General features: G+C 42.0%; 1 protein-coding gene across 5 annotated transcripts; it reads left to right on the forward strand.

Annotated features, from left to right (window-relative positions):
* The first annotated feature begins 72,795 nt into the window (after positions 1-72,795).
* LOC132539862 (transcriptional activator GLI3-like) lies at positions 72,796-237,934 on the forward strand. 5 transcript variants are annotated; one of them, XM_060195881.1, is made up of 5 exons: positions 73,076-73,295; positions 73,541-73,873; positions 89,050-89,214; positions 185,574-185,816; positions 237,835-237,932. In XM_060195881.1, the coding sequence occupies exons 3-5, from the start codon at positions 89,091-89,093 to the stop codon at positions 237,849-237,851; spliced, it is 384 nt and encodes a 127-aa protein (XP_060051864.1). In that variant the 5' UTR covers positions 73,076-73,295; positions 73,541-73,873; positions 89,050-89,090; the 3' UTR covers positions 237,852-237,932. The 5 variants fall into 5 exon arrangements, with proteins under 5 accessions (XP_060051865.1, XP_060051867.1, XP_060051864.1 ...); XM_060195883.1 differs by lacking the exon at positions 73,076-73,295 and adding an exon at positions 74,567-74,621 and having other exon boundaries at positions 73,302-73,873; positions 237,835-237,934; XM_060195882.1 differs by lacking the exons at positions 73,076-73,295; positions 73,541-73,873 and adding an exon at positions 72,796-72,991 and having other exon boundaries at positions 237,835-237,933.
* The last annotated feature ends 9,373 nt before the right edge of the window (positions 237,935-247,307 follow it).

Below are 247,307 nucleotides of genomic sequence, written 5' to 3' on the forward strand. Positions count from 1 at the left end.
CAAGGGCAACAAAAGAGAAAATAAATAAATATTTTTTAAAAACTTTAAAAAAATATCTGAAGACAATGGGTCTATAGAAAAAAATGAGCATCAAAGAAAAAAATTAAATCAGCACCGAGAATAAAGAAGAGCTTATGGAAAAGAAAATATGAAACTGTTTTAAAAATAACTTACACTCAATTGATAATCAAAAAGTTAAACCCAACGACAATACTTTAAAACTGCTATAAAAGTATCAGAAATTTAATAACTACATCCTAAGAGTTAAGAAACATTTGTGATAGAAACAATTTTTTTCTTTTTAAAAAATATTTATTCCCTTGTGTTGCCCTTTTCTTTTTTTTTTTTTTACTGTTGTAGTTACTATTGTTGTTGTTATTGATGTCATTGTTGTTGTATAGGACAGAGAGAAGTGGAGAGAGAAAGACAGAAGCCTGCAAACCTGCTTCACCGCCTGTGAAGCGACTCCCTTGCAATTGGGAGCCGGGGGCTCAAACCCGGATCCTTAACGCCGGTCCTTGGGCTTTGCGCCACCTGCGCTTAACCTGCTGCGCTACAGCAGGACTCTCAGAAACAAAAATTTTAATACTTACTAATAGTTCTGGGAAATAAAACAGAATGGCGGAAAGAGGAGGAGATGCCTTAAAGCTCTAGAAAGATGCTAGTCCTCAAAATGAAAGTGAATTTCCTTCTTCGTCACATCTTAGACTCCGCACAGTAGGATTGAAATGAACACCTATTCCTTCATAAACGGGGTGTACATCAGTGTTCATTCACCAGTGAGCAATAATCAGCCTAACACACTCTTTCTGATATCACTAAGTGAAAGCAGTGTCCTAAGTGCTGCGTGATACTAGATACCTGTGGCTTGAATCCAGACCCTTGTGCGTCCTGATGTGTTTCTACCGGCTGCGCCACAACCCAGCTCCCTCGAGATGCAATTTTTAACTTAAAATTCTATGGCCAGTACAGCTGTCATATTTATTTGTATGAACACCTTTCCTGAAATTGTTACTGAGGGTATGATTTGGAAAAATAAAACTGAAATAAAAAAGCCCAGCTGGATTGACAGCATAATGATTTTGCAAAAAAAAAAAAAAAACTTTTATGCCAAAGGCTCCAAGGTCCCAAGTTCTATCCTCACCACCACCACCATAAGTCAAAATTGGACAGTACTCTGATTGATCTTTCTCTCTCATGAAAATAAAATATATTTTTTTAATTTTTTATTTATAAAAAGGAAACATTGACTAAACCATAGGATAAGAGGGGTACAACTTTGCACAGTTCCCACCACCAGAACTCCTTATCCCGTCCCCTCCCTTGATAGCTTTCCTATTCTTTAATCCGCTGGGCGTATGGACCCAAGGTCATTGTGGGATGCAGAAGGTGGAAGGTCTGGCTTCTGTAATTGCTTCCCTGTTGAACATGGGTGTTGACAGGTCGATCCATACTCTCAGCCTGCGTCTCTCTTTCCCTAGTGGGGAAGGGCTCTGGGGAAAGACACAGGACCTAAAGGGAAAAAATATATAGAACTAAGAAAAAGTGAATTGAAAAAGAATTTCCAATGTGCAAAATGGTCAGAGACCCCCAAACTGAATAAGTCTAAAGGCTTTCTGAAAGTCACTTTAGGAAGAAAGAGAACTTTCCTCAAGCAGTGAAGACTGAATCAATATGCTAAAAATCAACTTTAACAAGTAACCAATTTTTGACAAGGAATGCATTGTCATTGACACAGAAATTAGTCAGCGGTACAGATACTTTCTGAGTATGTACATATTACACATTGGCTGAACTTCAAAATAGCAAAGGAATCTACAAAATAAGTCTGGTCCTAAAGCTTGATTAATCAGCAATTTTGTGTGTGTTTGCATGTGTGTGTATCTCAAAAATCAGTAAAACTTTATTCGCTTCCATTCTTTCAGCATTAACAGAAAACTAGAGAAAGCAAAATTTTGTTGTTGTTGTTGTTTGCTTGTTTAGTTTTTTTGTTTATTTGTTTTCTATATCCTGCCTTGATTTATCCAGGCTAGTTTATCCCAGACTGTGTGATTTGTAAAGAACAGGAATTTATTTCTCACAGTGCTGGAAGCTGGAACTAAAAGCTAGAAGATGAAGGCACCCACACAGCCATATTTACATGAGAGTCCTCTCTCAGGTCCAAAGCTGGGTCTCATCCAGAGTGCTTTTTAAAATATTTTTATTTATTTATAAAATGGAAATCTTGACAAGACCATAGGATAAGAGAGGTGAGTATAATTCCACACAATTCCCACCACCAGAATTCCATAGCCCATCCCCTCCCTTGAAAGCTTTCCTATTCTTTATCCCTCTGGGAGTGTGGACCCAGGGTCATTATGGGGTACAGAAGGTGGAAGGTCTGGCTTCTGGAATTGCTTCCCCGCTGAACATGTACGTGGGCAAGTGGATCCATATTCACAGCCTGTCTCTCTCTTTCCCTAGTGGGGTAGGGCTCTGGGGAGGTGGGGCTCCAGGACATATTGGTGGGGTTGTCTGCCCAGGGAAGTCAGGTTGGCATCATGTTAGCATCTGGAACCTGGTGGCTGAAAAAGAGTTAAGATGTAAAGAAGAACAAATTGTTGATTAATCATGAACCTAAAGGCAAGAATATTACAGATGAAGATTTGGGGGGTCTCTGTTTTGAAAAAAAATTGGTAGGTCTATTTTAAGAATATTCCAAGGTGCCCATGACTTTACTGGTTTTTGCCTGAGCATGACATCTAGTTTACAGGTGGACCCAATCTTCCCTGATCCAGCTTTCTAGTCCTTTGTCCAACTATGATACCACCTCCCCCAGACAATAACTCAGGTTCAAAGTGCTTTTTGCCATATCCTCACAAGGCAGACAGGTGAGGGCTGTGCTGGAGCCTCTTTTATGAGATAATGAATCTCATCCATGAGGACTCCACACTCATAAACTTAGTCCCACCTACAGTCCAGCTCCTAATACCATTGTCTTTGAGGGGTTAGGATTTCAACATAAATGTTTTGAGAGAAGGCAAACATGTTTGAATGCAAACATATGCTGTGAGAAGTACAAAGCCTGCCAGATTTCAAATGGACCAAAAGTGCTGGGAACAACAACAACAAAACAAAACAAAACAAAACAAAAATGGCATGATAGCATGATAGCATACAAAGCAACAAAGGGAAAGAAAATTGTGGAAGAGTTCCACACAGATTCATGGGAAACTAGCTAAAATTTGTTGAGTACTTTGGACTTATTTTTAGTCACTTAGTGAACTGTTTTTCAGTTGCTGAGCATTTAATCCTCAATAATACCGTGAGGTGCTTATTATTATACCAATTTTGCTCATGAAGAGATTAGAAAATTTGCTCCAGGTCACAAACCTGAGTAGCAGGATAAGTCCTCTCAATCAAGCCTCCTTATTATGATGATGATTGTTATTCTTAATTTGGGGCTTGCTTTTCTTTTCTCCAGTCCACCAAGAGGATGGATGTACAACCCTGTGATCATTACAGGAAAGTAGGACTGACAAAGATGAGACTTCTCTGAAGACCTGAAACCTAGTCTTTGGTTCAAACTCTAAAGTCAGTAAAACAAAACAAAACAAAACAAAACAAAAACTATCTTCAGTGCTTATCCATATGCATTGAGAAAAAAAAATCTTTAAAAAAATATTTATTTATTTATTCCCTTTTGTTGCCCTTGTTGTTTTATTGTTGTAGTTGTTGTTGATGTCGTTGTTGTTGGATAGGACAGAGAGAAATGGAGAGAGGAGGGGAAGACAGAGGGGGAGAGAAAGAGAGACACCTGCAGACCTGCTTCACTGCCTGTGAAGCGACTCCCCTGCAGGCGGGGAGTTGGGGCTCCAACTGGGATCCTTATGCTGGTCCTTGCACTTTGCGCCCCGTGCGCTTAACCCGCTGTGATATAGCTCGACTCCCGAAAAAAATCTTTTTAAAAAAATCAAAGAAAGTTGGAGAGAACAGCAATTAAAACGATCAAGTTAATGTGACATTTTTAGGAAGAGAGACTAAAAGAATCATGAAATTCGTACCACCGTAAGGAAACTGATGACCATGCTCCTACCAGCACACGAGGTGAAGCTCAGATGATTTTACTAAAAATGGAAATTTAAGAAAAGGGAAAAAACTTTAAAAGAAGCAAATAAATTCATTTTTATATACAGCAGCAGGGCAACAAACACTCTCTATCAGAAGAGATCATCAGTACACCTGTGTTCATTGCAGTACAATTGGTCATAACCCAAACTTGGAAGCAACCCAGATATTCAGGGACAGCTGAAAGGCTAAGAAAAAGTTGCAGTCCATTGGGAGAACTACTCCAGTTTCCAGGGAAGGGAATGAAGACACAGAATTCTGGTGGGGAAAATGGTGTGGAATTATACTCCCGTTGTCTCATAATTTTGTAAATCATTAAAAAAATTTTAAATAATAAATATTTTTTACAGTTGTGGTATATATAAACACAATGGGGGTGGGGAGAGAGAGTGGTGGTGCACCTGGATGAGTGCACATGTTACAATGTGCAAGGACTGGGGTTTGAGAGAGACCGTGAAAGGGAAAGACACCACACTATACCACTACCTCCTCCAGTGTCGTCACACCTCGCATGTGGTGGTGGGCTCAAATCAGAGTCATGTACTTGACAAGCCATGTGCCCTACCCAGTAGTCCCTTCCCCTTCAAAGTTTAACATGATGATGATGATGATGATGATGATGATGATGATGATGATGATGATGATGATTTTTGCCTCCAAGGTTATTGCTGGGGCTCGGTGCCTGCACCATGAATCCACTGCTCCTGGAGGTCATTTTTTCCATTTTGTTGCCCTTGTTGTTGTTGCCATTGCCATTGTTGTTGGATAGGACAGAGAGAAATGGAGAGAGGAGGGGGAAGTCAGAGGGGGGAGAGAAAGATAGACACCTGCAGACCTGCTTCACCGCTTGTGAAGCGACTCCCCTGCAGGTGGGGAGCCGTGAACTCGAACCAGGGTCCTCACGCTGGTCCTTGGGCTTTGCGCCACCTGCACTTAACCTGCTGCACTATCGCCCCGCCCCCAACATGATCATTTTTTGCTATCTTACATGTTCTCAGACACTTGCAGATACAGTCAAAAGTAGTTCGGCAATTATGTTCTGATATATGCAGCTGCCTTTCTAGTTACTTTCTTAAGAAAGATGGCGATAGTAATTGATCCTTACTATTCCCTAATGACTTCTGAAAATTAAAAAAAAAAAATTGATTTGAAAAAAAAATCCTAACATCAGTTTCTTCCTTTGGTATGACACACAAGCAGAAGAGAAATGTAGACGGGGCATAAGAGACTCAATACGTACTTCTTTTTAATTTTATTATTACTATTTTGCCACCTGGGTTATCTCTGGGACTGGGTGCTTGCACAGCAATCCACCGCTTCTGGTGGCCTTTTTTTTTTTTTAATTCTGTTAGAGATAGAGACAGAACTGGGTGAGTGATGAGAAGAGAAGGGGAGAGATAAAGAGACTCGTGCAACCTACTTCAGGGCTTGTGTAGCCTCCTCCCTGTAGGTGGGGGTGGGGGTTCCAGCCTAGGGCCTTGCATGTGGTAACATGTATGCTTTCCTGATTATGCCAATGCCTGGCACCCAAGTCCTTATTTCTAAACATAAATCACCCGTGAATCCATTCTTTCTTTAGGACTTTTTTTTTTTAATTTTTTATTTATAAAAAGGAAACATAGACTAAACCATAGGATAGGAGGGGTATAACTTCACACAGTTCCCACCACCAGAACTCTGTATCCCATCCCCTCCCCTGATAGCTTTCCTATTCTTTATCCCTCTGGGAGTATGGATCCAAGGTCATTGTGGAACGCAGAAGGTGGAAGTTCTATCTTCTTTAATTGCTTCCCTGCTGAACATGGACGTTGACAGGTTGATCCATACTCCCAGCCTGTCTCTCTCTTTCCCTAGTGGGGAAGGGCTCTGGGGAAGCTGAGCTCCAAGGCACATTGGTGGGGTTGTCTGTCCAGGAAAGTCTGGTTGGCATCCTGCTGGCATCTGGAACCTGGTGGTTGACAAGAGAGTTAACATACAAAGCCAAACAAATTGTTGACCACTCATGGACCTAAGGGCTCGACTAGTGCAGATGAAGAGTTGGAGGGTCCTCCATTTTGTAGATAACTAGTAGGCATATTTTAGTTAAATTCCAAAGGGTCTGTGGCTATACTAATTTTTAATTGCCAGGAAAATGTTTAGCACTTAGATCCACCAGGCTTTGCCCTATTCTATCCTCAAGCTTACAAGAAATATCTAGAAAGATACAGGTGAAAGTTCTGATTATTGCTCTTGTTGGAGCAACTCTAGCCTTTTTGCTAAAGAAAAAAGGGAAGTTGCAGCTTCTGTGGCACAATGGCTCGTGCGGTACTTAGACAGAAAAAGGGAAGTAGACCTTCACCCTCTCCTTGGGCGATTTTCTTCTAGTTTTTAGTTTTCTAAAATTTCTGTTTATTCTGTCTTGTCTAGCTTCCTTAAATGAAAAGAGGCAGATTGCCGTAGTGCTTTGCTTTGGGTGCCTTATTCCTGGCTGAAGAAGGTGATGAGTAATAAAGATTGACTGAACAAAGATTAATCCAATAATTAGAACATGTTGGAGAAGCTTTGCCTTTCGGCCAGAGCTTGGAAAGCAGCAGACTTCGGCACATTTAGGATAATGGATGTCCCTTGAGGCTGCTACGGATTTCTGAAATATGCAATAAAGTGGCTCCCTGCTCAGAGGAGCTCTCTCTGTAATCTCCCGATACTCCACTGCAGAGGGGAACAGAGGTATGTTTCGTATGGCAAGAGATACTTCAAAGGAGTTTGTTTAGACTCAGAAGAATGTGAAGTTTTGTTTCTGTCACCTCCTAGTCTCTACTTCTGAGTATAGAGCACTGGGAAACACACACTGGGCTTAGGCTTTCTGTAAAGAAACACCATATCTCATAAACAAACAGACAAACAAAAAGTTATCTTGCTACTTCCCTCTTCTGCGCATGGGAAGATCTTTTTCACCCATATGGACAGCTGGATGCCATCCATCTAATTGATTAGTTAAATTTAAAGGAAAATATCATCTCTCCTGCAACAATAGATTTCCAAGATTTCTGTTGTGGAGAGTTGTCTTAATTAAAATAAAAATCTGGTCTGAAGTCACTTCCTTAATGATCTCCGGTTTTGTTTTATGTTTGCTTTAGTTTCATCTCCTTTTGCTGTTTAAAATAAAGTTTATTTAAATGCAAAGAATGCACTGTTTATTCAACCAAATAGTAGCTTTATGTGGAAAAGGAAAAAAAAAAAATCCAGACTGGTTTCATTGCTACTCCACTTAATCTGTCTCAGCTTAATCTTTGGGTGTTTTTTTATTTTTGTTTCTGTTTTTCTCTGTGTGTGCATTTTTACTTCCAGCTGTGCTGCTACATTAGACTGTTCTGTGGTGAGACTGTTTGGTAAATTATATGACTACTTAGATGCTCATTGAACAAATAAGTACTCATGATCTCCCAGCCTTAATGAAATGATATTACAATGGCTTCTTTAAAATAAAAAAAAAAGTGAAAATCTTTAACAACTAAGTTTGTATTACATAAAATTTGTCTTAAGCATGTGTTTGTGGGAGTTTTGTTTCTGTTGTGACTGAAAGAGTGTAAATAGAGTGAAGAAAAATACTTCCTTTGATTGCACTACCTGCATGATGACATATATATATATTTTTTTCTGGTGATGTCAGCAAATTAAAAAAACTTAGAATTCTCAAGATTCCTGTGACACTTTGAGTAGTCTGTATTGTAGGATTTTCAGTCTACCACAGAGGAGAAACTTATTCTATTTATCTATCTATCTCTTTATTTTTACATTGCCTCTCCCTCTCTTTTTTTTTTCTTATTGCTACTGGGGTTTCACTGCTCCAGGCCAATATGTTCAGATAGAAAGATAGAGATGGAATATGGTACAAAATAGTAATGATAAAATTAAAAAGAAATACTTATTGAGTCCCTTGTACCTATACCTTTCTCTTTTGCTTGTGTGTCATACCAAAGGAAGAGACTGTTGCTAAGATTTTTTTTTTTTCAAATCAATTGTGTTTTTTTTTTTTTTTCAGAAGTCATTAGGGAATAGTAAGGATCAATTACTATCACCATCTTTCTTAAGAAAATAACTGGAAAGGCAGCTGCGTATATCAGAACATAATTGCAGAACTACTTTTGACTGTATCTTCAAGTGTCTGAGAACATGTAAGATAACAAAGAATAATATTGGGGGGTGGGGCGGTAGTGCAGCGGGTTAAGCGCAAGTGACACAAAGCACAAGGACCAACTTAAGAATCCAGGTTCAAGCCCCTGGTTCCCCACCTGCAAGGGAGTCGCTTCACAAGCAGTGAAGCAGGTCTGCAGGTGTCTTTCTCTCCCCCTCTCTGTCTTCCTACTTCCTCTCTCTATTTCTCTCTGTCCTATCCAACAACAATGGTAATGGCAACAATAACAACAAGTGCCGGGCTGAGCTTCACTGATGGGAGACAGACGACCAGGGACTCATGGCAGAGTGGTACACAGATCAGTCTTTATTCAAGCGGAATGCAGCACAATCTAAACCAAGCTAAGCTAAAAAACTAAGCTAAACTCACAATGCTGTCCTTATATATACTTGCCAAGTAGGGTATAAACAGGATGTGACTAGAGAGGGTGGAGCAAAAAGAGATTGGTGAAAATCAGGATATGACAAGGAGAGGGGGCGGAGCAGGGGAGAATTCTACCACTGAACCACCAATGCCCTGGAGGAAGGGTGGTGCTTAGTTAACAGTGGTTTATGTAAATAGACCGCAGCTTTGAGTGGGATCAAACCAATGCCCTGCAGGCATGCTGGTGCTTAGTTAACAGTGGTTATGTAAATAGAATACAGTGTTAAGCAGGGGGGATTAAACCAAATGAAACAGAAGGGGTTTTTAGAAGCAGAATTAGAAGCATACCAACAAACAAGAACAAGGGCAACAAAATAGAAAAAATGGCCTCCAGGTAGATTCGTGGTGGTGCAGGCATTGAGCCCCAGTGATAACCCTGAAGGCAAAAAAAAAAAAAGATTAATCATGTTAAACTTCGAAGGAGAAGGACTACTGGGTAGGTGACATGATTTGAGCCCACCACCACATGTGGAATGTTACACTGGAGGAAGTAGTGGTATATTGTGGTGTCTTTCCTTTTCACTGCCTCTCTCTCTCTCTCTCTCTTTCTCTCTCTCTCTCTCTCTGTTTCTCTCTCAAGCAAAGTGAAAAAGCAGCATGGAGAAATGAAACTGCTCATGATTGAGCCCTACACCCCCATACACAGAAAGAGGAAGAGAGAGGGAGAGAGAAGGGGAGAGAGATAAACAGAGATCCAAGAAGGGGAAGCCCACATTTTTACTTGCTGAAAATGAAGAAAATGGCTGAAAGACCAAGTAGTATTTTTAGAAGCCTCACAAAACAGTAAGTGGAATGGAAGAGTCAACACAACGAAGAATGTCCTTGAAAGCACCCTGGGCTTTTCTTTGAGCTGCTCCTGCAACTAAGTGTGAATGGAAATAGTCAGATTCTTACACACTCAGCTTTGCATGGTTGTTGGATTACAATGATCCATTTCCTAATGTCTCAGGTTTCTTAGAGTGATAGAGGCTTTATACCTGTCATAGAAAACATAAATTCCCCCTGTGGGGAAAGATAATCCAATATAGGCTTCAAATTATTTTTATAAACTACCACAAAAGTGCATTGTCACAGAGTTAAAGGTAATCAAACACTCAAGAACACAAAGCAACACACAATAAATGCAGTAAAATAATAATAGGAATAAATTCTGTATGTTGAATGTATGCAAACCAGATTTTATAATACTTCACAGCACACTTTACTTTGTCTGAAAATGTTCCAGATGTAAGATTTAAAGTCCAGTGTGTCAAGAAATTCCTCATTTCTGGCAAACCATGAAAGCTTGTCATCTTAGAAAAAAAACAGCACTGAGAATCTTAGCAAAGAGATGGAAATTACAAAAAAAAAAAAATTAATTCTATAAATAGAAAAGTTAAGAACTCCATAGGTAAGATTAGTACAGAGTAGACACACATGAAGATAGAAATAGTAAATGGAAGATAGAACAGAAGAAATCTATCTCAAAAGAATGAAGCATCTACTAAGAATATAAAAGAGAAAAAATGCAAAAGCATGAGTAAGAAATAAAAGGGTAAGTAGGGAACAGCAAAAAGATACAACTTGCAATCTGTAGGAGGAGAGATGTGGGTAATCAATGCTTTAAATAATAATAGCAACAAATTTTTTAATAAAAGATACCAAGTAGCAGATTTTAAAAGTACTAAAACACACACACACACACACACACACACACACACACACACACACAAGCAGGATAACACTCCAGGCCCATATCCTGATAAAAATGCTAAGAACTAAGGTGAAGAAGTTCTAAAGTCATCAGGGGAAAGTGACTGATGACTCACTGCCTTGGCATTTTGATTTCTAAACAAAAGCAAAAAGGGGTGTGGGGGTGGGTTTGAACTTCATCCTATGGTATTAAAGAGAAAAATCACCAAAATGTTCTATAGATAAAATCAGACACCCCAATCTGACATTCTTTACAGATTCTTCAAGCACTATACAGAAAAACAACAACGTTCCCTATAACTATGACTGAACATGACAAAAAAGAAAGTATATTACAAATATAAAATTCTACGTAAGAAAGCACACTACTAAACCAGTGGGTTCAGTCCCATACCAAAGAAGCCTCACAGGGGCCAGGTGGTGGTGCACCTGGTTGAGCGCACATGTTACAATGCACAAGGACTGGGGTTTGAGCCCCTAGTTCCCACCTGCAGAGGGAAAGCTTTGTGAGTGGTGAAGCAGGGCTGCAGGTGTCTCTCTCTCTCTCCTTCTCTATCACCCCTTCCTTCTAGATTTCTGGCTGTATCCAATAAATAAATAAAGATAATAAAAAGAGTAAGAAGCAAAATGCACCATGCTATGGGCATAGATATCTAAGGGTTATAACTTATAATCCTGGCCCCCAAAACTTGTAGGGTTAAACTTGGAATGGAGAAATACTTAAAAGAAGCCTGAGCCCCAAGCACATTAACTTTGCATGGTATTGGAAGAGAGGGGAACACAGGACCAGAGACAAAGGTCATGGAAGGTCGTACTGATTAGGCAAAGAGGATTGATTTGATTTGCAAGTGGTGGTAAATAATAAAGGCCTATAGGAAAGAAAAATCACAGATTCAGAAGCTAAACCACACCTATCACTAGTCCAACCATCATAAAGTAAAAGGAACTATCATTTAAAAACCAACTAAACCATTAAACTTAAAGAAAAGGGAGCTGTTAAGCTGGGAGATCCCATAAACCATTCACATCCTCCTATGAATGCTGGTCTAGGAAGTATATTTCGAAAATCAATAGCTAACAGCAAATAAAATTCACAAAGCAATAGTAACAACAGCAAAAAAGAAAATTTCTAAGCTAATGAAAATTCTTATAACAAAATACCCTAATCCAAAACTGAAATAACTATCTTTCAGTGCACATAGCACAAAGTGCAAGGACACTCACAAGGATGTGGGTTCGAGCTCCCAGTTTCCCCCATTGGGAGGTGGGTCACTTCACAAGCTGTGAAGTATGTGTCTCTCTGTCTCTCTCCCTCTCTAGTTTCCCCTTCCCCTCTCAATTTCTCTCTGCCCCATCCAAAAAAAAAATCAAAAAAGTGGCCACATGAGTAATGAATTCATAGTGCACGTACTGAGCCCTAGTGATAACACTGGAGGCAAAAACAAAAAATGCATATTAAAAAGAAAATGGGGGGGGTCGGGCGGTAATGCAGCGGGTTAAGCACAGGTGGAGCAAAGTGCAAGGACCAGCATAAGGATCCCGGCTCTAGCCCTTGGCTCCCCACCTGCAGGGAGGTCACTTCACAAGCAGTGAAGCAGGTCTGCAGGTGTCTATTTTTCTCTCCCCCTCTCTGTCTTCCCCTCCTCTCTCAATTTCTCTCTGTCCTATCAAAAAAAAAAAATTGAAAAAAATAGCCACCAGAAGCAGTGCCAGCACAGAATCCTAGCAATAACCCTGGAGGCAAAAATAAATAAATTAATTAAATGCATGATCCCATACCCAAGATATTATACATTTATATATTCAACAGCAATGTTGCTTTGAGAAATATGTTTATAGCAGTATCATTTCCAATGATCCCAAACTAACCAAATTACATACACTAAGATCTGTGAGTTCACAAGCATGATACTAGGTGAGAGAAGAGTGCATGTCATATTAATTGGTTCTGTTAGAGTCCAAAATATATGCAAACCTACACTGAATACTTTTCTAGAGACGTAACTATCCTAGCTGTCAAGATCGGCATTCTCATGGAGGAAGGAAGAATAGCACAGAAAGTACAGAATGGTTTCCGACGTGTTAGTAATAATGCTTTTGTTTTGTTTTTCCCGGGTGATGAGTGATGGTGCATAGGGCTGCTCACTTTGGGATAGGTGGCTCCTCTGATCTCGGAAGCTAAGCAGGGTCGGGCCTGGTGAGTATTTGGATGGGATAGTTTGCTGGGCCACAGTTTTCCTCTTTTGTGTAAAAATTTTCCACTGAGAAAAGAAAACAGTAGATTAGGCTAGGAAGATAGATTAATGCTTATGCTAATAGGCTTTCATGCCCAAGGCACCAACCAAGCCAAGCAATCCCATCATGACAAGTGTGAGCTGAACACTGCTCTGTTTAAAAAATAAAAAGGGGGGTGGGGAGCCAGGTGGTGGTGTAACTGGTTAAGCACTCACATTATCATGCTTAAGGACCCAGTTCAAGCCCCTGGTCCCTGCTACAGGGGAAAAAACTTCACAAGTGTTGAAACAGGGCAGCAGGTGTGTCACTGTCTCTCTCCCTCTCTCCCCCTGTGCCTCTAAATCTCTCTCTGTCTCTAGCCAATAATAAATAGATCAATAACATTTTAAATGGTGATAAAATGTAAGCAATTTGAAGGAGTACATATGAATATTTCTCACTAGAGACAGTCACTGGTAGTCTTTTCTCTAGTTTATCTGTCTAAAGTTTTCCACAGATAAGCAGATGAAAGGAAAGAATAATAGAAGAAGAAGGGTGGGAGGGATACAGAAAGAGAAGATAAAGAGATAAGGGAGGGAGGGTGGGGGATAGATGATTAATCGATTAGATAAGTGGATGAAATACAGTAGAGTGATAAAAGAGTAGAAAGCAGATGTTCTAAATAGAAAACTGTATTCACCCTGCTTTGCATCACAGCGTGTGTGTGTGTGTGTGTGTGTGTGTGTGTGTGCGTGTGCCTCCAGGGTTATTGCCTGCATTACGAATCCACTGCTCCTGGAGGCCATGTTTTCTCTTTTGTTGTCCTTGTTGTTTATCGTTGTTATTATTATTGTCTTAGTATTATTGTTGTTATTGCTGTCATCATTGTTGGGTAGGACAGAAAGAAATGGAGAGAGGAGTGAAGACAGAGAGGGGGAGAGAAAGATAACACCTGCAAATCTGTTTCACAGCTTGTGAAGTGACTCCCCTGCAAGTGGGGAGCCGGGGGCTAGAACTGGGATCCTAACACAGGTCCTTGCACTTAGCACCATGTGCGCTTAACCCATGACGCTACCGCCCGACTCCCATATTATGTTCTTTTAAATCACAAAATAACTCCTTTAAAATGGGCATAAGGATCCCAGTTCGAGCCCCCGGCTCCCCACCTGCAGGGGAGTCACTTCACAGGCAGTAAAGTGGGTCTGCAGCTGTCTGTCTTTCTCTCCCCCTCTCTGTCTTCCCCTTCTCTCTCCATTTCTCTCTGTCCTATCCAACAACAAATAACGTCAACAATGGCAATAATAATAGCCACAACGAGGCTACAACAAAAAGAGGGGAAAAAACGGCCTCCAAGAGCGGTGGATTCATGGTGCAGGCACCGAGCCCAGCAATAACCCTGGAGGAGGAAAAAAAAATGTACTGTGATTTCTTCATGCAAATACTACTTGTGGAGATTTAGTTCTCATCCAGCAACTAATTCTTTAGTGAACATCTTTGTAAAGATTATACGGATATATGCAGTTGAGGGTAGGTGCAATTCTAGAAGAGAATTTCACAGCTGCAAAACTTGGCCCCACTGACATCCCACCCAAAGTGTAGAAAAGGCCTGCTTCCCCACATTCAATCTGATTTATATGAATTACAGAAATACTCCCTAATCCTGAAAGTTTTCAACTTTGCCAATTGAATAGATAAAAATTGGCCTCTAGTTTAGATTTATTTTTGTTACAAGAGTTTGTGCACCTTTCCCTAATCTTATAAATGTTTATTTTTCTTTTTCTGTGGATTCTTTATCTCTAGCCTTTGCCTACTTATATTTAGAATAGATTATACATTTCCTTGGTTCAGAAGGCAAAAATTACAAAATAAAACACAGTAAAATGTCTTTCCTATCTCTTCTCACTCCATTACCCAGAGTCCCTTCTTAAAAGTAGACCAATCCTATTCTTTTGTCTCTATCTTTTTTTTTTTTAAAAAAAGAAAAGTTTAAGTATAAGCAACCAAACGCATGCATTGTGTGTTTCCTCTCTCCCCAAATGATACATGTATTTCCGTATTTTAACCAGAAATTTTCAAAGATTTTTGAGGCTTTTCACACCCCTGGTAGACCAAATAGACACATGTAATAAGAACAAGAATTTCTACCATTCAGTTAAGGCAGCAGAGGCTTAAATACCTCTGGCAGATTCAAGTCAGGAGAATGAGGTCTGTTCCTAAGTGTCTTTCATAAGACTACCCTGAAGCTATTTCTTCCCACCAGAAACCACAAGGATAAACACCCCCTCCCAGAGTGCTAAGAAAAGCAAACAGCAGATATGCAGCAGTAAACTGAGCACATCAACAGGGACACAGCCCAGACAGGGGAGTCTTAAGCGGCTGCATGGTGAAGAGTGGGCAGTCTGAAGCTAGGTGAGAACAGAGTAGGACAGTCAGGATGGTAGCAACCGGAAGCAGAATTCTAACTGCTAAAAGCAGCAGTCAGTCTCCTGCTAGGGTGTAAGATGATACTTTGCTGTACTGCAGTAATCTCGAGGAGCCAGAGATACAACAGTAGTAAGAGTCAAAGAAGCTCCAAAAGTCCTGAGAGAATGGAACTTGGCGCTGAGAAATACAGAGCAGTAAGAGATTCTGGAAGAGACAACATGAGTCAGTCAACCAGGGTAGGGCTTGGTCCCAGACTAGGATCTCAGTTGAGATGGGGCTGCTAGGCACTGTGATTACCAAGTAGGGATTAGTGATTAAACAAGATTTTACCTGCACTCTGCATATTGTAATTAGCCATGGACTGGTCTAAATTAATTAGGAGATGGAATTTTATGTATCTTATCCATGGGATTGCTGGGTACTGTTCATTGTAGTTCCCTTTCTTGGTTTTTGTTTGTTTGTTTGCTTGCTTGCTTGGGTTTTGTCATTGTTGTTGTTTTTGTGCGTTTGTTTTTTCAGTATTCTTAATAAAAGAACCTCATCAGTTGTTGGGAAACATGAATCCCTGAACTAATGCTGCAAGCTGGCCTTCCACTTGTATTATGAATGCTTTCACAGGGGTTTCCTTTACAACCAGCTCATTCATCTATTCTTCATGCACTGATTAATACAAAGCACTGCCACTATACTCTAGCAAAAGTGATGAAACTGAGCACATGGCAAGTAAAGTTATTGTTCCTACCTCCAGGAATTCACACAGCTATGGCTAAAAGAGAAAGAAAATGAAAAGAAATCATCAAACTTCAAGTCAAAAAGTTCTTCAAAGAGAATATTAACTGAGTTGTTCAGAAGTGCAAAGGAGTCACCAATTGTGCCTGGAATTGTCAGGAAATGGTTCTCAGGGGTCATGAAACATGAGCTAGGTCCTAAAAACAAAACAAAAAGAAAGGAATTTATAGGAGTTTTCCAAGCAGAAACGTTGTAAAAGGCATACCTGACTCATAGAATAGATATAAATGCAGTCATATCTGTGCATAGCATGTCCAGGGACAACTGAGAGCTCATTATAGATGATGCACAGATGTATGGTGAGAAGAGAAGGTACAGGAAAAGAGTTAAGTTGAGTCCAAAACAATATATAAAAACCTGAAAAAAAGCAACAAGAACTAGCTTGCACAACTTTGAATAAGAGAAATCAGTAATCAAGTACTCACCAGGAAGATAGTACAATTAATCAAAGACAACACTAAGCACCACCAGTGGAACAGACACAGGGGATGCCTTGACCAGCTAGGACTTGCCTGGAGTAGGAGTTTGCAGGTTAGGAATCACCCCCTTATCCTTCTCCTAAACCAGTGGTTCTTAGTTGAGGGGGAGCAGGATCAAAATGTCACAATTAAGGGTGCAACCAGCAAATAGTGTGCAGAGGTCACCAATTCTCTTCACTATTCTGCTATACACAGGATAGCCACAACAGAGATCAATCTATTCCAAATGTCAGTTGTGCCGTCACTGAGAAATCTACCTTCAAATACAATAACTTACCCACATATGTACGTCACATTAGAGGTATTATCACATAATGGTTATATCTTTCAACACCCAAGAGGGGGAAAAAAAGACAACAATGAGATACTTCAACCCTGTGAAAATGTCATAAAGCAGAAAGGATAGCAACAACAAAAGCTGGAGAAGTTTTGAGGGCAAAGGGCCCTCCTGTTCTACTGGTGAGAATGTAAATTGGTCCAAAATTGGTGGAGAGCAGTCTGGAGAACTCTTAGGAGACTAGAAGTGGACCTACCCTATGACCCTGTAGTTCCTCTCCTGGGGATTTATCCTAAGGAACCCAACACACCCATCCAAAATGATCTGTGTATATCTTCAGAGCAGCACAATTTGTAATAGCCAAAACCTGGAAGCAACCCAGGTGTCCAACAATAGAAGAGTGACTGAGAAAGTTGTGGTATACACATACATAATGAAATACTACTCCATTTTGGATGGAGCTTGAAGTAATCATGTTAAGTGAGATAAGCTAGAAAGCAAAGGATGAATGTGGGATGATCTCACTCACAGACAGAAGTGAAGAGATAAAAGGAGGAGAAACACAAAGTAGAACTGAGACTAGGATTGCTGTATTATAGCAAAGTAAATGACTCTGAGGGAAAGTGGAGAGGGGGATCAGGTCCTGGATCATGATAGTGTTGTGCAGAAAACAGAAAATTTACACAGGTACAAGTAACTGTATTTACTGTTGACTCCAATTCCCCCAATAAAAAATCATTTTTAAAAGTGGAGAAAAAAATAATATAATCAGTTTTATCAATCTACTGTTTTCCCAGTCTCCCTTTTTTCCTTTCCCTTTCTTTTCTTTTTTCTTTTTCTTTTTTTTTTTTTTTTTTTTGCTACCTATGTCTTATATTTAATTTTCTGAACTACCATTTAATTAACTTCCTTTTTCCATAACGAAATATCCTTTCTTCAGTTTTTGGAGTTTTGCCTCATAATATGCCTTGAGTTTATGTTGTTTTCTTAGCATTCAGCATGTCCTCGCCTGTATTTTGTAGTTTAACCTGAACAGATATTCTCCAAAGACACACAAATAACCAACAAGGACAGAAAGAGATACTCAGCACCATTAGTCATCTGGGACTAATCTAAACCACAATATGATACCACTTCACACCCACTAGGATGGCTGTCATTCAAAACATAGCAAGCACTGGCAGATACAGAAAAACTGGAACCCTTGTACATTACAGTTGGAATATAAAATAGTTTGGTCATTGTATTGGTTGGTTCTGACTGCTAAAACAAACTACCACAGGCTAGTTGGCATATGTCAAAGATCTTTTTATCTCCCAACAGTTCTGGATGCTGGGACACATCACAGTCCCAACAGACTTAGTCCCTGGTGAAAACCACTGTCTGTCCCACAGACAGACCTTCTGCCTGGATCCTCACATTGTAGGAAGAGAAGGAACTCTAGTCTTTTTCCTTTTTCTCTTTCTGATAATACTCTTTCCATCCTGGGAACTGGAATCTACATGACTACGTTTAAACCTAAAATTATCTTTCCAAGGTCCTACTTCCAAATACCATCACATTGGGACTTAGGAGTTCATAACCGAATGTGAAGGTGGATGAAGTCTACAGTGGCCGCTGCGAACAACAGTTAAGCAATTTATTGAAATATTTAACAGGGAGTTAACATGATCCAGCAGCTCTACTCCTATGAAAACGTATGAGTATATATACATGTAAGCCAGATCGCAGAGCACTGTCAGTCCTGGAGGCTGAACCAGAGGCCTTTTGTGGTGTCAGACATGCAAGTCCTGTGCTCTGACACAGAATTATCTCTTTAGTCCGATTCTCATTTACCTGTAGCGATAAGCACCTTTCAGCACTTTTTTTTTTATTGACATGTTGAATTTCGAGAAACCAACTATATTACTTTCTTCTATATATTGGACTTTTAGTGTTAGGGTCATCATGGACTTGTCTCCAATAATAGTATCTGAGGCTTCTTTCTCTCTTTCTTTTTTCAATTAGTAATCTAATAGTGTCTGGCAAAATTATGTAAGATTTCAAGCATATAATCTTACACCTATGCCTGCTGAAAGTCATCACATCCTCTGCAAAAGTATTCTTCCTCCACCATGACTGCCATAGTTCTCACAAGTCTGAAAGACGCTTGACTTTTCACAATGTCAGTCGTTACAGTCAGCCCCTGATATATTCCACGTGAGTGAAGCCACCCAAGAGTTGTTGAAGAGATTTTGTTTAACAAGAAAGGATTCAAAGCTTCTATTTTTTTATTTTAAAATTTTTTTATTATCTTTACTTACTGGATAGAGACAGCCAGAAACTGAGAGGGAGAGAGACAGAAAGACCCTTGCAATACTGTTTCACCGTTCACAAAGCTTTCCCCCTGTAGGTGAGGACTGGGGGCTCAAACCTGGGTCCTTGTGAATTATAACATGTGCTCTCAGCCAGGAGCACTGCCACTACCTGGCCCCTGATTCAAAGCTTCTTTTTTATTTTTTATATTTATTTATTTATTTTCCCTTTTGTTGCCCTTGTTGGTTTTTATTGTTGTTGTAGTTATTATTGTTGTTGTTATTGATGCCGGTGTTGTTAGATAGGACAGAGAGAAGTGGAGAGAGGAGGGGAAGACAGAGAGGGGGGAGAGAAAGATAGACACCTGCAGACCTGCTTCACCACCTGTGAAGCGACTCTCCTGCAGGTGGGGAGCCGGGGGCTCTAACCGGGATCCTTAAGCCGGTCCTTGCCTTGGTGCCACATGCGCTTAACCTGCTGTGCTACCACCTGACTCCCTGATTCAGAGCTTCTAACTAGCTGAGATGCCAGCAGGTTAACGTGTTGTGTTTGTTTTGTATTCAGATCAGTATTTTGAGTCGAGTCTCTCTTGGAAACAAATGGCTGACTTCACTGGACTAATCACTGAAAGGATTTCTGCTTAGCATTCCTAATAACATAAAGAGAAAAAGGAGTTTCCAATCTGAAGTGGATAGGCAGGTATTATTGTAACCTGGAACTATAGATTGAAGAACCTAGAGAACACCGATTTTATAGAGTTCTCATGGAGAAAACTGTATGGTATGTGATTAGAAGAACTTTGTCAGGCCACTTAAAGATTGTGCTGGGGTTCTAGATCTCAGTACTTGAAGGTCTCAGAGCTGAAAAGAGGATGCAAGGGGCAAGGGGTGTGTGTGTAATGAGTCCTTGTCTAGTAAACTTTAAATAGTCTTCTAAACTATAAAGGGGGCTTGGAAGACAGCTCACATGTTATAGAAGAGGATTTTCATGTCTGTGGTCCAAGAGGTTCCAGGCTCAATCCCTGGTCACTACGATAATGCAGGGTCAGGGCAAAATTGTAGATATGTAACCCTCCACACAGGCTGATAGATAATACCTGGAACATCGCCTCTCCAGAGCCCTCCTCCATTAGGGAAAAACAGAAACAGGCTGGGGGTATGGATCCACCTGCCAATGCCCATGTCCAGTGGAGAAGCAATTACAAATGTCAGGACTCCCACCTTTTGCACTACAAAAAGAATTTTGACACATAGTCTTAGTAGGAGAGAAATGATAGGAGAAGGTGACAAGAGGGCTCTGAACTCCAACTCTATCAGGACCTGGAGAGAGGAGAAGAAGAAAAGAGGGACATTTGGAAGTAGTAATAGTTGTAGGTGTGACTTGGAAAAGATGAGAAGATGGGACCATGGGAAAAAATGGGCAAATAGATATATATGAATATAAATAGACAGTTGTAGAAATCATAGTCAGCCCGTATCTGTGATCTTGGGAGAACTGCTGCAATTTCCAGTGGAGAGAATGAGGACACAGAAGTCTGGTGATGGAACAGTACAAATTAAATTATACCCCTGTTATCGCATAATCTTGCAAATCAATATTAAGTTGCTAATAAAGTTAAATAACAAAAATTATTATTTCTATAAGACAGCAACTCTGAAATTTGCAATAGCCCAAGCAACGTAAATCTAAACATAATAAAGAATGAAAACTCTGTTAGTTCCTCCCAATACAATATAAAAAGAAAGAAAGAAAGAAAAAGAAAGAAAAGAAAAAGAGGCCAGGTAGACCTGGTCGAGTGCCTATGTTACAGTGCTCAAGGATCCAGGTTCAAGGCCCTGTAGGGGGGAAGCTTCATGAGTGGTGAAGCAGGCCTGCAGGGATCTCTTTGTCTCTCTCCCTCTCTATCTCCCCCTTCCCTCTTGATTTCTGGCTGTGTCTAATTAATACATACAGACAGATAAATGAAAAGAAGGAAGGAAGGAAGGAAGGAAGGAAGGAAGGAAGGAAGGGAGGGAGGGAGGAAGGAAGGGAGGAAGGAAGGGAGGAAGGAAGGAAATGGACTCCATGCGGGATTCTAAATGTCCAATATAAAGATCTTGAGGTCCAGACAGGGTGGTTACCAAGATCTGCCTTGATTTGCCAAAATTCACTACTGGCCTGAGGAACTGCAGTTCCTGTTAACATCAAATCTCCAATTCTACACTATTTGCTTATCTTTGTGTAGAAAATATGAAGTGCTTCCTTTTATTGAGGTAAACTTATAGAAACTAAGAGGCCAGTTTTAAGAATGCCTGTGAGTCCAGCCATTTGGTAAGCGGGCAATCCTTGTGGAAAACAAGCAAAAGCCAGCTTGCATTCAGTGTCTGTATTTCTTTTCATTTCATGAGGAGATGTAAACTATGCATTGGTATTGTATTTAAGTGAATCATTCCCATGACAAGAATCTGAAAGTGTTGCCAACCACTGGGCATCTACACTTCTGTGGACTGCCAACCAGAGCAGCCATTGACAGCCATTGGGTTGGATGGGCTTCAGAAAACCATGTCCTTCTTCTCTGAAGCTTCCCTTTGTGCCAACCAAAAGCAATCACAGTGTCACTTCCATCTGCTGCTCCTACCTTCCACCTCCAAGTCCCCGAAGATAATTAACATGTTGTGAAGTCAATGGGGATAAAAGGTACTAAAGGAATACAAAGGGGTTTGAGAGACCCAACCTCCCACCCTACAAAATGCTACCAAGTAAGAACCAATAACCTGCTGTTATTAAATAATATTGTGCTGGACAGAAGCCAGGGCACCCAAGACTCTTTCTCTATGGCCCCATTAAATGCATGAGAATCAAAAGCAGGTAATTTCCCAGCTATAATCAGCCCTTCATTACAAGCCAGCTTGGTGGGAGGTGGGGGGGATAATTAGCCTCTTCCTTTGAGTTATTTCCTCTCCTTACATCACTCTGCCTTACATCTTGGCTTTGACTTGCTCTCCAGGAGGCACAGAAGTCCTACTGGACACATCTCTCTTCCTGAGAGACGTCCGCATTTCTGAATGTCTTTGCTTGTCTGGAACAGCTATGAATTACCTGCATCTTGCTCATCTAGCCCACCTCGTGCCCATTATGGATGGATGGCTTTCTGCTTCTTCAAAAACACATATGTTAAAAGACATAAATGTGGAATCAGTTTGTGGAAGTAATTAGAAAGAAGACAGTTAAGACATCATGGGGGGGGGGGCAGAAGACAGTGGGACCTGGAAGGAAGTCCAGCTGTTCCGAGAGCCTCCTTAGAAGCACCACCACCATCATGAAGTCCACATATTTTAAGAGTTGGACCTCAGTGAGTGGTGAGTGAGGAAGGCAGAGTGAATTTTGCATGCTCCCTACTACGTGTAGCAAACTCATGGAAAAATAACTCCTATTAACCAAACACCAACATGGAAGGGAAAAACATGGCTGTGAAAACCTCAATCTTGGCTCATTCATTTCACAGGGTAAAAGGAACCATCTGAGCAGTCCCATGTGTTTCCACCAAACTAGCAGAACCTCAGAAGAAAACCCTCCCAGGATGACAACTGAGAGAAGGTTGTCAAGTTCATTGTTTCTGAAAGTAGACATCAGCTCCTTCAGAGGAGTCTCTGTACTTGTCGGGGGAAACAACCCTGAAATCTCTTCCTGTTAGTTTAGCTGGAAGACAACTTGAACAAGAAGCTACACAGAAGATCCATTCATCCAGCAATTATCAATGGGAACTACAGACATAGAAGAAGACACAAGCATTGGGTTCTTGGAACACAATGGTGATGCAAGTGATGTGCAGACACTTATCAAGGGAAGATAAGAAATTGTGCCCAGGAGTCGGGCGGTAGCTCAGAGGATAAAGCGCACGTGGAGTCAAACGCAAGGACCGGCTTAAGGATCCCGGTTAGAGCCCCCGGCTCCCCACCTGCAGGGGAGTCGCTTCACAGGCGGTGAAGCAGATCTGCAGGTGTCTGTCTTTCTCTCTCCCTCTCTGTCTTTCCCTCCTCTCTCCATTTCTCTCTGTCCTATCCAACAATGAAGACATCAATAATAACTATAACAATAAAAACAACAAGGGCAACAAAAGGGAATAAATACATAAATAAATATAAAAAAAAAGAAATTGTGCCCATGGGGCTGGGGTAGCTAGCATAATGTTTATGCAAAGGTATCCTCATGCCTGAGACTCCAAGGTCCCAGGTTCAACCCCCCCCCCCCATCAGCACCACTATAAGCCAGAGCTGAGTAGTGCTCTGGTGAAAGAAAGAAAGAAAAAAGGAAGGAAGGAAGGAAGGAAGGAAGGAAGGAAGGAAGGAAGGAAGGAAGGAAGGAAGGAAGACATTGTATCCATGTGATAACTATCTTATAAATAATTACTCCCCTAACAAAACAATTTTAGAGGAAACAATGAAAAAAAGAAATAATCTTCCTGAGGGAAACTGTAAGCTTATTTGGAGACAGAGTGTGTAGAGTTTCTGTGCAGCAGAAAGCAGTGTGCCAAGACAAACGTGTGCATTATCTCAACACCTGGGAAGAAGATCTAGACTGAGTTGTGCTCATGTTTTTCCCTTGAGGGTAAGAGACAACATCTCAAAAATGTGGTTTAGTGGAAGAATATAAATGAGGTATCAGGAAGGAGGAATTTTTCATAAAGAAAAAAGGGGAGAGCCAGGCGGTGGCACACCTAGCAGAATGCACACATTACTGTGTGTGCACAAGGACCCAGGTTTAAGCCCCCAGTCTCCTTCTACAGTAGAGAAGCTTCCTGAGCAGGGAAGCAAGTGTACAGGTGTCTCTTCATCTCTCTCCTTCTTTATCTCCATGGCTCAGTTTCTCTGTCTTCATATATATGTATATATATTTTTTTTTAAAGAAATTGAAAGAAGGCAAAGAGCTCACCAGGAGACATGTGCCTTGCCATGTAGATAGTCCAGGTTTAAACCCTGGCACCATCTGAGTGTACCAGGACATCCAACTCCAGGGGAAGCTCCAGGGCTGCGTTCTCTCTCCTTCTTTAGCTATCTATCTAGAAAAAAAAAAAGTCAACCGGAGAGTAGTGAAATATATCAATGATAGATATATAGATATTTGTCTATCAAAATAAAAATCTAAAGGTATCTTTAAACTCCTCAATTATAGAAAAATATACTCAATGCTCGTTTAATTCCCTATATTTCTTTTTTTTATTTTTATATTTATTTATGTTCTCTTTTGTTGCTCTTGTTTTTTATTGTTGTAGTTATTATTGTTGTTATTGATGTCATCATTGTTGAATAGGACAGAGAGAAATGGAGAGAGGAGGGGAAGACAGAGGGGGAGAGAAAGATAGGCACCTGCAGACCTGCTTCACTGTCTGTGAAACGACTTCCCTGTAGATGGGGAACCAGGGACTCAAACTGGGATCCTTCAGCCTGTCCTTGCATTTCACACCACGTGCGCTTAACCCGCTACGTTACTGCCCGACTCCCCCCCTATATTTCTCATTCTTAGTGAAAGCAGGGCTTTTGTGAAACTTGAAGGAATCATGTCTCGTGAAATAAGCAAGAAAGAGAAGGCTGAATATGGGATGACCTCACTCATAGATAGAAGTTGAGAAATAAGAACAAAAGGGGCACCACAAAGCAGAACTTGGACTGGGTTTGGAGTCTTGCACTAAGGTAAAAGGCTCAGGAGAGGGCGTAGGGCTGAGGTCCAGGTGCATAATGGTGGAGGAAGACTTCGGCTGCCGGTAGTGTTCTGCAGAAAACTGAGGAGTTTTACACATGTACCAACAACAACATTTACTGTAAACCACTAATTCTCCCAATTAAAAATAATAATAATAAAAAGAAAATGGGATTTTCTAGTCATCTTTTTTTACTTTAAGTCCTTTATAAAATTTATTTTTGATGTTGAGATTATATCCTGTTCTTCTTCTAGCGTTTGCCCTTCTTCCGTAGCCAGTCAACAGCATCAGGTTGAGCCTGATGTAAAGTTTCGAGACCTCCTTTGAATCTGGAGAGGTGGCAGTCGTTGACTATGTGGGTCATAGTCTGTCTGGAGCCGCAGGGGCAGTTCGGGTCGTCTCTGGCTTCCCAGCGATGGAACATAGCGGCGCACCGGCCATGGCCTGTTAGATAGCGATTGAGGAGGGCCCGATCATAACGTGCTAGGTCAAAGCCGGGTGGACGCTCGCAGGGGTCTGTGATGAGGTGTTTGTTCTTGACCTCAGCTGACTGCCAACTCTGTTTCCAAGAGTCTGGAACAGAGAAGTTCAGTGTAGGCATAGGGGACCAGATTGGGTGACGAGACGTCAAGCGTTGGACAGGGTGGGCGAAGATATCCGCGTATATTGGCAGGTCCGGTCGAGCGTAGACGTGGGAAATGAACTTAGATGATGCCGCATCCCGACGAATATCTGGCGGGGCGATGTTGCTAAGGACTGGCAGCCATGGAACCAGGGTGCAATGGATGGTTCCAGAAATGATCCTCATGGAGGAATGTAATTTGGAATCGACCAAGTGGACGTGGGGGCTACGGAACCATACTGGGGCGCAGTATTCTGCAGTGGAATAGCATCATGCCAGAGATGATGATCGTAGTGTGGAAGCGCTCGCGCCCCATGAGGAGCTGGCCAGTCTTGCAATGATGTGATTCCTCGCGCCCACCTTTGCTGCAGTTTTTATGAGATGTTCGTGAAATGACAGGGTGCGATCGAGAGTAACGCCAAGATAGACTGGCTGGGCTTCATGCAGGATTCTCGTATCGTCAAGCTGCACATTAAGCTCATGCGAGGCCGAGGCATGGTGTAGATGGAAAACAGATGATACCGTTTTTGCAGTGCTAGGGATTAGTCGCCATTTTTTACAGTAATCAGATATCAGAGACATGTCTTTCCTGTAATAATAAATATCCCTTCTATCAAGATCTCTTGAGGTATTCCTGTGGTCAGGCTTTCAGTAAAGAAAGCGCATTTCTCATTGAGATAACTGTAGACTCGCATGCTCTTATAAGACATAGTACAGGCAGATCTAACTACACTTCCCCTGACTTTTCCCCAATGTCTTACAAACCTCCAGTATGATAGCAGAATCAGGTACTGACATTGATACAACTTGCAGATCTTATAGAAACTTCCATCATTTCAGCTTAGTGATTTGTTTTCTATGTCTATTTCTTTCTTTTTCTTTTCTTTTCTTTTGCCTCCAGAGTTATTGCTGGAGTTTGGTGCCCGCACCATGAATCCACTGCTCCTGGAGGCTATTTTTTTCTCTTTTGTTGTCCTTGTTGTTTGTTTGTTTTTTTATCATTGTCGTGGTTATTATTATTGTTGTTATTGATTTCATTGTTGTTGGATAGCACAGAGAGAAATGGAGAGAGGAGGGGGAAGACAGAGAGGGGGAGAGAAAGATAGACGCCTGCAGACATGCTCCATCACCTATCATGTGACCCCCTGCAGGTGGGGAGCCAGAGACTCGAACCTGGAACCTTATGTTGGTCTTTGCACTTTGCACCATGTGCACTTAACCCACTGCACTACCGCCCTGCTCCCTACGTCTATTTATTTCTACATAGTCATTCATTCTTAAGTTCAACCACCACTGTCAAAATACAGAACATAGCCATCATCACAGGGTGCAGTCCATTTTAAAAATTAGTTAAATTTGGGTGCTGGGCAGCAGTGCACCTAGGAGAACACACACATTATCATGTGCAAGGAGTGGGTTTCAAGCTCCTGGTCCCATCAGCAGGAGGGGTCACTAGTGTGAAGCAGTACTCCAGGTGTCTCTCTATTTCTCTCTCTTACCTACCCCTCCCTTCCTAATTTCTCTCTGTCTTTATCTAGAAGAAGAAGAAGAAGGAGAAGGAGAAGGAGAAGGAGAAGGAGAAGAAAGAGGGAGAAAAGGAAGAAGAGGAAAAAGAAGAGAAAAAAAAGACTGTTCTGTTGGATTCAGTGATGGCTGCAAACCCGTGATAACCCTGTTGCTATAAAAAAAAATACAATTAAATTAAATTGATTTCAAAATTAATTGAACTCACATAATACAAAAAAAATCACCATTTTAACTGTTTAATGGCTTTTAGTACATTTATTTTATTTTTTTAAATAATTATTTATTTATGAGAAGGATAGGAGGAGAGAGAGAAAGAACCAGACTATCACTTTGGTACATGTGCTACCGGGGACCAAACTCAGGACCTTATGTTTGAAAGTCCAACACTTTATCCACTGTGCCACCTCCTGGACCATGTGGCTTTGAGTACATTTGCAGTGCAGTATAGCCAGTATCACTTTTTTTTTTTTTTGCCTCTAGGGTTATGGCTGGGACTTGATGCTGGCAATATGAATCCACTGCTCCTGGTGCCCGATTTATTATTATTATTATTATTAGATAGGACAGAGAATTTGAAAGAGAGGAGAGGAAAAGACAGACACTCTGAAGACTTGCTTCTCCACTTCTGAAGTGTATCACCTGCAGGTGGGGAAGCCGGGGCTGGACCCCAGATCTTTGTGCGGGTCCTTGAACTTAGTACAGTATCTGCTTAATCAGGTGCTCCACTGACCAGCCCCGCCAGGCCCAAGTCATTACCAATCTCTAGCTCTAGGATATTTTCATTACCTCAAAAGGAAACCTTACACTTATAATCAGTTTCCATATTCTGCTGCTACTCCTGAGTTGCTAGCAATCATTAGTCTATCATCTATTTCTATGCATTTGCCTATGCTGGACCTTTAACGTAAGTTGCCATACTGAATAAGTTACATTTCATGTCTAGCTTCTTTCTTTAATATAATGTTTTTAACATTTTAATTTTTTTTCAACCACTTTCTTTTTTCTTGGGGGGGAGTTACTTTTTAAAATTTTTTTTATTTATAAAAAGGAAACACTGACAAAAACCATAGGATAAGAGGGGTACAACTCCACACAATTCCTACCACCAGAACTCCGTATCCCACCCCCTCTCCTGATAGCTTTCCTATTCTTTATCCCTCTGGGAGTATGGACCCAAGGTCATTGTGGGATGCAGAAGGTGGAAGGTCTGGCTTCTGTAATTGCTTCCCCGCTGAACATGGGTGTTGATAGGTAATACTCCCAGTATTCATACTCCCAGTACAGTATTGACAGTATTCATACTCCCAGCCTGCGTTTCTCTTTCCCTAGTGGGGTAGGGCTCTGTGGAAGCGGAGCTCCAGGACACATTGGTGGGGCTGTCTGTCTAGGGATGTCTGGTTGGCATCATGCTGGCATCTGGAACCTGGTGGCAGTTACCCTACCACCTTGCCCAAATTTCACCCTGTAGGTAGTGAGACTATTAAGTCTTCAAAAGGGTTCTATCATGCAAATAAAGAAACTGCTTCTTTTATTTTAATAATCAGTTCCTAAAATTCTTTCCAGCTCTGCCATTCTATGGATCCAAGTGAATTTCTTATTTTTCTCTTCCTTTAACCAGCATCGTCTGTTTTCATCATTGTAGGAAAGATAGGCCGTTGACATTTATATTTTCGCAGGTTCTGGCATAGTCACATTTGGGCAAGGTGACTATATTGGTGTGTATATTCTTTTTTTTAAATTTTTTATTTAAGAAAGGATTAATTAACAAGACCATAGCGTAGGAGGGGTACAATTCCACACAATTCCCACCACCTAGTCTCCATTTCCCACCCCCTCCCCTGATAGCTTTCCCATTCTCTATCTCTCTGGGAGCATGAACCCAGGGTCATTGTGGGTTGCAGAAGGTAGAAGGTCTGGCTTCTGTAATTACTTCCCCGCTGAACATGGGCGTTGACTGGTCGGTCCATACTCCCAGTCTGCCTCTTTCTTTTCCTAGTAGGATGGGTCTCTGGGGAAGCTGAGCTCCAGGACACATTGGTGGGGTCTTCAGACCAGGGAAGCCTGGCCGGCATCCTGATGACATCTGGAACCTGGTGATGCAAACTCTAGTGCACTTCTGCTTTCAGGCATATATTTTGCAGTAGTTTACGGATACGTGTGAACATATGCTCTCTCTCACAGAAACTGGTATATATCTAGGTTTTGGGGCTTTGTTAGAAAGTGAACCACCTGAGATGAAATTAGAGTATACTATGAAAAGAAAGGTCTCACCCGAGTAATGAAGTTGAAGGGTTGTCATTCCACACGTGAAGTCTCTGGACACAGTCTGAAGTGAAGCATGTTGAGGTGGCAATCGTTGTGTTGGTTAGGTTGTGATCGGCAGATGCAATGTTATTTGATATGGATTGGGAGAGGCATACGGGAAAGTGGGCCCTATCCAAGGGTTCCAGGACTGGGGGAAGTAGGGGCTCTATAGTGGAGATGTGAGGTTCCTGCTGTCTTAGGGTTCAAAAAGACAATCGATAGTTAATGTTACCATCACATTAATTGGTAATTGGGTTAACTTTGAAAAGTCCTTTTGTTAGGGTTTGCTGTATAGTACCCAGTATCTTGTATATAGCTGTGCTATTGGTTGCTTCTGATCTACTTGGTCTAGGCTTTTGAGAGAGTCTGCATATCAATTACACAGCCTATATATTAAAAAGATTCAGTTTGTGTTTTGAAAAACTTCGAGACATACAATTAATTTTCCCCCTCTCGTATTAATTAACTAGTGATTTATATGACTACATTTTACTAGGAGTGTACATAAACACCATTCCCACCACCAAAAGACTGTGACCCATCCCTCCCACACACTCCCACCCCCCACTGGCCCAGGAAGCTGCATGTCTACCCCTCACCACAGGGTTTTTACTTTGGTGCCCTACTTACAATTTGGTCAGGTCCTGCTTTTAGTTTCCCTTTCAGATCTTCTTCCTCAACTTCTGTTGATGAGTGGGTTCATCCTATACTCATCTTTATCTTTCTGACTTAGCTCACTTAACATAATTCCTTCTAGCTCTGTCCAAGATGGGTCAGCGAAGGTGGGTTCATTGTTCTTGATAGCTGCATAGTATTCCATTGTGTATATATACCACAGCTTTCTCAGCCACTCATCTGGTGTTGGGCACCGGGGTTGCTTCCAGGTTTTAGCTATTATGAATTGTGCTGCTATGAACATAGGAGTACACACCTCTTTTTGGTTGGGTGTTATGGAGTCCTTGGGGTATAACCCCAGGAGAGGAATTACTGGATCATATGGAAGGTCCATGGCTAGCCTTCTGAGAGCTTTCCAGACTGCTCTCCACAGAGGCTGTACCAATTTACATTCCCACCAGCAATGTAAAAGGGTTCCTCTGTCCCCACAACCTCTCCAGCATTTGTTGCTGCTGTCCTTTTTGATGTATGCCATTCTTACAGGAGTGAGGCGGTATCTTAGTGTTGTCTTAATTTGCATTTCTCTGACAATCAGTGACCTAGAGCAGTTTTTCATATGTTTGTTAGCCTTTTGTATCTCCTCTGAGGTGAATGTTTTGTTCATATCCTCTGCCCATTTTTGGATGGGGTCATTTGCTTTTTTGGTGCTGGTGTGTATATTCTTTTAATGAAAGTTATTTTCCAGGAGAAAAGTCGCAATGCTTGAAAACACGTTTGTCTAGGGAAAAAAAAATGTATGCCAGGGGAATCACAGCAGGGGTGCTGGATTCAGAGGACCCACATGGTTAAGAATAGAAAGTAGAGCAGTCACAGAGACCTTTGGACTTATGCATTGGAAGGAGTCACTCAACCATTTTACTAGATAAAAGATTTCTGTCACCTTTAAGAAAAGTGACTGGGCAGGGATGTTTCTGCCTACTCGGGGTTTTAGATCTAAAAATAACAGGAAAATTTCAAGATGTCATATGCACTAGAAAAATACAGCATAGGCATCATATTCTGGCCAACAATCACCTTCCATCTCTAACCTAAGGGGATAGCCATTATGGCTTCAATTTTACAAATAGCCAAAGCTCTGGTTTTGCTTGTGTTTGAAATATTCTCTACATTAAAATACCTATATTGGAAAATTAATGCAGATGATAAAAAACATGTAGCTACTTCTTATCTTCAAACTTACAGTCTTTTGGACCCTGTGTTACAGAGGAAGGATCAAGAAGCAGAAAGTCCTGGAATCCAGTCCAGTTTTCTTATTCACTGAGCATTTATTTTTTTCCCAGTTGATGGAATCTCTCAGAGCTCTGGTGCCTGAGTATCTGACATAGGAACTGCTCACAATCAGCATTAGCTAACTGCGCAGAAATGAGCTATGTTTACTAGTTCTGCACTTGAACTCAGACTTTGGTCAGGAACATTTCAGACAAGATGAGTCAAAATGATTACAAACTAAAAAACATCGTGTCAATGCGTGGCAACGTTATAGTATATATAACACACTGATAATAGTCTAAAACTGACAAAATATCCCAACAAGAAATGTCTTTTTGTGCATCTAAAGCAATACCTTTAATCATAAGCAATTTAGTCATGTTCATATAAAACTCAGGACATTAAAAATCAATTGCAAAAAAATCTCAGCACATTTAAATTGTTTTAAGGTGCAATAATTCTTTACAAGATAATAGCTTTTAACTGCGTTTAGAAGTAGCAGGTAACTTTGGATAAAGTGAATTAGAGATGTAAACAGAGAAAACTGATGATCGGACAGCAGGGAAGAGGAATGAGGGAAAGCACTATTTTTAAATATTTATTTATTTATTTATTCCCTTTTGTTGCCCTTGTTGTGGTTATTATTCTTGTTGATGTCATCATTGTTGGATAGGACAGAGAGAAATGGAGAGAGAAGGGGAAGACAGAGAGGGGGAGAGAAAGATAGACACCTGCAGACCTGCTTCACCGCCTGTGAAGCGACTCCCCTGCAGGTGGGGAGCCGGGGGCTCGAACCGGGATCCTTACACCGGTCATTGTGCTTTGCACCACTTGCACTTAACCTGCTGCACTACCGCCCGACTCCCAAGGAAAGCACTATTAAAGTTTTCCTGGATTTAAGGAACTGATTATGATGATGTACTTTAGGTACAAGTATCTCATTCTTAGACAACCTTATGTGTAACGTTTTATTACAGCCTTTTGCAATGACTGATTTTCACTAGTAACAGTGAGAAAGACAACTTCATTGGTATGAGTATACTTCAGTTAAAAGATCAAGAAATTATTAGTACACATCTTTGGAGTAATTTCCATTTAAAACGCTTCTTTAAAGTTTTAGTGCATTAAAGAGCAATTCTTTTTTTAAGTATTTATTTATTCCCTTTTGTTGCCCTTGCTGTAAAGAGCAATTCTTGAGAGCCATTACATAACTTTATGTCATTGCAAGAAGTCATATTTTTTGCTTTCAAGACTGGGGATAGTGAGTCCACAAACCCTAGAGAAGATCTTTGTCTTCTCTCTATAGTATGGACATTTTCAGCACAAGAATTCTCCAAGTGTATTCTATAAAAGTCTTAAAGATTTAAAAGTACATTTGCGGGGTCGGGTGGTGGCGCACCTGGTTGAGCGCACATGTTACAGTGTTCAAGCACGCAGGTTCGAGCCCCCAGTCCCTACCTGCAGGGGGAAATCTTCACAAGTGTTAAAGCAGTGCTGCAGGTGTGTCTCTCTGTCTCTCACCCTCTCTATCCCTCCCTTCTCTCTCAATTTCTGACTGTCTCTATCCAGTAAATAAATTTAAAAAAATTTTTAAGTACATTTGTAGGGTAGGTAACAGTTCTGTAGATCTGTATTACTTACAACTATTTATTTGTTATTTACCAATTGAGATTTTAAAGATAATGAAATTTTGGTATTCACAGGCAAAACTGTGCAAGTTTCTTGAGCTTACTAAAGATTCCCAATCAACGTTCTTTTTGACATAGGTGGTCGTCACACGAGGTCTTGGGGCTTTGTGAAGACTCTACTATCAGGCATAAAGATACGCTATTAAGTGACTAATTGGGAGCCATATTATGCCTTGTTGTTAGTGGTTTTGCTCTTTCTAGTCAGCTGTCAGGATGGTGGGGTTTATTTGGGGGGGGTGTGGTTGTAGAATTTTTTTTCTAAATCCAGCAACATTATATGGAGGATATACTGATTTACAGGATTGCTGCCGTCACTGGGAATATTCACATTCCCCTAAACAGGTGACAGTACATTACATTCTGCACTAAAACATCATCCTGTTTCACCACAGGTCTCCTTCCTCCCTCCTGAAGAGACTCAAAATCTGCTGCAACACATCATATCCTCCTTTGCCATTTAAGAAATCTAAGCCAGGGGGTCAGGCAGCAGTGCGCCAGGTTAAGTGCACATAGTACAAAACACAGGAACACGAGCAAGGCTCAGGGTTCGAGGCCCCGGCTCCCCACCTGTAGGGGGTAGCTTCACAAGCGATGACTATCTCTCTCCCTCTATATCTTCCTCTCCTCTCTTAATTTATCTCTGTCCTATCCTATTAAAAAGGAAGAAGAAGAAGAAGAAGAAGGAGAAGGAGAAGGAGAAGGAGAAGGAGAAGGAGAAGGAGGAGGAGAATTGGAAGAAGAAGGAGAAGGAGAAGAAGAATGGGAAAAAATGGCTTGTAGGAGCAGTGGATTCTTACTGAGCCCCAGCAATAACCCTGGAGGCAGAGAAACAGAGAGAGGGAGGGAGAGGGAGAGAGAAATGAAGATAGATAGATAGATAGATAGATAGATAGATAGATAGATAGACAGACAGATCTAACATAAACCAGCATAATAACTCACTTGGTTAGTGCACCGCTCTGTCTTGTGCACAACTCCAGTTCATACCCCCAACCCACACACACTGCATTAAAAGACACTTTAATGCTGTGGTCTTTCATTATCTCTCTGCCTCTCTGTCTCTATCTGAAAAAAAAATAGACTCAGATATATGATCAACTGAAAACTATCAATTTGAGAAGAGTATTATTAGGCAAAAAAACTATATATATATATATATATTAATATTAAAGATATACACTGTATCTTTAAAATAGAGAGTTCCTAGCTTCTACCTACACAGAGATCCCTTACTTCATTTACTCAATTCTTGCCCTGGGTTTCTGTTTATTCAATAATTTGCTTTATATATTACCTCATTTCAGCCACCAAGTTGCAAATGCCATTATGACTTCCCCAGGCAGACAACATCACTGACATGTCCTAGGACCTCACCTCTCCAGAGCCCTATCCCACTAGGGAAAGATAGAAATGGGCTTGGAGGTAAGGATGGCCTGCCAACAACCATGCTCAGCAGAGAAGCAATTACAGAAGCCAGAATTCCCACCTTCTGCTTCCTACAAAGTTTTGGTCAATACTCCTAGAGGGATAAAGAATAGGGAGGCTTCAAATGGAGGGGATGGGACTCGGAACTCTGATGGTGGGAGTGGAATTGTACCCCTGTTCTTTTACAGTCTTGTTAATCATTATTAAATCACTAACAAAAATTAAAAAGGAAAAAAATGGTGCTGTGAGAACTAAAATGGAAAGCACACCTAACTTTTCACAGTGAGAATTTTACCCAGCTGTTCCAAGCTCCCTTGATTTTCTAACCCTATTTTCTTTTTATTTTGTCACTGCTGGGGGTGTTCACGGCTCCAGGATGATTTTTTTTTCAGATGGAAAAAGGGACAAAAAGAGTGGTGAAGACAACCAGCGCAGAAACTTCCTCTGATGTGGGAGAAAGGTCTAGCTTGAACCCAGATTGCATGCCCAGCAAAGTAGTGTACTAGCCACATGAGCTATTTTGCTGGCAAATCTACTCCAGTGCTCTCACATTATTCATTTCTTACTTCATAGTAGCTAGTGCGAGAAAAAGTAAGGTAAAGGTATGACCTTCAGGAAAAATACTAATATACATATATATATATATATATATATATATATATATATATATATATATATATATATGCAACAGATTTTATCCCATGGAAGATTCACCTTGAATTGTTTTTCTGCTGTGTCTTCGATTAATTCTATAAGTTCTATATTTGGTCTTCTCTTTCTGGTTTATTTTGCTGCTCGGTTTGATTCCTTCCATATTTTAATATTTCACTTAATTTTGTGAGTTGTGCCCTCTGATGTCCAGGGACCACAATCATTTAAATGGTTGAAACTTAGAGGTGAGCTGTGCTGACCCAACATGGTTGTGCAGATAGTTGCAAGTTTTAATTGTTACTTTTAATTTTTTTACATGTAAATTACTCCTTCTTTAACCTGTTATTAGGTCATTGCGCTGTGGGTTATTAGGTTAATTCAACAGCATGGTGAGGCACTTGCAATAATACTCTCTCTGACATAAAATTCCCCATTACCTGACTTTAACCCAAATATATATAGTGTTTCCAGCATGACTCATTCTACTATTGAAAGATATATAGAAATCCCTCCCTCCGGTGTTTTGTTTTGCACAGTAGGTATGCATTTGCACTGTTAATGATGTTAAGGTAACTGTCATGACACTTCTGTGTTAGTTTTTTTTTTTTCAGTTTTTAGGATACAATTTCACAATATAAAATGGATGGAATCTAGAAATTTTCTCGTATAAAACAATACAATAAGTAATTCACATCTGCTTCTAGGAAGCTATCTTCTATAGTTTATTCCTCTCTGTGTCATTCTAGCTCTGTTATTTTCTACCAAAATAGACTGGAAAGTAAAAGAAGTAATGTTGGGGAAGAGAGAGGGGAGACCTCCAACTTTCTGCAGCCATTCTTCATTCCTGATGAATCGTTCTATGCAGCATCCAGATACTTAAAGTGTATTGTACATCCAAAATATTTCTGCCCAGGAGCTTCATAAACAAACTGTCAATGAGTGCATGCAGCTCCATTACTCCTACTCTCCTAGCTGGTCACCTGAGCATGCGAGAAAAGCAGAAAAATGGGGTGGGGTGGGGGGGTAACCTTTGGTTCATTTTAATCAGGCCAAGGTTCTCTGCTGGTCAAAAGAGGAAAGGGTTTTGTATTCCCCAGGATGCTCTGTTCCTCCTCCATAGGGGAAGCTCTGCATAGCTTTCTCCTCGCCTTCTCCTACTTTAATCCTCTCTCTTCAGGCCTTTGATCGGATGTCCTAATTTTTTCAGTTACAGCCCACTGGCTTCAGTAGAGGTTTCTGTTCTCAGAATTGCCTCTTTATGGGACATAAAAACCAACCAAAACACATGCCTCTTTAATACATAACCTTAGCCCTGACCTGGACACTTCCTTTAAGAAGATTTTTCAGCACTCTAATCCACTTTTCACACTAGCAGTACAAGTTCTGTTTTTGTGGGCAGAGCATTGAGTACATTTGCAGGAGACACGGTTTCCTGCAAAACATGGTATTTTTTTGTTTTGTTTTGTTTGTTTGTTTATTTTCTGGCAGGGTCAGGGATGAAGTGAGAGAGCGGGCTGGTCCTGCAGTTATTAGGATGACTTGTGATGTGAATGACCAAAAAAACTGACTCAGTTAGGTGGAGTCTTCCTATCTCTGTGCTAAGCACACAGATAACTTCACCTCCCTGGCTACAATGTCTGCCTGTGCCTATCCTTTATTCCTGACGAATTTCAGGAAGCAGTAGTGTAGAGACACACAGCAGGGAAAGGCATCCAAGTCAACTTTCTAATTGAATGGAATTCTGGCTTTGAATGAAATGTCACAGAATAGGAAAGCAAAGAAGAATGAGAAATGTCTGGTCACCTCACCAGCACCAGTTTACACAGCGGGAATGCTGTGTTCTAACCAAGTGCAGAGCTGCCCTCAAGTCTGGCTCCTTCCTCCTCTAACCTTGTGAGCTTACGAAACTGCCTCAACAGAATCCTCAGGTTAACTTCCTTTCTTGAGGAAAAAAAAATTAGTTTCTGCACAATTTTTAAAAATTTTTGTTGTCAATTATAAATGAACAGAGACTAACAGTTAAAAATCATATTTTTTAAATGCACCTAAATTAACAGTACTTAAATGTCTGTTTAAACTGAATATTTAGTCAGTTTAAGCCCCCACTCCCCACCTGTAGGGGGTATGCTTCACAAGCATCAAAGGAGGTCTGCAGGTGTCTCTCTTTCTCCCTCTTTATCTCCATCTCTTTTCTCAATTTCTCTCTGTGTTTTCCAATTTTTTTTTTTAATGTGGGAAAATGGCCACCAGGAGCAGTTGATTCATAGTACCAGCACCAAACCCCAGAGATAACCCTGAAGGCAAAAAAAAAAAAAGGGATATTTAGAAGCAATCGGTTTAAAAAGGCATTTTGGGACTAGGGAAATGGTTTGATGTGCTACACTGTGTCCGATGCCCAGTAACACATGATAGCAACAGAGGCCACATGAGTCAGAACCTCCCTCTCTCATAAAGAAGTAAACTATAAGGATGTTTTTTTAACAAGCTTACATATTTTATAAGCACTGTCCAGAACATCACTCCAGCACACATAGCACTGGGGATCAAATTGAGGAACTCATACCTGCAAGTCTATTCCTCTACCTCTAAGTCATGTTCCCAGCCACAAAAACATAGTTCTGTTCAGTGTCTTCTCCCAGGATCCCAATTACAATGACTAGGAAAAAAAAATCAGAGCATCTCTGAAAATCCAATATCTTGTGTAACATTTTGATAAATTCCTCTAAATGCTGCTGAAGTTACTTCCAAGCATACATAGTTGAAACTGGATTGAAAAACTGAACGGGTTGCTGCCAGCTTTGCCCTTTGAAGTACAGAATCACATTTCACAAACCAGATAGAAAGAACTTTCAGACTTCTCCCACTATCTACTCATTGGTGGGACGTACGTGGTCTACACCTGCCTTAAAAAAAGAAAGAAAGAAAGAAAGAAAGAAAGAAAGAAAGAAAGAAAGAAAGAAAAGAAGAGCAAAGGAGAGGAGAGAGGAGAGAGGAGAGGAGAGGAGAGGAGAGGAGAGGAGAGGAGAGAGGGGAGGGGAGGGGAGGGGAGAGGAGAGGAGAGGAGAGGAGAGGAGAGGAGAGGAGAGGAGAGGAGAGGAGAGGGGAGGGGAGGGGAGAGGAGGGGAGGGGAGGGAAGGGGAGGGAAGAGGAGAAGGGGAGGAGAGAGGAGAGGAGGAGAGGAGGGGAAGGGAGAGGAGGAGAGGAGGGGAAGGGAGAGGAGGAGAGGAGGGGAAGGGAGAGGAGGAGAGGAGGGGAAGGGAGAGGAGGAGAGGAGGGGAGGGGAGGGGAGGGGAAAGGAAGGGCAGGGCAGGGCAGGACAGGACAGGACAGGACAGGACAGGACAGGACAGGACAGGACAGGACAGGACAGGACAGGACAGGAAAGGAAAGGAAAGGAAAGGAAAGGAAAGGAAAGGAAAGGAAAGGAAAGGAAAGGAAAGGAAAGGAAAGGGAGGAAGAAGCCTGCATACCTATGATGAAATACAGTTTATGACAAATATGAATACTCGCCAGATCTATTAAGAATGGCCCGGTTTATTGCATTCTCCCTCTGTGTCTGTTCAAAGGTTCCAACTCATAAGAGGAGATGGTATGTTTCATGATCAGAACTTCTTGTCCTTTTGGCAGACGTATTGTTTTAATTGTCTTGAATACTAGGGGGCAAGTATCCAGTCCTAAGTTTCTCTAATACCGTGAAAGATAGCCATATTCAACAATGCATTGGCCGGCTTGGGGCTTTGAGGTGAAGCACCTGGTTGACAGCACATGCTAACATTCACAAGGACCAAGTTCAAAACTCTGGTCCCCACCTGCAGGAGGAAAGAAAGTTTCATGAGCAGTGAAGCAGTGATGCAGCACTCTCTCTCTCTCTTTCTCTCTCTCTCTCTCCCTTCCCTCTAAGTTTCTCTTTTTCTATCCAATAAATCAATTAACTTTTAACTTATCCTGTTCATTTATCCAAAAGCCATGAAAACACTGATTCAAAGAGACATGTTCATGCCTATGTTCGAAGCTGCATTATTCAGGAAAGCCAAAATATGAAAAGAACCTAAAAGACTATAGAAAAACGTTAAGGGATATATACTCCAAGAAGCACTACTTTACAGTTAAAAACAAGACAATGCTGCGTCCTTTTGGGACAAGATGAATAGAACTTGAGGTAATTATGCTTAATGCAATATGTAAAGAAATGAAAGATAACTACTGGATGGTTTCTCTCCTATGTGGAACTGAGAGAACTGAAGAACATGTGAAATCACAGAGAAGAAAGTGATCAACCTGTCTTTAAGACTTTGAGAGAACTATGGTGGCATTGGAGGGTGAGAGTGAGAACACAGAACTTTGGTGGTAGGTGTGGAACTGTTACCCCTGTTATGTTATAATCTTATGAATCACTAACAAAAAATTATTTTAAAATGAAACTTAAAAATGTATTCTGTTAAAATAAGTATTCCCTTTGGCATTCAAAAACAAAAGATAACAAATTTTTATGCACAGGTAAAGAGTTCTTTCTAGGGCCAGCTCTACTGGTGGGAGTACACTACAGAAATAGCCTTGGAGCATTCAACCTGTTGACATATATTTATTTAAAAAAAAAAAAGTGAACATTCTCCTAATTCTAAGGAAATGAGACAAAGAACAAATGACTCTCTCTTTTGAATTTAGAAGAGTAGAATAAAGCAAACAGCTGTTAAACACCACACACTTGGAGCCGGGTGGTGGTGCACCTGGTTGAGTGTACTTGTTACGATAAACAAGGACCCAGGTTCTAGTCCCCAACCCCCACTTGCAGGGGGAAAGCTTTGCAAGTGGTGAAGCAGGGCTGCAGCTGTCTCTCTACCTCTCCCCTCTCTTTATCTCCCCCCTCCTTTTAATTTCTGGCTGTCTCTATCCAATAAGCAGATAAAGATTAAAAAAAAAAAAACAGAACACACTGATTATCTCTACTGCTCTCCATTTGGGTGAAGTTTTCATCAATTCAAATGTAATATAGAAACTAAAGAGAAAGTGACAAGACAATGGCATGATGTACTGAAAATACACATAACACTACATGGCAAAAGTGGGTTTTCCAGAAGTTTGGGAACATCATTTGTCTCTGAAAGTTCTTTTGGACAGAAGACATAAGAATATTTCAAAACAGGGTGTCTCAGTATTTTGACCAAGGCTGAAATTTACAGCTTCTGGAAATGGGAGAATCTGCTTGTATGAAAACATCGGAGATCAAGTAAAGATGTCAAAATAACAGCCTGGGGAACAATATAAGGAGTAAATTGAAAATAAAACAATGCTACTTCTGAAAAAGTATGGAATAGTAGGTATCAAAATACTAACAGCAGAGTTCAGAACAATTTTAACTTTATTATTCATGATATTCTGCACTACCTATATTTTCTAAAGTAACTTTTCATACACAGAAAAAATAAAAGTAATTAATAATGGTACTGTGTTTTAATTATAAAACAATATAATAATGAGATAGAAGAATCCATTAGGGAAAATGTATAATTTAATCATCCTATTATTGTGTGAACGCTCTTCTTTATTTCTTTCCTATTTTTAGTTTGAATATTTTAATCATGCTATAAATACTGTTTATTACTGTTCAATTTATGCTATTTAAGAACTCCCATTCATTTTATTTTGCTGTATAATCTTCAAACGTGTTGATTTAATGGCTGCAAAATATTATTACCCCAAATTATTCAATATTGTGCTTAAGGTTGTCTTATGGATGGACATTTTAGTGATGTTCAACTTTCTTAATTATGAAAGGTAGTAAAATAAACATCTTTGTAGATACAAACATTTAATTTTTAGGGTGACTATTTTTAATTTTTGGAGAGACTTAATTTAATTAATTTATTTATTATTGGATAAAAGTAGAAAGAAATTGAGAGAGGAGGCAGGAAGTAGAGAGGGGAAAAGACAGAGAGACACCTGCAGCTCTACTTCACCACTCCTGAAGCTTTCCCTCTGCAGGTGGCAACCAGAGTCTTGAACCTGAGTCCTTGAACATTTCAGTGTGTGTTTTTAACAAGGTATGATACCGCCTGGCCCCATTAATAGTGTTTCTTGATTTAGATTCCTTGCAGTAATTATTAGTCTTATTGTTTCTTTCTTTATTAGACAGAGACACCAGAAATCAAGAGGATAGGGGGAGAGAGAGGGAGAAAGACAAAAAAAAAAAAAAAACACCTGCAGCACTGCTTCACCACTCCCACAGCTTTCCCCCTGCAGGTGGGGGACCAGGGCTGGAATCCGGGTCTTTGCACATTGTAACACATGCGCTCAGCAAGATGCAGCACTACCCATGCCTGTTGTATGCTTTACATTGGGTTCTAGTTCTCCCCCGCCAAGAGAATTGGATCAGTCCAGTTAAATTTCGCTGCCCGCTTGGCCCCGCCCCGAGGAACCCCGCCAGAGTTCCTGAGTTCCTGAGTTCGAGAGTAAGAGAGAGTGCTTGTGCCAATGCAAAGAGACAGCAGAGTTCTGTTTGGTGATTAGTTTGTCTTAGTTTATGAATCATTGTTCCTGAATAAAGAAATACAGCTTCCCTGCCCAGCCGTTGTCTCCGCGTCTCTGTTACCCGCCCGTGAAGCTAGCCCGCCCGCCCGGCTAGAGCCTCCGAATTTTAACAACACATGCCAGTAATTATTAATATGAACTAATCTTAACAATAACTTTTCCATCCTATTATTGTCTTCTTTATTTTACAGAACAAGAAATGCAGATACGGGGGCTAGATAATAGAGAGAAGCAGATTAAGTGCACATGGGACAAAATGCAAGACCAAGATTAAGGATCCCAGTTGGATCCCAAGGCTCCCCACCTGCAGGGGGTCACTTCACAAGCCACGAAGCAGTTCTGTCTCTTTTTCTCCCCCTCTCTGTCTTCCCCTCCTCTCTCTGTCCCACCCAACAACAACAGCAATAACAATAACAGCAAGGTCAACAAAATGGAAAAAAAAAGGCCTCCAAGAGCAGTGGATTTGTAGGGAAGGCACCTAGCTTAGCGATAACCCTGGAAAAAAAAAGAGAGAGAGACAGAGAGAGAGAGAGAAAGGAAAAAAGAAAGAGAGAAATGCAGACTTCGTGAAGATTAAGTACTTACCTGAAGTCTCCCTTTGATGTATGGTAGAGCCATTTTCACACTAGGCAGACCGCGGTGTCAGTTCATATCACCATATTACTTTCCAAAACTACTCTGAAGCTAAAATGGAAATACATCATGACCGAGTAGTAGTGAGTCTAAGCATATAGTCAAAGGACCTGGAAACACTCATCTGAAAGGATATGTGCACTCCTATGTTTACATTCCTATTCACAATAGCCACAGTATGGATGTCCATCTTCAACTATCTGGAGAAAGAAGTTGTGAGATGGGGGCCTGGCAGTGCAAGCACTCTGTTCCCACGTGTAAAGACCAGGGGGTGGGAGTAAAGGCTTTGAGGTTGTGGTGCATGATGGGGAGGAAAGGGCCTATGTTTGGGGTGATACAACTAACATGATGGGATGACAAGTTTTACCCATGTATCAACCACTGTCCTGTAATCATTAACTCCCCAGTGCAAACAGGCAGAACTAACTCTTGTGCCTAAGACTTACAAAGTGAAAGAAGCCCAGAAAGGAATGATAAGGATCTAGGAAATAGTTAGAGTTGTGGATGCAGCTGACATGTTGCCTTGAGCAACCTCGGCTCTTGGCTGAGAGAAATTCCAGAAGTGTGTGATACAGGAAATAGTAACAAAGCAGGGTTTCGTGAAAATGAACCAGCTTAGACTTCATCCAAGTTCAGGAAAGGCATGAGTCTTCCTAGAAAGTATGAATTATGTGCCAAGAGTATTTACAGCTAAACTGATCTTTGGGAAACTGCAGGTCTTCAGATATATATATATATGGAAACATTAAAATAGAATAAAGATACTGGTTGCAAATGTATTATTATCACCGATAGTGCACAAGAGCTCCTTTTGTTGACACACCATTTCTAACACATTCACACTTGATATCCCAACAAAATCTGTTCTTTTGGCAAGGAAGGCGGGGTGTGAACAGTTGGTTAGGTCTCTGAAAGTGTGCTGAGTCCCAAGGAAGGACTGTCAATAAAAGGTGGTATTTAAAAAAAATTTTTTTTTCTTGAGAGATTGAGTAGTTTACACTCAACAGTAAAATACAGTAGTTTGTACATGCATAATATTTCTCAGTTTTCCACACAATTCAACCCTTACTAGGTCCTCTTCTGTCATCATCTTCCAAGACATGAACCCTCTACCCCAAGAAAGCTAGTTCTTTGCTTACTTCTTGCTATCTTAAGGTATCCTACTAATTTTCCTACTCCCCTTAAGGTTTTTAATCTTCTAGGCAAATAAATGAATGAACATCAAATTAAAGAGAACATTAATAAAATTAAATGTTTCTACAAAATTCCCAAGGAGGGGAGTCGGGCAGTAGTGCAGCGGGTTAAGCGCATGTGGTGCAAAGCGCAAGGACAGGCTTAAGGATCCCTGTTCGAGACTCCGGCTCCCCACCTGCAGGGGAGTCGCTTCACAGGCAGTGAAGCAGGTCTGCAGGTGTCTATCTTTCTCTCCCCCTCTCTGTCTTCCCCTTCTCTCTCCATTTCTCTCTGTTCTATCTAACAATGACGACATCAATAACAACAATAATAACTACAACAACAATAAAAAGACAATAAGGGCAACAAAAGGGAAAATAAATAAATAAAAATTTTTTAAAAACTTAAAAGAACTCTCAGGGAGGAGATTAAGCAAGCCAATGGCATTTGGGATAATACAGATCAGTGCTCATATGTGAATTCTTTTAACTAATTCATTTAAGTGACATAATTTAATTATGTCATAAAGTAACTCAGACAATCTGAACCACTGTGAGATTCTGTCTCAGAAATTTCAAAGCCCAGTCAAGAGTAAACTTGACTCTTATCTCAAAATGCCAGTAGCAAGCCAGAACACAGTTACCTTTTCACTTTACTTGAATCTCTATCTTCAAGGTATCTCGTGAAAAATCCTCCATTTCAACACACAGTTCGAATTGTAGCAGGGCACGTGTGACTGGGTCACTGTTTTATCTTCCATTCTAGAGTTGAATGGGAGGGTGCTGATCATTTTGAAAAACAAAATAAACTGTTGGTATGCTGGATAGCATCTCTGTTTTTATTGATTATACTAACAAGAGACTTAAGCATGTATGATATTGAGATGTATACAAAACAGATATAGTATCTTTCCCTATGGAATACGTATATTTGAAAATTGCATGGGACAGGGGTAGATAGCACAATGGTTATGCAAAAGACTCTTATGTCTGAGGCTCCAAAGTCCCAGGTTCAACACCCCGCGCCACCATAAACCAGAACTGAGCAGTGCTCCAATTTTTAATTAATTAATTAATTAATTAATGTATTTTAAAAAGAAAATTACAGAATTTTAAAAAATCATCAAAAGGGAAAAAATTAGACATTGACATTCTTAACATAAACACAAATGTTAAGCCAAATATAGCTACATATAAATAAAATTATATGCTTTGACTCAAATGAATTTTATTATTTTATTTTTTAACACTTTTTCCTTTATTGGGGGATTAATGTTTTATAGTCGCCAGTAAATACAATAGTTTGTACATACATAACATTTCTCAGTTTTCCACATAACAATACAACCTGTAGTAGGTCCTCTGTCATCTTTTTTTGGACCTGTACTCTTCCCCCCTCCACCCCAGAGTCTTTTACTGGGGTGCAATACACCAACTCCAGTCCAGGTTCTGCTTAGTGTTTTCTCCTCTGATCTTGTTTTTCAACTTCTGCCTGTGAATGAGATCGTCCCATATTCACTCTTGTGTTTCTGACTCAAGTGAATTTTATCTCAGTGTCATAAAGCTGACTTGCTACCCCAAATAACGTGTAATGTATGTAAAACACCAGACCAATAGGGTCAGTGGCAAAGACCACAGAATCGTTTTCATCGAGATTACTGAAGCATGTTGATAAAGCCATCACCTTTTCGTGACTTAAAAAACAAACAAACAAACAAAAACACTCAACAACCCAATAATGGAAGGGAAACTCCTCAACCTATGAGAAAAAAAAAAGAATTTATGAAACACCCGTATCTAACATCATTCTTAGTAGCAAAGGACTGTTTGTCTCCTACTGTGAGAGTGCTTCCTTCATTACATCTATTCCACAATGTGTTAGAGATTCCAGAGAATGCAGCAGCAAAAGAGAAAAGAAAAGATAATGAAAGGAATTTGGTTTAGAGAAAAAGAAATACTTCCTGTAGTCACATACAGAGATAATTCAGTGTGTAGGAAATTCTAAAACCACTAGAACCAATAAAAGACTTTATCAAGACTTACAAGTATACAAAGGAAGATAGCATGCCCATAAAGTATAGGATTTGAAAGCCTGGAGCCCCAGACCCCATCTTATCATCACACATGCCACAACTGTGTGGTATCCTGCTCTCTTGTCCTTTTTTCTGACTCAGAAAAATAATTATATAAATAAATAAGCCTTTAAAAACAAACAAAAAAAGGCTGAGTCGAAGTCTCTGTACATAGTAATATGTGTTCTCTCGTATAAGCCTCTACTTGGTCCAGATTTTTAATTTTTCAAAGTGTCTTCATACTAGTTCCCATACATATCTGGATATATATATATATATCTTCTTGAATTCAGCTCTTGAGCCTTGCCAGAAATCTTTAGTTCCTAACCACCAAAGAAACCCCAGAAAGTAGCATGAACTCGTCCCCTCCAGTCTCTTCTCAGCATTTTGAGAGTCAGCACACAGTGATTGGGACATACGCTGCAGCCTATGAGTAGGTGTTATTTATTTGGATTTTAAAAAATTGCTCTCCAGTAATACAACTTTGCAGTCTCTAAAGACTAAAACTTCAGAGGTTGTATGTCTTTTGATTGCTTCTATGAATGTATCCGCACATGTCCGCATCTTCTCTGGAAGCGTCAATTTAAGTCCCCTCATGTCAGTTCTTCTTCTAGTGTTTGCCCTTCTTCCGTAGCCAGTCAATAGCGTCAGGTTGAGCCTGATGTAAAGTTTCGAGACCTCCTTTGAATCTGGAGAGGTGGCAGTCGTTGACTATGTGGGTCATAGTCTGTCTGTAGCCGCAGGGGCAGTTCGGGTCGTCTCTGGCTCCCCAACGATGGAACATAGCGGTGCACTGGCCATGGCCTGTTCGATAGCGATTGAGGAGGGCCCAGTCAGTGAACATCTCTAGCAATGAGGTCTTTACAAAGACGTTGAAGCTCTGTTGAGTCTGGTTCAGCAGTGCAGGTGAGTTACATTGTCTTCCCATTTTGTTTGATTCTCCTTAGAGGCAGCTGAGGCGAGTGTGTGGGAAGGCTTTCACTGGGTGGTGACCATGGAGGTAGGAGACTCAGCTGAACCAGGAGTGAACGGATCCTGAACAAGGCCTAGCATGAACCAGGTAACAGTGGGTCTAGCTGAAGCCAGGCAGAATAGAACTGAGCAGGCTGAAAACTTCAGAAGTCCTCCTTCTTCTATGCTTTTTTTTTTCCATTATCCAAAATTCCTTTGTATGACAAGCACTTTACAAGTGTCCTCTTTGTTTATATGCCTCCCTTACTTGGCTTCCTCACAACCTCTTCCCTGCCTGTAACACTCAACTACTTGAAACTGCATGTCTGAAACTCTCATCTCTACTCAGCACCTTTCATCAGGTTTGAATGTAATCATGAGGAATTTGTTAGTAACCACTGAACGCCGGAGCTGGTGAAAATTCACCTATTAGTAAAAATAGGTCTGAAACTTCCCCCAAAATATCAGTCTCTATTCGTTATTTATATTCCAATGTACTATACTTGGTTAGGTAAAAGGAAAAGAAGTAAAGAATATCTGTGATGGGTTAAAAGATAAAGGAAAGAAGGAATGTTCTGAATTATGGAATGAAATTCTAGCTATTTGACCTAACATGATTTCCAAATTCATTTATTGTTCCCACTGTGACTTTATGACTTCTGCACAGAGTATCTGAAAATGCCTAATAAAAACAGGAGGGATTTTTTTTTCCCTATTGTCAAGTGTAGTCAGAGATCCTAGGATGTGAATTTTGCAAATGATGTTTTGGAAAAGTAGAAAATACTTCACTGACTTTTTGAAAGAAGGGGTTAATGGCAGGCAATGAGGACAACAGAGATGAGCTATTATTACAATAGTTTTGGCAGTTAAAATAAGAAAATATGTATGGCAAGACACAGAAAAGAAAATGAGCTGATCTTTTATATCCTCCTACTCCCATGCCATCACGTTGACCTATTTATAAGAAGATTTTGGGCGTCGGGTGGTAGCACAGCGGGTTAAGCACACGTGGCACCAAGGACCAGCTTAAGGATCCTGGTTCGAGCACCTGGCTCCCCACCTGCAGGGGAGTCGCTTCACAGGCGGTGAAGCAGGTCTGCAGGTGTCTGTCTTTCTCTCCCCTTCTCTGCCTTCCCCTCCTCTCTTCATTTCTCTCTGTTCTATCTAACAACGACGACATCAATAACAACAATAATAACTACAACAATAAAAAGACAAGAAGGGCAACAAAAGGGAAAATAAATAAATTTTAAAAAAAGAAAAAGATTTCTCGTGTGTGTGTGTGTGTGTGTGTGTGTGTGTGTGTGTGTGTGAGTGTGTGTGTGTGTGTGTGTGTGTATGTGTGTGTGTGTTTCAGTTACTTCTTTGCTTCCTTCATCTATATCAACTCGATGTTGAAATGCAAGCCTTGAACTAGGCCATTTTGTCATTGATAAGACATTTCTTTCTTGGCAATCTCTTCCATTCCAGTGACTTTGAATTCCAACTATCTATTAATGACTCCCTCTCCAAAATATTTCATCCTTTACTTTATAGATATAGTCAACTGTATATTCAGACATGTTCCTATAAACATCTAAATAACTCAATGAATTTTCAAAATTAATTTTTACCTTTCTTCTCAAATCCTAGTATAATTGTACCATCATATCTACCTACTTGCCCAAGACAGAAAAAGCATGAATCATAAGTCTCTCCTTACTTTTATTCAATTTACTTCACATTAATTTTTAACCGAGTCCTACAAATACTGCTTACAAAATATATCATTATTCACCTACTTTTTTTTCTATCTGCACTGCCACCACCTGGCTTAAATAACCATCATCTCTTGCTTGAGGCTATAAGGAATAACACCTAACAGACTTTCAGTTTCCATTGCTTTCTGACTTATCTGTACACACCACAGTTTGAATTCTGTTTCTGCTTCACCTAAATTTTTCAAAATACTAACTTAAGAATGAAGTTCTCCACAATAGCATATAAGAGATCTGGCTTCTCCTTATTGCTCTAACTGTATTTTCAGGCTAATCCTGTCCACAATCATGATGTTTAGTTTCTTGGTTTCTCTATCACATGCACAAGTTGTTGTTTTTTTTTTTTCCTATCTCAAGGCCTTGTAGATATAATTTCTCGGTCAAGAATTCACTCCTTGTTCCTGCCTGTCTCCTAGTCTACTTCTGTTCAATATGCATGCCACAGTTTAAGCATGATTAAATAGAGCTGATTAGCTTTATATCTCCTGTTAAACTCCTCTCAGATGTCTTGTATTTTCTTTTTTCATGGTGTTTGTCACAGTTTATTTATGTGCATTTGCTTCTTGTCTTTCTTTATTATTCTCTTAAGTTCCATGAATGTAGGAACATATTTCACTCCTAATTTCACTAATATTTAGTCCAACACTAGATAACAGCAGGTAATTGTTTGTTAAATATGTGGGTAAGTTAATATTAGTTGGTTATTTGAAAGTAAGAGACTATCTTAGAGCCTAAATACTCCAAAAATTAGGTCAATAATAATCTAATCACTAGACATACTGAACTCAAAAATGTGGAAGTAATAACCGTGACTTATTTATATTTATTGAGCACTTTCTGTCAAAGACAGTTTTAAAGCATTTCATGTACAAAGCCACTTGATTCATATAAAACTTTTAAACTTACATAGGAGAGAGCTGCTGAAAAAAACAGAAATTTTAAGTAACTTACCCAAAGGATACAGAACTGAGCAGCTTAGAAACTAGGTTCAGATCCAGGGGCAGTCTGGCTCCTGGTCCTTCACGCTTCCCCTCTTTTCATTCAGAACTTCCCAAATAGAGAGCCAAGAAAGAGTTACTATGTGCCACCAGAAATCCATGGATTCAACCTTGGGAGCAGTACAAAAAAAAAAAAGTTTAGCACTGGTTTTTTGTTTTTGTTTTTTTGCATAATGGTTATGTAAAAGACTTTCATGCTTGAGGCCCTGAGATCCCAGGTTCAGTCTCCAGCAGCACCATAAGCAATGCTCTGATATCTCTCACTCATTAGTTCTCATTAATAGAAATATAGAAAACAACAAAAAAAATCTTCACCATAATAGTAACGACATAGATACATCTCAAAATGATGTCTTAACTATACAAATGTCATCTACTGTCCATTCTCCCCCTTTCTCCTCTCTCGTTCTTCTTTTTCCTAGTTGAATATTACCTAATCTTATGAGCCCCACTTGTGTGTTTCTAGTGCACCTTCCCTGTGTGGCGCAGATGAAGCTCACTGATTCTTATGAGCTCATGGAGTGTTAACTTTGCCATAGCATTTATCACGGTTGGTGGTAATTTCATCCACTCCTTCATTACAGTAAGGTTCCTCAGAACAGGAACTGCAAATCCTAGTGGAGCCTATATTCTTTTTTTATTTATTTATAAAATGGAAACACCGACAAGACCATAGGATAAGAGGGGTACAATTCCCACCACCAGAACTCCGTATCCCATCCCCTCTCCTGATAGCTTTCCTATTCTTTATCCCTCTGGGAGTATGGACCCAGAATCATTATGGGATGCAGAAGGTGGAAGGTCATGGACGTTGATTGGTCGATCCATACTCCCAGCCTGTCTCTCTCTTTCCCTGGTGGGAAAGCGGAGCTCCAGGACACATTGGTGGGGTCATCTGTCCAGGGAAGTCAGGTTGACATCATGGTAGCATCTGGAACCTGGTGGCTGAAAAAAAGAGTTAACATATAGAGCCAAACAAATTGTTGCCTAATCATGAACCTAAAGGCTGGAATAGTGCAGACAAAGATTTGGGGTCTCCATTTTGGAAATAGTCATTAGGTCTATTTTAGGTATATTCCAAAGGGCCCATGACTTACTAGTTTTTGCCTGAGCTTGTCATCTAATATGTAGGTGGACCCAGGTTATTGTCTGGGGAGATGAAGTCATGGCTGGAAAAAGGGCTAGAAAGCTGGATCAGGGAAGAGAGTAGCTCCCAAATATGGGAAAAGTGTATAAATATTGTTGATTGTAAACCCCATTAATTTGATCTGGGGCCCATATTCAGCACAGGAGCCTATATAACCTCTGCATCCCTGTGGGTCTAAAGTCGCATTCTGTGATCAGCAGGAACGTTCTGAGTTGCACCAATTTCAGGACACATCTTCTTGAGCTGGTAGATAAAGTATGTTATCCAACCTCCCGTGGGAGGATGGAACATTCCCTACCATTTTTGATCCTCACTGAGGGCAAGGTAAGGATATTTTTAAAGTAAACTTTCAGAGAGTTAGGAATGCCTGTATGTGATAAGAGTTTCTCTGTGATCAGCCCACATGTGGGGTATTTGAAGAGTAATTAAGTTGGGTCCTCAGTCAAAGTACAAAAGGGCTCACCCACATGTCTCAGCCTGTGATGACTCCCAAGTAATAGCAGCAGAAAGAAGTTTCTAAGCCCTGATTCAGCCAGTTGTAACCCAAATACCTTGATGTGATAGAAGTTTGTGGAAACTCTTATTCTTACCTTAGTGAATTGCCTATGTCAGTGTGTCTGTTGTCACAACATTTGGACTCCTGAGGATGTCAGGGTTGTGTTTGTGCTTTTGGTTAACTATTTTCCTTTTCTTTCAATGAATAAAAATAGTGAAAGGAAAAACAAGTGGTTCATTTTACAGAGCATATCAATTTTCCAATCACACACCATATTTTTCACATACTTCAGTATTAATCACTTATTTCATTAGTGATTTGATATTGATTTATAAAAATCACAAGATAACAAGGGTACAACTCCACACCATTTCTACCACCAGAGTTCTGAATCCCCAATCCCTCCATTGTAAGCTACAATAGGTTTCTTAAGGCTGTATTTTTAAAGTGACAAGACTTGAAGGCAAGTAGCTCACTTGATAAAATGCCTGCATGGGTATGCAGTGCTAGGTGCTAGGAAAATAATGGAAACTCTAGTGAATGTTGTCTCTGTCTATTTCTCTATATGAATTGGGGGAAAAATTCATGGACTGAAGTAGTGAAATTGTACATATGCATGACCCAGTCTCCACTGAAGTAAATAACAATAGTAATGATAATATTTTGAAGTTAGTTACCCCAAGGTAACTTATGATATAGAATGGATGTTGAGTTGTCATGAAAACAACATGAATCTACTTGTGTATCTTTATCAGAACTCTTACTTGAGACAAAGAGCATCGCCAAAAAGAAGATATATTTTAAAAGGAATGTTGTTATTATTGTTGCTGCTGCTGTTGTTTCTGTACAGTAGATCTCAACAGTGAGCTGAAAATCTTCAATAAACCATGTCATAATAATGAACTGTCTTCTAGACTTTGTTTTACTTTAAAAAAAATTTCTTTTAATTTTTTTATTTTCCCTTTTGTTGCCCTTGTTTTTTATTGTTGTAGTTACTATTGTTGTTGATGATGTTGTTATTGTTGGATAGGACAGAGAGAAATGGAGAGTGGAGGGGAAGACAGAGAAGGGGAGAGAAAGATACACACCTGCAGATCTGCTTCACCGCTTGTGAAGCGACTCCCCTGCAGTTGGGGAGCCAGGGGCTCGAACTGGGATCCTTTCGCCGGTACATGCGCTTCATGCCACATGCACTTAATTCACTGTGCTACCGCCCAACTACCTAAAAAAACTTTTTTATGATCTTTATTTATTTGATAGAGACAGTCAGAAATTGAAAGGGTAGGGAGATATAGAGAGGGAGAGAGACAGAGAGATGTCTTCACTGCTTGCAAAACTTTCCCCTTGCAGGTGGGGTCCAGGGCCTCCAACCTGTATCCTTGCACATTGTAATATGTGTGCTCAAGCAGTTGCACCAACAGCCAGCCCCTAGAATTTGTTTTTCTACATATGCATCACAGACAGAGTAGATCTGATGTAATTCTGAAAGGTCATAGAACTTTCAGAATGGTTAATGAGCATAAAACTCAGCTACATGTTCCCAATGAGAGTCCGTTCGTCTTTTGAAGTTTTGAAACCAACACTGACTTTTCTCTCTAACTCTGAAAGTCCTTCATCACACCTTCTTCCTTAATAAGACAGCTTTGTCCATTTGTCAAATCTGCTGTTTCCAATAGCTACCATCAAACCGATCTTTGTCTCTGGTTAAGCTGCTGCAGCTACTACATTTATACTTGCCACTTCTTATACTTTCATGTTCTAAAGATGGCTTCTAGGTGGGAGTAGCTAGCATAATGGTTATGCCAAGACACTCTCATGCCTGAGGGTGCGAAGTCCCAGGTTCAATTCCTTGAACAACCAGAGCAGAACAGTCTGCTGGTAAAAAAAAAATATATATATATATATATATATATACATATATATATATATATATATATATATATATATATGAAAATATGGTTTCTTTCCTAAAACCTTATGAGTCAACCTCTGCTAGCTTTAAAATTTTCTTCTGAAACTTCATCATCAATTTCAACTTTCATAGAATTGAAGAGTTAGGGCTTGGATTTAGCTTAAGGTCATGTTATGGCTACTTTGATCTTTTCTACAGAACATTAAAACATTCTCCATATCCACAATAAAACTACTGCATTTGACTATTCACAGATTCATTAGAATAGCACCTTTCATTTCCTTCAGGAACCTTTTCCTTTGTATTTCTAGTATTGGCTAGCTGGCAAAAAGAACAAGAAAAGGCTATCATGAGGCCCATCTGTATGTACTCCGACGTGCCCTCTTCACCAAATTTAATCATGTCTAATCTTTTTTTAATAATATTTTTTATTTTTTTTTTACTTTATTTCTTTGATAGACACAGCCAGAAATTGAGAGAGGGGGTAATAGAGAGACAGAGAGACACCTGCAGCACTGCTTCACCACTCATGAAGTTTTCTCCCTGCAGATGAGGACTGGGGACTTGAACCTGGGCCCTTGCACACTGTAACATGTGTGCTCAACCAGGTGCACAACACCCAGCCCCCTCATGTGTAATCTTTAAAGAGAGAGGCAATATGTGACCTCCCCTTTGAACAACTTAAGGTCACAGTAGGGTTTCTGATTGGCCTAATTTCACTATTGTTTTGTCTCAGGGAATAGGAAGGTCCAAGGAGAGGGAGAAAGACAGGAAAAGCTTATCCAAGGAAAAGTCAGAGCTGTTGCTGAGGAGTTATTCTGATGCAGTCTCCGCCCCCAGGTTTTACTACGCTGCGCGAAACCCTAGCATTGCCCCCTTCAACCAATCCTGGCCCTACATGTCACCCCTGGTTGTCGCCCTATAAAAAGCCCCCTCACCCCCCCTCTCTCTCTGGGCTCTCAGCTCTCCCTCTCTGAGGTCTTGCTCCCTGCTCTCCCCCCATGGTCAGGTAGTGGGGACGGCCATTCCACGTGGTCTGAACCAAACCCCCCCCCCATCCTATAATAAAGATTTGTGTACCCCTTTGCTCTGGACATCCCCTCTCTTCTCCGCAGTGCAGCCTGACACCAGACCACCTCAACAACACAGAGCATATATATTTATCAGCTAATTTCACCCTACAAGGATAGGCAAAATAGCTTAGCTGGTGAGCTAAGATAGTGAGCTCACCTTGTCATTTGTGCAATCCAAGTTTAAACCTAGCCCTCATCACACTCGGAGGAAACTTTGGCGTTGTGCTGTCCTCCCCCCAACCCCCACATACATGCCAGTTCTTGTCTCTGTCTCTCTCTCTCTCTTGTTTTAATTTTTATTTATAAAAAGGAGACACTGACAAAAAACACAAGAGGGGTACAACACCACACAATTCCCACCACCAGAACTCCATATCCCATCCCCTCCCCTGACAACTTTCCTAGTCTTTATCCCTCTGGGAGTATGGACCCAAGGTCATTGTGGGATGCAGAAGGTGGAAGGTCTGGCTTCTGTAATTGCTCCCCTGCTGAACATGGGCGTTGACTAGTCGGTCCATACTCCCAGTCTGCCTCTCTCTTTCCCTAGTGGGGCGAGTTTCTGGGGAAGCAAGGCTCCGGGACACATTGGTGGGGTCCTCTATTCAGGCAAGTCCGGACGTTTCCTTTCATAGGATTCTCTAATTCCATTTCAGGTGGTTCGCTTCCTAACAAAGTCCCAAAACCTAGATATAGACCAGGTCCCATGAGATAGGGCATACATTCACATGTATCCATAAAGTAGGGCAAAACATATACCTGAAAGCAAAAGTGCACAATAGTCTGCAGTGAGTGTCTCTCTTTTTACCTGAAAAACTTATCCCAGAGCAGTGAAACCCCAATGATGGCAAAAAGGAAATAAATAAATTCACCCTATAATAAAGGGCATGGCTTGTGATGCCTTCAAATAATCATGATAGTAACATTAAAGATCACTAGTGACAGATTACCATAAAAGATAGAATATTACTGAAAAACTTTGAAATACTGTACATTGCAAACATGTAGCACTGAGACATATGTCAGCATGGGGTCCAGAAAATAGCTCACCTGGTGGAGAACACATCAGGGCTGCCACAAAGACCTGGGTCCAGGTTCTTGCACCACAGCGTGGCGGGAGATTCAGCCATGCGGAAAGTACGGTAACATCAACTCCTGTTTCTCTACCTTCCCCCACTGTCTGCCTGTCTATGTAAAATAAAAATTTCACCATACCATATATAGGCATGGTATGTAATTATACTACCACATTATTGTAATAGTAACATTAAAGATCACTGACAATGGAAATATAATCAAGTGTAATAAAATGACTTTGAAATATCGGGGGGGGCAAGAGAGAAATAGCATTCATGATACTTGAAAATTACAGAAATGATACGAAATTCAAATATCAGCATGCATAAATAGATTTCCTGGAACCATGTTTTCCCATTTTTCCACATTACCAAGGCAGATATAAGTAGTTGTGGAGAAATTATCTGGTCTGTAAATAAATAAACAAATTTACTATCTGATTTTTTACCAAACAAACACACACACACACCACACACACACACACACACACACACACACACACACACACACACACACACACACACACATATGGGCTGAGCTGTGGTTCACCAGGTTAAGCACACAGAGTACTAAGCTCAAGGACCCACACAGGTATCCAGGTAAGATCCCAGGTCTCCACACCTGCAGGGGAGACGCTCCACAAGCCTCAAAGCAAGTCTGCAGGCATCTCTCTCTCTTTCCCTCCTTCCCTCCCTCCCTCTCTATGCCTCCCTCCTCTCTCAATTTCACTCTATCCTATCCAATTAAAATGGAAAAAAAATGGAGGGGGGGTCTCTCGGTGGCGCACCAGCTTAAACACATACAGTACAAATCCCAATGATCCTGGTTCGAGCCCTCCCCCCCACCTGCAGGGGAGTCATTCATAAACTGTGAAGCGGATCTGCAGGTGTCTATCTCTCTTGCCCCTCCCCCTCTCAATTTCTTTTTGTCCTATCCAATAAAAATTAAAAATGAACACCAGGAGCAGTGGATTTGTACTGCATAGGCACGGAGCCCCAGCAATAACCCTGAAGGCCAAAAAAAAAAAAAAAGTTTACGGACTCATATACTACAGGAATATTTTTCAAAGTCTGTAGTTGTTAAGGGCAGTCTATTTAAGGGGAAAGCAAAAGATTTTGTCCCATAAAACATTTTCCTAAATTGTAGGAGAGATGACATATTTTGAAACAGATACTAAATTAATATCTTGTCATAGTAGAATTAGTATTTCCTGATACTGATTATAATGATAATGATTTTCTTTCCTCTATGCTTATTTTTACTATTTTATCATCCATATTTACTTGTTTAATTTAAGGCAATTGCCAAGGAAGAACACATAGAGAGGGAAGACAGTGTTTTACCTCTGCTTCTAACAAAATGCACTAGATAACGTAATCTTTTATTTCAATTTTCTAATCTCCAAATTATAAAATGGACAAGATAATCTCTAAAGTCCCTTGCAGTACTAAAATTATAGGCCTCTGTGATTTAGGACATTATTTTTTAAATGTTAAGTGATCACTGAAGTTTATAGTAGTTATAGCTTTGCATTTATGGTAAGTTGGTGGCCATATTTATGACTTATGTTACTCCAAATCCTTAGTATCTCCACCCCAATTATGGTATAGTCCCTATACAAAAATACAGACAGGTTTATGATGATTTGATTCTTAGGAAGATTTCCAGGGATTCATTGAGGGAAAACTTATACATTTTTATAATTCTATGGTCTATTAAACAATTTAAGAATTGGGGGCTTTTAGAAAAGAATGACAGAGGGGGCTGGGTGATGGTACACCTGGTTGAGCGCACATGTTATAATGTGCAAGGACCCAGGGTCAAGTCCCCCTTACCCACCTGCAGGGGGAATCCTTTATAGTGTTGAAGCAGTGCTGCAGGTCTGTCTCTCTGTTTCTCTCCTTCTCTATCTCCCCTTCCTCTCAGTTTCTGCCTGTCTCCATTCAAGAAACAAATTGAGATAATAAAAAAAGCTAAAAATAAAATAATGACAACGTACATTGGCATTGCTGCTTACCAAACCTTACTCCTTCAGCTCACCCTGATGCTGCTGACTCTAATACTACATTTCTCAGAACTATTAGCCAAAGGTATCAATAGGATCCACTATTTCCATGAATGGTCACTGAGCCAAGATTACGATTTATAATCTTGTTTCGTCTAAACTCAATGCTCAAAGTGACACCTGAGGACAGAGAAAGAGCATTAAATAGAGACGCAGAATCTCAGACCCTAGACCATTAAAGTCAACTGAACAACAGACATGGAGCCAAGATTGCCAGGTACCTGAGATGCTCATAAGACTGAGAGGCATTATGTTAACTCCTGCTTTCCTCATCCTCTCCCCAGCAACTAGATCATGCCAGATATTTGATCATTGTTTATATAGTCAGCTAGGAGTTGTAAATGGTAAATGAAGCTCAATGGCAGAGCACATGCTTTATATGTATGAGGCCCTGGGTCCAAGACCTGACAACTGACAGTCTTTCTATGACTCTCAAAAAAAATGTTGAATTGAGAAAATGAAATGGCTAAAACTCAGTCACTTTTTAATCTTTATGTAAACTCTCTTAGTATTTGAACAGGAACCACTTTGTTATCTAATAAGATTTAATGTATTTATTTTAATTTCTTTATGGGGGAGTTAATGATTTACATTCGACAGTAAATACAATAGTTTGTACATGCATAACATTTCTCAGTTTTCCACATAACAATACAACCCCCACTAGGTCCTCTGTCATCCATTTTGGACCTGTGTTCTCCCCCCACCCCCGACCCACTACAATCTTTTATTTTGGTGCAATACACCGATTCCAGTCAGGTTCTACTTGTGTTTCCTCTTCTGATCTTGACTTTTCAACTTCTGATCATCCCATATTCATCCTTCTGTTTCTGACTTATTTCACTTAACATGATTTCTTCAAGCTCCATCCAAGATCGACTGAAAACAATAAAATCACCATTTTTTATAGCTGGGTAGTATTCCATTGTGTATATAGACCACAACTTGCTCAGCCACTCATCTGTTGTTAGATACCTGGGTTGCTTCCAGGTTTTGGCTGTTACAAATTGTGCTGCTATAAACATATGTGTACACAAATCTTTTTGGATGGGTGTGTTGGGTTCTTTAGGATATGTCCCCAGGAGAGGAATTGCAGGATCATAGGGTAGGTCCACTTCTAGCCTTCTGAGAGTTCTTCTGAGACTGCTCTCCACAGGGGTTAGACCAATTTACATTCCCACCAGTAGTGCAGGAGGGTTCCTTTGACCCCACACCCTCTCCAGCATTTGCTGCTGTTACCTTTTCTGATGTATGACATTCTCACAGGAGTGAAGTGGTATCTCATTATTGTCTTTATTTTCATTTCTCTGACAATCAAAGACTTGAAGCATTTTTTCATGTGTTTCTCAGCCTTTTGGATCTCATTTGTGGTGAATATTCTGTCCATGTCCTCTCCTCATTTTTGGGTGGGGTTATTTGTTTTCTTGTTGTTGAGTTTGTGAACTCTTTGTATATTTTGGTTACTAGCCCCTTGTCTGATGTATGGCATGTAAAGAACTTCTCCCATTCTGTGAGGGGTCTCTTGGTTTGGGTAGTAGTTTCTTTTGCTGTGCAGCTTTTTAATTTAACGTAGTCCCATAGGTTTATGTTTGCTTTAGTCTTCTTTGTAATTGGATTCATTTCGTTAAAGATGTCTTTAAAATTTATGCGGAAGAGTGCTGCCAATATTTTCCTCTAAGTGTCTGATAGTTTCTGGTATAATATCCAAGTCCTTGATCCACTTGGAATTTACTTTTGTGTTTGGTGAAATATGGTGTTCAGTTTCATTCTTCTGCATGTTTTAACCGATTTTTCCAACAACATTTGTTGAAGAGACTTCCCTTTCCCCATTTAATAGTCTGGGCACCTTTGTCAAAGATTAGATGTCCATAGGTGTGGGGGCTTACATCTGGGCTTTCAATTGTATTCCACTGGTCAGTGTGTCTATTCATGTTCCAGTAACAAGCAGTTTTGATTACAATGGCCCTATAATACAATTTGAGATCTGGGAGTGTGATGCCTCCAGTTCTGTTCTTTTTTCTCAAGATTATTTTGGCAATTCTAGGTCTTTCCTGGTTCCAGATAATCATTTGTAGCATTTGTTCAATTCTCCTAAAAAATGTGGTTGGGATCTTGATGGGGATAGCATTAAATTTGTAGATGGCTCTGAGTAGTATATTCATTTTAATGATGTTAATTCTTCCAACCCATGAACGTAGAATATCTTTCCACTTCTTTGTATCTTTTTCTATTTCCTTGAGTAGTGACTCATAATGTTCCATATACAAGTCTTTCACTTCTTCAGTTAGGTTTATTCCTAGATATTTTATTGTTTTTGTTTTTGTATTGTTTACAGCCTTGCTTCACTGCTTGTGAAAAGTCCCTGAGGCGGGTGGTAACCAGGGCTTGAACCTAGATCCTTGAGCATTGTAACATGTGTGTTTGACCAGGTACAACACCTCACCACCCCCATAAGTTTTTTTCATGTATCCATCCCTTCCCCTGTATTTCACTAATACATATTTAGCATTACAAAATTTTTATCTTCAGCTAAAATCCCACTCTGATTCCATATTTATATGTCCTGAATTCCAAGACTATTTCTAAATTGTATTAGCATACAGATCTCAATATCAAAATGGTACACATTCTCTTTGTCCTCCCACACAACTCCCCTCTCCTTTGCCATGCTCTTCATTTCTATCCTCCATATTAGGTTGGGCCACCACTTTATTACCGACGTGAGAAAGTGGAAATTATTGTACGTTGTCCCTGGTCACCTACAAGTCAAACCAATTGCAAATTTTCAATTTCCACATAATGGTTAATTGAGCTCATTCCATGGGATTTTTTTAAAGTGTCTGAGGTAGTTATTCCCTCTCCAGTCTTTGAAACCATACATGGTAAATTTTCTTCTCACCTGAGGTCATGTTTTATACCATATAATTGAAGACACTCCATCCTCATCAAGACACTCTAAATAGACAAGGGCTGGAGAAATCTAGGGACAAGAGATGGAGATAGAAAGTCCCAGAAAAGATGCTTAGAAGATCATTTATGGGGAGTCGGGCTGTAGCGCAGCCGGTTAAGCGCAGCAAAGCACAAGGACCGGCATAAGTATCCCGGTTCAAACCCCGGCTCCCCACCTGCAGGGGAGTCGCTTCACAGGCTATGAAGCAGGTCTGCAGGTGTCTATCTTTCTCTCCTCCTCTCTGTCTTCCCCTCCTCTCTCCATTTCTCTCTGTCCTATCCAACAACGACAACAGCAATAATAACTACAACAATAAAACAACAAGGGCAACAAAAGGGAATAAATAAATAAAATAAATATTTTAAAAAAAAGAAGATCATTTATGTTTTTCATTTCTGGGGCTTGCTCTTATGTTATCCTGTTTATTTATTTGATAGGACAGGGAGAAATTGACAGGGCGGGGAAGGGAGATAGAGAGGGAAAGAGAAAGATACCTGCAGCACTGCTTCACCACTAGTGAAGCTTTCCCTTTGTTGGTGGCAACTGGGGGCTGAACCCAGGTCTTTGCCCATTATAACTAGGTGTGTCAGGCCCTGTGACTTGATCCTTTTTGACTTAAGCCACTGGGTTTTTGTGACCTGTAAATGAAGAGTCACTCATAACTGAAGATAGTGAGAGGTCATGCAGGATTCAAAGACATGCTAATACAGACTAGCTTGCTTAGTATGCTGGCTCATAACAGAATGTGTACATATAAACCCATTCTCAAAAGTTATCAGGGACAGCATGAGCTTTTATCAGATAGTCCTAGCAGAAAGTTTATTGTCACTTAAAGAAGTGGCATATCATCCAATAAGCCTTCCACTCCCAAGAGACTAAAAATTTATCAGCTGTTGAAAATAACAGCTGGTATGGAAAACTTCATAAAGGGCTTTAGAAAGGATAACATAACATTGGGGATTCCCTTGAGTGCAAGAGTCAGTAGGTCCAATGTGTTTCTATATTTCACCATATGTACAGTCTGCTCTCTTAAAATCAGTGTGATTCCATGATAAGGTTTAGCCAGTCTCCTTCTCCCCTTTCCATCAATGACAGCTATGCCAGTGGAAAAAAAAACCTGAAATTATAAATAAACATTCTTGTGTAAGTTGATTTTCTTCACATCATTTCTACATACAGTGAGAAATTGGAAGATATTAAAAGTTGAGGAGGTTAATTCAATAATTGGGAGTAGATACTTGCACATTATACATCTGACAAGAGATTGATATCAAATATCTACAATGAAGCCATATAACATAACAAAAGGAACAAATTCACCCAATAAAAAAGTGGGCAAGGGGCTGGGTGGTGGCGCACCTGGTTGAGCACACACGTTAGAGTGCACAGGGACCTGGGTTTGAGTCCCCTATTCCCACCTTCAGGGGGAAAGCTTTGCAAGGGGTAAAGCAGGGCTGCAGGTGTCTATGTCTCTCTCTCTCTCTCTTCCCCTTCTCTTCTAATTTCTCTCTGTCCTATCCAATAAAATGGAGAAAATGGCCACCAGGAGCAGTGGCTTCATAGTGTTGGCACTGAGCCTCAGCGATAACCCTGGAGGCAAAAAAAAAAAAAGGTTAGAGAATGCAAGCTAAGTGCCTCTGTGCCAGACAAAAAATAAGTACTTATCTATTTTTTCTAAATCATTTGAAAAGTAAATCTTGGGATCCTTTTCAACTCTAAGGACACTACAGCTTAGAGGGATTCACTAACTTGTCCCAAGTCATATGTCCATATGTCCATAGGGGGCAACACTGCAAGTTACTGTGAGTCTTTGGGATGAGGTAGTCTCACCAACATCAAGTTGAATTTCAAGGGTAAGGAAACTTCCATACTGACTTGGTAGCAAGTAGGTAAACTACTTCCATTGCTTCTGTAAGTAGAATCTTCAATAAATTAAATAAGAATGGGAAAAACTCATAAAGCATAGGAAAAGGCCCTTGGAATGCAAGTGATAATTCAGGATTATGACTCTGGGGCATGGGCATAACAGTCATATCTATCTGTGCCCATTCTTGCCCCAGGCAGAGTCCCTCTCTCTCTCTCTCTCTCTCTCTCTCTCTCTCTTTCTCTCTCTCTTTCTCTCTCTCTCTCTCTCTCTCTCACACACACACACACACACACACTTATTCTTAGAACATTCAAACACCTTGTCCTCCGTTGAATATCTATTGTGAAAGGTTCTTTGTACAGGCTGAATACCCTCTCTCTGGGCTGGAGAAATATGCAAGAATTTAATTACTGTCTATGTCTCCCTTATTTGGGCAATGTTAAATGTATTCTTCATGACCAAGTTCCTTCTTTGGGAAACTAACTTTGATGGCTATCTGTTCAACACCTTTCCAATCAACACAGTGATTATTAAATAGTATTTTTTTAAAGGTGCTTTATTCTGGCTTTCTAATGCAGGCTCCTGATAAGACCAGAATCTGAATAATCCAGGCTAATTTACCATTTTCTGTCTTAACTGACTGGCCTCTATAAAGATAATTTACTCAGTTCTCCACTTCATTTTGCATGTGAAGATGCAATCTGACTGTAGTTACTCAGACACTGCTAACTACTAGCAACTACCACTTCAGTGCATTCATAGTTCCAACTCCATCTTGTTTTCTACTCATTGCCTTAATCCATACGTGTTCACTGATGCACCTTTCTTTAAAATATACCCAACAAGTAGTCACCAAACATGCCACCGTTCAAATCAGGGGCTTGAGCCCACTTCTCATTCTGCCTACTTCTTAACTTTCGTCAGTATTGTATAGAATTTGTAGATTTATGCCCTAAATTGTATACAGTCTTGATGAAAGTTAAGAAGTGGGCAGTGCAAGGAGCAGGAAGTGGAGCACATAGTTAAGTGCACGTGTCACCATGCTCAAGGACTCAGGTTCAAGCCCCTGCTTCCCACCTGCAGGCAGAATGTTTCAGGACTGGTAATGTTTCAGGTACTGTGTATGTCTCTCTGTCTCTCTCCCTCTCTATCTCCCTTTCCTCATTCTACTTTCTCTGCCCAAGCCTCTGCCAATCTAGTCATTGGTCTTCATCTTTGGATTTGTCCTCAGTCACCTCCTCAGAATCCCCCCTCCCTGACTCTGTGTTATTCTCTTTATGATATAGCCAGTCCTGATTATCTGTTGCTGATTGTCCCACCTTACTTACCTTTTAAAAAAATACTTGTTTACTTACTCATTTATTTTGATAGAATAAAGAGAAATTGGGAGAGGAAGGGGATCTAGAGAAAGAAAGAGGAAGACACTTGCAGCACTGCTTCACCTCTCATGAAGCTTTCCCCCTGCAGGTGGGAACTGAGAGCTTGAGAACAGTCCTTATTCTTTTTCTTTATACTGTTCACTACAATGTGTGTGTCTTGGGAGTCGGGCGGTAGAGCAGTGGGTTAAGCACCAGTGGCACAAAGTGCAAGGACCGGCGTAAGGATCTCGGTTGGAACCCCAGGCTTCCCACCTGCAGGGGAGTCACTTCACAAGTGGTGAAGCAGGTCTGCAGGTGTCTGTCTTTCTCTCCCCCTCTCTGTCTTCCCCTCCTCTCTCCATTTCTCTTTGTCCTATCCAACTACAACAACATCAATAATAACATCAATAATAACTACAACAATAAAACAACAAGGGCAACAAAAGGGAATAAACAATGTGTCTTCATGTCTTCTTGATCTCTAGTTCCCTTTTTAAAAATATTTTATTTATTTATTAATGAGAAACATAGGAGGAGAGAGAAAGGACCAGACATCACCCTGGTACATGTGCTACCGGGGGTTGAACTCAGGACCTCATGCTTGAGAGTCTGATGCTTTATCCACTGCGCCACCTCCTGGACCACCTGATGTTTAGTTCTGTAAGGACAAGGAATGAGACTTGTATCACTGCACACCGGTGACTTATGCGGTCTGTCATATATCATGTGCTTAATGAACGCCTGTTGCATGGATAAATACCTGAATGGAGAGTCAACTTAAATTTTCTCATATGTACACAGCCTGCATGAGGAAGAATAAATAAAATAGAAAGAAAAAAAAAGCAAAATCAAATGGCTGTCAGGAGACTGTATCCCTCTTGCAAGCACCAAGCCTGAGCGATAACTCTGATGACAAAAAAAAAAAACAAAAAAAACTTAAACTTAGGTTTGTTCTTTTATACTTTTGACTAATACTAAATTTTCAAAGAAGTGAGATGATTCATTTTTATCATCAAAGGCAGAAACATTCGCTGAATTATGGATATACTAAAAGAAATATAGAGAAAAAAGATACAGAGGTTGAGCTAAAGAGAACAAGAGAATTCCCACCTTTATTTTTATTTTATTTGACAGGATAGAGAGGAATTGAGAGGGGAGGCAGAGAGAGAAAGGGAGAGGGAGGGGGAGAGAGAGAGGGAGAAGGAGAGGGAGAGAGAGACTTGTGAAGTGCCCCCCAGCAGGTAGGGAATGGGTGCTCGAACCATGGTGCTCGGTGATATGTGTGCTCAACGGAGTGCACCACGGCCCGGGCCCTGAGAATTCCCACCTTTCTTTTCTATATGTTGTGCTTCCCTCCTCAGCAATGCCGGAGCTTGAAAGGGCACAGAGTTTTTGTGTCTTTCATTTTGGTACCGAGTTCCTTGAGACCTTACATTCTCTTCAGTTATTATTATATTTATTTTAATTTAATTTTATTTTATTCTTGCCACCAGGGTTATCAATGGGACTAGGTAACTAGCATGACTTCACTGATTCTGGTGTCCATTTTTCTTTTCATAAAGGGTGAAATACATAGAGAGATAGAGAAGGCAAGAGAGAGAGAAAAGGGGGAGATGCCTGTAGCACTGCTTCATTGCTCATGAAACTTGCACTCTGCTGGTGAGGAACAGGAGCTTGAACCTGGGTCCTTGTGAATGGTAGCAGGCGCATTCTGCTGGGTGTGCCACAGCCTAGTTGTCGTAGCTCTCACCTTCTCCCATGCCTGCCCTAGGCACTGCTCCCTCATGTTTGCTGCTCTAGGCGGATCTTGCTGTTGCTTTTAGGATATGCCCTCCCCCCCACACACACACACTTTTTTTTTTAATTCTTCTCATCATCACTCATATTAACCCGTCACTCATCTCAATGATCCTCCTCTGAGGGGAGCTTTGTGGACACACAATTTGAGGCAGGAGAGACCAGTCTTCTTGTGAGTTCCCTGTTCCTCACTCAGCACAGGACCACCATTTCTTTTTTTATTATTATTATTTTATTTTGATGATTTATTTATTCCCTTTTGTTGCCCTTCTTGTCCCTTTTTATTGTTGTAGTTACTATTGTTGTCGTCGTTGTCAGATAGGACAGAGAGAAATAGGACAGGGGAAGACAGAGAGGGGGAGAGAAAGAGACACCTGCAGACCTGCTTCACCACTTGTGAAATGACCCCCCTGCAGGTGGGGAGCCCGGGGCTCGAACCGGGATCCTTATGCTGGTCCTTTCACTTTGTACCATGTGCGCTTAGCCTGCTGCGCTACCGCCGGACTCCCAGGGCCACCATTTCTTGTCTTTCCTTGGAGTATCCCGACTCTTCACATGTTCCCTGGTTTTTCCATTCTCCTATGTAGCAAATCCCTCATAAGAACTCCTGAAATTCATTTGGGGAAATAAATAAATAAATAAATAACACTAGTGAGCAACTCAGTGCATATGGAGGGCTAGGGGGAAAAACTCAGACGAGGACTTTTGAACTGCTTTCTGAGGTAGGTTGGTTCTACTAATGGGAGGTTCTTGTTTTGCTGAACATGAAAGTTTCTCAGAAAACATAGTTTAGGGAAGAAGCAAAGCTGAAGTACTCTGCCTCAGAGGAGACTATACGAGCAGAGCATCATTACTCTTCTCTGAAACAGAGGGCAGGGTCAATCAAAAAAAAAAAAAACAAGTGAAGACATAGCCAGGGAAGAATCCTTGTATCATTTTATCATTTATTCCCTTTTGTTGCCCTTGTTGTTTTATTGTTGTAGTTATTGTTATTATTGATGTCGTTGTTGGATAGGACAGAGAGAAATGGAGAGAGGAGGGGAAGACAGAGAGGGGGAGAGAAAGATAGACACCTGCAGACCTGCTTCACTGCCTGTGAAGAGACTCTCCTGCAGGTGGGGAGCTGGGGCTCGAACCGGGATCCTTGTGCCGGTCCTTGTGCTTTGTGCCACCTGCACTTAACCCGCTGCGCTACCGCCTAATTCCCAGTTCTGATTTTTTTTTTAAAGGCGGTGGAACAGCCTCTGGACTAAGAGATGGAAGAGACAGGTGGGGCCAGCATGTCACATGAATAAGTTCCTGGCAAAAGATGGTGGGTCCTCACTAAATGGATACCACTCATTAAACTACTCTGAAATGTGGAGAGAGAGAGAGAGAGAGGGAGAGGGAGAGGGAGAGGGAGAGGGAGAGGGAGAGGGAGAGGGAGAGGGAGAGGGAGAGGGAGAGGGAGAGGGAGAGAGAGAAGAGAATGGAGAAAATTATCCCTGGACTGCCCACATCAGGAGTGACTGTGATGTGGGTCAGGGCTTGAGTATGGGGTGAGGGGTCATGTCATGCAACATCTCCAGAGGCTCTGAAATTTGCAGACATCCAAAGGAAGGGTTTTAGGTCTTTCCCAACTTGTGGGATTGGCTGAGGTCCAAACCAATTACAGTAATGTCTCCAAGGTGAAGAGGAACACTGCAGACATCTGGGTTACATTTATAATCCCAATGTTCCTGGAAGATGGAAGAATACCTTACACAGGTGCTGAGTGAGAAATCTCAGAAGGGCACCTGCAGGATGCATTTAAAGGCATTTTCCTTCTCTGACAGCTGGCCAGTCAGTATCTAAGACATTTGTGTGGCTGGGGGTCTGCCTATATCCCTGTATACTTCTCTCTCTCTCTTTTTTCTTCCTTCCTTCCTCCCTCCCTCTCTTCCTTTCCTTTTTTCTTTCTTTCTTTCTTTCTTTCTTTCTTTCTTTCTTTCTTTCTTTCTTTCTTTCTTTCTTTTGCCTCCAGGGGGCTCGGTGCCTGTACCATGAATCCACTCCTGGAGGCTATCCTTTCCTCCTTTTGTTGTTTTTTTATCATTGTTGTGGTTATTATTATTGTTGTTGTTGATTATGTCATTGTTGATGACAGAGAGAAATGGAGAGAGGAGGGGAAGACAGAGAAGGGGAGAGAAAGATAGACACCTGGAGACCTACTTCACCGCTTGTGAAGCAACCCCCTGCAGGTGGGGAGCAGGGGGCTCGAACCGGGATCCTTGCACCAGTCCTTGTGCTGATTCTTGTGCTGTGTGCCATGTGTGCTTAACCCACAGCGCTACCATCCAACCTCTCCCCCTATATACATTTTTCTACAAGTGCACTGATTGGTATAGTCTTCCTTGAACCATGGTACTCAGGTAAAGAAAGGGAACAACAGGAAAACTAGAGGGCCCTAGTGTTGCCCTCACAAAGCCCTATCACCCCTGTGTAGGGTGTCATTCACCTAGGAGGGCAAGCAGAAGAGACCACTTTAAAATACTAGGAGCTCAGGAGATGGGGAGAGCCTGAGTCTTGTCCAGTGCATGGACACTTCCTAATGTGTGAATATGTCTGTCTCCACTAAGATGCTAAGAACAGCACTTATCATTCTTAATGTCCTGGAGTCAAGGTCTTCAAACAGCTTGCTTGGGAGATACATTAAATGCATAAGCAAATAGAATTCCTGGCAGTGCACTTAAAGGGCAGATACAAGTCTCTCCTTCCCCATTGTTTGCTTCACTTCTTTCTCAGGAATGGCCTCATCTTACTATCATGAAGGTCAGAGTGGAGAAGGGAAGAGAGGAGGAGGGTGAGGGAGAAGGAGAGTAAGTGGGATGGCTCGGGTCTGAAACTTTGGCTCTTACTTTAGCTCCCTTGCAATTCTCCAGGGGCCTTATTCTGGCATCTCTAAGATACCTCTGGACATGGGGGCTTCCTGGCTAGGAGGGAGGCCAGTCTTTTCCAGTTGTCCTCCCTCGGCTGCAGGCTCTTTGGGGGTGTGAGGCATGGATGAAAGGACCTTGTTTTTTTTTTGTTGTTGTTGTTGTTGTTTTCTGTTTTTCCCCCGCCCTAGGACCTTGTTTTTTGTTTGCAATTCTGTTTCTCAAATGCAGCTAAAAAAGGACCGTCAAGAGCCAGCACATTTTCAAGACAGTAAGACTTTAAGGAAGGGTTATCTTAATTAACACAGAGAAAATTCTGATAGACAATACAGAGTAGAACCAGGGAAGGTCTTAGATCTAGCATTAAGCTTCATCATCTCTTATTTTATTTTATTTTATTTTATTTTAATCATTTTTGCCTCCGGGGGTTATCCCTGGGGCTCTGTGCCATCATTACAAATCCACTGCTCCTGGCGGTCATTTTTTTTTTCATTTTGATTGGATAAAACCTAGAGAAATTGAGAGAGGAGTGGAGAGAAAGAGAGGGGGAGAGAGACAGAGAGACACCTACAAATCTGCTTCATCGCTTGTGAAGCAACCCCTCGAGTAGGTGGGGGTGCCAGGCGCTCATACTGGGATCCTTACACCCTTGAGCTTCCTACTATGTGCACTTAACCCGGTGTGCCACCACCTGGCTTCCTTCATCCTCTCTTAAAATTAAGAAATGTTTGGAAATATGAGGTGGACTAGCTATGATGTCTGAAAGATAACAATTTACATGCCAGACAAAGGAAGTTCCTCAGAAATAATTCACCATGAGTGAAGAGAGGACACAGCAGACAGACTTGCTCAGTTATAAAATCTTACTTATAGATGATTGGGTAAATGGGCATAAGGTCTGGTTTACATTTGTATCATGAGTGGCTCTGCTTGAATTAGAGCTTTTGTTTTTAAAAAAAATTATTTTGGATTGAAACAGATATTAAGAGAGAAAGCAGAGAGAAAGAAAGATACCCAATTATGAAGCCTGGGTCTTGAACCCAGACCCTTGAATAATGTAATGTGTGCACTCACCACCAGACACCAGAATTAGAACTTTTCTTAGCCTAAGATTCAGAAAATATAGGTAACTATCCTGAAGAGGAAAAATTTCTATGTGAAGAGTATTTTTCTGAAGGAAAATACATAGGGACATGTATGTTAAGAAGCTTACGATGAACTAAAACTCCAGAAAGTAAGAGAATCCTCCTCCACAGAGGGATTGGATTTATTATGACTTTGGTTCATGCTACTGCTTCCCATAGTAGGCAACTAAACCAAAGGGGAAAATCCTGTATGTAGAGGAGAGAACCAGTAAACATAAGAAAGAAACAGGTAAACCTCAAGTTGGTCTTTATAGAAAATAATGTGTTAACTATTCGCCTGACCTGTGACCATTGCTTTTGCCTGGCCAACAGAGAAATTGCAGCCTCTTACAAGATGATTATTTTCTTGGAATGTACACAGTGAGATAGATGATGTAAAATGACGATGTGTCCAGTTCCTTTTCTTCCCAGATTGCCAAAAAGAAAGCTGGCGGGGGAGAGGGGGAAGGCAGACAGTGATGTTCCCGGTTAAGTCACCTAGTACAAAGCTCAAGGACCCACGCAAGGATCCAGGTTGGAGCCCCCGCTCCCCATCTGCAGGAGGGCCGTTTCACAAGAAGTGAAACAAGTCTGTCAGTGTCTTTCTCCCTCTCTCTTTTTTAAAGATCTTTTTATCATCTTTGTTTATTTACTGGCTAGAGACAGCTAGAAATCAAGAGCCATGGGGAGATAGGGAGAGAGACAGAGAGAGACACCTGCAGCCCTGCTTCACCACTCACAAAGCTTTCCTCCTGCAGATGGGGGACTGGGGGCTTGAACCCGGGTTCTTGTGCATTGTAACATGTGCTTTCAACCAGGTGCACCATCACTCAGCCTCTCTGTGTGTGTGTGTGTGTGTGTGTGTGTGTGTGTGCTCTAAATTTCTCTCTGTCCAATGGAAAAAAGTGGCTGTCAGGAGCAGTGGATTTGTAGTAGTGCAGACACTGAGCCCCAGTGGTAACCCTGGAGGAAAAAAAAAAAAAAAAGAACAAGTAAGATGACAAGGCAAGTGAGGAAAAATAAACTGAAAGAGAAATATAACATAACAGATATTGTTAGTGTCTCTGGATCCTGCCTTGCCTGAAGTCTACCTATATATTTCTGCGTACTCCTTTTTTAAAAAATTAAGTGAACAGTAGTTGAAATTTGCCACTTGTAATAAGAAGTTTATCTGTACAGCTGAAATATTTCTTGGAATACCCCATTAATTAATTAGGGGCTACGGTGCGTGGCAAGTGAGAGCAAGCACAGTAATTATATATAGCACACAGGGCAGAGGAAAAATTCCAAGCAACATGTGAAGTTTGCTCTCAACTTTTCCTTTGCTGTTTCAATTGCAGATCTCGGATGCACTATCTCATTCAGAGTGGTTATAGATTTGATTGGACTCCCTCAAAAATCATGTGTCAAAGTTGTAACTCATGACTTCGAAATGTGGTCTGACCAGGAAAAAGAACTGTTGCATATAAAGTTAGTAAAGACAAGGTCATATTGGAGTATGACTAGTCTCCTTAGGAAGAAGAGAGAGAGGCTAAGGAAGACGGGAGTGAAGAAGCTACTAAGGAAAGGTAAGGAAGGAAGTCTAGGGATTGACAGCCACTACCTGAATCTTGGAACTGGCAAACAAGAACCTCTGGGTAGTGCTTTTAGAGGGAGATTGAACCCTTATGAAACTTGATTTTAGACTTCTAGCTTCCAGAATTATGAGAGCAGTTTTAGTCACTCAATTTATGGAACTTTGTACAGAAGCCCTAAAAAACTAATACAAGTATATTCAAATCTTCCACTTGCATCTAATTCATCGTCTCCCTCCAAAAGAAATGTCTTGTAAATTTACTCATTAGAGTACTTACTACACATTAAATCCCTTAGGTCATTTGCATTTGTAAAGAGAACCAGGAAATAAATCCACAATGGATTTATTATTAGACATGGAGGAAGGACACTTTTAGCTTCTGAGATCAGATGAGATTGAGTGTGTTCAGGGTGCTATGGCCATTGACAGGACAACTTCAGAACATACATTTCACCATAAAGTTGCAGTATTAGGTCGCATGGTGACTTTGGGGTTCTTTCAGAACTGACTCTAGAGTTACTGGCGATAAGGAGGTGGGTGACCAGGAGAAGACTAAGAGACTGGTTCTCTGTACACCAGTTGCACTGAGAGTCTTTAATATCTTTGGATTTCATATAGATTTCCCTTAGAAAAGGGATTTGGTGTTGAAACAGAGTGAAAGCCTTATCTTTCACTTTTATCTTTTTTGGTGTCACTTATCTCTCACTATGACAATCCATGTTTGTTTGTTTTTTGGTTTTTACCCCCTCAGCATTTTGGCAAACCAAGTATGCTTAAATATGTGTTTACTACCAAATCAGAGGGCTATTAGTTCCTGCCAAGAATCTGAGGTGAGGAAATATGGATCCATAGGAGGCCCTAACATTCCTGTTTTCTTCTTAGTAGCTGTTCTGATGGGCCTAAAGGGGGAAGATGAGAAGCTTTTCTTTGTTTTCTCCTTTTAAAAACTGAAAGTCAAGATTTGCAAGGTCCAGAATGTCCCAGGGACCTTTAAGTAAAAGTCAGAATACATATTTGACTCCAGTTGTTGATTTACTCACTGTCCTTCCTCTTTTTATTTATTTATTTTTGCCATTGAGTGAACAGAGGAGGCTATCAGTATATATTATTTGCATTCCTATGATCTAGGCAGCTGTAACCTGAATTAAAAAAAAAAAAGGAAAGAAAGAAAGGAAGAAAGAAAGAAAGAAAGAAAGAGAAAGCAGTGAGTGATGCCAGAGGGGGTATATGTGGAAGAGAGTCACTTGCAATTTTCTGCAATTACAAGGATATGATACTTATTCTTCCACATTTGGGTCCCTTTATACTTCCACATGCATTATCTCATGGGAAATTCACACAAGTCCTGAGAGGTATGTGGTGTGGTTTTCCTATCAGCAGCACACAGATGATGTGGGCCTATTAGTTCAGAGAATCCTCCTGGGCCTGAGACTAGTTAAGTGTGGAGAATCTGGGGCCACCACCCACAGATTGTACTCAGTTTGAAAAGCTAGGTGGAATTTTTTTTTAAAAGAGTATTCAGGTAGAGAGGGAGAGAAATCTTAAAATGAATGCGTAAGAAGGACCCTCAGTCTAATTTGATCTTCACGGCTTTTATCATCAAAGCTTAAATCAAGGTCTGCTTTTGTAGGGTCTTTAAGATCAGCAACAAGTCCCAGGAAACAAATAATGAATATCCTCATCAGATCGGTTTTTAAAAAAATTTCCAGTTATGCGTTTAAATCTGAAAATTCTCTTCCAATCATAATAGCTAATCATTCACCCACCCACCCACTCTCTTCCCTCAGCGAGTCAACACAAGTGCACGCTGAGCTCTCAGGCACTTCTTGCAAGGGTGGGTGGATGGATAGACTTTCAGCTTACCCAAGAAAGAATGGATTTTGGAATGCCACAGGGTTTTTCTTTTCTTTCTTTTTGGTCTTTTGTGTGTGTGTGTGTGTGGGGGGGGGACTCATATCTTAAGCTCCAATTTCAGGTGGGTACATTGAAAGGGAACAGATAAATGTAGTTGAGAAAGGAGGGGAAATATTTTTTTACTCGTGTGGACGGACCTATGAAACGTTGCAAACAAATCAGGGACGGAGACACTTAGAAACTCAAAGAAAAGGCACCACGTTGGAGTCCAGGCTGCAAGCCTGGGGTCTTTTGTTTCTTATGCCTTTTATAAAATGGCCCGTGGGGACAGCAGGCTGTGTTAGTGGGAGTTCCCACTTCCCAAATTTGGCCCCAAAGGGCAGATGAGTCCGGGGGAGAGGCCAGCTCTGAACTTTCAAACCCACTAATCCGCAGAGGAGGGAGTTTCATGTGGGTCCATAAAAAGCTAGAGAGAGGGAGCCAAAAGTGTCTGTGTGTGTGTGTGGGTGGGGGGGGCGGTGGTAGTGGTAATGGGGTGCTATCTGAGAGGCTTTGAAATAAAAAAAAAGGGGGGTGGTGAAGTCCACACTGGAAGTGAGGTTAAGGGGAGAGAGGTGGATGGGGGGGGGAGACGAAGCCCAGCGCTCTGGGGGCGCCCCAGCAGGCGGGGGGGGGGCACTCCCCACATCACGCCCGGGGGGGGGGGCCCTAACCCAGGCGGGGTGGGTGGGGCCTCGGCGCGCCGAGCGGGTTCGGGGTCAAGGAGCGGGAAGAGGAGGAGCAGGCATGAAAGTGTCTGTGTGAGGACCCGGGAGGGGTGGAGGAGGCGGAGGCGAGGAGGGAGCGCGCGCGTGGCTCTGGGCGCCCGGCTCTCCCCCATCCACCCCCGCACCCCGGCTCCAGCCTTCCACCCCGGGCGGGCACCGCGCCGCCTCCTCGCCGTGGCTTCCCGCGGGGAACCCGCTGTGGCTCGGGGGTCCCCGGCGGGCGGGGAGGGCGCGGGCCGCGGCGGCGCGGCCTGGAAGGAGCGAGAAAGCAAAAGTAAGGCGAGCTGCTCTCCAAGTTTCCTCAACTTCGCCCCTGTGGCGGCAGGCGCCCCGCTGGCAGGCGGGTCCCCCGTGAGCTGGGGGGGGGGGAGAGAGAGAGAGAGAGAGAGAGAGAGAGAGAGAGAGAGAGGGAGAAGAAAAGGACGGGGCGGGAGCAGGGGGCGGAGGAAGAGGGAGCGCGAAGCAGAGAGGGAGTGAGTCCTGCAACATCTGTGAAAACTTGGGGGAGGAGGAGCTGGAGGAGGAAGAGGAGGGAAGGAGGGAACGCGAGGGAGGGCAGTGGGACAACTTTGCCACCCGTGAGTAGCGCAGGCTGGGATAGGCTACGGGGCGGGGTGAGGTCGGGTGTGTTTGGGGGTGGATGGGGGGCGAGGTGGGGCGCCCCTGCAGCCAGCTCGGGGCTCCGGACCCCGGGATGGGACTTTTTCTCGCGCACAAAGTGGATTGCGTTGCCAGGAGGGGAAGGCGCTGGGGGCTCGCTTTCTTTCTCTTTCCCCTCCCTCCCGCACTCCCGCGGGGGAACCAAATCAGAACTGTCACTCAGGGCCTGTGAGTCAGAAGGGATCGGATTACACGATCCCTGAAACCGATGCCGGAGCTGCACGAGCGGGAGGAGCAGGCAGGGCCAGCGCCACCGGCGCGCTCGCTCACTCGCCTTCGCGCACACCCGCCCGCCCGCCCCGCGCCCCGCACCCCGCGCCCCGCGCCCCGCGCCCCGCGCCGCACCATGCCCGCCGCGGGCGCACCGTGCGCCCTGCCCGCCCGCTCCCGGTAGCCCGACCCGCCGGTGGCCGCGCACAGCTGGGAGCCGCCCCCTCGCGTCCCGGGACGCGGGTCTATGGGAAGTTCTGGGACTTGACAGCCGCGGCCGCCGCAGGTACGTCCCGCTCGAAGTTCTTTGTTTCCTGAGTCCCGCACGGGGCAACCACCAGCCGCTTGCGGTCGTCCCCGCGCCTCCAGGTCGAGAAGTAGGGGGTGGGGGGAGCCCCCCAATAGGGAGAAATGCGAGGCAGTGAAAATGGCTGTCAAAAGCTTCTCTTCCAACCACCACCAGCACCCCCTCCCCCGCAACCCCGCCACTCATCTACCAGACTGAGAGAACGACCCGTCGGAGCAAGTCTTTTTTTTTGTTTGTTTTTTCCCCATTCCCCTCGCTCCCTTCTTCTTGAAGGTCCGGCGGAAAGGGACTTGAGAGAAATTCTCCTCCGGGAAAGGGACGAAGTTTGCAGCTGCGGCGATGGCTCCTCTCATTCCCCTTTCACCAAGCCCAAAAGGTGGGCAGGAGCTACGTTAGATGCCAGAGCTGTGGCGCCCTCCTCTGCAGGGGCTGCGCCTCCGCCCCCCACCCCCGGCTGCCCCGCGCGGAAGGCGGCGGCGGGGGCTTCCTCCAGCCTGCGCCCCCTTTGCAGGGGTGGTGGTGGTGGTGGTGGTGGTGGTGGTGGTGGTGGTGGTGGTGTGAGCCCAAGGAGACGCGCGCCTCCGTCGCTGTAGAGGAAAAGTGAAAGTTGTGCCATCTGTGTATGACTTGGGATCATTATTATTTTGTATTATTATTTCTTTTTCTTTCCAGGAGAGCACAAACACGCACACGCGCGCGCAAAGCAAAGCAAAGCAACTGCTGGGGAGTGAGTGAATGCAGGGGTGTGTGGGTCACCCGGGCCCTGCCATAGTCATTGAAGAGGCCGCGTTTTTCCAAGGGCAGAGTTGGGTCTGAATCACTCTGCTGGAGACAGTTACTTTCTTGAACTGCTGAGGGAAATGGGCGGGAGGAGGAGGGTGAGAGGAGTAAATATTTACCCCAAACTTGGAGAGTTTGTGAAGCGACTTTTAAGCAGATTGCCAGATGCCCAAGCTCCACTGCACAATTCAGACCTATTTATTTATTTATTATCCTTCTGTGAACTTTGTGCTTCTGTGACTGATTTGCACCTTATCAAGAGATGCTATCCGAGGGTGTCTGGACCCAGGTTTTTCTAGGGACACTGGGTGCAAAGAGGATTAAGGAGGCATCTTCCCCAGCTACCCCCGCCTGTCCCCACCCCCAACTTCTCATCTCCCTGGTGTGCTGTGCCGAATAGATTCTGGCCTTGGGTACAGTGCGCATGGCCCTCTGCCAGTTTATATGTACATATATTTATGTAAAACATTTTCTCCCAGCTCTCTGCCAGCTGTTCCACATTTTCCAGCTGCCATTTCAGTTTGAAATGATGGACTGTCCGCATCTCCAAGTAAAAGAGCTCTTTAGTCTGAGGTATAGAGAGCCGGCAAAGACAGGGCAGTGCCATTAGCTGGACTGGTATTATTAGTTCTAAAAAACGCCTTCTCCTTTTCCTTTCCTTTCCTCTCCCCTTCTCGCCACTTAGTCTTTCCAGAGCACTTTGCTGAAAATTTACAATAATTATGCTTTCTTGCAAAATGTGATTTTTGTAGAGAATTTGGATGAGGCCATTTTTTCGTTGTTGTTCTCTGAAATATGTGTCTGGTGGAAATAAATAATAATACTAAGTATTATTATTATTATAGAGCTCAGTTTGAGTGCTTTGGGGATGGCTGGTGGGGAGCCTTTGCCATGGCCAACCTGAAATGATCTCACTGGGTTTATTTAAGGCAGAAGTTATTCATAACTCCCCATATTACACTTTTCAGTGTTGTTTGATGTGTTTGCATATTATAGACCAAAAATCTTCAAGAATTGGCCGAAAGTATTAATTTTGAGTATTTATGTAATTGTTCTGTAATTTGAATAGGTGCCTTATTGATTGATTCCTGTAATTATTTCATTTAGGTTTTAAATTAAAAATTAATAATAGTCTGACAGTTTCTTAATTACATGTGTCAAGATTATTTTGAAGGAGGGAAATACGGTGTTTTAAAGTAGGGAAATAACCTCAGAATCTCCTCCCCCCCTCCCTAAAACAGAACAGAATTTCAGTTGAAAGATAGGTTAAAGCTGTGGTGACTTGGTCTTAACAATGTAAACTGTGTGAAGTTTCTAAAGAATTTGTTTATGTTAGGAAATATTGATCTTAACAACCTGGTATACAAACACTTTCGGCCAGTTAGACTGTAGTTAGACCTAAAACAAACATGAAATAACATTTAAATTAGTTGTAATAGTATACTTATGGAAGGAAGAGAGTTTATTTTATACTAAAAGCTATTTAATTAGAAGCTCTGCCTGAGGGCTGATCCTTCTAGGTTGTATAATTCTTATAAGAAGTCAGTCTAGGGAAGCTCTGGTCTAAGATGCCTGTTTAAGTCCAATGTGAGAGGTTGTCTAGTGAAATTTTACACACAGAGAAACACTTTCAAAGGTGTAGATTGTTCTGTTATTAAAAAGCGTGAGTAGGTTTGACTTAGCATGCACTCTTGGTTCCTATCATGTGGTTTGTTTCTTTTCCTTAGTAAAGCCTCCTATAAGCATGTTTTTATTGTATAATTTGCAAAGAACCACAGACAGAAATGAGGACATTCTCTACTGAGAAAAAATGGCCCTCTTGAGGTATTTCATTACTTATTTAATAAAGGAGTCATTAATTTTATCAGTTTGTCCAAATCTAGAAGTTGAACTTCCCTTTGTTTCTTGGCCATTTTTCCTAATCACCTGCTTGCTATAAGAATTCCAAGCTCACCCTGTACTTTGCCTTCCTTCCATGTAAGGTATCCTGCTTACTAAGATTCCTTGACCCCTTTCCCCCCTTTTGAGGATAGGGTTTGAGAGTTTATGAAAGGAAACAATTTAATGATCATTGTTGCGTGCACCCACTTATAAGAAGACTGTAATGCACTAAGAAAACCAGTCTTGAAGAAAAAGTGAATCAATGAGTCATGAAATCCTCAAGAAAACCTTAGTAATGGAATGTTAATGCTTTTAGACTATAGTAGATTATCTTAAAAGTCAGACTTTTCTTCTTTATGCAATTGTTGTAAATCCCCAGCTAAAGAATTCTTTGAAGGAGGTTTTAGTTTTGCTGGCATTCATATTCTATAGTCAGTCTGATTTATTTTGGAAGATTCAAGAATTTTTCAGTCAACTCATATCATGAGAGGCAATTAAAATGCTGAAATTGCTTTAAAGGAAGTGTGTATAGTGTGTGTGTGTGTGTGTGTGTGTGTGTAGTGTATGTGTATGTGTTTAATATTTAGTTTGTTAAGCAAAATATTCCACTCTAATAATAAATTCAGGCTGTCTTTTCATTAAAGACTAATAGAAGATGCTGCCTTTCACTTCAAGTTGTCATATTCCTGGATGAAAATGAATTCATTCTATTTCAAAGCAAATAAAGGGAGACAGAATAAACAACAACAGGGGCAGGGGTACGGTTGCAAACTTTTTTCAAGTACTTTCAGTGTATTTTTCATCTTTACTTTTATTTGATGGGCCTGTGAAATAAAGCTGTAGACTGGTGAAGACTTTCAATGAAATTTCACACTTTGATGATTTTTTTTAAACTTTGATATATTGACAGCAAAAGGAGCTGCAAAGCTTTTATATAACTTGAACAGCAACGCCAAGCAGCAGTCAAATGTCTCTATGCATTTGTGTTTAACTGCAGAAGAAAAACATGTCCATGGGCAGTAGAGGTTCTTATCAACTCCCTAATCCCAGATCCCAGCAAACCTTGAGGGCATGCCTCAGATCTTGCTGAAATCACTGTAGACTCTCACAGTTTGCAGATTAAATATGCTATGTGTTCCTGGCTCCAACAACAGTTTTATGAGCTCACTAAGCTTCCTGTTCTAAGATCCTTTTCTTAAGTTTTTAGGAGCTGCTAAAGGCAAAGCTGTCTAGAGTGTGTGGTGGTTAATTTAGAAACACTTGAGATATTTCATTGTCTCTTTCAAAATTGCCAGAATTAATTTTTTTTTTTTTAAGTTGAAGACCTAGTTGTTTCAGGATGAAGGGAGGAAGCTGTTTGAAAGAATTTAGATGTTAAGAGTGTTTGCCAAGATGTTTGATTGCAAACTTTACATGTTGTCTCATTTGTTTTAAAACACTTTTCCCCCTTGCCTGGCCTCTAATAATTGGACTTCATTCAATTGTAATTGAAAATGAACTATATTTTAGTGCTATATTTCTTAACCACTCCTGACCACTTTCAGCATTTTTCAAATGTGAAAGTGTTTTTTGTTTCATGAGTGTATATTGCAACCCGACAAAATGCCCCAGAAAATCTATGACTTTCTAAAGAAGCTGAATGAACAAGCTATGACATAGTTAATAAGGTGGCCCTGGAACGTTCCAGCCTCCTCCTGAAAGGCAATATCATGTTGAATTCCACATCTGCATCTGTCGTATCTATGGTTGTGTCCTCATAGATGGTGCTTTTGCATTTTGCATAAGTCATAATTAAAAAAGAAAATACTTACATCATCATCCAATAAATAACATGTCATATAATTCCCAAGAGAACTCAGCCAATTTTGTGCTTAAAGGTTATTCAATGAATGAAATTGTGAAAGCCCATTTGTCAAAGTACTGCATGGTTTCTGTTAGTTTTCAAGCCCCAAATTCATTGTCTGCCCCAGCCCAGCCATTAGTCATCAGTGTATTAGTGTTGCCTTCAGGCCATGCTACCCAGCACTTCTTCACACCATTATAGCTTTGAAAGTGTACTCTGTCGACTTGTAGAATTATTGCTCTGATTTCCGCTTGGCTGGGTTTGAGGTAAGTCCCCTCCCTACCTTCTAGCTGACTGTAATCCTTGCTTTCTTTCAAAGCTCCTTTCCAGAGATTTAGGGGAAACTTTCTTAAGGGCCCTGTTGGCATCACACTGTGGTTTTGTTGTGGCATGCACTGTACATATAAATTGTACCTGCAGTAAATTGGATTGATTGCTGGCCTGAAACAGCTTGGGGAACTTTTCTTTCTTTCTTTGGGGGAGGGCTTGGGGGTGTGTGAGAGTGACAGTGTACCCTGCATATATGACACCCCCCCATACACACACAATAAAAGTATTTGATTACATATTTGAATAATTTTCATGATCCAAATTAAATTAAACAATGAGAGACCAGTATGATTTTATGTAAATCCCTGTCTACTGGAATACTTTCAGAATGCAACCTGACATTGGATTTGTTTATTTTCATGTAGAAACTCCTTGTCCTTAACTACTTTACCTTCTTTTGAAGTTTCCACAAAGCACCTAATGGTGTTGCAGAGTGCTCTGCATACGAACTTTTTTTTTTTTTTTAACAGGAAAGTATTGAAAACTAACCATTGAAGTGAGAGATAACTCAAAATGCAGTAATGAGGCAGTTGTAGTCAATTATTGTTTCATTTTGTAATGAGAAAAGAAAAAAAGATATATTTTTTTTCTAAAGAAAATTAGTGATGTGTGACAAACCTAACTAGGTAGTAGCTGAAAAATGAAGCCTTCATGGAATTGGATGTATAGAACATTAGTGGGGGTTGTATTGTTAAATGGGAAACTGGGGAATGTTATGCATGTACAAACTATTGTATTTACTGTTGAATGTAAAACATTAATTCCCCAATAAAGAAATAAATTAAAAAAAAAAAAGAAACATGAATGGAGTGGTCAGAAGGATAGCCCAGGACATGCCATTTCAGGACAATGTCTGATGTTTGAATTGTGGGCATAAAAGTGAAATTTCATGGTTAAGGATTGAATTGGGAAGGTATATGACTTGAAATAGTCTGCATTGGAAATTTTGCAAATGTTTAAGGTCAGGGGGACAAAGGGTGAAAATTAAGAATTCTTGTCTTTGAATCAGCCAAGTTTACAGGCTGAGTAGACCATGAATAATTTTTTACTGAGTCAGTCTTAATTACAAATCCTTGCATTCACAAAGCTTTTAAGATTGTATTTAAGATTCAAGAATCAGGTTTAAAAGTTGGAAGGATAAAGTGAGAATAACAGTAGTTTACAGACACCCAAATCTACGTAGGATGTATCTTTGTAGTAATAGCTTCAGCTGATTTTAACACTAAGCTGGTATTGGTCCAATGTTTCTGATAGTTTTTAAGTGAATTACTATTTTTTCGATATGCACTCTATCCTTTAAGTTTGTGATGAAACATACACATGATATTAGGCACCACAACCTGTATAAGTTCTGTATAATTTTTTTTCTCTTCTTCTGAAAATGTGTGAAAACTTTTAATTCCTGTAAATCTGAGTGAAAGGAGACAAGGGGGTACCTTTGATCAGTCGTGTGATTTTTTTTGTGATATGTGAGGGTTTAAGGGAAATACAGTTTGCATGAGCTTAGCTGATTTATAGACTGATTACTGACTTATAGATCTAGTTGTCTGTCTGAGGATTGTATCCATTAAATCAGCAGGACGTGGGAGTGGCAGTTTGGTTCACATTCTGCTCATTTTTTTTAATGGCACCTGCTATGCAGGACACTGCCTGCAGAACCTCCCCAAAGTCTACTGGGTTCATGTTTCATACAATGCCGAAATGGTAAGAAGTATTAGAGTCCTGGTTTTCTCCTCATAAAATGCTATTGGCAGAGAGAGCCCAAGCTATAATGATCTTTTCTTTTAAATGCACATGGCAGAAAAGTAGACCTGGCACACAAAATGCCATTTGTGATTTTTAACTATGATAGCAGTGGAAGAAGCTTTGCCATGATTGAAGTTATATGTTTCTGAAAAATCTTGATACAATTAATATACTAAAAAAAAACAAATTTGCTTAATTCATAGCCAGACAATCATTTCCCTTTAGTGATTCCATTCCCTTTAAAGAAAATCCATTTGGGGTTGTCTATCATAAAAACTGCTAATATAAGATTAAAAGATTCAGAAACATAGGAAAGAAATATTGAAAACAATAGGCAGTAGATTTGGGGAACATTGTAAGATACCAAAGCCAATTTGTGAAGCCTGCATTCTTACTGGTAGAGTTTCTTTAGAGCTTTTTTCAATGGTAAGAAAAAATTATAAAGTTGACATAATTGTGCATTTTAAAATGTTATGGCTAAAAATGCATGCAGATTTCATTAAGGACACATGAAGCTGAGCTTTTCTTAAAGAATGGCAGGGCAGTCAAAGAAAGAAGAGGAAGCTTTAGAAATCTTGAGAACTGTTGGAATGTCATAGAGGTTATGCATAACTAATTGATTTTTAGTTCAGAAAGATATTTTGAGCACAAAGATAGATTAGTCCCATAACAAACCCTTTAAAGTTTTTCTAGAATGCATGATTACATGAAATCCACTGGAATTTTTTAAATGTCCTAAATTTTGTTCATTGAAATTCAGTTTATTTCTCAAGAGTTGACTGAAAATGAGATCACCATTAGCTTGTGCCTCTTGATAGATAATCTTCCTAAAGGATTTATCTTCACTATGAACTGAGTTTAATGCTATAAAGAGGTATAGTTATTCCTATCTATATAGTGAGCACTTTAACTAATAAGAAGTTTACCCAAATACCTTCTCCTACTAAGTAGCATCTTTAAGTAGCAAATACACTGGTGATAAAGTACAAGAGAAATATCACCCACCCTGCTTTTAAAAGTCATACTTGGACGGCCCCTCAGAAAACCTTATTAGGCTGTTTATTCTTCTGGATTGCTGAAACATTAACATAATGGTAGGGAGTTCAGCCAGCTTGTGAATATATAGACAGGTGTAAGTAAATGTAATTTCCCAGGAAGGAAGCCTTATTCCAATCTAGCAATAGTTCCCTAAAAATTAAAGAGAATTATTAAATAGTCTGCTATTCACAAAAGATATATGGTCAGTTTATAACCACTGCTTCATTTTACTTTGGAACACCCTTTAATAGAATTCAAACATCGATTTAAACACTGGGTTGAACATTGGTGTGTTCTTTTAAAAACTGTGTTTAAAAAATAGAAAGGATGTCTGCTTGCATGTGCATCTGAGCTGTATCCTGCAGAGATCTGCAAGGGGACAGTTTGTTTTTTGCACATGTGCCCAGGACTGTGCCTGCTTGTGGTCTCTTGTTTATGTGGGGAAAACTCTGGTGGTGAAGGCTGAACTTTAGAATTCCACTTGAGGCCTACTTTCTGGAGACCCAGTGAGATGTGTCTGCCCCTTCACCATTGGTGACATCCGAATCTGCTTATAGCAGTTAATGAAGAAGTATCATCAGGGGGAGCAAGTCAGTGGGTGTGAGTTAGACATTTCTTTGAGTGAAGCACTTACACCTTGGCTTGAGGGGGGGCGGGGGTGGGGGAGTGGTATTCTCCAATGTTCTGTGATAGACACACAGTGTTGCTTTCCAGGTAACTGAAAAGTTGCACCTCCCAGCATCCAGCTGTTAAAACTGCAGTGTGAATGAAAGCAGAACTGTCTGTGACAACTGCTTGAAATGTCGCTGGGTCCAGGAGTCGCTTTCCAATGACTTGTTCCGGGGGGGATGGGGGGGGTAACCGATGTGATGTGACAACATGAAAGGGAACTGCTTCTCTGGATGCTGAGGGCCTGCTTGCTAGGCTTGGATTGTTTTGCTCCCTAATTTTTCCATTTTCAAGAATGCTGCACGAAGTGACCCTAGACTCCAGGGGCTTTTGGAGCAGTTATATCTGGATGGGGTTTTTTTGGGGGGTGATGGGGGGTGGGGGCGCTGAAGCCAGAGCAGCAGCCTGAGCCTGCCAGCTGCCTGTGCGAGCAGGACAGAGGCAGCCGTGTAGCAGCGACTCTTCTGGACCGCGGAGCCTCCCAGTGAACTGAAGTGCAGCCTGGGGCGAGGGACTGGGGACCCCAGTCGGGTGGGGCCAGAGGGACTTGGGCCAGAGGTGGAGAACCAAGCAGGCATTGCAACCACAGGAGGCGCAGCACTTGCTGGGAGCCCAACTGAAAGGCGATCACTTGAGTGCAAGAAACTGCACACAAATATCACCTAAAAGATGTACGTTTTAGGTTTGGGGTTTTAGGACTTGTTTATTTATTTTTATTGCACCCTAAGGAGCAGCTCCAAAGGGAGGGCACCCTGAGGCTTTTCAAAGGGGATTTCAAAGGTAGCCGCCCCCCCATCCCGAGGGAATGCTTCCCTGAATTTGGTAAATGTTGCAGTTTTGCTTTACCTGACTTTTAAGTGAAGACATGGGCTGCAGCATCACCTGGTCGGGGGCTCCAGAGAGCTTTCGATTATCTTCTGCAGGAGTTGGGTGCAAGTTCAGATTTATAATGTAGGAGAAAAAAAAAAAAACCCACCTGCAGTTAAGTCGCTAGTAGGAGAGGGATTAGATTTTTAAAAACAGGGTCTGGACTTAATTGTGCCCTGGGTTTAGGCCTCTGGGAAATTACAAAAGGTTCAGGGACAGTTGAATGGAAGGAAAGACAGGACTGTTTGCTTTCAGAAAGGAATGTTTATCCCTCCACTTACCTATGAAGTTTCAAGCTTTAGTAAGCATGCACTGTTAGTGCTTCTTAACTTGGTTGCATTCTCCTATCCCCCATACTCCAGCCTCTGGGACTCAAAACAGCAGCTAGAAGCATTTTTTTTTCTCTCCCCAAGAAGCATAAAAAGTCAAGGAGCATGCCAGCAAATCTTGCATGTAATGTTGCCGTGTTGAAAGGGATTGAAGAACTGTGCAGAAGCTAGAAGCTAGAAGCAAAGGGAACATTGTAGAGGGAAAGTCTCATAGCATGCAAATCTGAAAACAGAAACTGGGTGTTAAATCATGGAAGTGAAGCCGAACTTAATGGCAGATTTTCAAAGCGGTGCTATGAAACCCCTGTCCCAGGGATTTTTTTTCTTCCTCTCTTTACCATATACTTTCCTTCATCAACTCAGAACTGAGTTTCCAGATTGGCTTAATATTCTATTTGTTGTTGTTTTTCAGTCTCCACAGCGAAAAGCAGACACTCTTTTCACTAATTTTCATGCATAGTTGAGATGAGGTGTGAGAGTCTCAAATGCTCATACTTTCTCCTTTGCAACAGAGACCAAGTTGTGCTTTTATCAATAAGCCGATATAATTTATAGAGATATACAGGAAGCAGATGTCTGCCTTGGCAAGTTGCCATTTCGTATAGACCTGTTTCGAGCATTAAACCACCACACTTTTAAATAATTAGTTACTAACTAATGAGATCCAAAAATAAGTTGTCAACATAGAAGAAGGGGGTAGACTCTTGAGTGACCAAGTGCCTATTTTTCAAAAATCCATTTCAAACAAGGAGTGGGGGTAGGAATTAGTATTCTCTAAGACCATTAATTAGTGCAGTTTCAGTCAGTGCCTGGGGCTTTACCTCTTCTCACTGAGCCTCTCTCTTGGTGATGAGTATTTGGAGAGTTTTATTGCTTTGTTAAAATGAAGTCCTTCGCTTGGGGGAAAAACCAACAACTCCACAAAAACCAAGTTTGTCAAGGAACTTGGGTGACCTGTCTCTTCACTGGTGCTAATTAGCTCCCTCTACTAAGAAAGATACTTCTTAGCAGGAATCTCATCTCTTCATTGCCCCCCCCACTAGGTTGTCTCTTGTTCACTCTTAACTGAGTAAACTCCATCCAGAGTTAACTAGTAAAACTATGTGTTTCGAGGGGAACTGTTATAATATTGGAAATGCCTTCTTTTTATTTATTTATTCATTTTCTCTTTTGTTGCCCTTTTTTTTTATATTGTTGTTGTAGTTATTATTGTGGTTGTTACTGATGCCGTCGTTGTTGGATAGGACAGAGAGAAATGGAGAGAGGAGGGGAAGACAGAGAAGGGGAGAGGAAGATAGACACCTGCAGACCTGCTTCACCGCTTGTGAAGTGACTCCCCTGCAGGTGGGGAGCCGGGGGCTCAAACCGGGATCTTTATGCCGGTCCTTGTGCTTCACGCCACGTGCGCTTATGGAAATGCCTTCTTATCCAAAGATGGTAATCTTTTGACTAAGTAGTCCTGTTAAAGCTTTTTTTTTTTTTTCACTTCTTATCTAACTTGCCAGTTTTCAAAGAAAATAGTAGTTATTATTTTTGAAATGTTTTAATTTTTAAATTTTTATTTATTACTGCATAGAGAGAGAGAGAGAGAAATTGAGAAGTGCAGGAGAGATAGAGATGGAGAGAGATAACTGCTTCACCACCCATGAAGCTTTTCCCCTTGCAGGTGAGGACCAGGAGTTTGAACCTGGGTCCTTGTGCATTGTAATGTGAGTGCTTAACCAGGTGCGCCACTACCTGGCCCCAATATAACAATAGTTATCAAAGAAATTAAGTGTAACTAAAGCAGTGGTGATTAAGATTCAAGACTCTGCAGAAACATCTGGGTTACATGATCATTGCTGAATTAATTTGTTCAGTAAGTATTAAAGGTCTGAGGTCTGGCAAGATACCATGGGGCTTGTGCTCTTGGAGCTTATCGTGGAGGGGGGGGGGTGCTAAAGTTTGCAGCAAAGATTCCAGAGGAAGAGTTCCTTTTCAAAAAATAGTTCTTTGCGGAGGGGGTGGATGGAAGTATAACACCTGGTTGAGCATACCGTGCTCAATGATCCAGGTTCAAGTCCTTTGCCCCACTTGCAGGGGACGTTTCATGAGTGGTGGAGTAGTGCTGCATGTATCTTTCTTCTTCTCTATTCCCCTCCCCCTCTGTTTCTCTCTGTGTTATCATATAAAAGGAACAGGAAAAAATAATTAAAAAGGAAAAGATGTGTAAAAAGAGTGATGACCTGGAGTGATGGTCTTGTAGTGCCGGTATCAGTCCCCAGCAATAACCCTGTATGAGTGCATGTCTGTGTAGTTACACATCATATACACATACATATACAAAGACATAGACATAGACAGGTGGATTGGAGGCCTAGGGGATAGCTCATCTAGTATGCTTGTCACTTTGTCATGTGTTGCTATCTGGGTTTGAACCTTGGCACAACATGGAAGTCCCATTCACAGGAAGCATTGTGTTATCTTTACTTCTCTCTCTGTGTCTCGGCCTTCTTTCTTGCTCCTCCCTTTGTGTCTGAAGTTTCACTGTTTTAAGTTAATAAAAGCAAGGAGTCCACTGGGAGTGGTGCAATTATGGGAAAAATTATTTGATGAGAGGTAGGAGAGAGGCAGGCAGAGAAAAAGAGAGAAAGAGAGAGGAGGGAGCAAGGTCTCTGTAGCCTACATGTGTCAGGGACTGGACTCCGGGCCTCGTGCGTACAAAGTGTGGGGCTCTTCACCCAGCCACCTACTTCTCTGGCTGCAAGAGTTCATTCTTATAATTGATGCTGGAATTGGTGCCCATGTTGGCTGTTGGACTTCAGTCTTGTAGGGTTCAGTCCATGTTAGTCAGCAAAGAGTACTGCACTTAGTACACAGTGAACAAAGGCATTGAGAACAGTGACCTGCAAGCAGTCCTGAGTTTGTTAACTGCAAGTACTGGTGAAAATGAAGGTTCCCTAGTGCCACAGTACAATACGTCAGAACTTGACTCTGGGGGTGACTACGTGTTTGAAAAGCACTATAGCAGGGCAGATCAAATGGTTTGTGTGTTGCTGACTGGCTGGGATGAATTGTTTTCTTCCAGTACTTTGAAGTTGACATTTAAATGAATTTGGGAGAACATTCAGGCAAAACTGAAGACTCATTCTGAGATTGGTAGAGTGAGAAGCTTGCAAGGTCTGTGGTCCCTCAGACACTTAATTTTGTGTTTCAAGTTCTTTTGGTGTAGGACTAATATTGGTAACTTTAACTTTACCTCCTCCTCGCAAGGTTAAGTCCCACTACCTGAATTTTGTCCTGTGACTGATGAGAAGAAACCTGGGCCCTGGAGGACTGACTCCAGGGGGCGCTGCTCAGGTAGCTGCTAGCAAGGCTTTCCTCTGGCACTCTCTGCGCTATGGGGACCCTGCAGAAGCCTTCCCTGCAGATCCTTCACTGTTGTTCTTTGAGGGATGTTTCAGAATTTGGAAGTGGACCTTACAGTAGATGTGTAAATTTAATTTAGTGCCCCCTCACACCGCCTTCAACCCTGCTTTTTTTTTTTTTCTTCCCCTCCTAGAAAAGCTGTTCTGTAATGACCTGTGTTTTTCAATGAGTGAACATTTGATAATCAGGGAAGTGAAAGGAAGTGGAAGAGCTGGTGTTAGACCATGTGGCCTCGGGGTCTTAAGCTTTCTAGTTTCTTGAATTCCAGATCCATGGGAATTTCTTGTACAGTAAAGAATTTGCTGTAACAGTGCAAATCTGAGTGAAGCATGACTAAAACATTGCATCTGGTATTCTTTTTAAAAAAATATTTGTTTATTCCCTTTTGTTGCCCTTGTTTTTGTTGTTGTAGTTATTGATGTCGTTATTGGATAGGACAGAGAGAAATGGAGAGAGGTGGGGAAGACAGAGGGGGAGAGAAAGAGAGACACCTGCAGACCTGCTTCACCGCCTGTGAAGCGACTCCCCTGCAGGTGGGGAGCTGAGGGCTCGAACCGGGATCCTTATGCCGGTTCTTGCGCTTTGCGCCACCTGCGCTTAACCCACTGCGCCACCACCCGACTGTCTGCATCTGGTAGTAAGTCTCAGTTTCTAGCCTCTTAGCTGTTGCTTATTTCATTTCCCTAATCATTGTCTTGGTTGGATTCAGAGGCCTAAGTTAAAAATAGAAAACAGGTAGATGACTCAACCAAAGAAATGTCGTAAGCGTTGCAATGTTGACAAATTGGAGAAAACATGGAGAGGGCATGTTGCATCTCTTTTTTGTATTGTTTGTAGGTGTAAAACAAACAAACAAACCCTGAACCAGGGAGTGAGAACAGGGGTGAGAGTGAGTTAGGGCCATTATCACATGAATGAAGCCCTTGCAAGACATATGAACTGAATTTGCCTTTTATAGAGTCTTAATATTTCCGAAGTGCTCTCAGGCTTTGCTGTGGGCAAACATTTGACTTTCACTGTGGGATGGAGACCATATTCTATTATCTTTGTTTGAAAAAAAAAATTAAACTCAAATGAACTGCCGTGTTCTTGTGTTTTAAGAAATAGTTATGAGGGGGGCCTGGCAGTAGCGCAGTGGATTAAGCACACATGGCACAAAACGCAAGGAGCAGCTCAAGGATCCCAGTTCCAGCCCCCGGCTCCCCACCTGCAAGGGGATCACTTCACAGGTGGTGAAGCAGGTCTGCAGGTGTCTATCTTTCTCTCACCCTCTCTGTCTTCCCTTCCTCTCTCCATTTCTCTCAGTCCTATCCAACATCAATGACAGCAATAAAGGTAACAATAGCAATAACAGCAACGACAAAATAGAAAAAAAATGGCAGTCAAGAGCAGTGGATTCATAGTGCAGGCGCTGAACCCCAGCATAACCCTGGAGGCAAAAAAGGGAAGAAATATAGGAGCAGGGCTTTGCCTGAATGAATTCAGATTAAGAGGAATATTGCAGTTTTATTATTTTAGTGAGGAGAAAGAAAACCACTCCACTGCTTGAGAGGAATGACCATCTCATTAAGAACTTTGAATTGAATTGAATTTAGATTTGAGAAATCGTTGGGCAGTCTCTTTAAAGCATCTGATTAATAATTAAACTTCCGCTGCTTTTGGAAAATTGTCCTGGTGTGCCTTCCTATAAAGCCACAGCCCAAAGACATTTGTAGACAGAGTTTAGAAGAATAATGTGACACTTGCTTTTTGCACTGTCAACACAGCTGAACAACTGAGATATTTTGACCGCCTAATAAGGAATTTCCAGTAGAAATTTGGGAAAATGTGCTACACTATGAACTATTCCCTCTGTTCTCCTTTTGAATACTTAAAATTTGACCTTTTCGAATACTTAGAATTTGACCTTTATTTTATGTATTTTGTCTTTGAAAAGATTTTATTTGCTATATTTGATATAAATATTTGTATTTATTAATGAGGAAGCTAGGAGGAGAGAGAGAGAGAAAGAACCAGATGCCATCCTGGCTCCTGTGCTGCCGGGGATTGAACTCAGGACCACATGCTTGAGAATCTAATGCTTTATCCACTGTGCCACCTCCTAGACCGTGGTTTTTATTTATTTTGTACTATTTTCGAATATCAGTGGGGACTTTGAACATTTTCACAGCTCTAGGTTCTTCATCTGGTGCACATAGATGTGGCAATTTGAGTAGGATTTTTCTGTCCTCCCTGGAAATTCATAGTGCTGTTGTTTCCTTCAGGTCTTCCTGGTAGAAGAGAGCTGAAGTAATGAGAAGATACCATGGAGGCCCAGTCCCATAGCTCCACGACCACTGAGAAGAAGAAAGTTGAGAATTCCATCGTGAAATGCTCCACTCGGACGGACGTCAGCGAGAAAGCTGTGGCCTCCAGCACGACCTCCAATGGTGAGCAGTCGTGGAGATGACCAGCAGCCAAAACCAGTCATGTTTATGTTCTCTGCATTCCTTGCGAATAGAGCATTTGCACCTGGGCCAGTGTTCACTCTTTGAAAAGCTAGAGAAAGCATACAGGGGTGGGGTGTGGGGGTGGGGGATGAGTGGGGGGGGGGGGGAGGTTAGGGACTGCAGGGACCCCGAATGGGCAGGCTTTAGTAATCCTTATTTTGACACTGGAACTGTGTATTTCCTTCCAGATTTTTCGAATTTGAGATGTTGATGTGATAGGTTATTTGTTTTAGGTTGTTCCTGTTTTGGTGTTTCGGAAATGGATTTGTTGAGTCTGGCAGGAGGATTTCAATATCCGTTGCATTTCACATGGATAGTCCACACTCATTGGAATCATTAGTTACTAGCGATTACAGAAGACATAAAACTTGGGCCAGGCAGCGGCGCACCTGGTTAAGCATGCATACTGTAGTGTGCAAGGACCCAGGTTCAAGCCCTTGGTCCCTACCTGCAGGGATGCTCTCTGTCTCTTACCCTACCTGCCCCCTTCCTTCTCAGTTCCTCTCTGTCTCTATCCAATAATAGAAATAAAAATATTAAAAAAAATAAAGAAAGAAATAAGACATAAAAGTTGTCTTGTCAATAGTCATAAAAGATTTCCCAAATTGTTAGTTGTTCACTCTAAGGGATTTACAAGGTGAGACCGCATGGCCTAATGGATAAGGCACCTGACTTTGGGATTTACAAGTTTTGTCAAGGGTTTAACTTCAGCCTTTCACTATTATTTGAGATGGAAGTTTGTAACTACTATATAAATGTTTAAGTTCATTGTCGTCAGAGGTAACGAAGCAACTGTTTTTGTTACTTATATCTTTAAATATTTTAAGCAAAAGTTAAGCAATTCAAATGTGGAACACTAAAAATAAACTCCAGGGGTGCCGAGTGGTGGCACACCTGGTTGAGTGCATATGTTGCAATGTACAAGGACCCAGGTTTGAGCCCCCAGTCCCCACCTGCAGAAGGAAAGCTTTGCTAGTGGTGAAGAGCAGTGTTGCAGGTGTCTCTCTGTCTCTCTCCCTATCTCCCCCTTCCCTCTCAATTTCTGGCTGTCTCTAGCCAATAAATAAATAAAGATTAAATAAATAAGTAAATAAATAAATAAACTCCAGAGCCCCTTGTGGTAAAAACAGATGGAATTGGTTAATGGAATGTACTTCCTTTCCCTGGTATTCTACTCTTGGAGGCCATTAGTATCTCTGGTTTTTGTAGATTTCACTGCTGCCTGCATAGCACCGGACTTTCCTCTGTTCCTGGACTCTGGGTATCTTAGACATACTGATTTGCATGAGTCAACCTGCTTCTTTCCTCACTGTGGATTTGTATTTTATTTATTCTGAGGAAGATTTTCTTGGGTTGATTTACAGTAAATCTCCTTTGCAAGGTAACCGAAGCCTAGAAAATTCCACCGTCTAGGGTTGGCATTTAGAAAAGAAAAGGAAAAAAACAAAACAAAACAGTCTTGCACTTCCCTGTTCTGGTTATTGCAAAGCCTACACTGACAACTCTGAGGAACCTGGCTCCGTCCTTGCACTTAGTGCTACATGCATCTCACCAGGTGTGCCACTGTGCAGTCCCAAGGCTTGCAACGTCCTTCATGTTTGGGAAAACATTCTCATCAACCAAGTGTGCGTGGTACATCCCTGAATAACAGCGTCTTAGAAATCCCTGCCAACTCTGACCATTTCTTGCCACATTCCTATTTCTTTTTTTTAAATCTAGTTTTTTTTCTTTAATTTTTATTTATAAAGTGGAAATATTGACAAGACTATAGGATAAGAGGGGGTACATTTCCACACAATTCCCACTCCCAGAACTCTGTATCCCATCCCTTCCCTTGATAGCTTTCCTATTCTTTATCCCTCTGGGAGTATAGACTCAAAATCATTATGGGATGCAGAAGATGGAAGGTCTGGCTTCTGTAATTGCTTCCCTGCTGAACATGGGTATTGGCAGGCCATACTCCCAGCCTCTCTCTCTCTTTGAGAGGGGGACAGGGGCTCTGGGGAAGCAGGGGCTCCAGGACACATTGATGGGGTCATCTGCCCAGGGAAGTCCGGTTGGTATTATGCTAGCTTCTGGGCCATGTTCCTATTTCATGTACAGATCTGTTACTTTTTATTTTGAAATTAAAGACCCTTCTGAATAAAGTAAAAATAAAAATTATGATTTAGAAGCACTAGTTGCCATCCTCTGAAACAGTCCCTCAAGCCAACAAACTCATTTGAATATTGAAAAATGTAAAATGAACTAAAGTCAAATCTTTTTCTTCGTGATCAACATACTTTTCTCAGCAATGCTAAGAACTATAACCATTGTTTCTACAGTCTGTGCTGCCGGCCTCAGCTAACTATCATTAGTTCAGAGTCAGTCTCCTGTTCAGTTTCAGGATCATGCTCTGGGGATCAGCCTCTTTTTTCTCCATACTGCCCTCCACACTCAGAAGCTGTGGTGACACAGCTAGTGCCTAGGTTTTGGTCTCTTTGCCCTGATTGGGCTTGAGAACTCCTAGACTACAGTCTTTTTTTCTTCTATTTAATATTTTCTTAAATTATTTATTTATTCCCTTTTGTTGCCCTTGTTTTATTGTTGTAGTTGTTGTTGTTATTGATGTCATTGTTGTTGGATAGGACAGAGAGAAATGGAGAGAGGAGGGGAAGACAGAGAAGGGCAGAGAAAGATAGACACCTGCAGACCTGCTTCACCGCCTGTGAAGTGACTCCCTTGAAGGTGGGGAGCCAGGGGCTCGAACTCAGAATCCTTATGCAGGTCCTTGCGCTTTGCACCATGTGTGCTTAACCTGCTGTGCTACCGCCTCACTCTCGACTACAGTCTTTCAAAAACTGTTGCTTCTGTTGCCATTATCATTTCTGCCTTTGTGGGTTCTATCTCTCTTTCTTTCTTCTCTTTTCTTTTCCTTTTATTTTCTATTTTTTTTTTTGCCTCCAGGCTTATTGGTGGGGCTCAGTGCCTGCACTACAAATCCAAGGCACCTGGAGGCCATCTTTTTTCCCATTGTTGTTGCTACTGTTGTTGTTGGATAGGACAAAGAAATCGAGAGAGGGAGAGAGAAAGACACCTGCAGACCTGCTTCACCGCTTGTGAAGCGACCCCCCTTGCAGGTGGGGAGCCGGGGGCTTGAACCGGATCCTTGCTCCCGGTCCTTGCGCTTTGCGCCACGTGCGCTTAATCCTGGGCGCTACTGCCAGGCCCTCAATCTCCTTTACTTTTTTCTTTACAAACATTTATTTTCAAATTTTATTTATTTTATTTTTTTCTCTACAAACATTTTATTTCTTCTCTATGGACATTTTGGAAGTTCATGGATATTTGCTTTATTAGGACCTTATAATAAATAGATAGTGTTGATTTGTTTTGTGTTTCCAGGGTGGGGGAGGGGGACTCCTTAGGGTTTCTTCACAAAGTTTAGACATTGGGGGATTTGCAAAAGTACAGATAAAAAAAATAATAATAATAACCTCAACATCAAGAACCAAAGGGAGGTGATATATACTTTTCTCTCCCATCCATAATTTCATGATTAAAATAGAACAAAGTTTTGTTATTGGCACTTTGTTAGGTTGATTTAATTAACTTTTCCAGCCATTATGTGCTGCAATTTGTTCCAGATTGGGAGCCTTCCAGCCAAACCACGTACATTCCATAGCATGCCCTTACAGATCTGTTTTCTTACTTTTCTCAGCAGAGTAGCTACTCCTAGAATAACACTCACATAGAGTTTTGTTCAAACACACACATTTACAAATGAACAAAAGGTATGTCCCAAAAACCTTGAACAGCATTTTAAGAAAGCACTTGCCTGAAATTTAAAAACACCAAGTGCAAAAATTGCTCTGAATTTATGTGTGTGTGGGGGGGGAAGAGGCCAATCTGATTTTCAGAATATTTTAGAGGCTCTGTCAACATATGAAGCTTTCAGTACTCTTAACTTGTGACCACAGTGTGTGTGGTTTTGTGTTCTAATCTGATTTTTAAGATATTGTGTTATTTATTAAACACAAGTGACAAAAGAACGAACGCTTAGTTTTTTGAATATCAAGTACAACTTGCAAGCCAACTGATCATTTTTGGTAGCTAACATAGTGTCTTTCACATTAGATGTCATTGTTTACTTTAAAATCTCCCAATCTGATCATATGCTAACGCTGTTAGCAAGTACCTTCTGTATCTTATTCATTACTGATATTGATTTATTGATCTCTAACCCATCATCCATTTTTTATAAATCAGTACAGTTTGAAAACTCTAGATATTCCAGTGCTTAAGCCAGGCTCAGGCTTTACAGTTACAGTTGACTTCAGTGATTCAGAAATACAGAATTTTCAATTTGAAGTCTTCTGACTTTTCCTTTCTTCCCTCCTTCCTCCCTCCTCTCTTTCTTTCTTTTCTTCCTTCCCTTCTTCCTTCCTTTCCCCCTTCCTTCCTTCCTTCCTTCCTTCCTTCCTTCCTTCCTTCCTTCCTTCCTTCCTTCCTTCCTTCCTTCCTTTCTTTCTTTCTTTCTTTCTTTCTTTCTTTCTTTCTTTCTTTCTTTCTTTCTCTTTTTTCTACCAGACTACTGCTTAGTTCTGGAGTATGGTGGTGCTGGCTATTGAACCCAGGGCATTTGTTATCTCAGGCGTAAAAGTCTTTTTGCCTAACTATTATGCTATCTCCCCAGCCCTTACCTGTGAATTTTTTCTTTCCCCCCAAAGGAGTAAGCTGATATTTCTTACTCCTTGTTTTTTAAAGCAAATATCCAAGGATATTTTTATTCCTTGCTTTTTTTTTTTTTAAAACAGAAAGGCTAATGGTAAATGAGGCTCTTTTATTGGATTTGATAGTTATTGGGAGCATACCTTAAAGTGATAGAAAGCAGAAATTATTATCCTAATGGTGATGCAATATGAAACTAAAGTTGATAGATTAATAATGGAGAGGAAGTTTCCTGTTCACTTTGATTCTTTCAAAAAGAAGGGTTTGGTTTTCTACTTAAAAAAAAAAAACTCTTCAAGGCTTGGGACGGAAAATTTTGGCTTGTAAATATAGAAGGAAAAGTTTTTTCCTTTAAGTTTTGAATATTTTGTAGCTGTGAGATTTTTTTCTTCTTCTTTTTTCAAACTGTCAGATGCTTCAGTTTTGTTGAGAGTTTGAAATTTAGCAGCTGTTCTGTGCCAGGGTTCTTGTCTACTAGACCTTTTTTTTTTTTTTGCCTCCAGGGTTATTGCTGGGGCTCAGTGCCTGCACCATGAATCCACTGCTCCTGGAGGCCATTATTGCCCCTTTTGTTGCCCTTGTTGTTGTAGCCTTGTTGTGGTTATTATTGTTGTTGTTGTCGTTCGTTGTTGTATAGGACATAGAGAAATGGACAGAGGAGGGGAAGACAGAGAGGGGGAGAGAAAGACAGACACCTATGAAATGACTCCCCTGCAGATGGGGAGCCATGGGCATGATCCGGAATCCTTACACCCATCTTTGCACTTTACACCACATGCACTTAACCCGTTGCGCTACCGCCTGACCCCCTACTGAACCTTTTTCTGATTGTCAGATTCTATCTATATGCTGAATTATGCTCAGAAATAACCAAGCAGTGTGTAAGATATATGCAGATAAGGAAAAGGATCATTAGGTAAACATCACATTTTGTAAGAGTGCTGAATTAAAGTACCCGGTGGTTTTGGGATCTTAAAGCTTGAGTCTTAAGTTTTGACATCAAAGACAAACTTTCAGGATGACCCAGTTCTCAAAGTCTCCTTTTCCTCCATTTGTTCAGCAAGATAATAATTAGACCCACTGACTTCCCAGGGTGTCTGTGAGAGTTAAGTGAGGTAATTCCTGTAGCCTTCTATGTGTCTCCTGTGAGAGAAGAAATTGGCAGACATCAGTCATCGCTACTAAGACAAAACATGAAGATATACAAGATGATATGAATCCTAAATAAAAAGGTTGCATTTCTGGGAAAATGCACACCAGTTTTAAAATTAAAGTAAAAGTGTTGGGCAAATACAGTTTTCAGCTCTGCAGGAATCTCAAAAACCAGTTTATTTCACAAGTCTCAAATGTCATCAAGTGTGCACATTTTCAGTGATAAAATAAATATTTGTACACCTTTTAAAAATATTAATTCTAAGAAAACTTGTTTTGATTTTTTTCAAATCTTGAAAACTAATATTAATGATTTAACATTAGAAACTAGCTTTTCTTGATACTTTCCTGGGGTAACTTGTTTCTTTGCATCTGTTTTTTTTTTTTTCTTTTTTTCTTGTTTTAAACAAAGCATTACTCAGCTCTACTTTATGGTGTATGTGTGGGGGGGGTGGGGGGGAATTTTCTTCTTCTTTTTTTTAACCAGGGCACTGCTCAGCTCTGGCTTATGGTGCTGTGGGGGGAGGAGGGGACTGAATCTGGGATTTTGGAACCTCAGGCATGAGAGTCTTTGCATAAATAACCATTATGCTATCTACCCCTAGCCCCAGCAAGGTTTTTTGTTCTGTTTTGTGTTTTGTATGGCTTATTATTTTTATTTTTGCCAGAGTACTGATCAGCTTTGGCTTATGGTGGTGCAGGGGACTGAACCTGGGACTATGGAGCCTCAGACATGAAAGTCTCTTTGCATAACCATTATGCTATCTTCCCAGCCCTCCTTGCAATTTCATCATGCTTATTTTTCAGGCATTGTGTACTGCAATAATGTTAATTTGTATTCCTTGTTAAAAAGCATTCACACATTTAAGACTAAATAACTCATGATGAGTAATCTTACTTGTATCAGATTTTCATAAATTGTATTTTCTAGAGTTCCCAATTCAAATGTCTTCTAATTCTGACAACCTCTGTATTCATATTTGGGCTACTTAGCCAAAATATCGCTTTTCCTGTGGTCACCCAGGCTTGAAACCTTGCTGCCACCTTTGACCCCTTGTTCTCTCAAGCTTCCTGTGTCCCAGTAGTTTTGAGGTCTTGTTAGGTTTTTCTCTATCATGATTTGTCCACACATTCCTTTAGCACCACACTATTTACAAGCTCCCTACTTTTGCCTTGACCATTAAGGTAGTAACCTTCTATCTAACCACCTTGTCTTTGGTTTCTGGTTTTCCTCATTCATGGAACTTGCTCCTGTCAAAATAATCTTCTTACACTTTTTTTTTCTATTTATGCCACACTCCTCTCTAACTTTCTGAGGTCCCCAGCTGATCGAATAATAAAAGTTCAGAGACTTTTGCTTAATACTTTAAAAGATGTCTTCCAGAATCCCCACTTAACCTGACTTTGCAGTCTGATCGGTTACTATTATACAATCTACCCATAACCTGTACTTTAGTGAAATTGAAGAACTCTTTGTCTTTGTGCATGTTCTTTGTCCACAACATGAGTATTTTTAAAAATATCAGTGCAGGTTTACTTTCTTCTCACAAGGAAATGGGTCCACAGTTTCTTCCTTTGACCATAAAATCTTTTTTTTTTTCTCTTTCAAGGAACTACAGAGCAGTACTTGATCTTTTTCTAGTTTATTTGTTTTTATTTTTAAATAACAAGTATTTTAGGAACAGGTTTAGATTTAAAAAAGAAAAATTGAAAGGGGTCAGGTGGTGATGCATCTGGTTGATCGCACATGTTATAGTGCACAAGGACCTGGGTTCGAGCCCCCCTGGTCCCTTCCTGCAGGGGTAAAGCTTTGAGAGTGGTGAAGTAGGACTGTAGGTGTCTCTGTCTCTCTTCCTTTATATCACCTCCCTTCCCTCTCGATTTCTCTCTGTCTCTATCCAATAAATTAATAAAGATAATTAAATTTGGGAGTAGGGCAGTAGTGCAGTGGGGTTAGCGCATGTGGCATGAAGTGCAAAGACCAGAGTAAGGATCCCGGTTGGAGCCCCCGGCTCCTCACCTGCAGGGGAGCCGCTTCACAGGCGGTGAAGCAGGTCTGCAGGTGTCTATCTTTTTCTCCCCCTCTCTGTCTTCCCCTCCTCTCTCTAATTCTCTCTGTCCTATCTACCAACGACAGCATCAATAACAACAACAATAAATACAACAACAGTAAAAAAACATACAAGGGCAACAAAAGGGAAAATAAATAAAATATGAAAGAGATAGTTAAATTTAACAAATTGAACATATATTACAAAAATTGATACACATTGACTTTCTCTATAACCTACACATAATTCTTCCTATTATTAACATCTTGCCTCGGTCTGGCACTAATATAGGTACATTACTGTTCCCTTAACTATGTTGTTCTCATTAGGGGGCAACCTTATAGTATATATTCTGTAGCTTTTGACAGCTCTGTCATGTCAACTGTCCACCATTACAATACTATACAAAATAACTATAGTGCTATAAACGTTTCTACACTTTATCTATTCATCTTCCCCTGCCACTTCGTAACACGTGATTTTCACATTCCTTTAAACTTTGTGGGAATAGCATGTCTCATCCCTTTCCCCCACCCTAACTCTTCATTCAGTGCTTTGTGCCAGGTGGCTGTAGTCAATACGGAATAAACCTAAGCAGGACACTGGACTGTCAGAACTGTACTTGACTCAGTAAGGGCAAGGGGCATGTGGGCATGTGGGCATGTGGGCATGTGGGCATGGGTAACACAGCAGTAGTGTTGCTGCCAGAATTTGAGCCCTGGTTATAATACTTTAATTGCTATGGAATCTCAAATGAGTTACTTCACTTATCTGAAACTAGCAGAGTAAGTACCCAAACTTATAAGCTGTTATTAGTAGCAGTGATAGTCTCTTCTGGATATAATTTGGCAGGGTTAATTTATTGACCTATTTCATCTCCCTTCTTATTTATTTATTTATTTATTTATTTATTTATTTATTTTTGCCTCCAGTCATTGGGGCTCAGTGTTGGCACTACAAATCCACCACCTCTGGATTCGGAGATTTTAAAAAAGAGAAATTGAAAGGGGCCGGGTGGTGGTGCACCTGGTTGAATGCACATTTTGCAGTGTACAAGAACCTGGGTTCGTGCCCCTGGTCCCCACCTGCAAGGGTAAAGCTTTGAGAGTGGTGAAGTAGGACTGTAGGTCTCTCTCTGTCTCTCTCCCTTTATATCACCTCCCTTCCCTCTTGATTTCTCTCTGTCTCTATCCAATAATTTTTCCCCCTCCTTTTTGATAGGACAGAGAGAAATTGAGAGAGGAGGAGGAGGAGAGAAAGATAGACACCTGCAGACCTGCTTCACCTCTCGTGAAGCATTCCCCTTTGCAGGTGGGGAGCAGAGGCTCGAACCCTGGTACTTGTGCTTATCCTCGTGCATAGTACTATGGTGCTAAACTGGGTGAGCCACCACCCAGCACCCCTTCATCTTCCTTCTTACACCACAGTGTTGCTTGCTGATGAATTATGCATGGTTAACTTTAAAATGATTGAAAGAGTTAGAGTATTGCCTAATAGGACATCCTTAAAAATGTCTTCCCCGGATACTTGCTGATAGAGGAGCTGACATTCAGAAACAGCACCTCAGATCACTGGTCTTGAAATAAGTACCAGTTTTGGTTTAAGGAATCCAATGCATCTCATTCATAAATATACAAATTAGGAATTCTGTGTTACTCTGCTCTGTGGCCAAGACTCTTTTTTTCTTGTGTGGAGTCATTGGATTTTGATTCTGCAAAAAGTGGAATTTGTGGGGGCCAGGTGGTAGCGCAGCGGGTTAAGCACCCATGGTCCGAAGCATAAGGACCGGAGTAAGGATCCCGGTTTGAGCTCCCGGCTCCCCACCTGCAGGGGAGTCCCTTCACGGGTGGTGAAGCAGGTCTGCAAGTGTCTGTCTCTGCCCCTCTCTTGTGTTCCCCTCCTCTCTCGATTTCTTTCTGTCCTATCCAACAACAATTACAGCTATAACAACAATAATAATAATGATAACAAGGGCAACAAAAGGAAAAAAATAGCCTTCAGGAGCAGTGGATTTGTAGTGCAGGCACTGAGCCCAGTGATAGCCCTGGAGGCAAAACTATTTTTGAAAAAGGTAGAATGTGTGGGGGAATAGAAAAGATAGCACAGAAGTTGAGGCAGCAGACTTTCATGTTTAGTCTTCCGAGGTCTCAAGTTTAATCCCTGGTGCCACCATAAACCAAAGCTGAGCAGTTGCTGTGGTTAAAAAAAATCATAAATTTTGTATGTTGAAATTAATCAGTAATAAATGTCAATCCCTACTCATAGTTTAAGTCTCAATATATTGCATTTTTCTTGTGGAAAGTGTTTGGGTTGGGGGGCTGGGTGGTGGTGCTTCTGGTTGAGCGCACATGCTACAGTGGGCAAGGACCTGGGTTCGAGCCCTCTAGTCCCCACCTGCAGGGGGAAAGCTTCATGAGCGGTGGAGGAGAGCTACAGGTGTCTTTCTCTCTCTCTCTCTCTCCCCCCTTCCTCTCCCTCTCCCTCTTCCTCTCCCCCTCTCTTCCTCTCTCTCTCCCTCTCTCTCTCCATCTCCCTCTCCTTCCCCCTCTCCCTCTCTCTCTGTATCTCCCCCTTTGTCTCAATTTCTGGCTATCTCTCTATCCAACAAAGACAATAAATTCTTCTTTTTTTTTTGCCTCCAGGGTTATCGCTGGGGCACAGTGCCTGTACTACAAATTCACTGCTCCTGGAGTCTATTTTTCTTTTTGTTGCACTTGTTTATCGTTGTTATTGTTATTGCTGTTGTTGTCGGATAAGACAGAGAGAAATGGAGAGATGAGGGGAAGACAAGAGAGGGGGAGAGAAAGACACCTGCAGACCTGCTTCACTGAAACCCCCTCCCCTGCACGTGGGGAACCGGGGGCTCTAACTGTGGTCCTTGTGCTTTGCGCCATGTGTGCTTAAACCCACTGCACTACTGCCCGGCCCCCTAATTTTTTTTTAAAGAAAGTGTTTGGGTCGCTTTTGATTACTTATGGTCAAAGGACGTGGGGTTTCCAAATTTCTGGAAACAAACTAGTAAGAATCAGCAATAGTAATTGAAGAGGAGAAGCATGGGGTCAAAATGGTGCTTGTAGCAGAATAATTTTTCTCTGGAGAGGCAGGGGTATCTGATTATATAGCTGAATGCTACAAGATGCTGGGCAGAGGAAGGGTACTTCAAGACTCCTAGACAGAGAAGGATACAGGATAATGGAGAAGGCAGAACCTTTCCATTATTTTGTTTGCATGGAAATTTTTTCAAACACAAATGCTGTTATTATTATTATTTGCCACCAGGGTTGTTGGTTTACTGGTTTTCAGTGGCTATAGGCTACCACTCTTCCTGGTGGCCATTTTTTGTTTTCTGTTATTTTCCCTTTTTTATATATCAAGGTGAAAGACACACAGAGAGATACAGAGAAGAGAGGAGCCTACAGCACGCCCTAACCCTTGTGAAGTTCAACCCCTGCAATCAGGGACTCGGGGCTTGAATCCATGTCCTGGTGCATAGCAGCGTGTGGACCAAGTGAACCACCATCCATCCTCTGCTGCTTTTTTTATTTTTAAAATGTACACACAGTTTGAGTCATTCTCTTAAGAAATTATTTTCAGGGAGAAGAGAAAGAGAGAGAGAGAGACCAGAGCCCTGCTCAACTTTAGCATCTGCTAGTGCCTGAGATTGGACTTTGACTTCTGGGCCCACAGATATGTGAGGCCTATATGTGAGGCCTATACTTGAACACTGCTCTATCTCCTTGGTTCTAATTCACTCTTTTTTGATCATTGATTCTGAGTTTGGACAAACCTTTGTAGTCATATAACCAGAAGTTTCAGTATCTCACCAAATTCTGACAGCTACCTGTTTTTTTAAACTCAGCTTTGTCATGCATACCATATGAACTACCAATAATAACCGAAAGTATTTGAAATGTAGTAGGTATTTGAAATTATGTTTGTTTGTTTGTTTCTTTCTTTCTTTCTTTCTTTCTTTCTTTTTCTTTTTAACAAATCCGTGGTATATTTTAGGTTCCCATCAGCAAATCTTACTGTTTTTTGTTTCTATTTAAAAATTTCTTATTGAGTTTGTAGTAAGACTAATTATGTTCTTGAAAATGTTCAGAAACATATAGCCTAGTATCTGCCAGTCTGAGCCTTTTTTTTTTAACTGTCCAGTCAATGCCATATTTTCATTTAGGTCAATTAAAAGTGTCATTGCATATTTAAAACTACAAAACACCCATATTTAAGAGGTTTTTCTTATACTATGAATTAATTGTGAGAGGGTTGAAATCAGAACATTTAATGCAACTGTAACTTAAAGGAAGAAAACCAAAGTCTTTGTCAAGCCTGTCTTTCTCACTATCTTTTGGTTTTTCCTTTCACTTTAAGAGATAGCACTTTGTCTCACATAGGGGGACATTTTTATATAAAAATACTTCATCTCAGGGAGGGGACATTTTTTTAATATAAAAGTTATTCTTACTATGACTTTAGCTGCTGATTTTTTTTTCTTTTTCTTGCCACCGCGACCCCCTCCCCCCGACTCTTTCCTCTTCTTGGTATCTTTCTTTCTTTCTTCTTCTTCTTCCTTTTTTTTTTTTTATTTCCCCTTTAGTTGTAGAAAGTTGAGTTCCATCCCAATTATTAAATCTTAGAAGACCATTCCCACATGGTTCCGTAAATGGTAGCTTCATCCCGGGTTCTTTCATCTCTTCCCCTGCTCTCTGGCTTGACAGTTGAAAAGGTCTGACTGTGCCATACAATGGTTTGATTGGTTTCTCTGGGGGAGACTTTTCCCTGCCTCATCATTCGCCAGGCAGGTGGACCAGAAAGTCTCTTGATTCTTTTGTTGCCTCTCAAAGTCTGAGGTCTTTGACTGAATAAATCCTCCGTCATGGGATAATTTGCTAAAAGGAGACTGAAAGATGTGAGAGAAAAGCCTCACGACTTGGGAGCTTGCATTAATGAAATAACGGGGCCTTGGAGTTTGCAATTGAAAAATCACCAGGAATGCAATGGGTGGAGACTGGCTTCTTTTATTTCCCATAATCAACTTTACTTTATATCATTTAAAGAACACCCATCCCTTTGCTTGCCTGCCTGCCTGAGTGTGTTTGCATTTGTACCCGTGTTTAAGGGACAGCTCCGTCCCTCTGAAAAGCCTTTTTGGGCGCTGTGTCTAGTTAGTCATTAGATTATTACTAGTGGATGGAAAGAATTCCATATGACAGGACTAAGGTTGAGTTAACACAGGGCGAAAAGTAATTTACAGATAGGCTGTCCCCAGCCATCTTTGTAGCCCCTGATAAGGTTTCATTTCAGAATGGATAGGCGACATTTCCACTTACGGGCCCATTCTGCGACACCTGTGATAACAGCTTCTGGATCCTAATTGAAATTGGTTTCAAAATGGATTTTCACTTTTCTCTGTCTGTGGAAAATATTGAATGGACTCAGAACTGCCACAGAGAACCCCAGACCTTGGAAAATGGAGCAGGAAGTCAGGATCATCTTTCATAACAGTGTCGATGATATGACAGTTTTGTTATCTGTCTTATTAATGAAATCATTGATCACCTGATGAAGAAGATAATAAACTACGTTGCACTACTGTTCATGGAGTTCAGTTAGATTTGTGTTACAGTAAAGGGGGTGGAAACAACAATAATGGAACTGAAGTAGTAAAGGACAATTAAAACTTTTCTTTCCCCAGGTGGCCATTTTTGAGCTGGGTAACTGCAGTTCAAGATCTGAAATGACCGAAGTCAACAGTATATTAAAAGACTGTGTTTTTGACCAATGCAGAGTATACATTTTTAATAAAGGCCTATTAAGATTCAGAAGTAGAAGGGGGAAGTTATGGATTAAGTGCTTTGTAATGGGGAGAATTGGGGGGGGGGGAATCCATAGATCCCCCTCCTTCCCCTGTGGTGAAGGGATTTGGGGGCTCATCCTGCCCAGGGTGAGTGAGCAAAGAGGAGCAATCTGAGAGAAAAGTAGTTTATTGTCCTCAGAGCCCTTTGGAAATCCTAGTTAGATGGGAATTAGGTTTGGATTTAAAGAGGTACCTGTATTGTTTGGTGTTGGATTATTTGCTCTGGAATGTGCTCTGGGTCCTGCCCCGAGGAGGGGGGAGAGAAGCTAATGACTTCTCATGTTTCATGGTGAATTGTATTCCTAGGTGTCTCTTCATTCTCAGTGCCAGCAAGGATCAATCCAGTCCCATCAGAGCTTGAAAAGGGAGCTGTGATCAAAGCCTCTAATGATGTCACTGATCTCTGGTGATTGATTAGGAACAGAAGTTCTGGAGAATTCTGCCTTTCCTTATAATTTCATCAAATTCATTAGTGTCTCATATTAGGGTAACTGACTTTTAATTTGCACAAATACAATAATGAATGTGTTGGAAATATTTAGTTTTCCACCAGACAGGACTGTTTTTTAATCGATTAGAGTCATGCCTGCATTTTATTGGTGAACTTTTTTTAAGGATACAAAAACTAGATGTCTGTATATGAATTGAGGCAATTATTTTGGAGTTGCTATCTATACGTTGGTGCAGTATTTGAGGCGTACTATGTTTACATTGTTTCCAGAACATTTTATCATATATAGGTATTTACATGTTAACTAATCATTGCGTTTATTTAAGCAGTTTTTTTTTTTTCTTCAGAAATTCAGGACTTTAAAAATATTTTCTAGTCATCTGTAAGGGATAGTTTAACATTTTGTCCTTGCTGTTCAGAAATAAAACCAAATGTGTTCCATGCCAAGAAGTGACAAATCTTACAACTGAAAAGTAATGAAGATAAGCCAAGAGAGTGTAGTAGACCTCTTTCTGGGAATCACTCTTCAATGCACTATACTTTTTGGATTAGATCTACTTATGTTAGGGATAGATTGTAAAAGCATTGAGGGGGAAAAAAAATAAAACTTTGTTTTGAAAAACACTCCACACTAAGAGAGGTTTTTATGGAAAACGAGGAATGCACATTCTCATTAAAGTCACTACTACTTTCTCAGTTCCATGGTGGTTTTCAAGGACTTTGCTTCATGTTTGCTTGTGGCTAATTCCTTTTCATTGGGAACTTCATTTTGAGACATCGTGATAAATGGAATTGTAGTCTAGGGTGAGTAACTGAAGTAAAGAGATCACGCAAATAAGTCTTTGGGAGAAGTTGGTCAGGCAATTATAAATACTAAGCTCTAGTGGATGTCAAAAACTTCCATTCCACAGAATATTTCCCTTTTATTGGCAGTGATAAGAAGAAAAATAATCCCAGACATACCCCATGCCAACTTCTGGAAAGAATAGTGCAGTGACATGGGTGATATAATAGAACCACCAGCAATGCAGACATTATCTTCTAGAATATGAATTAAATATTCAAAGACTTCTTCCAAGCATTTAAAAACCAGAAAAAAACACAGTGATCCATTTCACATTAAGTTTAAATCAAATCTCTCTTAAAGAATGAATATTTCTAAGCTTATTTTCAAACCCTGGCAAGTTTTAAGCTAGTAGAAAAGTTTCTTTCCTATAAATGTTGACAGCAGTTCCGGTGGGGGCTAACAATGTTTTATAAATAGAGTTTACTTAGCAAAACCATATGTATGTCTAGTGAAATAACCTCACATTTATTTACGTTTTGATTTATAGAAAACATGTGCCCCTTGACAAAGCCTTTGGGCTCTTTTCCGCAATTAAAAAGAATCATGCTTGAAAAAAAAAAGCTACCAACTTAATGGGAGATTTTTTTTCATATAAATTCAAAGCATTTTCTTTGATCAGCTTCACACAACTTGAAAATATTTTCATCTATCAGTTTGACCCAAGAAACTGGGTGAACTGAATAAAAAAAAAAGAGATAGATGCTCATTAGCATATAAATAACATACTTTTTTATATGTAGAAGTATACTGGTACATGTCAGGATATATATGTATATTGGCTGAGCATTGGGAAATCCAGGGATTAAAAATGATGGGAAGTATGACAGTGGCAGTTCATACAGTGTTGCAACAGGAAAATTTTAATTTTTGCTTGTTCTTGCTGGTGTTGAGTGAAGGAATATCACAGGGTAATCCTGTGTGGTTCCTTCAGTCAGGCCTCCTCTTGAGGTTCAGAGCTAGGCCTTCATAAAAGAGAGGGATCAGAAGACTATTTCGAAGTCTCTTATCCTGTCCTTTTTTTTTCTTTTCCTTTCTTTCTTTCTTTCTTTCTTTTTTTCTTTCTTTTTTGAGAAAAAGACTATCAATAATTTAAAAATAGGTGCCACTTGTTTATGACACTTTTAGAAAGTTCAAGAACGGGAGTGGGTTGTAGACAAGAAAACCTCTTTCATATTTAGAAACAAAGTGGTTAGGGCGGGGTGGTGGCACACCTGGTTATGAGCACTTAGTACCGTGACCCGACTCCGTGCAAGCATTAGGGGTCTTGCGCCCCTCGCAGCAGGGGCGCTTCAGTAGAGGTGAAGTAGGCCTGTAGGTTTCTCTCTCTCTCTCTCCCCCTTTATATCCCCCTCCCATCTCAAGTTTGTCCTATCAAATAAAATAGAAAACAAAATGTTTTTAATGAAAAAAAACAGGCAGCTGGAGCAGTAGATTCATAACGCCAGGGTCTGCACACACATTCCCATGTGTAAGGACCCGGGTTTGAGCCTCTATCTACCATGAATGGCAAAGCAAGTGCTGCGGGTTTCCTTTTCTTTCTCCTTATTTATCTTCCCTTCCCTCTCAAAATTCTGTCTATCCGACAAAGAGAGAGAGAGAAAGAAAGAAAGAGAGAGAAAGGAATGGGGGGAGGGAGGGAGGAAGTAGGAGCAATGGACTAATTGTACAGGCACCAAGTCCCAGTGAGAACCCTAGTGGCAGTTAAGAAATAACAATAAAAGTGAAAGTTTAAAAAATAGATTCCGTGTACGTAAGAGGAACTTGACGTGAACTCTTTAAATTCATCTTAAGTACAGAAAGGGAAATACACTACCCTCTTTACATAATTTGTATCAACCATACTCATGACCTATTTTTTCCTAAGCCACAAAGCATCATGACTTGTCCAACAACACGTATGTATCCATGTAAGGATAAAGACCTTACATGGGGGGGGGGGGGCAGGGAAGTTGGACAGTAGCACAGCGGGTTAAGAGCACATAGTGCAAAGTGCAAGGACCGGCTTTAGGATCCCAGTTCAAGCCCCCGGATCCCCACCTGCAAGGGGAGTCGCTTCACAAGTGGTGAAGCAGGTCTGCTGGTGTCTTTCTCTCTCCCTCTCTCTGTCTTCCCCTTCTCTCTCCATTTCTCTCTGTCCTATCCAACATCAACGGCATCAATAACAACAGTAATAATAACCACCACAACAATAAAACAACAAGGGCAACAAAAGGGGGAGAAAAAAAAGAAAAAAAAAAAACCACTGAGTATTTTGTTTAGACCAATATATGAGGCACACTGTTAAGGCAACATAATCCTGGATATTTTGGTGGGTAGCTTAGAGATAAAAGTTTTAGGTGCAAACCCAGGGGGAGCTTCTCATGTAGATTTGATGGGATGGCTCACAATTACATGTAATTCCTGCAAAAGCAGTTGTGAAACTACTTTTTTTCTTGTGAAACTTGAGACCTGTATGTCCTGGATGTAGGCACAGGCGTAACATTCATTTCCCACCTACCTTTCTGTGCTCATCTGTCTGGGGTCCATGGGACTGTGTTTGGGACTGAAGGAATATTTGACTTTTTTGTGTGACTAACTCTTTCCAGCCCACAGCCCTATTGGAAACTTCTTGAAGAGCCTCATAGAACGCTCTGCATGCTTTCCTATTTGGCATCTGGTTTTATGTAGTTACATTTCATCATGGCTTCACTGAGGGCTTTTTGCAAATTTCTTTGAAGCTAATTTAGTTGCTTTAAACTCTTTGGAGTAGGGGGGGAAAAAAAGGAAGAAACAAAACCAAGAGTACAATAAACTTTGATTACCAGGCTCTTAAACATTGAACCTCTCCAGGAACCTATATTTGTAATTATTTTTTGAGAGTGGAATTTCTGGGCGGAATCTGGGAACACTGTTACTGTTTCTATTTAGATATGACAGAGGGAAGGTTTTTAGCAAAGGCCAGAGGCACCTTGAGGAGATGCCTTACCAGTTTAAGATGAAAACAGTAAAGGATAACTAAAATAATGATTTTAGAAAGCAGTTTAGTGACAGTGAAAGACACAAGACCATGAGGAATGAAGGCTGCTTCCCACAACCTGATACTTTCAAACTATCTATATGACTCTCTTTTTTTCTTTTTTGGTTTAAACAACACAAGGTTTATTAGGGTGAAACAGGTAAAAGACAAAATAAGCGCTTATCATCAAGGGTTAAGAGTACGCTAGGTCCATAAAGTCTGAGTATAGTTATCAAAAGTTTAGTCCCGTAAGATAAATATTTATTAGCTCTGGTAAAGGTTGCTCATGGCTGTAGATGGGTGATTCTCTGTTTTTTAGTCATTTCTCTTTATTTCTTTTTTCTTTCTTTCTTTTTCTTTTTCTTTTTTTAATGTGAGAGAGAGAGAGAGATGGGGTGGGGGTGGGAAAGCAATGCTTAGATATGGTTTATGGTGGTGCTGGGGATTGAACCTGGGATTTCAAAGCCTCAGGCACAAAAGTCTTGCAGACTATTATGCTATCACCCCAGCTCCCCTCTCTTCCTCTCTCTCTCTCTCTCTCCTTCTCTCTCTCTTTCCCCTTCTTCCCTTCTTCCCTCCCTCCCTCCCATCCTTCCTTCCTTCCTCCCTCCCTTCTTTCCCTTTCTTAATAAAAGGAGTTACCAGTTTACTGAGAAATTCACAAGTACATAAAGAAAACATGAATACATCTCACTCAGTCTTACTACGCAGTGGTAACCTTTGTGAGCACTGTGACATATTTTCAGCCTTTAATCTCTTTCTGTGTTGGTTGTCTGTCACACACTCCATGTTCAGGTCATTGTATGTGGGGAGCCTTTTCCATATGGTTTACTACTGCTCTCTGGCTTGACCTTAATGAAAATCTAATGTATGCAGTCAATCACCTACGATTGGACATTTGCATTTTATTTCTTTTTTCTAATTGTAATTAAGGTCATGGTGAAACTCCTAATGCATTATATGTGCTTTGACTACCATTTATCTAATTAGCTCCCAGAAATATTGCAACTCACTTATATTTTCATCAATTGCTTGAAGGTTAGTTTTTGAAAAAACAAAACAGAACAAACAAACAAACATAGCACCATACTGCCAGTTATGATGTTCTATTTGTTCTCATCATTTTTTTTTCTTTCTTTCTTTTCCTTTTGTTGCCCTTGTTGTTTTATTGTTGTAGTTATTATTGATGTTGATGTTGTTTGTTGTTGGATAGGACAGAGAGAAATGGAGAGAGGAAGGGAAGACAGAGAGGGGGAGAGAAAGACAGACACCTGCAGACCTGCTTCACCACCTGTGAAGCAACTCCCCTGCAGGTGGAGCTGGGGGCTTGAACCAGGATCCTTCCGTCAGTCCTTGCGCTTTGCGCTACCTGGGCTTAACCCGCTGCGCTACTGCCCAGCTCCCATCCTCGTCATTTTTGTGTGGTGATAGGGATAGAAATTGGGGCTGAGAATATATTTAATATATTTAATATATACTTAATGTCTTCTTTTTCTGAGGGATTTTGTGTGCCTTTTTTTTTTAGCTAACACTTCATTTTTTTTAGATGTGTAAGATACGATAAAATATTTTTATCTGTTTATGCACATTACTATTTTAAAATTATTTTTCATTTTCAAATACATCCTGACTCTTCATCTTCCTTTTTATTCTTTATGAACTTTAGGAATACTTTCTTGAAGCAGGCTACCTATTAATTTATATGTATTTCATCAAACCATAAGTTTTGGATGAATGAAACTGATTTCAGCTATAGGGAAGAGTGAGGACAAAAGAATAAAATGGGAAGTGTCAGTTGTGTGCTGGCACTCCCTTAATTTCTTTCAAAAGAAAACTATTGAGGGGGGCAGGCGGTGGTGCACGTGGGTAAGCACTCACATTACAATGCATAAAAAGACCCAGGTTCAAGCCCAGGTCCCCAGCTGCAGGGGGGAAAACTTCACGAGTGGTGAAACAGGGTTGCAGGTGTCTCTGTCTCTCTCCCTCACTATCTCCCCCTCTCAATTTCTCTGTCTCTATCCAATCATAAATAAATAAATTTTTTTTAATTAAGTAAAATAAAATAAAGAAATTTAAAGAAAAAGAAAACTGTTTCAGTTAAGCACATGTGGTGCAAAGCACAAGGACCGGCTTAAGGATCCCAGTTGGAGCCCCCGGCTCCCCACCTGCAGGGGAGTCGCTTCACAGGTGGTGAAGCAGGTCTGCAGATGTCTATCTTTCTCTCCCCCGTCTGTCTTCTCCTCCTCTCTCCATTTCTCTCTGTCCTATCCAACAACAAGATAAGCAACAACAACAACAACAATGGAAAATAAATGGCCACCTGGAACAGTGGTTTCACAGTACAGGCACTGAGCCCCAGCAATAATCCCGAAGGCAAAAGGAAGGAAAGAAGGAAGGAAGGAAGGAAGGAAGGAAGGAAGGAAGGAAGGAAGGAAGGAGAGAAAACTAAGCAAACATGGGGGATCGTTTTTTTAAATTATTACCTTTATTTATTGGATAAAGACAGCCAGAAATCAAGAGGGTAATAGAGAGGGAGAGAGACAGAGAGACACCTGCAGCCCTACTTCAGCACTTGCAAAGCTTTCCTCCTGCAGGTGGGGACCGGGGGCTTGAAGCTGGGTCTTTGCGCATTGTAATACGCCACCACCCGGCCCCAGGAATCATTAATGTGCGTTAGATCTGGACGTTATGTATCTTGATGCTACTTAATGTTATTCTCTGAAATACATCTTGATTAAAAGAGACCCCTTTGGAATTTTGTTTGGAATTATATTCAGCTAGCTTCTCCAGGCTGTCATGTAATTAATTATATGGGCTATAAGAAACTGCCTCGGTTTTTTTTTTTTGCGTTGCATTTTTACAGGATTCTTCTTTCTAGGTTTCTGTCAAAGCACACTCGCTGGTGCCCACATTTCACATTCCTCTTCAGAAGCCTTTTTAAAACTCTGTCACTTAAAAGGAAATTATGTAGTAAATAGTAGCTGGCAAGACCTAAGAGGTGCTTTCTTTATTTTTACCTTTTAGACTTTAATATATTCTGGAAGCAATTTTGTGTTACTTTTGTCTTCATCTGTCTTGAATTGAAAGTTGCAGATACATTGATAAGTATTTGAGTTAATGTAAATGCCTCTTGTATTCTCTCAAGAAAAAGTTGGCTTCTGTACATCAGGCTTCATTTTATCAAGTCATACCAGCTGCCTTCTCTATTCTTTTCTTTGATAGTGGTATCTGTTGTGTGCTTTTTTGTTTGTTTGTTCTCTACTCAAATCAATCAATGCTAAGGTCAAGGATTCGAAGTGGTTTGAGACTCTTTGGTACTTGTTTTGTTGTTGTTGGGGAGAACACTGGTAGCAATGGATAAGACCAAAGGAACAGTGGTCTCCTGCTTTTTACATAAAAGTGCCCTGACCTTGGGGGTAATGTTAGTTAACTAATGACTTGTTAGTGTTGGATTTCATAGGATGTTTTTACCATGGTCAAACTGAAGGAAAAGGTCTGTGTAAAAGTTATGGTATCAATTTTGTTGATAGGATGTTGCTGTTATGTAAATATGTGGAGCATGGTTCATGAAATGATGACAGTTACAAGTAGTAGTATTATTATATATATTATTTTTGTCTCCAGGGTTATCACTGGGGCTCGGTGCCTACACTACAAATCCACTGCTCCTGGAGGCCATTTTTCCCATTTTGTTACCCTTGTTGTTATAGCTATTGTTGTATAGGACAGAGAGAAATGGAGAGAGGAGGGGAAGACAGCGGTGGAGAGACCTGCTTCACCACCCATGAAGCGACCTCCCTGCAGGTGGAGAGCCGGGGGCTCGAACTGGGATCTTTGCGCTTCACGCCACGTGCTCTTAACCCACTGCGCTACCACCTGGTCCCCAGTTGCAGGTATTTTCAAGAATGCCAAGTAGGAGACCAGGTAGTGGCGTACCTGGTTGAATGCACATGTTGCAATAAATAAATACTGGGGTTCAAGTCCCCAGTTCCCACCTACAGGAGAAAAGCTTTGCGAGGGGTGAAGCAGGGCCACAGTTGTCTTTCTGTCTCTCTTCTCTTTTTAAACAATTTTTTAAAATTTTTATTTATTGGATAAATACAGCCAGAAATCATGAAGGAGTGAGGAGATAAAGAGGGAGAGAGACAAGAGAGTCACCTGCAACACTGCGTCACCACTTCTTTTTCTTTAAGCATACTCACTGAAACAAATAGCAGGAAGAAAAGAAAGAAATCTCTGGACCGGAGTAAGGCGGTTGCGCAGTGGGTTAAGCGCCGGTGGTGCAAAGCGCAAGGACCAGCAGAAGGATCCCGGTCCGAGCCCCGGCTCCCCACCTGCAGGGGAGACGCTTCACAGGCGGTGAAGCAGGTCTGCAGATATCTGTCTTTCTCTCCCCCTCTCTGTCTTCCCCTCCTCTCTCCATTTCTCTCTGTCCTATCCAACAAAACAACAGCAGTGGAAACAATAATAATAACTACAACAATGATAAAACAAAGAGGGCAACAAAAAGGGGAGAAAATATAGCCTCCAGGAGCAGTGGATTCGTGGTGCAGGCACTGAGCCCCAGCAATAACCCTGGAGGCAAAAAAAAATAGGAAATCTCTGGACCATCATATTTCCCCAACTTCTTTTCACTGAAGTCCATGTAGCTGTAGGTGAAAGGACTCATTTTTTAGTAAGCAAGCAATAGTGAGTTCCTGCTAAGCCCCAAACTGTATTTGTCGCTGAAGATTAATAAAATAGAGAAACAGCTCACAAGATACTTACAAGTGGATGAGGGGACAGCCACTTGCAGCACACTTGTTCCCTGCTGTATGGTTGTTATCTACAGAGAAGCAAAGAAACTCTGAAAGAAAAGTTAGTATATAAATTAATATATAAATGAGACCACTTGCATGTAATTTTTTTTTTTTTTTGCCTCCAGGGTTATCTCTGAGGCTCACTGCCTGGGGTCCATTGCTCCTGGAGGCTATTTTTCCCCCGTTTGTTCCCCTTGTTGTTTCTCATTGTTGTGGTTGTTATTGTTGTCATTGTTGTTGGATAGAACAGAGAGAAATTGAGAGAGGAGGAGAAGACAGAGATGGGGAGAGAAAGAGAGACACCTGCAGACCTGCTTTATCACTTGTGAAACAACTCTGCTACAAGTGGGGCGCCGGGGGGCTCGGACCGAGATCTTTAAGCAGTCCTTGTGCTTTGTACCATGTGCACTTAACCCGATGCACTACTGCCCAGCCCCCTGAATGTAAAAAAAACCTTTTTTTAAAGAAATGTTTCTTTTTTAAAATCTTTATTTATTGGATAGAGACAGCCAGAAATCAAGAAGAAAGGTGGAGATAGGGAGAGAGACAGAGAAACACCTGCAACCCTGCTTCACCACTTGTGAAACTTTCCCCCTGCAGGTGGGGACCGGGGGCTTGAACCCAGCTCCTTGTGTGCTGTAACATATGCGCTCAACCAAGTGCGCCACCACCCAGCCCCTGAATGTAAATTTTTAAGGCAGGGCTAAAATGTCTTTTGGGCTTGGGGATGGCGATCAAGATGAAGAAAGAAAAGCATTTCAGGTAGACGAAGCCTCATAAGCAAAGACTGGGACATTGGATATTCATGTTGATTTTGGGAAATGAGACCCATTAGTGTAGATTACTTATTAGAAAGGGAGTGGGGTTGGAGGATAGGAAGAAAAAAATAGGGATTAAGTGGTCGGTGAGGTGGCGCAGTGGATAAAGCATTGGACTCTCAGGCATGGGGTCCTGAGTTCAATCCCCGGCAGCACGTGTACCAGAGTGACGTCTGGTTCTTTCTCTCTCTCCTCCTATCTTTCTCATTAATAAATAAATAAATTCTTTAAAAAAGGGGGATTAAAAGAAGGCATGTTGAGGCCATATAATGGAGGCCTGTTAGTAGAAATTGTAATTATCATCAATTGGACCCCATTTTCAAGGTGAGTGGGAAGAGGGAATGATAGGATATCATCTGCTTAAAAAAATGCTTTGGTCCCTGTGAGAAAAATGGATTGGTGTGGGGAGAATGGAGTTAGCGAGCCAATCAGGAGGCACTAGTGTCGCTGGTGGGGAAGTGGAAGGCAAAGGGCGGAAATAAGATCTGGGATAAAGAACTGAGCAGAGGGGCTGGCTAGTGGTGCATCGGTGAAGCGCTCAAGGACCCACGCAAGGATCCAGTTCAAGCCCCCGGCTCCCCACCTGCAGAGGGGTTGCTTCACAAGCGGAGAAGCAGGTCTGCAGGTGTCTATTTTTCTCTCCCCCTCTCTATCTTCCCCTCCTTTCTCAATTTCTCTCTGTCCTGTCCAATAAAATGGGGGGGGGTATGGCTACCAGGAGCAGTGGATTCATAGTGCAGGCACCAAGTCCTAGTGATAACCCTGGAGGCAAAAAAAAAAAAAAAGAGTTTGGAGGATTCTGGGCTGCTTAGGGAAAGTCAAGAGAAGAAAAAAGGGTAAGGTGAAAATAAACGTTTTTTTTCTTTTTAACATTTTGGTTTCTGAATATGTACTTGAACTGTGTGTCCTGAACTCTCAAGAAAGGTGAGGATGAAGTGAAGATTCTATAGTCTTCTCTCTAAGGTATGTGGATTATTAATGCAATGGGGATAGGGGGAGACATTTGACTGGTAAGAAGAGATTCAGAAAGAATAAGAGGGGGGCCAGGTGGTAGTGCAGCAGGTTAAGCGCACATGGCATGAGGCACAAGGACTGGCACAAGGAGCCCTGGGCTCCTCACCTGCTGGGGGGTCACTTCACAAACAGTGAAGCAGGTCTGTAGGTTTTCTCTCCCCCTCTCTGTCTTCCCCTCTTCTCTTGATTTCTCTCTGCTCTATATAACACAGTAACAATAGCAACAAGGGTAACAAAAATGGGAAAAAAATAGCCTTCAGGAGCAGTGGGTATCCCTGGAGGCAAAAAAGAAAGAAAGAAAGAAAGAAAGGAAGAAAGAAAGAAAGGAAAAAGAGTGAGAGTACTAGGACCTCAACAAGGTTTTAGTATTAGGGAAAGTGGGAGAACGGGGCACTCTCGAATAGAGTAAAGATCAGAAAGAACAAGGGCTGGGCAGAAGGCACAGTGTCTGTCCCTTGGAACTTGACGAGCGTTAGCAGTAGTCAGCACCAAGATACAAAGAGAAGAGACTCAGAGGGTGTTGTAGGCTTTCAGAAACATGCAAAAGAGAGTGTCTCTCACTCTTAAGAGGAAGACGAGAAGGCGCTGGAGCTAGAAGCATGACAGGGATTGATGACCTTGCTATGAAGACAGAGAACTCCAAGCTGAGGCAGGTAAAGGGCAGAGAATGAAGGCAAAAAGTAAAGAAAACGACAATAAGTCCACAAAGTTTGACAGGTCCCACAGTGAGAGTTTTCAGGCTGGTGCAGCTAGAACATAGAAACTGAAAGCTTTGTCATGGGACTGTTAGGTAAGTCTCCCAGGTCATTCTTTTTCTTTCTTTTTTTCTTTGCCTCCAGGGTTATTGCTGGGGTTCAGTGCTGGCACTATGAATCCATAGCTCCTGGAGGCCATTTTTTTTCTATTTTATTGGATAGGACAGAGAGAAATTGAGAGAGGAAGGGTGATAGAGAGGAGGAGAGAAATAGAGACACCTGCAGACCTGCTCCCCCACTTGTGTAGCATCCCCTCAGCAGGTAGGGAGCCGGGGGCTCGAACCTGGGTCCTTGCACAGATCCTTGTGCTTAGATATGCGCCCCCCCTCCTGCCACACCAGGTAATTCCAGTATGCATTTAGGTTGTTCTTCTTCTTCTAGCGTTTGCCCTTCTTCCGTAGCCAGTCAACAGCGTCAGGTTGAGCCTGATGTAAAGTTTCGAGACATCCTTTGAATCTGGAGAGGTGGCAGTCGTTGACTATGTGGGTCATAGTCTGTCTGGAGCTGCAGGGGCAGTTCGGGTCGTCTCTGGCTCCCCAGCGATGGAACATAGCTGGAACATAGCGGCGCACCGGCCATGGCCTGTTCGATAGCGATTGAGGAGGGCCCAGTCATAACGTGCTAGGTCAAAGCCGGGTTGACGCTTGCAGGGGTCTGTGATGAGGTGTTTGTTCTTGACCTCAGCTGACTGCCAACTCTGTTTCCAAGAGTCTGGAACAGAGAAGGTCAGTGTAGGCATAGGGGACCAGATTGGGTGACGAGACGTCAAGCGTTGGACAGGGTGGGCGAAGATATCCGCGTAGATTGGCAGGTCCGGTCGAGTGTAGACGTGGGAAATGAACTTAGATGATGCCGCATCCCGACGAATATCTGGTGGGGCGATGTTGCTAAGGCCTGGCAGCCATGGAACTGGGGTGGAATGCATGTTTCCAGAAATGATCCTCATGGAGGAATATAATTTGGAATCGACCAAGTGGACATGGGGGCTACGGAACCATACTGGGGCACAGTATTCTGCAGTGGAATAGCATCATGCCAGAGATGATGATCGTAGTGTGGAAGCGCTCGTGCCCCATGAGGAGCTGGCCAGTCTTGCAATGATGTGATTCCTCGCGCCCACCTTTGCTGCAGTTTTTATGAGATGTTCGTGAAATGACAGGGTGCGATCGAGAGTAACGCCAAGATAGACTGGCTGGGCTTCATGCCGGATTTTCGTATCGCCAAGCTGCACATTAAGCTCACGCGAGGCCAAGGCATGGTGTAGATGGAAAACAGATGATACCGTTTTTGCAGTGCTAGGGATTAGTCGCCATTTTTTACAGTAATCAGATATCAGAGACATGTCTTTCGTGAGTGTTTCCTCGAGGATGTCGAACTTGGATGCCTCAGTTGCACAGCAGATGTCATCGGCATAGATGAACTTCCTTGAAGAAGTTTCTGGAAGGTCATTGATGTAAATATTAAATAGCGTAGGAGCCAGAACAGAGCCCTGGGGGAGGCCACTTGAGACAGGTCTCCATCTGCTAGACCTGTCACCCAGATGCACCCGGAATCTTCTGTTTTGGAGAAGAAACGATATAGTGTTGGCCACCCATGGAGGCAGGCATCTTGAGATCTTGACTAGGAGACCACGGTGCCAGACCGTGTCATAGGCTGCTGTGAGATCAACAAAGACAGCACCCGTCTTTAAATTCTTCTGGAAACCATTTTCAATGTAAGTTGAGAGGGCCAGGGCTTGTTCGCAGGTAGATCTTCCTTGGCGGAAACCAGCTTGGGCGGGTGATAGGAATTTCTCTGTAAGATGCGAAATACGTGACAGAAGCAGCCTCTCAAGGAGTTTGTAACACACGGAGAGGAGAGAAATTGGTCTATAGCTGGCAGCCAGTGTTGGGTCTTTCTTTGGTTTCAAAACCGCTATAATCTTCGCACGACGCCAAACTTTGGGCATAGACTCAGATTCCAAGATGTGGGACAGGAATGTAGTGAGCCACTTCTTTGCCGCGGGACCCAAGTTAAGAATGAGTTCTGGGGTGATGTTATCATAGCCAGCAGCTGTTCCCGGTTTAACCCTCTTCAAAGCGTCTTCCAGTTCAGACAGTGTAAAGGGAGAGAGTTTTGGAGATGGACAAGATCTCCAAGATGGAAGTGGGATGACCACTCATGGGAAATTTCTCTTTTCCAGACTGGGTCGATCTTAGCACGTCCAACTTGATTTAGGTGACTGGCCACTGAGTTTGGAGATACGGGAGGATGGGAGACGGGAAGGGGTTGGCTACCGGCACCCAGTCTGTGAAGAAGCTTCCAGGCCTTCCTACTTGAGGCCTTCCTACTTTAGGTTGTGAATTTGTCTGAAAAGATATGGGCCCATAACACTTATAGAAGGTGGGGGTGACCAGAAAAAATATGAGTGAATCAGATTCTGTTCTTACTTCCCTGTTTTCTTTGATTTTGTCAAGGAATTAGGAGAGTAGCAGGGTTGGAGATAGGATTTGAGGTTTGTTTTGGTAAAGAACGGAAAAGGCCCGGAGTATATGTAAGTAGGATTGCTCAGTAACATCAGGAACCCAGCGGTAGGCAGATGTGATTGTTTTGAATGCACATTTCTAGCTGGGCAGGTAAAACAGGTGGCTCACCTCAGGTTAGGGGTCGGCAGCCGTGACGTCTGGCGGGAACTAGGGCAGGTACCTGTTCCCCATCAGCCTGCTGGGCACATGCATAAGAGGAGTTCTCACAAGGTGTATTCATACCATTCGTTTTTGTAAAATGATGGTTATAAAAGTCGTCTTTGTAGCTGTGAGATCTCTAGCCTGACCTTCATCGGGATGCTAACTAGTTATTGAAAATGAATAAAACCGGGACCGGGTGGTGGTGCATCTGGTTGAGTGCACATGTTACAATGTGCAAGGGGCCAGATTCTAGTCCCCTGTCCCCCCCACCTGCAGGGGGAAAACTTTGCGAGTGGTGAAGCAGGGCTACAGGTGTCTCTCTGTCTCCCTCTCTGTCTCCCCTAACCCTCTTGATTTCTGGCTGCCTCTATCCAGTAAATAAAGATTAAAAATTAAAGGAAAGGAATAAAAAGGAATCCTGACTACTACTCTGGCATACAGTGCCTGCTTCTGGGAGTACTGCAGGGTTTTAGAAAGAAGAGAGACGGTTAATGGGGTTATGGAGTCTACAGTTCGACAATGTCGCTGGCGGGAAGCGGCAGTGCTGTGTCTTTCCTTCCCTTGTTGTCGGTCTGTCTCTCTAGCTAATTGAAAAAAAGCTGAACACAGGAGCCGTGAAACTGTGCATGTGTAAGACCCAAGTGGTACACAAACACACAGTGTTTTTTTTTTTCTGTATATGTATTGTTATAGGTTTTAGGAAAACAACTGATTAGTATTTGAGTACGTCAGTCTAGAAATACGTTGAAAAAATACTAAAAGCTGAGTTTTACACATGCATATACATGTACACATGCTCTAGTACACGTGTGCATGGAAAAACACAGGTGCACACATGCCTGCATATATGAGTTCATCTTCCTTCCCATACCTAGTTGATGATTTATAAGAGTGTATCTCTGTTCAACAATTTGTTTGGCTTTGTATGTTAATTCTCTTCTCAGCCACCGGATTCCCCGATGCTAGCAGGATGCGACCAAACTTCCCTGGACAGACAACCCCACCAATGTGCCTTGGAGCCCCTGCTTCCCCAGAGCCCTTCCCCACTAGGGAAAGAGAGAGACAGGCTGGGAGTATGGACCTACCTGTCAATGCCTATGCTCAGCAGGGAAGCAATTACAGAAGCCAGACCTTCCACCTTCTGCATCCCACAATGACCCTGGGTCCATGCTCCCAGAGGGATAAAGAATAGGAAAGCTATCAGGGGAGGGTATGGGATACGGAGGTCTGGTGGTAGGATCTGTGCCAAGTTGCACCCCTCTTATCCTATGGTTTTGTCAGTTTTTCCTTTTTATAAATAAAAATTTTTTTTAAAAAAGAGTGTATCTGGAGCCAAGTAGGAGAGACTATGGAACACTAAGAAAGTCTGGTGGAGGAGAAGGGATCTGACCTTGTGCTGTTTTTTTTTCTATTTTTTTGATTGATTTAATAATGATCAACAAGATTGTAGAATAGGAGGGGGTACAATTCCATGCAATTCCCACCACCAGAGTTCTGTATCCCCATCCCCTCCATTGGAAGCTTCCCTGTTCTTTTTTTTCCATTTATTTATAAAATGAAAATATTGACAAGACCATAGAATAAGAGGGGTACAATTCCACACAATTCCCACCACCAGAACTCCTCATCCCATCCCCTCCCTTGATAGCTTCTCTATTCTTTATCCTTCTGGGAGTATGGACCCAGAATAATTATGGGGTGCAGAGGGTGGAAGGTCTGGCTCTATTTAATTGCTTCCCTGCTGAACATGGGCATTGGCAGGTCGATCTATACTCCTCTATTCTTTATCCCTCTAGGAGTATAGACCAGGATTGTCGATGGGGTGCAGAAGGTGGGAGGTCTGGCTTCTGTAATTGCTTCTCCGCTGGACATGGGTGTTGGCAGGTCAATCCATACCCCCAACCTGTTTCTGTCTTTCCCTAGTTAGGTGGGGCTCTGGGGAAGTGGGGTTCCAGGACACACTGGTGAGATTGTCTGCCCATGGAAGTCAGGTTGGCATCATGGTAGCAACTGCAACTTGGTGGCAGAGTAATGGAGTTGGAGGGTTGACATTCCAGGCCTGGCATCTCTGGACACAGTCTGAAGTGAAACATGTTGAGGTGGTACTGGTTGCACTGTTCTGGGTGAGATCAGAAGATGCTGTATCAAATGGTGTGGACAGAGAGGAGCCTGAAGGAAAATGAGCCGAGCCCCAGAGGCTCCAGGACTGGGAGAAATATGGACTTTATAGAGGATGAGGAAGGTTCCTTGCTGTCTTGGAGTTTAAGAAGGCAACACTTGCGGACCTTCTAAATCCCTTCAGGCAGTGGTCCACCAGGTGGCTGGGTGTGAAGAAATGATAAAGAAAGGCAGTAAATTAGTAAGACAACCACCAAGGGCTGGAAAGTGTGTGTAACAGTATTAAGGGCTGGGAACAGTGTAAAAACCAGGAAACAGTTATACTCACATGTTTTCCTAGTGATTTTTCAAGTTGTCTTCATGAGTGAACTCATGTTTACATAGTGTGAGAAAACTGACATGTAGGGTACCGGAAGGGGAGGAAGTGAGAGGGGTCAAGCCGTACCCGAATGAAGCCTGGAGAAGCCTTCAGAAGTTCTTCTGGGTGCCAACACCTCAGACAATATTAAGTGTTGTACAGAGTTCTGTGCTGCTTGTAGGGCCAATGAGGCAGCCTCGTGGTTTCTGTTTCTCTCCTGTTAGTGATGCAGTTATAGCTTTGCAGGTTTCTGTGTGGGGACTAATATGCATGTGAGGTCCTAGAAATTGCTTCTTGAAAAATAACTCTTAAGAGGTGCATGAGGATGAACACCAAGGCATCCTTGTTTTCTTAGACCAAATTGGGGTGAGTGTTTTCAGATTCAGAAAGCATGGCCATCTTATTAAATCAAATAAAGAGCTTCTTGTGGACAACTTGGATGTCTGGCAAAGAAGGCCCGGAATCCTGAGAAAGAATCACTCTGGTTAATGTGTTCCCAGCCTTAAGATCTCTCACTGCACTGTGGCCCAGAACTTTTGTCTGGTCTTTTTCAGAGAAGTTCACTATGCTTCGACTGTAACATCTTTGTGTTAGGCACAAAGCACAGCTCACCACAGCTGAATGGGGCCGTCGATGCTAAGACTTGAAGGTTCGTGTTTTCAAAATACTCTAGCTGGTCAGAAGCAAGACTTCCCCAGGCTCCTACTCTCCTCACTCTTGGCCTCTTTATACCCAGAGAGTGGTGGTAGTGGTGGTGGTGGTGGTGGGGGGGGGAGGATAGGGGGAGTGGGAATGGTGTAGACCTTGTGGAAAGATGAAATTGCATTTTTGTGGCTCATCTAATGCATTGGCAGCTGCTGTCATGAGGAAGCAGTGATCATATGGGGCCTGAGGCTGTGGCATATCTGATGTGGTGAATATATTGTGCTCTACCTGTAGGGAGAAAGCTCCATGAGTGTTGAAGCCGTGCTGTCAGTGTCTCTCTTTCTCTCTACCTCCTCTTTTCCAATGATTTCTCTCTGTCTCTCTATCCAATAAATAAATATTTATGAAATATTTCTTTATTTATTTAAGAAAGGATTAATTAACAAAACCATAGGATAGGAGGGGGTACAACTCCACACAATTCCCACCACCCAATCTCCATATCCCACCCCCTCCCCTGATAGCTTTCCCATTCTCTATCCCTCTGGGAGCATGGACCCAGGGTCATTGTGGGTTGCAGAAGGTGGAAGCTCTGGCTTCTGTAATTGCTTCCCCGCTGAACATGGGCGTTGACTGGTCGGTCCCTACTCCCAGTCTGCCTCTCTCTTTCCCTAGTAGGGTGGGTCTCTGGGGAAGCTGAGCTCTAGGTTGGGGTCTTCAATCCAGGGAAGCCTGGCCAGAATCCTGATGGCATCTGGAACCTGGTGACTGAAAAGAAGCCAAACAAATTGTTGAGCAATCATGGAACCAAAGCTTGGAATAGTGGAGAGGAAGTGTTAGGGGGGTACTCACTGCAAACTCTAGTGTACTTCTGCTTTCAGGCATATATTTTGCAGTAGTTTATGGATACGTGTGAACATATGCTCTCTCTCATAGAAACTGGTGTATATCTAGGTTTTGGGACTTTGTTAGAAAGTGAACCACCTGAGATGAAATTAGAGTATACTATGAAAGGAAATATTTCTAATGGTTTATTAGAATACAAAAATGAAATCATCATTCTATGTTGAGTAACGTTAGTTTCCAACCAGGCCTATCCGTCTGTGTCTGCCTTTGCATATACACTGTGTAAATGCCACAGGGCACATGTGTGTGCACACAACATACGTGCTTTTCCTCTCAAAAAAAAAAAATCTGTGTTTTTCAAATTTTCTTGTTTGCTATTGGATCTGAAACATATTGTTTCACCAGAAGGCAACACACTGAAATTCTTTTATAAGAACAGTACCTGGTAACACTTTAAACAGTCCTGAAAATAGAGAGGCAGAGTCAGTCATACCGTGTCATGACCAGGGGTTGACTTTGGGTGCTAGAATGAGGAACTTCACCTGCCTGGGAGCTGTGTGTCAACAGTTTCTACCCTTGGAATGTTTCTGTCAACTGCCTAATAAGTTCTGAACACTATCATTTGCAATTTTGTATATGTGTTTTATATTTATTTATTTATTTCCTTTTTGTTCACCTTGTTTCTATTGTTGTTGTTATTGATGTCGTCGTTGTTGGAGAGGACAGAGAGAAATGGAGAGAGGAGGGCAAGACAGAGAAGGGGAGAGAAAGATAGACACCTGCAGACCTGCTTCACTGCCTGTGAAGCGACTCCCCTGCAGCAGGGGAGCTGGAGGCTCGAACCAGGATCCTCACGCCGGTCCTTGCGCTTTGTGCCACGTGCACTTAACCCGCTGCGCTACCGCCCGACTCCCATATGTATGTTTTTTTTTTTTTTTTTACTGAAAAGAAGGAGATTCGTCTGTTTCATGATTTGCCCACCAAGACGTCAGAAAAGAGCTATAACAGGCTCCATGTCTGAATTTTCTCCCATAACCTGGAGCTGCAGATGAAAGCATAATAGCTCCTGCTAGCTTTTTTTTTCTGCTTACAGAATACATCAGTCTAGGGGTTAGGTGTTGGTGCACTTGGTTGAGAGCACATGTTTATTACAATGTGCAAGGACCTGGGTTCGAACTCTCAGCCTCCACCTGCAGGGGGAAAGCTTTGTGAGTGGTGAAGCAAGGCTGTAGGTGTCTTTCTGTCTCTCTCTCACACCCCCTTTCTCTCGATTTCTGCCTGTCTCTAGGCAATAAATAAATAAAGATAATTAAATCAAAATGCATCAGCCTGTCAACATCACTTTTTAAGTATACTGCCCCTCCATTCTGTAGACACAATATATATTTTTTAAAGCACCGGCATCTAATATTTTTAGCTGATTGGCATTTTTAGAAACACACTTTATAGATGAAGAAGTAGGACTAGTGACAGGATGCCTTTAAATCTGGGAACAAGGTTCTTAGTTCAAAGATGATGTAGAGAGAATTAGGGGAAGTTTTTGAGTATCTTACTTTCCCTCTGTTCTGTTGTGGCAGCTTGATGCTTAAATGATATCATTGGCTACAAGGCTGTGAATTTCTCGGAATTGCTATTGCATTGGTGGTGCCCAACCTGAGAGTAAATATGCTGTCCATCTCTCTGAAGAGAAATGTTTTCACACCTGTGAAAACTACTCCTCATGATGCTTCAGAGGACGGAAGTGGATCATTGGGAGCAGTCCTTTGAATAAGTGGGGTTGTGTTTCTTAGATTCATTTCAGTTCTTCTTCTTCTAGCGTTTGCCCTTCTTCCGTAGCCAGTCAACAGCGTCAGGTTGAGCCTGATGTCTGCTTGTTGCTGGCTTTGAAAGTGACTGGGATCCATGTGGATTCAGTCGGCTAGGAAGGATCGTCAATTTCCCCAATAAATGGGTACTCACGGGATGCACCACGAGAAGGTCGATCCAATACATCCCAAGAAGAAGAAGAAGAATTTCAGTGATTTTTTTTTTTTTGCCAGCAATAAAATAAATGTGTTATTCCAGGGCCAGGCGGTGGCACACCAGGTTAAGTCCTCACATTATAGTTCACAAGGACCCAAGTTCAAGCCCCTGGTCTCCACCTGCAGGGTGAAAGCTTCATGAGTGGTGAAGCAGGGCTGCAGAAGTCTCTCTGTCTCTCTACCTCTCCCTCCCCTCTCAATTTCTCTGTCTCTAACCAATAATAAATTAATAAAATATGATACATAAATATAGCATTCCCACCTTTCTCCCTCTCTTTTTATTGTGGTTGCTCTAGAAGTCACGATGCATTTTTTTTTTGCATAGAAAGATATAAGAAAATATGTTATGACTTTTCTGACCACTCAATAGATTTTGCCAGAGTGATATTTTCTCCTTTGCTTTCATTCTCCTCTCTTTTTCTTTTTCTAGAGTGTAGGATACCACAGTACCAAAGCTTCCTTGAGTATGTGTCTGTGGAGGGCTGGACTCAAACCTGAGACTCACATATGGTCAAGTAGTAAGCAATCCCTGTGAGCTATTTTTCTGGCCCCAGAGGGATAATTTTCTAAGTGATGAATAGCACTAATGAACAGATACAGTCCTCCCTCTCACCAAGATGGGAGAGTCTTTATGGAACCATAATTCCCTAGTGATGGGAGGCCTTGTAGTTCTCAGCGTCCATTTGTTCTTTGATGTACAAATCTGTTGGGTAAGAGTTCTACAAAGTGTTGCCACAGCTGCCATTTCTCAGAAGGAGCAAAGCTCTTTGCAGGGCTGCCGTTCCATTTCCGCAGCATCCTCATCATTAGAGCATCTTTCCTTCCATGTGATGGAGATTGAGCTTCCTAGAACTTGAACACCAACTCCATTTCACCATACTCAGTGCTGTCAAAAATACTTTAACATTGATTATGGAAAGGGATGACTGATTTTCTAGCCTTCTGGATGCTTGCAAGGTAATAATAGTTCTTCTGAGCATGCCTGCAAATGTTTGAAGAGTAAGACCCCACTGCACTGTTTTCTGTTCTTTTCTCTTTTCTTTTTAAAAAAAATTTTTTATTATCTTTATTTATTGGATAGAGACAGCCAGAAATTGAGAGTAGGGGGAGATAGACAGAGAGACACCTGCAACCCTGCTTCACCACTTGCAAAGCTTTCCCCCTGCAGGTGGGGACCGGGGGCTTGAACCTGGGTCCTTGCGCATCATAACATATGCACTCAGCCAGGTGTGCCACCACCTGGCCCCTCCTTTCCTTTCCTTTCCTTTCCTTTCCTTTCCTTTCCTTTCCTTTCCTTTCCTTTCCTTTCCTTTCCTTTCCTTTTTTCTTTCCTTTTCTTTTCCTTTCTTTTCTTTTCTTTCCCCTTCCCTTTCTTTTCCTATATGAGGTGATTTTGAATGTTCACTGTTTGTCTACTTGGGCCTGGAGATACTGCATGTATTACAGTTAAACCAAAATGCTTTCAGTATTAAGTGAGGTTGAAGTCATGTGCTTTCTGTCAACTAATTAGGAATAGTTATCTTGCCTGTTACTTACCTTGCATACTAATGTCTGAGGATCAACAATGGAAAATTTTCATCTGTTCCAAAGCAAGCTAGTGGCCTGAAAATCATTTTCAGAAATTTTCAAAATCTTAGTAACCCAACTTTGTGGTGAGCAACTCAAACCACATCTAACATTTGGATCAAACTGTACACTTTCAAAGCACGGCCGCCTGCTGAAGGTCTAAGTGGTACATTTCTGACTCTTCCTCATAGTTGCAGTGAATTCTTTTGTCTCTGGTTATTGACTGACTGCTTTATATGTACCATTCATCTATCATCTTAGTAAATCTAGGAGAAAACACTTTGTCATTCTACGTGGCCGTTGAATTTTTCCCTAATTTTCTCCTTCTTAGTTAAAAAAAAAAGATACTTTCTGAGGAGGTTGCAAAACTGGGGGCTATGCCTTTTTGATACTGATCATAAGTTTGCAAAATAAATAAATAAAAATTTAAACTGTCACGATCTAACATTTTCTCTGTAGGAAAATCCCTCTGAATGTGTGTGTGTGTGTGTGTGTGTGTGTGTGTATGTGTGTGATACCTCAAGAAGTTATCATCAAAGTAAGACCTAGCAGAATATCTTTCTTCCTTTCTTCCTTTCTTTCTCTCGTTCCTTTATTTACTTATTTTTTCTTTAAGATTTAGATATTAAATCAATCCTTTTGGGGAAGTTATACATCCTTGATATTTTAAAGAGGCCACAGGCATTTGCCTACAAGGCTTTTATTCCAAGTCTTGCCAAACCACAGTAAAATGAGGTAGAGAGTCTTTAGAGAGCAAACAAAACTTGCTGCAGCCTGTGACTAGAGTAATGCAGTCCTCCCACACCCCTTGAGTTCAGCATCCCACGAACTGACTCTGTAATGGGGGTTCGAAAGTTTCTGCATACTGAAATCACACTACAGTGATCTCAGCGATAGAGTGATCTCAGCGATAGAGCATGGAGTTCCCTTTAATTTGCAAAGTCCTGACAAGCACTTGAGAGTGAGTTCAGGTTCTGTTGCTAGGAAAATTATCAGGCAAGGTGCTTTCTAGGCCTTAATTTTCTTGTTTGTAAGATGGAGATGATAATACTTTTTTTTTTTTTTTGCCTCCAGGGTTATCACGAGACTCAGTGCCAGCACTAGGAATCCACTGCTCTTGGAGGCTATATTTCCCATTTTGTTGCCCTTGTTGTGGTTGTTATTATTGTTAAAGCTGTTGTTATTGTTGGATAGGACAGAGAGAAACCGAGAGAGGAGGGGAGACAGAGAAGGGGAGAGAAAGATAGACACTGGCAGACCTGCTTCATCGCCTGTGAAGCGACTCGACTCCCTTGCAGGTGGGGAGCCGGGGGCTCGGACCAGGATTTTAGTGCAGGTCCTTGCACATGGCGCCACCTGTGCTTAACCCACTGCACTACCACTTAGCCCTCGATAATACTTTTTTTTTTGGCTACAGGGTCATCGCTGGGGCTCAGTGCCTATACTACAAATCCACCGCTCCTGAAGGCCATTTTTCCCACTTTGGATGCCCTTGTTGTTATCCTTGTTGTTGTTGTTGTTATGATTGTTGTTGTCATTGCTGTTGTTGTTGGATAGGACAGAAAGAGACAGAAAAAGGGAAGACAGAGAGGGGGAGAGAAAGATAGGCACCTGCAGACCTGCTTCACCGCATGTGAAGCGAGGTGGGGATCCGGGGACTCAAACCTGGATCCTTACGCTAGTCTTTGTGCTTTGCGCCACGTGTGCTTAACCCGCTGTGCTACCACCCATCCCCACCCCACTTAACACTTTTTAAATGTGACAATCTAAGATAATATTTGTCTATTCCCATTCAACTCTTCTCTGCTATCTGGCTTCTTCTTTTACTCTTTTCGGAAATATATGGCCAGCCAATTAATACAGATTGATTTCTGTTCTTTTTCTTTACTGTCCGCTGCAGGCCTTGATCAGTAACGTCCAATAATCTCATGCATTTCAAATAAGACACACGACCATCTAGAAGATATTCTCTTAACAAACTAAAAGACCATTTGAGAGAAATTGCAATTTTCATCTTAAAAATAATAATTGGGTTCATTTTTTAAGTTAGAACGAAGATGAAAATAGAGTGTTTTCTTGGAGTGACAAAGGTGGTGACTTCTTTAAATTCCACATAAACCAAACCTTTAATGCTTTCAGAAGTGAATACTGGTATAGGATTTGGTGTCAAATATTATTCTTGTTGTTCTATTTCAATTAAGATTTTAGAAAGGTGTTTCTTGGAAGATTCACCTTAGGTAATGAAATGTTAATCAGGATTCCCTTGTAGCAGATGAAATAAAATATTCAGTCTCTTGTGTATCTATCTTTTTCTTCCATATTTTCCAAAGTTCTTAATTAATACCAGTAAGAAATAGTAGTTAAAATTGGAAGTGCTCATTTGTTGTGGGACACCTGGATTGCTTTTTTGGGTGCTCTTATTTCTTTTTCTCTCTCGTCAACATATGCAAATGAGGCGAGTCGGGCAGTGGCGCAGTGGGTTCAGCGCACGTGGCTCAAATTGCGAGGACCTGCGTCAGGATCCCGGTTCGAGCCCCCGGCTCCCCACCTGCAGCGGCGTCGCTTCACAGGCGGTGAAGCAAGTCTGCAGGTGTCTGTCTTTCTCTCCCCCTCTCTGTCTTCCCCTCCTCTCTCCATTTCTTTCTGTCCTATCCAACAACAACAACATCAATAACAGCAATAATAACTACAACAACAATAAAAAGACATCAAGGGCAACAAACGGGAAAATAAATAAATAAAATTTTAAAAAATTAGCAAAGGAGATGGACAGCCTGTTAGAGCTTACTGCATTAACTAACGTAGAAACTGGTAGTGACTTAGACTGTGTTGGTAGTAGTGGGATGAGAAGAAAAAAATGTATTAGTGACTTAAGAGATTGAATTTGACAGAGTTAAACAGGACAGTGGAGATGGAGGGTGGCGAGTCCAGGATGCTTCCTAGTACTCTAGCTCGAGCTATGTGGGTAAATGGCTGTGCCATTCACAGAGACAAAAATAGGAACAAGTTTGGGCATTGTGATGGTCTCTGATGGGTTAAGTGTGATGGCATGCAAGGGATTGGAGCCTTAGGATAGAGACATAGATTGGAACTGTTGATGGGAACTGAGGAGGAAGCAGAGAAAGAAATGAAAGCAGACCAGAAATCTATGGAACCACAGTAAGAAGAAATGCTTTCTTAGGGGAGTCGGGCGGTAACACAGAGGGTTAAGTGCAGGTGGCACAAAGTGCAAGGACCAGCATAAGGATCCTGGTTCGAACCCCCGGCTCCCCACCTGCAGGGGAGTCGCTTCACAGGCGGTGAAGCAGGTCTGCAGGTGTCTATCTTTCTCTCCCCCTCTCTGTCTTCCTCCCTCTCAATTTCTATGTGTCGTATCCAATAAATAAAAAAAAAAAAAGGAAAAAATGTGAACCTTAGGCATGCAAGTCAAATGCTTTACCAGCTTAGCTATTCCCCCAGATAACAGCATGATGTTTATTCAATAGACATTCATGTCCGAGCCTGGGAGGCCTCAGGTTCTAACTTCTGCACCTCCCTAAAAGCTAAGCAGTACTCAGAGAAAAAAAGAGTTGAGGGGCCAGGTGGTGGTGCACCTGGTTGAGTGCACATGTGACAAGGCACAAGGACCTGGTTTCGAGCCCCCGGTTCCCACCTGCAGGGGGAAAGCTTTACATGTGGTGGAGCAGTGCTACAGGTGTCTCTGTCTTTTCCCTCTCTACCTACCCGTTCCCTCTCATTTTCTGTCTCTATACAATAATAAATAAATACAAATATTTTTAAAATATATATAAAATGAGGGGGCTGGGCAGTAGTGCAGCGGGTTAAGTGCATATGGCGCAAAGTGCAAGGACCAGTGTAAGGACCTGGGTTTGAGCCCCCGGATCCCCGCCTGCAGGGGGGTCGCTTCGCAAGTGGTGAAGGTCTGCAGGTGTCTGTCTTTCTCTCCCCCTCTGTCTTCCCCTCCTCTCTCCATTTCTCTCTGTCCTGTCCAACAACAGCAGCTATAACAGCAATAATAGCTACAACAAGCACAACAACAATGGCAACAAAATGGGGAAAATGGCCTCCAGGAGCAGTGGATTCGTAGTGCAGGCACTGAGAGCCCCAGCGATAACCCTGAAGGCAAAATAAATAAATAAATAAATAAATGTTTGGAGATCTGAATTTATGGATAGAGACTCTTAGATTCAGTTTGCAGAGAATATATTCATTTCAAGGAGAACATAGTTTTGAGTGATTATACAGAAATTGGTACCATCAAAAGAGCTTCACATCTCATTTCTTTTTATAATTTGCAGCATGGCCCTGGCACATAATATACTTTGGAGTTAATTTTAACTTAAAAAAAAATTTGACTTAAGGGAGTCAGGCTGTAGTGCAGCGGGTTAAGCGCAGGTGGAGCAAAGTGCAAGGACTGGCATAAGGATCCCGGTTCAAGCGCCTGGCTCCCCACCTGCAGGGGAGTCGCTTCACAGACCACAGGCCACAGGCGGTGAAGCAGGTCTGCAGGTGTCTATCTTTCTCTCCCCCTCTCTGTCTTCCCCTCCTCTCTGCATTTCTCTCTGTCCTATCCAACAACAACTACAACAAGGGCAACAAAAGGGAATAACAATAAATATTTAAAAAAAAATTTTGACTTAGAAACAAGAACAGAAAGGAGAAGCACAAAATTTGTACTGGATTTTGTGTATTGCACCAACACAGGGCAACTCTGGGGAGTGGGTGCACTGGAGGAAAAGGACTGAGGGAGGGTTTGGGGACTCTAGTGCATGGTGGCCTAAAGGAACCCCACTTGGGGGTTCCTTGACTGCACTGTAATCTGATAACCCCATCCCCCTCCCTAGTGAAGTCATAAAAAAAAAAGGGTCTCAAAAAACAAAGCTACTTGTTCTGTGTACATGAGAGAAGGTCTCCCAAGAGCAAATCCTTTCTACACGGTGGAGGACTTCCCTTTGCTCTTTCCTTTTGTCACTAATAGAATTCCCAAGTAATGTGAGTTAGGAGTTCGTTGTTTTTTTGTTTTTGTTTTTTTCTCTTGAAGCTACTTGATCAAAGACTGCATCCAAGTGGAGGCAGGTTGTCTGTCTGGCTAGGTGGAGGTGGCATTCAGGGGCAAGAAAAAAGGGTGAGTAAGCTGCTCTTTGGGTCCTGGATCTAGACAGACACTTCCTTCAGGGATGTTTAACCACCATCACCCCCCAGCCCCCCTTGAATGGGCTCATTGTTTATAAGAACAGCTCTTAATGGAAAAACAAAAACTTAAGCGGTTCTGTAACACACTCTACTTTCCTGTCCTGGCTTCAGTGTTTATTTGATTTATCAAGTCTTGAGTACTCGCTCAGCTCTGTGACCTTCCTTGCGCTGTATTTCCCTTGAGGATCCATTTACTTTATTTAGAAACACAATATTAAAAAAAAAAAAGAAGAAGAAGAAGAAGAAGAAGAAGAAGAAGAAGAAGAAGAAGAAGAAGAAGAAGAAGAAGAAGAAGAAGAAAAAAAGCTGGAACTGAGTCAAAAAATCATCACCTTTTTATGATGCGGCCAGTTCCCCAGTCTTTTGAAACTTAAGACTTGCCTGGAGTCTCAAAAGCTGATTTGCTGTCTCTGAATCAACAAGTGTTTTCTGGTTCCCGACTTAGGTACCCAGGTGGTGGTGGTCTTTTTAGGTCTCTGAATGGGGTGAAGGTGAAGGCATCGGATTTGTTATGCCCTCCAGGCTGCTGGACAGAGTAGCCTGAGAACACAGTACCAGAGAATGTGGTGCTGTGTGTAGGAGGGAAAGCGAAAGACTCTAGCTAAAGGTTGTGACAGGAAGTTTGAAGGAAGAGATGACCCTGGAGGGAGACCTGAAGCTTGAACTAGGGAGCCAGCATAATGGTTCTGCAAAGGTCTTTCAAGCCTGAGGTTCTGAGTTCCCAGGTTGAATCCCCAGCCCCACCATAAGCCAGAACTGGGCAATGTTTGGGCATCTCTGTCTCTGTCTCCCTCTGTGTCTCTCTGTCTCTCTTGGTACCTTTCCTTTTGTATCTGCTCTTCTTCATTAAAATAAATGAAAATATTTTTTAAAAAAGAAAAGCTGTCAGAGAACAAGTCATGTATATTGTCATTCCTCCCCCTTTTTAGCATTTTTATCATAACTGTTGAATTTTTTTCTGAGTCCTACTTTTTGCCATGAAGTAATCTGAATATAAGCAATTCTTTGCATGATTTTTGGAAAATATTTTTATTATTTTAATTTATTTATTAGATAAAGACAGCCAGAAATTGAGAGGAGGGGGGAGAGAGGGACAGAGACAGACACTTGCAACCCTGCTTCACTACTCATGAAGCTTTCCCCCTGCGGGTGGGGACCGAGGGCTCAAACCTGGTTGCTTACGCACTGTAACGTGTGTACTTAACCAGGTGCACCACACCCAGTCCCCAGCATGATTTTTTTTTAAATTAAAATTAGAATTTTTTCATTTGTTACTTACTTCTCCACCTCCTTTCAAAAAGCTTTTCATGGTAACTAACTACAAAAGAAGATGTATGAAAAACAAGGTAGATATGAAACATGATTTTATCACCTTAAGACACCAGCTGTTTTAAAATTTAACTTGTTTTCTTTTGGGCCTTCTTCACCTATTGGCTATATTAGACCTCTTTTTGTTTGTTCTCTATGCTTTAAAAAAAAAAACAACTTTCGGGAGTCGGGTGGTAGCGCAGTGGGTTAAGCGCATGTGGCACAAAGCGCAAGGACCGATCTGCAGGTGTCTGTCTTTCTCTCCCCCTCTCTGTCTTCCCCACCCCTCTCCATTTCTCTCTGTCCTATCCAACAACAATGACATCAATAACTACAACAATAAGACAATAAGGGCAACAAAATAAATAAATATTTTTAAAAACTTTCTTTAAAAATAAGGGGCCTCCTAAAGGTGTATGTGGAGCTGCTATTCAGAAATTGTAAGAATGTGTGTAGGTAACTGCACAGGCTAGAACGTAATGACAACCGTGACTATCTTAAAGTGAAATTTAATCTTCCACCATTACAATTTGTTGACCACTTATTTATTTATTTCTTCTAATTCTAGGGGAGCTCTAGACACATAGTTAATAAACTCTACCTTCTCCCCCACCCCAGTAAAAAATAATATCAGCAAAAGTAGATCGTGATTATAATTACATTAAAGGAATTTGTCATTGTAGAACTAATTCATTATTTACATGTAAAGTACCATTCTTTCACTGTGGAGGAAGGGATATCTCTATTCAAATTGGATTCTCCTTGTGATTGTCAGAGTTTTAAATTGATTCATTAACTTTTTGTCATCTCTGGAGCTTCACCATTCTAAGTCTACTTGTTCAAACAGAAAGACACAGAGAAGTGAGTAAGAGGGAGAGAAGTTAAGACACCACAGCACTGAAGTTCCCTCTCAGTAAGATCTGACCTGGGCTATCTTGCCAATCAGAGGTGGAGTTTGTTGTTTTGTTTTATTTATTTCTGAGTTTTAATATTTTCTTGCAATGTTTCCTCTTAGCATTTTTGTTTGAGGTAGACCTGTGAGCTTCTGGTGTCACTAGGATACAGAGGAGGAGTGGATGGAGGTGGACATGTGGATTTTAGATTCTTGCTCCTGGTACTTGAAGTGACTGTTATTTGCTGACACTGTGACTCTAGATACCATAAGCAAACCTTCTAACGCTCAGCTTTCTTATCTCTAAAATGTGAGCTATAATAGCATCTCCTTAGCAGCTTGTGAAAATCAGATGAGCTAATATGTTTAGTTTTTAACTTCATCTCTGTCAGTGAACATATGTTCAAAATATCTTTCCATTAACCAGTAATTTCTAGTAAATTTCTGACCTATTGATTTCCAGACACTTATTTTCAACTTTATGTCTATATTGAATGTCTGATTTCTTCAGTTACATCCTCTCAGCTTTCTAGATTAGACTATAATACTATGAGCCAAGAATAATATTTTCTTTCCCTTCCAATTGCTGTTTACTTGACTTCTTTTTGATGTCACATTGAACTGTTTTCAGCTTTCTGGATAACAGTAATTAATAGTGATGATAACCATCTTGACTATTACTGTAACATTAATTTTTTTATCATACTTAAGAAAATATGTTTTTAGTTTAGGCTTGGAACTTTAAAAAAATCAGGAATGATCACTTATTCTTTTTTTATTTTACTTTAGTTTTACTAGTGATTCAAAAAAAATTACAAAACAACAGGGTTACAATTCCACACTATCCCCACCACCAGAGTTCTATGTCCCTATCCTTTCCCTCCATTGGAAACTGCAATGATTCTTCCCAAGGTCACAGATTTGGGATATATATATTTCCCATTTTTTTATGGTCCTGCCTTCTCTTCCATTTTAAGTCATAGCTACACCTATTACTACTTCTGAATATCTTTAGTTTTTTCCTCTTCTCTCTCTGGGAACTGATGGAATTGGGTTTTAGAGCCCTCTGGTCATCTTCCTTTAACATTTCTCCTCTTTTGGGAGTAGGGGCCAAAATTCTTTTTGTGGTGCAGAAGGTGGAAGGTCTGGCTTCTGTGATTGCTTCTCTGCTGGACATGAGTATTGGCAGGTCAATCCATAACCCCATCCTGTTTCTATCTTTCCCTAATGGAGCAGGGTTCTGGAGAGGTGAGGTTCCAGGACATACTGGTAAAGTCCTCTGCCCATGGAGTTCAGGATGGAATCATAGGAACATATGCAATTTTGTATCTGAAAGGCAGTGAGTGATGAGGCAGGACAAAATGATTAAATAATAGGAACCAGACAGTAGGGATAGAGTAGGTGAGAATAGGGGCTTGAGGGTGGTAAGAAGCTAGGAGGTCTATTTTAGGGCCCATGATTTTAGAGATTTTGCCTGAGCTTGCCAGTTAAATGGAGGTGGGCTAAAAATATTGTCTGGGGCAATCCCTATCATTGTTACTTTATACTGAGGGCAAGTTCCTAGAGGGACCTCAGATGGGCTTATGATTACATTCCTGTTGTAAGTGACCAGTGACGGTCTGTGTCTAGTCACAGAGGACTATCGAGCACTTTTACTTTGAGGTATATAGCTGCCTCTAACTTAGGGATATGTGTATGCAAGTATCCGGTCCCCTAGGCTCTAGCCTGTATCTCGGATCAGTGATTTTGTTGGAGAGTGTCTGAGTGCTTATTTTATTGAATACATTGTTGCAATCTTGCAATCTTTCAGCATATGGTTCTTTTCCTTTGACCTACTACTAATGATCTGTGTATGCAGTCTCACGATGATTTTAATATTTTGTAGCCCCAAAATCTATTTAATGCTGAATTGTTAATGTACTTTTTAATTTTTTAATGTCGTATGCTACTCTTAGACTTTGGATCTTAATATGTATTTATAATTTAGTCTTTCACGGGAGTCGGGCTGTAGCGCAGCGGGTTAAGCGCAGGTGGCGCAAAGCACAAGGACTGGCATAAGGATCCCGGTTCGAACCCCGGCTCCCCACCTGCAGGGGAATCACTTCACAGGCGGTGAAGCAGGTCTGCACGTGTCTATCTTTCTCTCCTCCTCTCTGTCTTCCCCTCCTCTCTCCATTTCTCTCTGTCCTATCCAACAACGACAACAACAATAATAACTACAACAATAAAACAACAAGGGCAACAAAAGGGAATAAATAAATAAAATAAAATATTTAAAAAAAGAAAGAAATTTAGTCTTTCACATACAATACATGAAAAGTTAGAGACTTTCTACCTAAGTAATTTTTCTCTGAATGCAGTAACAAATTACAGCACATTATGGGGTTTAAAATGACAGAAGAACATTCTCTTCTTGCTCTGGAGGCCAAGAGACTGGAATCCAAGTGTTGCAAGGGACTTGCTCTGAAGTCTCTAAGGAAGCCTCTTCCCTTGCCGTGTCTAGCTCTTAGTGCCAGCTGACCATCCTCAGCACCCCTCTTGGGCTTGCACACATCTTATTCTAATCTTTACCTCCATGTTCACATGGTCTTCTCCTCCCTGTGTGTGTTGGAGAAACTGTTAACCTTCTTGTAAGGATGAATTTAGGACCTGACCTAATCTATCATGACCCTATCCAACACCACTAATAACATCAGCTGAGACACCTTCCTAATAAGGTCACATTCTGTGGATCTGGGTAGACAGGGATTTGGGGGAACACTATTTAATCCAGAAAAGTTGTCCTGCTTTCTTTTTCCTCCCTTCTTTCCTTCCTTCCTTCCTTCCTTCCTTCCTTCCTTCCTTCCTTCCTTCCTTCTTCCTTCCTTCCTTCCTTCCTTCCTTCCTTCCTTCCTTCCTCCTTCCTTCCTCCCTTCCTCCCTCCCTCCCTCCCTCCCTTTCTTCCTTCCTGCAGGAAAGTCGCTTCACAGGTGGTGAAGCAGGTCTGCAGGTGTCTGTCTTTCTCTGCCCCTCTCTGTCTTCCCCTCCTCTCTCCATTTCTCTGTCCTGTCAAACAACAACGACAGCAATGACAACAACAAAAATAATAACAACAACAATGATAAACAACAAGGGCAACTAAAGGGGGGAAATAGCCTCCAGGAGCAGTGGATTCATAGTGTGGGCACTATGCCCCAGTGATAACCCTGGAGGTGAAAAAAGAAAAAAGAAGGAAGGAAGGACGGAAGGAAGGAAGGAAGGAAGGAAGGAAGGAAGGAAGGAATAAATATTAGAAAAAGAAAGTAAGAAAGAAAAAGGAATGGAAGGCCAGGGAGACAACTTAGTGGTCAAGCAAAAACTCCCTTGCTTAGGCACACATAGTACGAAGCACAAGGACTGGAGCAAGGATCTGGATCTTGGTTCAAGCCCCTGGCCCCCCACCAGCGGTGAGGGTGGGGGACACTTCATAAGCAGTGAAGCAAGTCTGCAGGCGTCTTTCTCTCTCCATCTCTATGTCCTCTACTCTCTCAGTTTCTCTGTCCTATCCAACAATAGTAGTAGCAGAAACACAACAACACTAACAGCAATAACAAATAACAACAGTGGAAAAATGGCCTCCAGGAGCAGTGGATTCATAATACAGGCACCGAGCCCCAGCAATAACCCTGCAGGCAAAAAACCAAACCGAAACAAGAAACTCCATGCCTGAGGCTCTGAGGTCCAGAGTACATAATACTTAGCAGCACCGTAAGCTAGAGCTGAGCAGTGCTCTGGTCTCTCCTCTTTCTCACATTAAAATAAAATGAGAAAATAATGTAAAGTGAATTGTAAAAATAAAAACTAAATAGCATCTGTAGGAAGAATTGACCCTTACTGGATATTAGCATCCTCTTCAGGGCAAGCCTGTTGTTCTTGATGTAGTCTCCTTTATTAAATATTTAAATAGCCTTATCCTGGATATCAAGCTTCACTCTGACATTTAAGGAAAAAAAAGAGAAAGTATTGTGATTTTGCTTAGATGTGCAGTGAAGAGCTTTGCTTGTAGCATCATTGCAGATGTCGCTTATAGTGGTAGTCTTCAACGCGACTTTGTTTTTATTTTAGATGATATGAACACGTTTTCCGTTTTCTTGTTCTTTTTTTAAATTTAATACTAAGATTTAGATCTCATGAAAATGAAATACAAGAGTTCTGAAAGGTGAAATCTGTTTGAACAGAACTGAAAAGTCAGAAACATAAGATCTAGGGTAGATTATGTTCAAAGATGGTGTAACAGATGTTTATCAAATTACCTGGACTCACTGTAAGTATTGTTGGTCTTGTAACATCTCAAGATGATGACAGACTTTGATTTCATGTCACAAAGTCAGGTGATTTTTTTAAAGTTTTTTTTTTCATTTATTTATTCCCTTCTGTTGCCTTTGTTGTTTCATTGTTGTATTTATTGTTGTTATTATTGATGTCATCATTGTTGGATAGGACAGAGAGAAATGGAGAGAGGAGGGGAAGACAGAGAGGGGGAGAGAAAGATAGACATCTGCAGACCTGCTTCACCACCTGTGAAGTGACTCCCCTGCAGGTGGGGAGCCGGGGTCTCGAACCGGGATTCTTACGCTGGTCCTTGTGCTTTGCACCACGTGAGCTTAACCAGCTGCTCTACCACCGACTCCTAGTAAGGCGATATTTATAGGCTAGAGATGGTATCTCTGAGTTAGCTGATTACCATTGAACTGTAGTTTCTCTCTTCGAAACTACAGGATCTTCAAAGGCCAGGTGATGGTGTACCTGGTTAAGAACACATAGTACTAAGTTCAGGGACCAGCTCAGTGATCCGGGTTTGAGCCCCCACACCCCACCTGCAGGGGGGGGGGGCGCTTCACAAGCAATGAAGCAGGATTTGCCAGGAGTCTGTTTCTCTCCCTCTCTCTATCTCCTCCTCCTCTCTCAATTTCTCTCTGTCCTATCCAATAAAATGGGGGGGGGGGAATGGCTGCCAGGAGCAGTGGATTCGTAATGCCAGCACTGAGTCCCAGCCATAACCTTGGAGGCAAAAAAAAAAAAAAAAAAAAGGAAGAAGGAAAGAAAGAAATTACAGGACCTTTTTTCTGCATAGTGTTGCCTCATGAATAAAATTAAGTATTCAGTTTCTCAGTAACACTAGTAAAATTGAAGTGCTCAATAGCCAGATGTGGCCACTGGCTACCATATTGGACAGAGAAGAGAGAATAAGAAATGTTTGCCCAACCTTTGAGCTGCTTTAGCAATAGAACACCAAACTTGCATACTTGCTGCACCAGTTAAAGCCTTTGTCCCAGACTCATAGGTGACTTCAGTTGACTTTGCCTTCATAAACCAATGGCTCTCTGCTCACCACCTTCCAAAAAAACACTTTCCTTTTCTTCTGGGATTATGCGAACAGGTCTCTGCCTCCATCTTTCCTTCCTGATAATCTCATCACAGCACAGAGCTAAGGCAAACCTCTAAAAATATAAGTTGGATTATATCACCCTTTCATTCAGAATCCACCGAATGGATTCCTATTTCATTTGATGTCAAGTTCTCACAAATCCTCCATGGCTCTGGGTTCCCTGTCTCCCGCCCCGCCATCCCCATAGCGGTCTCAGTGCTGTATCCTGAACACACTAAGCCATTTTTGCCTTATTTCCTCTTGCTGTGGCTGTTCCTTCTTCATCCATATCTGTTTTGCCAACTCTCTCACTCTTTTAAGTCTGTGCTCCAATTTTTCATACTGAGATCTTCTGGCACTACTTCATAGCCTCCTCCAGCCTCTCCTACTGAATCTACTTCGACTATTTCACTTTTAATTTTTCCATAATTCTTGATATCCTCCAACAAATGATGTCCATTTTCTCTACTAAACTCTTGAGTTCCCAGCAGTGGGGGTTTGTGTCTATTTTGTTACTGATATATTTCCCTACAGAATTTAGTTAGTAGATTCTAGGACATAGTAAGACTATATCTTATATTCTAGGATATAGTAGTTTATATCATAGAGTGAATAAAAGGGCTTTGATTCAAACTGATAGTGTCCTTCTTTTTGCTACTAACAGATCATCTCTCCTTTATTCTTGAGGAGGCGTGATGCTTTTCTTGGATATTAAAGACAAATTTTTTTATTTGTTTTCTTCTCTTTCTTTCTTCCTTTCTTTTCCTTTCTTTTTACCAGAGCACATCTCAGTTCTGGTTTGCAGTGGTGTGAGGGATTGAACCTGAGACTTTGGAGCCTCAGGAATGAGAGTCTCTTTGCATAACCATTATGCTATCTACCCCTACTGACCAAAGGGACTTTAGTAAATGTCTGTGGAATTAAGTTCCTGTATTTTGGTCACCTGCAGTCTGCTCTCATTGAGAAGACCTCTGTAGAGTAGGACCCCAGCTGGAACTTCTTGCATAAAGCTTTGGGTTAATTTTTAAAACTGTCAGTACTTAGGATGATGCACATTTTTGTCCTGTCTTCTTCTGGAACTTTCTGTTCCAAAGTAAAGCAGTTGTGTGGGTGGCGTCAGGTTTGCTGTGACATTTGCATGTTGTCTTTGGCTATCATCCTCTCAGCTGGGACACAGCTGGGCTCTCCTCGCCCTTGAGCCTTCAGGCAGGGTATCTGCTATGTGTGTTTGGTTTTTCGATCGCACAGCACCTGAAATCTGACCTAACCTTGTTCTGCTTCAGATGTCCGTGTTCTGCTAGTAGATTTTGAGCTCCACACACGTGAGAGGGCTGCTGTATCCTTTTGGTGTGCTGATATCATAACGCATGGTGAACTTTAATAAAGGTTATCTTGCCTAAGAGAACATCGCATCACAAGTTAGGAGGCAGGTGGGGCATACCCGGTAGAGTGAGTGCACTGATCACCATGCTCAGGAGCCCCCTCCCCCCCCCAGTCTTCTACCCACAGTGTAGAAACTTCATAAGTGGTAAAGCATTCCTGTCGGTGTATCTCATTCTCGCTGACTCTGTATCTCTCCCTTCCCTCTGTTTCTGTCTATTCTTTCAAATAAAAAAGGCGGTGGGTGGTGGGAAAAGAAAAAAAAAAAGAGGGTCAGGGTGGTAGCTCAGAAGGTTAAGCGCACGTGGCGCAAAGCGCAAGGACTGGAGTAAGGATCCTGGTTTGAGCCCCTGGCTCCCCACCTACAGGGGAGTCGCTTCACAGGCGGTGAAGCAGGTCTGCGGGTGTCTTTCTCTTCCCCTCTCTGTCTTCCCCTCCTCTCTCCATTTCTCTCTGTCCTATCCAATAACGACAACATCAATAACAACAGTAATAACTACAATAATAACTTGGCACTACTGAAAAATACCCTTTACTTGTTTACTGGCCCATCTGTTTTTATTTTTCTTTTTTTTCAAATTGTTTATATTTATTTATTTATTTACCCTTTTGTTGCCCTTGTTGTTTCATATTGTTGTTGTAGTTGTTGTTGTTATTTATGTCATTGTTAGATAAGACAGAGAGAAATGGAGAGAGAAGGGGAAGACAGAGAGGGGGAGAGAAAGATAGACACTTGCAGACCTGCTTCACCGCCTGTGAAGCGACTCCCCTGCACGTGTGGAGCCAGGGGCTCGAACCGGGATCCTTTCGCCGGTCCTTGCGCTTTGCACCACGTGCGCTTAACCTGCTGCGCCACCGCCTGACCCCCTCTTTTTTTTTTTTTTAGCAGTGATTCATACTGCAGTGTGTCTTTGGTTCCTCTTTATCTCTGATAACTTCTTTTTAAAAATATATATATATTAATTTTTTTTGTTTTTATTATTGGGTTGAGACAGAGAGAAGTTGAGAAGGGACAGGGAGGTAAAGAGGGAAAGAGAAAGGGAGACACCTGCAGCCCTGCTTCACGGCTTGTGAGGCTTTCCCCATACTGGTGGGGACCAGGGGGCTTGAACTGAGGTCTGTGTGTGTTCAACCAGGTGTGCCACCACCCAGTTCCCATCGTATAACTTCTTTATGAGTGGTCACTCCCATCATATTTAACACTGGAGACAGCATAGTGGTTATGTAAAGAGACTTTTCATGCTTGAGGTTCCAGAGGCCCAGGTTTGGTTCCCAGTACCGTAAGCCAGAACTGAGCAATGCTGTGGTAAATGTAGGTAAGTAGACAAGTTGACCTGGAGTCAGGGGTCAGAGGCTGGAGTTCTGGAACTTGAGGGCCCTTTGCTTCCTAGCGCTGTTATCTGCCTGCTACATGCCCTCTTGACTTCTCTGATCTTCAGTTACCCGAATGGTGAAGATAATGGACTTCTTTTCATTTCTTCTCCTGGTTCAGCCAGGGCTAGTTCACTGTCTTTAGCTTCCAAAAAGCATCATGATGAAAGCTGCCTCTTTGAGCTCTTAAGTAATCTTTTCTGTTTTGTTTTGTATTGTTTCTCAAATTGTTTATCTCCTGAGTTCACTATACTCTTCGCCTCAGCTTTGATATGTCTGGCTATTTTCGTTTAGTTTAAAGGTCTCTCGAGACTTTGGCTGACAGCTTTCTTCTCCAGTCATCTCAATTCCCTCCCCCTCTCATTTTAAATATTTTTATTTAGGGGCCGGTGGTGGTGCACCTGGTTGAGCACACATGTTAACAGTGTGCAAGGACCTGGGTTAAAGCCCCTGGTCCCCACTTGCAGGGGGAAAGCTTCGCAAGCAGTGATATTTATTTATTTTTGGATAGAGACAGAAATTGAGAGGGGAGGGGGAAGTAGAGAGGGAGAAAGACAGAGAGACACCTGCAGCCCTGCTTCACTACTTGTGAAGCTTTCCCCCTGCAGGTGGGGACCAGGGGCTTGAACCTGGCTCCTTGTGCACTGTAATGTGTGCACTTAACCAGATGTGCCACTACCTGGTCCCTGTCACCTCTCTCTATGCAACCCTTTCCCACTGGATTGTAGATTCTAAAGCGATTTCTAAGTGCCCAGAGGGTAGACCACATCCTAACTGGCTCTTTGTTTTCCAACCTGCTTGCTTTTGAATAACCTAGCTGCTAGCCTTGAAATCTTGGTGTACCAAGGGAAGGAAGTAGCTCCTTTGCTCTTAAGGGTCAGTGTTTGGTCTGCTTCCCTGTGCTCTCTAGACAGTGGTAGAAAGAACTGAGTCACAGGACTCAGTGATGGATAACCTGCCTTCAGCTAAAGTTCTGAGATGAGCAAAACAACTCGTTGTGGCTTATGGAAGTGGTTCCTTGGAAGAATTCCCCAGGAATTTAAGTTCTGGACCTTTTCTATTTCTCTGTAGCCTTGTAGACAGAGACAAGCTGGTGCAGTGAATTTCACACTGGGGTAGGAGTCTAACGCGTCCAGTTGGCGGGATTGTGACAGTTTGAATATCTGTTTGCACGAATTCATGTCATATTCTTTTTTTCTTTTTCTTTTTTTCTGATTGAGTCAAGTTTTGGGGGTCAAATACTGAGAGAGAGAGAGAGAGAGAGAGAGAGAGAGAGAGAGAGAGAGAGAGAGATGCTAGAGTGGCAAATACATGCACATGTGTTTGTGAGAGGGAAAGGAGGAAAAAGTAGCTGTCAGAATCCTGAGCCCTATGGACTGGCGTTTATCCTGGGTAGGAATAAAGGAGAAGGCTTAGAAACGGACCTGTTTTTCCTAAAAGAATCTGTGTGCTCTGTGTACCTGAACAAGGTCCTTCTGGGACCCAGGTATAAAGTGGCTCACACAGCTGGAGGGGGTTAGATTCTGTAGCTCTGCTTGGATTCTAGCTCCTTTCTGGCATCTTAATGAATTGAGCAGATCTCTGGGCCAGCACCAGTATCCACGAGGGATAAACAGTGTGATGAGAGTAAATGGAAATGAGTGTACACAGCAGGCTGATGGGACATCTGCCCCTTGTTGGTTCCTGGTCTGATCAGAACCCAGAGCTAGGGAGGGTTATACACAGCCTGACATTCAGGCGCTACTGATGTTGCTGTCAGCGTTCAGCTCAGCCAATCAACTGGAAATCATTTCCTCTTCTAGAGCAATTATTTGCCTTCTCGTGTAAGTTTACAGAACTGAACTTTTTCCTGCTCACAAAGCTCTTATATAAAAGCTAGCTGCAATCACCTCCGATTTTTCCAAATGAAGAAACTGAGGCCCAAGGGGGCCAGGCAGTGGCGCACCTGGTTAAACACACACATTACAGTGCTCAAGAGCCCAGGCTCAAGCCCCTGGTCTCCACCTGCAAGGGGGAAGCTTCAGGAGTGGTAAAGCAGGGCTGCAGGTGTCTCTCTGTCTTTCTCCCTCTCTATCTCCCACTCTCCTCTCAATTTCTCTCTGTCTCTAGCCAATAATAAATAAATCGATAAAAATATTAAAATTAAAAAGAGGGAGTCGGGCGGAGGTGCAACGGGTTAAGCACACGTGGCACAAAGTGCAAGGACTGGCTTAAGGATCCCTGTTGGAGCCCCTGGCAGGGAAGTTGCTTCACAAGCCGTGAAGCAGGTCTGCAGGCATCTGTCTTTCTCTTCCCCTTTCTGTCTTCCCCTCCTCTCTCCATTTCTCTCTGTCCTATCCAACAACAACAACATCAATAACCACAACAATGTTAAACAACAAGGGCAACAAAAGGGTAAACAAAAATTAACAAGAAAGAAAGAAAGAGATTTGAGGCCCAAGGGGGTGAAGTTTGTCGTTTCCTCAGCAACACAGCTGAAGTAAGCGCAACACTTAAACACATGTACCCCTCTTAGCATGCAGACACACCGGTGGACAGAATACCACATGTACGGTATGTTTTTGATCAGCTAGTTTTCAGGTCTCTCTAGGAACTTAATGGTCTAAAAAAAAAAGTTGCATAGGATGCGCCTTGCAGGCAACAGGCAGAATTTCTATAAATCAGACAGGAAAGATGACTCCACAGCTCTGCAGGCACACTGCATGTCAGCATGGGGTGAGAGGTTCTACAGAGAGCTGACATCTATAGAGAACTTCTCATGTGAGTCCCCTTAATCCTCACGGCAAGCCCACTGCCATTTCCGCATTTCACAGACAAGGAAATGGCGCTGGGGGAGTTCAGGCACTTCTGTGCTTGAGTATAGTGAGAGGCCCAGGCCTTGAACCCTGGCAGCCAGCCTCCACGCCTGCACTGTCACCCTCTGTGCGGGCCCTGGGGGGTGGGGGGCTAGGGCTAGTGATGAGCACAGTTCATCAAAAATGAACTGTGATCCCGACAGATGAAAGGGGAGGCCGGCGAACATGTGAAAGCCCTTTTGTGAAGCGGAATGTGCTTCAGTTGTTTTCTCTGTGTGACAGTGATGAGCTACCATGAACTCCCAGGTCGTCTGGCAAAGGGCTGATTTATGAGGATTTGCTCAACTTGACCAGCTGGTTCCCAACCCAGAGCTTTTAATGTTTCAAGGGGAGGAAGTGAAGAAACAGGCCTTTGGGATGAAGCCGGCCAATTCCGTGGGATTGGCTGAAAGATTAATGCAATTGAAATAAATTTTGACTTAACAATACAGTAAACAAGTCTTAGGAAATCAGAATTGGAGGGCTATTTCTCCATTTCTCACAGGACTATCCAGAAATGTGTGTTTGTGTTATCAGGAGTAGGTATTGTGAACTTGCTTTAGGTGGAGTATGTCCAATGGAAAAGAGAAACTCGTTACTCAAATTTTAACAGGTAGTAGATAACCTTAACTGACTTGAAATTTGATCAAACTGCCCTAGGAAGAATTTGAATTAGAACACACACACACACACACACACACACGCACGCACGCACGCACGCTCGCACACACACACACACACACATTTTTGCAAACCTTTTATCCCATATAATACACAAAAACATACTAATTTACTTTTATTAGCTGAAAAACCATCAAGATATCCTACTTTATGTTACCTTTTTTTCTCTTTTAGAAGGAATATATAAAATTAATATATACATATTTTAGAATTAACAGTCTAATATTTCTTTTTCTTTCTGTTTTTTGTGTTATTTTTTAGATTTTATTTATTTCTGAGAAAGATGGGAGAGAGAGAAAGAACCAGACATAACTCTGGTACATATGCTGCTGGGGATCGAACTCAGAATCTCATGCTTGAGAGTCTAATGCTTTTTCTACTGCGCCACTTCCTGGACCACTTTAAAATCTTTTTTTTTTTAATCATTGTTGTGGTTGTTATTACTGTTATTGATGTCATTATTGTTGAGTAAAGCAGAAAGAAATGGAAAGATGAGGGGAAGACAGAGGGGGAGAGAAAGACACCTGCAGACCTGCTTCAACACTTGTGAAGTGACTCCTCTGCAGGTGGGGAGCCGGGGGCTTGAAGCAGGATCCTTAAACCAGTCCTTGTGCTTCATGCCATGTGCACTTAACCCACTGCGCTGCCGCCTGACCCCCAGGCTAACATTTCTACACTCCTTCCATGTGTCCCAGAAACAAAAGCCATGTTGTAGTGTCCAGTGCATTGTCAGCGTACATTGACCAAAGATGTAAAATTCTACAAACAGAAACAGGAAAAAGTACCATTTTGTTCTCAGGTTCTCACAACTTTCATATATTTTTTCCCTCAATCCCTCCAATTCACTTTTCCACTGGAATGATCATAGACCCTCTGTGAGGACTAGACATTGTGCACAGGTTAATAATGGGTTTTTTTAATTAATTTTTTATTTATAAAAAGGAAACATTGACTAAACCATAGGGTAAGAGGGGTACAACTCCACACAATTCCCACCACCAGATTTCTGTATCCCATCCCCTTCCCTGACAGCTTTGCTAATCTTTAACCCTCTGGGAGTATGGACCCAAGGTCATTGTGGGATGCAGAAGGTTTGGAAGGTCTGGCTTCTGTAATTGCTTCCCCTCTGAACATGGGCGTTGACAAATCGATCCATACTCCCAGCCTGTTTCTCTCTTTCCCTAGTGGGGAAAGGCTCTGGGGAAGCAGAGCTCCAGGACACATTGGTGGGGTTGTCCATCCAGGGAAGTCTGGTTGGCATCCTGCTAGCATCTGGAACCTGGTGGTTGAAAGAGTTAACATACAAGCCAAACAAATTGTTGACCAATCATGGACCTAAAGGCTGGAATAGTGCAGATGAAGAGTTGGGGGTGTCTCTGTTTTGTAGATAGCTAGTAGATATATTTTAGTTATATTTCAAAGGGCCTGTGGTTATGCTAGTGTTTTTTGTTTGTTTGTTTGTTTTTTGCCTGAGCTTGAAATCTGATATGCAGGTGGATCCTAATTATTGTCTGGGGAGGGTGGTCTTGGCTGGCAGAAGGACCAGAAAGCTGGATCAGGGAAGAGAGTAGCGCTCTTATAAGGGAAAGTTGTATAAATATTATTGACTGTAAACCCCATCAATTTGATGTGATCTGGGGCCCATATTCAGCTTGGGAGCCTATGTGACCTCTGCATCCCTGTAGATCTGAGCTCACATTCTGTGGTCATGAGTAGGAACATTCCAAGCTGCCCCAATATCAGGACCCATCTTCCTCAGGTGGAGCATAGAGTATGTTGTCCATCCTCCCTTCAGAGGATGGAACATTCTCTGGCATTGTTAATCCAAGTTGAGGGCAAGGTCCTATGGGGGCCCCCAAAGAGGTCTAATTTGTTGTTCCTGATAGGAATGACTGGTAACAATGGAAAAAGGGATTTATTCGAGGTCTAGGCCCATGATGTCTGTTTGGGAATCTCAGGACTCCCCGAATAGGGCCCCAGCTGATGGGGTTTTTAAATGTTTTTAAAGTATGGGAGTCGGGCAGTAGCGCAACAGGTTAAGCGCAGGTGGCTGCAAAGCCCAAGGACCGGCGTAAAGACCCCGGTTTGAGCCCCTGGCTCTCCACCTGCAGGGGAGTCACTTCACAAGCAGTGAAGCAGATCTGCAGGTATCTCTCTTTCTCTCCCCCTCTCTCCATTTCTTTCTGTCCTGTCCAACAATGACATCAATAACAACAACAAGAATAACTACAACAATAATTTTAAAAAAACCAACAAGGGCAACAAAATAGAATAAATAAATAAATATTAAAATAATAATAAAATATGTGTTTCTTGAGTTTCCTTCTGCTCTGAGAGATCAGTAACTCAGAGTCCTCAAGAATTATTTGAGAACTTCATTTGGAAGTTTTAGCCAGCCTTCTGGCAGCTTCATTTTCCACTGAGGAAAAGGGAGAACAGGAAAGTATAGGGAAAAAAAAATGATATGGTCGGCCAATCAATAATATTGATTTGCTTCTAAATCAGAATAAATGGGCATCTTTCCATAAAACTCACAATGGATTGTAAACTGGGTTTCCAGCTCTGCAGGACACTCATGTATTCATGATACACGATTTATTGCAGAGGCTGCAAAAGCAATTTAAAAAAAAAATCCCTTTTTTCAGTAATTAGAGCCAGACTTGGGTCTTAAAAGTTCACTAACTTAAAGGTTCTTTGGATGTGAAAGATAAGCAAGGGCAAAAACTCTAAAGACTGTGATAATGTTTTTTTAGTTGCTTTCTTTAGAACCTATGCTCACAACTGTGTGCTGTCAAGGGCAGTTCAGTCAGTAGTTTAATGCCCACAGAGATTTCATCTCTCCATGAACCAGGCAGCAGACATTCATAATGCCAGTGGGGATGGCATATCTGTGAGGCTGGGTGTAAGGTAAAAATGGTGGTCCTGGGGGTGGGCGGTGGCTCAGTGGGTTAAGCGCATGTGCTGCGAAGAACGAGAACCAGTGTAAGGATCCCGGGTCGAGCCCCCGGCTCCCCACCTGCAGGGGAGTCACTTCACAGGCAGAGAAGCAGGTCTACAGGTGTCTGTCTTTCTCTCCCCCTCTCTGTCTTCCCCTCCTCTCTCCATTTCTCTCTGTCCTATCCAACAGCAATGACAACAATAATAATGACAACAGTGATAAGCAACACGGAAACAAAAGGGAAAAAAATGGCCTCCAGGAGCAGTGGATTTGTAGTGCAGGCACCGAGCCCAGCAATAACCCTGGAGGCAAAAAAAAAAAAAAGGAAAAAAATGACTGTCCTTACCACAGTACCACAGTGCCACAGTTTGACATACAGGGGCAAAGAGAAGAGCTAATACACTGACTAACACCACTGGACCCTCTGGAAGGCAGGAGGCTGTTCCAGTCAGGAAGCAGCACTTCTTGCTTAGTGACTTGGCTAATTGTGTGCCTTCATCTGACTGCTATTTCTCCAGTGATGGGCTTTTGCATTAGATGCTTTATCTCTCTGTAAGCATCTTCTCTTCTTTTTAACATTTTGTTAAAATTAGCTTTATTTATTTATTTATTTATTGGGTAGAGACCATCACAGATCGAGAGGGAAGGGGGGATAGAGAGGGAGAGAGAGAGACACCTACTGACTTGCCTCAGCGCTTGAGAGCTTGAGAAGCTTTCCTCCTGCAGATGTGGACCAGGGGCTCAAACCCATGTCCTTGCTCATTATAACACTTGTGCTCAAGCAGGTGCACCACCGCCCGGCCCCTTGAGAGTCTTCTCCAACAACTGTTAAGTACATGAAATTTTCTTACCTCACAGGGTTGTTGAGACAGTGATATTGGCTAGGTGGTAAGTACAGACCTCTTTGAAGTGCCCTGTCATACATCAGGTGTTAACAGTCAATGGTGAATCATGCTAACTTGAAAGGCTTCACCCCACTTTCTTGGGCAGCATACTGGAAGTCCAGGTCAGATAGTAGACAGGAGTGCTAAAAGCTCTCTTTGCTGTCTCTTTCCGATACACATACCTCTAGAGTAATTAAGTTCTTATTTGTGTGGGTGTTTTTCTATTTTATTTGATAAGACAGAGAAAAATTGAAAGGAGGGGGAGATAGGGAGAGAGAGAGAGAGAGAGAGAGAGAGAGAGGGAGGGAGAGAAAGAGAGAGAGAGGGAGAGTGAAAGAGAGGGAGAGAGGGAGAGAGAGAGAGAGGGAGGGAGGGAGACATGCTTTACGACCCCTGAAGCATGCCCCCTGCAGGTGTGGAATGGCGGCTCTGAATGGTGTCCTTGTGCATGGTAATGTGTGCACTCTACGTGGTGCGTCACTGCCCAGCCCCAAAGATTTATATACAAGAGAGTGCATCTAGAATGCTCTTCTCTCATAGACGGTGTCAACTAAGGACTGACCCTGGGGTCTATATATGCACTCAATACTCTACCCACTGAGCCACTCTGGCTAGAAGTTAACACTGAGTCTCAGAGTTAGTAGGAAGGCACATTATGTTCAATTTTTTGTGGATAAAATTGAGCACACACACGCACCTTTAAAATATCAGAAGGAACTTCTAGGAGGAGGGCTGGGAGAGAGATCATCTAGGAGAGTACACACTTTATCGTATATAGAGACAGGGCTTGGGTCTAAATGTGGGGAGAAGCCTCTTGAGCAGAGGAGTGGTGCTGTGGTATTTTTTCTCTCTGTATGTCTCTCCTTTTCTCTGCTATTCACCTTCTAGCTGGGTGTGGGGGGAGAAAGGAAAAGTCTGTACAAAGCAGTGGAATAAGGCATGAAACTGCAAGAGAAGAAAGGAAGGAAATAATGAAGGAATGAAGGAAGAAAGGAAGTTAATTCTAGGAGAAACACAAAAAGTAAATCATGCCACCGTCTGGGGCCCTTTCTTTACTATGCTCTTTATCTTTTTTTCTTCTTCTTTATTAGGGGGATTAATGGCTTGCAGTCGACAGTAAAATACAGTAGTTTGTGTAACATTGCTGAGTTTTCCACATAACAGTCTAACCCCACACCCCTCCCCTCAGTTCCTTCCTCCTCTTCCCTTGTGTTCTAAGGCCTGAACTGCTCTGTATCCTTTATCCCAAGATGGATAGCAAATAGCAAATACTTTCTACATTGAATGTCATGTGTCTATTTGAGTATGCTTTTTCAAATTTTTATTTATTTATTTATTTATTTATTTATTCCCTTTTGTTGCCCTTGTTGGTTTTTATTGTTGTAGTTATTATTGTTGTTGTCATCGTTGTTGGGTAGGACAGAGAGAAATGGAGAGAGATGGGGGAAGACAGAGAGGGGGAGAGAAAGACAGACACCTGCAGACCTGCTTCAACGCTTGTGAAGAGACGCCCCTGTAGGTGGGGAGTCGGGGGCTCAAACCGGGATCCTTACTCCAGTCCTTGTGCTTTGTGCCACCTGCGCTTAACCCATTGTGTTACAGCCTGACTCCCTTTTTTAAAATTTTATATATTTATATCTTTATTTTTCCTTTTGTTGCCCTTGTTGTTTTTTATTGCAGTTATTGATGTCATCATTGTTAGATAGGACAGAGAGAAATGGAGAGAAGAGGGGAAGACAGAGGGGGAGAGAAAGACAGACACCTGCAGACCTGCTTCACCGCCTGTGAAGCGACTCCCCTGCAGGTGAGGAGCCGGGGGCTCCAACTGGGATCATTATGCCAGTCCCTGCACTTTGCACCACGCAAGCTTAACTGAGTATGATTTTTCTAACAAAATCAATAATTAGTGTGGAGAATTTGAAACATATTGAAAGAGTTTTAAAAAATCACTCCTGTTGTGTATTTACATATGAGTGGAAATCAACAGTTGTTAGTACATTTCCTTTTAGTCTTTTTTTTTCCTCTTCCTATGATGTGTATCTTCTCATACCTTTACACAGTGATGAAAAAAATAAAATTCTGTGTGATTCATTTTGTACAAACAGACTGATCTATCTGATTCTCAGTTCTCTTCATAGGATAGGATTTTATAATTTTGAAATCCTCACTAAGGAAGAAGGTCCTGCCACATACAGAAAGCAAAATGATAATAATAAAAGTAAATAAAATCCACTCAGTGAAACATGAGTGTTGTATGTGACAGAAAAGGTGGGGAAATCACCTCTCATTCAGATTTCTAAACAGTCTTTGAAACATTTTACAGGCACGGCTGCTTTTGAATCTAGGCCTTATTAGAAGCCAAGGTGAGATGCCGGAGAGAATACAGTGCCTTCAGCGGCCAAGGGTCAGCAAGGCAAGAACGAGGTGTGAGTTTGCGGTGGAAGATATTGCAGTTCTTCTAGAAGCGTGTAATTGCACATAGAATGATTAATAAATACCTGTGTGCTGAGTCGACTGGATCATTGCTGCAGGGAGGAGAAACAAATGAGTCCTCCTCACAGGTTATACTTTGTCTGGGGAATTAGGGTTAAACTGGGCATGAGCTCACAGAATGTCTAATACCTCCTTGCCGCCCCTGCAGGGGATTTAGGAAAGAAAAAAGAAAAAGCTCAAGCAAGTACTTGATTGTGGCCAATTATGGTGGAAGTGCTGGCATCTCTTTTAGTGACTAGGAAATCATATTTCAGAGAAGACCAAGAGCTTTCTGGAGAGTCAGTAAGTTCTGCATAAGAACTGGTTGTATGGAAGCTTGAGGCAGCTCTAAAATGAAACATTTTTAAAAAAATTTGATTGATTGATTGATTTCCTTTTTGTTGCCCTTGTTTTTATTGTTCTTGTGGTTATTGTTGTTGTTAGTGATATTGTTGTTGGATAGGACAGAGAGAAATGGAGAGAGGAAGGGAAGACAGAGAGGGGGAGAGAAAGACAGAAACCTGCAGATCTGTTTCACCACTTGCAAAGCGACTACCCTGCAGGTGGGGAACTGGGGGCTTGAACCGGGATCCTCATGCCGGTCCTTGCTACTTGCACCACGTGCGCTTAACCCGCTGCGCTACCACCTGACTCCCTGAAAAGACACATTTTTAAAAAAGATTTTTTTTGTTTGTTTATTTATTATTGAATAGAGACAGACAGGAGTTGAGAGGGGAAGGGAGATAGAGAGGGAGAAAGACAGAGACACTTGCAGCCCTACTTCACTGCTTGAGAAGCTTTCCCCCTGCAGGTGGGGGCCACGGGCTTGAACCTGCAACCTTGAGCACCACAATGTGTGTGCTTAAGCAGTGCACCACTGCCTGGCCCCGAAAAGATATTTCCCTCCCTAATTTTAACATTAAAGTGATTTTTAAATTTAAAAACAAGAATAGAAAATGTAGGTAGAGTCGGGCGGTAGTGCAGTGGGTTAAGCAGGTGGCACAAAGTGCAAGGACCGGCGTAAGGATCCCGGTTCGAACCCCGGCTCCCCACCTGCAGGGGAGTCCCTTCACAGGCGGTGAAGCAGGTCTGCAGGTGTCTATCTTTCTCTCCCCCTCTCTGTCTTCCCCTCCTCTCTCCATTTCTCTCTGTCCTGTTCAACAGTGACGACAACAATAATAACTACAACAATAAAAAAAAACAAGGGCAACAAAAGCGAATAAATAAATATTTACAAAAATATTTTTAAAAGAATAGAAAATGTAGCAAGAAGACTATAAAACCTTTAAATTTTATTTTATTTAATTTATTATTATTATTTTTTTTACCAGAGCACAATTCAGCCCCGGTTTGTGGTGGGGCAGGGATTGAACTTGTACCTAACAAAGGAAGAGTTTGGGGTAGCAGGTAAAATCCATGTAAGACTTGCCATACAGGTGACTAAATTAATGCTCAGTTAAGACAAAATGTAGTACTTCCTAACTTCATATGAAGGCAAGAAACAGTAGCATGTCAATCTTTGATTCTCTTGTTATTAGCTGATGGAATGAATAATGGGTTTTGGTTTTTTTGTGCCCCCAGTAAGAGAGGGAGGTTCTTTGGCTATGAAGCCACATTTCCTTATATGTTACGAAGCTGTGAAGGTATATTAAGCTACCTAAAACACAGCTATGATTTTCACTTGTAAGAAAGATAGTAATACTTTTCCCTTATTTTTTAAAACTTCTTTATTGGGTTATAATGTTTTACATTCAGCATAACAATACAGCCCCCACTAGGTCCTCTGTCATCCTTTTTGGACCTGTATTCTTCCCCCCACTCCCCCAGAGACTTTTACTTTGGTGCAGTATACCAACTCTAGTTCTACTTGAGTTTCTTTTCTGATCTTGTTTTTCAACTTCTGCCTGAGAGTAAGATCATCCCATATTCATCCTTCTGTTTCTGACTTAATTCACTTAACATGATTTCTTCAAGCTCTATCCAAGATGGGCTGAAAACAGTCAAGTCACCATTTTTTATAGCTGAGTAGTATTCCATTGTGTATATATAACACAACTTGCTCAGCCACTCATCTGCTGTTGGACACCTGGGTTGCTTCCAGGTTTTGGCTATTACAAATTGTGCTGCCAAGAACATATGTGTACACAGATCTTTTTGGATGGGTGTGTTGGGTTCCTTAGGATATATCCCCAAGAGAGGAATTGCAGCATCATAGGGTAGGTCCATTTCTAGCCTTCTGAGAGTTCTCCAGACTGTTCTCCACAGAGGTTGGACCAATTGACATTCCCACCAGCAGTGTAAGAGGGTTCAGTTGACCCCACATCCTCTCCAGCATTTGCTGCTATTACCTTTTCTGATGTATGACATTCTCACAGGAGTGAAGTGGTATCTCATTGTTGTCTTTATTTGCATTTCTCTGACAATCAAAGACTTGGAGCATTTTTTCATGTGTTTCTCAGCCTTTTGGATCTCTTCTGTGGTGAATATTCTGTTCATGTCCTCCCCTCATTTTTGGATGGGGTTATTTGTTTTCTTGTTGTTGAATTTGGTAAGCTCTTTATATTTTCTGGTTAATAGCCTCTTGTCTGATGTATGGCATGTAAAGATCTTCTCCCAGTCTCTGAGGGGTCTCTTGGTTTGGGTAGTGGTTTCTTTTGCTGTGGAGAAGCTTTTTAACTTGATGTAGTCCCATAGGTTTATACTTGCCTTAGTCTTCTTTGTAATTGGATTCGTTTCATTGAAGATGTCTTTAAAATTTATGCAAAAAAGAGTCGTGCCAATATTTTCCTCTAAGTATCTAATAGTTTGTGGTCTAACATCCAAGTCCTTGATCCACTTGGAATTTACTTTTGTATTTGGTGAAATACAGAGGTTCAGTTTCATTCTTCTGCATGTTTCAACCCATTTTTTCCAACACCATTTGTTGAAGAGACTTTTTTCCCCCCATTTAATAGTCTGGGCACCTTTGTCAAAGATTAGATGTCCATAGGTGTGGGGGCTTTATTTTTGGGCTCTCAATTCTGTTCCACTGGTCAGTGTGTCTATTCACCGAGCAGTTTTGATGACAATGGCCCTATAATACAATTTAAGATCTTGGAGTGTGATGCCTCTGGTTCTGTTCTTCTCAAGATTGTTTTGGCAATTCTATGTCTTTTCTGTTTCCAGATAAACATTTGTAGCATTTGTTTTATTCTCCTCAAAAATGTGGTTGGGATCTTGATGGGGATAGCATTAAATTTGTAGATGGCTCTGGCTAGTATATTCATATTAATGATGTTAATTCTTCTAACCCATGAACATGGAATATCTTTCCATGTCTTTGTGTCTTTTTCTATCTCCTTGAACTAAACTTATAATTTTCTTTATACAAGTCTTTCTCTGCTTTGGTTAGGTTTACTCCTAGATATTTTATTGTTTTTGTTGCTATAGTAAAAGGAATTGATTTCTGGATTTCATCTTCTTCCAACTTAGTGTTTGCATAGAGGAATGCCACTGACTTTTGAATGTTAATTTTGTAGCCTGACACCTTACTGTATTACCTGATGATTTGCACAAGCTTCTTGCTGGATTCTCTAGGTTTTACTATCATGTTATCTGCAAATAGGGAGAGTTTGACTTCTTCCCTTCCAATATGTATACCTATAATTCCTTGTTCCTGCCTGACAAGGACTTTTCGTTGCTATGACAAGAACTTCCAACATTATGTTGAATAGTAACGGTGATAGTGGGCAACCCTGTCTAGTATCTGATGTGAGAGGAAATGCTTCCAGTTTTTCACCATTGAGTACTATGTTGGCTGTAGGTTTGCTATACATAGACTCCACTATCTTCAGGAATTTTCCATCTATTCCCATTTTTTGTATAGCTTTGATCATAAAGGGATGTTGGATTTTGTCAAAGGCTTTCTCTTCATCTATTGATATGACCATGTGGTTTTTGGTCTTGCTTTTGTTGATGTGGTGGATCACATCAATTGATTTACATATATTAAACCAACCTTGCATGCCTGGGATAAACCCCACTTGGTCATCATGAACAATCTTTTTAATATACTGCTATATCCGGTTGGCTAGAATTTTGTTCAATTTTTTAGCATCTATGGTCATCAGAGATGTTGGTCTGTAGTTTTCTTTTTTGGTTGTGTCCCTGTCTGCTTTTGCTATCAGAGTGATGTTGGCTTCATAGAAGCTGGCAGGGAGTATTCCAGTGTCTTCAATCTTCTGAAGGACTTTTAAAAGTAGTGCTATTAGTTCTTCTTTGAAGGTTTTGTAGAATTCATTTGTAAAACCATCTGGTCCAGGACTTTTATTTTTCGGGAGATTTTTGATAACTGTTTCAATTTCATTAGCTGTGATGGGCCTATTCATGTTATCTACTTCCTCTTTACTTAGTTTTGGAAGTTGGTAGGTATCTAGGAAATAGTCCATTTCTTCCACGTTCTTTAGCTTGGTAGCATAGAGTTGTTCATAGAAGTCTCACATGATATGTTGAATTTCTGCAGTGTCTGTAGTGATATCTCCTCTTTCATTTACAATCTGACTTATTTGGGTCTTTTTCCTTTTTTGTTTTGTGAGTCTGACTAAAGGTTTCTCGATTTTGTTCACTCTTTCAAAGAACTAACATTTACTTTCGTTGATCTTTTGTATGGTTTTCTTATTCTCAATGTTATTGATTTCTGCCCTAACTTAGTGATTTCTGTCCTTCTGGTTGCTTTAGGGTTCCTTTGTTGTTCTTCTTCTAGGTCTTTAAGATGTGCAATCAGGCTGTTTATTTGTGCTTTTTCTTGTTTCCTAATGTGTACTTGTATGGCTATAAACTTCCCTCTCAGTACTGCCTGAGCTGTGTCCCAAATATTTTGATAGCTTGTATCTTCATTTTCATTGAACTCTCGAAACATTTTGATTTCTCCCTTTATTTCCTCTGACCCAGTAGCTGTTTAATAGTGTAATGCTGAGCTTCCACATTTTGGGACTATTACTAATCTTTTGTTGATTGTTAAGTATTAGTTTAATTCCACTGTGGTCTGAGAAAATGCTTGATGATTTCAGTGCTCTTGAATTTGCTGATGCTGTGTTTGTGGCTTAACATATTGTCTGTCCTTGAGAATAACCCATGTTGACTTGAATAGAATGTGTATTCCATTTTCTTAGGGTGAATGATTTAGAAAATGTTCAATAGTTATAGTTTATTTATTTATTGGTTACAAACAGTGCTGTTATGATAGTCAAGTGCATGTTTTCTGTTTCCTCTGATGTTGGGATAGACCTGATTTTTTTCTCGTTTTTTTTTTTTTATTGTTGTAGTTATTATTGTTGTTGTTGTTTTATGTTGTTATATGTCGTCATTGTTAGATAGGACAGAGAGAAATGGAGAGAGGAGGGGAAGACAAAGAGGGAGAGATACCTGCTTCACCACCTGTGAAGCGACTACTCCCCTGCAGGTGGGGAGCCGGGGGCTCTAACCCAGATCCTTATGCCCATCCTTGCGCTTTGTGCCACCTGCTTAACCTGCTGCGCTACCGCCCGGCTCCCAGACCTGATGTTTTTTTACAAGCATGTCTTTGCCCATTGTTTTCACTTTATTTTATTATTTCACCAGAGCACTGTTCAGCTCTGGCTTATTGTGGTGCAGGGAATTGAACCTGGGACTTTGGGGCCTCAGGCATGAGAGTCTCTTTGCATAACCATTATGCTATCTATCCCTGGCTCCCATATCTTTCTTTTGGTTGCTTCACTTAAATTGCTGGAGCCAAGTGAAGTTCAGCATAGTAGGGTTTTTTTTTAATATATATAAAGTGATATTCTTCTTTAAAAATTATCTTTATTTATTTATTGGATAGAGCCAGTCAGAAATGGAGAGGGAAGGGAGTGACAGAGAGGGAGAGAGACAGAGAGACACCTGCAGCACTGCGTCACCACTTGGAATGCTTTCACCCAGCAGGTGAGGACTGGGGCTGGAACCCTGATCCTTGACTGTTAACAAGTGTCCTCAACCAGATATGCCACCATCCGGCCCCTGGGCCCTCAACTTAGGTTTTTAAAGGCACAGAGCTTCTGTATTGACTGGCCATGGTGTTTTTAAGAAATATTTATTTATTTATTCCCTTTCGTTGCCCTTGTTTTATTGTTGTAGTTACTACTGTTGTCGTTGTTGGCTAGGACAGAGAGAAATGGAGAGAGGAGGGGAAGACAGAGAGGGGGAGAGAAAGACAGACACCTTCAGACCTGCTTCACCACCTGTGAAGCGACTCCCTGCAGGTGGGGAGCCGGGGGCTCGAACCGGGATCCTTAAGCGCGTCCTTGCACTTTGCGCCACTTGCGCTTAACCCGCTGTGCTACCGCCCGACTCCTTTTCTGTTTTTTTGCCTCCAGGGTTATTGCTGGGGCTTGGTACCTTCACTATGAATCCACTGCTCCTGGCGTCCATCTTTTTTTTCCATTGTTGTTGTTGCTGTTATTAGTGTTGTTGCTGCTGCTGTTGTTGGATAGACAGAGAGAAATGGAGAGAGGAGGGGAAGACAGAAAGGGGGAGGGGAAGATAGACACCTGCAGACCTGCTTCACTGCTTGTGAAGAGACACCTCCCCACACAGGTGGGGAGCCAGGGGCTCGAACTGGGGTCCTTGCACTGATCCTTGCACTTTGCACTATATGCACTTAACCCAGCCGTGCTACCACCCGCTCCCTCACAGACTTTCTTTTAAGGAGGATCAGAATGATGAAGTTCTCTTTACTGGGTACTGTGTACTGATTTAAATTATTATCAGATAATGACCGTTGGCTTCAGACCAGGATATCATCTCTGTAAGAATTATATTTCATATGTTGCTCCTTTCTTTCTGATCAGTTTTTGATTCACCCTAGTAAAGTGAAGGTTCAAATCATCGTAAGTGGGGAGAGTTTATTAACTTATTGGTCTCCCAAGCAACTTCTTAGCTATGCTAGTTTAATTTTAAAAAAATGTTTTTTTTTTTTGGCAGGGGGGCTAAAAATTGAACTTAGGCCATGTGTATATGTGAGTTGAGGTTGAGAGATAGAACGGACCTGGGTCACACTGCCGTGCAGACTTCTAGTGGAATTAAATAAAAAGCATTAAAAAAATTTACAGCTGCCTGTTACCAGCTTTCTGCCTGATAGTCCTCCCTTGAGATTCTTTGGCTGACATGAGTTTGAAGTCTTGCCATAGTCACTTATCAGCCTGTGGCAAATGGAGTCTTCACCAGAGAGAAGATGGAAGACTGAAAGTTTAAATAAATAAATAAATAAATACAATTAAAAAGGGGGCTACATAAAAATGCCCTGCCTGTGAAGGGACTGGCCAGGTTACCTTCCCCACACACCCCCTTCTGTAGAAAAGAAAGTCTGAATTCTTTCATTTTTGTTTCTTAATTTAGCAAGGCTATATATATATGTGTGTGTGTGTATATGTACATATATATATATATACATATATATATATATATTTAAAAGTTACCAACACGCTCCAAGCACATGTACACTGATAAATCATTAGCTCCAAGAGAACCACATGTTTGCTGGGGCATTTCCAGGTGGATTCATAGCTCTGTCAGAAATCACTTTGTACTCCCGTCATATACATGGACTAAATATTACTCTCCACAGCAACTTCGTGAGGTGAATACTGAGCACAGGAGAAACCATGTGAACAGATGAAACAAGGATGCTGGAGAGAGGAAGTCTGTGATGTACTAGTAGGTCTTGTGTATTTTTCTGGCTTTCTATCTGCTGCTTGTAGCCATTTACATAGCTTTTAGCTTCTCTAATGTTTCAACAGCAATTAAGGTACAGTAGTAGCCTTAAGTTGAACAACAAGATACTCTTTGTTAAAATATTTATTTGTACTTGATAGGGCGTAAAAATTGAGAGGGAAGTTGCTTCACAGGCGGTAAAGCAGGTTTGCAGGTGTCTGTCTTTCTCTCCCTCTCTGTCTTCCCCTCCTCTTTCCACTTCTCACTGTCCTGTCCAGCAATGACATCAATGGCAGTGATAATGATGACTGCAACAAGGATAAAACAAGCAGGGCTACAAAAGGGAAAAAATGGACTCCAGGAGCAGTGGATTTGTGGTGCAGGTACCTAGCCCCAGCAATAACTCTGGAGGCAAAAAAAAAGGGGGGGGGAGGGGTGACTTTTCTCTCTGCCCTTGCTGTCTCTTGTCTGCCACCTCTCCCTTGTTGGGGAGCGGGACTTATGTTTTCATTTCCGGCTTCTGTCATCTGGGTGGCTACATTACTAAGTCCCACATGGCTGTCCAGTGTCCTGTCCTCTGAGGCTTGATACAGATCAGATAGAAGTTGCTGTTACTTTTTCAGGAAACAATAGCAATGGCGGCAGCCGGTTTGCACTGTCACTATTAGAGGACACATACAAACCCCACCACTTTCATTCAATTCCTTATTCATCTGTAGGAATATCCTTTTGCATCTATGGTATGCTCTGTTCAAGAAGTGTCACAGCTAACAGGAAGGAGGCCCTTGTCATCAAGAAAACAACTAGTTACAAAACAGTGTGAGACATATCATGAGGGGGAGGGGACATTGGTCGGGGTGATGGAGCTGGCCAGGCCAAAAGGGGCTGAGGACAGTTTCTGTTACGCAGAGTCTTTATTTAGGCCAAGCAGTTTGGAGTTCAGTCTGACTGCAGACACCAAGGCTTTCTAGCAGGTTTTTAAGCAACAAGGATCACCAGAACTCTTCAAACACAGCTTCAGTTTTCAGTGCATCATGAAGTGCTTATGATTTGCACTCTCAGAATTAAGATCAAATGTATGCTGTTTTAAGCTAATCAACGTTTCTATTTCCTAGTGTTTTTTATTTATTTATTTATTTATTTATTGTCTTCACCTATGTTTCAAAGGTCCTTTTAAAGATGGGATTGTTCATTTAAGAAAAGCTTTATTTTGGGGTGGGAGAGAGAGAGACAGTGCAAGAGAGACAGGACTAGAGGACCATTGCATCATACATGGTACTAGGGATATAAACAGGGCCTTATGCATATGCAATATGCAGTATGCATTCTACTACTCAACCATTTCTTTGCCCACTGGATTCTACATTTTGGAGACTATTACTATACTCCGTGACTTTAAAGAACCTAGTTGTTAACTTTCACAGGTTTTCTTTTTTTTTTTTTAAAGATTGGGTTTTTTTTTTTTTTGATATTTTATTTATTTATTTACTCCCTTTTGTTGCCCTTGTTTTCTTATTGTTGTTGCAGTTATTGATGTCAGTGTTGTTGGATAAAACAGAGAGAGATGGAGAGAGGAGGGGAAGACAGAGAGGGGGAGAGAAAATAGACACCTGCAGACCTGCTTTACCATTTGTGAAGCGACTCCCCTGCAGGTGGGGAGCCGGGAGCTCGAACCGGGATCCTTACCACTGGTCCTTGCACTTGGCGCCACATGCACTTAACCCACTGTGCTACTGCCCGACTGCCCTTTCAGGGGTTTTCTAGGTAACAAAGTAATATTGATATTACTAGCAACTATTTTTCAATGACATATTATAAGTGGGGAAGGAAACCACAGGACTACCAAAAATTATAATTTTTATAAACTGTGTGCCACTCTTGTCTTTTATTATTACTATTATTGATTTAATAATGATCGACAAGACCATAACATAAGAGGGGTACAATTCCAAACAATTCCCACCACCAGAGTTCTGTATCCCATCCCCTCCCCTGATAGCTTTTCTATTTTTTACCCCTCTGGGAGCATGGACCCAGAATCATTATGGGGTGCAGAAGGTGGAAGGTCTGGCTTCTGTAATTGTTTCTCCACTGGACCTGGGTGTTGGCAGGTCAATTGATACTCCCAGCCTGTTTCTATCTCCCTAGTGGGGCAGGGCTCTGCAGAGGTGGTGGGGTTCCAGGACACACTGGTGAGATCGTCTGCCCAGGGAAGTCAGGTTGGCATCATAGTAGCATCTGCAACTTGGTGGCTAAAAAGCATTAAGATATAAAGCAGAACAACTCGTTTAATAATCAGGAATCTAATGGTAAGACTATAGCAGGTGAGATTTGGGGTCTCTGTTTTGGAAAATGCTAGTAGATCTATTTTAGGTATGTTCCAAGGGACCCATGACTTTACTAATTTTTGCCTGAGCCTGGCAGCTATCATGCATGTGGGTTAAAGTTATTGTCTGGGGAGATGGTGTCAGAATTGGAAATAGTACTAGAAAGCTGTATCAAAAAAGCTGTATTTTTTTTTCTTGCCTCTAGTGTTAATCACTGGAGCTCGGTGTCTACTCTACAAATCCACTGCTCCTGGTGGCCATCTTTTTTCCATTGCTGTTGTTACTGCTGCTGTTGTTGGATAGGACAGAAAGAAATTGAGAGGGTTGGGGAAGACAGAGACGGGGAGAGAAAAACAGACACCTGCAGACCTGCTTCACTGCCTGTGAAGCGACTCCCCTGCCAGTGGGGAGCCGGGGCCTGGAACCAGGATCCTTATGCTGGTCTGTGAGCTTTGCGCCACGTGCGCTTAACCCTCTGCGCCACTGCCGGACTCCCTCCACCCCATTTTAAGTTCCATTTCATATACTCCCTTTAAAGTGCCAGAACTTGTCATAAGCATATTGAGAAGTGACCCTCTTGCAGGTGGGGAAGCCTGGACTGGAACCAGGATCCTTTCTAGGGTCCTTGCACTTTTTTTTTTCCTGCAGGGTTATCGCTGGGGATCGGTGCCTGCATTATGAATCCACTGCTCCTGGAGGCTATTTGTCCCATTTTGTTGCCCTTGTTGTGGTTGTTTAAGCTGTTGTTGTTGTTGGATAGGACAGAGAGAAATCGAGAGAAGATGGGAAGATAGAGAGGAAGAGACACCTGCAGACCTGCTTCACCGCTTGTGAAGCGACCTCACTACAGGTGGGGAGCCTGGCCTCGAACCAGAATCCTTAAGCCAGTCCTTGCACTTTGCACCATGTGCTCTTAACCCACTGCGCTACCACCCAGCCCCCTCCTTTCACTTTGTGTTATGTGCGCTTAACCCACTGTGCTACTGCCTGGCCACCATTTCCTTTTTTTTTTTTTTTTTTAAAGCTGCTCTTCTCCAGGTGTCCAGAGTCAATAACAGCTAGAAAAGAAGACAAACGAAGATAAGCTCGTCACTTTTCTGAGAATGGACTACTTGAGAACTAAGGAAAAATCAGCTTTCTCTAGCAGAACAGGGATTGAAGTCGCTGTGGTTGCCGACAGTCTGATGAGTAAACTACAGAACACATTTATTTCATAGGGAAGGACTGATAGATAGATATGCTTGCTAGTTCTGTTGTACTAGGCTACAACATATGTGTGTGTATATGTCATATATGTCATATATGTCACAGGAAGACTTCCATCAATAACATTATCAAGTATAGTTAAGAGGCCTGGGCTTGTGGTTTGAATTTTTATCTTTCCCGATTCCTCTTGAGAAATTTAGTAGACATGGAACAGTCAGTGAGGAAAGGATGGAGGAATGAATCCTTTGGCAGTGTGCTGTAGCGTATTGCTCAGTATTTCTCTAAATGTAAACCTTTCCCCCCACCTTTTTTTTTTAGGGGCCAGGCTGTGGCGCACCTGGTTAGCTCACACATGACAGTGCGCAAGGACCCGGGTTCAAGCTCCTGGTCCCCACCTGTAGGGGGAAAGGTTCACAAGTGGTGAAGCAGGGCTGCAGGTGTCTCTCTGACTCTCTCCCTCTCTGTCTCCCCCCCCTTCAATTTCTCTCTGTCTCTACTCAATAGTAAATAAAGAAAAATATTTTTTTTCTTTTTTTTTTTAAGAAAAATATTTTTTAAAAAATAAAAAGAAACCTCTTTTCTTCCAGCTAAGAAACATCAATTCCCATTTGTGTTTGCAAGATGTGAACTTAAAAAAAAAAAGAAGAAGAAAAAAGAAAAGAAACCAACAACAACAAAAAAAAAATCAAGCAAAACCACACAGATATAATTAACCCAGAGGTGTAATGTCTTATAACAGCAGCATAGCCAAACCCTGTGAAAATCTAAACTAAGAGGAGTCTCATGTAAGACTCTCCCAAATATTATCTTGTCCAGACTTTCTCCAAGAAGGCCTGCCTGGGCTGTATTCTTAACACTTAGCACCTGAGGAAGAGCCTTTGCTATAATTTACTTCCATCATTGACTTTGCCCACTTGGCCCGCTTGTACCAACCCTGTCCTCTGTGTGGGGAGAAGCAATCCACAAGGTTGGGAAGGGCCCTAGACGTGTTTATGTGACTTCTCTCAGAAGGCCAGGTTTTGTGCAGGGACCGTTGAGATCTGGACATTGCACCATGCACGGTATGGATCAAGTGTGCAGAAGGACCATTCTGGGTCAGATTGTATTTTTTGATTAACCCAGTCAGTCTGAACCCAACCACCCCTTCCCCTGACACCGTTTTTCTCAGACAAATTGGAGAAACAGTCTGAAAAGCCCAGGTGCATTTGTTTTGTATTTAGTCAAAGAGAATTCCTAATTTGGTGGCGCAGTGAGTTAAGTGCACATAGTATGATGCTCAGGGACCCTGCAGGGGGGTCACTCTATAAGCCGTAAAGCATGCCTGCAGGTATCTTTCTGCCTCTCTCCCTCTTTTCCTCCCTGTCCCCTCTCAGTTTTTTCTTTGTCCTACCCAATAAAAAAAATGAAAAAAAATTGCCACCAGGAGCAGTGGATTCATGACCACCCTGGGGTCAGGTGGTGGCACACCTGGTTGAGCGCTCACAATCACGTTCAAGAGAACCCAGGTTCAAGACTCCGGCCCCCACCTGCAAGGGGAAAGCTTCACAAGTGGTGAAGCAGGTCTGTAAGTGTCCTTCTTTTTTTTTTTTTAATTTTTTTCCCTTTTGTTGCCCTTGTTGTCTTTTTATTGTTGTAGTTTTTATTGTTGTTGTTATTGATGTCATCATTGTTAGATAGGACAGAGAGAAATGGAGAGAGGAGGGGAAGACAAAGAGGGGGAGAGAAAGACAGACACCTGCAGACCTGCTTCACCGCTTGTGAAGCGACTCCCCTGCAGGTGGTGAGCCGGGGGCTCGAACTGGGATCTTTACGCCGGACCTTGTGCTTTGCACCACGCGTGCTTAACATGCTGCGCTACCACCCGACTCCCGTAAGTGTCCTTCTATCTCCTCCTCCCCTCTCAATTTCTCCCTGTCTCTTTCTAGTAATAAATAAATAAAAATATTAAAAAAAAATATTTCTAATTTTGTAGCAAAGAAAGTCTCAACAATCTCCTCCTCTTCTCCCTCCCTCTGCCCCCTTCTCTTCCCCTTCCTTTTGCCTTCACCCCTTCATTCACACCTTGCCCTCACCTGTTTTCCCTCAAAAGTTACTGCTGGAGAGTAAGTGCTAGTGCCTGCAGGACCCCACCATTCCTAGTGGCTTATTTTTGGTTAGAGGATGAGAAACAGGGAAAGAGGGAGAGACACTTGGAGCAGTGTCCCACCACTCATTAACCCCTGCAGGATCACCTCGGGTGTGTTCTCGGACGCGTACCACCTGCTCCTGAATATGTACGGACTTCTAGCCCCTGGAATCTCTCCTTAAGTCCCTCTGCCCGTGAGCCACACGTGTTTACGCTCATCTGTGGGTTGTTTCACAAGCGGTGAAGCTGGTCCGCAAGTGCCTATCTTTCCCTCCTCCTCTTTGCCTTCCCCATTTCTCTGGGTTGCCTTCTGTCCTGTCCAGCAACAATACCAACAAGGGCAACAAAATGGAAAAAAATGGCCTCCAGGAGCAGTGGGTTTGTAGTGCAGGCAACAAGCCCCAGCGATAATCTTGGAGCCAAAATAAAAATAAATAAAATAAAATAAAAAGAAGTTCATTTCTCTAGACTGGTTTCCTTTATGTGTAAAGTGGAAAGTGGGGAGATATTAGTGCCCACCTCATAAGTTATCTTACAGTTTGGAGTCATCAATACTAATTGCTTTGAATTTAGGATTCTCATACTTTTTTTTTCCCCTCCAGGGTTATTGCTGGGGCTCAGTGCCTGCACCATGAATCCACTGCTCCTGGAGGCCATTTTTCCACCTTTTGTTGCCCTTGTTGTGGTTATTATTGTTATTGTTGATGTCCTTCGTTGTCGGATAGGACAGAGAGAAATGGAGAGAGGAGAGGAAGACAGAGAGGGGGAGAGAAAGACAGACACCTGCAGACCTGCTTCACCGCCTGTGAAGCGACTCCCCTGCAGGTGGGGAGCTGGGAGCTCAAACCGGGATCCTTACGCCGGTCCTTGCGCTTTGAGCCACGTGCGCTTAACCTGCCGTGCTACTGCCTGACCCCAAGATTTTCATACTTTTTATATGTTTCTTAGGCATCTGTTATTATGCCCTTGGGGGATGTTCTTAGCTTATCTCAGGATAGTTTCAGTTAGACACTCTTTCTGTCAATCACCGAGTAGTAGTATTTTAGGATTTTCGCAGAACGTTAGGTCTATATCATTATTTGCCTCTGTTCTTTTAGTGTAAAAGGAATGACAGAGATGGGTAGGGGTAGATAGCATAATAGTTATGCAAAGAGACTCTCATGTCTGAGGCTCTACAGTCCCAGGTTCAATCCCCCATACCACCAGAGCTGCTCTGGTTAAAAAAAAAACTACCAAAAAAAAAAAAATATATATATATATATCTCAAATAGGAAGTAATGACTGGGGCCAAGTGATAGCACACCTGGTTGAGTGCACATGTTGCAATGCTCAAGGACCCAGGTTAGAGCCCCCGGTCCCCACCTGCAAGGGGAAAGCTTTGTGAGTGGTGAAGCAGGTCTGCAGGTGTCTCTCTGTCTCTCTCCCTCTCTGTCTCCCCCTTCCTCTCAATTTCTGACTGTCTCTATCCTATAAAGAAATAAAGATAATAAAAATATTTATAAAAAAGTAATGACTGAGAACACAAAAAGCTAATACAGGAAACTAATATTTACGGATACTGAAATTTCAATTTCACATACTTGTTTACCATGAAGTATTTCTCTCTCTCTAACTATTTAAAATGTGAACTTTATCCTTAACTTACAGATTGTATGGAAACAGGCCGTGCATTTAACTTGCCAACTGTCGGCCTAAGAGAATTTGCTTTGATTTTTCATTTTTTTCATTTTTAATAAATACTGTTTCTGGAGAAATGAACTGAATTTCTTGGGAGCATTTAAGTGTCTCAAATTATTATAAAAAAGGAAGACTAGAAGAGATTGACAGAAATTTCAAGTTGCCTCACTTGTATTGTAAATGCTTATGAGTCTGAACCAAGTTCATTTTAAAAAGTGGGTGGAGCAGGTAACCAGCTGTAATTACAGGTCATGTACTTGCATCCTTTTTTTTTTTTCTGTTTGTAGAATCGCATCTTCTCATCCGTTGGGAATTAGTGGATTAGACTGGATCCTTTTTGTATAACGGCATGAACAAGTCCAGCGAAATTTTATGACTTCCTTAGGATTCAGCCAGGTTAACATTAGAAAACTCACATTCCCACTTCTTGGTTGACGATACATAAATATATCCCACCACGCTCCTCTCTGGCATTCTTATCAAACAGACAAGGAGACTAGTGGTTCTACCTGGCATTCAGAAATGCCAGCTTCTAAAGAGTCTTACTCTCTTTTACTTAAGCTTTGGAAAACTGTCAAGTAACAGGGGCAAGTATTATTTTCTACCCTTTATATGAAGCAACTGACAACCTGATTTATATGCACTTAGCCTGGGTCACATACTAGTAAAGTGCTAGGAGCCAGTGCTGGACCTAGGTTTTCAAGCCCCCCCCCCCCTTTTATACCATGCTGCCTTATTATAGGACGTAACAGTTGGTATCATTAATACCCAAGCATTAAAAAAATAAATTGAAAAAGAAATAATATCCTGCCCTGGTTTCAGCCCCTGGCAATGATTTTTAAGTGGAGGTTTGTGTTATGAGATTTTTTTTTTTTTTTTACTTTCAAAATGCTCCATGCACCTCCTATAAAAGGTTGAATTAGATGATTTTATTTTTGGTAAGTGGCCCATGTAAGTTTATTATTTATTTATTTTGGTACTTTCTTTGCTTTAGGTCCTTTGACTAAATGAAGTACTGCTGTAGTTTTATTGCAGACCCCAGCATTAAAAGAAATTGAAAAGACGCTTGTTAGTTTTAATATTGCATGCATGAAAATATATCTGGCATTTGTAGGAGCAGTTACAATTCCTCATAGTGCATTTTAAGAAGTAGTCTGGTTTTGTTCCTGATTTAAAAAAAAGAGAGAGAGAGAGAGAAGGGAGAGAGAGAGAGGGAGAGAGAGAAAAGACTTTCTTAAATTTGCTATAATTCGATAATCATCTTTTGCTGAGGAGAAGGCCTCTACTTACTGGACCCTGGTTTATTGACTTATTCAGCATTCCTTTCCAGCCTGTGCGGGGAGAAGGACATACTCTTAAGCAGCATGGAGAAGCTTTCATTTGTTGGCAAATAATCCAAGAAAATCTGCTTCCAAGCTTCCACACTTGAAGTTTTGCCTCTTTCTCTAGAAGCCAGATGCTTTTTTAACTCTTGGACATATGCCCCCTTTCAATAAACTATGTATGGCTTTCACTGTTGAAGCTATTGTTAAATTGAGCGCAAACTGGGGACTCAGCACAATCCCCTAGAAGACAGAGTGAACTATTCCTCTGCAAAATAGATATTCAGAATCGAAAATAAAAAACTTAAAGAAGAAGAAAAGAAAAGATAACAGGTCAGGAAAAGAGGAAGGGGCAGGACAATGAGTAGAAATTCAACGATTAAAAAAAAAAATTCTGCCTAAGGAATCAAACACACTTATCCAAAAGATATGTGTTTACCTGTGTTCATAGCTGCACAATTTGCAATAGCCAAAACCTGGAAGCCACCCAGATGTTCCAACAGCAGATGAGTGGCTGAGCAAGTTGTGGTCTGTATACACAATGGAATACTACTCAGCTATTAAGAATGAGAAATTCACCTTCTTCACTCCATCTTGGATGGAGCTTGTAAGGAGTCTTGTGAAGTGAGAACAGCCAGAAAGAGAAGGATGAATATGGGATGATCTCACTCATGATCTCAGAAGTTGAGAAATAAAAACTTAAAGGGGAAACACAGAATAGAACTTGGACTGGGTTTGGAGTGGTATTGCGCCAAAGTAAATGACCGGGGTAGGGGTGTGTATGTGGGTTGGGGGAGTTGGAGGCCGGTGGGAAGCTTTCAAGGTATATGATGGTGGATGACCCAGGCAGGGGGTGAAAGTTGAGAAATTTTACACATGTATCAACAACTGTATTTGCTGTAAACCATCAATCCTGGCCTCCCTCAATAAAAAAAGGAAACATCTTGAGGGCTGAGTGGTTGTGCCGCTGGGTCAGCACACAGGTTACCAAGCACAAGAACACAAGCTTAAGGATCTGCTCCCCACCCTCAGGTGGGAAGCTTCGTGAGTTGTGAAGCAAGTACTGCAGGTGTTTCTGGGTCTTTCTCCCTCTCAATCCCCTCCTCCTTTTTCAGTCTTGCTCCTTGTCAAATAAAGAGAAAGGGGAAAAAAATGGCCACCATGAGCAGTGGATTTGTGGTGTAGGCTCCAAGCCCCAGTGATAACCCTGGTGACCATAAAATAAATAAAAAATAAATAAATATGTAAATACTCAATCCTTTTGTTCCATATTACCAGAGGGATGAAGAATAGGGAAGTTTCCAGTGGAGAGAATAGGACATGGAACTCTGGTGGTAAGAACTGTGTGGAATTGTTATTAATCATTATTAAACCACTACTACATAATAATGAAAATAATAATAATTCTGCTTGAGAATGAAAAGTGTTCAAGACTCAAACATGTATTAACAAGTGAAGCGGAATAAGAAATCTCGATAGACTTTTTAAAAAATTTTTTAAATCTTTTTTTAATATTTACTTATTTATTCCCTTTTGTTGCCCTTGTTTTATTGTTGTAGTTATTATTGTTGTTGTCGTTGTTGGATAGGACAGAGAGAAATGGAGAGAGGAGGGGAAGACAGAGAGGGGGAGAGAAAGATAGACACCTGCAGACCTGCTTCACCACTTGTGAAGCGACTCCCCTGCTGGTGGGGAACCGGGATCCTTACGCAGGTCCTTGCACTCTGTGCCACCTACAATTAACCCACTGCGCTACCACATTTTTTCCCACCTCTGGCTGGATTTTACAGTTTGACATATCCTTCTCTGAAAATCTTTATAGGAACAGATAGAATCATTTTTTTTACCAAGGAAGATAATCTACTTGGAATACCTGTAGAAAAATAACATGCAAATCAGTGTTTTCTGAGATTGCAGGGATTACTTTGCAGGAGCTACTGGTTAGTCATAATAGATGTCAAAGTCCTGTATATCTGGTTATATGACTTGGATTATAACTGGAAGCAGGTTCCTTAAAGGTGTTAGATTTCTATTTGAGTGACTGGTGTGCTGATATTTTGTATCTGACAGACCTGTGAACACTAAGCACTGTCTGATACCTGTTGAGGCATATGAAAGATTTAGCACAGGACCTGACATTTAATAAATAAATACTCAGTAGGGAGTCAGGTGGTAGCGCAGCGGGTTAAGAGCCTGTGGCGCGAAGCACAAGGACTGGCACAAGGATCCTGGTTCGAACCCCGGCTCCCCACCTGCAGGGGGAGTCGCTTCACAGGCGGTGAAGCAGGTCTGCAGGTGTCTATCTTTCTCTCCCTCTCTGTCTTCCCCTCCTCTCTCCATTTCTCTCTGTCCTATCCAACAACAATGACATCAATAACAGCAACAATAACAACTACAACAACAATAAAAAACAACAAGGGCAACAAAAGGGAAAATAAATAAATATGAAAAATTAAAAATAAAATAAATACTCAGTAAAGGTGAGAAATGGTCATTGTCACGAATGATCATTGGGGTACCCCTGTTAAATCTTTCATGAGGTGATCTGATAAAAGCTGAATTACCAACAACTTCCATCAGTACTTGGCTGCCATTGGTCAAGGAATTTCCATTACTTGTTTGCAAGGTGCTTGTGTGCAGATATGAGATAATTAAAATAATCATGTGATTTGAAATAAGTGAATTTGTTGAGATCTCCATAAAGTCTTGAATCAGTGTTACATGTTATTGATTCTTATATAGTTTACTAGACACAGTTTTTAAGGTGAAATAGTTTAAATTTTTTAATTTTATTTATTATTGGATAGAGACAGAGTAAAACTGAGAGGGGAAAGAGAAAAATAGCAGAGACAGAGAGAGCTGCCGCCCCGCTTTACCGCTTGTGAAGCTTTTCCCCTGCTGGTGGAGACCAGGGGATTTAACCCCCGTCCCTGTGCATTGTAATGTGTGCACTTAACCAGGTGCACCACCACTTGGCTTCTAAAGGTAAATAGTTTAAGTAAGACTTCAGGAGATACATTTGTGTGGAAAGTTTTCAATTTTATTTATTTGATTTAAAATTCTGTAGGCAGTAATTGTAGAAGTCATAGTTAGAACACAATAACAAACTTTCGATGAAATTTTTCTGTTACACTACACTAAGAAACATATAGAACAAAATCTATAGAATTATTTTCACAGTATTTTAGTGCATTTACTTAATCTTTTTTTATTTAGGAATTGGATAGAAATCATTATATATCTTGTTCCACTTTCTCTTCTTCCAAAATTTGGATCCTTAAAAAAATTGGATTGGTAGTGAGTAGACTCTAGTTTATAACTCACATTCTGTCACTTTCTAGCTGTGCTCTCATGGACAAGTATGCCTCAGTTTCTGTCTTTCTTTCTTATGATTTTTATTTATTTATTTGGTAGAGGCAACCAGAAATCGAAGAGGGAAGGGGGTGATATATGGGGAGAGAGACAGAGAGATACCTGCAACATTGCTTCACCACTTGCAGTGCTTTCCCCCTCTAGGTGGGGACTGGGACTTGAATTCAGATCTTTGCACATTATAACATGTGTGCTCAGCCAGCCCCTCTTCCTTTCTCTCTCTCTTTCCCTCCCTCCCTTCCTTCCTTCCTTCCTTCCTTCCTCCCTCCCTTCCTTCCTTCCTTCCTTCTTTTAAACTGGCTTCTTTCACTAGAGTGATCTGACTACTCCTGATCAAATATTTTCTTCAAATGGAGATTGGAGAGACACCACAGCACTGGTGCTTCTTCTGGTTCTGTCGCACTCCCATGTGGTGGAGGGATTCATGGCAAGGCAGGAGCCCTACCTGTTTAACTGTTTTCTATATACCTGACTGGACTGGCATGTAGGGCCTTAGAATGGTGCTTGGCATCAGTAGAGTTCATTCAAATTCTTGAGTGCAGTATAGATAATGCCATAAGATTTTTATAACCTCCTAAGATGTCTTTATTTTGCTGATTTTTCCCCCATATTAGAAATATCATTGTCCACAAAGTGCAAGGACCGGAGTAAGGATCCTGGTTCGAGCCCCCGGCTCTCCACCTGCAGAGGAGTCCCTTCACAGGCAGTGAAGCAGGTCTGCAGATGTCTTTCTCTCCCCCTCTCTGTCTTCCCCTCCTCTCTCCATTTCTCTCTGTCCTATCTAGCAACGACGACATCAATAACAACAACAATAATAACCACAACAACAATAAAGAGACAACAAGGACAACAAAAGGGAAAATAAATAAATAAATAAAATTTTAAAATATTAAAAAAACACATTTAAAAAATGTCATTGTGATGAATATATTTGAATTGTCAGTCATCTTTTTCTTTTTCTTTCCTAATTTATTTCTTTTTCTTTCTGTGTTGTATGCTTTACATTGGGTGCTAGTTCTCCCCCGCCAAGAGAATTAGATCAGGCCTGCTAATTTCACGGGCCCGCTTGGCCCCGCCCCAAGGAACCCCGCCAGAGTTTCAGAGTTCGAGAGTTGAAGAGTTGGAGAGTTCGAGAGAAAAGAGGGTTCCTGAGTTGGAGAGTTTCAGGGTTACAGAGTAAGAGAGAGTTCCACAGTGGAAGAGTTTCAGAGGGTTCCCCAGTACGGGAGTTCCAGAGTTCCAGAGTTGGAGAGTTCCTGAGTTCAAGAGTAAGAGAGAGTGTTTGTGCCACCGCAAAGAGACAGCAGAGTTCTGTTTGGTGATTAGTTTGTCTTAGTTTATGAATCGTTGTTCCTGAATAAAGAAACACAGCTTCCCTGCCCAGCCGTTGTCTCCGCATCTCTGTTACCCGCCGTGAAGCAAGCCAACCGGCCGGCAAGAGCCTCCAAATTTTAACAACATTTCTGTACGGACCAATCTAGAAGTGAATTCATTTCATAAACCTGGCTGCTTATATACCTTTTCTAATAGTGTGTGAAAAGAACTCTTCAGAGTCTTCCTAGTGTTCACAATTATTAACAGTACAATTTCCCTGTAATGCTCCTAATTATTTTCTGGGTAGAGACTTTATATAGTAAATAAGTTTGCTTCTATCTGGCGGTAGTAAGATTCCAGTGTAGCCTGTCTGCTACCTGGCCTTGTACAGACCACAAGCCTAAAATATGCTTCTTTGTGTTTCTGAGTTTGACATGTGGAAAGTATATGCAATTCAGGTTTCTGGGTTCATAAAAAGCATTTTACTAGAACCAAGCAGTGCACAATGGTTTTGTCCATGACTTGCTTCCACTCTGTGGTAGCAGAGTTGAATAGCTGTACACTTTACAGACATATGCATTAAGGCGCAGACTAAAATTCAAACTCACATTTATTTTGCCTTCCTTGTCATGGAGCAGGAAGTTCTGATAACTAAGTACATAAGTATGAGCTTTCGCGTCTGGTGTCTGACTTGCCTGGGCTCTAGGCTCTGCCTGCCAACCAGCTGTGTGACCTGAGTGAGTAAACCTAACATCCTTCTGCCATGAGTTTTCTCAACTGGCAGATGAAAATAAACTTTCTGATAAAAGTCACTATAAAGAGTAAACAAAACCTCATAGTAAGTAAATCTTAGCTGTCATTTGTTGGTGCATGCTTACTAGATTTGAATTGGCAGGCTTTTGAAGAAAAAAAAAAAGAATGGCAGGAAGAATGAGAGAGAGACTAAACTTACTTATATTTAAAGTAATAGATTCATCCAGAGACTCTTTTTCTTTTTTCCTTTTTTGCCTCCAGGGTTATCTCTGGGGCTTAGTGCCAGCACTAGGAATCCACTGCTCCAGGTGGCCATTTTTTCCCCACTGTATTAGATAGGACAGAAAGAAATTGAGAGGGGAGGGGAAGAGAGAGATAGACAGCTACAGACCCGCTTCACCACTTGTGAGGCACCCCCCCTGGTGCTGGGGAGCCAGGGGAGGGGGCTCCAACTAGGATCCTTGCACTGGTTTGTATATTTCATGCTGTGTGCACTTAACCCACCAAAAGACTCTTTAGATTTCTTCAGTAGTTCGTTTCATTATTATTAATTGGATAGAGACAGAGAGAACTTGAGAAGGGGAGATAGAGAGGGAGAGAGACAGAGACACCTGCAGCCCTGCTTCACCATCTGTGAAGTTTTCCCTCTGCAGGTGGGGACTAGGGACTCAAACTTGGGTCCTGTGTCCTGTTATGTGTGTGCTCAACCATATGCACTACCACCCAGCCTCTCTCTCTCTTTTTTTTATTATATTTATTTATTTATTTATTTACTTATTTATTGGATAGAGACAGCCAGAAATTGAGAGGGAAGGGGAGGATAGAGAGGGAGAGACAAAAAGAGTCACCTGCAGCCTTGTTTCACTGCTTGTGAAGTTTTCCTCCAGCAGATGGGGACCAGTGGCTTGAACCCAGGTCCTTGAGCACTGTAATATGTGCACTTAACCAGGTGTGCCACCACCTGCCATCTTTTTCATTACGTTTAACTGGGACCTCTGGAAAATAAAAAATAAAAAATAATTCTCTTGGTTTGAGGACATTAGATGGTCCTGAATTTGCCTGGAGAGCTAGACCAAGGTCAAAGAAAAAGTCAGTGTCCAGACTCCCAATCTCAGGAGAGAGGAGTGTGGTGGCTGGTATGTGGCTGGTCTAGTGGACTGGAGGAAAGGAGAAGAGAGGAGAGGAGAGCAGCTGAGGAACAGAAGCATTCTTAGTTAGCTGTGACCATAGAGATTTGCTCTGTAGGAAGCTGGATCTTGTGGCTCTTACTGTTTTCATTCATAGCTGGCCCCTAAGCCATTACCTGAAAAGTGTGCTGCCAAGTTGCAGATTTTGATAGTTTAGTCACTCTGTTAGGAGGCCTGCCTAGATGAACTCAGGCTTTATCTACAGTAAAATTGTCAAGGACAAAAACTGTGATGTTTTTAATTGTTTTTCAAATGTACATTTTATGGCTGAGGTCAAAGTGGGTGATGATTAGTGGTGAAGGTTCCATAGTAGAAATCTGATCTGGGCAGGCCTGGTCTTTGCCCAGAGGCTAATTCCTCAGGAGTGGGCTCCGTCCACCATCCCTAATCCTAGCATGGTAGGGGTGGAAGGGGTGGAACCTTCAGCTCATTTTTAAAAAATATATTTATTTATTTATTCTCCCTTTTGTTGCCTTTGCTGTTTTTATTGCTGTAGTTATTATTGTTGTTATTGATGTCATAGTTGGATAGGACAGAGAGAAATGGAGAGAGGAGGGGAAGACAGAGAGGGGGAAATAAAGAGAGACACCTGCAGACCTGCTTCACCACCTGTGAAGAGACTTCCCTGCAGGTGGGGAGCTGGGGGCTGGAACAGGGATCCTTACGCTGGTCCTTTTCGCTTTGCACCAGGTGCATTTAACCTGCTGGGCTACCGCCCGACTCCCCTTCAGCTCATTCCTTACAGTAATAGTAGATTCTCTTGGTATTTAAATGTACTCTTCAGGAGGGGGCTGATTACTTTTTTTTTTTTACTTTTTGTACTTTTTATTGTATTTTATTATTGGATAGAAACAGAGAGAAATTGAGAGAGGAAGGGGGAGTTACAGAGAGAGACACCTGCAGCCCTGCTTCACCACTTGTGAAGCTTTCCCTTTGCAGGTGGGGACCAGGGGCTTGAACCCAGGTCCTTGTGCCCTGTAATGTGTGCGCTTAACCAGGTGTGCCACCTCCCAGCCCTGAGGGGACTGATTTCCTCAATGAAAAAAGCCTGGTCTGCAAAATGTTATTAAAATGCCATGGCACCATATGCTCAGGCTTTCTCATTACACAGTCTTCTCAAAAGAAAAAAAAAACATGCAACATGAACAGACCAGATGAAGTCAGTTAAGCTTGTGCTTATTCTTGCAAAGTAAAAAAAAAAATGGTAGAAAGGTTAGGACATAGGACTTAGATGTTGGGAGGAAGGGTGTGAACCTGAGAACCACCATTGCAGAAGTGATGCCAGAAGAAGCAGTGTTGCACACTGAGCAAACCTCTGCATGTCTGCATGTCTTTACTGTCTTTACAGCTGTCCTCCTGCCAAGTGGGCTGGGGTAGATCCCTGATAAGGTAGGATGGGTCTCACTGAAGATCAGAGCAGGTGACAGCAGCCTGCGCTCTCCAGCCTCATGAGCAAGTATTTTATTCAGGCTGTGGGTATGGATCGACCTGTCAGCGCCCATGTTCAGTGAAGAGGCAAATTAAAGAAGCTAGAACTCCTACCTTCTGTACCCCAAAGACAATTTTGATCCATACTACCAGTGGGGGAGAAGTGATAGGAGGAAGAGGATAAGAAGGTTCTGAACTCCAGCTCCAGCAGGACCCTCAGAGAGAGGAGGGAAAAGGAAGGGACATTCAGATGTAGTAATGTGGTTATGTGTGGCTTGGAGGGGAAGAGAAAGGGTGCGTTTATGTACAAATCTGGACAGATAGTTGTAGAGAGGATAGTTAACCCATGTCTGCAACCTTAGGGGAACTGCTGTGGCTTGCAGTGAAGGGATTGGGTGGTGGGAACGGTGTGGAATTACACTCCTTTTTGACATGTGGTTTTGTAAGTCAATATTAGATTACTAATAAAGAAAAGTAGTTTATCTTTTCAATGGGTTGAGCGGTCTCCTTCTAGAATCCTGACTCCTCAGGTCTATAGGGCATTAAGCCGCCTCCCCCATTGCTGATAGTATGGCCTATTTACATAATCATTGTTTTGCCTGAAAGATCCCCACCCATTGATCTGTCTTCTTTCTACCTCGAGACCTGCCCTGCCTGCAGGGTAACATTAATCCCACCAGTTAAAACCATCGCAACAGTTGCTAAGGAAGCTTTCACCTTCCCAACACGCCTTTTTCCTTTCTCCACTCCTTTTTCCTAGCCATCTCTGTTTCCGACTTGCCCCTTCTGGTTTTATCCTATAAAAAACCACTTCTGTTTCTGGTTTCTCTCTCTTCTGTCTTCAGCATCCCAACCCAGAGGAGGGCAGGCGTGCAGGGGGAGGTGGATGCCGGCCATTGGGGTTTTTGGCTCCACGTGGCTTATTGGCTCCACGTGGCTTAACCTGCTGCACTCACGCCCGACTCTGCGGCTCCCACATAAATAAAGATTTGTATTGCTATCCCCACGAACTTGGTTCCTGGATCATCTGTCTCCCGCCCGCCCCTGCGACACTAGCCCAGCATAGGTCTGCTTGTGCAATATGAGAAAGACCTATCATTCTCTGCTTATAGATCTGAGTCCTCAGTGAAAACTCTAATGTTTAAGTGTCCATGAACCCATTACTCACAGATAGGCATAAATGCACTATTAAGCAAAAGGAAAAAAAAATTGTCCCTCCTAAGAATTTGTTGTACTGCCTTTGATGTCACTAATTAACTCACTCTGTGTAAGCAGGAACTAATAGAAGTTTTCATGATACTTTAGAATTCTTAATTCAAGGCAAGTTCTGTGCAAGTCATGGACTATCAGGATGGTAACCTCCTTTCTTTTGAAAGTGTTCTTGCAAAGACCCTCAAATATCCTATTTCTACTTGTTTTTATTTCTCCCAGGTACAGAGATGTAGGTAATTCTTCTATTTGGAACTTTGAAAGCTGTAGTATTTTGTTGGATTTGTGCTTGGGCTTATATGCCCTAGCATGCTGGGTAATTAGTGTTGGGCCAAATTATAGGCACCCATTGCTGTCCATGTCATGGATGCCAGAAACATCCTTCTACGGGTGGACAAGATCATGGATCTTAACTCTGATTTGTGAGGCCTCATAGGCCCAAGGAAAGTGAATGGAAAACCATAGGCCACAAAGCAGACTTGATTTGGCCTCAAACAAGATGGTAATATTATCAGCTAGATTCCCTAGTGAACGAGTCCTTATTTATTTATTTATTTATTTAAGGTACAAAGTTACTAGAGATGCCTAACTGCAGAGCTCTGTGTGATGCCTTGAGGAATAACTTTAGGTTTTTCAAAGTAATTTATCCAAATCCTGATCTTGCATGCTTTGTTATCTCTCTTCTATCCCAGGAATCCCTTTTGAAGTTGAATAGAACTCTCTGTCAACTGAGTGGTAGGAAGTGAAGTGAGAAACTACTTTTATGATGAGCAGAAAGTAAGCTGTACTTTAGGATATTTTCTGGGCCTGTGAGCCCAATCTAGGTATTTTGTTCCTTTACAAAAAGAACCCCAAATATATATTTTTCTGGGCCTGTGAGCTCAATCTAGGTATTTTGTTCCTTTACAAAAAGAACCCCAAATATATATTTATCCATATAACTCTGATGAAGTCTATTGTCTGCTTTCTCTGTTTTTGCTGTGAGGCATCATAGTGTATGAAAATGGAAATGAGTGCTGTCCTGTAATCTTTGAAGGAGGGTTGCTGCTTGAATTGCTCCAAAGCTTCAAATCCTGCTGCAGCCTTCTTGTTCTGCAGGCCTGGCAGTGTGGCTTACAGGTTGCAAACAATGCTGAGTGCTCTCTCTTGATCCATCTGGGCCACTCCCTCTGTCATCAGTCATTGTCAATGGGAGATGTATGTGTAGCCACACAAGGGTGATGTCTGACCTCAAGGGCATTGGAAATGTTCTTAAGAGAAGGCATTGTTTGCTGTCTGCCTTTGGAAACCCAACTCTAGCTATTGTATGTGGAATAGCTCCTGGTCGGCAGAACTGCGGTCTTGGAAGGAAAGAAGCAACTTCTCTGCTTCTAATAACTGTAGGAACCATGGTCCTTGTTGCTAACATAATTCTACACTACTTTTTAATACACTTAGCCCCTTCCCTTTCTTTTTCTATCTCTCTTTGGTCAAAGCTGTGAGGAGAATTCTGAAACAGGAAGGGAAGAACTTGGGTTCCATTCTTTTTCTTTTTTTTTTTTTTCTTATTGAAAGAGTCTAAAAATTTAAATAATCACAAGAAATGAAAGTAGACAAGATACAGTAATTGCATAATAGGAAACGTGAAATGATGCTCCTTCCAGACATAACTAGACAATTCCGCAAACTGGGGTACCCCTTAAGTGTGGAAGTCCATTAAAAACGACAGTGACACAGAAGCCATCGACTGTGTCTCAGTGTGCTATGGTATGGGTTGTAATTACCCTGTACTGAGCATGTGTGTCCGTACATTCCTGTGCTCAAGGACCCAGGTTCAAGCCCTTAGTCCCCACCTGCAGAGGAGGAAGCTTCACAAGTGGTGAAGCAGGGCTGCAGGTGTCTCTCTGTCTTTCTCCCTCTCTACCTCCCCCTTCCTATCAATTTCTGGCTATCTCTATCCAATAAATAAAGATAATATAAAAATTATAGTGGTCCGAGTTCAGCGGGGAAGCAATTACAGAAGCCAGACCTTCCACCTTCTGTACCCTATAATGACCCTGGGCCCATACTCCCAGAGGGATAAAGACTAGGAAAGCTATCAGGGGAGAGGCTGGGATATGGAGTTCTGGTGGTGGGAATTGTACCCCTCTTATTCTATCGTCTTGTCAGTGTTTCCATTTTATAAATAACTAAATGAATGAATGAATGAATGAATGAATGAATGAATGAATGAATGAATGAATGAATAAATAAAATAGTGGTCCGGGAGATGGTGCAGTGGATAAAGCATTGGATTCTCGGGCATGAGGTTCTAAATTTGATCCCCGGCAGCACAAGTACCAGAGTGACGTCTGTTTCTCTTCTCCTATCTTTCTCACTAGTAAATAAATAAGTAAATAAAGTCTTTAAAAATAAAAATAAATAAGTAAAAATTATTTTTAAAAAAAAGGAATTGTGAAAATATCTGTGTTAAAATACAGCTATTTGGGGCCCAGGAGATAGCATAGTGTTTATGCCAAATCCAACTCCTTTTATCCCCTTTACTGACGATCTTCATAGGAGAGACTAGCAGTACATACACATGAGAGAGGTCATTATAAAAACCTGCACAGGGGAAGTTCTGGTCATGCTAACAGGTTCTTGTGGTTTCTGTAAAATTTGGTCAGGATTGCTGTTTCACCGACAAGAACATGGGTTCTGTTTCTGATCTGATCACTGGGCCTGACACCTTGACCTCCCTGTAATCTTGGGTTGGTGTGATGTAAAATGATAAAGCCATCATATGGTGTGGAAAGGATTATTCCTTTTCTTTTTTTTTTTAAATATTTATTTATTTATTTTATTCCCTTTCTGTTGCCCTTGTTGTTTTATTGTTGTAGTTGTTGTTGATGTCGTCGCTGGTGGATAGGACAGAGAGAAATGGAGAGAGGAGGGGAAGACAGAGGGGGAGAGAAAGATAGACACCTGCAGACCTGCTTCACCGCCTGTGAAGCAACTCCCTTGCAGGTGGGGAGCCGGGGGCTCGAACCAGGATCCTTATGCCAGTCCTTGCGCTTTGTGCCACGTGCGCTTAACCAGCTGTGCTACCACCGGACTCCCTATTCCTTTGCTTAAAGAAATGGACTATGTTTGTTGACAAGGGGTCAGAAATTGCTGTGTACATACTGCTTGGAGCCTCCAACCTGTGTTTTGATTGAATTGAAGATGACTTTATTCTATCATTCAGGATAGAAACAGTGATGTTTCACAAACTCAGACCTTCTGAAAACACGGACAGAGTATTTTTCTTGTTAGAACCCCATTCGACTAGAATTCTTAGTATCCAGTTCCCTTCTGAACATTTTGTTGCCCACTCCCCACCTCCCATCTGCCCCTCATTTGGGCTCGCTGAAATCTGAGTGCCACTTTTCTGGGAAAGCCTGATATTCTGACTTCAGTTTTGTGATTTAATGATGGAGAGTTTCCTTAGTAAACCAAATTTAGAGTCCTAGAATGCTTATCTTATATCCAGACCTTGAACATAAAAGGCATTTTATACCCGCAATTGTTCACTTAATGAGCAATTGCAGAGTGCAGGCCGGTTAAGGGATTGAGCTATATGCACTATTATTGCAAGAAGTATTCCGAAATACCAGAAATAGGACGTAAGCTCTGATCAGGGAGACTGCGAACACAATTACCTTCTTTTCAAATCCTTCTGTGACACTGCGGGAGGAAAAAGGACTTTGAAACTTGAAAGGAAAGAGCTTGCTTTCAACCTCAAAAGCTAGGAGGAAAGGGCTCTGAAATTTGCTCAGAATTCCCAATTCACCATTAGCCTGTTTCTTCCTTTAGCCTCAAGGCATTCTCCGCTTTTTGAAAAGATGTTAAGAAATTCAGTCACAATAGAGAGCCTAGTTTTGAACATGTTTCACTCGGTCCATTGAGGTCTGGGCTCCAGCTTTTGTGTGGGGTGAATTGAGCTGAGCGGCTAGCTGGTTGGAGAGAGGTGAATGAGAAGTCGCTGTGCAGTCGCAAATTCTGGCAAAGAAAGACGCTCCCCCCCTTCCTTTATTTTACAATATGCATTCCTGTACAACCCTCCTCGTAGCAATATGTGCAGTTGAGCCTGTTCTTAAGTCAATACGGAGTACTTGGTTTATAGCAACTCTTGTTAAGTTTGTCTTGTAATTGAAGCTGCTGTTGACCTTGCTTGGGGACCATTTGTAAAACCGTTTATTTAGCATAAACTGAAATAATAAACCCTTCTTCTCTCAGGCTGATTGTGATAGGGTGACATTAGTTTGATTTAATGATTAGCCGCCTGACCCTTCTGCTGGAGAGAGCAGCTTGAATAGGGAGAGTTCACTCGGAAGCACTCTGAAAGAATACTAATGAGCTTGTTAAATTTAGCATGGCTCCAACCACTTTTAATTCCTCTAATGGGAGCAGCACTGGAGAGGAGAGGAGAGAGGGAAAAAGGAAGAGAGGGAGAGGGAGAGAGAGAGCGAGAGAGAGCAGGGAGACATGGGAGTATGCTCCTTAGAGGGTCTGCACAGCTAGAGAGAGCTCACCAAAAGAAGTTTGCAGAAAGTAGCTAGCCAGAGCCTGAGGACTGAGTTGTGAGTATTGCCTGTTATCTTACACTCTATGTCTTCTGAGTCTTGGGGGAAGAGAGGAGTGAGTCATGATGTCAAACTGAGATGTAAGAGATGTTAATTTTAAAAGTGGCCAAGCACCTCATCAGCTCAGGTTTTAGTTTTTTTTTTTTTTTTTTTTTTAGGGTGACAAGAGGTATTCCTGGCGACTGGTACAGGTTTATGTTTTTACTATTAAAGCTTTATTTATTTTTATTATTTAATGAGCGAGAACCAGAGCATTGCTCCATCACATATAATGCTGAGAGTTGAACTCGGGACCTTATCCTTGAAAGTCCAACACTTCAATCTACTGTGCCACCTCCTGGACTGTCTGAAATTCTTATCTCAAGTACTACATGAAAAGTATTTGTTTCCTCGGTTGCAGTGGGAAACCGTACAGCAGGTTGTAAGCAATGGCATAGGTGTGTGTGTGTGTGTGTGTGTGTGTGTGTGTGTGTGTGTGTGTGTTCATTCTAGCTCTTTAACCGTCATCACTACTTTCTTTAAGCCTTCATTGTAAGAGGCACGAGCCATATCTGTAATGAAGCAGCTTTTGAGTTTTCAGAGTTTGTGATGCTGTGATTGTATAAGTTTAGAAAATAGGGGGGCAATACTTAAGATTTGATCCTTGATTTGGAGGCAAAACTTTGTTAACTTCTAGTGTTCCTGTGGAGCATAGATGTCCAGAAGGAAGGTGGAACAAAGTCAGATCATGATGATAGCATTTAAAGTAACTTATTCCTGAAAATTCTCAGTGGATTGCATGTTTCCATTTGACCCCCGAGTCTGCAGCTGTTAAACAGAGAGAAGTACGAACAGTTAGCCTTGTGTTTGGCTGTTAAAGTCCATTGGCAGATGCTTAGGGAGCCGTGGGCTGTTTGCTTACATTTTTTTCAGCAGACTTCTGCTTGTTGCCATGGTGGACAGTATGTTTCTGTCAATAATTTGGCCTGGCATAGCCTGTCTGCACTGACTCTCAAACTTTATTGAACAACTCGGCTCAACTGAATGAGATTAGACAGCTTTCGTCTTTTGGCTTGCTGCAGCGGTTGCTAAATTTATAAGAGTAGGCAGAAATATTGCTTGTAAAGTTTCCCTTTCACTGGAGAGTGTGCTTTCTACCCCGCTAGCTGTTTGTGTGCTGAAGTGTGTGTACTGTCAAGTTTGCCTCTGAGTACCCGTCCAAAGCAACTCAGTACACCAAGTAAACTTGATGAAATACTGTCTTTTTTGGGGGTGTGTGGGGGTGTTGAAGGAGGGGGATTAGATAGAGTTGTAGGAACACTATTATAAAAGTAAGTCAACAGTGAAGGTTTCCACATTAGGAAAAATTTGTGCCTGCCTTTAGCTTTTGTAAGGGGAACTCGCTAATATTTTCAATGTTAAGTGCTGGAACTTTGCTACGATTTTAATATCCACACATCTTGAGTTAACGCTCATTAGGTAACTTAATAAAGAATTCAAAGATGAAAGATCGTTAGTACTTGTAAGCTCAGTATCACTGAGCTAAAAAAGACAACCCCGTTTCCGCTTTCTCCTGACTATTTCCTTCTCCAAGAAGGTCAGAAGAGGTGGGAGGGCCCTGGTCAGACCAGGCCGATTATTTAATTATTCATGAAGGTGAATTCACACCCTCATCAAAAAGGCATGGTCTAAGAACCCATCGTAAGGGTAAGTATATAAGAGAAGAAAAAAAATTTCCTCTAGGAAAATTAAGTCGAAGGAATCCTGCTTGAATCCTGAATTCAGGAATCCTGAAGCAGATTAGTAGAGCTTGGTTATTTATATTTTGCAGAGAATCCTAAATTATGTGCCACTGTCTCTATGTTAAGGACCATCTGAATTCCCAAGTCAAGCTCTACTCTCCAGAATTTGTACCCCAGCTCTACAAGTTCACTGCAGGTTGAAGTTGGAAATAAAGGCTTTATACAGAGCACACATTAGTGGAAAATATGACTTTGGCCATTTATAGGTTATAGGAATTTTTTTAATATATAAAACCAACCATGAATTTTAATGTTTTCAACACCCCTTTGCTTTTATGTAACCGCATAGACCTTATTCAGTAGCCTTTAACCTTACTGCTAATGGAGTACAAGTTGGACTAGTGCCTAAAAGTATTAGTCAGAAGGGAAAATAATGTAGGTAGGGTTGTTTTTTTTTTTAAGTTTGTTTTAAATTACTGAAGCAAGGGTTGAATTGCTTTTTTTTAAAAAAAAAAAAGCAATGTGTGAAAAGTGGTATTACACCATTTTTTTTATTAGTCACTTGATAGATTAAACTGGCAATTTATTCCATAATTATAAAGTTGGGGAGGACGTCTGCACAAAACAGTAATAAAATAATGTTTCATAGTTTCCCTGTCGTAGTAGTCAGCAAATTCACTGCAAAGACCCAAACATACCTTATTGTCTATTCTGCTTTTCAAGTCATTTGCTAGGCTGGTGAAAAATACATTCCTTATTCCTCCAGGTACCAGAATTAGGCAGAAAAGCTAAAGTTGCTACTGGCTTTCAGTAGTTCAAGTCATTAATCAGCATGTAACACATACTGGCTTGCTTTAGAGATTTATTTAGTGTTGTGTGTGTGTGTGTGTGTGTTTTGTTTGTTTGTTTGTTTGGATTTTTTTTGCCTCCAGGGTTATTGCTGGGGCTCAGTGCCTGCATTACAAATCCACTATTCCTGGAGGCTATTTTTCCCTTTTGTTGCCCTTGTTGTTTATCATTGTTGTTATCATTATTGTTGTTATTTCTGTTGCCCTTGTTGGATAGGACAGAGAGAAATGGAGAGAGGAGGGGAGAGAGAGAGGGGGCAAGAAAGACAGACACCTGCAGACCTGCTTCACCGCCTATGGCCTATGAGGTGACTCCCTGCAGGAGGAGAGCCCTGCAAGGGGGGAGGAGTGGCTTGAACCGGGATCTTTGTGCAGGTCCTTGCGCTTTGCGCCATGTGCGCTTAACCAGATGTGCCACCACGCACCCCCTATTTAGTCGTTTTTATGTGAGACAAACTGACAGACCCCAGAGAGGCACTGGGGTCTCACAACTGCAATTTCTGTGCTTTACCTTTTGAGATATCTCTCTGGCCAACAGTTGTCATTTTAGTTTGTATTTTCACTCTTGACAGTGTTTGTAGATACACAGCTATAAAACTACTCAAGTATTACCCCACCCCCACCCCCTACCCCTGTTTTTAAGGGCTCTCAGTCAGACATAACTGCTTGGTGGACTATTTTCTTTCTTTTTTTAATACATCTCTCTTTTCTTTCTTAAAAAATTTTTTTTAATTATCTTTATTTGCTTACTGGACAGAGACAGTCAGAAATTGAGAGAGAAGGGGGTGCTAGAGAAGGAGAGAGGCAGAGAGACACCTGCACCCTGCTTCACCACTCGTGAAGCTTTCCCCCTGCAGGTGGGGACCTGGGGCTTGAACCTGGGTCCTTGCACATTGTGACATGTGAGCTCAACCAGGTACACCACTTCCTGCCCCCCTGATGGACTATTTTCTAACCATATTTGCATTCTGGGATAAGATGTATTCAAAGTTATGTCCATCTAAAATGTGCTGCAATATTATTATGTATATCCAAATAAAATTTTTCTTTTCCTTAAGATCAGGATGGAAAGAGTTTTCAAATGAAATGTCTGAGCAGTACTCAAAGAGCATTGGATCTATCGGCACGTATCTGCCAGCTTACAGACTGTTGATTAAATACAGAACTTATTTGAGAGTTAAAGAGTTTCGAGGATGTATGTGTATTATTCCAACAGCCAAATTGGTCCACTTGTTGTGGTCCAATTTGGTTTAATTGTATGCATTGGTTCTTTGATCTCCTGTCACAGAAAGGTCATTGAATCACATTTGCAGAGTACCTTATAGTGGGTAGATGGAATGTTCTTACAGATCAAAGGGAGCAGAAGTATTTGGGAGCTGAATCTAATATTCGTGGAACTTTATCAAGCTGTTTCCTACATAAGAACTGTCTGGATGTAACCAGGGCATAGCTATCTGTCCGCATTTCTGTTGCCTGCTCCTTTGACAGAACCACCTTGCACTGGGCTTCCAGTCTTACTCTGCTTTTCTCTTGGTTGTCAGCTCTGCTGCATGGACCCAACCAGGAAGTGTTTTCAAGAGAGTTATTGTAGGTGTCTATGATTGGCATTTTTATCTTTTGTAGCCAAAACCTCTCAGTGTGTTACAAATCTGTGTTAAAAACCAAACCCACACAAACTTGGGGATCAGCTTTCGAACAGGTCATCTGCTGAGGGAGGGAGGAACACAGACTCTTCCCTTCTGTGTCACCCAAGGATTAGTGGTCGTCCAAGCTTCTTGTCACGTTGAGGCCAGGCTTCCTTAGCTCTCCACCACATCAGTTTGGCAGAACTTCTAGCTCCATGTGTGACCTGTGGCATTGTTGGCAAGTCCCTGAAGAAAGATTTCTGTGGCAGATTTGACTGTAAGCGGCAGCTGATAATCTACTGATCTCTGACCAGTTTAATATTTAATATGCTCATTTTCTGCTCCTTTTACTCCTTCAGTTTATATTTGGGATGAATGTATTTGTCTCCTAGGCAATTTTGCTTGGAGACTGCTTATTTATTTATTTATTATTATTATTATTTTTTTTTGTGAGAGCACTGTTCAGCTTTATGGTGGTACTGAGGCTTGAACCTGGGACTTTGGAGCCTCAGGCATGAAAGTCTGTTCTGTTTGCATAACCATTATGCTATCTCCACTGCCCCATTGTGATGTAGTTTTTGGGGTTGCCAAGAATGAGAAAGAGGTTCCATTTGCAGTGGAGAGACGTGGTGGGGGTTGGGTGGCAAAGCGGGAACCATAAAAATCAATATGCAAAAGATTTTTATGCCTGAGACTTTGAGGTCCCAGGTTCAGTTCCCAACACAGCCATAAGCCAGAACTGAACAGTGCTAAGGTCTCTTACCTCTCTCTGTATTTTTCTCTCTGTACCTCTCTCATTAAAAGAGACTACAGGACTTAACTGACACCTGTCTGTAGTTGCGCTCTAGAATAACTGACCAGAGTTATCCTTTTCCTTCTTTCTTTAGAGGATGAAAGTCCTGGACAGACGTACCACAGAGAGAGAAGAAACGCAGTCACCATGCAACCCCAAGGTGCGCAGGGACTCAGCAAGATCAGTGAGGAGCCTTCAACATCTAGCGACGAGAGGGCCTCGCTGATCAAGAAGGAGATCCATGGGTCCCTGCCCCACCTGGCTGAGCCTTCTGTGCCCTACCGTGGGGCTGTGTTTGCCATGGACCCCAGGAATGGCTATATGGAGCCTCACTACCGTAAGTGGTTCCCAATCTTTGGGACATATTGCAGTAGCAGAGGGAAGGCTCTCTCTCTCTCTCTCTCCCCTTCTCTTTCTCTCTCTCTGTGTGTGCACACGCACATACAAGTTTGTATATCTTACGAATTGTTTGGCTTGTATCAGTTCACAGAGGCAGGTGTCCAGTTTCCTTTCCACTTTAACAGGTCCTGACCATTTTACATCCTGACCATATTTCTTTTTTTATTATATATATATATGTTTAACCAGAGCGCTGCTTAGCTCTGGCTTATGGTGGTGCTGGGGATTGAACCTGGGACTTGACGGAGCCTCAGGCATGACAGTCTGTTTGCATAACCATTAATTCTATGTACCCCTTGCCTGACCATGTTTCTTTTGAGGGAGAGTCCTTTCTTTATATCTTGAAGCTCCTTTAGGCCTTAGTAATAGGGCCACCTTCAGGAAGGTATCTACTTGTGTCTAATTCACATGCCCCTTTCCTGAGAACTAGAACCAGATCTGCTTTACTCATAGATGCTGCTAGAGGGAAAATCGTCAAAGAGAGGGAGTTGTTAATGTGGACTGTGTTAGCAGAAGTCTGTAACAGCAGCTAGTCCCATTAAAAAAAAAATCTTTTTTTTTTTTTTTGCTTAATTATTAGGGAAGAACAAAGCTCTGAATAAATCAGTGCGAAAGTTTCTTTGCCATAGAAGATTTTTCTACATACAGGGCTTTCTTCTTGAATCAGCACAGTAGAAACATTGGAAGCTAATGCCAGCACTAATAAAGTTTCCCGAATTAACTAGGACTTCAAACAGAGAAATGATGACTTTCTCTAAAGGCAGAATGTAAAGACCTTATAGAAGGGTTGGATTTACTTCTGGCCTGTTTCTAGTTAAACGTGTAATTTGGCTGTGGAGTAATGAAGTGCATATTGAGGTGCTAAGGCTTGCAACTCTTGATTACAGATTTTTCACCTTGCCAGGCTTCAGACTTGCCACTTTACCTTCCCAGTCCCCATTCCAGATGATCCATTGAGCCCTAGAAAGGTCGTGGGGGGTGGGGGGAGCTGCTTTGTGCTTCCCTCCCTTCTCCACATCATTCAGAAATTTTAGTGTTTTAAGGCAAAAGGTCATTAGCCAGATGACTGATTAGTGAGGACAGATGATTAGTGCGTGATTTTTTTTTTCTTTCTCCTTTCCTCAAGAAGGTGCCCAGGATAAAAGCTAATTTTGTCCCTTCATTAGTTGGCTTGCAGCAAAGGCACTGTTCCCTCATCAGGGTACAGATCAAAGAGCTTTGAACAACCTTAAATTTCAGCAACGCCCCCTCCCCCACTCCAGATTATATTGTTGGTAAAGATGGAAGATGCATTATTTTTTGAGTGAGGAAAACAAACAAAAAAAAATTTTTAATGGTCAGAAGCATGGAAGGAAAGGTTTTCTGATTTTCTCCCCCCCCCCCCCAAGCTTCTCATAAAGGTGGCGGCTTCCTCATTTAAAAGGCGTTTATCCGTCTTGCTGTACCAGCTGTTTGAGACACAGGAACAACGAGGTGTAATGTGCGCACTTCTTTCCCGCCTGCAGTGAGAATTTACTTTGTCTCTGTGCTGCCTAACTTTCCTTTTTCTTTTTAGCAATACCGGTTTAAAACATTCTTAAATTTTTCTATATTGTACTTTCATTGAAGGGTCTCAATTTGATTTCATCTGTGCAGAAAACATGAGCGACAGCTCACATGCTTCTGACCTATGCTGGTACTCTCCAGGCACGATTCCTTTTTTGAACAGATCAAGTCTAGATTATTTGCCGCAAGTTCATTGCATTGCTTTTGTCCTCATGTCCAAACGCAGCTTTTCCCATTTCATATTTTTGTTTTGTTTTCTATTCCAGATGCCTACTAATTAGTGAGGTATTTAATTGGTCAGGACAGCTGACAAGTTATTTCTTTTTCGGCCTCTGGAAGCAGGCAAAGGACCATTAATTTTCTGTCTGTGTGCCATTCAATGTGCAGTTTATTCTTGGTCTGTTTGCTCTAACGGATTGAATGCTGTCGTGAGGGTTGGGGGTCTCTGGACACCTGGAACCTTTATCACTTCCCAATAGTCTGCACGAGCAACCCACCTCCTAGCACTACAATGGAGTTTTAACTTGCACTGTGAGCTCAAGATGACTTCTCTGTAGGGCTTGGGGTTCCTTGACTGGGTTTTTTTTTTTTTTTTCATTTTTATTATCTCTTATTTATTTGATAGAGACAGCCAGAAATCCAGAGGAAGGGGGCATATAAAGACGGAAGGAGACAGAGAGACACCTGCCGCCCTGCTTCACCATTTGTGAAGCTTTCCCCCTGTAGGTGGGGACAGGAGGCTTGAACCTGGGTCCTTGTGCACTGTAACGTGTGCGCTCAACCAGATGTGCCACCACCTGGCCCTTGACTGTTTTCTTTTCTTTCAGATTTCTTTGTATTGTTAAGATTGCATGATTTAAAAACTATGTTAATCGGGTAGTGCAGTGGGTTAAGTGCACATGGCGTGCAGCACAAGGGCAGGCATAAGGATCTGGGTTCTAGCCCCTAGCTCCCCACCTGCAGGGGGGTCGCTTCACAGCTGGTGAACAGGTCTGCAGGTATCTATCTTTCTCCCCCTCCTCTCTGTCTTCCCCTCCTCAATTTCTCTCTGTCCCATCCAACAATAACAACAGCTATAACAACAATAACAAGGGCAACAAAATGGGAAAAATGGCCTCTAGGAACAGTGGATTCGTAGTGCAGGCACCGAGCCCCAGCGATAACCCTGCAGGCATATATATTAATCATCTGTAACCAAAAGACAGAAAGGCTGTTTTGACCCACCCTCCCAACCACTCTTTGAGTTGATTGTTTTTTATATTTATTTCCTTTTTGTTGGCCTTATTGTTTTTTATTGTATTGTAGTTATTGTTGTTGATGTCATTATTGTTGGATAGGACAGAAATAAATGGAGAGAGGAGGGGATGACAGAGAGGGGGAGAGAAATCCTTGAGTTGATCTTAGATATATGTAGCCTGAATGCAGAGTGCCAAAGATTGTACAGTCTGGCTCAAAATTCAGTGCATTGGGGTTCAAGTTCCAGCTATTTATTTGTTTATTTCTTCCTTCCTTCATTTCTTTCTTTCTTTCTTCCTTTCTTTCTTTCTTTTTCCACATAGTGACTGTCAGACCTTAATTTAGTATGTTCAGCCCTTAAAGAACTATCTCCATGGTCCGGGAGGTGGTGCAGTGGATAAAGCATTGGACTCTCAAGCATGAGGTCCTGAGTTCAATCCCTGGCAGCACATGTACCAAAATGATATCTGGTTCTTTCTCTCTCCTATCTTTCTCATGAATAAATGAATAAGATCTTTAAAATAATCATAAAAAAAGAATTATCTCCTAGATGAACGGGGCTGCTGAGAGAACAGACAGCCTGCTCACCTGATGTCCTTGCGAGAATTAAGTGTGACAGTGAGAGTAAAGTGTAGTAAGAGCTCTGTTTCCTGGTGAGTGTCTAGTATGACCATTGGAGTTGTTCTCCTGCCTCATGGCCCTCCCCCTCCCCCTCCCCCTCCTCCTTCCCTCCCCCTCCCCCTCCCATGTCTGTCTCATCATCATCTGTGATGGGTTCACTGTCCAGACCAAGTTATTTTCCCGTTGCAGCTATGTTGGTTCAGTGTAGACAAGTTTGCTTCTGCCCACCCCCACCTCTGTCACTGTGGTTCTGGCCTCAACATGATTTTTTTAAAATATTTTTTTATTATCTTTATTTTTTGGGTAGAAACAGCCAGAAATCGAGAAGGAAGGGGTAATAGAGAGGGAGAGAGACACCTGCAGCCCTGCTCCACCACTTGTGAAGCTTTCCCCCTGCAGGTGGAGACCGGGGGCTTGAACCCGGGAACTTGCGCACTGTCACATGGGCACTCCACCAGGTGCACCACCATCCAACCCCAACATGATTCTTTGTCCCTGAAGTTCAGCCAGTTGACTGTGGTTTTCCTTCTTCTATCTTGAAAGTAGAGGAATTTAAGGTTGTCAAGGGAGTTTGAGAAGTCAGAACATTTAAACATTCAAACGTCTCCCAGAAATTGTTTTACTGGGCTGGGTGGTGGCGCACCTGGTTGAGCGCACATATGACAGTGCACAAGGTTCAAGCCCCCAGTTCCCACCTGCAGGGGGAAAGCTTTGCGAGCTGTGTCTCTTCGTCTCTCTCCCTATCTCCCCTCCTCCTCTCAATTTCTGGCTGTTTCTATGCAATAAGTAAATATATTTTTAAAAAATTTAAAAAAACAACTAAAAAAAAGATTAAAAAAGAAATTGTTTTACGTAATAGATGCAAGCAATGACTGAGAAAATCGAAAGGTGCAGTGTCTTGGTTTATTTGTATTAAATCACATAAAGCTGTTCTTAAACAAAGCCTTGAAAACTTACACAGGACAGGGATTTACGTTTTCTAGGATCCTGTTGCGTTATTTAATCTTCAACTGTTGCCATGAGTCGTTGTTGTTGTTGTTGTTGTTGTCGTTTTAATTTAATAATGAAATCTATCTGCCTTACGTGGATTTCATGATACAAGCAAAACTAACTGTTGATGTGATGTTGAAGGTTTTCATATTTTCCGTGAATTTCTTTAGTATGGGAGACAGAAAAGGTTGACCACATTTCTTTACCTGTGCAAGTCCTGCAGCACCAAGCTCATTGCAGAGCTTCAGTAGCACAAGGTTCAGAAACATCTTTTTAAACTGTTGTCTCTTTCCTTGGAGTCCTTGGCCAGCTGCACTAGGATGTTAGACAGAAAAGACTTCTCTAATCCAATGTAGCTGGGTGTGTGAATACTCACAGTAATTCCTTCATTTCTCTGTGGTTGGAAAATGTAGACTTTCCAAGTTGCCTAATTTGTGCTTCTATATATACTAACTTTGTATTTCTAAAGTGTGGGCAGGCTTCCTGTAAGACTGGAAAAGGGGGAAAATTTTTTTTTTACCCCTTTCTCTTCTCAGAAGGACATCTGTAAAACTTTTTATTGCACAAGACTTTATTATACTTGGGTATGCCGTGTTGCATCTTCACAAATTGCAGTTAGGCAGGATTCAAAGCATTTTAGGTTTTGCGGGTCTGATTTAAAAGAAAGAAAAGAAATCCCAGGGATAGGAGAGACTTCAAACATTCCCAACATATGTTTGGAATAAAATCCTCAGAGGGGGGCTTGAGTGGTATTCTCTCATGAAGGGTAGCTGTGGATGGGCTGTATATCAACACAACAAAGTAGACAGGCGGCGAGGCTCAGACATGGGCTGGTGCTGACAGGCTGGCTGCTACAGGATTGCTTGAGCTTTTTAATCAGGAGCTTGTGGGAAGGACTGGATTTGAGGGACCTGACCTGCTTGTAAGGGAGGCAAGCTAGGAGCTCTCCTTGGCTGCCTGAAGGTTTTTTTTTTTCCTCAGCAGTTTTATTCTGCTCCTGCTGCCTCTGTAGTCAGGTATTTCCATCCTTCTGCTTTTCTCTTGCTATCATCCATTTATTCCTTTTCTAAACTTGCAGAGGCAGGTGAAATAATAGTTAAAGCATTCCTGTATCCTGGCCGACACTTAACTTTTTATTCCCTCCCCTATTACAGAAAACATGTGTTTCACTGTCTTCCCTTGATTGTGAAGAGTCTAGTTTTTATAACTGCCCCTGCAGGGGTTGGGGAAGTTTGTTGGATTCATGAGTCATGTCATGTGAGGCCCCTGCTGGTTCTGTTAAAGGGGGCGGGAAGATGCCACTGCTGTAAAATAAATTTCAGGTCTGTTTCTTTTTTTCTTTTCTTTTTTTTTTTTTTTGCAGTAGTGTGAAGACCGCACAGTTGTACTTTTCTTTTGCCTCAAACTGCTCCCAAGTAACAATTCCTCCTGGAAAATATGATTCACCCCTCCATGCAGATGCTTTGATTGAAAACATACCAGTGGTATTCTTCCTCATGTTTCCTAGCTGGATGACAGAACTATTAGTTCCTAATTAGCAAAACCTGAGGAATTAGCGTAAAGAAAAGAAAGTGAATTTTTAATTTACTTGCATCTATTTTCTGTGGAAAGCTGATGTGCAGAGCCCACTTGCATTCCAGTATGCTAAAAATATGCATAATATTTTTTCTACCTGTCTGTCTTTATATTAGGTGACTTTCCACACCCTTTAGAAATATACATTTTAAATGAGTAGGAGAGATAGGTATTTTACATATTTAATAGGTGCACCTGCTCACATTCCTCTTGCTATTAGCGTGTCATCTGGAGACTGTACTCAACAAAAATGCCTACGAGGCATAAATGAACAGTTTGGTGTTGACCAAACTGCAAAGACATTGACAGTTCCCTGAGCACACAGTTCTGCTCCCATCCTAGCTGTCTTTTATCTTTTTGGAGAACAGTTGATGAACCAATCAGAAGTGGTTCCCCCCATCATCATATCTCCTTGAAAGAGTCAGACTGTTTTAACCAGGAAGACTTAGGTTGAGTCATACTCTAGGATGACTTTGCTAGTCATCTTCCTTCCGTAGTTATTCACCTTGAGTTAGAGGGAGAAGTAGAATGGAAGGTGCAAAATAGCCTCCAGACCTGTGCAGAACTGTTCCTGTGAGCTTTTTAAATAGCACTCTGCTTCTTAGTGTCTTTGTCTTAGAAATTTCATATCGCAGTCTAAGTTCTTAACAACAGGAGAGAACCACTTTCAAAGATTTTTTTTAAAAAAAGAGCTGTACTGCAACTTTAATAGTAGAAACCAGGGGGGAAGTTCAGGAATAATTCTTACAAGGGCGTCTCGGGAAGTTGCCCCAGATTCCATTCTTGCAACTGAATCTTTACTGCGTTTGCTGATCAGGTGACTACGATTCTGCTTAGCATTCTGAGGAGACAGTGAAACTTGGAACCATCCGTGGGAGGGGGAATAAAACAAAAAAACACTAATGACATGTAGGACAATTACCCATTGAATGTGGGGGACATGCTTAGGAGAGGGTCTCAGGGAGGATCTTGAAGGATACTCAGGAGAGAATTAGAATGAAAAGGCCAAGAGAAAATCAGGTAGGTCGTTGATGCTATGGCCTCACTGTTACACAGCTCTGGCTGGCACAGTCCTCCCAGACCCCAGCGAGTACAATCAGGCATTTGTGTGTCTCTCTGGTCTGCTACTCAGGTTGCCCTACTCATACTACTGCTTTTCTGAGAATGACTCTTTACTTTCAAATCTTTCTTATTCTTCCAGCCCCATCTAAACACCTACTCTCTTCAGAAACCTTCTACAAATGCTGTTTCACGTGAGCATTTTCCTCCCTTTAACGCCAAGGGACAAGCGTTAACACCCACAGATTCCTTCTTGCCCTATCCGTAGATTTTTGATGTAGTTTCCTATAGATCGTGTGGTGGCGGTCCCAGCATAGCATTTAGCTCTGATTTCCGCTAGTATTCCAAAGCAGGGCTTGCAGGGCGCATTAATAATGGTTGTGGTAAGGCCTAGAGAGTAGGCCGACTTTCAGATTACTTAGCCACGAACCTTTCTGTCAGCGGTGACTGACTACCTGGCAGTGTGCAAACACTGAAGCTCTTTCCTCCCATTTCACAGCTTTCTTCATCACACACCCTCTGAGCCAAGCCTTGGCACCCAAGTCTTTCAGAAAGCTGACCACATGTAAAGGGTTGCTGATACGCGCACACATTTATTAACTATACTTGATGAGAACTTCAAAATATTTGCTTTAACATGTATATATATAGCACACTCTTAATTTATCTTTTTCTCTTTTTTTCCCTTAAATATTTATTTATTTATCAGAAAGATAGGAGGAGAGAGAAAGAACCAGAGATCAATGTGCGACATGTGCTGCTGGGGAACAAACTCACGACCTTGTGCTTGAGAGTCTAGTGCCTTAACCACTGCACCACCTCCCAGACCACAATTTTTTTTCTTTTGATAGAAACAGAGGCAGAAAGGTAAAGAGAGGTAGAGAGAGAGAGAGAGAGAGAAACTGGGGCCACTGGCGGCATACCTGTTTGGGTGCACATGTTACAATGAGCAAGGACCTGGGTTCAAGCCCCCAGCCCTACCTGCAGGGAGAAAACTTTGCAAGTGGTGAAGCAGGGCTGCAGGTCTCTCTCTCTCTCCCCCCCCTCTCCTCTCTCTCTTTCCCTCTCTAGCTCCCCCTCCCTCTCAATTTATGACTGTCTTTATGTCTTTATCCAATAAATAAATAGAGGTAATTTGAAAATTAGAGAGAGAGAGGGGGGTGGAGGGAGAGACTATAGGTCTGGAGCACCTGTCAATGCAGCAGGAGCCAAGGTCAAATCAGGGTTGTGCACAAGGCAAAATAGCACACTGTCCAAGTGAACTGCTTTACCGACCTCATACAGCACATTTTAAACTACTAGAATTCTAAATGGGGAGGGATTGTGTTGATTGGTGCCGGGCTTGCGTCACCGGAGAGAGAGATGATACAGGAACCAAGCTTGTGGCGGTAGCAATACAAATCTTTATTCATGTGGGAGCCCCAGAGTCAGGTGTGAGTACAGCGGGTTAGGCCACTTGGAGCCAAAAACCAACAGCCGGCATCCGCCTCCCCCTGCATGCCTGCCCTCCTCTAGGTCTGGTCGGGGAAGAGAGGAAGAGAGAGAAACCAGAAACAGAAGTGGTTTTATAGGATAAAACCGGAAGTGGCAAGTTGGAAACCGAAATGTCTAAGAAAGGGGGTGGAGAAAGGAAGAAGGCGTGCCGGAAACTTCCTTAGCAACTGTTGCGATGATTTTAACTGGTGGGATTAATGTTACCTTGCAGGCAGGACGGGTCTCGAGGTAGAAAGAAGACAGATCAAAGGAATGGGTGGGGGATCTTTCAGGCAAAACAATGATTATGTAAATAGGCCATAGTGTCAGCAGTGGAGGATGGAGCAGGGGGGCTGCCCGACAGCTTTGGAGTATATTGGCAGTTTATTTCTAGACTTTGATGAGTGTTCTTGGAATTAACGACTCATTTCAAATACTACAAGAATAGCACAGTAGTTCTGTTCTCTCATCTGTTTTGACAAACATCTAGAATCTAGCAGGTGGGCATTTTTCCTGTAGTCAAGTGGACACACGTCTTTTCACTTTTTTTCAAACTACAGTTTATTTGTCTTCAGTAACTTCCAGGCAATTCATGATTTGAGTAGCATCTTCCCAACTTGTTAGTGTCCTAGGTCAACATAAATTTCTGTTGACTGAAATCCTCGAATCAGTTTAGGATCTTCAACCCAGTCATCTACTTTTTTTTTTTTTTAGCAGAACACAACAGAAGTCTGACTACTAATGATGCTTGTTGTTTAAATTATTCCCTGTAATTGTTTCCCTTTTCTAATTTGGCACACACACACACACAGCACACGTGATATTTTCCAGCTGTTTATAGTTTCTCTCTATCCTTCCTTTTTTCCCCTCTCCCTCTCCATTTCCCCCTTTCTTCTTACAGTGATGCTGGAGCAATGGAGCAATTCCTCCCATTCCATAGCCACCTTCCGTCCCATTTTCTAATGGAGGCAACATTATCCTCAGCCCTCTCCTCCTTTTTCTTGTATAATTAAAAGACTGCTATCTTTGATGTCTCTTGAAAGCTGCCTCTCCTGTCCTGCTTTAGCTTTCTTGATCTTGCACCTATAAATTCACGCTGACTCTTCATACTTTTTAAATAGTAAGGGTTGGGATTTCTCTCTCTGTGCCGCTTCCATTTTGGTTTAATGCAGGGTAAGTGATCAAGCATTTTACTCTGCAGTCCTTCCTATGTTGTGATAGAGTTTGGATTCTTGGCCTCTTTGAAATGTGTCCAACCGCCACAATTCTTTTAGCTTTTACATGATGGCTCCTCCTTTTCCTCACTCCTAAAGTGAATGACTCTTATCTAAGGTCTCTTTTGAGAGAGTGAGAAGGGAAGAGGGGTTTAGACTCTTTAGCACAGTTTTTAATGAGTTTCTTACTCATAGAAAAAGAAAACAGTGGGAGGTCGGGCAGTAGCATAGTGGGTTAAGTGCACATGGCGCAAAGCACAAGGACTGGTGTAAGGATCCCGGTTCGAGCCCCCGGCTCCCCACCTGCAGGGGAGTCGCTTCACAGGTGGTGAAGCAGGTCTGCAGGTGTCTGTCTTTCTCTTGCCCTCTCTGTCTCTCCTCCTGTCTCCATTTCTCTCTCTCCTATCCAACAACAATGACAATAATAATAACAACAACAATGATAAACGACATGGGCAACAAAGGGAAAAAATAGCTTCCAGGAGCAGTGGTACAGGCAGCGAACTCCAACGATAGCCCTGGAGGCAAAAAAAAGAAAAAGAAAAAAGAAAAAAGAAAGAAAAGAGTGAGGACTGCGTCTGTCTGATTCAGTGTGTTTGTTTACCTGCCTGATTCAGTGTGTTTGTTTACCTGCCAGCCATGCTCTAGATGGCATGCATTCTCCTAAATATGAAGCAGGCTGCAGGGCCCCTGTTCCCATGAGGAGTGGTGGTGGAGCATTGAGAGAATTAGATTAAGTTCATCAGCACACCAGTAGTGCTGAGCTTTTGAGACAGATCCTGCCCTTTCAGAACAGGAAATGCATATACCTGACTCTGACTTGGCAACTATAGAAGACTGGGATAGAAAGCATAATGGTATGCAAAGAGACTCTCCTGCCTGAGACTCCAAAGTCCCAGGTTCAATTACACCCCGCCCCCCTACTACCATAAGCTAGAGCTGAGCAGTGCCCTGGTAAAATAAAGGAAGAAATAAAGGAAAGATGGAAAGAAGGAAGGAAAGAAAGGAGAAAGAAAGAAAGAAAGAAAGAAAGAAAGAAAGAAAGAAAGAAAGAAAGAAAGAAAGAAAGGAGTCGGGCAGTAGCGCAGAGGGTTAAGCGCACGTGGTGCAAAGCACAAGAACCAGAGTAAGGATCCCAGTTGCAGTCCCCGGCTCCCCACCTGCAGGGGAGTCGATTCACAGGCGGTGAAGCAGGTCTGCAGGTTTCTATCTTTCTCTCCCTCCTCTCTTCATTTCTCTCTGTCCTGTCCAACAGCGACGACATCGGTAACAACCACAATAATAACCACAACAATAAAACAACAAGGGTAACTAAAGGGAATACATAAATAAATAAATAAATAAATAAATAAATAAATATTAATAAAAGAAAGAGAGAGAGAGAGAAAGACAGAAAAATATTATAATAGTAATAAGTAAAGAAGAATACAAATGCTTGGAGACCACAGGAAAACTTGACATGCCAGAGCCTTCTGTGGTTAGAAGACAGAACTCCTGGAAGTAAGTAGAAGTGGACTGGTGGAAGGAGTGCAGGGAGCCCAGGGTTGTACTCAAGGCTTGTTTCTTAACTTTTGGCTGTTCAAGCACATCTTTAAGTAAGTAATTCCATTCTCTTAACTACCTGGAGTTTTATTACTATAGAGTCCTACTCACCCTTTTTATTTCTACTTCCACAATACCCCTTCCTAGTGAACTGCTTTCTCTTTGACTTCTAAGTACTCCGTGATTTTTACCCCATTGTGGGCTGTCTTATTGTCATCGAATCTGGTAACCACAATATCTTAAAAGTACAAATTCCACACGTTGGAAAAGAAATGGAGTTTAGTTGTTAGTGAAATAGGAGGAATATTCTGTACCGAAATATGTTTTGACTTCAAAATAAAGTATTCACCAAAAAAAAAAAAAAGTAGAAAACTCTCAAATTCCCTAACATCAGTCAAGCTAGAAAAAAAAAAAATTGTCCAAAGGGCCACTGCTGAGGATTTGGACGGGGCCAGAAATAACAAAGTGAAATACAGCTGGGAAATCCAGTAGCTAATACTGCTGGGGGCAAATGAGAACAAAGGCTTCCAGTGGTGGCATAAGCCTGCAATCCAGCCCGGGACAGAAAGAGTCTCAGGGGAGATGGTGGGACCCCTGCGGAGAAGAAGCTTCCTCTCTGCGGGGGGCTCTGGGGCTAATCAGGAGACATTGTACAGGGCAGAGGGAGTCCATGCTAGGAAGCTGGGTGTTTGCTCATCCCGTGGGGTAGGGGGCTGGGGAGGCAAATCTGCATTCTGATCCTGCTCTTGACTTGTGAATGAAATAAAAGGAGGTTTCCAGCTCTTCGTGACAGCAGGGCAGAGACTTGCACATGGCTGGTGCTGGGAAATGGACATGGCCAGTTCTTTTAGTTGGGTTTTCTGGAATAAGCCTGCTTTTCAGTTTGTCAAGATTTCGTTTTCCTCTGTCTGTCCTCTTTAGGGAAGGGCTCAGATTCTTGCTTTCACTCCCCCCCCCCCCCATCATCCGATGCATTTCATATGCAGCGTCCATGAGCCTAGCTTGACTTAATAAATCTGACCACACAGATTGACCCTTTTGATCAGATATGTAATTTTCTTCTCTATTTAATGTGTCTATGGCTGTAGGATGAATTTTTATCTAGCCTCTATCTTTTTTTCCTTTTTTTTTATTTATAAAAAGGAAACATTGACAAAAACCATAGGATAGGAGAGGTGCAACTCCATACAATTCCCACCACCAGAACTCCATATCCCATCCCCTCCCCTGATAGCCTTCCCATTCCCTAACCCTGTGGGAATATGGACCCAAGGTCATTGTGGGATGCAGGAGGTTGAAGGTCTGGCTTCTGTAATCGCTTCCCCTCTGAACATGGGTATCAACAGGTCGACGCATACTCCCAGCCTGCCTCTCTCTTTCCCTAGTGGGGTGGGGGCTCTGGGGAAGCAGAGCTCCAGGACATATTGGTGGGGTTGTCTGTCCAAGGATGTCTGGTCAGCATCATGTTAGCTTCTGGAACCTGGTGGCTGAAAAGAGAGTTAACATACAAAGCCAAACAAATTGTTGACCATGAACCTAAAGGCTGGAATAGTGCAGATGAAGAGTTGGGGCATACTCCATCTTGTAGATAGCTAGTAGGCATATTTTAGTTGTATTCCAAAGGTCCTGTGGCTATACTAGTTTTTGTTTTGTTCTTTTCTCTGATCCTGAAATCTGATATGCAAGTGGATCCAAGTTATTGTCTGGAGGAGATGATATTATGGCTGGAAAAAGGACCAGAAAGCTGGATCAGGGAAGACAGTAGCTCCCTAATATGGGAAAGGGCTATAAATATTGTTGACTGTAAACCCCATCCATTTGATGTGATCTGGGGCCCATATTCAGCTTAGGAGCCTATGTGACCTCTGCATCCCCGTAAATCTGAGCTCACATTCTGTGGTCATGAGTAGGAACATTCCAAGCTGCCCCAATTTCAGGATCCATCTTCCTCAGGTGTAGCATAGAGTATGTTGTCCAGCCTCCTTTTGGATGATGAACATTCTCTACCATTGTTGATCCAAGTTGAGGGCAAGGTACTATGGGGGGCCCACAAAGGGGTCTATTTTGTTGTCCCTGATAGAGATGACCAGTAACAATGGAGAGAGGGATTTATTAGAGGTCTAGGCCCATCATGTCTGTATGGGAGTCTCAGGAATCCCCGAATAGGACTCCAGCTGATGGAATGGCCTGATAGTGACTAAAGAATCATCGTTAAAGTTTATCAGTCGCTTGTGCTTATTCAGCTTTTGCAGTCTTTGCTTTGCTAAGGTTAGCTTTTCAGTGAGTGAGAGAACTGTAATAGGAAGTAGGCGAGGAGGGTATCTAAGTCTAATTAGATAAAATTTCATTAGGAACTTTATACTGACTCACTGCAGAGTACTCTGTACTTTTGCGTTCAGGTATATATTTTGCCCTAATTTATGGTTACATGTGAACATATGTTCTATATCATGGGACCTGGTCTATATCTAGGTTTTGGGACTTTGTTAAGAAGTGAACCACCTGGAATGGAATTAGAGAATACTATGAAAGGAAAGGTCTCACCCAAGTAATGAGGGTGAAGGGTTGACATTCCATGCCTGACGTCTCTGGACACAGTCTGAAGTGAAGCATGCTGAGGTGGTACTTGTTGCGTTGATCAGGTTGGGATCAGCGATGCAATATTACTTGGTATGAATTGAGAGAAGCATGCAGGAAAGTGAGCCCCACCCTAGAGGTTCCACGACTGGAGGAAATATAGACTTTATAGAGGAAGCGGGAGGTTCCTGCTATCATAGGGTTAAGAAGACAATAGATAGTTATTGCTATAATCACATTATTTGGCAATTGGGTTAACTTTGAAATATCCCTTTGTTAGGCTTTGCTGTGTCATACACAACATCACCATAATCACCATAATTTATGTCCTTTGACATTATTTGTGTATAGCTGTGCCACAGGTTGCTTCTGTTCTCCCTGGTCTAGGCTCTTAAGAAAGTCAACATATCGAAGACTGAGTCTATGTATTAAAAAGACTCAGTCTGTGCTTTAAAAAGTCTGAGACATTCAGTTAATTTTTCCCCTCGCATATTAATTTTTTTCTTTTTATTTATTTTTCCCTTTTGTTGCCCTTTTTATTATTGTGGCAGTTATTATTGTTGTAGTTATTGATGTCGTTGTTGTTAGATAAGACAGAGAAATGGGGAGAGGAGGGGGAACACAGAGAGGGGGAGAGAAAGGTAGACACCTGCAGACCTGCTTCACCGCCTGTGAAGGAACTACCATGCAAGTGGGGAGCCTGGGGCTCGAACCAGGATCTTTAAGCTGGTCCTTGTGCTTTGTGTCATGTGTGCTTAACCCGCTGTGTTATGTATGGCCTGACTCCCCATCTCATATTAATTAAATAGTGATTTATATGACTACAAATTAATAGGAGTGTACATAAACACCATTCCCACAACCAAAAGACTGTGTCCCATCCTATCCCCACCCCCACCCCCTGAAGCCGAACATCCACCCTCACCCTCACCCCAGGGCTTTTACTTTGGTGCCCTACTTCATAGCCTCTTATCTTTTTTTATATATATTTGTTTATTTATTTTTGTTGCCCTTGTTGTTTTATTGTTGTAGTTACTATTGTTGTTATTGATGTCTTCATTGTTGAATAGGACAGAGAAAAATGGAGAGAGGAGAGGAAGACAGAGAGGGAGAGAGAAAGACAGACACCTGCAGACCTGCTTCATCGCCTGTGAAGTGACTCCCCTACAGGTGGGGAGCCGGGGGCTCGAACCGGGATCCTTACGCCGGTCCTTGTGCTTTGCGCCACATGCGCTTAGCCCGCTGTCCTACTGCCCAGCTCCCTAAAACCTCTATCTTTTACCTTCACTGATAATTAGACATAGTTTGTGTATTACTTTCCACCAGTTGACAATAAAGAAAGACAATCAGAAGCAGGTGGAAACACCAGAGTACTTCTGGTCTACCAGACCTTTATGCCTTCACTCCTGGTGTGACATGCTTCAAGCTATCCTCCATTGCATATATGAATCATCTACACCCATGATGCCTGATATCTACCCTCAGAAATTCTGCACCTTATACTGTGAGTTCGCTATGAATTGGAAACTGTCTCTGTCTGGGATGTAGCACTTACCAGTTCAGTCCTTGCTCTGAGAAGCCAGAGGACACACACATCAAACACCCAAGCAAAGATGCCAACAAGACAATGCAGCTAGTGCTCTTGAATTACTAAGACAGGTGTATGCTACGTAGAGACTCAGGTGGGAGGGGGATCAGGATAGCCAAGACCTTGCTTTCTGCTGTCTTTTCTTTCTTTCTTTCTCTCTCTCTTTCTTTCTTTCTTTCTTTCTTTCTTTCTTTCTTTCTTTCTTTCCCTTTTGTTGCCCTTGTTTTTTCATTGTTTTTGTAGTTATTGTTGTTGTTATTGATGTTGTCGTTGTTGGATAGGACAGAGAGAAATGGAGAGAGGAGGGGAAGACAGAGGGGGAAGAGAAGGATAGACACCTGCAGACCTGCTTCACCGCCTGTGAAGTGCTTCCCCTGCAGGTGGGGAGCCAGGGGCTCGAACCAGGATCCTTACGCAGGTCCTTGTGCTTTGCTCCATGTGCGCTTAACCCGCTGTGCTACTCTTGACTCCCTGTCTTTCCTTTTCTTTTTTTTTTTATTGCCCCCCTCAGCTGTCTTTCTATTTAAAATTTAAATGAGAAGAACCCATGGTGAGAAGTTCTAACAGGATTTATACTACTTTAAAAGGTTTGCTGGGGGCCGGGTTGTGGTGCATCTGCTTGAGCGCACATGTTACTATCCACAAAGACCCAGGTTCGAGCCCCCTGGCCCCCACCTGCAGGGGGAAAGCTTCACAAGTGGTGAAAGCAGTGCTGCGGGTGTCTCTCTGTCTCTCGCCCTCTCTGTCACTTCCATCCCTCTCAATTTCCGACTGTCTCTATTCAATAAATAAATAAAGATAAAGAAAGTGTTATCAAAATTAATAAAGAGGCTTGTCGTGTCCGTGCCTCAGATCTGAGAGAAGACCAGTGTGGTGAAGGAGCAGGGCAGAGGGGCTGATGATGTTGAGGAGGGACCCTGTGAGGTGCTGGAGGCTGAAACATTTGAGGTTCATTGTTAGTATATCATTCTGGCTGCTATACAGTGGCTGTTATGAAAGGGCGGGATTTAGAATTAGGGAGCTGGGGGCCCAGCAGTATCACACAGGGTTAAGCGCACATAGTATGAAGTTCAAGGACCCATGCAAGGATCCCAGTTCAAGCCCCCCCCCCCATCCCTGGCTCCAACTCCCCACCTGCAGGGAGATCTCTCTTTCCCTCTCTATCTTCCCCATCTCTCACACTTTCTCTCTTTTTTATAATTTTATTATTGTTTAATCCTTATTTATTGGATAGAGACAGTCAGAAATCCAGAGTGAAGTGGGGCAGAGAGAGGGAGAGAGACAGCTGCAGCCCTGCTTCACCACTCATGAAGCTTTCCCCCTGCAGGTGGGGACTGCATATTCTAACATAGGCACTCAACCAGGTGAGCCACCACCCAGCCCCTCTCACACTTTCTCTCTGTTTAAATATATATATGGCAGAAGTTGAGCTATTTGCAACATTTGGCATCATTACCTTTGCTTCTGAATTTACAAAGTTCCTGCAGTAACCTTATGAGAGGTCATCCCAATTTTCCACATTGACAGATGGGGAAACTGAGGCCCTATATGTAGCCAAACCAAGGTTTGAACCCATAGGGTTTGATTCCAGAGCTGGAATTCTTAACCGTGAAATTATAGCCCTGTAGCTGTCTACTTTTGTGAAACACTGTGAGATCATCCATAAATAGAAAAGAAAACATAAGATAAAGCAGGGCTTGCTTGGTTTGCTCTACAGTGTGGTTTCTGGACTCCTAGGAAGAGGGTTTAGGAGTGACTGGGGGAGATTCCATTTGCTTTGCCCTCTTATTTGTCCAGTTTTGTCTCCTGGTGACGTGCCTGTCCCCCACTCTCCCACCTCACCACCTGTAGTGGCTTTTGCCACAAAGCCTGAATGAATCTGCGGCTGACTCATTGTGTGAACTCTTCCTTCTCAAGAGCCGCCTGTGTAAGACCCTGGAGTTTTCACGTGCCCATAGGACATTACTCTGTCTGGCCCCACCTTGTCCACGTGTGGGTGAGCAGAGGCCACGGAATAATGGAACACTCCCTCAGCAGCTGTGTCTCTGTCTGAATAAAAGGGCAGCAGGCCACTCTCCTACATTCAGGGGAGAAAGTGGCAGGCAGAGAACATTCCCTTTTGCGTGTAAATCTGTTTGGAATATTTATTATTATCTAGAGAAAGCCAACACAGATCTGATTGCAGAAAGGCATCATGGTATCTGTCTCATGAAAGTGGGCAGCTTCTGGTCTCAGATAAACCAAAGGAATCTTGGGGAAAATCAAAAGGCCTAGAGATGATTTCCAAGAAGAAGAAGAAGAAGAAGAAGAAAGAGGAGGAGGAGGAGGAGGAGGAGGAGGAGGAGGAGGAGGAGGAGGAGGAGGAGGAGGAGGAGGAGGAGGAGGAGAAGAAGAAGAAGAAGAAGAAGAAGAAGAAGAAGAAGAAGAAGAAGAAGAAGAAGAAGAAGAAGAAGAAGAAAAAGAAGTAGTAGAAGTAGAAGAAGAAGAAGAAGAAGAAAATAAAGGTAAAGAGGACTGGGTATAAAACACAGGGCCAGTCAGGTGGAAGACACTGGGCAATTAGAATTCCTTTCTTTCCTCTCTTTTATTTTGATAGGGCAGAGAAGAATTGAGAGGAGAGGAGAGGAGAGGAGAGGAGAGGAGAAGAGAGAGAGAGAGAGAGAGAGAGAGAGAGAGAACCTCCAGCACTGCTTCAGGGCTCCTGAAACTCCTCTCCCCACCCCCTCCCAAGTGGGGACCATGGGCTTGAACCCAATCCTTGTACAAGGTGACATGTGTGCACTGTCCATCCCCTACTTGGCTATTCTTTGTTTTTTTTTCCTTTTCCTTTTCCTTTTTGCCTCCAGGGTTATTGCTGGGGCTTGATGCCTGCTTGAATCCACTGCTCCTGGAGGCTATTTTTTTTCCCCTTTTGTTGCCCTTGTTGTTTTATTGTTGTTGTGGTTATTGTTGTTATTGATGTTGTCATTGTTAGATAGGACAGAGAGAAATGGAGAGAGATGGGGAAGCAACCCTCCTGCAGGTGGGGAGCCAGGGGCTAGAACCAGGATCCTTACGTCCATCCTTGCGCTTTGCACCACGTGCGCTTAGCCCACTGTGCTACCACCCGTCCCTCCCATCCTTGGCTATTCTTAACCCATCCCCCCCAAAGAACTGATGCAGAAGAGGAGGGACAAGACAAGAGCAAAAAATGTCTGAAAACAATCAGTGAGAGACCAATGACTCCCTTTCTCTCAGAGCTCTGCAGGCAGGGCTGATGTTTGCTTCAAAGATGCAAGTGAGGCTTCAGAACCTTGATACATCAAGTTATGGGATTTGATCTGGGCTGAGACCTCTCTGGGGGCAGGCGGTACTAAAGCCCGCACTGTAAGATTCTTCTTCCAGCCTTGTCAGGAAAACAAGGAGAGTTCATGATGAGACAGTTTTAAGACTTGACGACTGAGGCTTTTAAGTGTGACTGTGATCCTCTGGGAGCACAGGCAAGTCTAAAAATTATGGAAAGACTGTTCTTCAGGTATTTAAGAGAAGGCAGAGGGCTGTCTTCATGGATATTTTTATTGATTCCTTAACATTAACTTGAGCACCACACATAGTAGAAAGGAAAAAAGTAGGACCCTGACTCTGGATGGGTATTTTAGGGAGAGGCTGCGTTCAACACATGAAAACAATTAAGTAACATATCATCAAGTGAAAAAGAGCAAGATGAAAGGCACGGCCAGGGTCTGGTGAGGGAGGATGGCTTCTTAGTCCAGGAGAGTTTGACAATGGGGTTCTGACTCCACACACAGCGAATCTAAATCCAGCATGAAACTTCTCCCAATTAACATTTCCCTTCTTTCCAAATATCAAATTTATGGACTCTTTACGACACTTGCAGAACACGGATGCCTATGCTGCACTTTCTTGCCGTCTGATCTGTTCCAGCTGTTATTAACTTTAACGTCTGGCTCTTCTCATTAATTTATGAGAAGTTCTGAACTGCAATCTCAAATGCTCCCCTGAATTTTAGACTGTCTGGGTGCAAACTTCACATGTGTTGCTCATGACCCTGGGTAATATTTCAGCCAAGCATTTTAACTCTTTGCTCTCTCTAATTACCTCTCAAGGACCCTCCGGTATTGTGTGTACCCAAGCAGTTATGACTCAGGGTTGCAAAGCTGGGGGTTTGTCAGTGTGGTTACGTCACGCCTGTCCCTTCTGCTGATCTAAACCAAGTGTCTTCAGCATTTCTGGTCCAGCCCCTGGTGCCTCCCTTTAATGTCTAATAAGCACACGAGTTTCTTTCCTATTTGTAAACAGGCCTTCACATCTAGAACAGGTAGAACTTTCCAGACATTTTTGTTTTCCCATAAAGCCTTTGAAAATATTCTCTTTCCTTCCGTTTTTGGTTTTTAGCACTAGATTTCTTAAACGCTCATCTTTTTCATGGAGGGTTCTTTGAATTTATGGTTTTATATTGCTGACGAGTGTCTTACTGTCACTGAACATAGCCTGTGGAATGGTGAGGTGGCTCAGTCCTGTGGAGGTGAGTGGTCAGCACTTGGAACTCTAGACCTCACAGAAGAGTTTTGAGACCCAGCTTATAGTTTCTCTTAGAAAGTCAATTCCAACACGATCATCTGTGGTTTTTTTTTTTTCTTCCTCTTTATAGAAATAGTGCAACCATGTTCTTTTGATGCCAGTCTCCTACTATTAATCTTTAGAATTTCTAAAGTGACTTCTCTCATAATGAGACATTCTGTGAGCTTGATTCTAAGGCATGGTTTTTTCAATTTTTTTTTTTTCTTCTCTGTTTTATGTCCAGAGTAGTAAGATGCTAATTAGAAACTCTATTAAGCAGAGCTGGTTATCGGGATGATATTGGCCACTATTCTGAGAAGAGTTGTGATCCTTCAGGGTGATGGCCCGTGTCCTCACCAGGACACGGTGAAGCAGGAGTTCTTCTGTCCTGTGAATTCTGAAGCCAAGTGTGTGAAGGGGGCTTAGAATTAGTACAGAAGCTGCAGGGCCCGTGCTCTAGGATGGGGGTGTGGAGTTAATGAGCTTGGACGCTTCCGTAATGCCACTGATTATGTGTGTATTGTAGCTTTACTTGACCTTATCTAGCTAATGATACATGAGCCCAACATAAAATATTTATTTCAGAATAATTGCTTCCTTTGAAGGCTAACTGATTTTTTTTTTCAAAGAGCCAAAGCAGAAATAGAGGTATTGGAGTTGTTTCTATATTTTGTTCCTGGAGAGTTAAGAGTAGAATCTATGATTTTGTTGCTTTTATTTGAATCTTTAAGTAATTTCATTTTGTGACAACATGGTTGTGTCCCTAGTAGAGCACACATGGTATAATTCTCAAGGACCTGGGTTCAAACCCCCAGGCCCCACTTGCAAGAAGTGAGGAGCCTTGTGAACAGTGAATCAGTGCTGCAGGTGTCTCTCATCCTCTCTCTTTCTCCTTGTCCTCCTCCTCCTCCTCCTGCTTCTTCATCTTTATTTACTTATTGGCTAGAGACAGCCAGAAATTGAGAGGGAAGGGGGGAGACAGTAAGGGAGAGAGACAGAGAGACACATGCAGCCCTGCTTCACCACTGCACCTTGAGCACTGCAACATGTGCACTCAACCATGTGCGCTACAGCCTAGCCCCTCCTCTCTCCCTCTTTTTTTCCATTTTCTCTCAATTTCTTTCTGTCTCTATTCAAAATAAATAAAACAAAATAAAAACATATATAAAATCAATAAATAATTTTGTTCTTTTTTAAAGAATTTATTTATTTATTCCTGAAAAAGATAGGAGAGAGAAAGAACCAGACATCACTCTGGTACATGTGCTGCCAAGGACTGAACTCAGGACCTCATGCTTGAGAGCCCAGTGCTTTATCAACTGCACCACCTCCTGGACCACTAAATAATTTCATTCTTTAAAGTACATAGTCCTGTTATTTCATTAGCAATACTGATGATTGTCTTTTATGTTATAATCTTGTAGGAGACATTTTTGGCATTACAACATTGGAATTTGGTGGAATGTAGACTCAAAGCACTATATATATTCTCCAGAGTTATTGCTGGGACTCAGTGCCTGCCCTGCAAATCCACCTTTTAAATTTCTTTTTTCTTTTTTTTTACCTCCAGGGTTATTGCTGGGGCTCGGTGCCAGCACTATGAATCCACTGCTCCTGGAGGCTATTTTTCTCATTTTGTTGCCCTTGTTGAGGTTATTATTGTTGTTATAGCTGTTGCTGTTGTTGGACAGGACAGAGTGAAATGGAGAGAGGAGGGGAAGACAGAGAGGAGGAGAGAAAGATAGACACCTGCAGACCTGCTTCACTATTTGTGAAGCGACCCCCCTGCAGGTGGGGAGCTGGGGGCTCAAACTGGTATCCTTACCTTGCACTTCATACCACTTGAGTTTAACCCGTAGTTTAACTATGGCCCAGTCCCTATTTTTGTATTTTAAATTTTAATTTGTTAGAGTGCCACAGCCTTGCACATAAATGATTTCACAGGTCTTGAGCAAAGGCCCCCCCATTGTTTTAACACACACACACACACACACACACACACACACACACACCTTGCAACACTGCTGCATCAGCTATAGAGTTGCCTCAGGTGTGGTAAATTAGCTTCTGTGTGCTGCTGGTGCTTGTACCCCAGACTTTTTGCACAGCAGAGTAAATGTTCTACTGAATGAGCTTCCTGCTAGTCCAATTGTATTTAATGAGTCTCTTTTTTAAATGTATTATTTCTTATGAGATAGAGAATTTCACCTGAAAGAGAGAATGAGAACCCAGAGCATCATCTAATACATAAAGTGCCATCAAGAATCAAACCAGGGGAACTAGGCGGTAGTGCAGCGGGTTAAACTCACGTGGTGCAAAGCGCAAGGACAGACATAAGGATCTCAGTTCGAGCCCCTGGCTCCCCACCTGCATGGGAGTCGCTTCACAAGCAGTAAAGCAGGTTTGCAGGTGTCTGTCTTTCTCTCCCCCTCTATGTCTTTCCCTCCCCTCTCCCATTTCTTTCTGTCCTATCCAACAACAATGACAGCAATAACAACAATAACAATAAAAACAACAAGTGCAACAAAATAGGGAAAAAATAGCCTCCTGAAGCAGAGGATTCATGGTGCAGGCACCAAGCCCCAGCAATAACCCTGGAGGAAAAAAAAAAAATCAAACCAAGAACCTCAGGCATGCAGGTACTGAGCTCCAGAGTCTGAGCTATCTCTCTGGGATGTATTATGATGATTATTATTTTTTTAATTGCCACCACGGTTATTGCTGGGTTCTGTGCCTACACAATAAACCTACCTCTTCCAAATGGCCATTTTTTCCTTTTCTTTCGCTAGTTTTCTCTCTTTCTCTCTCTCTTTCTTTCTTTTTTTCTTCCTTCTTTTTTTGACAGAACAGAAAGAAATTGAGGGTGGTGGGATACACAGGGAGGGAGAAAGAGAGAAACCTGCTTCACTGCTTGTGAAACTTGCCCTCTGCAGGAGGATCTGGAACTTAAACCTGGGTCCCTGAACGTGGTGATGTGTGCTCTCTACCAGATAAGCCCGTGGCTGTATTTTTATTAAAATCGTATTTGTAAGTAGTACTTGCTTATTTGGAGAAAGTATATAGTGCACGAGAAAAGGTACCTTTATCTTGCCCTTCCTGATGTAACCAAGATCCCAAAGACAACTGTCCTTCCTGCTGGTCAGTCATTATAGAACTAGAATATGACTTTACCTTTATTTCCTGACATATCAACTGAGAATATTTGTCACTTAATACGATTTATTGACTCTCCATCATGAGAAAAAAAAAAAAAACCCTTTCAATTTCTAGTGTTTTCACTCCTTCCCTTTCCATATTAGTCTTATATCATTATTTTTCTAATGTTTAGCTTCTCAAATTTAAAGACTATCTTACTCCTTTATTGCATGTTTTCATTGTTTTCTGGTTTAAAGGGTGAGGGGACTATTTCTCTTCCCATCTCCTGCAGTTAAGCAGTGTCAAAGTTGTCAGTGCACATGTTATTCACACAATCAGAATCACATCCATTGTTTGACTTTGAACATTGACAATCAATAAGCACCGGTAAGCTTTATGGTAATGAATATTCCTATGTATTGAACACTTGATATTGAATATTGTCACATACTGGTTGCTGAATGCTAAGATCACTTATTTTGTGTGGAACTTCTGTTCTGATCTTTTAATCACCTGACAACAATGTGTTTAGCTTTAAAAGCAAGAAGCTATGGGTGCAGATGATAATGCATCTGGTTAAGTGCATGTGTTCCCCTGCGCAAGGACCTAGGCTCAAGGCCCTGGTCCTCACTTGCAGGGGGAAAGCTTCCTGAATGGTAAGACAGGGTGGCAGGTCTCCCCCTTCTTTCCTTCCCCCCCTCCCTCCCTCTCCTCTCTCTTTACTTCACTCAATTTCTCTCTGTTCTGTCAAATAAGATCTATTAATTTATTTTAAAAAACCCAATAGTGCCTTATTTTTAAAAAGTAACTTACTTGTTCTTGCCCTCTTAATTGCTTACACAAAACCTGCGATATTGCTTTTTAATAGTTCATTTAACTTCTTTACCATTTGACTTTAGAGTATTCTTAACATTCTCTCCATCCTGGTTTCCAAATTATATCTTCTGCACTTTTAAGAGAGTGCTCTTCTTTCATGAGTACACTGTTTCTCTCTATCTCTCACCTTCTGTCAGAAAGAAAGAAAAAGGAGGGGGAAAAAAAGGAAGAAAGGTAACCAGGAATGGTGGAATTATGTTGGCACCAAGCCCCAGCAGTAACCCTAGGAGAGAGGGAGGGTAGAGGAGTCTGATACTGTGGGGAAGAGCTGACATTATTTTCTCAGTGAGTTCATTTGAGATAAATACTAGACATCCAGAAAGGGAGAAGCCTCCAAAATCCATGGAATTCACTTTTCTGAGAGTATTCATTCCATTTTTTTGAATATACATATAAAAAGATGTTGATTGAAAAACTTCCAGTTACCTCGGTTCATATGTTCTGGAACATGAGACAGACCACATGATTATCATACATGTTCTATGTAAAAATTTGTCTAGGAGACCAGGTGGTGGCACACCTGGCTAAGTGCACACTCTACAGTGTGCAAAGACCCAGGTTCAAGCCTCTGGTTCCCACGTGCAGGAGGAAAGTTTCACAAGTAGTGAAGCCGGGCTGCAGCTGTCTCTCTGTCTCTATCTCCCATTTCCCTCTCAATTTCTGTCTCTATCCAATAATAAATAAATAAATAATTTTTAAAAAAATAAAGATTTGTCTAGCACAGACTTCTTCAGTGGACTGACCGTACCACTTTACTTTGGCAACTTGTAGAATATTATAGACTGCCACTTCTTTAGAGACTTGGTGTAACGTCTAGTTTCACCACTTGAATCTTGCAGATTTTGACTGGTTAAATTTAGGAACCAGGGTCATCAGAGATGGGATAATGGTTATGTAAAAAGACTCTCAGAACCTGTGGTTCTGAGGTCCCCGGTTCAATCCCCCACACCACCATAAACCAGAGTTGAGTAGTGCTGTGGCAAAAGCAAAACAAAATTTAGGATCCAGGCTCAGCTCGACCACCTGCAGACACATGTGGGTGGCTCTGAGCAAGCGCTCAACTTTGCTTTCCTCGGCTTTAAAATGGATGCCGGGGATGGGGAGATAGCGTAATGGTTAGGCAAACAGATTCTCATGCCTGAGGCTCCGAGATCCCAGGTTCAACCTCCTACACCACCATCCATCAGCCAGAGCTGAGAAGTGCTCTGGTAAAACAAATAAATAAAAATCGATGCAGTAATGCCAACTTCAGGGGGTGGTAACAGGAACTCAGTGTGAGAATGTGGTAGAACACTAAATAAATCAACTTCCCTTGTGTGAACCATCGTGCCTGGGCACAACTGCTTCTGCCTCTCTGGATTTTCTGCTCAGAGCCAGATGAGTGGCTGATGTACTGTCTCATGCAGATTTCAGACCTCTTTTGATGCTATTAAAGTCTCATTTATACCTTGCTTTTAATATACAGTGTGGGTTTCTTATGTTGTAGAAATGGAGCCCTCACACACACGCTATTTTATTGCTCTTAGACAGATGTGTGTGTGTGTGTGTGTGTGTGTGTGTGTGTGTGTGTGTGTGTGTGTGTGTGTGTGTGTATACATTTTCTATTTAATTCAGATAGTCAGCAGTGGAGGGAGGGAAGGCAGAGAGAGGGAAACACCACAGAACTCTAACCTGCCCTGATGTGGAATTCTGCATGTGGTGAGTGATGAGACCTGACCCTAGGCTGCAAGCCTGGCAAGGCACACATTCTACCCAATGAGCTCTCTCTCTTCCTCAGCATAGGGGATATTTTATTCTCTTTACGGTTTTAGAGATTGGAGATGTTTTAAAATGTGACACTACACTGTAAGATTTGGGGAAACTCTCTTAACTAGATAAAAAAGAGAACAAAACCACTGGGCATTATGTTTTCTGATAACATACAAAGATTCAATAGGGAGAGTCAGGAGGTAGCGCAGCAGGTTAAGCGCAGGTGGCGCAAAGTGCAAGGACCAGCCTAAGGATCCCAGTTGGAGTCTCCAGCTCCCCACCTGCAGAGTCACTTCACAGGCGGTGAAGCAGGTCTGTAGGTGTCTTGTCTTTCTCTCCCCCTCTCTGTCTTCCCCTCCTCTGTCCATTTCTCTCTGTGTTATCCAACAATGACGACATCAGTAACAACAACAATAATAACTACAACAATAAAACAACAAGGGTAACAAAAGGGAAAATAAATAAATATTAAAAAATATATTAAATAGTACAACTTCTCAAGGCAACTAACACCCCGGCCAAGAATTATTTTTAAGATTTTACTCCTTTCCATTGGAAGAGTTGGTTATTCCCTGAGGAAGATTTTTTTAATTTACTATCTCTATTTATTTATTTGATAGAGACAGCCAGATATTGAGAGGGAAGGGGGGAGATAGAGAGGGAGAAAGATGGAGAGACACCTGCAGACCTGCTTGTGAAGCTGTTCCCTGCAGGTGGGGACTGGGGTTTGAACCTGGGCACTTGTGGGTTGTAACATGTGGACTCAACTAGGTGTGCCATCACCAACCCCCTGATAGACTAGTTTTTAAAGTGGCTAATTTGGTAGTTTAGTAAACACTTGAGCTACATAGTTCTACTCTACTCATTGTCATAATGAACACTTGAGATTGACTATGCCATCAAACCATATCTTCAGGTGACTATGTCATCAAACCGTATCTTAAATTGAGTGCTTATTTACTTAAGACTAGCAGCATAGGGAAGATTGTCTCTAAGCATCTCTACATGTTTACATTTTTACTTCAACAGTTTCCTGTGTGTGTGTGTGTGTGTGTGTGTGTGTGTGTGTGTGTATGTGTGTGTGTGTGTGTGCATTCTATATGGAAACATTTTATTTACCTATTTTTAAATTTCTTTATTGGGGCATGAATGTTTTACATTCGACAGTAAATATAGTGGTTTGTACATGCATAATATTTCTCAGTTTTCCATATAACAATACAACCCCCACTAGGTCCTCTGTCATCCTTCTTGGATCTGTATTTTCCCCACCCACTCACCCGGGAGTCTTTTACTTTGGTGCAATATACCAATTCCAGTTCAGGTTCTACTTGTGTTTTCTCTTCTGATCTTTTTTCAACTTCTGCCTGAGAGTGAGATCATCTCATATTCATCCTTCTGTTTCTGACTTATTTCACTTAACATGAATTTTTCAAGGTCCATCCAAGATTGGCTGAAAACAGTGAACTCACCATTTTTATTCCATTGTGTATATATACCACAGCACGCTTAGCCACTCATCTGTTGTTGGACACCTGGGTTGCTTCCAGGTTTTGGCTATTACAAATTGTGCTGCTAAGAACATATGTGTACACAGATCTTTTTGGATGGGTGTGTTGGGATCCTTAGGATAATATCTCCAGGAGAGGAATTGCAGGATCACAGGGTAGGTCCATTTCTATCCTCAGACTGCTTTCTACAGGGATGGAACCAATTTACACTCCCACCAGCAGTGCAGGAGGGTTCCTTTGACCCCACAACCTCTCCAGCATTTGCTACTGTTGCCTTTTCTATTGTATGACATTCTCACAGAAGTGAAGTGGTATCTTGTTGTCTTTATTTGTATTTCTCTGACAATCAAAGACTTGGAGCATTTTTTCATGTGTTTTTCAGCCTTTTGGATCTCTTCTGTGGTGAATATTCTGTCCATGTCCTCCCCCCATTTTTGGATGGGGTTATTTGTTTTCTTGTTGTTGAGTTTGGCAAGCTCTTTATATATGTTGGTTATTAAACTCTTGTCTGATGTATGGCATGTAAAGATCTTCTCCCATTCTGTGAGGGGTCTCTTGGTTTGGGTGGTGGTTTCTTTTGCTGTGAAGAAGCTTTTTAATTTGATGTAGTCCCATAGGTTTATACTTGCCTTAGTCTTCTTTGTAATTGGATTCGTTTCATTGAAGATGTCTTTAAAATTTATGCAGAAAAGAGTCATGCCAATATTTTCCTCTAAGTATCTAATAGTTTGTGGTCTAACATCCAAGTCCTTGATCCACTTGGAATTTACTTTTGTATTTGGTGTAATATAGTGGTTCAGTTTCATTCTTCTACATGTTTCAACTGATTTTTTCCAACACCATTTGTTGAAGAAACTCTGCTTTCCACATTTAATAGTCTGGGCACCTTTGTCAAAGATTAGATGTCCATAGGTGTGGGGGCTTACTTCTGGGCTCTCAATTCTATTCCACTGGTCAGTGTGTCTATTCATGTTCCAGTACCAAGCAGTTTTGATTACAATGGCCCTATAATACAATTTGAGATCTGGGAGTGTGATGCCTTCAGTTCTGTCCTTTCTTCTCAAGATGTCTTTGGCAATTCTAGGTCTTTTCTGGTTCCAGATAATCATTTGTAGCATTTGTTCTATTCTCCTAAAAAATGTGGTTGGGATCTTGATGGGGATAGCATTAAATTTGTAGATGGCTCTGGCTAGATAATGTTAATTCTTCCAACCCATGAACATGAAATATCTTTCCACTTCTTTGTGTCTTTTTCAGTTTCCTTGAGTAGTGACACCTAATTTTCAGTATACAAGTCTTTCACTTCTTTAGTTAGGTTTATTCCTAGATATTTGATTGTTTTTGTTGTTATAACAAAAGGAATTGATTTATGGATTTCAACTTCTTCTAATTTAGTGTTTGCATAGAGGAATGCCACTGACTTTTGAATGTTAATTTTGTAGCCTGACACATTACTGCATTGCCTGATGATTTCCAAAAGCTTCTTGCTAGATTCCTTAGGTTATTCTATGTATACTATCATGTCATCTGCAAATAGGGAGAGTTTGACTTCTACTCTTCCAATCTGTATGCCTATAATTTCTTGCTCCTGCCTGATTGCTATGGCAAGAACTTCCAACACTATGTTGAATAGTAATGGTGATAGTGGGCATCCCTGTCTAGTACCTGATCTGAGGGGAAATGCTTCCAGTTTTATATTGAAACATTTTTAAGGAAATGGCTAATGTAAATTCTTTTTTTTTTTTTTTTGCCTCCAGTCGCTGGGGGTTGGTGCTAGCACTATGAATCCACTGCTTCTGTGCTCCCCCCTTTAAATGTTTTCATTAAGACAGAAATTGAGAGGGAAGGGTCGGTAGAGAGAGGGAGAGAAAGACAGATACTTGCAGACCTGCTTCACCACTTGTGAAGCGACTTCCCTGCAGGTTTGGACTCCAGGACTTGAACCCGGATCCTTATACGGGTTCTTGCTTCGGACTATATGTGCTTAACCGGTGCGCCCCCCCCCCCCCCCCGTGTAAATTCTTCCTAATAAATTTATTGACATGGTCCATTTTCAATGCCAATAGACTACTAAAATCCACAAACTTGAAGAAATCAATGTTGTGTAAGATCTGTTTTGTTTTTAAATTGCAAAGTTTATTTTTAGTCTGTCTCACGTGTTACTAGGTTTAAAGACATTAAAGTTGTCACTTTTATAGACCATCCCATTGTAAAAACTGGTGGTATTTTAAGGGCTAGGATACCGACAACACGAGGATGCATGTGTGCAGCTTGAAGGTGGTGCCACAATCTGCAAACACTTTTACAAGTCAGATCTCATTGAGACGGGGGTGGTGAATGTGTTTATGAACTTTTAAGTACAGGCTACCCACCTCTCATGAAGTCAATGTCAGAGTTTTCCTTTATTTTTACTAATGCATCCCTGAAGAATGTGTAATGGACTGTAGTGTCAGAGAGAGAGAGAGAGAGAGAGAGAGGAGAAAAAAGTGTTTACTGCAACTCAGACAGAAGAGAAGGCAGTTTGCTTAGAGTTTGAGCTCTGACTCTTACATCACCCCTCGGGCCTAAATTGAAAAGACTCGTTATTACAATGATTGCCTGCAATACAGAGCCATGTCAGAAGTGGGAAGATAGGTTGTTGATCAGAGAAGATAGCATAGTTAAGAGCTGGAGAAGGGAGTTGGGCAGTTGCAAGGACCAGAGTAAGGATCCTGGTTCCAGCCCCCGGCTCCCCACCTGCAGGGGAGTCGCTTCACAGGCAGTGCAGCAGGTCTGCAGGTATCTATCTTTCTCTCCCCCTCTCTTTCTTCCCTTCCTCTCTCCATTTCTCTCTGTCCTATCCAACAACGATGATAACAATAATAACTACAACAATAAAACAACAAGGGCAACAAAAGGGAATAAATTATTAAATTTTTTTAAAAAAATTACTCAAAAAAAGAGAGAGAGAGAGAGCTGGAGAAAAACTGAAAAGCTAAAAAAAAAAAAATCCCAACTGAAGTAACTGGGTTAAGCCATGACTTACTTGGTGAGGCCACACTCTGGGGTTGGTGAGGGTGAAGAGGTGCGATTGGTGTTAAGACCTATTTTCTATGTGGTCCTATACCTTTTGGGCTGGAGGTGGTTCCCTAAGTCAGAAGCACCAAAGTCCCAGCTTCCCAGCCCTATAGGCAAACTCTCTCTTTGAAATGCATGATGGGTTTCTGACTAGAGCTCAGTGATGGGTTCTGACTAGAGCTCAGTGATGGGTTTCTGACTAGAGCTCAGTGATGGGTTTCTGACTAGAGCTCAGTGATGGGTTCTGACTAGAGCTCAGTGATGGGTTTCTGACTAGAGCTCAGTGATGGGTTCTGACTAGAGCTCAGTGATGGGTTTCTGACTAGAGCTCAGTGATGGGTTCTGACTAGAACTCAGTGATGGGTTTCTGACTAGAGCTCAGTGATGGGTTCTGACTAGAGCTCAGTGATGGGTTCTGACTAGAGCTCAGTGATGGGTTCTGACTAGAGCTCAGTGATGGGTTCTGACTAGAGCTCAGTGATGGGTTCTGACTAGAGCTCAGTGATGGGTTCTGACTAGAGCTCAGTGATGGGTTTCAGTGATGGGTTTCTGACTAGAGCTCAGTGATGGGTTCTGACTAGAGCTCAGTGATGGGTTTCTGACTAGAGCTCAGTGATGGGTTTCTGACTAGAGCTCAGTGATGGGTTTCTGACTAGAGCTCAGTGATGGGTTTCTGAGTAGAGCTCAGTGATGGGTTTCAGTGATGGGTTTCTGACTAGAGCTCAGTGATGGGTTCTGACTAGAGCTCAGTGATGGGTTTCTGACTAGAGCTCAGTGATGGGTTTCTGACTAGAGCTCAGTGATGGGTTTCTGACTAGAGCTCAGTGATGGGTTTCTGACTAGAGCTCAGTGATGGGTTTCTGACTAGAGCTCAGTGATGGGTTTCTGACTAGAGCTCAGTGATGGGTTTCTGACTAGAGCTCAGTGATGGGTTTCTGACTAGAGCTCAGTGATGGGTTCTGACTAGAGCTCAGTGATGGGTTTCTGACTAGAGCTCAGTGATGGGTTTCTGAGTAGAGCTCAGTGATGGGTTTCTGACTAGAGCTCCGTGATGGGTTTGTGACTAGAGCTCAGTGATGGGTTTCTGACTAGAGCTCCGTGATGGGTTTGTGACTAGAGCTCCGTGATGGGTTTGTGACTAGAGCTCCGTGATGGGTTTGTGACTAGAGCTCAGTGATGGGTTTGTGACTAGAGCTCAGTGATGGGTTCTGACTAGAGCTCCGTGATGGGTTCTGACTAGAGCTCAGTGATGGGTTCTGACTAGAGCTCCGTGATGGGTTTCTGACTAGAGCTCCGTGATGGGTTCTGACTAGAGCTCAGTGATGGGTTCTGACTAGAGCTCCGTGATGGGTTCTGACTAGAGCTCAGTGATGGGTTCTGACTAGAGCTCCGTGATGGGTTTCTGACTAGAGCTCCGTGATGGGTTCTGACTAGAGCTCAGTGATGGGTTCTGACTAGAGCTCAGTGATGGGTTCTGACTAGAGCTCAGTGATGGGTTCTGACTAGAGCTCAGTGATGGGTTCTGACTAGAGCTCAGTGATGGGTTTCTGACTAGAGCTCAGTGATGGGTTTCTGACTAGAGCTCAGTGATGGGTTCTGACTAGAGCTCAGTGATGGGTTTCTGACTAGAACTCAGTGATGGGTTCTGACTAGAGCTCAGTGATGGGTTTCTGACTAGAGCTCAGTGATGGGTTTCTGACTAGAGCTCAGTGATGGGTTTCTGACTAGAGCTCAGTGATGGGTTTCTGACTAGAGCTCAGTGATGGGTTCTGACTAGAGCTCAGTGATGGGTTTCTGACTAGAGCTCAGTGATAGGTTCTGACTAGAGCTCAGTGATGGGTTTCTGACTAGAGCTCAGTGATAGGTTCTGACTAGAGCTCAGTGATGGGTTTCTGACTAGAGTTCAGTGATGGGTTTCTGACTAGAGCTCCGTGATGGGTTTCTGACTAGAATTCAAAACCCAAAGAAGCTTTTAGAGCTTATGGAGGCTTGTACATTTAGCACAGGTCTGATGTGTACTTTCCTTGAAGTTTGACATTATCATCACAAACCGATACAAGATGTTTGATAAAATAAGGAGATGGGGGGTAGAGCGGTGTTGGTTCACCTGGTTGATTACACACACTACAGTGCGCAAGGACCCCAGTTCAAGCCCCTGATCCCTGCCTGCAGAGGGGAAGCTTCACCAGAGGTTTAGTAGAGCTGTGGGTGTCTCTCTTCCTATCTTCTCCACCCCTCTCAATTTCTCTCTGATTCTAATAATAAATAAATAAAATTTTAAAAAGATAAAATAAGGAGATTTTTATGACTTCTTACAAAAAAAGATGTAGCTGGTATTGTTTAACCTTTTCTCTTTGGTTACCAGGAAACTCAGATTTAAAATGACTGTTCAAACTAGTTTTCTCTATTGGACCTTCCTTCTTTTCTCCCTCCCTCCTTCCTTCCCTCCCTCCTTCCCTTCCTTCCTTCCTTCCTTCCTTCCTTCCTTCCTTCCTTCCTTTCTTCCTTCTTTCCTTCCTGATACAGAGAAAGCAGAGAGGCAGAGAGAGAAGAAGAGTGGGAGAGACCACAGCACTGAAGCTTTCTTTTAAAAAAAAAAAATTTATCATATATAGAGAAATTGAGACGGGAGGGAGATATATATATATAGAGAGAGAGAGAGACAGAGACACACCTGTAGCCCTGATTCACCACTTGTGAAACTTTACCCAACAGGTGGGGACCAGGGGCTTGAACCCAGGACCTTGCATACTGTAGTGTGTGCGCTCAATGAGGTACCACCGCCTACCCCCCCTCCCCTGAAGCTTTCTTTAATGTGATGAGGGCCGGGGGTTTGAACCTGAAGGCTCACATGGCTAAACAGTGCGCTATCCAGACGACTTATGTAGCCAGCCCTTTATTGGATCTTAATGTTTATATTCTCTATTTAGCTTTTTTTTTAATGTCCTAAAAGACATTCCTTTTTTATTGTCCTAAAAGACTTCCTTTTTTTTATTTCATAGGACAGAGAGAAATTGAGAAGAAATGAGCCAGAGAGGGTCAGAGAGAGAGAGAGAGTCCCGCAGCCCTGTTTCACTACTTGTAAAGCTTCCTTCAGTGTTGGAATCAGGGGCTTGAACCTGGGTCTGTGCATGTAACATGTCTGCACTCACCTTCCTGCACCCCTGCTCAGCCCTGTTTAATTTCTGGTAGGTCTTGAGCATCTAGATAGTTTCCTGGATGGACATTGCATTTTTTACCATTTCATGAGCTGCCTGCAATCTTTGAGGGAAATGAGACCGAGTACTAGAGTACTACAATGACACCACTCCTGACCACTTAACTAGCAGGCTATGGAAACAATATGTGGTGTAGACATGCCTGACAGCTGAAGTAGAGTGTTGAGGAGTCGTGTGTTGAGTGAACTCGCGTGGACCCAGTCCTCGGTGTCCTGTCCCCTTAAATGGCTGACCTTTTCAGAAAAACGGACACTCCTCTTCTTCCCAGTAAGATTTCGAGATGTCAGAAAGGCCCCAGAGGCAGCCTATCAGTAACTCAGCTGTGAGACTTTTCCCTCCCTACCACCTGCGCTGTTTGTGTGTTTTTAATATTCCAACCTGCTATCACTTTTTTTTCTTTTTTGTTTTCGATTTTTAAATCAAATCAGATTTCGGGACACTTATTCGTCACTGTCCTTTCTTCAAGTCCCAGTGTACAGTGGCTTGCTTGGTAAGCGTGTTTTAATGCCTTAGAATCTGGATCCCTCCTGCTAAAAATGAGATGATGAATCAAGTCCTATAGCATCCTCCCCATGTTTTCAAGTTATCATAGCTCTGCAGCTTCTCTTTTCTTGGCTCCTAGAGCCCCCAACACCCCTCTGAAGGCCCCACCACGCAAATGTGGTCTAGTTATACTCTCGGAAATAAGAGGCTTGTCTCCTGAGGACCGCTCCCCATTAGGGGCGGGAGTATAATCCTTAACATTGTTTTTCTTTGCTTTCAAATGGCTGGGGACAGGGAGTCAGGAGTGAGAACTCCCTTTGTTTCATGCCGTGTGCATGGCAGGGGAAGAATGTAGCAGGGCAGAAAATGAAGAAAGACATAAAAGGAGCTCAGCTCAAGGAGGTCAGATCCATCAGAGGCTTAGCGTTGCCTTCAAAGATGCCTGGGACAGGTGGCAGTTCAAGACAATCACAGCGGCCCCAGCCGCTGGAGCTGAGATAAGGGATAACTGCAGAAGCCTGCTATCTGCTGCCCGCGTGCTTTGATGTGACTCTGCTAGCAAGACTTTGGGGAGAGGGCCGAGTGCCTTCCTCTAGGATAGGCTGCTGTTGCTCAGTCCTTTAAGGTCTCATTACAGAGCTCTTTAAGGATTAATCCTCTTTAGGGTTTACATGGGATGGTTTTGTCCAGAGACCCCGCCAGGGACTGGGGTGCCACCTACACAAGGTACCACATGCCCCTTTCCCTTCCTCTTTGCTTTCTGTGTTGCTGTATTTAAGATATAAACCTCCAGCGGTCTGTGCTCCCCTTTCTAGCCGTTGCTGAGCTGTTGTGGTACTCGGTTTGGGTCTTTCTTTGCAGTCGGTGAACCCTAAGTACTCAATTGTCAGGTTTTCTTACTCATCTGTTTTGCTCTTCAGTTTGCTTTTTTATTAATTAATTGATTTATTTATTTATTCCCTTTTGTTGCCCTTATTGTTTAACATTGTTGTAGTTATCATTGTTAGATAGGACAGAGAAATGGAGAGAGGAGGGGGAAGACAGAGATGGGGAGAGAAAGACAGACACCTGCAGACCAGCTTCACCGCCTGTGAAGTGACTCCCCTGCAGGTGAGGGGCCAGGGCTGAACTGGGATCCTTATACCGGTCCTTGCGCTTTGTGCCACCTGCATTTAACCCGCTGCACTAAAGCCCGACTCCCAGTTTATTTTATTTTATTTTATTTTATTTTATTTTATTTTATTTTTATTTTCCTCCATGGTTATTGCTGGGGCTTGGTGCCTGCACTACGAATCCACTGCTCCTGGAGGCTATTTTTCCCCTTTTTGCTGTCCTTGTTGTTTATCCTTGCTGTGATTATTATTGTTGTTATTGCTGTTATTGTTGTTGGATAGGACAGAGAGAAATGGAGAGAGGAGGAGAAGACAGCAAGGAAGAGAGAAAGACACCCACAGACCTGCTTCATCACCTATGAAGCGACCTCCCTGCAGGTGGGGAGCTGGGGGCTTGAACCGGGATCCTTACACCGGTCCTTGCGCTTTGTGCCATGTGCGCCTAACCCACTGCGCCACTGCCCAGCCCCCCAGAGTTTAAATATATAAACTCTGCTATATTCTGCAGTCCTCTCGATCTCTTTTTTAGAGAGACTTTATGATGTTACTCTGTAATGGGCTGGTGAGAACGTTTGCCATGTTGCCCTCAACTGTATTGTGTTGGCAGGAAAGATTCTATCTGAGGAAAGAACACCTCACTGAAAAAAGATTGTTTTCAGTAAATAAGGTAAAACTTCATTTTTGTTAAAATAATGCTCTTGGGGAAAAGAGAAGCTACAGAGTTTATTTGACTCATACAACAGCAACACCAAAGCAAAATACCTCTTAAATTTTATAAACTCTGTCCTGACACTAGGACTTTTTGGTCAAAGATAGGGTATCACAGACTTCCAAGTGGCCCTTCGAAGAAACAAGTAGAGAGTTTTGAGACGTGCATGGAGCAGAAGCAAGTCGAGGAGTGACGTTAGCCCCAGGAATACCACGTTTCAGGTTGGGAACTATTCTGGGAATTAGATGATTAGACATGGGAAGTTCTCATCTCTTAGTCAGTGTACAAGTTAACTTGAGCTGTCAGTGACAGAAGGTAACTAACAGCTAACTAGCTTCCACTTCCTAGTTCTTTGGTGTGAGAATAGGGGGGTTGGGTTGAAACCCCTGTAGCTGGTTATTACTCTCAGACTGTGTATGAGGCACAAGGTTTTTGTTTTTGTAAGCTTCTAGGGTTATTGCTAGAGACTGTCTATGGGCCACAAGTTTGTTGTTTTTTTTTTTTTTTTGCCTCTAGGTTTATTGTTGGGGCTCAGTGCTTGCATTACGAATCCACTGCTCCTGGAGGCCATTTTTTACCATTTTGTTGCCCTTGTTGTTACCCTTGTTATTATTGTTGTTGTCATTGCTGTTGTTGTTGTTGGATAGGACAGAGAGAAATCGAGAGAGGAGGGGAGACAGAGAGGGGGAGAGAAAGACAGACACCTACAGATTTGCTTCACCATTTGTGAAGCGACCCCCTTGCAGGTGGGGAGCTAAGGGCTCGAACCAGGATCCTTAGGCTGGCCCTTGCACTTTGCACCATGCGCACTTAACCCGCTGTGCCACCACCCGACCCCTGGGCCACAAGATTTTGTGCAGGTTATATTCCTTACATATTTGAAGTAACAAGGTAAGTGACAGTATTTAATTTGGTGACAGAAAACAGTGATGTCAGACAGGTTCCCTGACCTTATAGAGAGAAACATGTAGTTTTGCCTTTTAAAGTCTACTGAGGAATGAGGGAGATAGCTCACTGGGTACAGCACTGGCCTTGCCGTGAAAAATGTGACTGGAGTTCAGTTCCCAGCATCACATGAGAGGTACTGCGGCACTGGAGGATTGTACATGAACAGAAGCTTCCTCAGTATGGTGGGGACCAGGCTAGAATCTTGGTCACACACATGGCAAAGCACTGTGTGTGCTAATAAGTAAGCTATTTTGCTGGCCTGATAAAGATTTCCACTTGTTTCAGCCTAAGATTTTAATGCTGAAACGACCGGATTTAGGATGTAGCCATCTTGGTTGAGCTCCGTGATCTTTAGAAAGCAGAAAATTTAGCTTAGACTAGTGAAAAGAGTTGACCTGGCTATTTCCAGTGGCCCCGCTTAGCATGGATACGTAGTGGGAGACCTAGCTGAATAAGTGCCATGACCTGCCAATTAATTTTCCTTGTTATGAATACTAACTTTTTTCTGGTATTTGTAGCACAATATAGGAGGGGGTAACTAAGTAAAGATATTTGGAGTAATTAATATTCAAATATATCCGTCTGTATTATTTTTTCTCTTTAAAACATTTTTGGGGGGCCAGGCAGTGGCGCACCTGGTTAAGCGCACACATTACAGTGTGCAAGGGCCCAGGTTCAAGCCCCTGGTCCCCACCTGCAGGGGGAAAGCTTCATGAGTGGCGCCGCAGGGCTGCAGGTGTCTCTCTGTCTCTCTATCTCCTTCTTCCTTCTCAATTTCTGTCTCTAATAAACAAAGATAATAAAAATTTATTTTAAAAAAGATTTAATAAAAAACATTTTTTATTATCTATCTATTTATTTATTGGATAGAGACAGCCAGAAATCAAAAAGGAATGGGGTGATAGAGAGGGAGAGAGACAGAGAAACACCTGCAGCACTGCATCAGGACGGGGCATTTCTCTTGCCACCAAGATATTCACTGGGTTTTGGGCCTGCATGAAGATTGCAGTGTGCCTAGTGGACATTTTTTCCCTTTTTCTTTGTAGGGGGACAGGGTTTGAACCCAGGTCCTTGATAGGTCACGTGTGTGCCCTGCTGGAGGTGCCACCGCCCAAGCCCATTTGTCCGTTTTTGTTTGTAAGGTTTGAGCAGCATAACTGGTTTGTTCTAGTGAGAAATTGCTTTGCGTTCAGTCATTTTCACCCCATGGTAGATTCTAGGGAAATCTGATCATCAAAGAGTGACGTTCTTTCTCATTCATCATTGAGTTAAGTAGGGAATTTTTAAGTCTGGACTTGCACAATCAATTTTGATAGAGGGTCATTACTTAAAATAAACTAGTTTTTTTTTTAATGTGTTAGCTTTATTTATCGTATACAGACAGACAGAAATCGAGAGGGAGGGGGTAGTAGCCAGGGAGAGAGACAGAGAGACACCTGCAGCACAGCTTCACCACTTGCAAAGCTTTCCCCCTTGCAGGTGGGGACCGGGAACTCGAACCTGGGTCTTGGCTCATTGTAACATGTGCGCTCAACCAGGTACGCCACCACCCCACCCCAAAATATACTAGTTTTGTGCCTGCTTCATCTTTTAAAAAAAAATTATCTTTATGGGAGTTGGGCGGTAGTGCAGTGGGTTAAGTGCACATGGTGCAAAGTGCAAGGACTGGAGTAAGGATCCCAGTTCAAGCCCCTGGCTCCTCACCTCCAGGGGAGTCACTTCATAGGCGGTGAAGCAGGTCTGCAGGTGTCTGTCTTTCTCTCCTACTCTCTGTCTTCCCTTCCTTTCTTCATTTCTCTCTGTCTTATCCAACAACAGCGACATCAGTAACAACAACAAGGGCAACAAAAAAGGGAATAAATAAACATTTTTAAAATGATCTTTATTTATTCATGTATTGGACAGAGACAGCCAGACATTGAGAGGGAAATGGGTGATATATAAAGGAGAGAGACCCCTGCAGCCCTGCTTCACCACTCACAAAGCTTCCCCCCTGCAGGTGGGGACCAGGGGCTGGAACCTGGGTCCTTGTGCATTGTAACATGTGAGCTTAACCAGTTGTGCCACCACTCAGCCCCTGTGCCTGTTTCTTAGAAAAGATAAATAGATACTTAGTTGCTTGAAGGAAAATCAGTTGTGAATTTGGAATCAGAGGAACAGGTATCAACTTTCAGCAATTTTCTCCTTAAGATAGCTTGTAACTTCACACCTCTGATTTCTCTACCCATGCCAAGTACCTACTGCAAATTTGTGAGGAGTCGGTTTCCGAAGTACAGCTAAAAGCACACCTCGCTCTTCCTTATGGGAGACCTTGTTACTATGAAGTGTGCTTGTCTTAAGCATTTGTGTATTAGTACAGGAGGACTAGATAGTTAACATCAAAGAAAGTTACTAAGAGAGTACTTCTCATTTCGAGGGATTTTTTTTTTTAACTGAGCAGATAGATGCAAACTAAACTCATCACAGTAATCACTTCACAAGTAATGTATGTTAAGTTGTTACGCAGCTATATAATTATACACAGCTATCTTAATTATATCTTAATAAAAACTGGAAAAATAAAGAAGAGGAAAGCATTCAATAGAGGGGATGGGATACAGAACTCTGGTAGTGGGAATTGTGTGGCATTGTACTACTCTTATCCTACAGTCTTGTCGATAGGATAAGATCCCGATTCGAGCCCCCGGTTCCCCACCTGCAGGGGAGTTGCTTCACAGGCGGTGAAGCAGGTCTGCAGGTGTCTATCTTTCTCTCCCCCTCTCTGTCTTCCCCCTCCTCTCTCCATTTCTCTCTGTCCTATCCAACAAGAACAACAACATCAATAACAACAATAATAATAACTACAACAATAAAACAACAAGGGTAACAAAAGGGAATAAATAAATAAATATTAAAAAAAAAGAAATGGATAATTGTGGGCTTCCCCATTAAGCGAGTCATCAGAAACATTTTAAGGAGACAGCCTTTGTAAGTAAGGTTCAAGCAGAATAACAGATCATGCTGTAACTCTTTAAGTAAGAAGTAATAGCCGTGAAGGGTATGTATCCTGTTCTCAGTTTCTTCCGTCTATTCTTTGAAGTCCTGTTTTGGCCTCTTAATTTAAAGAAATGGAAAAAGCTAACCACTTTTGTTCCCCATCTATAAAGCATCAAGGAGAAGGGGTAATAAACAGTACCTCGCTGATGTGTTCTAATAAACACTGGGTTACTGCATCCCACAACAGAAAGCAAATACATGCAATTACTTGCAAATTTCTTCAGTGTTTGTACTTATCAATCTCTGCCTAAACCTTCCCAGCTGGGAGTTCAGTTAGTCTTTCTGCTGTGGGACCAGGGCTTTGTTCTCAGGTTCAGCTTCGGAATGGTCTGGAATAATTCAGAAACGTATTAGAGAGATTGCTGTTCCCCAAAGACATAAGGAAATAACCTTCACTCCTAGCCTTAGGGAAATCAGCCCAATCAGAGTTTGGGCAGATTTCTCCATTAAACAAAGAACTAACTATGCACAAATTGTACCTTAACAATGTGTAAGGAGTCCACCTGAGAAATGTCTTACAGATGGAAAGCTGATATTTTTTTAATCAGGGTGGTGGGGCTGATCAAGTCAAAATGTCACCAGTGTTTTCCCAAGTGTTTCTTAATTAACACACACACACACACACCCAAAAAATTTAAAAGTTGCATTCAGAAGCAATCTTAAGCTTTGGACCCACTGCCCTGGTTTGTCCAGCACAAATGGAAATGGCTTCATCTGCCCCTGCGATGGCTCTGGGTGTGTGTGTGTGTGTGTCTGTGTGTGTGTGTGTGTGTGTGTGTGTGTGTGTGCCCGTCGGTGCCCTGGTGAATGTGGATGACTCAATTCATCTGGAATATATCCCAGAGAGCTTTGGGCTGTCAATGTTTATTTGAGCAAATTTCATGTTGGAAACTGAAAAGGGGGTAGAAAGTTACTGCGCTTAATGTTGCCGTGACTTTACGTGCTCCTAGTCAAATTACTCACAGATCAAAATCAGGCCTCTGGACTGCCATGGAACTGGGCTTAGAATGGACCCTTTTTTTGGAAAGAGTTAGTAGATTGCTTCTGATTGTAAGAGATGCACTTGCCAGTGACCCATATAATGGCATTTTCAGGAAAATGCAAGCTTTCTTTTTTGATAAGGAAACTGGGGCTATTGGTCAGTCTAAGGATACTGGTCTGTTCTCTGGCTACCCTATTTGCAAATCTGAGGTTGGAATTATAAATGCTAGTTTTTTTTTTTTTAATAATCCTCATATTGGAGTCAAGTAGTGGTGTACCTGCCAAGGACCTGGGTTCAAATCCCTGGTCCTCACCTAATGGTGAAATCTTCAGGAATGATGAATAGTGTTGCAGGTGTGTTGTATGCTTTACATTGGGTTGTTCTAGCTCTCCCCCGCCAAGAGAATTGGATCAGTCCTGTTAGTTTCGCGGGCCTGCTTGGCCCCGCCCCTAGGAACCCCAAAAGAGTTCCAGAGTGGCAGAGTTAGAGAGAGTTCTTGGCGCCGCCGCGGGAAAGAGGCAGCAGAGTTCTGATTGGTGATTAGTTTGTCTTAGTTTATGAATCATTGTTCCTGAATAAAGAAATACAGCTTCCCTGCCCAGCTGTGTGTCTGGTCGTCTCAGTTACCCGCCCGTGAAGCTAGCCCGGCCAGCAAGAGCCGCCGAATTTTTAACAACAAGGTGTTTCTCTCTCTCTCTCTCTGTTTCTCTCTCTCTCTCCCTCCCTTTCTCCTTCCTTTTCTTTCTCTTTCCCTTCCTAATTTCTATCTCAGTGCCAAATAAATAAAAATAATAAAATATTTTTAAAGTTTTGTTTAAAGAATTTATTTATTAATGATAGGAGAGAGAGAGAAAGAACCAGACATCACTCTGGCACATGTGCTGCCCAGGACTGAACTCGGGAACTCATATTTGAGAGTCCAGTGCTTTATCTACTGTGCCACCTCCCGGACCACTTAAAAATAGCTTAAAAGAAGAAATCTTTGATAACAACAAAAACCTCAGACTACAGGCAATTCATCTCATCCTTTCCTGTGTGTGTTTGGCAGAACTTCCCGACAGCTCTTGCCCACCTAACTGCACCTGCAGGATTAGATAACGAGAGTGCCCTAAGAGTGGCCATTTAATGAACTGTGATGCCCTTCCTGACATGGAGGCAGTCGGAGGTACTCTAGAGACAGCATCTCCCTGACCACGAAGTCCATCTTCTTCTTCTAGCGTTTGCCCTTCTTCCGTAGCCAGTCAACAGCGTCAGGTTGAGCTGCTTGTTGCTGGCTTTGAAAGTGACTGGGATCCATGTGGATTCAGTCGACTAGGAAGGATCGTCAGTTTCCCCAATGAATGGGTACTCATGGGATGCACCACGAGAAGGTCGATCCAATGCATCCCACGAAATCCATGATGGCATGTGGGACAGGAAAGCCCCAACTTGGATTCCTTGTAACATGGCTTTTCTCCCACAGCGACCCTGGATCCATACCCCAGAGAGAGAGAGAATGGGAAGGCTATCAGGGGAGGGGGTGGGATATGGAGATGGGCTTATGGGAATTGTGCGGAATTGTACCCCTCTCATTCTATGGTTTTGTTAATGTCTCCTTTCTTAAATTAAAAAAAAAAAATGGCTTTTCAGTGTACACCAGATCCACGGCCATCATGCTCATCTCGACTCGACTGTAAATTAGCAAGGAAAGCCTCTGTGCTCATGCACTTTACCAGAAATACTTCCCTGCGATTTGGCAGTGCCAGCCTGAAACATCATTTGTTCCACCAGCAGAAGCTGTCATCGAGCGAGTCAAAACCATTTTCTTTCATAAGTCCTGGTCTTTTTTTGAAGACCTGGGTTTCAGATGTCTCTTCTTCTGCACTCATTTCGTTGAGCCCAGATCATACCTGGCAGATAGGAAAGTGTCCCCATTTGGAATGCTCAGTTCATCACTTTTTTTCTTTTCTTTTTCTTATAAGCTTGTTGCAGTGGTGTCTAAGTAGCTTGTCATTCTCAATGCTGTTACTGAAAAGCATTTGGTACTTGGTACTGCAACATGTAAAACTGCCTGTCAGAGAACCTGATGATGTTATAAATAAAGATCTCAGCGATCTCAGCCATATACGGTTGTGCCTAGGTTGAGGAGTGAAGACATTGCTTAAAAAGGCATTCCTGGAATTGTCAAGCCCTTCTTCCTTTAATTACCACCCATCCTCTCTCCTTTCTGTGCTAGTTGCTTTCCTTTTCCTTCTTTCTGTTTTTCTGACTAAAGTGTTGACTGAAATGAAGCAATCCATATTCCTCTTCAGCACAGTCATTTATAAATGCCAACATCAAAACTTAGTATGGTGTTGTGTTTTTTAACGACAACTCCCAGCCAGAAAAGAAAGTAGTCACCTATAGTTGAAATGGTGTGTCTGTGTTTTTGGAGCCTTTTCCTTATCCCTAGAGGAAAGATAACTTTTTTTTCATGTGCAAGTGACATTTGCCTGTGGATGACCAAAGGGAACACTTGTATAACTGTTTTAACTGCTTAGAATTGCACCAAGTCACTAAGATGGACTGTCCTTAAAATGACGTGCACACTACTGTGAGATGGGTCATTACTAAGTGATGAGATGTAGCTTTAACTATTTGTATTGGTGTTCTGATACCTTCTTTATTAACATCCCTGTAAACCTATGGCAAGATGACCTTTATTACAGACAGAAAACTTCATTTGCTTTGGAGAATGCTTTTTGCCCAGTGTGCTAATCCATGTTGACCTCTCCCACTCACTCACTCACTCAAGAGACCTCCTTGATATTTTTATGGTTATTTAAAAAGTAAATATATGAATTTTATGAATCGGTGAAGGAAGGCTCCTGAATATTTGAAAGGAAAGCAAAAGACTTCAGTTTAATTCTGTGCTTTGTAAAACTATAAATTCCATCTCACTCCTGAGCGTTAATGAAGACGCCCCATTTATTTAGTTTGCCCACTTTCAAAAGTCCAGAAATTCAGAGTGGAAGCATGGTTTACATGTTGTTGTTCTTACCCCTTCTCTTTCTTTACTTGGTGCTTTTTCACTAAAACTCATACTTGGTGACACCAGATTAATTCCTGGAAGCCCCTGTGTTTCTATTTAACAGAATTCTTTTTTTTTTTAAATATTTATTTATTATTGGATAGAGACAGAAATTGAGAGGAGAGAGAGAAAGAGAGAGAGAGAGACCTGCAGCTCTGTTTCACCACTCATGAAGCATTCTTTCCCCCGCAGGTGGGGACCAGCAGCTTGAACGTGGGTCCTTGCACTATAATGTGTGAGCTTAACCCAAGCACCACCACCTAGCCCCTTATTTAGCAAAATTTGAGAGGAGCCAGGTATTGATACACTGAAGTGGTAAATCACATTACCATGTGCAAAGACCTAGGTTCAAGCCCAAGGGCCCCACCTGAGGGGTATAATTTCAGGAGTGGTGGAGTCATGTTACATGTCTCTCCTTTCATCCCTATCCACCACCCAAAATTTCTCTTTGTCCTGTCAGGGAAAAAAAAGGAAAGAAAGAAAAAAAAAAAAAAGGAAAGGAAAATGGCTGCCAGGAGCAGTGAATTTGTGATGCAGACATTGAACCACAGCAATACCTCTCGTGGAAAAAAAATAAAAATTATTCTAGAAGTTTTAACGATTCCTCAAAGGCTATCTTTTCCTCATTTGAATTTTTTAAAGATTTTATTTATTTACTAATTAGAAAGATAGGAGGAGAGAGAGAAAGAACCAGACATCACTCTGGTACATGTACCACTGGAGATTGAACTTGGGACCTCATGCTTGAGAATCTAGTGCCTTAGCCACTAGACTCTCCCGGATGACTGCATTTTTGTTTTTCTTACGTGTAGTTGGAACCTGGTAATTTTCATCAAGGAAATTTGAAGAAATTTGTTTTAATGAAAGGTTCTTGACATTTTCACCTTGTTTTAGATATATTTCAGAATAACTGAGAAGCATTGAAAGAGTATCTTCATGGTCCCCTGTGTCAGGGCTGAGCTGTAAGCTGAAGACTGTTGACAGCGTTCTTCCTTCTCAGGAGATTTCAGGGAATATCCAAGACAGTCCACAACAATTTCTACTTCATTCCTTTTTTTTAATTTTTAAAAAAGTATCTTTATTTATCTGTTGCATAAAGACTGCCAGAAATCAAGAGGGAGGAGGGTGATAGAGAGGGAAAGAAACAGAGAGACACCTGCAGCCCTGCTTCAATACTGGTGAAGCTTTCCCTCTGCAGGTGGGGACTGGGGGCTCAAACCTGGGTCCTTGTGCACTGTAACATGCGCACTCAACCAGGTGCGCCACCACCCAGACCCCTCATTCTGTAGATATGACAGATACTGTTATTTTGCACCAACTCCAAATGATAAAATGTGCTAGGGAAATAATGGCCTTTATATTAAACCCTTCCACAAATCTTTGACCTCCATAAAATATCCCTACTTAGAGAAGAAATTCTAATTCTCCTACCCACATTATTCATTATTAACTGGTTGAGCTGTCTGCCCTTGTTTGGGGGGTTGGCTGTTAGACCCTTCACAGTCTAGAGCTGGGCGCAGATTTTACCTGTCACCCTGTGCTCAGCAGCATTCTGGACCCACCACTGACGTTAACACAACATCCCTGTCACCTCAACTGTCAGTTTGCATGGGGAAGAGAAGAGAGGTGGTTTATAGAACATTCTTCTGGAGAAATGAAAATGTAGGATGGTTTAAAGCTTGCAAAAATGATGCAAAAGTAATTGGGTCCCATTCAAGAAAAAAGAACTCATGTTTACAGCATGGATGTTTCTGGCTCTTGATTTTTTCACTATTTCAAAATCCTGTGATTTTTTTTAAATTATGCGCTTGTATGCTAATAGTCTTCTGCATGAATCAGTACTATCTTTGCAAGAGCTGCTGGCCAATGCACCAGTGTGGGGTTCTCGCTCTTTCACTAAATTGTACATAGGTGTCAATCTCGAAATGACTGAGGGGCACATTCCTTCTTCAGACTTCTATCCCCTAATAACTGACTCAGCCCTACACATATGATTGCTATTATGAAAGCACTTCAATACTTTATTTAAATTTTTTGTATTTATTGGATAGAGACAGCCAGAAATCAAGAGAGTAAGGGAAGATAGAGAGGGAGAGAGACAGAGACACCTGCAGCCCTGCTTCACCACTCTCAAAGCTTTCCCCCTGCAGGTGGGGATGTTAAGCGCAGGTGGCGCAAACCGCTAGGACCGGCGTAAGGATCCCGGTTTGAGCCCCCAGCTCCCCACCTATAAGGGAATTGCTTCACAGGTGGTGAAGCAGGTCTGCAGGTGTCTGTCTTTCTCTCCCCCTCTCTGTCTTCCCCTCCTCTCTCCATTTCTCTCCTATCTAACAACGACGACATCATCAACAACAATAACTACAACAACAATGAAAAACAACAAGGGAAACAAAAAGGGAAAAAACAAAAAAGATTAGAGTTATATCGTCATTGAGGAATTGAACCTGAGGCTTGTTCCACTTACAAATGAAGATCCCAGGTTGATATCTTTTTCTCTGTGAAAACTGTGCCTAGTCCCCAGTGCCTGGGTATGCATGCTGAGATTCAATCCTTTTGGAGAAAAGAAAAAATAAATAAAAAGACTTAGTACCCAGAAGAGATCCATGGTGGCTTCTCCCCATGGTTATCAGTCACACAGACAAAGTGTGTGGATGTCAGCAGCATCTCCAATACATTCTGCTTCTCAGGTCCTGCCTGCTGTCATCCACGGTGGTGGTGTCATCTCCCATTGTTTCCCTCAGGCTTCTTATTTCCATGGTCTCCAGGCATTATACACCAGAGCCCTACAACATCAATGTGCTGTGGGTGAATCTTACACTATGTTCCCTCTGCTGGGTGCACTGCCAGTTTACCCCGTTTGTCTGTCTCTAGTTATGGTAATCAGATCGTAGACAGTGCTCAGATCTGAACGCTAATCTTTGCTTTCTGTGCTCTTCTAAACAGAATTCAACCTTATGCTCTGACAGAAGAGAAAGTTGAGTAAACAGGCCTAGTAGAAATGGCACTTAATGTCAGGGAGACTTACAGAAGCTCCAGGAACATATTTCTCTCTACTCAGAGCCCTGACATTCACTTTTTCCAAATACTTTCTAGTGACTTTTCTACACGCTCTCTTCAAAAGTGAGGCATGGTTTGAGTCTCTCTCTTCCATTTTGTGGTGCCCAATTCAGGCTTGTACTATATTGTCCTACCCTCTATAACTTCTATTCTCCTGACTTGTTAAATTTTCTCTAAATTCTCCCAGCATTATGTTTCCCTCCTGCTTGATGACTTGCCCACCAAATCCAATCCCCTTGATCTAACATTGTATTTACTAGCAGTCTATGAAAACTACCTGCCTTGATTAAAATACCCAACTTACTCAGGTCTGTCCTTAACCTACTACACGAGAAGATCTGATCCTTGCCACTATGGGTGGACACCTACCCTGATTAGAACTTTGTTTTTTCCAGACCACTGCGTAGCTCTGGCTTATTGTGGTGGGGATGCTGGGGCTTGGGGTGGAGAGAACTATTAAATTGGGACATTAGAGCTTCAAATGTGAAAGTCTTTTGCATAACCATTATGCTATCTCCCCAGCCCAACATGGTTGGTTTATACTCTTATTACTCGAAGGTGCCTTTAATCTTAGTTTGGAGAACAGCTAACTGTCCAAAGAAATCATTACTTTATTCCTGCCAATCATGTACTAACTTCTCAATCATCTTAACACCCCTTTCCCCATGACAACTAATAAATAATAGTCATAGAGGAAAATGACTTTTCAAAGTTTGTGGCAGAGCTGAGATTCAAACCTGGTCTGACTAGTTTCCAAAGCTTCTGTTGTCCTAGAATCTGTATCATGACCTTCCACTTTGGTCTCCCTTGATGCCCATCAGATTGGACGTTAGCTCGTGAAGGATACCCTGGATTTTTGGCTGTGCTGTTGATAACCTTTCGCTGAAGAAGTTGATACCCTTTTTAAAAAAGTTTCTCTCAGTTACAAGAAGCTAAATCTCTCTGTGTGTTCTTATTTATTCATCCAGTTGCAGATCCCTTTCTTTTCTCCATGTAGTCACAAAGCTACTCATTGGATCCCTACATTGTATTTATACCATGAGATATTCTGGACATGTGTGTGTCCTGAATTACCTAATTTGCTTCGACCTTCTCTCCGTGCTTTGGATCTGGCCTTATTGAACGTAGTGCCGTTGTGAATTAGGTAGTTATTTGTGTGATAGAGTAATAACTGCTTCATTTATCCTAACCATTAGAAAACTAACTAGTGGGGAGTCGGGCAGTAGCACAGCAGGTTAAGCTGCGTAAAGATCCCGGTTCGAGCCCCAGCTCCCCACGTACACGGGAGTCGCTTCACAGGCGGTGAAGCAGGTCTGCAGGTGTCTGTCTTTCTCTCCCCCTCTCTGTCTCCCCCTCCTCTCTCCATTTCTCTCTGTCCTGTCCAACAACAACATCAATAACAACAATAATAACTACAACAATAAAACAACAAGGGCAACAAAAGGGAATAAATAAATAGAAAAAAAATTAAAAAGAGAAAGAAAGGAAGAAAGAAAGAAAAAAAGAAAGAAAGAAAGAAAGAAAGAAAGAAAGAAAGAAAGAAAGAAAGAAAGAAAGAAAGAAAACTAAATGGTGTTTATGCTGGAGAGACTGTCCTGGGTAAGCTGTAGCCATTGTTTGAAAAGAAATATGAGTGACTAAGAATTATGCTGTCATTTGTCATTCATTTGTTCGTGTATCCTTGTGGAATTTTCCAAAAAGTTAGTTTGACTGAGTTAATGTTACAAAACTGGAATGTTATTTGTGCTTTTTCTTTGTTTTTAATTTTTTTTATTTTATTTACCTATTGGATAGAGACAGCCAGGAATTGAGAGGGGAAGGAGTGATAGAGAGGGAGAGAGATAGATATCTCTAGCCCTCCTTCACCACTCTCAAAACTCACTGCAGGTAGGGACTGGGGGCTTGAACCCGTGTCTTTGTACATTATAACATGTGCAATCAACCAGGTGCACCACCACCCAGCCCCTTTTTGTTTGTTTGTTTTTGTTGTTTTGTTTTTTGTTTTTTTACCAGAGCACTGCTCAGCTCTGACATATGATGGTGGAATAATGAACCTGGGACCTGGGAGCCTCAGGCATCAGTATTTGCATAACCACTGTGCTGTCTCCCCTGCCCTTAGTTGTTTGGGAAAGTTATCAATCCAGTTTGGAGCTCTTTGAAGAATTAAAAAAAGATAGTTCTTACTGCATTTTCACAAATATGTTCTGTGTTATTATTTCAGTTAACAATTTTTATTTCTTTTTATTTTCAAACATACATTATTATTATTTAAACACATAGAAAATGGCAATTTATATTTCTTTAGTTGACTACCTTGGGGCATTATTTGTTTTTTGGGTTTTCTTTTTCTTTTTGTAGAAACAGGATCATGCACGTATGTGATGTCATCACTTCATGACCAGCTGTTTCATTCAGATAGAAACAGAGAGTACCATAAGAAAAGGGAGAAGGGAGTTGGGTGGTAGCACAGCAAGTTAAGCACACATGGCGCGAAGCACAAGGACCTGCTTCAGGATCCCGGTCTGAGCCCCTGGCTCCCCACCTGCAGGGAGTCGCTTTCTTTCTCTCTCCCTCTCTGTCTTCCCCTCCTCTCTCCATTTCTCTCTGTCCTATCCAACAATGACAACAACAATAACAACAACAAGAAAACAACAAGGGCAACAAAGGGAATGAATAAATAAATATTTTTTAAAAATTAAAAAAGAAGAGGGAGAAATGCCACAACGCTGGAGACTCCTTGGTGCTGTAACACTGCCATGCGATACTTCAAACATAGTTTATTCTGTTCTCCTGAAGTAAGTCCTTTCACAAGGAAGATGGTACAAATGCAAGTTTAATTCCATCAGTAGGAAGTGATACTTGGTTCCATATAGTGAAGCATCCAAAATAGGAACAGCCAGCTCTCTGTAACAATTACAGTTTATTGTAGTTTATTATTTTCTTGCCCAGAGTCACCCATATCAGGTAAAGTTAACATCTTTCTTTTGGCTTCAATAGAAAAGTTGTTGTTTTCTCCCCTCTCCAGAGTCCTGCTCCACTAGGGAAAGATAGAAACAGGCTAGGGGTATGGACCCACGTGTCAATGCCCATGTCCAAGGCAAGCAATTAAAGAAGCCAGGACCCCCACCTTTTATACCCCCTCCCCAATAATTTTGACCCATACTCCCAGTGGGGGAGAAATGATAGAGGGAAGATGAACAGAGGGCTCTGAACTCCAACTCCATCAGGACTTGGAGAGAGAAGACGAAAAAGGGAGGGACATTTGGATGTGGTTATAGGTGTATGTGAGACTTGGAAAAGTAGAAAAGATGGGCCCATAAGAAAAAAAATGGGCAAAAATATCCAAATATAGACAGGTAGTAGGTGAAATAATGGTTAACCCACATCTGTAATCTTAGGAAAACTGCTGTAGTTTCCAGTAGAGGGAATGGGGATACAGAACTCTGGTGGTGGGAATGGAGTTGTGCCTCTGTTATCTTGTAATTTTGTGAATCAATATTAAATCACTAACAATTTTAAAAATACATATTTTATTTATTTATTAATGAGAAAGATAGGAGGAGAGAGAGAAGGAACCAGACATCACTCTAGTACGTGTGCCTCCAGGGATTGAACTCAGAACCAAATGCTTGAGAGTACAGTGCTTTATCTACTGCGCCACCTCCCGGACCACAACTAACAAAATTTTTTAAAAAGAAAATAAAAGCTGTTGTTCACAACGGCTTCTAACTATGCTAATTTTAGAGCATTCTGGTTCCAGCCATCAATAAACCATCTAGCTCTAGGAAGTAGGATTTATCTCTTTATCAATAGATATTTCTTCATCTTATTTGTTGATTCTTTATTGTTCAGAAACCTCTTGTCCAATCATGTTAACTTCAGTTCCAGGAAACAGGTTTCTTGGGACAAAGCCTGTTTATACTTTGCTGTGTTTTATTCGTTATTTTCACTGTCAGCTCAGAAAGCTCAACTGGGAAATGCTAGTACCCCCTTGCTTTTTTCTATAGTCATCTCGGTTTCTAATTTGGTGGCTTCAAATTCAGTGCATTATGCTGTTATTCATTATAGTCTCTAGGCCACTTTCCTCTTTTGGCCCTCTGGTATATATCAGCTAAAACATCAGCTATATCTTATTACAGCCCGTGCATTTTGTGTGTGTATTAAATTTCCTGTGGTGCCAGACTGTTAGAAATTCTCCTTTCCAGAACATGAGATTACCTCTCTGTGGAAGTAAAGTTGTGCCTTACCTGACCCTCAGCCTCTCTGAAGTTACCTTGACAAGCCACAGATAAACTAGTGGCAGCTACCAGGTTACCTTGGATTTGAAGGAGAGGTAGAATTAAAGCAACATGCTTTGTTTAGCTTGGAAAAAAAAAATAACTTCAGGGACTGTGGTTAGATGTCTTCATATACTTAAAGAGCTAACACACAAGAGAGCTGTGTCAGGACACAGAGTGAGGACTGGCTGATGAGTAACAGTTAGGGGGAGGCAGACTTGCCAGTGTAGAAGGAGGCAAGCATTCTCTTACATAAAGCTGTGTCAAGGGGGAGTGAAAGGGTTTTTCACACTCGGGGCTGGTTGGTGGAGCACCTGGTTCAGCACACATGTTGCAGTACACAAGGACACGGGTTTGAGCCCCAGTCCCCACCTAGAAGGGAAAGCTTTGTGAGCAGTGAAGCAGGGCTGTAGGTCTTGTGTCTGTCTATCTGTCTATCTATCTATCTCCCCCATCCCTCTAGATTTCTGGCTGTCTTTAGCCAATAAAGAAAATAAAAAAATTTAAAAAAAAGAGTTCTTCAAACTCTGAGCTCTCAGACTTGGGTGAGTGGAAGGCATTCTGTAGTTTAGTAGAAAAAGATCGTAGTGAATCAGTAATCCCAGACATACCTTCCAGCTCTGAAATTTCCTAGTTTTATCATCCTAAGGTAAGATACTTTATGGAAGTTTTATTTTCTATGATTTCAGTTTTTTGTTTGTTGGTTGGTAAAGCAGGGGTGTGGATTCTACCCATAAGGACTAAGTCTTGCTGACCACCTTTTGTCTTCTTGCTTAGAAAGGACCACACTTTGAGTCGGGTTGTATGCGGATACTGTAGTTGGAGGCAGAGTTTCTGACTACAGTGTACATGCTGTTCACTACAAAAGAATCCAGGTGAGAAGGCCAAATTCGAGTTCACAAGCTACTTTTCAAACAGTGTTTCTACCCAAATGGAGAGTCCACTTTCTTAGTTTGCATAAAGACGCCCTTAAGGACCAGAAATGTAGCTCAGTGGTTGAGCAAGGGCTCACTGGTTTGAGGCCCCACTTATTCTCAGCACCATCACGTGCCAGAGTTGAGTGATGCTCTGGTTTCTCTTAGCGCCCCCCCCATAAAAATAAATATTTCTTATCTTTATTTATTGGATAGAGACAGTCAGAAGTTGAGAGGAAAGGGGGTGATAGAGAGGGAGAGAGACAGGATGGTGGGCAGTGGTGCACCGGGTTAAGAGCAATTAGTATGAAGCACAAGGATCCTGATTCGAGCCCCCGGCTCCCCACCTGCAGGGGAGTCACTTCACAGGCAGAGGAAGGAAGGAAGGAAGGAAGGAAGGAAGGAAGGAAGGAAGGAAGGAAAAAAAAAAAAAGTATCCTCGGATGTGATCTGGTCACTCTGACACTCAACTTACTGAGCCAAGGGTAACCTTCTTCCTTTAAATATTTATTTATTTTTAGGGGCAGGGTGGTAGTGCACCTGGTTGAGCAGACATGTTATAATGCACAAGGACCTGGGATTGAGCCCCTGGTCCTTACCTGCAGGGGGGAAGCTTTTAGAATGGTGAAGCTGAGCTGCAGGGGTCTCTCTCATCTCTCATTCTCCGTTCCTCTTGGTTATCACTGCACTGGGCCTCGGTGCCTACACTATGAATCCACTGCTCCCGTGACTTTTTTTTTTTTTTTGAGAAGACAGAGAGAAATGGAGAGGGGAGGGGAAGACGGGGGTGTGGGGAGAGAAAGATAGACCTTCTTTATCCCTCTAGGAGTATGGACCAAAATTCTTTATGAGGTGCAGAAGGTGGAAGGTCTGGCTTCAGTAATTGCTTCTCTGCTGGACATTGACAGGTAGATCCATATCCCCCAGCCTGTTTCTGTCTTTCCCTAGTGGTGCAAGGCTCTGGAGAGGCGAGGTTTCTGGACACTTCGGTGAGGTCGTCTGCCCAGGGAAGTCAGGATGGTGTCAAGGTAGTGTCTGCAACTTGGTGGCTGAAAAGTGGTAGGATATAAAGCAGGACAAATTGTTTAATAATCAGGAACTCAAAGGTAAAGATAGAGCAGATGAAACTAGGGGTCTTCATGGGAGAAGAAGCTCAGAAGTCTATTTAAAAAAAAAAATATATATATATATATATATATTCCCTTTCGTTGCCCTTGTTGTTTATTGTTGTCATCATTGTTGTAGGACAGAGAGAATTGGAGAGAGGAGGGGAAGACAGAGGGGGAGAGAAAGATAGACACCTCCAGACCTGCTTCACCACCTGTAAAGCGACTCCCCTGTAGGTGGGGAGCCGGGGGCTGGAACCGGGATCCTTACGCCGGTCCTTGCGCTTTTCGCCATGTGCGCTTAACCTGACTCCCTCAGAAGTCTATTTCAGGTAGACACATTTCATTCTTGATTTAGCAGCACTGACAAAACTAAGTCTTGATGTGCCTGCCTGGGATTTTATTAGTGGAACTGATAGATACAGTGCTAACTACTGTCACTAGTGATGACAGGCTGTTATACATCCAGAGAAATCTCACCAACTAGCCAAGCCATAAGTTCTTGAAGTATCTTGAAAATATGTTGCAGTTTTCACTTTTGATTTGGACATACTGCAATGTGTGTGAGCAGAACTCTGAGTGTTCTACTTCTGAGCACAGAAATTCCTTTTGAAGAATTTTGGACCATACTCCCAGCGAGGGAGAAGTGATGGGGGAAGATGAACAGAGGGCTCTGAACTCCAACTCCATCAGGACCTGGAGAGAGAAGAGGAAAAAGGGAGGGACATTTGGATGTGGTTATAGGTGTATGTGTGACTTGGAAAAGTAGAAAAGATGGGCCCATAGGAAAAAAATGGGCAAAAATATCTAAATATAGACAGATAGTAGGTGAAGTAATGGTTAACCCACATCTGTAATCCTTGGAGAACTGCTGTAGTTTCCAGTGGAGGGAATGGGGATACAGAACTCTGGCGGTGGGGATGGTGAGGAATTATACCCCTGTTATCTTGGAATTTTGTAAATCAATATTAAATCACCAATAAAAAAAAAGAATTCCTTTTGACTCTTCCATTCACCATCAATCATAATGGCAGTGAATTTGGTTGAAACATAGTTGAGGGCAGAGGTGGATAGCATAATGGTTTATGAAAAGAGACTGTCACACCTGAGGCTCCAAAGTCCCAGGTTCAGTCTCCCCTGCCACCATAAACCAGAGCTGAACAGTGCTCTGGTAAAACTAACTAAAAAATATATAATTAAAAATGAAAAGAAAAGTAGTTGAAATTTAGTGACTGCCAGGCACATAAAGCCTTCTTGATCTCTCAGATTTTCTAACCAAAGTTGATGGTGAGTGAGAAGAACTGTAGAAAATCTAATGCCCTGGATTTCCCCCCCCCCTTTTTTTTTCTTAATAACAAACAAAAGGAAAATGAAATACCCCTTGAGTCACTAATACAGTGCAGCAAGGTTTTGAAGGAAAAGGAGCCCAGAGTCCTCAGAGATTCCTTCAGCTTTTTCTCCACCCTCCTCCGTGGTTTGACTGTTCCTCCTTGTCCTGGAATGCACCAGAAACAACATTCCACACCCATCCATTCACAAAAACCCTCTGTTTTTGCCAGCTGCTTCTTTGCTCACCCACCACTCTGCTTCTTTCTGCACAGCCCCTCCCTCAGGGGCACTTGTCAGGAGACAACAAAGTAAGCCACTGGGGCTTGCCTGGGATTGTTGTCTTGCCATTGATAGATTTCTTAGGCCAAGTAGACTCAGCCTCTTAAAGTAACACTGCGCATGTGCAAGTGTACCGATGACGTTGCCTTTTTCTTTTTTCTTTTTTTATTTATTTTCCCTTTTGTTGCCCTTGTTTTATGTTGTTGTTGTTGCTGATGTCGTCATTGTTGGATAGGACAGGGAGAAATGGAGAGAGGAGGGGAAGACAGAGGGGGAGAGAAAGATAGACACCTGCAGACCTGCTTCACCGCCTGTGAAGCGACTCTCCTGCAGGTGGGGAGCCGGGGACTCGAACCGGGATCCTTCCGCTGGTCCTTGTGCTTTTTTATGTGCACTTAACTAATGAGCCACTGTCCAGCCTCTATTTATTTATTTATTTTTATTGGATAGAGACAGAAATAAAGTGGGAAGGGGGAACTAAAGTGGGGGAGAGACAGAGACATTCGCAGCCCTGCTTTACAGCTCATGAGGGTTTCCCCCTGCGGGTGGGGACCGGGGGCCTGAACCTCCATCCTTGCACACTGTAAATGCATTTAAGCAGGTGCACCACCACCTGCGCCGTTCATTAAAGTTCTTCTGTCACCGGGACCATAGCACTCCTTGTATATGATGTGGTAGAGTTTGTTTCCTCTTGATTAGAGGAAACTGCATTCCATCCAACCGCTGTGAATTGAGAGTTGGTTACTCTTAAGATTAGTAGCCGGGGCCAGCAAAGTAGCTTCGTTGAGTAAGACACTGCTTAGCCCTGTGTTCAACCCAAGTTCCAGCACATTGAAAGAATTTGGTGCTGGTGCTATGGTCTCCTCTCGTTCACTCTCATTCTGCCTCTCTGCTTCTACCTTAAAAATAAAAAAAATGAGTGGATGGATGGATGGATGAATGAATAAAGGAATGAATGAATGAATGAATGAATGAATGAATGAAAATATTATCACGGGGAGATCCAAGTTATAGTGGAAGGATTCTAGCCCGAAAATTCTGCCATCTGCATGGTGAGTTGGAACTAAGGAATTCTGCCTTTCAATTTAGACAGACATTTCCTGAAGATTTCTTACAGTCTGTAATTTACCTAAGCACATATTATCTTCTTTTTAATCTTCCCCATTGCCCTCTCTCTTCATTTTCTATGTCTTTTTTTCCAAAGTTCTCACTTTCCTTTTCCTTTTCCCTTTGTGCGTGTGTGTATTAATGGAGTGTTCCTTTTTAAATCTTTATTTATTTGCTGGATAGAGACAGTCAGAGATTAAGAGGGGAGGGGGAGATAGAGAGGGAGAGAGACAGAGACACCTGTAGCCCTGCTTCACCACTTGTGAAGCTTTCCCCCCTGCAGGTGGGGAGAGTGTTGCTTTTAAATAATTTTTTCCCCTTCATTTGAACCTATGTTTATGATTTTTGGAACTAAGATGACTCCTGAAAAAAAATAATATTGGGGATAAAATTGTTACCCAAGTCTATATGTAGATATAAACTATGTAGCTGAGAAGAGAAACAGCCACTTAGGGCTGGATTATCAGTCTGCTTAAAAGCCAATGAGAATGCTTTCCTGAATTTGCCTACTTGAATTTTCACATGCTTACCTGACAGAAATATACCAAACTGGAAGTTAAAAATCCCTACGATCAGACTCTAGAAAACATAGTTAGTTAGTTACCTGAACCGGTTCCATTACTTCCAAAGTGAAAAGAGAATTTCACAGTGTTCTTTGAAGAAAACCAGATCATGATTACTATACTCTTGACTGTCTTAGTTCGGACTGCTATGATCAAGTGTCTGAATGGGTGCTTATAAACAACAGAAGTGTATTCCTCACAATTATGGAGACTGGGCAATCTAAAATGAATAGATTTCCTGTTTTGTGAGGGTCCACTTCCTGACTGACTGTCCTCACAAAGCAAAATAAATAAAGGTTAGCTAACTCTAGTTTTTCCTACCAGGGCACTGATTCTATTTCTGAGTGTTTTGGCTTCCTGATTTAATTTCTGCCCACAGAACTAATACCTCAGCCTCACCTCCTGGTACCTTCACTTTGGGACTAGGGCCCTACCATTGGAATGTTGGGAGAGTACAAAATGCAGTTCGGAACACTGGCCATAACTGACAACTTAAAATATTTCCCCTGAATCTTTCCTTGGACGCTTAGAAGCCAGGAAGTTGTTTCTCAGATATGTATGTTTATTAAAGGATGATTTCATAAATCTAGCACATTATACATAGTAATTTCAAGGGTGGTTTGTTAATTCAATAAATATTTGGAAATATCCAACTACATGCTAGATTCCAAGTAAATTTAGAGGACTCCGATGTCAGTAAAGCAGTTGTTTCCTGCTCAGTCTTTTACCCACTACAAAAAAATAGGAGGGGAGCCTGGGCAGTTGTGCACCACATTCAGTGCACATAGTACAAAGTGCAAGGACCCACGGAAGGATCCGGTTGGAGCCCCCTGGCTCCCCATATGCAGGGGGTTGCCTCACAAGCGGTAAAGCAGGTCTGCAGGTGTCTCTCTTTCTCTCTCTCCCTCCTCTCTCAATTTCTCTCTGTTCTATCCAAAAAAAAAAAAAAAAAAAAACTTGAAAAAGTGGCCACAGGAGGAGCTGATTTGTAGTGCAGGCACTGAACCTCAGCGATAACTCTGGAGACAAAAAAAAAAAAAAAAAAAAAGGAGAATGGGAAAGCCTAAAACTGATGTATAGAGGCTGTGTTTGTGTGTGTGTGTGTGTGGGTCAAGTTTATCAAGCGAGGCAGAGTCTGAGACATTATGGTTGGGAGTAAGGAGATTATATACTGAGTATCCTCAAGTATGTTTTATCTGATGCACGATTACGTCTTCCTTCCTTCCTTCCTTCCTTCATTCCTTCCTTCCTTCCATCCTTCTCTTCCCTTCTCCCTCCCTCCCTCCTTCCCTCCCTTCCTTTCTCCCTTCCTTCTTATAGAGGAATAGCAGAGAGAAATAGCAGGGAAGGATGAGAAAGAGAGACACCTGCAGCAATGCTCCACTCTTCTTGAAGCTTCCCCCTGCAGGTGGAGGCCAAGGGCTACTGGGTATAACACTACCCTGTCTGCAATATTGTAGATTTCTTTATTAGTGATTTAATATGGATCTACGAAATTACAAGATAATGGGTACAACTTTGCACCGTTCCCACCACCAGTTCTGTATCCTCATTCTCTCCATTGGAAGCTCCTAAGGTTACAGATATGTTTAACTGTTATTTCTACAATTATCTGTCTAGATTTGTCTACATCTGCCTGTTTTTTTCCCTATGGTCCATCTTCTCTTCCTTTCCAAGTCACATAGGCACTTATTGCTCCATCCAAATGTCCCTCCCTTATTCCTCTTCTCTCTCTGGGTCCTGATGGAGTTGGAGTTCAGAGCCCTCTGGTCATTTTCTCCCTATCATTCTCCCCCTCTGGGAGTCTGGACCAAAATTCTTTATGGGGTGCAGAAGGTGGAAGGTCTGGTTTCTGTAATTGCTTCTCCCTGAACATGGGCGTTGGCAGGTTGATCCATAAGCCCCATCCTGTTTCTGTCTTTCCCTAGTGGGGCAGGGCTCTGGGAAGGTGAGTTTCCAGGACACATCACTGAGGTCATCTGCCCAGAGAAGTCAGGGTGAAATCATGGTAGCATCTGCAACTTAGTGTCTGGAAGGTATTAGTACATAAAGTAAGAGAAAGTGGTTAATGAACAGGAACCAAAAAGTAGAAACAGAGCAGATGAGATTAGGGATTTTAGGCTGGAAGAAAGCTTGGAAATCCATTTTAGTCATGTTTCTAGGGGCCCACGACTATGGTAGGGTATTTTTTTTTTTTTGCCTCCAGGGTTATTGCTGGGGCTCAGTGCCTGCACCATGAATCCACTGCTCCTGGAGGCCATTTTTTTCCCTTTTGTTACCCTGGTTGTTTTGCCATTGTTGTGGTTATTATTATCATTGTTATTGATGTCATTGTTGTTGGATAGGACAGAGAGAAATGGAGAGAGGAGGGGAAGACAGAGAGGGGGAGAGAAAGATAGACACCTGCAGACCTGCTTTACTGCCTGTGAAGCGACTCCCCTACAGGTGGGGGGTTAGGAGCTCGAACCAGGATCCTTCCGCCAGCCCCTGTGCTTTGCACCACATACACTTAACCCACTGCACTACCGCCCAAACCCCGACTATGGTAGTTTTTGCTTGAGCTTGATAGCTAGCATGAAGTTGGATAAAAACATTGTCTGAGAAAATGGTATCAGAGTAGAGAAAAGGGCTAGAAAGTTAGATTAGAGCAGTGAGTAAGTAGTGCCCATTCTTGGAATTATTCTGTGGATAGGATTAACTATTTACTGCCATCTATCCCACCCAGGGCCCACGTATGTTTATTTATATTTAGCACCAGAGCCTGGGTAACCTGAGTCCCTACTGGTCTGAGCTCATAGCTCATGGTCACAGTTGGGAAAGTGCAGGCTGCTCTCATTTCAGGACCAATCTTCCTGGAGTGGCAGGGCAGGATATCCCAGCCTTCCTCTGGCGACTGGGGCAGTCCCTACCATAGCTTCCCTGTAGTGAGGGGAAGGCTCTGAGAGGGCCCACAAGAGGGCTTGTGGTGACATTCCTGACAGAAGTGACCAGTGGTGGTGCAGAGAGGGCTCCTTTAGAGATCTAGGCCCAGGTGTGTGTGTGTGTGGGGGGGGTAGATAGCTTAATAGTTATGCAAAAAAACCTCTCATGCCTGAGATTCTGAATTCCTAGGTTCAATCCCCTGCACCACCATAAACCAGAGCTGAGCAGGAGCGCCCCCCAGCCCCCCCCAAAAAAGTCTATCATATTTATGTGGGAATCCAAGAATTCCCTGACTAGGGCCCCAGATGGTGAGGTGGTGTGATACTGAACAGAAGGGCCGTTATTAAATGAGTCTATCTCTTGCTTTTGTAGTCCTCTCTTTGTCTGATGATTTTAGACTTTCATCCAGTTGTTTAAGCATTGAGTGGCATTTGTTCAGACCATCCAGAATTAGTTTTTTTTGAATTTGTCTTCTTTGGGCCTTTCTGTTAGATTGCTAAGCTAATTTGGTCTAAGTCTCGAATCCTAGTTGTAGTGCCTAAAGAAGTCATCAAATAACTTTTATAGTCTCATTCTGCACACACTTCTGAATTTCCACAGTCATCAAGGGCCTTTAGTAGTAATCTAGCTGCACTGGACAGCAACCAAAAGACTTGAGGGAGAAAACATTTGGGGGCCGGAAGAGGCACTAGTTTTGATTGAGCTGGCATACAACCACCCACTTACTTTAGAAAGCTGCTGGTGTTTATGTTTGGTGGACTAGCATGTGAGGATGATGTAGACTTTAAACACATAATCAAAAGAGACGTTGATTGCAGACGCATGTTGGTGTTAGTTGCAAAGAAAGAAAAAGGATTAGTTTTAAAGTGGTGAAGAGAAAGGGTACTGGCATAAGAAGACTTGTCACAGAAATTCCTACAAAATTGCTCTAGTTGGAAGGTACGTTTGTTTTTATTTTAAAAGATATTAATAGAATATTTTTAGTGATTTAATAATGATTAGCAAGATGGTGGGATAAGAGGGGTACAATTTTTTTTATTTTTGCTTCTTTTTTCCCTTTTGTTGCCCTTGCTTATTATTATTATTGTTGTTGTTGTACTCATTATTGTTGCTATTATTATTGTTGTTGTTGTTGTTGTACTCATTATTGTTGCTGTTGTTGTTGTACTCATTATTGTTGCTATATTATTATTGTTGTACTCATTATTGTTGTTGTTGTACTCATTATTGTTGCTATTATTATTGTTGTTGTTGTACTCATTATTGTTGCTGTTGTTGTTGTACTCGTTATTGTTGTTGTACTCATTATTGTTGCATCATTATTATTGATGTCGTTGTTGGATAGGACAGAGAGAAACAGAGAGAGGAGGGGGAGACAGAGAGGGAGAGAGAAAGATAGACACCGGCAGACCTGCTTTACTGTCTGGGAAGCGACTCCCCTGCAGGTGGGGAGGCCAGGGACTCAAACAGGAATCCTTACATAGGTTCTTGCACTTCGTGCCATGTGTGCTTAGCTCACTGCACTACCATCTGACCCCCAAGAGAGGTTCAATTTTATACAATTCACTCCACCAGAGTTCAGCATCCATTCCCTCCGTTGGAAACTTCAGCTATTCATCTTTCTGGAGGTGTGGACTAAAATTCTTTATGGCGTGCAAAAAAATTAAAAAATAAATAAGAAGATTAAATCTCAGGTAGACCTACCTGCTCTCTTTCCAACTTTGTGATGGGCATTATGCAGACATCTTGATTTCTTCCAGTAACGATCACCGGGATGTGAGGAAAGCATACGCTTGGACATCCTGAAGGTCTGGCTTAGAAGTCTTTTCAAATCACCAGCTGTAAGACATTGGGACTGTTGCTTAGTCTCCCTGAGCATGATGGAATCTTTGTCTGTGATGACAAAATAACGGCATGTGTTTCTTGAGATGACTGTGGGTGCTCAGCCAGGTGAAGTTCTCAGAAATGTGTTAGCCGCACGACAGACACCCAGCAGCTGACTGACTCTCCCTGTGGAAGATGCTGTGTAT

This window comes from Erinaceus europaeus, chromosome 8, assembly GCF_950295315.1.
Source record: "Erinaceus europaeus chromosome 8, mEriEur2.1, whole genome shotgun sequence".
In the NCBI taxonomy this organism is placed as follows: Eukaryota; Metazoa; Chordata; class Mammalia; order Eulipotyphla; family Erinaceidae; genus Erinaceus; species Erinaceus europaeus.

What these genes read in the sequence shown, in the direction of transcription:
- LOC132539862 (XM_060195882.1), top strand. Translation starts at nt 89,091, where the DNA reads ATGGAGGCCCAGTCCCATAGCTCCACGACCACTGAGAAGAAGAAAGTT. An exon ending in CTCCAGCACGACCTCCAATG is followed by an intron (nt 89,215 to 185,573) that starts GTGAGCAGTCGT and finishes TTCTTTCTTTAG; the next exon opens with AGGATGAAAGTCCTGGACAG.